At 46.4% G+C, this 288,358-nt stretch overlaps 2 protein-coding genes across 5 annotated transcripts; one reads left to right on the top strand and one right to left on the bottom strand.

Moving 5' to 3' along the window:
- Positions 1–87,966: 87,966 nt before the first annotated feature.
- On the top strand, positions 87,967–181,726 carry LOC119976625 (guanine nucleotide-binding protein subunit beta-4). Of its 2 annotated transcripts, none has more exons than XM_038817258.1 (10): positions 87,967–87,985; positions 149,133–149,236; positions 156,465–156,503; positions 156,597–156,703; positions 158,291–158,354; positions 158,453–158,615; positions 162,180–162,246; positions 166,062–166,263; positions 167,676–167,892; positions 178,736–178,842. In XM_038817258.1, exons 2-10 carry the CDS (start codon positions 149,180–149,182, stop codon positions 178,840–178,842), a joined length of 1,023 nt encoding a protein of 340 aa, XP_038673186.1. In that variant the 5' UTR covers positions 87,967–87,985; positions 149,133–149,179. The 2 variants fall into 2 exon arrangements, with proteins under 2 accessions (XP_038673186.1, XP_038673185.1); XM_038817257.1 differs by lacking the exon at positions 87,967–87,985 and adding an exon at positions 88,890–89,636 and having other exon boundaries at positions 178,736–181,726.
- A 1,014-nt stretch (positions 181,727–182,740) lies between these two features.
- On the bottom strand, positions 182,741–285,486 carry LOC119976624 (mitofusin-1-like). 3 transcript variants are annotated; one of them, XM_038817255.1, is made up of 18 exons: positions 285,443–285,486; positions 277,732–277,853; positions 276,350–276,485; positions 275,258–275,420; positions 262,084–262,208; positions 261,733–261,841; positions 259,933–260,040; positions 259,542–259,695; positions 258,627–258,694; positions 235,018–235,139; positions 226,573–226,699; positions 221,975–222,079; positions 221,760–221,862; positions 216,537–216,766; positions 190,970–191,119; positions 189,423–189,619; positions 188,039–188,173; positions 182,741–185,377 (listed from the first exon to the last, which is right to left on the bottom strand). In XM_038817255.1, exons 2-18 carry the CDS (start codon positions 277,844–277,846, stop codon positions 185,308–185,310), a joined length of 2,217 nt encoding a protein of 738 aa, XP_038673183.1. In that variant the 5' UTR covers positions 277,847–277,853; positions 285,443–285,486; the 3' UTR covers positions 182,741–185,307. The 3 variants fall into 3 exon arrangements, with proteins under 3 accessions (XP_038673183.1, XP_038673182.1, XP_038673184.1); XM_038817254.1 differs by lacking the exon at positions 285,443–285,486 and adding an exon at positions 284,626–284,708; XM_038817256.1 differs by lacking the exon at positions 285,443–285,486 and adding an exon at positions 284,620–284,660.
- Between the last annotated feature and the right edge of the window lie 2,872 nt (positions 285,487–288,358).

The following is a 288,358-nucleotide window of genomic DNA, read 5'->3' as shown; positions in this document are numbered from 1 at the left end:
TGCCACTGCATTTGGTAAATCTTGCAAAGGCACTACTGGTGTTTTTCTCCAATGCTTTAAGGCAGTGTTTTTCAAACTTTTTTCCTGGGATCCATTTTTACCAACCGGCCATCCTTCAGGATCAATGCCAGCCGACCTTCGCGACCCACACTGGCCGAGATTCGCGACCCACCATTTTCTATTACCTTTAATCCTAGAGGTGAGCCTGGGTTTATATTCTCTAGTCTAGAGTAGTGAAGAATGAGAAACGGCCTCATTGAAACAGGCATTATTCTCTCAAACTCTACAGAGCAGATGCAGAATGTAAGTTTTCCTCAGATGGATGGTTTACAGCCTGGGGATATAGTCTGCAAATTACAATGCGATGATTTTAGACACAGATGAGGAGGAATTACTTAACTCAAAGTATTGTGAATCTTTTTAATCTCTAAAATTCACAATCAAAGAGAGTTCTGCAGGCTCAGCCGTTGAGCATATTCAAGACAGGCGCAGGAAGACTGAATTTAATGTTTAAAAAATCCTCTCCTGGGTCAGCACATTGACATTAGGAGGTGGTGATGTTTTTCTCTGGGCTCAGGGCATGCGCACTGATGAGCGGACACACATGCGCAGCGCGCCCGCATTTTTAAAGCCGGTAGCGGCCACCATTTTTAAAGCTGCTCGCAGCCAGCTTTTTTAAAAGCATGAATTCCCACGATCGGTAACACCGTGATGGATGGCTCCGCGACCCTTCCGACATCCGCCAGGGACCCACCTGCAGCTCGCGACCCCCACTTTGAAAATGCCTGCTTTAAGGTGCCTGAAGTAGGTTGTCCAAATCTCCAATCGTGTAGGAGCACAGGGATCACTGCTGCCCGTTTCAACTCCAGTGGTGCCTATTTCATTTTTATACCTTTTGCTCTGTAAATTCATTCCTCACTGTAATTACAGAAGTGTTCTAATGCACTTACAAGTCAGCACCATTTCAATATTGTTCCAACACATTTAAAAATGAATCTTTCAATCTTTAATCAATTTTTAAAAATCAAATTGTGACTGCATAGGCTGAAAGAGATCCAGCATTGTAGGTACACAGATCATTAAACGTAGCAACACAGATTAATAAGACTATAAAGAAGGAGGCAAACATCTAAAGGGATAGAACTGAAAAGCAGGGACGTAATGTTTAACTTATATCAAATGATTAGACCACGCTTGGGGTACTGTGCACAGCTCTGGGCCGGGATTCTCCCCTACCTGGCGGGGCTGGGGGTCCCGGCGTGATGGAGTGGTGTGAACCACTCCGGCGTCGGGCCGCCCCAAAGGTGCAGACGTCTCCGCACCTTTAGAGGCCAAGCCCTAACATTGAGGGGCGTAGCCCGCGCCAGAGTGGTTGGCGCTCCGTCGGCTGGCGGGAACGGCCTTTGGCGCCACGCCAGCCGTGGCCGAAGGGACTTCGCCAGCCAGTGGAAGTCCGCGCATGCACCAGAGCGTCAGCGGCTGCTGACGTCATCCCCGCGCATGCGCAGGGGAGGGGGTCACTTCCGCCTCCACCATCGTGAAGACCACGGCGAAGGCAGAAGGAAAAGAGTGCTCCCATGGCACAGGCCCGCCCGCCGATCGGTGGGCCCCGATCGCGGGCCAGGCCACCGTGGGGGTACTCCCCGGGGCCAGATTCCCCCCCCCCCCAGGACCCCAGAGCCCGCTCACGCTGCCTGGTCCCACCGGTAAGGTAGGTGGTTTGATCCCCGCCGGCGGGACTAGCATGACAGTGGCGGGACTTCGGCCCATCACAGGCCGGAGAATCGCCAGGGGGGGGGGTTCCCGCCCCCGCCGAATCTCCAGTGCCGGAGACTTCGGGACACGGCGGGGACGGGATTGATGCCGGCCCCCGGCGATTCTCCGACCCGGCGGGGGGAGTCGGAGAATCCCGCCCCTGATCTCCATATTAATAAAGGGGTACAGAGGCACGAGAGAGATATGAAAAGATTTGCAGGATACTGGAACTGAATGAATGAATATATTTATCAGAAAACACTGAACAGGCTTAGGCTCTTTATTCTGGAGTCCCTGAGGCAGGACCTAATAGAGGTCTTTAAAATTTGAAGGGATTTGACAGAGTAGATCTGTAGATGTTTCCTCGCGTGGAGAGACTAAAATTAGGAGCCATAAATATAACAGTCACATATAAATTCAATAAGGAATTCAGGAGAAACCTATTTTTTCAAAAATGTGATTAGAATGTGGAACACGCTCCCACATGGAGTAGTTGAGGCGAGTAGCATTGATGGATTTAAGTTAAAGGAAGCTAGAATAACTACAAGAGCTGGTTACTGCTGATAGGATGAATTAAAGATGAGTGAGAAGTGGTTCGTGTGGAGCTTAAACACCAATATAGTCCAGTTGGGATGAATAGTATGTTTCTATGCTGTTGATTGTGTATAATTCTCTGACAAACTAACAAAGAAGAGCAATGCAAGTTAGGCACTTCTCCAGTAGGGAAAGAAGAAGGTCATTTGGCAAAGTTGCTCTGTCCTCGTGTGACGTAATAATATAACAATCGCTTATTGTCACAAGTAGGCTTCAATGAAGTTACTGTGAAAAGCCCCTAGTCGCCACATTTCGGCGCCTGTTCAGGTAGGCTGGAGTGGGAATTGAACCCACGCTGCTGATCCTGTTCTGCATTAGAAGCCAGCTGTCTTAACCCACTGTGCTAAACCAGCCCCAAGAGCATCAAGCAGCACCTCACAGCACTTTTATAGACCTAAAAGCAGTTCTTCTGTCCATACTCTCAGCTATATGGTCGTGTTAGGAGCAGCTAAAAAACATCACTACGTGAGGCAATAATGTGGACCGCTAAATTATACCAACAAATATCTCCACTGACGTTATAGTGGGTGAGAAATTACAGTATTGTTCAGGGGTACTCATATGAAAAGTGGAGAAATACACTTGGCAACTGATGGATTTGGACAAAATATTGTGAGATATGGGTTTGTGGCAATGAGATGCATTTTTTTGAGGGGTTCCTAGGAAACTATGATGTAATTGCAATTACGGAGACATGGTTAAAGGTCGGACAGGACTGGCAGCTTAACATTCCAGGATATTGTTGTTTTAGATGGGGCAGAAGGGGAAACAAAAGAGGTGGGGAAGTTGCATTGCTGATTAGGGAGCAGATCACAGCTGTGTTGAGGGAGGACACATTGGAGGGACTTTGTAGTGACCATGAGGGGGAAGCTCAGGAATAAGAAGGGTGGAATCACAATGTTGGGAGTGTACAATAGACCTCCCAACAGCTCACAGGAGACAGAGGAGCAGTTGTGTAGTCAGATACTGAAAAGGTGTGATAAAAGCAGGGTAGTTGTGATGGGTGAACTCTAGCTTCCCCCATATTGACTGGAAATCCCTTACAGCCAGGGGCTCAGTTGGAGAGCAGTTTGTTAGATGTGTCCAGGAGGGATTTTTGATACAGTATGTTGACAATTGAACCAGGGAGGGTGCCATACTAGACTTGGTATTGGGGAATGAGCCAGGCCAGGTGACAGTTGTTCCAGTCGGGGATCATTTTGGGCTTACGACCATAATTCCATAAGATTTCGGGGAGTCATGGATAAGGTCGAGAGTGGCCCGCAGGTGAGGATGCTTAATTGGGCGAGGGCCAATTACATCCAAATTAGATAGGAACTGGGTAATGTGGATTAGGAGCTGCTGTTTGAGGGCAAATCCACGTCTGACATGTGGGAGGCTTTTAAAGGCCAGTTGATTGATGCGCAGGACAGGCATGTCCCCACAAAAATGAAGGATAGAAATGGCAGGATTCGGCAACCATGGATGACAAGGGAAATTGTAAGCTTAGTCAAAAGGAAAAAGGAAGCATGCGATAGGTCTAGTCATTTAAAAACTGACAAAGCCCTTGAGGAGTACAGTGAAAGTAGGAAGGAACTTAAACATGGAATCAGGAGGGCTAAAAGGGGCAATGAAATGTCATTAGCAAACATGGTCAAGGAGAATCCCAAGGCTTTTTATGCATAAAATAGGAGCAAGAGGGTAGCAAGAGAAAGAATAGGCCCACTCAAGGACAATGGAGGGATGTTATGTGTGGAACCACAGGACGTGGGTGAAATCCTTCATGAGTACTTTGTATCAGTATTCACCAGGGAGAAGGACATGACAGATGTTGAGGTCAGGGATTGATGTGTGAAAGCTCTTGAGAACGTCAATATATTCAAAGGAGGAAGTGTTGAGTATCCTAAATTGCATTCAAGTAAACAAGTCCCCAGGACCGGATGGGATCTATCCCAGTATCCCAGGTTACTGTGGAAGGCAAGGGGAGAAATAGCTGGGGCCTTAACAGATATCTTCACATCCTCTTTGACCACAGGTGAGGTTCCAGAGAACTGGAGAATAGCCAATGTTGTTCCCTTGTTTAAGAAAGGAAGCAGATATAATCCAGCAAATTATGGGCCGGGGAGCCCAACATCAGTGGTGGGAAAGCTTTTGGAAAAGATACTGAGGGACAGGATATATGCACATTTGGAAGAAAACAGATTAGCTAGTGACATGCAGCATGATTTTGTATGGGGAAGGTCATGTTTCACCAACTTGATTGAGGTTTTTGAAGAAGTGACAATGAAAATTGATGAGGGAAGGGTTGTGGATGTAGTTTATATGCACTTTAGTAAGGCTTTTGACAAGGTCCCACATGGCAGAATGGTACAAAAACTAAAATCACATGGGATTCGGAGTGGGCTGGCTAGATGGATACAGAACTGGCTTGGTTATAGAAGCCATGATGTGGAGATGCCGGCGTTGGACTGGGGTGAGCACATCCACTTTGAGCCGGCAGTTTGCGGTGTCAATGGTAGCCATGATGTGGAGATGCCGGCGTTGGACTGGATTCACCTGAAGAAGGAGCCGTGCTCCGAAAGCTCGTGTTTGAAACAAACCTGTTGGACTTTAACCTGGTGTTGTAAGACTTCTTACTGTGGTTATAGAAGACAGAGAGTAGAGGTGGAAGGGTGCTTTTCAAAATAGAGATCTGTAGCTAGCGGTATTCCGCAGGGCTCAGTGCTGGGACCTCTGTTGTTTATAGTTTCTATAAATATATGGAGGAAAATGTGGGTCTTCTGATTAATAAGTTTGCGGATGACACAAAGATTGGTGGAATTGCTGATAGCGCCGAGGATTGTCAGAGGATACAACAGAATATAGATAGATTGGGGACTTGGGCACAGAAATGGCAGGTGGAGTTTAATCCGGACAAATACGAGGTGATGCATTTTGGAGGTTTTGTTTACCTGGCTTACCAAGGCTACATTTGGCCTTTACCTGCTCTGCTTCCTCTCCATTTCTCCTGCCTGCTCCGGATGTCATTCTTATTCCATTCAGTGGCCCAAAGGGTCTTCCAATTTTAAATGTATCTTTTTTTATCTGCCCTGCATGAATCAAAAAACAACCTTCCACAATAGCAGGCTGGTCTGCTCAAACACTTCTACATTGCTTATCATAGTTCTGCCAATGTCATGCCCCTCTTCCAACATATCTGTCCATGAATGCAGACACAGATGTAAATTTTGTTCCAAATATTCTTGGCATCATTCTTCCCTTTTGGCCTTAGTGTCAGCTGTGGCTCAGGGGTAGCATTTTGTGATTTGGGTTTCGACTCCACTCTGGAGGCATGAGCACAAAATATGGGTTGTCAACATTGTGCAGTACTGAGCCTGCTGCATTGTTGGAGGTGCAGTCTTTTGGTTGAGTAAATTGTCTTCTCAGGTGGAAGTAAAAGGTCCCATGGCATCATTTTGAAGTAGGGCAAGGGATATCTCCCCAGTGTCATTGCCAATATTTATCTCTCAAACGATGCCACACTAAATTATCTAGTCATTCTCACATTTCTGGTTGTGGAACCCTGCAAATTGTCTGTCCCATTTTCTGCATTCCAACAGTGAAAGGACTGGGTGGGATTTAGCGGGCACATGAGCCACGGTACAAATCCCGCCATGGCCTGAAAATATTGCAAGAGGCCAAAAACAGGATTTGTGCCAGCGAGATTTCTGATTGTGATACGTATTCCCAGGATCTCCCCAATGACCTGATCTCCTGGCCGTGAACCTGATTTGCATCAATTTGAATGCATTATAATTAACATAGCATAGTTAAACGTCAAATCTTCAGACCCCATCGAATCTTATCAACCACCAGGTGTGATGTCACGTGGGAATGAATTTCTACTGCTTTTTAAAAACGGGAACCAGGCACCATCACCACCTCATACCAGGGAGTCCAAGGTGAGGAGGGCGCAATTTTGTCTTTAAAAAGCATTTAGACAGGTATATGGGTAAGATGGGTACAGAGGGATGTGGGCCAAATACGGGCAATTGGGACTAGCTTAGTGGTAAAAACTAGGCGGCATGGACAAGTTGGGCTGAAGGGCCTGTTTCCATGCTGTAAACCTCTATGACTATGAGACAGAGCCCGCTGCCCAGTTCTGTGGAGGGAATGGGTTCACGGGTGTTTGGGGTGGGAGGGCTTGGAATTGGGGGGACTGTCGGGGGGCCTTTGGGATGAGTTGTGGCTGGTGTGTGTTCCCCTGAAGGTGCTGCCTGTGTCATTTCAGCAATTTTGATGCACGATGTCAGTCTACAGCCAGTGCAGTCCACAAGCGTTTCAGAGCACTGTCAGTATGCTGCCTGTGATAAACACTTCTGTGCACAGGGTCAAGAGGGACTACGACAGTAAAAATGCCGGACCCCAGCACCTGCCATTGAGGATTCATTACCTCTCAAGGTGGATAGAACCGTCCAGTTGACCCTGCCCATGAAGGATAGGCAACCGCTGAAACCTCCTGTCAGATCCCCCAGTGATGGAGAGATTTAAAAAATATATAGTCTGATTCAAATGTTTCACTTTATATAGTACAAAAAACCCAGGAAAGAAAAACCTTGGGCCTCTGTTGTTTGTAGTGTACATAAACGATTTGGAGGAAAATGTAGCCAGTCTGATTAGTAAGTTTAAGGATGACACCAAGGTTGGTGGAGTGGCAGATAGTGTTGGGGATTGTCGGAGGATACAGCAGGACATAGATAGGTTGGAGACTTGGGCAGAGAAATGGCAACTGGAGTTTAATCCGGAAAAATGTGAGGTAATGCATTTTGGTAGGTCTAACATTGAGGGGAAATATACTGTAAATGGCAAGTCTTAGAAATATAGAAAATCAGACCTGGGCATGCAGGTCCACAGATCTTTGAAGGTGGCAACACAACTGGACAAAGTAGCCAAGAAAGCGTACGAATGCTTGCTTTCATTGGACGGGGCATCGAGTATAAAAATTGGCAAGCCAAGCTACAGTTGTATAGAACCTTGATAAGTCTGCACTTTAAATATTGCGCACAATTCTGATCGCCACACAACCAGAATGATGTGGAGGCTTTGGAGAGGGTGCAGAGGAGGTTTACCAGGATGTTGCCTGGTCTGGAGGGTGTTAGCTATGTGGAGAGGCTGAATAGACTCGGTCTGTTTTCATTAGAAAGACGGAGGTTGAGGGGTGACCTGATAGAGATCGACAAGATTTTGAGGGGCATGGATAGAGTGGAGGGGTCAGTTACCCGGGGACACAATGTGTATTTGTGTGCAACTAATGGTGACCAATTCCTTGAAGTAGACAATAAACGGCTGCCATTTTCAGTAAAACCCCTCAATTGCTCCTCTCACGCTGTACTTGACTTTCTTAAGGTAAAGGAACTCCATCAGATTTCCTGGCCATGCTGAGGCAATGCGTGGAGGTGCAGACCTCCACCCCAGAAGTACTCACCTCCGGGCAATCAGTGAGGCAAAAGCCAGGGCATCGACCCCCCACGCCCGTCTGAGCTCCAGAGAGACTGACTTGACACCACAAATCTGGCCAAAAGGGGACAGGGCTCCCGCTCAATTTTCAGAGTGGCCGACATAGTGCTAAGAAGGAGACCCAAAAACCTTGCCCCAAACAGAACTGCCAACTCCACTGGCTCCATACTGGATCAGTAATCTTCACGTCAGAGTCAGGTTGGTGTTGCAGCCGCTTAACTTCAGTATCACCCCTCACCTATTGGCCTCTCGTTCCTGAAAGCAGCCAGTCCTATACCGTCCAGCGGCTACCATTCACACATCTCAGGTGGTTCCATCCCCACTGCTTGTTTGGCCCCAATCAATGCCCTCACCCCTTCGGAGTCGCCCCTGGCCTCTCATTTGGTTCTCCTCTCCCTTAATCTCTCCATCACATTGGATGCCGTAAATGCATTGGCTAGGGTACATTGGGGGTGTCTTTTTGCAGTCTTAGGGAGGTTTGGGTTGTGGCCCAAGTTTGTGTCTTGGATATGACTGTCGTACAAGGCCCCATCAGTGAGTGTCCACACCAAATTCTATCAGCTTGGGATACTTCCAATTAAATAGGGGAACGAGACAGGGGTGCTCTATGTCTCCCCTCCTGTTTGCATTGGCGATAGAGCCTTTGGCTAGCGCCTGGAGGGCTTTGGTAAGTGGAGAGGGATAGTGAGGGGAGGCGTGAGCATAGGGTGTCCCTGACTGCTGATGATCTTTTCCTTTGTGACGGTCCCGGTCTCCACCATGGGTGATATAATGAAGCTGCTGCGCTGCTATTTTTCAGGGAACAAGCTAAACGTGGAAAAGAGTGAGTGCTTTCCGGTAAATCCCTGGGGAGGGGAGTCAATCTAGGAGTGCTATCGTTTTGCATAGCTGGTTCCAGCTTTAGGTATCTGGGGTTCCAAGTGGCCCTGGATTGGGCCCGTTTCCGTAAACTGATATTTACAAAGGGCAGCGTGGTAGCATAGTGCTTAGCACTGCTGTCTCACAGCGTTAGAGATCCAGACTTGAGTGACTGTCTGTGTGGGTTTCCTTCGGGTGTTCCATTTTCCTCCCACAATCCAAAAGAAGTACCAGTTAGGTGGATTGATCATGCTAAATTGCCCCTTAGTGTCCAAAAATGCATAGGTTAGGTAGAGTTATGGGGATAGGGTGGGGGATTAGGCCTAGGTAGGGTTATATCATTCATGGTGGGCACTGGGTCTGTCACATAAATTAAAAGATCACCAGCATACAGGGACACCCTATGCTCCAACCCTCCCTCACTATCCTGTCTGACTCCTGTCTCGCAGTTGCCAGCAGGCTGACTCCCTGGCTTGTGTGCGAGTGAGGTTCGGCCCTCAATCCCTTTGTTGAATAGCACTAACGGGGGATTAGGGGCCAGGGTCTAGGGCTAACTGATTAATGCCCGAGTCCCTTCAGGAATTGTGCTATTTTTCACTTTGAATGAGCCTAACTATTTTCCTGACTTTGAGAGCCTGTGAGAAGATCTATGTCCAGCTGGGGTGAAGTGTTATCCCACTGGGAGAAGGGTTCACGACAGTGAGATCTGAAGGTTGTGAAGAACAAGTTTTTAATGTGGTAACATCTATATTTGTAACATTTGATAAAGACCCCCAGCTATCTGTGCCCACTCTGTGTCCCTAGAATTTCTTAGCCTTGCAAACCCTCCCACTACATCTAGGTGAATTCCCAGGATGAACATCAGAAGTGGAAGCGGCCTATTGCTCCTTCGCCCTGTAGTCTGAGATGCCCTTTGCGGGCGTCCTCTGGAGGACCCCGGCTTACTCTCAGGTGGTACTGGTTTTGCCACATCACCCTGTTCAGCCCGCTGGTATCAGCAAGGGGAGGAGGACTGTTCACTCCCAGGCTTTCCTGGGTGGAAGGACCCAGGAAGTGCTCCAGTGTTTCCTCTTCCCTCCAGGTGGTTGTGAGTCCCTCGGCAACTCCATGGAATGGAGGGGAAGCTGGTGTGGCTCCAGAAGCCTCAACATCATGTGGTGCTGCCAGTCCTGGAGTCCCACCATTGTCTGGACCATGGTGTTGAGCCTCTCAACCATGGACTTTGGGCACTGAGCCATGCATTGGAGTTCAGCAGCCATAGTCATGGATCTGACTTCGGAACCTAGATTTTCCAATGCCGCCGCCATCCTTGCAGTGTTGGGCTGGGTGCCTCACATCACCAGCAACATCTCCTGTGACTGAAGGCTTTGGGACTCCTCCATTTGGCCTTGCAGTCACAAGAATATCACTGACAGCGCCTCCTGGTATTCCCAACTCAGCCTTTGCATCTCAAGCAGCTGAGGGACAAATGTATCCAGAGGCATGACATCTGGCTGGGCCACAGCTGAGTCCTGGGATGCAGCAGACCCCCAACTGTCTGATCCTTGGAACGTCCCAGCCTCCATCTGATGTGCATCAGAAGCTGTGTGGTTCTCACCAGACGCCTGTCTGCTAAGATTGCACAACGAGGTATTTGTCTCTGCGATGGTAGACGGTGCACATGCAATACTTCATCCATGTCCTCCTGTGAGATCTCAGCCGAGGTGCTTTTTTAAAAATAAATTTAGAGTGCCCAATTAATTTTTTTCCAATTAAGGGTCAATTTAGCGTGGCCAATCAGCCTAACCTGCACATCTTTAGGGGCGAAACCCACGAAAACACGGAGGAGTGTCCAAAGTGCTTTTGAGGGTGGGCGGTGGGGTGCTGCTAGTTGATGGGCCAGGCTTTTCAGTTGATGTTCCTGCAAGGCAAGGGACAAGGTTTAGTTAGTACATGTCCTGGTCGAGGTTTGGATAACAAAGCACTAACTTGAACTGATCATCTAAATTAAGGTGCAGTGGCCTGTCACTTTTCTCCCACAGTCCAACATCGTTCTCAGTGAAGACCTGTTCCTGCTCCTCCCCTGTGAACTCCATGCCTTTTCCTCGAATGGCATCAGGATGCTCAGCTCAGGCATTCCACGACCTGTTTTCTCTCTGAGTCCAGTTGTGGGCTATCATCTCCTGCAGAGACACAAAAGGAGATAATGTGATCTGGACGCCCGATGGGTCAGAGATCGATAACAACTGGTCTGTGTGGGCACTGTGCCTAAGCTGGAAGGGGTTCTGATGAGGAGTGGCAGGAGGGATTTGAGGATGATGCTGGGAAGTTGGGCGCTGGGAATCTGTAAGGTGATGGCTTGTGGGTTCCATGTGATATTCCAGAGATGAGGAAAGGGTGGGGGTAGATGGTTGCCCTTGTCACCTCCACAGCCTCCAAAGTCCCGATGAATACCCCCTCGATGAATCGTGGAACTGGTTTCTAAGCTGAAATCCTCCTGGTTTGACTGCTGGGTAGCCGTTAAAATGTTGCAGCCCTTGACTGAAGTGCTCAGATGACAGCTGGTGAATCAGATGCCTCTGCGCCTCAGGCGTAGCATTTTCCATTGCGAAAAACAACCTTTTTTGAAGTGCCTAAAGATTATGATCTGGATCACCCCGTTAGGACCAGTGGGAACCGCAATGATTGCGTCGCCAAAAATACACATTGCCACTTTTGGGAAAATTCCACCCATTGGTTAGAAGGCACTTAGGGACATCCTAAGACGCTATAAAATACAAGTTCTTTCTTTAGCATCGCTTATTTTGTTCTTAAAATAGCAATTTTTACAAAACGGCAAACTTCAATCTATTCCAGGTGTCCAACATTTGTATCTAACTCAAGCTTATGGTTAAAACTATTTCCAAATTAGGCGCAAGGTATGTAAATTAGTGCATACTGTATCAAATTAATATCATGTGCACATATGGCAGTGTGTTTCACCTTGTCATTGATTATGTGCTTGCAAATGTAGAGTGAAAAAATGAGTCATGATAAATATAATTTTTTTAAATTGTCATACCATAAATTTCAGAGATTTGAAGACTGGTATTAGATCATCTTTTAAATGTGTATAGAAATATTTAATCCTACTGAAAGAGAGATAAGATTTAATTATTATACAGAATTTAAGTTGTTTAAATTCAGTCAAATAATGATGGCGTGGACAAAGAGATTGTATTCCCTTTATATAGTGGAGGGGGTTTCTTAACATTGCCAAAAGTTAGCAGAATAAGCATATAAAACTGATAAGATTAGGAGTTCATTGATGATTTATAACTTTTTTTGGACACACCACCATAAAATATAGATATTTGAGATTATTATTTTAGATGCTGAGCACAATTTCTGGGAAATATCCATTATGTATTTTACATTCTAACAGGCACACGGTTCCACACTCTCAGTGGTATTTCTCTTACCTTCTTGACGTCATTGTGCTTTGCAAGAGTTACCATGGAGATAACCAATCACCCTGGAGATATGCCTGGTGGAAAGAATAGCACAGATTTTTGCCTTATTTGGCTTAATGCCTTTAAAATTCATTATATTTTTATGAGATTATTACATTGCTGAGAACAAGCTGTCTTGTTCACATTTTAAAACATATCTTTAGAATTATAGCACAGCACGAGAAACCTTACCAGAAAATTAAACTAAAATATATTGTGCCTTTCATAAAATTAATTGTGGAATAGGACCAACCATATCGTGTTATATGTGGTACAATTTTTTTAAACTGTCGTTTTAATGGTTTTCCTAGTTCCTATCCCTGAATTTTTATTACATTTTATTTTACTCTTGCTTCAACTCCATCTGGGCTGTGCGCCATTCCATAGCAAATAACTTGCTCTCTTGATTTCCCCCTGCCCCAAGCCAACCCAAAGCTGCTCAATAACTCAATGAAAATGGTGATGAAAGCAGACGGCTGAGATGACCTGTACACTGATTTTCCCTACCCTCCAGATAGGTTTGTTGAATTCCATTTGGCGTCTTTCTGGTGGGCACATTTGAAATTGGGAACCTACTGCAAATGGAAAATGTACACAAACTAATGCTTAATCCAGTGACAGAAAATTGTCCTTTTAAGTATCTTAGCACAATACTCGGTTTTCAAGATCTGAAGCTAGCATGAAAGAGAATGCAGTCAAAGCTCTCAACCCTTTAATGCTAACTCTATGATTAATGATTTCTGTGGTGGAAAATGTGTCGCCGTGCACTCACCACACGATCAGAGATGAGCAAAGGTTATCTGGTGGAAAAGCAGACAGTTTGAATGCAGGCAGGGTACCTGTTCCGCGATCTGAAGCTATTTATAGAATCAGCTGCTGCTTTATGTGGAATCAAAAGCCACAGTGTTCTATTTTTTGCACAAAGCAAGTTGCTTAAAGAAAAATAATAAAAAGATGGACTGTGAAACTCACTGATTGTCTTGTGTGTTGGAAACTGAAAATAATGAGCTTCACTTATCCAAAATTAGTCAGGAACATTTATTTTGAAAAGCAACAATTTCTTATTTGTCTTGATCTTAACCAATAAATATTTCAATATCTAAGATAATGATAATGAAGAAACGTCTCCTGATGTGGAGGGCTCTTATTGCTTATCCATTTTAATCCTTTTAAAGTAATTTTGTATAATTAAGTCTGTAAAATGAACTTGAATTATGATTTTAAGATGCAAGAATTATTTTGTATTTATTAATTTTTTTAATATTTTGGTAATGCTAGTGATGATAATTAATGCACATTAATCCAACTAAATAAAAGTCCTGAAATGTTTTTATCCAAAAGGTATTTATTCAGCATTTGGCATTTTTTTTACCTAGGTGCAGCCTAATGCATTGTATGAAGTTGAAGGTCTCCTTTGTTTAATTATTAAGCCACATAATCTAAACAAGTGCAAGAAGAATAAGGTGAAGAATAAGCATGGGGAAAGGGTAATTATTAACTTCATCAAATGTGTTCCCCATGGTGGTTTGGATTTCATTATTATTTTACCATTGTTAAATTGTATTATTATAATGGCATCAGCACAATGGTAAAAAGACTAAGTGGCACACAAACTGTGCGACCTATTGTTCATCACTTCTATATTAACAGCCACAAACCTTTTTTTATAGAACCCCGTACAGTGCAGAAAGAGATCATTCGGCCCATCAAATCTGCACCAACCCACCCGACCTGGGCCCCCTCCCCCGCCCTATCCCCCTAATCTCACCTAACCTGCACATCCTTGGACACTAAGGGGCAATTTGGCGTGGCCGATCTACCTAAGCTGCACATCTTTGGACACTAAGGGGCAATTTGGCGTGGCCGATCTATTAAGCTGCACATCTTTGGACTTTGATAGAAAACTGGAGCACCCGGAGGAAACCCACGCAGCCTAGAAGTGAATTAACCTCAATTCTTTACAGGCTTGAAGCTGTTTGTGGTGAATGTATTATACTAATAATCCACCAGTGTATTTGTGTCTGTGCTGTTGCCCTTGTATTTGTATCTGTGCTATGCTGTTGCTTTGTGGGCTTCTCCTATGGACCATTGTATATATTCCCATAGGGGAACATGTTGGGGCATGTATGGGCTCCGCCCATGGCTCCTCCCCTTGAAGGGAGGCATAAAGAGCAGTCGATCTGTGGGCGGTTCTCAGTATTGGTTTAGTCGCAGGCAGGCACTGTTCTAAATTGGTTAAAGCCACGGTTTACTTCTACTCTTGTCTCGAGTGAATTGATGGTCACATCATTGTTCTAAATAGCTTTTATTTTGTTATACAGCAGATTTGTATCTTTGTGCTCTGCACCCAGGAAAGACATTAGGCGGGATTCTCCATTTCTCAGACCAAGTGTTGACGCTAACTCAGAATCTGTGGACTTTTACGACAGAAAAACCGGCGCCACACCCGGACCGATTCCGCTACTGTTGAGGGGCTAGCACTGGTGCTTAACGCAACTATGGAATCGGCCCTCAAACCTGACCGACTGGAACTCGATCCACAGGCCGCGGAGGCGAAAGAAATGTTTTCACACTGGCTCCGCTGCTTCAAGGCCAATCTCAAAGCCTTCTCCACACCTTCCGTCACCGACGAACAGAAGCTGAGCCTCCTCCACGCACGGGTGAGCCATCGAATCTCTGTTCAACTCGACGGGGCCTCCTCCTAACTCACAGGCCCGATCCTTAGACTCACAGGCCTGCAGACCCCGCAGTGTGGCAGCGTGTCTGCCGACTCCGCCCCATGCAGACTCGTCATCAGCCTCGTGCTATCCGTGGGGGCAGCCATCTTCCAGCCCTCACAGCACGTGCGACTCACAGGGGCTGCCATCTTGGCCATCCTCCCCCACGCGGCCGGCCACGTGCGATCCATGGGGGCCGCCATCTTGGGTGCTGTAGTAATCCACGGGAGGCAGGAGTTCCGTCACCACACCAATATTTATTTACAATAACGATATTACAGGAGCAGCTACAAACAGTGCTGCTAGCAGTCCAGTCACCTTAAGACTGCTCACAAAGCCTACACAGGTGATTATATGGGCCCCCTCAATGAGCTATCATTGAGGGAGCTCATACTCTAATTGGCCAACCAATAAAGCCAATTGGAGTTCATTACACCCCTCCCCCCCAAGGTCCGAGGAATTCCTGCCAGCTGGCATTCCTCTGAGCTTCTTCCTGCTCCTCATGTCTGGGTCCGTCACCTCTGTGTCGTCCGCCGAGTCGTTCTACGAAGTGGGCGGGGTGTACCTTATAGGTGCCCGTCTTTTCCTTGACGACCTCCTTGGAAGTTGTTCTTCCTCCTCCTCGGGGAGAGGTGTCGCGGCGGCCTCGTCGAGTGTGTCCATCTCCGACTCTGATGACTGGATGACGGGGTCTGGAGAAATTGCTCGGGGCTGGGGTGTGGGGATCCTTTCCGTCTGGGCTATCCCAGCTTGAGGCGGTCCTGCTTCGCCTGCCTCAGGTGTGGTTCCGCTGCCCTTATTTGGTCTAGGTGTTTCTTCAGCACTTTACCTCCTATTGAAACATCATAGGATATGGGCCCTGTTTGGGACTCTACCGTGCCTTTGACCCACGTTGGTCCATTCCCATAATTCTTGACCCAAACCGGTGCCCCCACCTGGAAAAGGAGACTCAGCCTCGTTCGCAGCCGCCTTCCCATTAAGAGTTCAGCTGGAGGTATGCCCGTTGTGGAATGCGGTGTGGTCTGTAACCAAACAGCCAGCGGGAGAGCTTTGTGTCTATTGACGCTGCCGGCTGCTTCTTGAGTCCCGCTTTAAGACCGCCCACTAATCAAGGCCACCATCTTCCCACTGGCAACTGAGGCCCACCAGGCCTTCAGCTGCATCAAGGCGGACATTGCCAAAGCCGCGATGCGCGCGGTGGACGAATCCATCCCCTTCTAGGTGGGGAGCTAGAGGTCGCTCTCGCCGCTACCCTCAATCAAGCAGGCAGACCGGTAGCGTTTTTTTTGCGCACCCTCACCACCTCCGAAATTCGGCACTCCTCAGTCGAGAAGGAGGCCCAAGCCATTGTGGAAGCCGTACGGCACTGGAGGCACTACCTCGCTGGTAGGAGGTTTACCCTCATCACTGACCAACGATCGGTAGCCTTCATGTTTGACAATACGCAGCGGGGCAAAATCAAGAACGATAAGATCTTGAGGTGGAGGATCGAACTCTCCACCTATAATTACGATATAGTATATCGTCCTGGGAAGCTCAACGAGCCCCCAGATGCCCTGTCCCGCGGCACATGCGCAAGCGCGCAAGGTGACCGACTACGGGCTATCCACAATGACCTCTACCACCCTGGGGTCACCCGGCTTATCCACTATATCAAGGCCCGCAACCTGTCCTACTCCACCGAGGAGGTCAGAGTCATGACCAGGGACTGCCAGATCTGTGCAGAGTGTAAACCACACTTCTATCGACCAGATAAGGCCCATCTGGTAAAGAGATCCCGCTCCTTTGAGAGACTCAGTATCGATTTCAAAGGGCCCCTCCCCTCCAATAACCGCAATACATATTTCCTCAATATTATTGATGAGTTCTCCCACTTCCCCTTTGCAATCCCTTGTCCCGACATGACCATGTCCACTATCATTAAAGCCCTACATAGTGTCTTCACCCTGTTATGTCCACAGTGACCGGGGCTCATCATTCATGAGCAACGAACTGCGTCAGTACCTGCTCAGTAAGGGCATTGCCTCGAGCAGGACTACCAGTTATAACCCCAGGGGGAACGGGCAGGTGGAGAGGGAGAAAGCAACTGTCTGGAAGACCGTCCTACTGACCCTGCGGTCCAGGAATCTCCCAGTTTCTCACTGGCAGGAGGTCCTCCCTGATGCGCTCCACTCTATTAGGTCCTTACTTTCTACGGCCACAAACAAGACCCCTCATGACCACCTATTTGTTTTCCCTGGAAGATCCACCTCAGGAGCCTCGCTTCCGTCCTGGCTGAAGACACCGGGGCCGGTCCTACTTAGAAAGCACGTCAGGAGCCATAAGTCCGATCCTCTGGTAGAGAGGGTCCAGCTCCAACACTCCAACCCCCAGTACGCTTATATCGAACACCCCGATGGCCGACAGGATACGGTCTCCCTCCAGGACCTGGCGCCCACCAGTTCCACCACCACCACCGCCCCTCCACCATATCCTGCCCAACCTACCACGACCAGCGCCCCCGCTCCTATATGGCTCCCACGCTCCCTCCCGCCCACCATCCCCCCTTCACCGATCCACAGGAATGAAGCTCCAGATGAGACGCTCCCTGAGTCCACGTCTGTACCCGCACCGGCGCCCTCACTACCAATGCCAGCACGGACGAGTTCGACACCCGGGCCAGCAACAACGCCAGAGCTTCGGTGATCACAGCGCACAATCCGTGCGCCGGACCGGTTGAACTTATGATCCTGTCACCCCCGCCGGTCTTCATTTTTTTAACAGGGGGTGAATGTGGTGAATGTATTATACTAATAATACACCAGTGTATTTGTATCTGTGCTGTTGCCCTTGTATTTGTATCTGTGCTATGCTGTTGCTTTGTGGGCTTCTACTATGGACCATTGTATGGCATTATCCATAGGGGAACATGTTGGGGCCTGTATGGGCTCTGCCCATGGCTCCTCCCCTTGAAGGGAGGTATAAAAAGCGGTCGACCTGTAGGCGGTTCTCAGTATTGGTTCAGTCGCAGGCAGGCCACGGTTTACTTCTACTCATGCCTCGAGTGAATTGATGGTCGCATCATTGTTCTAAATAGCTTTTATTTTGTTACACAGCAGATTTGTATCTTTGTGCTCTGTACCCAGGAAAGACATTAGGCGGAATTCTCCATTTCTGAGACGAAGTGTTGACGCCAACTCAGAATCTGTGGACTTCTACGACAGAAAAACCGGCACCACACCAGGACCGATTCCGCTACCGTTGAGGGGCTAGCACCGGTGCCACGTGCAACACAATTGATTCCAATGAAAAACGGTGCGGGATTTGTCGGGTCCGTGATCGACACTCGGGATGCTGACAAGCTGCAGCCGCACAAACACACTACACTCCCCACACACATTCACCCCAGCCAGAAAAATGGCTCTGGTTGTGCTGGAGCGTGCCCATACAGCTGATGGGTTGGCTGGGCCTAGAGTTCACCCAGGGGGGTGCCCAGGTGACACGTTTACATCCCATGGCACTAGGTTCAAAGTGGGCTATTAATGGTGTGTGCAGCTGCATGTCTGCCTTGCAGGCTGCGGCAATGGTGTTCCATGCCCGTCCACCCTAATCCCACAGCCCACTTCCTGACCACCCCCCCACCACTCCCCCCCAGCCCTGGCAGTAGCCCCCTGGCCAGCGGCACAACTGTCAGCAAATTATGTCAATGTGGGACGCCTTCCATATCCCCTGCCCCTCAGCAGGTGCCACGCTGGTTTCCCGATTTTAAAAAGCCAAAGTGAACCATGCCATCGGGAAATCGGCCCATCAGAGGCGGAGAATCACGGAGGGCCTGGAGAATACCAGGTGGGCCTAAACAGTGTCTACTGGACGTGTATTCCGGAACGCATTGACACCGCTGTCGAGGTGCTGGAGCATTGCGATTTGGCGTCAAATCAGTGGCTGCTGCTATTTCGGTGTTGGAACTGATTCTCTGCCTAATTGCCTTTTCCCGATTTCAGCGTTGGCTAACTGAGAATCCCACCCATGCCCTTTGAAATGCCTTTGTGATGTAAGGCTGGTACCTTGTTAGTGCTGTCATAATTCACTCCTAGATTAGATTAACAAAAATGGATTTAAAAGTGGATTAAGATATTAATAGCAACATCAATTTGAGAGCAAGACCCAGTGTGTCATTTTACTCCACCATCATTGTCACCATTGTGGATTGAATTGTATTTAACATTGTGATTAATGTAGGCGCTAATGTCAAAATGTAAAGGAGAGCATTTGCATCATATATCATGCATCCAGAAAAATCCTACTCTCTCTCCATTACGGCATATAATTGTTTAAAATACGATTCCAGAGTTTGGCCAACAATACTCTACTCAGAAGTCCTTTCCATATGCAAATCTCTTTATTTGTTCATAGGATGTTGTCATCACTGATAAGGTCAGCTTTTCTTTCCTTTTCCTAATTGTCCTTAAACTGAGTGGCTTTCTAAGCCATTTCAGAAGGCAAGTAAGAGTCAACCACATTGCTGTGAGTCTGAAGTCGCATGTAGGCTATGTCATATGTTGTGTGTTCAGTAGGTCTCACAAAGAGGTGCTGAGTCTTGTATGATTCAACGTTAAATGTTTATTGGTAACATATAACTATGTATACAGGGTATATAAGGGCAGCAGGGTAGCATGGTGGTTAGCATAAATGCTTCACAGCTCCAGGGTCCCAGGTTCAATTCCCGGCTGGGTCACTGTCTGTGTGGAGTCTGCACGTCCTCCCCCTGTGTGCGTGGGTTTCCTCCGGGTGCTCCGGTTTCCTCCCACAGTCCAAAGATGTGCGGGTTAGGTGGATTGGCCATGCTAAATTGCCCGTAGTGTCCTAATAAAAGTAAGGTTAAGGGGGGGGTTGTTGGGTTACGGGTATAGGGTGGATACGTGGGTTTGAGTAGGGTGATCATGGCTCGGCACAACATTGAGGGCCGAAGGGCCTGTTCTGTGCTGTACTGTTCTATGTTCTATGTTCTATGTTCTATAGCTCAAGTCATGAGCTAACTCCATGCTTGTTTCTGTCCAGGTCTCTGTCAAGTTCACCAACTGATTCTACTCTCAGATCATGTGTCTCCTTACATCATTCACTGTAGGCGGTACCGTCTCCCAATCTTTACCCAAGGTATTTGTAATTATGCTACCCCTTCTCCCTCCCATCAGGTCTCTGACATTATAAAGGTTTATGAAGGCTTGGCAATTCTTCCAGGTCTCGTTCTGGCCACATGCAGAGGAGTATATGTTCTACCAATTTGGATAACCTTTGGTGATTCATAGTTTGAGTTGTAGTCTCTGTTTCTGGCATTTGGCTGTCTTCTTCTGATTCGCTTTTTCTGCTCTTAGGAGTTGAACTCCTCTTTGTCGGCTCCTCATCTACTCTGCTCACACACCACCAACTTGTCCCATTCTTTCCAGTGAGTATTCACTGGTCATTTGTGGTCTGAACCCAATTTTTCTTTTTCCATGTGGTCCACTGTGATCCTTGGGGGAGATGAAGATATTTCCTCCTGTTAGTTGGATGTTCCTCATCAAGGCTCAACTTGCAGTTTGGCTTTTATTGCAACATTGTGTTATTCCGTGTGTCTCTGTGCCTCACTAAGGTGTGCTCTGGTGAGTTGATGGTCACTAGTTCCTTGCTCCAGTATCAACTTGCAACTGAGTGTTGGCTGGAGGTTATACTGCCTGTGCCATGGGGTTTATAGGTACATAGGTAGTGTGAAAGTAACCATTGGAGCCTGGACTTGGGGCTCATTGTTCTGTTACTGGTCATTTTCATGTGTGTCTTCCACTCGATAATTACAGTGGTAATTATTGGAAGATTTGGCTGGTCTGACCAAAGTGGCGCTTCTGCAAAGAACTTGGACAAACTGGCTCTGTGAAGAGTGAAGACAATTCAGAGCTCAGTCCCAGTTGAGAGTCTCTTTACTGGTGGTCCTCTTGGGAATTTGTAGTTCTGTGTAATTGACAGCAGAGGTTGTCTTGATGTCTTCTGCTGTTTCAAGAAGCTTTAAAGGCAACACAGGCATTCTCTGCTCAAGAGAGAAAAAGATTGGTTTTGAATGACATACATGACTTTGCATATATGCTTGTGCCATACTTTAGTGGTTACAATACCATTATCCAAAAGGATCATAACACTGGCTCCTGTGTCCAATTGGAAGTCGGTGGTGTGACCATTTACTGAGATGTGCCCATTCTAAATAGAGAATCCAGGGTCCTTGACTTCACCCAAGAAGTGCAGTTGGGTCTCTTCCTGGTGTGGTACCTCAATCTCATGGATTGTCTTGGGTGTCTTAGCAAAGCTTTGCAAAATGTATCCAGCAGTTGTAGTTGCAAGACTGCGCTGAGATTGCTGGGCAGTGCTCTCATCTGTGAGGTTGTTTAACTCCATAATGCTGACTTGGTCATCCACCCCTTGCCGCTGGCTTGGGTATTGCCTTCCTTGTCCTGGTATCTCTCTTCCCTTTGTTGCTTTACAAGGCTGGACAGTTGCTCTCACCACACAAAATAGATTGGTGCTGTTGGCAGATTTCAGAATGCCAGTCTATTTGGATGGCCTTTTCTAGAGTCAGATCTTCCTCAGCCTGCAGTATGCCTGAAAGGGCATTTGCCAGCCACTCAGACAACAATTCTTCCCCTTGTGAGCTCTGAATTAAGGTCACAGGATTTTCTATGAGGTGAAGTATCTGAAGCCGGAAGGCCTAAACATTGATATTCGTACTTGGGATTAGCATGCACCACCACGATGACCAAAGCCTGGCCAACAGACGCCAATGCCCAAACAAACAACCCATGATAATCGGTTGCTTCATGTGCAGCATTTGTGACAGAACCTGTCTCTCAAGGATTAGCCTCTTCTGTCATCATCAAAAGTTTGCCTTGTGAAGACACCCCATTTATAATGTATTGTTTCGCATGTCTATCATTTTTCAATGAAAGAATGCTGACTTTTTTAAAAATATTTTTATTCAAGAAATTTTCTATTTTACAACAAATGCAAAAAAACAATTTTTATGAAACTATCCCGGTCAACCAATTCCATATCCCCCCATTCCTTCCCCCCCCCCCCCCTCCCCTTGCTGATGAGTACCAATTCTTAAAGAAGGAAATAAACAGCCTCCACCTTGAATAGAACCCCTCCTCTGACCCCCTAATGCGTACTTGATTATTTTCCAAGTGCAAAACCTCCTCAAGTTGTTGCTTTAGGTGCTCTGCTGCCTGCTACCCAAGCAGAACCTTCCAGAGAGGTGAAGGCCAAGACATCAGGCTTCTTCCCCTCCTTCAGCCACAGCTCATCCAATACCCCAAAGAACGCCACCTAAGGGCACAGGACCATCGTTACCCCCAAAATCTCCGACATAATTTAAAAAAGGAAGCCCTGAACTCCACCAACTTAGGGCAGGACCAAAACACGTGAGTGGTTCGCCGCCCCCTTGGACAAGGTTCGCATCTGTCCTCCACCCCCGGAAAGAACCCACTCATGAACACCCTAGTCAAGTACACTCTTCACACCCTCTCCCACTCCATCGACTGCCCAAAGATATCAAATCCTTCCTCATCCAAACACGCATCCATCAGAGAAGGGGGCGGCAACTGAGGAAATGTGGAAAGTTCCTTCTGAACAGAGTTCCTAACTTGTAGGCAGAATGCCTAATCATTCATCATTAATCGGATTATACAGTAATGAGTAGAATTTCTCTGGGGTTTCTTTGGGTGCTGTGGAGTATCAAGTAAGGCAACTCTCCTCCCTCTCAATTTATGTACAATATAGCATGTATATTTGGCCAGGCATGAAGGAGGGGGTCAGTTGTGCCGTTCCATCACTTGCCTGCACTTATTTATTCATTAATACTGGAAGTAATTCATCAGTCCCCATGGGTGATACACAACAGCAGTGAAAATTGGAACAATGACATTTAAATATGAATTAATTTTTCAAGCTTGGAATGCACACATAAAGCCAGTAAATTCTGATGCAGCAAATTGAACTGTACTTAATGTTCTTTCATTTGTGAGAACAATGGTAACAACTGTTCCTGAATGGACAGCTGGGATTACCAGCACCAAGTGGTTCAATCTGTTGACAAATACCAAATTGAAAGTTTTCAATTCTCTATTTTTCTATGTGAGATTGCCTTTTTGGTGTAAATTTATCATATATATATATCTCTGAAGTTGGCTTCAATACAGTCCAGCAAAGTTCAGAAAGAATGCAATTCTATAAATAGTTTATCTTTCTTATTAAAGGCAGATTAATGTAGCAGAAATGTTTTATGAATATTTTGAGGAATGGTAAATTGTTAATATATATTCCAAATTAAACATATTTCCCATTTTGTTAAAGTGGAATACATGTGCAAAAATCTACTAGGTTAATGATATGCATAATTTGATTAATGATTTTCTTTATTAAGCAGTCAGTCTTCTCTCATACAAGGGAGCTGTGTATTGCTGTCAGCTGATGTGAATATTAGGTAGTAGCTCCGTGGAAAATCCAATGTATCAACTTTCAGACAATTAGAAAGCCTGGTGGGAGGTTGACACAATTGAATACATTTAGTAATAATTTAAAATATATTAGCATCTTAAAGATATAGGGCAGAATTCTGTGCTCCCCACGTGGCGTGGGAGAATCGTGGGAGGGCCTCCCGACATTTATTACGCCCCCCCGGCGCCCCCGTGATTCTCCCCCCCCTCAGAAAAATCGCCGCTCGCCGTTTTTCACGGCGAACGCCGATTCTCCGAGCCCGATGGGCCGAGCGACCGGCCCTTCACGCCCGTTTCACCATGGCAGCAACCACACCTGGTCGCTGCATTCGTGAAACGGGCGCCAGATGCCCGTTTGGGGCATCCAGGGGCCCGATTGGGACGGGAGCACCGTGACTGTGCTCCGGAGGGGACAGGCCCACGATTGGTGCCCACCGATCGTCGGGCCTGCGTCCAAAACGGACGCACTCTTTCCCCTCCGCCGCCCGACAAGATCAAGCCGCCACGTCTTGCCGGGCGGCGGTGGAGAAAGACGGCACTGCGGGTTTGCGTCGTCTGCGCGCTGATGTCATCCACGCATGCGCGGGTTCCTGCGCATGCACGGATGACATCCACGAATCGCCGTTCGGGCATCATTTCCGGCGGCCGAGGTCGCTGCCGGGAACGACGGGGGCCCGCTCCTAGCCCCCCGGGTGGGGGTGAATTAGGTGCAGGGAGCGGGCCCCGAGGCCGTCGTGAACCTCGGCCAAGTTCACGACGGCCTCCGCGATTTTGGCCACCAGCGGAGAATTCCGCCCATGTTACTTAGTGCCACAAGGATCAGTGCTGGGGCCTCAACTATTTACAGTCTATGTCAATGACCTGGATGATGACCGTACGGTTGCTAAATTTGCTGATGACACCAAGATAGGTAGGAAAGTAAGTCAAGAAGAGTTACAGAGTCTGTAAAAGGACAGAAACAATTAAGTGAGTAGGTAAAAAATTGTCAGATCAAGTATAATGTGAGAAAATGTGAACTTTGACAGAAAGAATAGGAAAGCAGTATACGTTTTAAATAAAGAGAGATTGCAGTACTTGGTAGTACAGAAGGATCTGAGTATCCCAGGACATGACTCACTAAAAGGCAGTCTGCAGGTATGAAAAGTGATTGGGAAGACAAATGGAATGTTGGTGTTTATTGCAAAGGGACTGGAAGAGAAAACTAGGGATGTTTTACTGGATCTGTGCAGGACCTTAATGAGGTCATATGTGGACTACTATGCACAGTTTCGGACTCCGTATTTGAAAAAAAGATGTAATTAATAATAATCTTTATTGCACAATGCAATGCAATGCAACATTTCAATTAAGTTACTATGACAGCTCCTAGTCGCCACATTCCCGGCGCCTGGTCGGTTACACAGAGGGAGAATTCAGAATGTCCAAATTACTTTCAGGACTTGCGGAAGGAAACCGGAGCACACGGAGGAAACCTGCGCAGACATGGGGAGAACGTGCAGACTCCGCACAGACAGTGACCCAAGCTGGGAATTGAACAGGGGACCCTGGCGCTGTGAAGCAGCAGTGCTAACCATCGTGCTACCGTGCTGCCCAATTGTGTTAGAAGCAGTTTGGAGAGTGTTCATTCGACTCATTAACTTATGAAGGAAGGTTGAATAGGTTAGGCTTGTACCCATTGGAGTTTAGAAGAATGAGAGGTTATCCAATTGAAACATGTGGTGGGGATTTTCCATGCCTCCCACGGCATGTTTCTTGGCAGCCCACCGTTGGTCTGCAGTGGGATCTTCTGATCCTGCCACTGTCAATAGGATTTCCCATTGAATCTACCCCAAACCGCAGGGAAACCTGTGGCAGGGATTCACCATCGGGGGGGGGGGGGGGGGGGGGGGGGGGGGCAGAATATCCTGCTGATGAGAACTGCCAGAAAATCCCTCCCATAAGACGTTGAGGGGACTTTATATGGTGGATACCGGGAGAATGTTTACTCTTGTGGGGGAAGACTATAATTAGGGGACACAGTTTAAGAACAAAAGGTCTCCCTTTTAAGTCAGTGAGACCAGATTAAAGTCCAATAGGTTTGTTTGGAATCAGTAGCTTTCGGAGTGCACCTCCTTCATCGGGTGAGTCCGACAGAGTCCGACGTTAAGACAGAGATGTGGAGAATTTTCTTCCTCTCAGGGGATCGTTAGACTGTGGAATTCTTTTCTCCAAAACACAGTGGAGGCTGGGTAGAATGTATTCGAGGCAGCATTAGATGGATGTTTTATAGTCAAGGGAGTCAAGGGTTATGGGAGGAAAGCAGAGTTGAGACCACAGCCAGATCAGACATGATCTTATCAAATAGCGGAAAAGGCTCAAAGAACTGAATGGCTAATCCCTGGTCCTAAGTCCTATGTTCCTATTCAGCAACATCCTAAAAGTGCACAATTTGAATAAAAATGTTATCGAGTTAAAAACACCGAAAATAATGTAACTACAGATACATCACAGTGTCATATTATAAGTGATAACTCTGATAAAACTACACTGATTTATCACTCATGCTGATATCGTTCAAGTGACTATGTAAGAGTAAGAGCTTTCTCTAAACATACCAGCAACTTAAGAAGCTACAAATACATTTTCACAAGTAATCCAAATCATATTTAAAATGAGATCCTGCCCCAACCTCCTCCACAGCACTTGTGATAAGCAAAGATACAAGAATGTGCCGATGCAGTTTAACCTTGCAAATATGTCTCAATATTAGCATTTTAGAAATTGATCATAGAATCAGAGAATGAAATTGTTGCATGTTGGCTAGTTTAGCTTCAGAATGAATACTGCGACAACTAATAACTGGTTTAATTTACATAAATAGAGAAAGTGCAGGGCAGTGTAAATAATTGGATAGTTCTACAAAGATCAGGCACAGACATGATGGGTCAAATGGCCTCGTTTTGTGCTGTATCTGAAGATTTGTAAGGATTAATATGTGGGACTGGGTAAATGGCACCTCCTATGATATGTACCATATCTCCCATTGGCAGGTACCCATGACTCAGGATGGGATTTTCCATCCATTCCCACCAACGGGATCTTTCTGTCCCGCCAATGGCGACCCCTCACCGCGGGGTTTCCTGGCGGCAGAGGAAGCAAACAATGGGGAATCCCCATTGACAGCGGCGAGACCAGAGGATTCCACCAACGGTAAATGGTGGGCTGCGTCTGCCACTGCAAAACACACTGCGAGGGCTATGGAAAACCCTACCCCTCACTGTTACCCAGCTGAAGCCATGAACATTCTCCCCCTCCTCTCCTGGTTATATGTTCTCTTATATCATGGGAGGTGCCATTTACCCAGTCCCACATATTAATCCTTACAAATCTTCAGACACAGCACAAAACTAGGCCATTTGACTCATCATGTCTGTGCCTGATCTTTGTAGAACTATCCAATTATTTACACTGCCCTGCACTTTCTCTATTTTCCTGCAGTTTTCTTTTCCTCATCAAATTCTCTTTTGAAAGTTACTATTGAATCAGCTTCCATTATATTTTAGGCGGAGTATTCCAAATTGCAGTAACGCGATTCATTAAAAAAAATTCCTCGCGTCACCTCTCATTGTTTTGCTGGTCATCTGGAATCTGGGTTCTCTTGTTACCAACCTTTTTGGAAACAATGGGCAGAATTTTTCAATCCTTCCAGCTAGTGGGTACCTTCCCGCTCTGGAGGGGCCCTCCAGTGTAGCACTAGGAGAGTCACCCACATCGCGGTGGCCTGTTGTGTCCTCCACAACACCGTGCAGTAGAGAGGCGATGTGCTTGAGGAGAGGATTGAATGTCAGGCCTTGTCTAACGAGGAGGATGCGGAGGAGAGCAAGGTGGGCAGGGCATTGGGCGCAGGCAGGCGCAGGAGGTCACACAAAATGTGTGCCAGGGCCACTGCACGCAGGCCTCGTTTGTGGACAGGTGTTTATTGTGTACAGGTGAACATGTCTTTACAGGGTGTGCCCCAGCCCTTAACCATATCCTGTGTGCTGCACCCGTACCAACTTAACTCGTGTTGAACCTACTGGCCTTACAGGCCCTGACGCTCCATCTAGGTGGTTCCCCAGTCGGCAGATAATGAGTGAAGGAGGCCTGCTGCGATTCCCACCCTGTGACCTGGGCCCTCTTTGGCGGCCGTTCTCTAGAGTGACCGGGCCTGGTCATGCCCAGCAAGCTCTCTGGTATCCCAGGTGGTGTGGTTGTACCCGTTGTACCCGGCGGCAGGGACAGGAAGGGAGGAGTCTGAGGCGCTGAGGTGTTCCGGCACCTCCGCTGCGGGGTCATCATCACCTCTTCCTCCCTCAGGGTGCCCAATGGCCTGCAGGCTAATCCTTGTGATGGGGGTGCAGCCGGACCAAACTCTGGAGGCTCCCCCGGCAGCAGGCAGCCGGCAGCAGGCACTGCCAGTCCCGGAGACCCGCTCTCATCTCAATCAGGCTCTCAATGCTCATGGCCATAGAGCACAGGGACTGGGCCACCTCCCTCTGTGACTGGCTCAGGACAGCCAGTGCCTGGGAATTGCCGTTGACGCCCCAGCCAAGACCCATTGTGACTGGGCCAAGCTCAGGAGCGCCACTGCAATATCCAGGTGGCCCTGGTACATAGCTGCCTGTGACAGATCAGCCCTGTCATGTACCTCGGTCACCATCCTCACAGAGTGTCCAAGGCTTTGGTCATTCACCGCCAAGGTTTCCACTATGGATGCCACCCATTCAGTGTTGGCCTGGGTAGCACGTATGGTCGGCACTACCTCCTGCCCCTGCAGGCAGTTAAAGTCCTCCAACTGCACTTGCAGATGCTGGATGGTTACTGACAGGCCCTCATGTAGTCCCTGGCTCTGTGCCTGCATCTCCAGCATCGATCAAACGTCCCTTTCCAGAAGCCTGAGACCCATCTGGACAGCAGCTAGTTCCTGGGGTTGGGCCGCCCTTTGATCACTCGCCCCCTCGGGGTCTCCTACCTCCACCTGATGTACCTGCACGTGTATAATGCCCCAGGAGCCTCTTCGCTATAATGCCCAACCGAGGTGAATGTCTCTGGGACAGTGGAGTGTGTTGGAAATAGATTGACCAAAAGTCGGTGTTGTCCCTTGACTGGTGCTCCTGGGTGTCGAGGACTGACGTTTTGGGGCTCACATTGCTGTCCGGTCTGCCTTGTCGCTCGACATGTCCTGGGGTTGTGACCAGAGGGGAGAGCACCAGAAGGATCCGCCTCGTCGTCAAGTGATCCTGCAAGACACAAGAGATGACCATGTTTGAATCGCAGGTGAGGGTGATGAAGGGATGGTGTGGACATGTTGGGGTGCGAGGATGGAGGTAGTAGGGTGTTAGGGTGGGGTGGAGGTAGTGGGGTGTAAGGGTGGGATGGAGGTAGTGGGGTGTTAGGGTGGGGTGGAGGTAGTGGGGTGTAAGGGTGGGGTGGAGGTAGTGGGGTGTTAGGGTGGGATGGAGTTAGTGGTGTGCGAGGGTGGGGTGGAGTTAGTGGGGTGTAAGGGTGGGGTGGAGGTAGTGGGGTGTAAGGGTGGGGTGGAGGTAGTGGGGTGTTAGGGTGGGATGGAGTTAGTGGTGTGCGAGGGTGGGGTGGAGGTAGTGGTGTTAAGGTGGGGTGGAGGTAGTGGGGTGTAAGGGTGGGGCAGAGGTAGTGGGGTGTAAGGGTGGGGTGGAGGTAGTGGGGTGTTAGGGTGGGGTGGAGGTAGTGGGGTGTTAGGGTGGGGTGGAGGTAGTGGGGTGTAAGGGTGGGGTGGAGGTAGTGGGGTGTTAGGGTGGGGTGGAGGTAGTGGGGTGTAAGGGTGGGGTGGAGGTAGTGGGGTGTTAGGGTGGGGTGGAGGTAGTGGGGTGTTAGGGTGGGTGGAGGTAGTGGGGTGTTAGGATGAGGTGGAGGTAGTGGGGTGTTAGGGTGAGGTGGAGGTAGTGGGATGTAAGGGTGGGGTGGAGGTAGTGGGGTGTAAGGGTGGGGTGGAGGTAGTGGGGTGTTAGGGTGGGGTGGAGGTAGTGGGGTGTAAGGGTGGGGTGGAGGTAGTGGGGTGTAAGGGTGGGGTGGAGGTAGTGGGGTGTTAGGGTGGGGTGGAGGTAGTGGGGTGTAAGGGTGGGATGGAGTTAGTGGGGTGTAAGGGTGGGGTGGAGGTAGTGGGCTGTAAGGGTGGGGTGGAGGTAGTGGGGTGTTAGGGTGGGGTGGAGGTAGTGGGGTGTTAGGGTGGGGTGGAGGTAGTGGGGTGTAAGGGTGGGGTGGAGTAGTGGGGTGTTAGGGTGGGGTGGAGGTAGTGGGGTGTTAGGGTGGGGTGGAGGTAGTGGGGTGTTAGGGTGGGGTGGAGGTAGTGGGGTGTAAGGGTGGGATGGAGTTAGTGGGGTGTAAGGGTGGGGTGGAGGTAGTGGGGTGTAAGGGTGGGGTGGAGGTAGTGGGGTGTTAGGGTGGGGTGGAGGTAGTGGGGTGTAAGGGTGGGGTGGAGTAGTGGGGTGTTAGGGTGGGGTGGAGGTAGTGGGGTGTTAGGGTGGGGTGGAGGTAGTGGGGTGTTAGGGTGGGGTGGAGGTAGTGGGGTGTAAGGGTGGGGTGGAGGTAGTGGGGTGTAAGGGTGGGGAGGAGGTAGTGGGGTGTAAGGGTGGGGTGGAGGTAGTGGGGTGTAAGGGTGGGGTGGAGGTAGTGGGCTGTAAGGGTGGGGTGGAGGTAGTGGGGTGTTAGGGTGGGGTGGAGGTAGTGGGGTGTAAGGGTGGGATGGAGTTAGTGGGGTGTTAGGGTGGGGTGGAGGTAGTGGGGTGTAAGGGTGGGGTGGAGGTAGTAGGGTGTAAGGGTGGGGTGGAGGTAGTGGGTGTTAAGGTGGGGTGGAGGTAGTGGGTGTTAGGGTGGGGTGGAGGTAGTGGGGTGTAAGGGTGGGGTGGAGGTAGTGGGGTGTAAGGGTGGGGTGGAGGTAGTGGGGTGTAAGGGTGGGGTGGAGGTAGTAGGGTGTAAGGGTGGGGTGGAGGTAGTGGGGTGTAAGGGTGGGGTGGAGGTAGTGGGGTGTTAGGGTGGGGTGGAGGTAGTGGGGTGCCAGGGTGGGGTGGAGGTAGTGGGGTGCTAGGGTGGGGTGGAGGTAGTGGGGTGTAAGGGTGGGGTGGAGGTAGTGGGGTGTTAGGGTGGGGTGGAGGTAGTGGGGTGCCAGGGTGGGGTGGAGGTAGTGGGGTGTAAGGGTGGGGTGGAGGTAGTGGGGTGCCAGGGTGGGGTGGAGGTAGTGGGGTGCTAGGGTGGGGTGGAGGTAGTGGGGTGTAAGGGTGGGGTGGAGGTAGTGGGGTGTAAGGGTGGGGTGGAGGTAGTGGGGTGTAAGGGTGGGGTGGAGTTAGTGGGGTGTAAGGGTTAGGGTTAGGGTTAGGGTTAGGCTGGAGGTAGTGGGGTGCCAGGGTGGGATGGAATTAGTGGGGTGTTAGGGTGGGGTGGAGGTAGTGGGGTGTAATGGTGGGATGGAGTTAGTGGGGTGTTAGGGTGGGGTGGAGGTAGTGGGGTGTAAGGGTGGGGTGGAGGTAGTGGGGTGTAAGGGTGGGGTGGAGGTAGTGGCGTGTTAGGGTGGGGTGGAGGTAGTGGGGTGTTAGGGTGGGGTGGAGGTAGTGGGGTGTAAGGGTGGGGTGGAGGTAGTGGGGTGTAAGGGTGGGGTGGAGGTAGTGGGGTGTAAGGGTGGGGTGGAGGTAGTGGGGTGTTAGGGTGGGGTGGAGGTAGTGGGGTGTTAGGGTGGGGTGGAGGTAGTGGGGTGTTAGGGTGGGGTGGAGGTAGTGGGGTGTAAGGGTTAGGGTTAGGGTTAGGGTGGAGGTAGTGGGGTGCCAGGGTGGGATGGAATTAGTGGGGTGTTAGGGTGGGGTGGAGGTAGTAGGGTGTAAGGGTGGGGTGGAGGTAGTGGGGTGCCAGGGTGGGGTGGAGGTAGTGGGTGTTAAGGTGGGATGGAGGTAGTGGGGTGCCAGGGTGGGGTGGAGGTAGTGGGTGTTAAGGTGGGGTGGAGGTAGTGGGGTGTTAAAGTGGGATAGCGGTAGTGAGGTGCTGGTGCAGGAGTGGATAATGAGTGGTGTGGAGGTAGTGGGGTTCTGGGGAAGAAGGGGTGGTGGGAGGTGAGGGGGTTGGAGTGGTGTGGAGGTAGTGGGGTTCTGGGGAAGAAGGGGTGATGGGAGGTGAGGGGGTTGGAGTGGTGTGGGGGTGGTGGGGTTCTGGGGAAGAAGGGGTGGTGGGAGGTGAGGGGGTTGGAGTGGTGTGGGGGTGGTGGGGTTCTGGGGAAGAAGGGGTGGTGGGAAGTGAGGGGGTTGGAGTGGTGTGGAGGTAGTGGGGTTCTGGGGAAGAAGGGTGGTGGGAGGTGAGGGGGTTGGAGTGGTGTGGGGGTGGTGGGGTTCTGGGGAAGAAGGGGTGGTGGGAGGTGAGGGGGTTGGAGTGGTGTGGAGGTAGTGGGGTTCTGGGGAAGAAGGGGTGATGGGTGAGGGGGTTGGAGTGGTGTGGGGGTGGTGGGGTTCTGGGGAAGAAGGGGTGGTGGGAGGTGAGGGGGTTGGAGTGGTGTGGGGGTGGTGGGGTTCTGGGGAAGAAGGGGTGGTGGGAGGTGAGGGGGTTGGAGTGGTGTGGAGGTAGTGGGATTCTGGGGAAGAAGGGGTGGTGGGAGGTGAGGGGGTTGGAGTGGTGTGGAGGTAGTGGGGTTCTGGGGAAGAAGGGGTGGTGGGAGGTGAGGGGGTTGGAGTGGTGTGGAGGTAGTGGGGTTCTGGGGAAGAAGGGGTGGTGGGAGGTGAGGGGGTTTGAGTGGTGTGGAGGTATTGGGGTTCTGGGGAAGAAGGTGTGGTGGGAGGTGAGGGGGTTGGAGTGGCGTGGGGGTGGTGCCACGCATATCATAAGGACATTGCAACTCAGCGGGAGTACACTTGGTCCCCTAATGCCTATCGCTGCCTCAGCGACTGCCCGCTCTCCGGGACACCAATCGGGTCCAATACACGCTGCTCGGCGGCATGAGGGGCCACAGATCCGGCGGGCCACCTACAGTCTGCTCTCTCTCCCTGTGGTTGTGCACCGCCTTCTCCCGGGGGGGGGGGGTGGGGGCAGAAAATGCAAGAGGGTGAGGCAGTTGGGCGCAGGCAGCATATGACAGCTAGCGACTGAAACCCACCCACCAGAGCCAATCCTGACTTCGGCGAATCGGATTTCCTTTTGCATTGGAACTGCAATGGCGCCTGTGCTAGCCCATTATCGGATCCTGAATTGCTCCGGGACCATCGCCGCTTTTGGGGTCGGAGAACACCACGGATTCAGCCACGGCATCAGCACTTAGGATGCAATTCTCCAGAAACAATTCCTAGTGTGGTAGCGAGTGGGAATTGCCATGGGCTTCACGGCGCTCGGCCCAGCGACACCGTCAATGCAATTCAACGTTAATTTGTCCACTTGACGAGGCCTCATGGGTTTCTCGCCGCAAATGCTGGCTCACCAGCTGACTCGCCGGGACTGCGTTTGCCGGCCCCTCGCTAACAAGGTCAAGCAGCACTTAAGCTGCACTTGCTCAGCCAACCCCAGCCAGCTCGCAACAATGGCGCCCAGGAGACCAGTCCCAAAATTTGGCAATGCTGGCGTGGGGAGGCTCCTAGATGCGGTGGAGGCCAAGAAGGATATCCTGTTCCCTCGAGGGCCCCAGAGGGTGAGGCACAAGGCAGCAAGTGCTGATAGGGATGAGTTGGAGGTAGCAGTCAGCTCGGGCAGTGTGACCAGGAGGACTGGCCTCTAGTGCCGGAAGAACGTCAACAACCTACATCGGGCAGCACGAGTGAGTAGACACCAATGTCGTCGTTCCCACCGTTTCCCCCCCCCCCCCACCACCACAAGGGAGCATTCACCTCCCCCAACTCCCCATGCAACCCCCACCCCTCCCTCCACCCACTCCCTCTTCAAACGCCCAAACCCCCCCTTCTCCCCCCTCCCACCACTGTGAACCACGCCTGTGGCTAACGATGCTCTCTCTGTGCCCCCCTCAGGTAAAGCTCTCCCACGATCGCTGGGAGAAGTCCCAGACTCGCAGTGGGAAGCCAGACTTAGAATCCTCACTTCCTTCAAGGAGCATGCCCTGGAGGTGACTGGGGTGGCCGAGTAAAGGGCGGTTATCCACGCGGAGGCTGTGGAACCACCAGGCTCCACCCGGGGGACCTGTCAAACGAAAGTTGTTATTGCCTTACAGCACTTTCTGGTGAACACCACACTGCTGCTGATGCACATCAGGTAGAGGCAGGAACCCCCAGGTGAGACTGCAGTCCCAGCCTGATGAGGGGAGAGAGGGGAATTGTCAAACACAATAAACACTCTTGGGCAAAACTATCATGATGCCTCTGTCACTTTTCTTCCACAATGCGGGACAACCTCCAATCCCTTGGCCCATCTCTCCAGACATCTCCCTTCCCCATAGCACCCAGGTACCCACTGGCCATGGACATGTCCCCCGAGCCGTGTCGCATCCCCTGGGTGTTCGGATGCGGGCTGCTGCATGTGTGGTGTTGCCTCCGCAGTGTTCAGGCACAGTGTCCGTACATCAAGGTGTGATTGGGATGCTAGGCAATGACTCCCACATGCTACATGCCCGCTCACCCATGGGAATCCACTTGGGATATGTGGTGTTCACTTAACCATGATTGGCAATTCTCTGTTACCAATAGGCTTCAGAGGCCTTGGCAGTCGGCGGGGTTATTGGTGGTCTTTGGAGCAGAAGGACAGGGAGAAGGATTGCCCCTGGAACGGGTAAATGATCCAAGGGTTGGTATGGTGGTGCCGTGAGCGGTTGCACCCCGGCTGCCCCCCCCCCAGCGCCTCCCGCCCCCCATCCTCCTATGGCAGCCCACCCCTATGTTGGGTCCCCATCTCCAGCTGAGGGTCCCTACCCCCCCCCCCCCATCGAAAACTGGGGTGGCAAGTTCAGCACCCCAGGTCTCTTTGCCCGTGAACAAACTCATCTCCTTGATTCCCCACAGAAGCTCTTCTGCCAGGTTCATGTTTATCAAAAGGAGTACTAATTGGCGCCAGCGAGAGCACTTGCTGGGGCGGCCGCTGAATGGCGAGAGGCCGTAGGATATGAGGTGGCTCTCGTTAATTGTATGGAAATGGGGCTTAAGTGCTTATAATTACTTTCTCGCTACACTATGACGGATCCCGATTTCGCCTACCCATCCGGTTGCATCGTAAACTGTTTGGCGCCTGGCGTGGTTCTCTTCTTTGGCCTCTCCCGCTACTCACCGGCCTCGATTTGCTTAAGCTGGAGAATAGCGGGAGGGCCTTCCCAACATTTTTCCCGCCCTCCCGCTATTCTCCCCCCCCCCCCCCCCCCCCACGGCCGCCCCACGACACGAATCGCTGCTCGCCGTTTTTACGGCGAACAGCGATTCTCCCCAGGCCGATGGGCCGAGTTCCCAGGCTTTTACGGCCGTTTTCACGAACGCAATCACACCTGCTCTCTCCGTTCGTGAAAACGGCCGCAAAGTGCCGTCCCGGACAACCATGGCACCGATTGGCACGGCCGTGCCAAGGGTGGCATGGGCCTGCGATCGGTGGGCACTGATTACGGGCAGCGGGTCCGATACCCGCGCACTATTTGTTCTTTTGCCGCCCCACAGGATCAGTCCACGGGGCAGCTGAGGGGCATGACGGCCCGCGCATGTGCGGGTTGGAGCCGTTCAACCCGCGCATGCGCGGCTGACGTCATCGTGCGCGTCAGCCGCCGTGACGCTTGGCGCGCGGACTTAGTGACGGTCGCTAAGCCCGCGATGCCGTGCTTCACGGGGCCGCGCTGCTAGCCCCGCCCGGGGGGGAGAATCGGGTCCTGGGAGGGGGCGCGGAGGCTGCCGTGAAACAAGGCTAGTTTGACGGCAGCCTTTACGACTCTCCGCATTTGCGGAGAATCGCGCCCTAGTCTCTGCAACGGAGAATCTGGCCCCGTATCTTCAGTTATGTAGTATTTTGCAAAAATTTGTAAGTTGGGCTATCTTCTAGTTTGATCAATATTATACACTTTTATACATTTGTTTTCCTTGCTCATAAAATGTTTCTCTTAATAATACAGCAAAATTCAATTGATACTAGAATGTAAAATGAATCATAATACTGTGGATGCTGAAAATCCAAAATAAGAGCAGAAAATACTGGAAATGCCCTGTTTCCTCTCCTCACTGCCCATCTGTGAACACAAAGGTGTTTTAAATTTTTGATTTCCTCCTTTATATTTTCCCCAACCCTTCAGTTTTTGAGTGATCCAACACTCTGTTAATAACCCCACAGCAGACTCAAGATAAAGTCAAATAAGAGGGTTGGTTTATTTTAAACACACACTAAACATGGGAAGGCATTTTGCAAGGTTTGGGCATTCATCCAATAAAAGAGGAACAAGCGAAAATGAAGGGTTCAGGGTAAAGACCACAGCAAAATTAAGAATTGTGGTTTCACATGAGTCTAGAGCCCAGTAACGTCCAATGAAGGTATTTTCAGGTGATGTTTTCTGGAAGAATTCCTAGTCTTGGTTCTAGGAACTTAATTTCAGGTTGAATCCGTTGACAATGCAGCAAAGTATTCTTGTATCCTGAAAATTAGTTAACTCTGTAGACAAAATGCAGTGATCTTTGTGAGGGTCAGACATTGGCGAGAGACGGAGACCAAAGGCAGACTGCTCGGCTGCAGTTCGGTTCTCTTCGGAAGTTAAACTGCAACCAAAGATAAAGTTCAAAAGGTGTACAATTAAAGGAATTCAGACTGCTCAAGTCTTGCTCATGTGACAGGCTGGTTTCGGATCATGCTCTCCAGCTAATGAAGCTCCTTGTTAAAATCCATTGGCCAGAATTTTATGTTGCTTGAGCGGGTACACGCGTGGCCAACCATGAAGCGCGAGATGCCAGGCATCCATCCCAACGTCATCACACACTCCCGCAATATTTCAGTCAACGGCGTGTGCGAGAGTCAGAAATGTGCCCGCCGACAATAGAAGTAGGCAATTTAGACCATTCAGGGACAAATTGAATGCAATTTTTAGTGGCCTGTCTGGTTTTACGGTTGGTGGACAGGCCGATTGACCAGACAGCCTTTATGTTTTAGCTTTAACCTCGATCCTGGGCGGAATGAATTGCCCAGAGTGAAATAAGTTTTAAAGGTGACTAGGCAGTGAGGTTTGTGTTTGAATGTGCCTACACACTCTTTGCATAGTTTTTCCATCGCTATTTATTTTTTACAGATCTGCAGCTCACCCGAGGATGCCCCTTTGAAGTGCCAGTCCACACCCTCTCTATTCTGAGTGCCCACCCTCCCCAGCAGCACTGCGCCTTTCCCTGTGCATGTTTCATGCTGGCTGCCTATTAATGGGACAGCCAGTGTGAAATCGCGTTCTGGGGCTGACTGCAACGCGTGCTTCCGGGCCCACTGGACTCTGAGCAAGAAATAATTCAGGGCATTGTGTTTTAAGCAGGTGTCATGAGAATGTCGCTTTAAGAAATGTTTGGCTGCTCATGTTACTGCAGTGATGTCAGAGTGTGGGTGGAGCTGAGCCCTGGTTCTGCTTTTTAGTTTCACTTCGAGAAAAGCTTGGGTGTGTCTGTCGTTTTGGTTTCAATTTTCAGTGTGTTGCAGCTGAAGTCAGACAACAAAGCTGTACTGTTGATCTCTGCCATGAAGGACTATTTCTTAATCATTTGGTGAATTCAGAATTATAAATGTTTTCCGTATTGAATGTAAACCCTGATAGAACATAGAAAAATACAGCACAGAACAGGCCCTTCGGCCCACGATGTTGTACCAAACTTTTGTCCGAGATTAAGAACAAATTAATCTACACCCCAGCATTCTACCGTAATCCGTGTACCTATCCAATAGCCGCTTGAAGGTCCCGAATGTTTCCGACTCAACTACTTCCACAGGCAGTGCATTCCATGCTCCTACTACACACTGGGTATAGAACCTACCTCTGACATCCCCTCTATATCTTCCACCATTCACCTTAAATTTATGTCCCCTTGTAATGGTTTGTTGATGTGTTTAGAGGTTTCTTAAGTCTTCTGGGTTTTAAAAGGACAGCATACAGGTTATTTAGTGTTATATTCTTTGGGGGGTATATTTGAATTGATGGTCTCAAAATGGTTGGTCCATAGTTGGAAAGAGAAACCATTGCTCTGGGTGCTTTGTCTATATTGGGAAGGCAATAAAGGAAACAGATAGGCACTGTTCTCTGGGCTTCGACAATGGAGGAGAGGCACTGAAGGATGACAATTTATGGCAGTAGTCTCATATTGTTTATTCTGTAATAGGCAGTTTTGATAACCCAGAAATTTTATGAACATTTTTTTTGAAACTAGAAACACATTGGGCAGTGTATCTTACTCAGTGCACAGAGTGCTGGCTGAGGCGAAAAAACTAGCATGCAAGCTCTCCAGCTGCACGGCCGTGTTTTCGCTCTAGATCTCAGTGCACTCGGTGCAAAAAATTTGAAGGTGTGGTTTTCGCCGTCAATCTGGTGGAGCCTGATAGAGCTGACAATGCCGGCTCCACGAGAGTCTGGGCACTATCTTTGAAGGGTGGCCCAATCTGCAATAAAATAAACTCCCATTCTCCCCACAGACAAGGGGGGCCCCCTCACAAACATTAGGATGACCCCCCACCCCCCCCCCCCCCAGCACCACACAGGCATTAGGGCATCCCCCCAACCCTCATAAGCATCGGTCGCCCCACACAAGCATCTGGTCGACTCCCCCTCCCCAACAAGCTTCAGGGCACAACCCCTCAAGCATCATTCCCCACCTTACAAGCAGGAGGCACGCTCCTCCCCACTACACGTAAGGGGAATGCTACACCCCCCCCCCCCCCCCCCCCCCCCCCCGGCACTCTCAGGAGGCAGTGACGTCAAGTCGGCGAGGTATGAATATTCAGTGAAGGGGAAATGTATTGTGGGGACATTTAAATCTATTAACATTTATTGAAATGAGGGCGAGAACCTCATTTCATAATCTTATGCGGCATGGTAGCACAATGGTTAGCACTGTTGCTTCATAGCGCCAGGGTCCCAGGTTCGATTCCCGGCTTGGGTCGCTGTCTGTAGGGAGTCTGCATACTCTACCCGTGTCTGCGTGGGTTTCTTCCGGGTGCTCCGGTTTCCTCCCACAGTCCAACGATGTGCAGGTTAGGTGGAGTGGCCATCCTAAATTGCCCTTAGTGTTCAAAAAAGTTTAGGCGGGGTTATTGGGTTATGGGGTTAGGATGGCGGTGTGGACTTAAGTAGGTGCTCCTTCCAAGGGCTAGTGCAGACTCAATGGGCCGAATGGCCTCCTTCTGCACTGTAAATTCTATGATTCTATGCTATGGGCGAGAGGTTTGGAAAATCGGGAAACAGTATTTTGCTGGCTAACCTAGGTTCAAAATCTTATCCAGTTGAGCAGATCTGCTCACGTTCAACTCTGTTTTGCTTGGCCAGAAGGTGATTTGAAGTTGGTTAGTATGATCTGGTCTGTCATTACTCTGAACAGTTTGTGATCTCAAACTGAAGTGTAACGTTAATTAATTGCCAGGTAAATAATACTTTATTAATTAACTATAACATTACATAAAAATACAAACGATTTGACCTAAAAACACTAAACATTTTGGTAGCTTTATGGATTCAACATGTTAAGAAAAAAGGTGCAACTTGGGCAACAACAAAAGGCTTGTATCAGTTTCCAATATTGGGCTGGATTCTCTGAAATCTGCTGCCAGTAGCAGGATTCCCGATGTGGCAAAGAATCCAGGGCGGGATTCTGTGATCCTGAGGCTAAGTGTTGACGCTGTCAGAAACACCGTTGGGAAACAATTCCTCTGGATCAGCAATTCTGGCCCCTAAGGGGGCCAGCAAGGCACTGGAGCGGCAGCTGCTGATCCTGGCATCAACTGGGCACCGCGGGGGCCACACATGCGCAGTGGCACCGGCGCCAACGCGTGTATGCGCAGTGGCGCCCTTCACCGCGCCATGGCGTAGGGCTAAAGGGGCCGGAGCGGAAAAAAAGGAGGCGCCCAGCCCAAAAGGCTGGCCCGCCATTTGGTGGGGCCTGATCGCAGGCCAGGCCACAAAGGAGGCCCCTCCCCACTCACCCCCCTCCCAAGAGGCCGCCCCCAGACCCTTCCGTGCCGAGGTCCTGCCGGCTGACAGCAGGAGCGAACGGCGGCGGCGGGACACGGGTTTTTTGCAAAGGCCGCTCGGCCCATCCCGGGCTGTGATTGGCGGGTGGGGGTCTGCGTAGACCGGCCCCTGACTGGAGCCAATGGCGTCGAGGGTACCGGCGTTGGGGCGGCATGGTGTGATTCGCGCCGGTTGCGGGGTTTCTCCAGCCCGACCCCGGGCTGAGAGAATCCCGCCCCCAGTGTCAGCAAAAAATGGCACTGAGCCCATTCTGATGCTCCGGTCCCCTGCTGGTGGCAATATCAAGGTTTGCATCCTGTGCCAGCGGGAGAATGCAAATGGGTCAAATTGATCCATTTGCATCCTATTAACGGGCTGGGCATCGGATTCTCCAAGCCGGGATTCACTTGGGTGAGAATTGGTGCAGATATTTGCCAGCTTGGTCATGGCATGGTAGACGTTGCGGTGGGCGAAGGGGTTAACTTTAAGCGAATCGCCCGCAAAGTCTATTGGAGGCCTCCGCCTTTCCCACCATAATGCTCTTAGACCACATCAAAAACAGTGAAGTGCTCTCTGTGGATAAAAAGAGGAAGTGGAAGTACTTCACTGCTTTTGTTGTGGTCCAAGAGCTGTTCTTGTAGCTAGATGTTTATAAACATTGCAGTTATTTTCACATTGGGTTATTTGAGATCCATTCAAGCATGAAGGGAAATTAAATTAGACAATCGAGACGCTAGGTTATATTAGCTGTCAATCGCAGCCTAGTAAAATCAGTTTCACATTGATGTGAACGAAAGCCTTGCAGATCAAAAATCTGAGGGGGTTTAATCCCAGCTGATGTAGTTTTCACTTTCTATGAATTTACAATTGCTGCTTTCTCTGCCTGAACCAGCAGGTGCATTCCACAGGTGTGTTTTAAAGCAATGATTTTTTTTCACTGTCTCTGTCTGGACTGCTCCCTAACTTCTGGGCAGGTGTCTCTATAATTCAGGGGTCTCTGGTATGGGGGTCTCTGTAATGGAGGTGTTTCTGGTGGTGGTGTCTTTTACGGGGGGGGGGGGTCACTGGTGGGCGTCCCTGTTATCGGACGGTCTCGGGGGTCTTTCTTATGGGGGTCTCTGGTGGGGGGGTGGTGAACCATCAAAACCTTTCTTGGCGGTTGGTTACATTGAGGAGAGAGGGCGCAAGCCGCCAGACCTCACGATCGGGCCGCCTGCTCAAAATGGCAACCCAATAGTGGGATTCACGAGGGAATCCCTCGCAATCTGTGCCATGCATAAATTTGCTTGCCGAGAATAGTGAATCGCCTCTGGATTGCTGCTCCCAACGTGAGCTCAAATCAGCGGCGATTCATCTCCGATGGGAGAACTTCCAAACAGAGAATCTAACCTGTTGTACTTTGAAGTGACCAGAAGGCTCCATACATCACATTGATACTTACTTTCCGAAAATAAGAAAATGAGAAAACTATTTTGAAACAACTTTGCTCTTGCATAATTTTTTTAAAATATTGATATAAATGGTCATATAAGTGGGCAGAATGGTAGCACAGGTGGCTAGCACTATGGCTTCACTGCGCCAGGGTCCCAGGTTCGATTCCCCGCTTGGGTCACTGTCTGTGCGGAGTCTGCACATTCTCCCCGTGTCTGCATGGGTTTCCTCCGGGTGCTCCGGTTTCCTCCCACAGTCCAAAGATGTGCAGGTTAGGTGGATTGGCCATGATAAATTGCCCTTAGTGTCCAAAAAGGTTAGGAGGAGTTATTGGGTTACGGGGATAGGGTGGAAATTAGGGCTTAAGTGGGTTGGTGCAAACTCGATGGGCCGAATGGCCTCCTTCTGCAGTTCTATGTTCATATGTTCTATGTCATGATTAGAAAATGTTAAAACGGCTCCACTAGGTCTTGTCTTGTTTAGACTGATGAGGAATACTAAGTAGATTTGGAAAATGTAGATATTTTAAGTGATTTTACAAAATGCTGTGGTTCTCTGCGTCTGGACAAAGCCAGTGTCCCAATGGAATTCCAGCTGAGATCTTCAAAACTTGTAGGCGTTGCCCACATCAAAACCCCATGAATTTATCCTATGGATTTGGAAAAAGAACTCTCCCCTAACTTCAGGAATAATACAATTGTAACCATAATCAAGAAGGGAGATAAATCACACTGTGGAAACTATCACGGCACTTCCTTCTTGTCCAGAACAGGAAAAACCCTGACACGCATGCTACTGAATCACTTACTTCCTGTGGCTGAGGAAATCCTCCCCGAGACACACTGTGGCTTTTGGACTTTACAGAGGAACGGTCTTTATTGCCAGACAAGTCCATGAAAATGTCAAGAACAACACCAGGAACTCTTTGGCCTAATCAAAGCATTTGAGTTAAGAGGCACTGTGGATTGCGCTCCAATGATTTGGAGTGGTTAGCACTGCTGCCTCACGGCGCCAAAGACTTGGGTTCGATCCTGGCCCCGTGTCACTGTCCATGTGGAGTTTGTACATTCTCCCCATGTCCAAGTGGGTCTCAACCCCACAACCCAAAATGTACAGGGTAGGTCAATTGGCCATGCTAAATTTCCCCTTACTTGGATGAAAATAATTGGGTACCCTAAATTTATTAAAAATAAGAATCCCTACATTGTAGAAGGAGGCCATTCTATCCATCGATTCTGCGCCGACCCTCTGAAAGAGCAACCCACCTGGGCTCAATTCCCCACCCTATCCCCGTATCCCTACCTCGGGACGATTTAGCATAGCCAATCCACATAACCTTCATATCTTTGAACTGTGGGAGGAAACCAGAGTACCCGGAGGAAACCCACGCAGACACGGGAAGAATGTCGAAACTCCACACAAAGGTTGGAATCGAACCTGGGTCTCTGGCACTGTGAGACAGCAGTGCTAACCACTGTGCCACCCTTCATGTACCATTTACCATCGACTTGACAGTGGTTATTCACCTCATCAAAGATCAACTTTTCCTCAGATGTCATTATTAAATACCAGATGGAAAAGTCTTAAACTTCAGTTGCCTCCATGCCATAACTAAACAGACCACCAAAGACATACTTGATCCAGTTTGTGGATGGACTGAAGTGTCATTGTCCTCCCTGCACCAGATTTGCAAGCCACTCTCAATCTTTTCAGGTCAGCATACAAGAAGCTGGGCCTGTCCTAATGTTGCCAAAACAAAACTTACATATCACTCCGCACCTGGTCTGCCAAATATTCCACCTCCCATTGTTGTTGAAGGAGAGACTCTGGCACTTTGCATATCTTGCACGTCTCCGTCAGTCCCTTAATTCGAGGGTTGAGAGCCCTCTGACAGTTGTCTCTGTTAACAGACCACCATTGTCGAGGAGATCCAACTCCAGATCAGCTGTGCCAGTTCAGCAATCTGCAAACTATGGCAGAGAGTGTTTGCCAACAAAGACCTCAGAAAGGCAACAATAGTGCTAATGTACAGAACAGTTGTCACCATAATTCATGTTCTGTAGTAAAACCTGGGATGGATTCTCCGCAGTCTCACGCCAAACACGATTTTGGCGCGGGGGCGGAGAATCGAAGTTCCCGATCGAATCGGCCCAGGAGAATTGCTCTTCCTCAAATTATCCTGGGCAGCTGGAGGGTGCCAAAGGCCCTCCCAGCGATACTCCACTCCCGACCAGCCAAGTTCCCGATGGCATGGAACTAATGTGGCATGGTCTGTCGGGACTCTCGCATGACGGCTGCTGACTAGGCCCGTGGCCGTCCTGGTGAGGGGCGGGGGATCAAGCACCAGGTTGGGGGGTGGGCTTATGGGTGGCGAGGGCAGCGGTCGGGCCGGTCCGATGCAGCGGCGCGCGGCCGATTGGGGAGGCCTAGATTGTTTGTGTTGGTCCACGATCCGAGTCCACCATGGCGATCGGCGCAGCATGCACGGACTTGGAACCGGAGATGCAGCCAAAGCTGCGTGAAGCTAGCCCCCTGAAGGTAAGTCAATAGCCTTTGATTTTTTGCAGGAACCTGGGGAGTGCAACCCTAGCGTTTTTACGCTGCCGTGGGTAAATAGCCCCATTTTGGGAGAATCCAGCTGCTGGACTGTGACACATACGGCTTCTGGAGAATTTCCATCAGCAATGTCCGCACTACATGCTCTGTATGCAACAGGAGGACCATGGAGCATCCCTAGTGTCCAATTTGATGCCATGTCCACAAGCATTCAGGCAAATCTCTGCAAAACCAGTTTTGATGAACTGGGCACTCTTGGGATGGTTGAAACCCATCTTCCGTGCTAAGTCCTGTTTTCTGAACTTTCAAATGGCCAATGTTCCAGAGTAAGACAAAGAAAACACTTCAAATGCATTCTCACCTTGAAGTATGGCAGCATTGACATTAATGACTCGGAGGAACTTACTACCAATTGTTTAGAATGGCGACAAATTGTCCATCAAGCTGCATCACACTTTGAGTCACCATGCCTCTTCTTTCCTTTTCTGCCGCTACTCAGCCTCATCATTAAGGAACCAAATCCTGCATTCCGGATCCCACCACCTCGATGGACATCGTGCATCATGTGTCCAAAGACCTGCAGATCAAGCATCAGCTTGTTCAGTCACATGAAGGCCCTTGGCAGAAACTTTCAACCCTTGAATCAAGGGACTGACGGAGGCGTTTCCTTGTGTGAACTTCACCCAGTTTATATTGTGCAATATAACTCCTAAAGTAGCTCCTAAAGTGGCACAATATGACTGCACAGGGACAACCTTTATTTCTGGCTACAGTCCTTCCCTAATGGCTGGGAGTTTCTTTGCAAGCTAGAAAGCATAAAACTGCTTTGTTGACATTTACGGGAAATCTGGACAGCCAGAAAATAAATCTATTGAGTAGCACTGCTGGTAACAGTCTCTGATTTTGCTGCTTCACCTCAGCTTTTGATGGCATGGGGGGGGGAAACTATTTATTTTGCTCGTATTTCTTTTTGCACCAGGAGCAACATTGTAGGGAATAAATAACCCCTTTCTTCAGGCATTCTTTGTACAGACCGCTTGCACAATAGAATCTGAAAAAAGTTGACAAACATCAATTTCCCTCGAGAGAGAGAGACATGCTCGCAGAAGGAAAATTGAATGATAACAAAATAGAATATTAGAAATAATAACTTTTGATGGAAGGCTATGTCCTGGGTCATGGGGGTGGTCGCAGAGGACCAGTCAGGCTCCGTAAAGGGCTGGCAGCTCTCTAGTGACATAAGGAGGCTGTTAAATGTGATCATGACTCCGTCAAGAGGTTGGGTACCAGAGGTAGTGGTGTCCATGGATGCGGAGAAGGCATTTGACTGGGTGGCATGGCGGTATTTGTTTGAGGTCCTTGGATGGTTCAGGCTTGGGCCGAAGTTTGTGGCATAGGTGCGCCTGTTATATGTGGCACCTGTGGCGAGTGTATAGACCAATGTACTTTGGGTTACACAGGGGAACAAAGCAGGAGTGCCTGCTGTCACCGCTGCTCTTTGTGTTGGCTGTAGAGTCTCTGGCAATTGCCCTGAGGGGTTTAGCAGAGTAGCAAGGGATTAATAGGTATAGTAGAGAGCATAGGGTGTCGCTATATGTGGATGACCTGTTACTGTATGTGTCCGACTCGCGGGAGAGCATGGGGAGAATCATGGACCTGTTGGGGAAGTTCATGGCGTTCTCAGGATGTAAATTAAACATAGGGAAAAGTGAAGTGTTTCCGGTGAACGAGCTGGGTCAGCGAGCCAACCTAGCGGGGTCACCATTTAAGGTAGTCACAGACAGGTTTAAATATCTGGGAAGTTATACAGCGAGAGAGTGGACAATGCTGTATAGGTGGAATCTAACAAAGCTGGTGGAGGAGTTGAGGGAGGGTCTGAAGAGGTGGGACACGCTGCATCTGACTCTGGCAGGGAGGGTCCAAGTAGTGAAGATGAATGTTTTGCTGAGGTTTCTATTTGCATTCAAGACACTTCCAATTTTTGTACCAAAGGCTTGAGGGCTATGGTGACGGTGGTGTTGCCACTGGCACGAAGGAAATACATGGAGAACTCAGTAGCTCAGTCCACAGTGAAGGTCTGGAACCAGCTGAGGATACACTTTAGGATAGAGGGGATATTTGTGTTGACGCCGCTGTGCGAGAACCACACATTTGAGCCTGGGGGAGGGACAGATGGCATGTATAGGAAGTGGAGAGAAGTGGGGCTGGTCAGGGTAAGGGATCTGTACCTGGAAGAGCGGTTTGCCAGTGGAGAGGAACTGAAGGAGAGGGCAGGGCTCCCGAGAAGAAGTGAGTTTAGATACTTGGAGGTAAGGGACTTCATGTGGAAGGGTTGGAATGAGCTCCCCAGGCTGCCGGAGTATGCCGTATTGGAGCGATTGCTTCTTCCAGATGTGGAAGAGGAGGGCAGGATCGGAGATATTTATGGGCGGCTGGGAGAGCAGGGAGGGGAGCAAGTGGGGAAGATTAAGGAAAAGCGGAAGGGGGAGCTGGGGGGAGAGAAAAAACGGAAGTGTGCAGTGAGCTGCTGTACAGGGTAAGCGTGACTTTCTCGTGCACGAGGATGAGCCTCATGAGTTCAAGGTGGTCCATAGGGTGCATATGACTTGGGCAAGAATGAGTGGGTTCTTCCAGGGAGTAGCAGACAAGTGCGAGAAGTGTGGGCGGGGAGCAGCAAACCACACGCATATGTTCTGGGGTTGTGGTAGGTTGGAGAGATTCTGGTGGGAGTTTTCGCGCACTAACGAGGGTAGTGGGGGAAAAGGTTGGGCCGGAGCCTTTGGTGCTGATATTTGGGATATCGGAGAAGCCGGAGCTGATGCATGGGAGGTTGCTGTTGCGGCCTTTGCCTCTCTGATTGCCCGATGAAGAATTCTATTGGAATAGCGGTCAACAACGCCACCAGGGGTGGTGGCTTGGCTGGAAGACTGATATCACTTTCTCCGTCTGGAAAAGATCAAATACGAATTGAGGAGTTCAGCGGAGGGCTTCAAGGCAAGGTGGGGAATGTTTGTGGCCATTTTTGAAGAGTTGTTCATCACGGGATGGGGGGGAGAAAGGTGATAAATTTGTACAAACTGTATAATTGTGTGTTGGGGAGTATGCCCCTTGGGCTGTTTTGTTTCGTAATAATTTGTATAAATTTGGAATAAAATACACTTAATTCTCAAGCTGCATTACCCACCACATAAACAATTGAAGTTACATTAATTCGGTATGGAAGCCTTAGTTTCAATCACCACAAACAATGGCACAAAGCTTTGAAGTCCCAAAAGGCTCTCCTGGCTAAAAATATAACACTATAAATGAAAAATTAAACTGAATAATTATACATGGCTACATTGATGCAGTACATGACCATAAGGAACAGGATCTTGTTGTGTCTGACAAGTCAGAAGTAAGCAGCAACAGGCATCAAAATGTATAGAAAACACATGAAGCATGCATTTTTTATATGTGCTAGTGTTCTCTTTGTTTGGTAGCGGAGTTGACATCAATGCAAATCACAGAAATAAATCATTTTGTGCCATTAAGAAGCTCCCTGGATTTTAATAATTCAGCATTCCTTATTTTTTGCTTTTTACAGCTAACCATTGGCATTTTTGATTAAAATGTTTTCTTTCAAAGTTAAGCTTCCTGGGATTTTTGTGTATCCTGCATGAATGGTGTTATCTGCATATTCAGAGTAAATCATTGTCTTTACTTTTTTTTGTCTGTCTCTGCAAAGCCAAGCATAACTATGTAATTTTTTTAAGAGAAGCAAATTATTTTAAAGAGTTAGCGATTTTTACATCATCTGCACACCAACATTTAATCAACCAGAATGGATACATAAAAAGCATGACAAGGTAAAATGTTCATTGTGGCTCTGTGAAACTCCCCGCACTGCAATCTACCACTTTATGGAAAACGGCCTCTTTGTCATCTTTGTTCTTATAAGATGGTCCCGACTCAATTTCAGAAACATTGCATGAATTACTTCTAATCTTGGATGCAGAAATATTGATTGACGTCACAGTGTTTGCTTTTGGGAAGTGCACAGGATCATCATTCATCTCCTGACTGGTAACAAAAAGCTTTCTAAAAATAGCAACAAGGAGTGAAAGGGGATTGGGCAGACAAGCATGTGTGAATCTCTGAGGATTTCTAACCTGACATTAGAAATGAGTGTTTTCTGTGGAAATTGGATTTTGACAGTTGCAATTCCAAGGCATTCAAGTGATGTGGAAATCTTAATGTTGTGTCTCTATCTTTGAAACAAATTAAATGTATACTTATTACTTGAAAATCTTTGATAAAGTCAATTAATCTGTCGTCAGCTATAATATATATTTTTTGAAAGCTGAACAAATTCTCGCGTAAATGAGATGCAGCTTTGAAAGAGCTGATACAATTGGCAGATGTTAATTAAAATTTTCTCCTCCTGCTCAATTTTGTGACATTGTATAAATTAACTTTTATCCCTCATCGTTTTAAATCTTGCTCCACTTTTCACTCTATTAATGCCATCTTGGATCACCCAAAGTGAGTATGTGACAACAGACTCCAATTTCTTTTCTCTTCCTGTCGTGTTGTTCACCCTGGGGTAACACGGATTGCACATGATGCAATTAACTGATCAAGTATACACCAAACGAAGGCGTTGGTTCAATGAAAGATTTATTGAACTCTAGCAACAGAACACACAGCTGCCTGTGGGTTGACTCTCTACTAACCTAACCTGGCTGGCGTCTGTGGAAATCTTGGTCTCCCTTGCTGGGTCAAAGAAGGTTAGAACAGGAGAGGTGGTTAGCTTCGTTTTCAATTCAAGCCATTCTTCTTGATGTGCGGGCAGCCACTGGAAAGTGGTGGACTTTTTCACAAGGTGTCTGAGGGCCGTGGTGTGTGACGCGAGATTGGGAATGAACTCCCCAAAATGTTCACCATCCCCAAGAAGTGGAGGACCGCCTTCTTGTCCTCTGGAGTCTTCATCATGTTAATTGCGTAGACTTTATCTGAGTCCAGCTGCATGCCCTGTTGTGAGATCTGATCGCCCAGAAATTTAATTGACGACCTACCAAAGGAGCATTTAGTTTTGTTGAGCTCCAGGCCTTTGGCATATATGCCCCTGAAGATCTGCTGCAGACGGGCAACATGTATCTCCGAGTCGTGGACCAGATGATGACATCGTCAACATAGACCCGGATGTCAATGCCCTCAAGCATTTGCTCCATTATTCGATGAAAGATTTCGGAGGCCGACACAATGCCAAATGGCATTTGGTTGAAGCAATATCTCCCGAACGGAGTGTTGAATGTGCATAGCTTCCGGCTGGACTCATCCAACTGTATCTGCCAGAAGCCCTTCGATGCGTCCAGCTTTGTAAAATATTTGGCATGCGCCATTTCACTCATCAGCTCCTCCCGCTTCGGGATCGGATAGTGTTCCCTCATAATGTTGCAGTTCAGATCCTTGGGATCGATGCAAATGCGCAGTTCTCCCGAGGGCTTCTTAATGCAGACCATCGAGCTGACCCAGTCAGTTGGTTCCGTCACCTTGGATATTATCCCTTGATCCTGGAGATCCTGCAGTTGCGCCTTCAGGCGGTCTTTGAGGGGTGCCGCGCACGGATGACAGGTGTGGCACAGGCCTGAGCAGAATTTTATAGTGGTAGGGCAGCATGCCCATCCCTGTGAACACATCGGGGTACTGCAGTAGGAGCTCCTCAATGTCGGCTTGCAGAGTGTTGTTAGCTGAGGACATGGCATGTACACACTGAACTAGCTGGAGGAGCTTGCATGCTCGGGCACCCAGCAGAGAAGCTTTGCCGGGCTGGACGATCTCAAAACGCAAAGTGGCCTTGACAGCCCTGTTGGATACTTGCGGTGACAGGACCCTAGCATCGCGATGGCATTCCCATTGTAGTCGAGCAACTGGCAAGCCGGTGGAAGAATGGTTGGCTGCCTCTGGATGCAAGCCAGATTTGCTTTGGATATTAGGTTGGCCTATGCACCGGTGTCGAGCTTGAACCGGATGCTACAATTGTTGACCTGTACTGTGGCATGTCACTCGTCTGCACAATCCACTTTAAGGGTGGGCGTATGTGTTGGTGAAAGTGAGAAGGCATGGTTATGCATGGTGATGATGCACACTCGATATGTGGACTCTGGGTAGTCGTCCTCTGGATCGGTGATGGGATCCGGTTCCAAGTCCAGCAGCCCTTGCTGCACACTTCAAACTCGTTTTCGTTGGACATGGTACCGCTGGCCCCCTGCCGGAGGTGCAGATCTGCACAGAGCAGCATAATGGACAAGCTTCTTACAGTTGAGACACCGCCTGCCTCTCGCGGGGCATTGCCGCTTTAAATGGGCGGTGCCGCAGTTGGGGCACGTTATTATGTCAACGTCGTGACGTTCGGCGCGTCATCGCGCCTGCGCAGTGCCGTCAGCCGCCGCTCGCACCTGCGCAGTGTAGTCTTCGGCCGCTTTGTTTTCCTGGCCGTGGTGCCCCTGCGTGGGAAAAGCACGCAAAATGGCCGCCTTAATCAATGCTCAGGCCCCGCATTCGGGCGATGGCCTGTACACTCTCAGCCTCGTGGGAGGCTAGTTGGTCCTGCTCTGCCGACGTCAGGCGGGGATAGCGACTTTTCGCCAGTTCGTGGACATTGCATGTCTCGATGGCGAGGTCATATTTTTTTATTTTTAGGAGGGCGTCGGAGTGGATGCCAAACAGAATCTGATCCCGGATAAGGGAGTCAGCGGGTGTCTCCGTAGTTGCAGGACTGCACTAGAATGCGAAGCTGAGTAAGAAAAGACTGAAAAGGCTCGTCCTGACCCTGCAGGCGCTGCTGGAATACGTAACGTTTGCCTCGACCTCGCAGTGACTGTCGAATTTTGCAAGGACAGTCTGGAACTTTGCCTTGTCCTCACCGTCAGAGAAAGTGAGCGAATTGAAGATTTGGATGGCCTGGTCCCCCGCAGTAGACAGCAGCAGGGCAAAGTTTTGTGCATCGGAGGCACTTTCGAGGCCTGAGGCCTCAAGGTATAGGCTGAATTTTTGCTTGAAGGCCCGCCAGTTGGCGCCAAGGTTCCTGGAGATGTGGAGCTGCGGAGGTGCCTGGATCTTTTCCATGCCACAGGAAGGCAGTCGCTGGTCTTCAGAGAATTTTCAAAGGTAAATTACTTAAGAGTCAGTAGCCACTTCTGGTATCATGTCGTGTTGTTCACCCTGGGGTAACACAGTGTGGTAGTCACCACTGATGTACATACTGTATGTATATATGGGTTTTACGGTAAGGCCCCTGTACTACAGGTACGGGGGTAGATCCCTGCCTGCTGGCTCCGCCCATTTCATCAGCTGCTGTAGGAGGCCACAAATCTCTGTAATAAAGCCTCGATTACATTCTACTCTCGTCTCATCGTAATTGATAGTGCATCAATTTATTACACAGAGATTTTTCAGAGATGGACCTCCGCATCAAACCGGATCGCCTGCAGCTGCATCCTCAAGCAGACAATGCCAAAAAGGACTTGAAACATTGCCTAACCTGTTTTGAAGCTTACATCGGGTCTGCGCCAGACGCAATCCCAGAAACACAGAAGCTCCTGATTCTGTACAAGCGGCTGAGCTCCAATGTTTTTCCCCTCGTCCAGGACACGCCGACCTACACAGAAGCCATGGCGCTACTGAAGGAAAATTACGCTCAGCGGACTAACAAAATCTACGCCAGGCATCTCCTATCCACGCGGCGCCAACTTCCCAGTGAGTCTGTGGAAGATTTCTGGCGTGCCCTGCTCGCCTAGTAAGAGACTGTGACTGCCAGGCCATTTCGGCCACTGAACACTTGAATCTGCTGATGAGAGACGCGTTCGTTACAGGCATAGGGTCTGACTACATTCACCAGCGCCTCTTAGAAGGGGCCACGATTGACCTCGCAGCGACCAGAAAACTAGCGCTCTCGCTTTCGGCCGCCTCACGCAACGTTCAGGCCTATGCCCCCGACCGTGCGGCCCACCCACCATGTGCATCGTGGACCCCGTTGACGGCCACCCCATCATGGACCCCATCAGTGACAGTCCCCAGCCAACCCCATGCCTGCGCCGCGCGGCAGCCAACCAACATCGTGGGACCCAAATGCTACTTCTATGGACAGTCAAAACACCCCCAGCAGTGCTGGCCGGCACGGAGCGCTCTCTGCAAGGCCTGCAGCAAGAAGGGACATTTCACTGCAGTGTGCCAGGCCCGCTCAATCGCCGCTATTGTCCTGGCACCCCCCCACCTGCGGCCAGTGGACGCTGCCATCTTCCCTCCTCGGACCACGTACGGCCCACGGGCGCCGCCATCTTGCTCTACTCACAACACGTGCGGCCTGTGGGCGCCGTCATCTTGCCTATCTCGGAACCAATGGGCGCTGCCATCTTGCCTCCCCCAGGAAACGTGCGGCTCATGGGCGCCACCATCTTACCCGCATCAGGAGCCCTGCCCGTCGGGCACCTCATCCGGCCGCTCATCGCCTGCAACCGCCGACGACCAGCCGCGTCTTGCCTTGGTCACGATTGACCAGTCTCGACCGCACAACCTCGCGACCGCTTCGAAAAAGGTGAAGGTCGAGAGGCACGAGATCTCCTGCCTGCAGGACTCCGGGAGCACTGAGAGCTTCATTCACCCCAATACGGTAAGGCGCTGCTCCCTCGCGGTACACCCCGCTAACCAGAGAATCTCCCTGGCCTCCGGATCCCACTCCGTGGCGATCCGGGGGTACTGCATCGCCACCCTCACCGTCCAGGGCGTGGAGTTCAGCGGCTTCCGCCTCTTCGTCCTCCCCAACCTCTGCGCTGCCTTGCTGCTCGGCCTGGACTTCCAGTGCAGCCTCCAGAGCCTAACCCTGAAATTTCGCGGGCCCCTACCACCCCTTAACATTTGCGGCCTCGCGACCCTTAAGGTCGACCCGCCTTCCCGGCGGGGTGGGGGGTCCCGGCATAGCGTAGTGGCGCCAACCACTCCGGCGTCAGGCCTCCCCAAAGGTGCGGAATTCTCCGCACATTGAGGGGCTAAGACCGTGCCGGAGTGGTTGGCGCCACGCCGACTGGCGCCAAAACCGGTGCCAACGGCCTTTGACGCCCGCCTCCCGGCGTCGGGGCTGGCCAAAAGGCCTTCGCCAGTTCGCGCATGCGCCGGTGCGTCAGTGGCCGCTGACATCACCACCGGCGCATGCGCGGTGGGGTGGTCTCTTCCGCCTCTGCCATGGTGGAGGCCGTGGCTGCGGTGGAAGAAAAAGAGTGTCCCCCACGGCACTGTCCCGATTGGTGGGCCCCGATCACAGGCCAGGCCATCGTGGGGGCCGATCGCCCCGTGCCCCCCCCAGGACCCCGGGGGCCTGCTCGCGCCGCCAGTCCCGCCGGCACCAGAGGTGATCCTTCGGCCGATTGCGGGCCGGAAAATCGCTGGGGGGGGGGCACGCCAATTGGCACGGCGTGATTCCCGCTCCCGCCGATTCCTGGGTGGCGGGGAATTCCGGCCACGGCTGGGGCGGGATTTACGCCGACTCCGGGCGATTCCCCGACCCTGCGGGGGGTCGGAGAATTCCGCCCCTGATCTGGTCAATCAGATTGCACAGTACTTGGTCTTCTCGACAGTGGACCTGAAATCTGCCTACCACCAGCTCCCCATCCGTAAGGCGGACTGCCCATACACTGCATTCGAAGCAGACGGCCGCCTTTACCACTTTCTTAGGGTTCCCTTCGGCTTCACCAACGGGGTCTCGGTCTTCCAACGGGAGATGGACCAAATGGTTGACCGGTACGGACTGCGGCCATTTTCCTGTACCTGGACAATGTCACCATCTGCAGCCACGACCAGCAGGACCATGATGCCAATCTTTCCAAATTTCTCCACATCGCCACTCTCCTCAACCTCGCGTATAACAAGGCGAAGTGCGTGTTCACCACAAACCGATTAGCCATCCTCGGCTATGTGGTTCAGAACAGAGTTCTGGGGCCCGACCCCGTTCGCAAGCGCCCCCACATGGAACTCCCCCTCCCCACTGCCCCAAGGCCCTCAAACGTTGCCTGGGGTTCTTTTCGTATTACGCCCAGTGGGTCCCAAACTATGCAGACAAGGCCCGCCCACTCATTCAATCCACCGTTTTTCCCCTGACGGTCGAGGCTCACCAGGCCTTCAACCGTATCAAGGCCGACATTGCCAAGGCCGCGATGCACACGGTCGACGAGACGCTCCCTTTCCAGGTCGAGAGCGATGCATCAGACGTCGCTCTGGCCGCCACCCTCAACCAGGCAGGCAGGCCCGTGGCATTCTTTTCCTGCACCCTCCATGCCTCCGAAATACCGCACTCCTCCGTCGAAAACGAGGCCCAAGCCATCGTTGAAGCTGTGCAACATTGGAGACATTACCTGGCCGGCAGGAGATACACTCTCCTCACTGACCAACGGTCGGTTGCCTTCATGTGGGGGGGGGGGGGGGGGGGACCGCCTCAGTGTGGACTTCAAAGGGCCCCTCCCCTCCACTGACCGAAACACGTACTTCCTCAGTGTGGTCGATGAATATTCCCGATTCCCCTTTGCCATTCCATGCCCGACATGACGTCTGCCACCGTCATCAAAGCCCTCAACATCATCTTCGCTCTGTTTGGTTTCACTGTCTACGTCCACAGCGACCGGGGATCCTCATTTATGAGCGATGAGCTGCGCCAGTTCCTGCTCAACAGGGGCATTGCCTCGAGCAGGACGACCAGCTACAACCCCAGGGGAAACGGGCAGGTGGAGCGGGTGAATGGGACGGTCCGGAGGGCCGTCCAGCTGGCCCTACGGTCCAGAAATCTCCCGGCCTTCCGTTGGCAGGAGGTCCTCCAAGATGCACTTCACTCCATTCGGTCACTCCTGTGCACCGCGACTAACGAAACCCCCTCATGAACGTCTCTTTGCCTTCCCCAGGAAGTCCACCTTCGGGGTTTCTCTCCCAACGTGGCTGGCGGCTCCAGGACCTGTTCTCCTCCATAGACACGTGCAAAACCACAAGGCGGACCCGTTGGTTGAGAGGATACAGCTACTCCACGCCAACCCGCAGTACGCCTACGTAGCGTACCCTGACGGCCGCCAAGACACAGTCTCCCTGAGGGACCTGGCACCAGCTGGTTCCACACACACACCCCCCCTCTGCCCCGGGGCCACCCTCCCTTCCCCGGGGCACCCCACCACAGCCCCCGCTCCAGGACAATCCGTCCTCCCCTTGCTCGCACCCAGGGATGAAGAGGATTTCGACACACTCCCAGAGTCACCGAAGACCAAGCCGACGCCTGAGTCGCCACCAGCACTGCAGCGCTCTCGACGACAGATCAAGGCACCGGACCGTCTAAATTTGTAATATTCTCTGTGATTTTAAAAGCAACTTGTCTGTATATAGTTCTCCACCACCTCTGCTGGATTCATTTTTTTAACAGGGGGTGAATGTGGTAGTCACCACTGATGTATATACTGTATATATATATATGGGTTTTATGGTAAGGCCACTGTACTACAGGTACGGGGGTAGATCCCTGCCTGCTGGCTCCGCTAAGTAGGCGGAGTATAAATATGTGTGCTCCCCATACAGCAGCCATTTCGTCAGCTGTTGTAGGAGGCCACACATCTCTGTGTAATAAAGCCTCGATTACATTCTACTCTTGTCTCGTCATAATTGATAGTACATCACACGGATTGCACATGATGCAATTAACTGATCAAGTATACACCAAATGAAGGCGTTGGTTCAATGAAAGATTTATTGAACTCTAGCAACAGAACACACAGCTGCCTGTGGGTTGACTCTCTACTAACCTAAGTAAACTAAAGCTAACTATCTAGACCAGGCTAGCTCTGATCCATGTGTTGGAGGTGTTGAATGATTTGTACACCCTGACTATCACTATAGCTATCACCAGTGAAAAGAGACCGAGTGCTGATGCCTTGTGTGTTTTATAAGTGTAAGTCCCCCTCTGGTGTCCTGTCTTGTGATAGGTCGTGTTCTGTTCTGTATGTTGATTGGCTCACCTGGGTGTCTGTCACTGCCTGCTTTTACCTCATGATGTGCATGGGTGCATATTATGACACTTCCTATGTTGAAATAGCTTCCTCACTGTTTCATGGCTCAAAGCTAAGCTTGAACAATGTCTAAGAAACATATAGTGATTGTCCACCTTGAGAGTCAGTGAACAGGGTGCCTACTGCAAGGTGATAAATAAGAAAAATATTTAGTTAGACTTGTGGCAGACTTGGTCAGCTGGAACCTGAAACAGGAAGGTCTACAGTGTGCTAGGTTAGATGTATCAATAGGCCTGGGTGTCTTCTGCTTGGCTCCAGATAAGCCAAAAGGCCCAGTGGTTAAGTGGTTCTTGCTGGAAGATCAGCCGGAAGATCATCACTGTTTTGCATTGTTAGGCAGCACAATCTTAACTACAGTAGTCAAATTCTAGCAGTACCAAGGTGTGTATTTGGGGGGTCCTAAGCCTGGCTCTGTTAACCTACAATTAATACTTCTGAATTTAGGTCTGCAATGTTTGAAATTGTGACGAGAATGTGTACTCCCCATTGAATGACCAGTTGGGCCGAGAGCTTGTAAACATGGTGATGTTGTTTTGGTTCACGTCAGGTACGCAGCTAATCAGCTTCTGAGATCGTGATGGATTACAATAAACTAGCACACAATTGTAATGCCTTCTACTACATTAAAATGTGTTGAATAATTCTCTAAATATTAAAATAATGGAGAATACGGTAATGCCTTGAGTCCCAACTGAAAAATGTAATACATTTACATATTGTTTATATTGTGGTGCTGCCTCTGGAGATAACCATGCCTTCAAAGAGTCCTTCAGATCCAGGTGGCACCAATTCTTGGGAGGTAATCTTACTAAATGGATCTGCAAAGTAACCATGGAGATAAATATGGGGCTGGATTCCTCTGCCCTGCCGCGCCACATTTCTGCCCCGACCGGCCGGCAGGATTCTCTGTTATGCCGGCCGGTCAATGGGGTTTCCCATTGTGGGGCAGCCCCACACCGTTGGGAAACCCCGGGCACTGGCAAAACGGAGAATCCCGCCGGTGGAGAATCCAGCCCAAGGTAACTGGGTATAGGTGGGAAAGCTGGATCTCATTGACCACCATTATGTTTGCATTGAGGATTCGTGAAGAGTTCAGCCACCAGTTCAGGCTAATAATGTGTTTTTAATATTGTTGGGTTGTACAGACCTTCCTCTGACATCAGAGAATGTCTGCAGCCAGCAAACTCAAGTAACACATACCACCTTTGAGGATTGCCCACATGCACAATCTTTTACATTGCAACTGGTGTTATGAATCTGATCTGCAGTGTACATGAAGCCTCAGTATTCTTTGATTCATTGACTTGCATAAAAATAAATACACTTGAATTTGTAAATTCTTTTATTTTCTACATTCAACCATCAATTGGTTATTGATGCAACTGTGGTAAGTCTTAGCTAGTAATAAGTAAAGGGTTTTTTCTATCTTTGTCAATATGTTAAAACATTAACACCCTTTTTTGTGAACAGCTTTGCATATCAATGACATAATGTGTGCTGTCAAACATCATTATCAAACATCACCTATAAAAATATGGTTCAGAAATACATATTAATCGTGTGTATTACTAAAAAAGCAAGATACCAGGCAGTAAGCTTATTACACTCAAGGGATTGTTAGAAGCTTCTTGTGAGTTCCCCTTACCCCTTTAGCATCATTGGAATTTCCCATTTCTTAGTACCTGCAATTATTCTCTCTTATTTTTACTTAATTTATACATAATGATAAATAGCATATTTAGGTATAGTTATTTAAAAAAATTTAGATTGTAAAAATTTAGAACAAACCTAAATGCAATGTCAAGCATTTAATTTTTGGTGAATAATAATATTTTAATTTACAAAATATAAAATCAAAATAGATGTATGCTCATTTAGAATTATTTAAAGTAAACATAACTATATATAGAATGTTAAATTCTTTATCAAAGACATCTTGTGATACTGAGTATTCTAATCCATCCACATGAGGTGAATTCATCATATAGAGCTACATAAGGACACCATTCTGTGATGTTACACTCCCTTGGTGTTAAATAGTGGCTAAAAATAGAATGGGACATGAAAGGAATACAAGTAAATGTTTTGTAGGAGCCATTTTATATGTTCAAGATTAAACTGAGCTATTTTTTTCAATACATAAGATAAATACCGATAATGTCACAAAGTAAATGGAGAAATTGGTGCTAATTACATAATTTAAAAAAAATATCTGTAAATGAGTATACAGCCACTGATTTTACATTTTGTAAATTAATATATTATTTCCCAAAAATTAAATACTTGGCATTGCATTTGATTTTTCCAAATTTTTACAATCTAAAAATGAATGTTTTTTCGGTTTCTAATGTATACTTTGCAGCATCAAATACAACTGAAGGCTTTCTTTCAATTACTTGGGTGAGCGACCAGTGCCCAACTAATGTTCAGATTTGCACACCCTGTAACTGATATCTTTTAGAAAAGCTTTTTGAATATAAAACTTTTATTATTTGTCCTAAGGGCTAATATTTTATTCAATACAATCCATATAAAAATACAAGAAAATACCTGGTCAATTCAAACTTGAAAATAAACATAAATTGCACAATAAATTAAATATTTACATATGACCTTTGCACCTCTTAATAATATGCATACAATTTCCATCATATAATATCCCGAAAACTTTGGGGATTTTTCGGAAAATTATTGCTAATAACTTTTACAAATCAGAATGAGGAAAAGGTGAGAATAATTTTAAGAGATTTATAAAATGATAAACCCCATAAAAATGTAACAAAAATCGTAACTGAAATCCTAATTAACATAAGGCAAGGGGTTTTAATCAAATCTTTAATTCTGCCCTGCACTTTTTCTAATGTGTACACAGCGAAAAATTAGTCTGGAATCTACCATTCACTGCTAGGATTTGTAAGATTAATAACTCACCGTGGACTTTGAACTGTCTCATAGCGCATGGCAAATTTTGTTAATCTTTATGAAGGAAACAGATATTACAACCAGAATGCAAAACAACACTGAGTGAAATGTAACTTAGCTTAGACTGGCCTGAATCATAGATAAAGCCAGCCATAAAGATGCATTAACAAATACTCCCTGACCAAAATGTCCATCATGACCCCCATCTGCAACAACCACAGGTTCACGCCAGCCACAATGGATGCCACCTTTAAGATGCAGAGACAGGATTGGGGGTGGGGGGGGGGGGGGGGGGGGGGGGGGGGGGGGGGGGGGGCACTGAGAGCTCGGGACTTTTACACAGATGACAGATTGGTGACGTTGGAGGAATTGAAGGAAAGGGTTACAACTGCCCAAGGGGAACGAACTACAACATTTACAAATCAAAACCTTCTTCTGCAAGGAGGTAACATCATACCCACAAACGCCTAAAATGCTCAATGATAGAAGAACTGTTGGACCTGGGTGATTTAGGTGTGTGTGGGGGGGGGAACTGCGGAGACCTGTAAAGACGATTGTTAGAGGAGGTACATTCCCCACTGGGCAAGATACGGGCAAAATGGGAGGAAGAACTAGGTATAAAAATAGGGTGGGGATTCTGGAGAGAAGCACTGAACAGGGCAAACTCCACCTACACATACGCAAGGCCTACTGCAGCTGAAAGGGGTGCACAGAACACACCTAACTAGAACAGGTTCTTCTCGGAAGTGGAGGACAAATGTGAACGGTGCCAGGGAGGCCGGTCAATCATGCCCACATCTTCTGGACATGCCCCAGACTTGGGTTCAGGACAGCCTTCTTTCTGGCAATGACCAGGATTGTGGGCGTGAGGGTGGAGCCAAGCCCGAAAGTCTTCAGGGTATCAGACTAGCCGGAAATATTTATGGGGAGGGGGGGCGTTGCCCTTGCCTTTGCCTCCCTAATCGCCCACTGAAGAATCCTGCTCGGCTGGCGATCAGCAGCACTACCCAAAGCTGCAGACTGACTGTCTGACCTGTCGGAATTTCCCCAACTGGAGAAAATTAAAATCGCCATCTGGGAGTTGGAAGAGGGGAATCCATTCACCAATTTGTTTCAGGACCTGTTTGCAGCCAACAGTCAATAGAGCCAGGGGATGGATGGGGGAGGGGGGGCGAGCAAAAGAGCCATGATTAGCAAAAGGAAGAGAAGTGGGGGGAGCAGATGGGGGAGGGGGGGGGGGGGTAAAAACCCACAAGAAGACTGCAAGGGGCACAGGCAAGGAGATAAACCCATGGGCAAAAAGAGGACTAGACGGCATAGTAACAAACAATCAAACATAAGCCAGGGCCAACAGCAGATAACGCAACAGAGGCTGGCTGACCAACTAAAATGCACAGCCACCAAAGAGAGACAAAGCACTCAACTGTAAACATCTAATCTGTTCGCACCCGGGCGAACTTGTTTGACTTTCTTCTTTTTTCTCACTAATGCTATTGTTAAATAGCCTTTATTTTCCTGTAACATGTATCTCTTTTGGTTCTTTTTCTGTACAAACTAGAACCGCATCCTGATTGCTTTTTGTAAAATACTACACATGGGTACGACATCCATAACAACGTTCGAGCTAGAAATATGTAAATAGAAAATAAATTGTCAAATGTGAAATTCCAATAAAAACACTTTTAAAAATAAATAAATAAGATGAGTACAGCAAGTTCACCCCATTCAAATATATTTCAATGGCAAGGTATCAGTATAGTGCAAATTTTGAGAAGGAGGTACACTCAGACAGTTACTTCTTGCTTTCCGAGTTTGACTGCGTACATGTAGTTGCCAGAAGTTTCCTCCTGATTTACACTTAAAAAATAGTGGCTGCTAATAGCGTCACTGTTATTTCAACAGCAAAATGTGACCCAATGCCTCTCCTTCTCCTAGGTTTCACTTAAAAACAGCATTACAGAGCAATGTTTAAAATTAAACCATAGTTTAAAAATGACAATATTATTGCCCAGTTTCCCTCCTTGCTCTGTTGTAATTTTACTTTAAAAGCATTGGTCTTCTTCCTCGGCCATTTCAGAGGACATTGAAAATGTGCCGTGTAGTATTGAACAGGGAATACATATCGGCTTGACAGGGGCATTAGATTATCTTCCATGGTTTCTGTCAGAGGGTGGAGGACAAGATTGTTCAGTTGGGCACAGACTGAGCCTAAGGGTCATTGAAGAAGAGGGCATTTCAAGAGCAGTAGCAGAAAGTGTGAAGGCTTCTTTCAGCATTTCCAAAGGCACTGCATATGATTGGAGAGAGATTGGAGGAGTTGATCTCTACCCTGAGTGCCATGATGTCATGGGTCTTTGCCATGTGGACAGTGGCCCTGGTGAAGGATTACTGAATTCTACTTGCCATATTTGAACACAAAGAGAGAGGCAGTTGTTTTTGCCTTGTGCAGACTTACAGACTCCCCAAGTAGTCTATTCTCCCAAAGTATGCTTCTTGAGTTTGTTGTTTCTCAAAACTCTTAGACTCTTTATTACAGCGCACGCATTTACACGTTTGGATCTCTACATGAGGTTGGAGCTTCTTCTTCCAGATCTCTCTTACTTCTCACTCATGTGATCTGAAATCATTCTTATATCACCATCATGTGTGCTTCTGATGTTAACCCTTTACTCTATAGAATGCTGGTGGAATCTTGTCCTCTGGTCAAAGAGTAGAAATCTGCAGAGATCTAAGGGCGCGGGAAGATTAACCCTAGGCTGATTCATCAAGGCTGCGAGAATGAATGACCAGATTGGGCCTCTGTTAAAACACAGGAAGCTGAGGAGTGGGGTTTCTGGTGACCTTGACACATTGGGCACCTTTTCACTACCCGCTCGATGTCACCATTGATCACGAGCCCCAGACACCTTGCCAACATCTTCATCTTTGAAGCCCCCGGGTGACGCCTCTGCAGATCCTGCAGGGTCAGTTCCTGGCCTGGCTGCAGGATGACCACACAAGCTCCCCACAGGAGGATGCTATCTTCAACACTCAAACACTCAGCTTGTGCTGTTTCAAAACATAGGGCTTGGGAGGGGGACTGGCCGGGGGGGGGGGGGGGGGGGGGGGGGGGGGGGGGGCAGTCCCCTGCGATCTGCCATGCAGAAAAAATGGTAAAGTTTCGGCAGTGTGCAATCTCTCTCCATCCACATGTGTATCTGTGCGGTTGTTACTGGCAGAGTATCCATGACATTTAAAATCGCCACAACTTTGTCCACCACTGGTGGAGAGAGGGGGACTCACAGGCAGTGGAAGATGGCTGAGTGCTTTGGCATGTGCTATCTGAATCCCTGGGCGATGCTGAAAAGTATATTCATACTCCACCAGCAATAGAGCCCAGCACTGACCCCTCGCCGAAGCTACAGGGCAAATTCCCTTGTCCTCCTTAAAGTGACACAGTAGTGGCTTATGGCCAGTGATAATAAAACAAAATGCTGCACATAAACATATTGATTGAATATTTTTACTGTGTACATCACAGCCAAGCCTTCTTTTTCCTTTTGAGTGTAGCGGCGTTCTGCATCTGCCAGGGTCAGGAAGTGTATGTGATGGGACGTTCTGTACCATCATACCATCTATGGAATAGCACCGCCCCGATGCAGTGTGGAGACGCATCACAGGTGAGAATGAGTGGCCGGGATGGATCATAGTGGGCCAGCTGCTGGGAGGATGTCAGCTGTCTCTTCACTCCTGCGAATGCCTCCTCAAGTGGAGCTCCCCAAACCCACATTTGGTTTCTTTTTTAACATATTAAGAGGTGTCAGCAGGGTGGCCAAATTTGGAATAAACTTCCCATAATAATTTACAAATCTCAAAGATTATCTCAATTCCATGGAGTTGGGCCCCTTTTTGTGGCCTGAAGTTTCTCCTCCACAGGGTGTAAGCCGTCTTTACCCACACGATAACCCAGGTATGTCACAGCCATTGCTTGGAAGATTCACTTACCTCTCTTCAGCAGATGCCTACTTGGGAAAAGCGTCTGAGGACCTTTTCTAAATTGTCCGTGTGTTCTTTTTCAGTGGACCCGTGATAAGAACATCATCCTAATATATTGCCACTTTGGGTAGCCCCTGGAGGATGCCTTCCATCACCCTTTGCAGAGGCAGAAGAAACCCCAAAGGAAAGGCGAGTGTATTCAAACAGCTCTATGTGAGTACTTAGAGTCACATACTTCCGCAATGTGGTATCCAATTGTAAATGAAGCTATGCGTGGCTCATATCCAGTTTAGTGAATGAGCATCCCCCTGCCAGTTACGTATACAAGTCCTCCACGTGTGGCATAGGGTAACGGTCCAGGTGGGTTGTCCTGTTTACAGTCTGTTTATAATCCCTGCAGAGGCAAACTGACTTGTCCGGCTTCATCACTGGTGCCGCCAATTCCGCAAATCGCACAGGGCGTATGATGCCCAAAGTCTCCAAACGCTGCAACTCAGTATCTACCATTGTGAGCAAGCCGTAGGGAACACTGGTCGTACCCTGAGGTATCTGGGCTGGCTTTCTGGGTCCACATACATGCATGCCTTGGCTCCTTTTTTCTTGCCCAGACTTTCCTGGAGCCTCCAGATACTTTCCAAGGACCTCATAAAGATTTCCTGTACCCATCCCAAAAAGGTGCTACCAATCGATGCAGAGGATTCACAACCAATCATGGCCCAACAGGTTGGGTCCTGACCCTTGCACCACTATCAAAGGCAGCCTAACTACTTGTTGCCCATAGGTCACCGGGATCATGGCATTTCCAATGATGCACAATGGTTCCCCAGTATATGTCGCCAATCTGGCCTTGGTGTTACACAGGTTCAATGGCAGGATTCCTGTACGAAACCAGCGGAAGGTCTGTTGGTCAGTGATGGAGACGGCAGTCCCTCTGTTTATCTTCATCATACCATTTACCTGTAGTTGAACTCAAATCAGCGCCATTTTCAGGGCTGTGATGCAGTTAAACTGCATCATGTTTTCTTCCTCAGGTAGGGCCACTTCCAAGACCTTGTCTCAAGGCAACCTCATTGCCTGTTGAGAGTGGCACGCTCTCTGACGACTCTGGCAGCCTTGGTTGCGTGCATTCTACACCCGCAAGCATGGCAGTGTTGCCGAAACTCCCCCTCGTCCTATGGGGAGGTGTCCTGCTGGTCTGTTGTGGCCCCCGAACGTTGAATCCAGATATGGTGTTATACTCTTGGTTGTGGTTTCAGTGGGGACCTGATCATTCGAGCACTGCCGTGGGACGCTGCTGGAGTCCAGTATGGGGGTCAAGCAACACTATGGACACTGTAATCCATGCAATCTTGGAGTTCCTTAGCCTTTTTCCTGCATTCTCGTGGGACAGCGCTAGCTTAATGACTCTCTTCCAATCTAGTGCATCCTCCACCAACAGCTTCCTCTGTGTGGCCATGTTATTCATTCCCACACCAGCCGATCCCTCAACATCTTGGAAAGCGATGGCCCACATTCGCAATGCTCAGCTAGCCATCATAGAGTTGAGTCAAAAAATCCCTAGCTGACTCCCCCGGAGACTGCACAGCAGTGTTGAACTGGTACCGTTGCATGATTACAGATGGTTTTGGGTCCGAAAGTTTGGACACCAACTCTATCAATTCATCAAAAGATTTTGAATCCAGAGTGGCTGGATACATGAGGCTTCTTATAATGCTGAAGCTTTGGCCCCACAGATAGTCAGGAGGATTACCTTCTCTGATCTTCTCCAGCAATACCATTGGCCTGGAAAAAGTACCTCATCCTCTCTGCTTACTGAGCCCAATTTCGCAGGCCTGCATTGAAGGCCTCTTATTTCCTGAAGAATGGCATATTTAAAAGTCAGTTCCACGCATTGCTGTACCCTCCTGAGCGACTGGGACATTCAGAATTGGAGTTTAAATTTATTTTACCTTTTCGCCAGTATTAAGACCCAGGAAACCCAAAGGTAAGGTGAACATTGATTTATTTATGGTCGCAAAACATCTGCCCACAACAGCGAATATATATATACAGAGCACAGTCCCGTTGGGACAACCAATAGGACAGTCAATGTCTGGGCTGACTTTTATACTAAGTTCTTATGATCCCAGCTGGGCTGGCATTCGCCCACCAGCAGGGAAGCTCATACTCCACGAGTCCCACAGGGAGATCAATCAGGGTATCCCCGTTGGCATCATAGGGGTTATTACAGTCTTACTGCTGAAAGTCAGTTCAGGAATTCTCAAAAGACTGAAGGAAAGTGGTGGTCACTGAATGTTTTGACTCGGTGCAAGAGGGAGAAATTACCTCATTGAAAACTGGGAGCAATATTCAACGATTGAGCCTCCACAGCCCTCTGGGATAGAGAATTCCAAAGATTCACCATCCTCTGAGTGCAGAAATTCTTCTTCACCTTAGTTCTAAATGGCCTTCCTCTTATTCCGAGACTTTATAACCCCTAGTTCTAGACTCCCCATACCCACCGGAAATATGCTTTCTGTGAAGACTGCAATTCTCTGGCGATCATCTTGTATCACATATATATGCACTGTTGGGTAATTGGTCATGTTAAGATATTAATAAGGTTATCTTTTCAGTATTTGTTGCTAACTAAGTAATGTTTAGTCTATCTTGAACTTAGCATGTTTGTTATAGTAAAAATCTTTAAACTTTTCAAGTTAAGTTGACCACTAGAAGTCAAATCCATGTTTTAAGTTACCAATCTTTAAGGGGATTGTAACACCCTATTCCTGCCAAGTGGCCTTCAATCTTGATGGCACAACAAGAACAGAAGACAAGCATGATAGGGATGAAAATGAAATGAAATGAAAATCGCTTATTGTCACAAGTAGGCTTCAAATAAAGTTGCTGTGAAAGCCCCTAGTTGCCACATTCCGGCGCCTGTTCGGGGAGGCTGGTACGGGAATTGAACAGTGCTGCTGGCCTGCCTTGGTCGGCTTTAAAAGCCAGCTATTTAGCCCAGTGTGCTAAACCAGCCCCTGGAGTGTTGATTTTCTGCTGTGGAGTTGGGGGAGACACAGTGGGGGTACAGTGGGATGCACTCAGATTAGCTGAATTGCACCTTAATGGGTTTGTTCCGGGCATGACTGGCAGTTACTCCTCCTCTTGCTGCTCCTCCTGTTGCTTTTTCTCTTCCTCTTCCTTCTCTGAAGATGCAGAGGAGTACATCCTTCCTCCTTCTGCAGTCCTTTAATAATAATAGTCTATTATTGTCGCAAGTAGGCTTACATTGACACTGCAATGAAGTTATTGTGCAAATCCCCTAGTCACCACATCCCGGCACCTGCTTGGGTACACTGAGGGAGAATTCAGAATGTTCATTTCACCTAAAAAGCACATCTTTTGGGACTTGTGGGTGGAAACCGGATCACCCGGAGGAATCCCATGCAGACACAAGGACAACATGCAGACTCCGCACAGACAGTCACTAAAGCCGGGAATCGAACCTGGGACCCTGGTGCTGTGAAGCAACAGTGCTACCACAGTGCTACCGTGCCGCCCTGTCATCTGTGCTATGTTGTGCAAAGAACAGTAGACCACAATTAATTCCGAATATCTTTTTTGATGCATACTGAAGGGCTTCCCCAGATGTGTCTAGGCATTTGAGTTGCATATTCAGCATCCCAATGGCTTGTTCAGTGGCAACAGCTGTGCTTCTATGGCTTCCGTTGTACCTTTCCTGGGTATCAGTGATCGGAGTCCTCACATCACCATTAGCCATGCCCTTAGATAGTAGCCCTCATTGCCAAGGAACCAACCTCTCGTTCTGCTGCAAGGTGAGAGACTTGAATGACATGGAATTAAGTCATCATGGCTTGTTCCTGGGTAACTTGCACTTATATGCATGACAATTTTTCGGTGGTCCCATACTAACTGAACATTAATGGAGTGGAATCCCTTTCAATTGATGAATACTGCTAATTTATCCAAGGGTGGATTGGTTGCCACATGCGTGCAGTCTATGACTCTCTGGAGCTGTGAAAATCCAGATCTAAACCAAATCCAACCCCTCCCTGCCATCCTCCCCATTCTTACTAGCTTTATCAGTCGCAAAGTGGATGTGAGTGTCAGCCCTGGAGAGCATGGAATCCAGCACTTTTGCACAGTAGATTTTAAGATTCAATAATGTCACCTGAAGATCCCTGAAAGTAGCAAAATGACTTTTAACCACCACTGGCAATGTGTGCCGACCTGGTCCACTAGGAAAAATGTCTTCTTCCAGATGGCTGCAAATGTCGGGAACAACCTGACTTAAAAGTCTGTGCCTCCAAAGGCGCTGGTGCTCAAACATGTCTTGAAAGCTAATCCTCTGCTATTCCAGGGGTATCACCCACCATGATCTTGAGCTCTGTGGAGTCCTGTGGAGCAGCAGTTGGCTGAGGAGAAGCTGGTGTTGCTGCTGCTGCTTCTCTTGCTGCTCATTAGAAAGCCAGGATTCACAGTTAGCGATGCAGTTGAGTGGCTGGACAGACTAGATTAGTTGCAAATCTGCCTGACCCATGAGAGTTCCCATGAGATCATGAATGTGCCCAAGGCTCCTATCAGCATTCTGGTACACTGGCATTTTTTGATATTTTAACTTCCCACACACATCAACATGCTCCCATCCTGGTAGGTTAACGTTTCCCACAATGTGTTTAAATTCAAAATGCAACAATTTTGTGACAATGCTATTTATGAAGCGTACATAAGTTCACAGAAAATAAAGCTTTTCTCAGAACACATTGGTGTTCCAGATAGTTAATTATCTTCTCAGGACTAATATTAATACTCATCCTATGCATGATTCAAACTTGTCTGAAGAACCAAATGAATCAGCTGTCCTTTTTGCATTTCACATTCAGCATCTGACCTCGTCCTGCAGGAATGCCTTCAGATGCAAAAGCAAAATGTCAATTATAATCTTAGTTTCAGTCACAAATAAAGCTCTTTCAAATTTAAATATTAGTTTAGCACAATACTGTGTAAAATAGCTCCCCAGGAAGATTATATGACCCTTTGAGGTCCTGTTACAAGTTCTGAATGAATGACAGTTCAATTTAATATCTGATTCTAACCAAATTAGATGGCTGCATAGAGTCATGATCTTGAGCAAAACAAGTTTAAAGGTTTGGGAACAGGTTTAAATGTTTTAATGATTTAATGGAAGTGGATAATCTTCTGTTTAAATCTGAACAATTTTCAGTTAGATAAATCAGCATTTTTTGTGCACAGCTTGTATTTATGGAACATCTTCTTTGGACACGTCTTATGGGGCTCCACTTGTATATGAAAATTTTCACTAGTCAAAACATAATCTAATTTTTGATTCATTGAAGTGCTATTAAGGTGATTGGAAAGCAACATTTAAAAAAATTATACATGATTTTTTGTGTATTCCCACCATGGCAACCTTGAGTAGCCCAGCACATTTATCTCACCTGCTACCAGGTTCACAGCACATTCCAGCCTGTCGCCTAGATTTAGGCTGCCCTGATTGTACTCTTGACTGCTGGGTGACACTTGCCTCTTGCAAAAGAAGCTCCAAAGCAGCATCTTGGAACAGTGCTGTTTTGCTTCTGCAGGCTGCTAGTGCAGGATTACCTGAATTAGCCAAATTACCTAGGTAATATTTTCTGATGACACAAAACTAGGTGGGAATGTGAGTCGTGAGGAGGATGCAAGGAGGCTTTAACGGGATTTGAACAGTGTAAGTGAATGGGCAAGAACATGGCAGATGGACTTTAATGTGAAAAAAGTGTGAAATTATCCACTTTGGTAGAACAAATAGGATCACAGATTATTTCTTAAATGTTGAGTGGCTGGGAAGTGTTGATGTCCAAAGCGACCAGTGTGTCCTTATCTATGGTGCATAAAGCAATTAGGAAGGCAAGTGGTAGGTTGGCCTTCATTGCAAGGGGATTTGAGTACAGAAGTAAAGATGTCTTGCTGTATTTGTGTAGAGCCTTGGTGAGACCACATCAGAAGTACTGTGATAATAATAATAATAATCTTTATAATAATAATAATCTTTATTGTTGTCACAAGTAGGCTTACATTAACACTGCAATGAAGTTACTGTGAAAATCCCCCAGTTGCCACATTCCGGCGCCTGTTTGGGTACACTGATGGAGAATTCAGAATGTCCAAATTACCTAACAGCACATCTTTCGGGACTTGTGGGAAGAAACCGGAGCACCCGGAGGAAACCCAGGCAGACACGGGGAGAACGTGCAGACTCCACACAGACAGTGACACAAGCCGGGAATCAAACAAGGGACCCTGGTGCTGTGAAGCAATAGTGCTAACCACTGTGCTACTGAGATTAGTTTTGGTCTCCATATCTAAGGAAGAATGTACTTGTCATAAAGAAAGTGCAACAGAAGCTCACCAGATGAAATCCTGGGATGGCAGGATTGTCTAATGAGGCGACACTGAGGAAACTGGGTATGTATTCTCTAGAGTTTCAAAGAATGAGAGGTGATCTCATTGAAACTTGCTAATTTCTTACATTGTGTGGCAGGGTGGGTGTGGTTGGATGTTTCCCCTGGCTGGTCTAAAAGCAGGAGACACAGTCTCAGGATAAGCGGTTGCCCATTTAAGACTGAGATGAGGAGGAATTTCTTCACTGAGAGCGTGGTAAATTGTTGGAATTTTCTGCCCCAGAGGGTTGTGGAAGCTCAATCACTGAGCATGTTCAAGACAGAAATTGATAGATTTCTGGATACTAATGACCTCAATTGATATGAGGATAATGGCGGCACGTGGCGCAGTGGTTAGCAATGAGACTACAGCGCCGAGGGCCCGGATTCAAATCCCGGCCCTGGATCATTGTCCGTGAGGAGTTTGCACATTCTCCCCGTGTCTGCGTGGGTTTCACCCCCACAACCCAATGATGTGTAGGTTAGGTGGATTGGCCACGCTAAATTGCCCTTTAATTGGAAAAAATAATAATTGGGTACTCTAAATTTATAAACAAAAAATAATGGTGGAGAATGATGTAGAGGTAGATGATCAGCCATGATCTGTTCGAATGGCGGAGCAGTTTCAACAAGCTGAATGGCTTACTGCTCCTATTTCCTATGTTCTTATGACCCCTGCATGCTTGAAAATTGTACTGAGAAAGCTACTGGGATTAAAGGCATACAAGTCCCCAGGGCCTGATGGCCTACATCCTAGGGTCTTAAAAGAAGTGGAAACAGAGATAGTGGATGCATTGGTTATAATATTCCAAAATTCCCTGGATTCTGGAAAGGTTCCAGTTGATTGGAAAAACGCTAATGTAATGCCCTTATTCAAAAAGGGAGAAAGGCAGAAAATAGGAAACCATAGACCTGTTAGTTTAACATCTGTCATTGGGAAATTGTTGGGTCCATTATTAAGGAAGTAGTAACGGGACATTTGGAAAGTTAAAATACAATCCATCAGCCAGCATGGTTTTATCAAGGGTAAATCATGTTTGACTAATCTGCTATAGTTCTTTGAAGATGTAACAAGCAAAGTGGATAATGGGTGTTCTGCAGATGTAATGTATCTAGACTTCCATAAGGCATTTGATAAGGTGTCACACAAGGTAAGATCCCACAGGATTGGAGGTAATATGGATAGAGGATTAGCTAACCATCAGAAAGCAGAGAGTAGGGATAAAACATTTATGTCTCCGTGCCGTAGATTCTAGATTCTGTGATTCTATAATACCGGGAGACTGCTGCGTTCAATTTTAATCTCGCTCATGAGATTAAAATGAAGCAAATGTATTGTGATCAGGTTCTCTTCCGTTCTGGAAGAGATCCTAATCACGCCAGCTGGAGCAGGCCGGAGAATGGGAAACTAATTTGCCAGGCGCTAATCCTGTTTTGGGACTCTCCCGCAATTCTCCTGACATAGTGGAATTTGCGCTGGGGACAACATGGTCGGAGAATCGTCCCCACTATTTCCAATTCTTCCCTGATATGATCAACGCTCATTTATTCTCACCACTTATTTCTATTGGCCAATCAATTTTCTATCCATGCTGCTATATCTTTTATTGTTCCATATGCCTGTTTATAATAAGCGTTCTTGAGGTATCTTACGCAATGTCTTCAGAAAATTCAAATGTATCATCTTTACTGCATTCCCTTTATCTATCAAATGAATTAGATCTTCAAAACACAATATGCTTTTAACAAATTTGCACAAGCTACAATTGTTTATCCAGGCAGCTCTCAATGTTTATTAATTAAAACTTATTTTATGGATCTGAGGATTTTGCCCAATATTATTGCCTTCAGACACATGACTGGGGGAGGGTATGTGTTTAACTGTGTGAGTGGCCTCAAGATGGGATAGAGGGCCAATGGTAGATGGAGGTTGACAAAGAGATCTTGGACAAAAAACAAAGGCAATGTAAATGGTGGTGATAATGACTAAGAAGGATGCTGATAGTGGCACATTAAGAAATCAGAATGTGGTAACAGCAGAACAGAGGTGAGCAGTGTGTCAGGACAACTTGGAGTCGGGTGCAGATGGTCTGAGTGCGATGGGGTGGGAGAAGGGGAGAAAGTGGTGAGGGAAAAACGGATCGATGGAAGAAATGGAAATAAATTGATGAGGTCCAAACGGGGCATAGGCACATCCACGTTCAAAATGTTCAGGGTTAACAAATGGATGTGCACCATAAACACGATGGAATCAATGAATATCGGAGGAGGACTAATAGGTCTTGAGGGAGGGAAACCGGAACATTAAGCTCCTCTTGTTAGATTAGAGTGCAGTGAATGAGGATCCCACCGCCTGCACTGCAGTACATGCCAGCACCTGATCAAAGCAATGTCATAGCAGTCAGTCATGTTGGTAGGTGGGTGGGGGGGGGGGGGGGGAACGACCTTGATATGCAGCTTGCACTGGCCATCTCTTCGGGAACGAGTACATTCTGACATGGGGGGGGGGAAAGCCCTTGAATCCACATTCACTGATGAGTCATTGACAGGATCTTTGGGGACTCGTGCTGAATCTTGTCTATTTCTCATTGATACTGCCCTCAGGAACCTCGATTTATTACTGCTTGCATTATCGCTCACAGGCAGAAGAGAAAAAGGATAAGATTGTGACAGAGGCGCCAGGTCCACCAAAGAGAGGAGCAAAATTCACAAGACCAAGGGCCATCAGGGGCACAGAGGATGAGACTCACAGAAACATCCCGTGCAGGTGACTTCCAAGATTCAGGGTGTACAGAACTCACATGTGTTACCTGCAGATGAGAGAGAACCCGTGTCGCTGATGGCTCCACACGTTCAGGGATCTGGTGATTCACATTTGCCATATTCTCCAGGAATTGGCGCCACGGGGATTGGGAGGAAATTCATTGTTGCTGCCCATGAAAATAACCACTGCACTGAATTTCTACACCAGTGTCTCCTTCCAGGGTTCGAGTGGGGAACTCTATGGGATCTTTCAAACCTTCACATACAAATGCAGTCATGAGGTCTCTGATGCCTTTTTTACCAAGGTGCCAATTATGTCAACTTCATAAAACATAAAATGCTGGACAATCTCAGCATGTCTGACAGCATCTGTGAAGAGAAAACAGAGCAAACGTTTCAAGTCTGGATGACTCCTTGTCAAAGCTAGAGAGAGGAAATAGGGTGCAATTTGTAGCAGTTTGGGGGGGGAGGGGTTGTGTGTGTGTGTGGGAGGGAGGTGGTACTGTACCATGGATAGAGGGCCAATGGTAGATGGAGGTTGACAAAGAGATCTTGGACAAAAAACAAAGGCAATGTAAATGGTGGTGATAATGACTAAGAAGGATGCTGATAGTGGCACATTAAGAAATCAGAATGTGGTAACAGCAGAACAGAGGTGAGCAGTGTGTCAGGACAACTTGGAGTCGGGTGCAGATGGTCTGAGTGCGATGGGGTGGGAGAAGGGGAGAAAGTGGTGAGGGAAAAACGGATCGATGGAAGAAATGGAAATAAATTGATAGAAATAAAAATGGGGTGAGGGTGGAGGAGAGAATTCACAGTCTGAAGTTGTTGACTTAGTGTTAAGTCCGTAATGCACTATCAATTACGACGAGATGAGAGTAGAGAGTAGTCAAGGCTTTATTAAGCAGAGATGTGTTGCCTCCTGCAGCTGCTGCTGAAATGGCTGTAGCTCGGTGAGCACACACATTTATACTCCGCCTACTGGGCGGAGCCAGCAGGCAGGGACCTATCCCCATAACTGTATTACAGGGGCCTTACCGTATTACCTCTCATATACGTATTATACAAACAGTGGTGACTACCACATTCACCCCCTGTTAAAAAAGAGTCCAGCGGGGGTGGTGGAATAACTATTTACATGGTGTGTGAGCATTTCTAAAGTGTACAGTTTGTTGAAAGTTCACAAATTTAGCCGGTCGGGTGCCTTGATCCTCCATTGTGAGCGCCACAGTCCTGGTGGAGATGCAGGCGCCGGCTTGGTCGCCTGTGACTCCGGGAGCGTGTAGTCCTCATCTTCATCCCTGGGTGGAACCAATGGGAGGACGGATCATCCTGGAGTGGGGGCTCTGGTGAGTTGCGCTGGGGAGAGGAAAGGTGGTGCCGGGGCAATTGGAGGGGGGGGGGGGGGGGGGGGGGGGGAACCAGCTGGTGCCAGGTCCCTGAGGGAGGCTGTGTCTTGGCAGCCGTCGGGGTGCGCCACGTAGGTGTACTGCGGGTTCGCATGCAGCAGCTGTACCCTTTCGACCAATGGGTCCGCCTTGTGGAGCCGCACGTGCTTGCAGAGGAAGACGGGTCTTGGAGCTGCCAGCCACGTTGGGAGTGAAACCCCGGAGGTGGACTTCCTAGGGAAGGTAAGGAGATGTTCATGGGGGGTTTCGTTAGTCGCATTGCAAAGTAGTGATCGGATGGAGTGAAGGGCGTCGGGGAGGACCTCCTGCCAGCGGGAGACCGGGAGATGTTTAGACCGTAGGGCCAGCTGGACGGCCTTCCAGACCGTCCCATTCTCCCTCTCCACCTGCCCGTTTCCTGGGGGTTGTAGCTGGTTGCCCTGCTCGAGGCAATGCCCTTGCTGAGCAGGAACTGATGCAGATCGTCACTCATAAAGGAGGCGTTCAAAGGGGCGGGAGGCCTTCACCAGGCACGCAAGGTCTGGCCAATGTAAGTGCAGTTTGCAGTCTCTTGTGATACCCCTGACCTCCACAATGGAATAGGGCAGGTTGCGGGCCTTTATGAAGTGAAAGAACCGGGTGACCCCTGGGTGACAGAGACCACCGTGTAGGGCCCGGAGTCGGTCCACTTGTGCACTGGCACATGTACCTCGGGATATGGCATCGGGGGGCTCGTTGAGCTTACCGGGGCGATACAAAATCTCGTAATTGTAGGTGGAGAGCTCGATCCTCCACCTCAAGATTTTATTATTTTTGATCTTGCCCCGCTGTGTATTGAATGATGAAGGCAACCGACCGTTGGTCAGTGAGGAGAGTGAAACTCCTGCCGGCCAGGTAATGCCTCCAATGCCGCACAATTTCTATGATGGCTTGTGCCTCCTTTTCGACAGAGGAGTGCTGAATTTCGGAGGCATGGCGGGTGCGGGAAAAGAATGCCACTAGTCTGCCTGCCTGGTTGAGGGTGGCGGCCAGAGCAACGTCCAATACATCTCTCTCGACCCGAAAAGGGAGGGTCTCGTCGACCGCAGGCATCGTGGCCTTGGCGATGTCGGCCTTGATGCGGTTGAAGGCCTGGCGGGCCTTCGCCGTCCGGGGACAAACTGTGGACTGAATGAGTGGGCGGGCCTTGTCCGCATTGTTAGGGACCCACTGGGCAGATAAACCCCAGGCATCGTTTCAGGGCCTTCGGGCAGTGGGGGAGAGGGAGTTCCATGAGGGGGCGCGTGCGGTCGGGGTTGGTCCCTAGAACTCCATTTTGCACCACATAGCCAAGGATGGCTAAGCGGTTGGTGCTGAACACGCAGTTCTCCGTGTTATATGTGAGGTTCAGGAGTTTGGTGGTTTGGAGAAATTTGAAAATGTTAGCATCGTGGTCCTGCTGGTCGTGGCTGCAGATGGTGACGTTATCTAGGTACGGGAAGGTGGCCTGCAGCCCGTACCGGTCAACCATTCGGTCCATCTCACGTTGAAAGACTGAGACCCCGTTAGTGACGCTGAAGGGGACCCTAAGGAAATGGTAAAGGCGGCCATCTGCTTCGAACGCTGTGTATTGGCGGTCCGCCTTGTGAATGGGGAGCTGGTGGTAGGCAGATTTCAGGTCCACTGTCGAAAAGACCTGTACTGTTCAATCTGATTGGCCATATCAGATATGCATGGGAGGGGCTACGCATTGAGCTGCGCGTACTGATTGATGGTCTGACTGTAGTCAATGACCATCCTCTGTTTCTCCCCAGTCTTTACCACTACCACTTGGGCTCTCCGGGGGCTGTTGCTGGCCTCAATGACGCCTTCCCGCAGAAGCCACTGGACCTCTGACCTGATGAAGGTCCTCTCCTGGGCATTGTACCGTCTGCTCCTGGTGGCGACGGGTTTGCAATCCGGGGTGAGATTTGCAAACAGGGTAGGTAGGTCGACCTTAAAAGTCGTGAGGCTGCAGGTGGTGAGGGGTGGTAGGGGTACGCCGAATTTTAAAGTTAGGCTTTGGAGGTTGCACTGGAAGTTCAGGCCGAGTAACAGGACAGCGCAGAGGTTGGGGAGGATGTAGAGTCGGAAATTGCTGAACTCTACGCCCTGGACGGTGAGGGTGACGATGCAGTACCCCCGGATTTCCACGGAATGGGATCCGGAGGCCAGGGAGATTCTCTGGTTAATGGGGTGTACCGTGAGGGAGCAGTGCCTTACTGTATTGGGGTGGATGAAGCTTTCTATGCTCCCGGAGTCAAGAAGGCAGGATGTCTTGTGCCCATCGACCTTTACCGTCTTCGACGCGGTTGCGAGTTTTTACTTCCAGGACTGGTCGAGAGTGATGGAGGTGATTTGCGGTTGGTGTTGGTAGGCCGTGGGCTGGTCAGCGGCGATGGCAGGTGATGAACGGCCCAACGAAGTACCCGACGAGCAGGGGTCCTGAGGTGCCATCCAAGATGGCGCCGAAGATGGCGCCGCCCATGGGGCACACATGACGGGCATTGTTAAAGGTGGCGGCGCCCATGGGCCACATGTGGTCTGCTGGGGGGAAGATGGCGGCGCCCACGGGCCGCAAGTGGTCTGCGGGTTCGAAGATGGGTCGCACGTGGTGGGTGCAGGAACAATGGGCCTGGGTACAGCGGGAATCGACCGGGCCTGGCACACAGCAGCGAAATGTCCCTTCTTTCTGTAGGCCTTGCAGGTTGTGCTCTGTGCCGGGCAGTATTCTCGGGGGTGCTTTGTCTGCCCGCAGAAATAGCACTTGGGCCCCCCGGGGTTGGCTGGCTGCCGCGCGGTGCAGGCTTTGGGTTGGCTGGGGGCGGCCGCTGGTGGGGCCCACGATGTCCATGAGGGTGCTGTGCGGTCGGGGATGTATGTCGTGCAGTCCGGGGGCATACGCCTGTACGTTGCGGGAGGATACCGTTAGTGAATTCGCTAGTTGCCTGGTCGCTGCGAGGTCTAGCGTACCCCCTTCTAATAGGCGCTGACGGATGTATGCCGACTGCGTGCTTGTAACAAAGGCGTCCCTGATTAAGAGTTCTGTGTGTTCCTCGGCCGAAACTGCCTGGCAATCGCAGTTCCTCGCCAGGATATGCAGGGCATGCCAGAAATCGTCTAATGACTCACCGGAGAGTTGTTGCCACGTGGACAGGAGGTGCCTGGCATAGAGTTTGTTGATCGGCCGGATATAGTGTCCTTTCAGAAGCGCCATGGCCTCAGTGTAGTTGGGCGCGTCCCTGATAAGGGGAAAAATATCGGAGCTCACCTGTGAGTACAGGATCTGGAGTTTCTGTGCTTCTGTGGGCTGTTCCGTAGCTGATCCAATGTAGGTTTCAAAGCAAGCTAGCTAATAGTCGAAGGCCGACGTGGCTTTGTCTGCTTGAGGGTGCAGCTGCAGCGATCTGGCTTGATGCGCAGTTCCACTGCTGTAAAATCTCTGCTTAATAAATTGATGCACTATCAATTACGACGAGATGAGAGTAGAGAGTAATCGAGGCTTATTAAGCAGAGATATGTTGCCTCCTGCAGCTGCTGCCGAAATGGCTGAAGCTCGGTGAGCCCACACATTTATACTCCACGTACTGGGCGGAGCCAGCAGGCAGGGGCCTACCCCCTGAACCTGTAGTACAGGGGCCTTACCGTATTACCTTTCATATACATATTATACAAACAGTGGTGACTACCACAGTCCGGAAAGCTGTCACGTGCCGAACCAGAAGTTGAGGTGCTGTTCCTCCAGTTTGCGCTGGACTTCACTGGAACATTGCAGCAGGCCACGGATGGACATGAGAGCAGGACGGTGAGTTGAAATGGTAAGTGACAGGAAGGCCCTGCTTGCGGAGGGACTGAAGATGTTCTGCAAAGCGGTCACCCAGTCTGTGTTTAGTCTCTCTCGTGTAAAGTAGACCATATTGGGAGCAGTGGATGCAATAGACCTTGGAGGAGGTGCAGATGAAGTGCTGCATCACCTGAAATGAGTGTTTAGGGCCTGCGATGGTGAGCAGGAGGAAGGTGAAGGGGCAGGTGTTACACCTTGTGCTATTTCATCGGAAGGTGCTGTGGGAAGAGGGTGAGGTGTTGAAGTTGACGGAGGCGTGAACCAGGGTATCCTGGAAGGAATGATCCCTGTGAAATGCTGACGGGGGAGTGAGGGGAACATGTGTTTGGTGGTGGCATCATGCTGAAGTTGGCTGCATACTCGACAACTGCAAAAGGGGAGGACTTGTCAGACAATGAGGTGGAGGAGCTGCATATTTCCTCTGACTCGGAGAACCTTGAAGGGGATGAGGGTGATGAATTTGACAAAGCCTAAGCTGCAGTGAAAGAGGCAATAGCGTGGGCCAGGTGAGGCAGGCATGTGCATGAGGCGGCCCTGATACCACCAGATTCCATCAGGAGGATGACAAGTGAGTACCCTCTTAGACAAGTGCCCTCCACCATGGGCCAGCAGGAACACCAGAGTTGCTCTTCCTATCATTTCTTTCTTTTAAAATATTTTATTGAGAAATGTTTTTCAACCCAACCATATTTAAACAACAATTACAATATTTCAACCCTCCAAAACCAAATCCAAAAAGAATAAAAACCTATTCCCCGATTCCCTCCCTTTTAACACCTGACGGTGACCAGCTCCCTGAAGTGGGAAATGAACGACTGCCACCTCAAATACAACCCTTCTTGACCTTCTCAGCTTATATATTTTTTCTAAATGTAACTCCATCAGATCTCTTAACTGCACCGTTTTGGCACTGGGTGGGACGGAAGACTTTAATCCAAAAGCAGGCACCTAATAATAATCGTTATTGTCACAAGTAGGCCTGTACACAGAGGGGGAATTCAGAATGTCCAAATTACCTAACAGCACGCCTTTCGGGACTTGTGGGAGGAAACCGGGGCACCCAGAGGAAACCCAGGCACAGGGTAAATGTGCAGACTCCGCACAGACAGTGACCCTAGCCTGGAATCGAACCTGGGACCTTGGCGCTGTGAACATAGAACATACAGTGCAGAAGGAGGCCATTCGGCCCATCGAGTCTGCACCGACCCACTTAAGCCCTATCCCCGTAACCCAATAACCCCTCCTAACCTTTTTTTTGGTCACTAAGGGCAATTTATCATGGCCAATCCACCTAACCTGCACGTCTTTGGAGGAAACCGGAGCACCCGGAGGAAACTCACGCAGACACTGGGTGAAGCAACAGTGCTAACCACTGTGCTATTGTGCTTTGGGCTTTTAGCAAAGCAAGTGCATCTGCCTTCGCCCCCGTCTGCAGCTCTGGTAAATCTGAAACCCCAAAGATAGTCACTAAAGTCCTCCCCAGACAGGCGCTGGAATGTGGCGACTAGGGGCTATTCACAGTAACTTCATTGAAGCCGACTCGTGACAATAAGGATTTTAATTTCATTTCCTTAAAGGGCAAGGCTCTAACTCAACCCCAAGAATTCCCGACGTGGTGCTGAGGAAGGAGACCCAAAAGCTCATAAGCTTAGAACAAGATCAGAACATGTGTGCATGGTGCTCCGGACCCCTGAAACACTGCTCGTACCTATCATCTACTTCCAAGAAGAACCCAGTCTTCCGTACCCTGGTCAGATGTGTCCTATGAACCATTTTAAACAGAATCAGGCTGAGACTAGCAAACGAGGAGTGGAGTTGATTCTGTGTAGAGCCTCACTCTGACGCCCCCCCTCCCCCCCCCCCCCCCACCTCCGCTCAAACACCTGGTCCAGCTCCCCCTCCAACCTCATCCAGCGAAACCTGTTCCATCAACACTAGTCGACTATAAATGTCCAACACCTTCCCTTTCCCTGCATCCAACACCAAAAGAACCCTATCCATCAATGAGGCCAGAGGCGCTATAGGAAGGATGAAATCTCCTTGCATACAAAGTTATGTACCTGATAATACCGAAACAGATTAGCTCTCGAATGCCAGTAATTGCCCACCCATTCCTCAAAATCGCTATCACCTCAGACTCAAGGTGGATGGACCCCGCAATCGTCCATTGCTTTTTGAGGAATTCAGCTGACATCCCACCCTGATGTTCCCATGATTGTCACTAAAGATTCACCAACTGATTTAGGACCGAATCCTGATGCTCGTCACCTGACTCGGACTCAGCAAAATTATGGCCTCCAGCAGTCTTCCAGGCTGGCGACCTCTGCTATCCTTACCTCCACCTGCCATGGACCAGATTGTGCCCTGTGCTCACTAGATTGTAACCCAAGCCTGCTCTAGAACTAGGTCCCACTGAGTTGTGTGTCTATGTGATACTGGAGGGTGTGGGTGAGTTCTGTGACATGTCTTCTGCTGAAGTATCCTCTGGCTCCTTATCCGAGGTGTTGTTGAGGCTGGAACTGAGGGTTTGCCTTATAGGTGCCTTTGGAGCTTTACGGAGGTGCTTATGAAATAGAGATATTCGTGCATACAGGCAACTCTTTAAACAGGACAAAGCACTCCCGTTGTGGTTGTCTGAGGGATGAGCTGGGGATGTGCACCACGAACCTCATCATTGGTGCAGGCGTGGCCAAAGTCTTCTCTGGCCAGCTTTATGGTTCAGTTTTCGAACTGAAAGAGAATTATGATTTCCAGCACTCTACCCCTCTCCACGTGATTGTGTGTGAGTTTTTCCTGCATAATGAGAGATGGAGAGAGTGTGAGCAAGGCGCCTACCAGGGAATATGGCAAAGATGCCTGGCATTTGTGGGTGATGAGTGGAGTCATGGACGGAATGAGGTCCCAAGCTCCAAAGAGAGATCTAGGTGTATAGGTCCACAGGTCACTGAAAGGGGCAACGCAGGTGGAGAAGGTAGTCAAGAAGGCATACGCCATGCTTGCCTTCATTGGCCGGGGCATTGAGTATAAGAATTGGCAAGTCATGCCTGATGTGACCATCAATTCACTAGAGACACGATTGGAAATAAGCTGTGGTTTTAATAGTCTTACAACTGAGCCTGCCTGCGACCAGAGGAACTGAGAGCAGGCTCACGGCTGCAGCACTTTATACTTCTGGTAGTGGGAGGGGCCATGGGCGGAGCCATGGGCTGAGCCAAGGGTGGAGCCCTGTACAAGCTCCTCATCTCCCCCTATGGGCAGAGCCGCGCAACGGCTCACATACAGAGCCCATAAGGACATAATACAATGCAATGCAATACAGTGTGAATTACAATACAGTATGAATTCACCACATTCACCTCCTGTAAAAAAATCAAGTCCGGCGGGGGTGACGGGTCTACTTGTTGAGCCGGTCCGGTGGCCGAGTCGTCCTTTGGGATCGGCGGAGCACCGGGGTTGCAGCCTCTTCAGGTGGCTGGGTGGTGACGATCGGTGTGGGTATGAGGGTGGACTCCAGGGGTGTTTCGGTCCGAGCCTCATTCCTGACCAGTGCGATGGGCGACGGGGGACGCAGGAAACCTATAGGCGCGGGGGCGCCGAGCATGGGCAGGCAACCTATAGGCGCGGGGCGTGGGGGGTCGGGTCGGGTGTAGTGTGAGGGGTACCTTGGCGGCGGTGGTGGTGGTGGTGGATCCTGCAGGCGCCAGGTCCCAGAGGGAAACGATGTCCTGACGGCCGTCGGGGTATTCAATAAAGGCGTATTGGGGGTTTGAATGAAGCAGTAGCACTCTCTCTACTAGCGGGTCTGTTTTGTGTGTCCGGACGTGCTTCCGGAGGAGAACCGGGCCCGGTGTCCTCAACCAGGATGGGAGCGAAGCCCCTGTGGTAGTACCCCTAGAGAAAACAAATAGTCATTCGTGAGGGGTCTGGTTGGTGGCGGTGCATAGGAGGAACCTAATTGTATGGAGTGCGTCGGGGAGGACCTCCTGCCAATGGGAGGTCGGGAGATTCCTGGACTGGAGGGTCAGTAGGACTGTCTTCCAGACCATCGCGTTCTCCCTCTCCACCTGCCCGTTCCCCCTGGGTTTGTAGCTGGTAGTTCTGCTCGAGGCGATACCCTTGTCGAGCAGGTACTGACGCAGATCGTCGCTCATGAAGGACGAACCCCTGTTGCTGTGTATGTAGCTGGGGAAACCAAACAGGGTGAAGACACTGTGCAGGGCTCTGATGACTGTGTGGGAGGTCATATCGGGGCATGGGATGGCAAACGGGAAGCGGGTGAATTCATCGATGACGTTAAGAAAGTACACATTTCGATTGGTCGAGGGGAGTGGCTCTTTGAAATCGATGCTCAGGCGTTCAAAGGGCCGGGAAGCCTTTACCAGGTGGGCCCTGTCTGGTCTATAGAAGTGCGGTTTGCACTCCGTGCAGATCGGGCAATCCCTGGTGATGGCTTTTACCTCCTCGGTGGAGAAAGGCAAATTTTGGGCATTGACGTAGTGGGCGAGCCAGGTGACCCCCGGGTGGCAGAGGTCGTTGTGGATAGCCTTCAGGTGGTCGTCTTGCACACGGGCGCCGTGCCGCGGGACAGGGCATCTGGGGGCTTGTTGAGCTTCCCCGGTCGATATATATCGTAATGATAGGTGGAGAGTTTGATCCTCCACCGCAAGTTTGGGCGGTTTGGAGAAATCGGTGGAGATTGGCGTCGTGGTCCTGCTGATCATGGCCGCAGATGGTGACATTGTCCAAGTACGGAAATGTGGCCCGCAGCCCGTACTGGTCCACCATTCGGTCCATTGTTCGTTGGAACACCGAGACCCCATTCGTGACGCCAAAGGGGTCCTGGAGGAAATGGAAGAGGCGGCCATCTGCCTCGAAAGCCGTGTAGTGGCGGTCCTCCGGGCGGATTGGGAGCTGGTGGTATGCAGACTTCAGATCCACCGTGGAGAATATGCGGTACTGGGCGATCTGATTGACCATGTCTGCAATTCTGGGGAGGGGGTACGCATCGAGGTGCGTGAACCGGTTAATGGTTTGGCTATAATCAACCACCATCCGGAACTTTTCCCCGGTCTTGTCGACCACCACCTGAGCTCTCCAGGGGCTGTTACTGGCCTCTATGACTCTCTCACGTAGGAGCCGTTGGACTTCGGCTCTAATAAATACCGTGTCCTGCAGGCTATACCGCCTGCTGCGAGTGGGTACGGGTTTGTAGTTAGCAGTGAGATTAGCGAAGAGTGGAGGGGGGTCGATTTTTAGTGTCGCTAGACTGCAGATAGTGAGTGGAGGTAGGGGTCCGCCGAAGCTGAGTGTGAGGCTCTTGAGATTACATTGGAAATCGAGCCCGAGTAAGAGTGGGGCGCAGAGGTCAGGGAGTACGTATAGCTGGAAATTAGAGTAGCTGGTGCCCTGAATCGTTAGGGTCGCGACGGTGCGCCCTTGTACGTGGACTGAGTGTGAGCCCGAGGCGAGGGAGATAGTTTGCCGTGCAGGGAAGATAGGGAGCGAACAGCGTCTTACCAGGTCAGGATGTACGAAGCTCTCGGTGCTCCCGGAGTCGAAGAGGCACGGTGTCCTGTACCCGTTGATTTTAACGGACATCATTGAGCTCTGGACGTGCTTCGGACACGACTGGTCCAACGTGACTGCGTTGAGTTGCGGGTAGTCGGTGGCTCGATCAACTGTGCTGGGGTGGCCCTGTGATGACTGTCCGTGCCTCGGACGCGACTGGTCCAACGTGACTGCGTTGAGTTGCGGGTAGTCGGCGGCTCGATCAGCTGTGCTGGAGTGGCCCCGTGATGACTGTCCGCTGAGGTCGTAGTCGTTGAGGTTCGGTTCGGTTGATGGCCAAGATGGCGGCCCCCGTTGATCGCACGTGGCGGGTGATGAAGAAGATGGCGTCCAAGATGGCCGCCCCTGTGGATCGCACGTGGCGGCGGCGAGGAAGATGGCATCCAAGATGCCGGTCCATGACTCGCACGTGGCCGGCCGCGTGGAGGAGGATTGCCAAGATGGCGGCCCCCATGAGTCGCACATGTCGGGTGGAGGTGGAGTCGGCAGGCACGCTGCAGCATTACGGGGTCTGCGGGCCTGTGAGTTTGGGAGGCGAGTACTCTGGACTGTGGGGGAGTTAGAAAGTTTTGATTTTGCCAGGCATACTCGGGCACAGTGTCCTTTGCGACCGCAGCTGCTGCAGGTCGCGTTGCGGGCCAGGCAGTGCTGCCGTGGGTGTTGGGGCTGGGCACAAAAATGGCACGCTGGCGCTCCATTATGGGTGGGTGGCCGCGCGGCGCAGGCCTGGGGCAGTTGCTGGTCGGGGGCCCACGATGGGGTCGCTTGGTCTGCGGGGAATGAGTTCAGACTGCGGAACGTGACCTCCATAGTCGTAGCTAACTCTACTGTGTCCTCCAAGTTCTGGGCCCCTTTTTTAAGTAATCGCTGGCGCACATAGTTAGACCTGAGCCCTGCAACGTATACATCATGGACAGCGAGTTCCATATGCTGGGAGGCTGTTACAGCCTGAAAATTGCAGTCCTGAGCAAGGGCTTTTAAATCACGCAGAAAGTCTTCTAGCGACTCTGCGGGGCGCTGGCGGCGGGTCGTGAAAATGTGCCGCGCGTAGACCTCGTTAATCGGCCGCATGTACAATCAGTCGAGCATAGCCAGGGCCTCAGTATATGAGGAGGTACAGTTGAGTTGCGTAGAGATACGATGGCTCACCCGTGCGTCCAGTAGGCTGAGTTTCTGCTCCTCTGTAGTCTCGGATGTGCTTGATTCAGCCAGGTAGGCCTTGAAACACCGAAGCCAGTGTAGGAAGATTTCCTGCGCCTCTGCAGCCTGCGGGTCGAGTTCTAGTCGATCAGGGTTGAGGGCTGATTCAATAGTAGTTTTCTTCAAGTTTTCTAATACTATTAAATTGATGTGACCATAAATTCACTAGAGACACGATTGGAAGTAAACTGTGGTTTTAATAGACTTACAACTGAGCCTGCCTGCGACCAGAGGGACTGAGAGCAGGCTCACGGCTGCAGCACTTTATACTTCCGGTAGTGGGAGGGGCCATGGGCGGAGCAAAGGGTGAAGCCCTGTACAAGCTCCTCATCTCCCCCTATGGTTAGAGCCGCGCAACGGCTCACATACAGAGCCCATAAGGACATAATACAATGCAATGCAATACAGTGTGAATTACAATACAGTATGAATTCACCACAATATTGCAGCTGGATAGAACCTTAGTTAGGCCACACTTGGAGTATAGTGTTCAATTCTGGTCGCCACACTACCAGAAGGATGTGGAGGCTTTAGAGAGGGTGCAGAAGAGATTTACCAGGATGTTGCCTGGTATGGAAGGCATTAGCTATGAGGAACGGTTGAATAAACTCGGTTTGTTCTCACTGGAACAACAGAGGTTGAGGGGCGACCTGATAGAGGTCTACAAAATTGAGGGACATAGACAGAGTGGATAGTCAGAGGCTATTTCCCAGGGCAGAGGGGTCAATTACTAGGGGGCATAGGTTTGAAGTGCGAGGGGCAAGGTTTAGAGGAGATGTACGAGGCAAGTTTTTTTATGCAGAGGGTAGTGGGTGCCTGGAACTTGCTAACGGAGGAGGTGGTGAAAGCAGGGACGATAGTGACATTTAAGGGGCATCTTGAAATACATGAATAGGATGGGAATAGAGGGATACGGACCCAAGAAGTGTAGAAGATTTTAGTTTAGATGGGCAGCATGGTCGGCACAGGCTTGGAGAGCCGAATGGCCTGTTCCTGTGCTGTACTTTTCTTTGTTCTTTGTTCTTTGAGATGATGCCAGATGGCGATGTGAAGCTGTATGCATGAGAGAGTGAGTAATATCATAGAATTTACAGTGCAGAAGGAGGCCATTCGGCCCATTGAGTCTGCACCGGCTCTTTGAAAGAGCACCCGGCCCAAGCCCACACCTCCACCCTATCCCCATAACCCAGTAATCCCACCCAACACTAACGGCAATTTTGGACACTAAGAGCAATTTAGCATGGCCAATCCACCTAACCTGCACATCTTTGGACCGTGGGAGGAAACCGGAGCACCCGGAGGAAACCCACGCACATACAGGGAGAATGTGCAGACTCCGCACAGACAGTGACCCAAGCTGGGAATCGAACCTGGACCCTGGAGCTGTGAAGCAATTGTGCTAACCACCATGCTACCGGTTTGCCCCTTGAGCTGGCAGTGCGTAAGAGATGCCAGTGAGTGTGTAATGGGCTTGTGAGTTGAGAGTGATAGGATGGTCCACTTACCCTGGCGGCACATAGATGAGATCATTCAACTTCTTCCTGCACTGGGTGGCTGACCTGTTCTGTACCACGTTGGCTTGACCACCGCTGCCACTGCCTCCCAAGCTGGATTGGTCATCTTGCTGGACCTGCTGCAGCTAGCAGGGGTAGGGCACATGGCTGCCACCCTTGATTAAGTTCAGAAGGTTTTCCAGTGAGTGCCCTTGAATTTAGCGTCTGCCGTCTTCTTGGATTTTGGGGCCATGTCTTCATGCAACAAAACAAAAACAACTAGTGTTCAGAGCATTTGTCATTACCACACTCTTCTACCGTAGTGAGACCTGAACAGTATGTAACACACAAGAGCGCCAGAGAAATTCCATTAGCAATGCCTCTGTCCCATCCTCACGATTCAATGGGAGGACCATTGAACAAATGGTAGTGCCCTTCTTGAAGTTATCACTCAGATATTCAGGTACAATTTCTGCAAAATCAACCTAGATGGACTGGACACTGTCAGGATGGCCAAAATGTATCTCTCTTGCCAGGTCCTGTTTCTCAACCATTAAATGACCAAAGTTCAGGGAGAGGACAAAGAATATGCTTCAAAGATGTGCTGAAGCTCTCCTTGACGTGCAGCAGCTTTGACAATAAAGACTGAGGGAAGCTTGTTATCAATTGTTCAAAATGATGACAACTTCTTCACTAAGCTTTGAGTCATAAAGTTTTAATGATGCGGCAGAGCAGCAGCAGGAAGGAAAGGAAATAAATCCTGTACTCTGGATCCTACTGCCTCGTGGGACATCCTGTCCCATGTGCCCAAAGATCTGCGTGTTGAGAGTTAGTCTGCTTATTCATATGAAGACCCATGGGAGAAGCTCGTAACCCTGAGTGGACGTCATCCTTGAATTGATGATGATGAGACTAGAGTACATTTTCTGCGAGTATACAAGTTTAATCAGAAGTGTAGAAGTGTGAGAAGACAGTTTGGATGGCCTTTAGTTTGCTGACCCTGTATATATTTCTAGATTTGCAAAATGTCAGCAAGTTCCCAGCATCCAAATTGCCTGTGAGTGTGGTTGTGTGTGACTAGTTAACGTATAGCAAATTGCCATTCTTCTGTTATAGCCAAAAGGAGTAGACAACACCTTTCTCTTTGTAAACATTTCTGCAAGTAATTCAGCAAAGAACAGAACGACTTGCTTCTCCAATGAATTGGAAGGTCCGCTGGAGTGAGGAACTGGTGTGAAATCCAATATTGCTTATTGTGTGATCTACCGAACTTGAAATTTCCGAAGGAATTATTCTAGACTCATATTCTTAATTTTCCTGAATCTTTAGTTACTTTAATATCGTCTTACTTTTCTCTGATTTATCTAGGCTGTGACTATTTGCTTCAAAATTACAAGTGCAAATTGTCACTTACTCTTTATGAGGTAGAACAACACCAGACGAATAGAACAATATATTGTCACATTAGTTAATGTCAAATCTTCAAAGGTTTTCCGGAAACTGTTCAGTTGCTGGTCAGACTGCATCTTCAATATTTCATGCAAATGCTGCAACATTAATGGACTACTCAACTCTAAAGGGATTACAGACAGAAGGAAAAACTATTGGTGTCAAGGGACGATCTCTAAGGACTGGCACGATAAACGAGAGCTCCTGAATCTCCCAAATACGTATCTCAGAGGGACCTTAAGAAGTTACATTAGAAACTGAACAAGATAAAGGAAACTGAAATAATAGATATGCCAGACTACCAGAATATGTTGGTTGAGAGTTACAAGGATGTTTTAAAGTAAACCTCAAGAAGTATTTATTTACATTGAAGGTGATCAACACCGATAGGTGTTGTTAGGAAGAGTGTTTGGGTCAGGTCCCTAGATACTGGCTACGGCTGTAATGGAGAGAAGGTCGGTTTGGTGGTCTGGTCCAATCTGAACCTGTCTTGTGGAATCAAGTTTGTATTGCGTTTAGCACAGCGTGTTTGTTTAATAAACGAGTATGTACAGGATAGAAACTATGTTCTCTAATGGAAAGTCCACATACACACATGAACAAATGTGCTCCGTGAAGCACATGCGTTCTGGCCCACATGAGAACAGAACTGTGCACTTAGCTACGAAATGTGGTCAACATGCATCGGAAAACATGCAATCATTTATTGAAGGCTACTGAGTGGTAATAGCAAACAAAATGCCCAACCGAATTCCGTATTCCTGCTTTCTAATTTGCTCTAAAAGTATTTTCCCAGTTTGATTTTTAACTGAAACAAAATTGAAAGGTAGACTCTGGAAAAATGATGCGTGCGAAAGACAACGGTTTGTCACAGATCTCTAATGTTTAATTAATTTCAGGAACATCTTTTCAAAACAGATTGAAAAATTGGAATAATGTGTAAACTCCAGGCAACAAATGATAATAATTGTCCCCCCCCCCCCCCCCCCCCCCGAAAATATGGATGCTGGAATCTGAAACAAAAGAGAAAATGCTGGAAAATCTCAGCAGGTTTGGCAGCATCTGTAGGGAGAGAAAAGAGCTAACGTTTCGAGTCCGATGACTCTTTGCCAAAGCTGCCTAACGTTTCGAGTCCGATGACTCTTTGTCAAAGCTTTTGACAAAGAGTCATTGGACTCGAAACGTTAGCTCTTTTCTCTTCCTGCAGATGCTGCCAGACCTGCTGATGTTTTCCAGCATTTTCTTTTTCGATAATAATTGTCAAATTGTTTTATGACTTTAGATCAAGAAGTACCCATTAAACAAGATTGAAGAAGAGCACGGAGAAGAATGCGATTCATAGAAACCTGAAACAAACTGAAAATGGCAGTAAATACATAGCAGGTTAGATAGTATGTGACAAAAAACTGGTTATGTTTTATGGGGGACCTTTTACCAAAATTCCAAATACAATCCAGTCTGCGGTACAATGTACTTTAATGTGTTATCGGGAATGATACAGATAGCAAAAACTAAATAGCGTGCCGCAAATTGCAAGTTGGTGGAATTTGGTTAACTTGACAACAGACAGAGCTGCACGGAATCCCAGCTGCATTTTGCTGATACAGAGATATTGGAAACAACACACAAATCAGGTGCCCGCTGCCAAAGCGTTTTATTTAATCCTGACATTCCGGCATGCATGCATGGTTGTTGCAATAGTGCCAATAGGCTGGGTTTCTACCGCGCGCCTGTCAGCATATTTGAGATCTGCCTGAAATGTTAACCTTTCTACCTTTTCATCCTGACTGCTGGGTGTTGCTTTTACTTAAAGATTTCCAACCGTCGCACTTCTTTCATCTCTACGGTTTGCAAAATGTATATGCAACTGCATGACTATTGGTGCAACACGGGTGTGTGTGAGTGTAACTGTGTGGCCCGGTGGATTTGAACCCTTCAGCGGACTCCAGGGAGCTTTGAAGCAGCTCCTTGTGGAGATTTGGAGCCTGGCTCCTGTGCACTGATTGAAGCATGGTGTGAGGAGTGCAGCAGTCTAATGTTGCCCGTGCACGAAGGGCTGTCATTGCGCTGGCCTGTGGGTCGCTGCTCTGTGTGTGTGCGCGCGCGCCCGCCCGCCGCTCGCTCCCGGGTTAAAGCTGTCGGGCGCTCGCAGGGCCCGCCCACCGCTCTGACGTCAATGCCTCTCGCCATGGAAACGGCCAATCAGCGGGAAGCTCCAATGTCCAAGGGAATCCATCTGTTTAGCCACAACAGCAGTTTCAAGCAAAAAAAAATTAAAGTTAACGTCTGAAGTATAACACCGAGCATCCATCTCAGCGCTTCGAAATACCGAGAAATTAGTTTTCTGCTCCAACTCTCAGTCCCCTTCATTTCCAACCAATGGTCGAACCCTCCGCCACTTAGTTGGGGGGTGGCGTTCATGACGATGAGCAATCATGAAAAATACATGACTCTGGTGTAATAATTTTTAAGCACTTACATTCCCATTCCGACATTGACTTTTAACGGTGTTTTTTTGGGAATGAATCTGCCTGTCCCGCCTAAAATCTGTTATTGAGTTGCTTTAGGGCCGGAAGATTTCCTACCGGGGAAGGGGAGGCGGTAACTAAACATTTTAGAAAGATTTGGAATATTTCGTGAACAAGAACGAAAGTTCATTCAATTTGAGAGTGAATTAGTGGCGCTGAGTGGGGTGCGGCTTTTTGGTTGTGGCTGCAGTGGAGTGTTTCTGAGCTGGGTGAGCTGACATTCCCCGCCCGCCACCCCCTCCCCCTTTGGTAGGTCGCTGTTGCCAGGGTGCCGGGTTCTGGGTGTGGTCGGAGAGAGAGCGGCGGCTCCGCGCTCACTGACACAGAGAGAGAGACACATCCGCTTGGCCGCTGGCACCGAGACTGCTATCGCCGCAGCCGCCGCCGGACACATCCATCGTGGAAAGCCGAGGCCATGCTCGTGGACTGAGGAGGGACGAGCGGCAGGAAATCCCGACGCGACAAGGGCGAGTGTGGAGGGCCGGAGTCGGGCCGTCACTTGTCAGGTCAGATACAGTCCGGCACACAAACCCCCCCCCCCCCCGAACATACCCCCCCCGAACATACCCCCCCCCGAACATACCCCCCCCCCCCGAACATACCCCCCCCCCCCCGAACATACCCCCCCCCCCCGAACATACCCCCCCCGAACATACCCCCCCCCGAACATACCCCCCCCCGAACATACCCCCCCCCCCGAACATACCCCCCCCGAACATACCCCCCCCGAACATACCCCCCCCCCGAACATACCCCCCCCCCCGAACATACCCCCCCCCCCGAACATACCCCCCCCCCGAACATACCCCCCCCCCCGAACATACCCCCCCCCCCGAACATACCCCCCCCCCCGAACATACCCCCCCCCCGAACATACCCCCCCCCCCGAACATACCCCCCCCCGAACATACCCCCCCCCGAACATACCCCCCCCCGAACATACCCCCCCCCGAACATATCCCCCCCCGAACATTACCCCCCCCGCGAACATACCCCCCCCCGAACATACCCCCCCCCGAACATACCCCCCCCCCCGAACATACCACCCCCCCCGAACATACCCCCCCCGAACATACCCCCCCCCCGAACATACCCCCCCCGAACATACCCCCCCGAAACATTACCCCCCCGAACTATACCCCCCCCCGACAACCCCCCCCCCGAACATACCCCCCCCCCCGAACATACCCCCCCCCCGAACATAACCGCCCCCCGAACATAACCCCCCCCCCGAACATACCCTAACCCCCCCCGAACATAACCCCCCCCCGAACATAACCCCCCCCGAACATACCCCCCCGAACATAACCCCCCCCGAACATACCCCCCCGAAACATAAACCCCCCCGAACATAACCCCCCCCTAACATAACCCCCCCGAACATAACCCCCCCCGAACAAACCCCCCCCGAACATACCCCCCCCCCGAACATACCCCCCCCCGAACATACCCCCCCCCCGAACATACCCCCCCCCGAACATACCCCCCCCGAACATACCCCCCCGAACATACCCCCCCCCGAACAGACCCCCCCCACCCCCCCGAACATAACCCCCCCCGAACATAACCCCCCCCCGAACATACCCCCCCCCCCCGAACATACCCCCCCCCCCCCGGAACATACCCCCCCCCCCCCCGAACATACCCCCCCCCCGAACATACCCCCCCCCCCCGAACATACCACCCCCCCCCCGCCTGAACATAACTCCCCCCCCCCCGGAACATAACCAACCCCCCCCCCAGGCTCATTTCCCCACCACCCCCCCAGGCTCATTTCCCCCACCACCCCCCCAGGCTCATTTCCCCCACCACCCCCCCCCCCCCCCCCCCAGGCTCATATCCCCCCCCCAGGCTCATTTTCCCCCCCCACCCCCCACCCCCCAGGCTCATTTCCCCCCCCACCCCCCCCCCCCCCAGGCTCATTCCCCCCCCCCCCCCCCCCCCCAGGCTCATCTCCCCCCCACCCCCCCAGCTCATTTCCCCCCCCCCCCAGGTTCATTCCCTTCCCCCCCAGGCTCATTCCCTCCCCCCCCCCCCCCCCCCAGGCTCATTCCCCCCCCCCCCCCCCCAGGCTCATTCTCTCCCCCCCCCCTCCAGGCTCATTCTCTCCCCCCCCCCCCCCCCCCAAGGCTCATTCTCCCCCCCCCTCCAGGCTCATTCCCCTCCCCCCCCCCCCGGCTCATCCTCTCCACCCCCCCCCACCCCCCCCCCCCCCGGCTCATTCCCCCCCCCCCCCCCCCCCCGGCTCATTCCCCCCCCCACCCCCCCGGTCTCATTCCCCCCCCCCCCCATACGTATTCCGGTGGGTGGGGGATATGTTCTGGGGGGAGGGGGGGGTGTGGTTAGGGCAGGGGGGGTGGATAGGGTGGGGGGTGGAGGGAATGTGTCTGGGGGGGATGAGTCTGGGGAGGGGTGTGGGGTGGAATTGATTCCGGGGGTGGGGGGGAATGAGTCCGGGGGGTGGGGGGGGAATGAGTCCGGGGGGTGGGGGGGAATGAGCCCGGGGGTTGGGGGGGGAATGAGCCCGGGGGGTGGGGGGGAAATGAGCCCGGGGGGTGGGGGGAATGTGCCCCCCCCCCAAAAGACTCATTGCCTCCCCCCCCCCAAGGACTCATTGCCCCCCCCAAAGGACTCATTGCCCTCTCCCCCCCCCCCCCCCCCCTCCCCAACTCATCCTGTCGGCTCTTCCCCACCCCTGTACCCCACCTCTTGGCTCATCCCTACCCCCAACACCCAGCCTATTCCCACCTCCCAGCTTATTCCCGCCCTCTGGGCACATCCCCACTCCAACCCCCACCTCTGGGCACATCCCCACCCAAGCCCCCCTTCCTCCCGCCTCCAAGCTCATTCCCAAACCAATCATCCACCTCCTGGCTCGTCCCCAGCCCAACCCCCCGCCGCTCGGCTCGTCCCCAGCCCAATCCCCCCCACCTCTCGGCTCGTCCCCAGCCCAACCCCCCCACCTCTCGGCTCGTCCCCAGCCCAACCCCCCACCTCTCGGCTCGTGCCCAGCCCAACCCCCCACCTCTCGGCTCGTGCCCAGCCCAACCCCCCACCTCTCAGCTCGTCCCCAGCCCAACCCCCCCCCACCTCTCGGCTCGTCCCCAGCCCAACCCCCCACCTCTCGGCTCGCCCCATCCCAACCCCCCACCTCTCGGCCGCGGACGTGTGTTCAGCAAAATGATTAAAAACCTCAGCATATCTTTCAGGTGGTTCCAGTTAGAATTAAAACAGCAATTGCGAAGTTAGCATCATTTTGGGAGGAAAGGTCAAGTAAATTGAGCAACATGGCTGGACAGACAATTAGATGACTGTTTGACTCTCGAATAAAATAAAAACAAAATATTCCGAATGCTGGAAATCTGAAATAGAAACAGCAAAAGATGAATAAACGCAGCATGTCAGGCAGCTTCTGTGGAGAGAGAAATTGAGTTAATGTTTCAAGTCCAAATGACTCTGAGATCCTTCCTCTAAAATATCAACCCCCATGTAGTTTTAAACGGCATAGATGCGTGCAATAGAGATTAAACAACACAACTCTCTGCTCTTTTGAAGTAGCTCAATTTTGTAATTTTCTTGCCTGTAAAAATCAAGTCATTTTTCATATGTACTTAATGAAAATTAAATTAACATGTTATATATAGCTTTAAATTAATACAGAGGCTGTTTTCTTAGACAATTACTGGCCATGCTATTATCTATCAAAAATACTTATTTTTACTACACGTTACAGATAGTAAGCAATACTGGAGAAGAAGGTTGTATGAACATCACTGAGGGTCAGATGATTATTAACTCCTGGAGTAAAACAAAGATTAGGTTTAGCCATCTGAAGCCAAAGATGTATGTCCTTGAATACTCCATATTTTCGTTATAATACATAATACTGGGGTAGCTGACTGGTTAGTGAGATTTGACCTGAAGTACTACTTGTGCCATTTAATGACAGTTCTACTGTTTTTTAATTGTGTTCTCTTAAAACAACAGGCACTGTATATCTATGTAACACAGTCTAAAATGTATCAATATTGTAATGCGTTTTAGGATTAATATTTGTTCAATTATGCAGTAGGTTTAGTATCTGATGCAGATTGGATTTTCTTGCTCTATTACTGCCTCAAACATACCTAAAATGTTTAGAATGTTCATAGAAAAACAGTAGTTTATGAATTTTGGAATTGAGCATCGCTACTAAAGATTCAGATGCAGGGCAGCTTTTGCTAATCAACTCTATCAGATTACGTGGGACTTATTTTACTTGCTGAAGCAGAAGATGTTTATAACCAATGGCATGGACCTCCTGTAATGTTCTGCACTGTCTCCAGAAAAAGCTGTTTGGCTCCTCAACTCTGGACATATTTATTAGAAAGAATAGCAGGCTTAAGGACATGCTGAATGTAATACTAGTGTGTTATATATTCTCATTAATTTAATTTAAAGATTTTTAAATAATTGGACATGACTATCAAAATCCATAATGAGACATATTGTTGAAAAAATATTAAGGTAATGATGTGGATAAGTTGAAAATACATTTTCTATGTTGTCTTGTAGGTGCCCAAATCTAAGGCAGATTGTGGCCATGCAGTTTCTCAGGGCTTATATGGGAACAACTCGCGTTGTGTGCTGGGTTCATGTCCTGGAATATCACTATCCATGATTTAACTGCAAAATGTAAACTATTTGATGCAATATTAATGTTACATTCCAGCTAGATTATGTTATGAGTTGAGTATATAGTAGTTTGTTACGGCCATAAAGTTGACTAGTCTTTCAAATCATTGGTCATAGTGGTTTTGCTTGTTGACTATTCAGTCTATTAGACAACAGAACAAATGCTGGAGAGGTACTTGTAGCATGTTACATAGTTTTCTTAGTTAAAGGGATGCGGCTAGTCCAGCATTTATTGTCCACCCTCAATGGACCTTGAAAAGGTTGGGGAGGGGGGGTCAGGAGGTGAGTTATTCGCTGCAGGATTCCTAGCCTTCGACCTGCTGTTGTAGCCACAGTATTTGTATGGCTAGTCCAGTTCAATTTCTGGTTAATAGCAAGCACCGGATGTTGTTAGTGTACTGTAGGCAACAGAATTGAAAAATCAAATGCATCAGCACTTCATAGTTAGATATTTTATTCCAGGCAGTCCTCTGACCTGTGACACCGTTGGTTCCTGAAAACCACGTTGTAAGTTGAAATGTCGTAAGTTGGAACCAATTTGCCCATCGGAACAGTGGTCAAAATGGGGGTTGGTTCCTGAACCACAACCAGAAATCACTCCTGTGGCACCCATCGGCTTTAACTGCTCTCATCTCTTGCCCTGTCAAGTCGCTGAGGCGACTGTTGATGTCTGCATGCCTTTGCACAAGTTCCTCACTTAGTGTGGGGGATATAATGAAGCCATCGATCACTGTCAGTTACCTGTTCAGCACCAAATTGTGAGTCTGAGCGCTTATTAAATACAACATTTGTATTAAAAACATGGCGGTTGTGAGAATACATTGGTTTACACCCTAATAGAGATGGTTCGACCTGTATAGTTATACAGATGGATGGTGCAGAACATCAATATGCACTTATGAACGGAAGTCAAAACCGATGTTTTAAAGTCAAAATGGGGTGTCAATTTATAAATGTTGTCAGTGCCGTTCCTTGCAACTTGAACGTTGGAAAGTCAAGGATTACCTATGTGCTTCAGCATGAAATTTGTCAAGTGGATAAACGAATAAAACACATGCTGTTTTTTTTCAACCTTCCTACCTTTTACAGACCAAGTTGGTGTTTGCACTTTAATATTTACATCATATTTATAACATGTTTATCACAAGATCGCATTCATAAAAAAATTTAGCTGAATTGTAAAATAGATCAATTTTTGCGTTCTTGGATCAAAAATAATGTCATGAAATTCTTGATATCCTGAACAGCAATCCACTTTTGCAACATGTTGATCAAGGATCCTTGAGCTAACTGAGCATTTTGCACGTCATAGTCTTGTGCCAGGTTCCTTTATAGTCAAACAATTTAGTTGCTACTGCACCATAGGTATGCAGTAATAAACTTCATAATAAGGGATAGAACCACCCAGTGGGTTCCTTCATTGTAAGTAAGGCCTTTTCAGTTGTGCTTTTTGGCTTGGCATTTATGGTTACAATCTCAATACATTCTGGGGTGATGAGTCATTCTTGGATGAGTTCAGATGCTTGTGTGCAATGACCTTGACCAATATTGAAGTGTTGGTTTGGCTCAATGAATGCACTTTGTCTCTGGGTCAGAAGGTTTATGCCCCATTCCAGCACATAAATCTGGATTTACACCACAATAAAGGGCTTGTCCCATTGTTAGAGACGCCTTAGAAGCATAGAATTCCTACAGTCCAGAGGAGGCCATTCAGCCAATAAAGTATGCACTGACCTTCCAAAAGAGTACCCCACCCAGGCCCAATCCCCACACCATCTCCGCAACCCCACCTAACCTGAACACCTTTGGACGTGGGAGGAAACCGGAGCACCCGGAGGAATCCCACGCAGACATGGGGAGAAAGTGCAAACTCCACACAGAGTCACCTGAGGCCGGAATTGAACCCGGGTCTCTGGCTAACCACTGTACAACCATGCCGCCCCTTGGGTGAAAATTAAAATAGCCCAAATGGGGGAAAATGATCCCACAAAGGTAGAACAAAGTGTCCTATTGATGATTGAGAGATGAATGCTAGACAAGGTCCCAAAAATAAATTCAGTTTGCCTTTTATCTCATTTTCTGTTTGTGGATCTTTGCTGTTGTATTTAATTTGGCTACTACGTTTGCCTACAAAACAAGAGTGGCTGCATTTAATGAATTGGCTTTGAAATGCTTTGGCACGTGCTGAGGAAATGAAAGGTGCTATGTAAATTTATTGTACCAAAACAAGTCTTGCAGATGCAAAAAGAAAGCTCCTATTCTGTCCCACAAGTCCTGATAGACGTGTTTGTTAGATGAATTGGACATTCTGAATTCTTCCTCAGTGTACCCGAACAGGTGTCATAGCGTGGTGACTAGGGGATTTCACAGTAACTTCATTGCAGTGTTAATGTAAGCCTACTTGTGATGCTAATAAAGATTATCGCTTTGGTAAAAGTAACAGTTAGTCTTTCAGTAATGGCAGAATGCTTAGCAGGTCATAGTGAAGTTGGTGTTGCCAACTTTATAACCTGTTGGTCAACAATCCAACATAATTTTTAAAAAGTCAGAGTTTTGTCTTCCCCCTTTCTTCCTTTGCATGAGAAACGTCAGTGCAGGATGCACAACTCAATGAGCACAGTGTAGTAGCATTACAATTGACAGAGGTACTATAGCACAGATTCCAGTTCAGTACGTCTGATTTTTATTTTTTTTAAAAAGTCACGTTACAGTATATGTGGTGATCTTGGAGAAGGCACCTACTCTGCTAGCTTCATGTAGGAAACTTGCTACCCAGAGAGTGGGAACAATGTAACAGCCTAAGGTTAAAAGAAAGTGACACATATATTGCTATTTATCTAAGGTCTCTACCAAATTAACAAATAATCCTTACAATACAGTTTCTATTCAAGTATATTGCATCATTAACCGAAACATGGCTTTAATAAACCAATCCTCAAATAAACATATGCGTTCAATCACCATTTTGCAAAGTCAAATGTAATACATTATTATGTTGCATCAAAGAACATTACTCATCACAGCAACAAATTGGCATTATTCACATTGGTTCTGCATGAACCTGTTCATTTATGCAAGTTGGATTGCAATAAGTTTAATCATGGTTGCTTTTTAACATGTATTTAACATGTCAAAAAAAGTTGCAGTAAGGAACATTTCCACAAAGATCAGGCATGAGCTTTTGCAATCAAGATTATTTTAAATTTTATTTTGGTAATCCCATACATTTGCAATTTATTGCTTAAATGCTCAGTTTCAAAATAAAATAATTAACTGTACAGTGAAGCACTATATGTTATGGTACGACCAGGTACGACCTCCGCAAAGCCATCTGAGATGCCAAGAGAGAATATCAAACTAAGCTAGAGTCACAGACAGGCTCTCGGTGGTTGTGGCAAGGACTAAACAAAATAACGGCCGCAAAGCGAAGCCTAGCAGTATCTCTGGCAGCAGCGCACCCCTCCCCGATGAACTTAATGCATTCTATGCTCGGTTTGAGCAGGTAACCAACAATCCGCTGTCGAGTGCCCCAGCAGCCCATAATTCACCCATACCCACCAAAATAGCTTCAGAAGTCTGATCGGCCTTCCTGAAAGTGAAGCCATGGAAGGCGACGGGAACGGACGGGATCCCTGGTCGTGCACTCAGAGCCTGCGCAGACCAGCTGGCAGAGGTATTCACATACATCTTTAACCTATCCCTAATCCACTCCAAGGTCTCCACCTGCTTCAAGAAGACCACCATCACACTGGTACCAAAGAAGAACCAGGCAACATGCCTCAATGACTACCGCCCGATGGCCCTGACGTCAGTTGTAATGAAGTGCTTCGAGAGGCTGATCATGGAGCGCATCACCTCCATACTCCCGGAACTCCTTGACCCACTTCAATTCGCATACCGTCGCAACCGGTCCACATCTGACGCTATTTCCCTGGTCCTACACTCATCCCTAGAGCATCTCGAAAACAAGGACTCCTACATCAGACTCCTATTTATTGACTACAGCTCCGCCTTCAACACCATAATCCCAGCCAAGCTCATATCAAAGCTCCAAAACCTAGGACTTGGCTCTCCACTCTGCAACTGGATCTTTGATTTTCTGACCAACAGACAACAATCAGTAAGAATGAACACCAACACCTCCTCCACAATAGTCCTCAATACCGGTGCCCTGCAAGGCTGTGTACTTAGCCCCCTACTCTACTCCCTGTACACACACGACTGCGTGGCAAAACTTGGTTCCAACTCCATCTACAAGTTTGCTGACGATACGACCATAGTGGGCCGGATCTCGAATAACGACGAGTCAGAATACAGGAGGGAGATAGAGAACCTAGTGGAGTGGTGTAACGACAACAATCTCTCCTTCAATGCCAGCAAAACTAAAGAGCTGGTCATCGACTTCAGGAAGCAAAGTACTGTACACACCCGTCAGCATCAACGGGGCCGAGGTGGAGATGGTTAGCAGTTTCAAATTCCTAGGGGTGCACATCACCAAAAATATGTCCTGGTCCACTCACGTCGATGCTATCACCAAGAAAGCAGAACAGCGCCTATACTTCCTCAGGAAACTAAGGAAATTCGGCGTGTCCCCATTAACCCGTACCAACCTTTACAGATGCACTATAGAAAGCATCCTATCGGGCTGCATCACAGCCTGGTATGGCAACTGCTCGGCCGAAGACCGCAAAAACTTCAGAGTCCCAGTCCATCACGCAAACCTGCCTCCCATCCATTGACTCTATCTACACCTCCCGCTGGGGAAACTGGGCAGCATAATCAAGGATCCCTCCCACCTGGCTTACTCACTTTTCCAACTTCTTCCATCGGGCAGGAGATACAGAAGTCTGAGAACACGCACGAACAGACTCAAAAACAGCTTCTTCCCCACTGTCACCAGACTCCTAAATGACCCTCTTATTGACTGACCTCATTAACACTATACCCTGTATGCTTCATCCAATGCTTATGTAGATACATTGTATATCTTGTGTTGCCCTATTATGTATTTTCTTGATATTGTGTTTAATTCCCTTTTCTTCCATGTACTGAATGATCTGTTGAGCTGCTTGCAGAAAAATACTTTTCACTGTACCTCGGTACACGTGACAATAAACAAATCCAATCCAATGAATAACAGGAAGACTAAGCTATATGTAACAACATGTGCGTATATACACTCGTACATTTACTGATGTAAAACCCCTCACATTGCCTCTCTGGTACCTTATTGAGCAAAATATAACATCGAGCCACATAGGTAATAGAACAAGCGACCAAAAGCTTTGTGAAGAGAAGGGTTTTGAAGGAGCAGGTGAGGTCAATAATGTTAGGAAGGGACTGTCAGACCATGGTGCCGGCATTGCCACCAATGGCAGCACAAAGAAAATCAGGGTGCACGAGAAGCCCAAATTGGAGTAGCCCAGAGTTCCTGGAAGGTTGCAGGACTGGAAAATGTTCCAGAGTGAGGAAGGACTAAGGCCATGGAAGGATTTGAATACCACAATTATAAATTTTGAAGCATTGCCCGACTGGGAGCCAAGTAAATTGATGAAAACCGGAGTGATGGGTAATGGGACTTGGTGCAAGTTAGGATAGGGGAAGCAAAGTTAGGGGTGAACATCAGCTCTCAAGTTTATGGAGGGTGGGAAGCTGGCTAGGAGAGAGAGCAGCAACCAGTTGGCTGGGGCAGAAGGTTGGGGGAGAAACAGGTGATGGATGTGAAAGTGGGTGATCTTGTCGGAAGGAATATGGAATTGAATGCACAGCTTAGTATCAAATGGTTTAGAAACTCGGCTAGGATGGGGATGAAGTTTATGGCTGGAACTGAAGACACTTGCTTTGGTCTTCCCTGTGTTCCACCCCAAAAAACTTACTCATCCTCACCCCTGTCATATGCGCCCTGTGCAACACTTTAAACTGGATCAGGCTGAGCCTGGCGCAAGATGAGGAGGAACTGACCCTGCCCAGGGCGTCAGCCCACAGGCCCTCATCCAGCTCCTCCTCCCATTTGCCCTTCAACTCCTCCACCGAGGCTTCCTCCGCCTCCTGCAGTTCCTGGTATATCTCCGAGATCTTACCCTCTCCGACCCACACACCCAAAATCACCCTGTCCTGTATCCTTCGGGCAGGCAGCAATGGAAATTCTACTACCTGCTTCTTGACAAACGCCCGAACCTGCATGGACCTGAAAGCATTTCCTGGGGGTAGCCTGAATTTCTCCTCCAGTGCCTTTAAGCTGGCAAAAGTCCTGTCAATGAATAGATCCCCCAGTCTTCTAATTCCCGCCCAGTGCCAGCTTCGGAACCCACCATCTATCCTGCCCGGGGCAAACCTATGGTTATTCCGTATCGGGGACCAGACTGAGGCCCCCGTCTCCCTCCATTGCCCCCAAATCTTCAGCGTCACCGTCACTACTGGGCTTGTGGTATACCGAGTCGGCGGAAGCGGCAACGGTGCCGCTCTCCCGAATCATTGACAAGTTTGCTGCCCAGTAGTAGCTACTCAGATTCGGCAGCGCAACCCCCCCCCTCCCCCTGACTGCGCTCCAAGAACAGTCTTTTAACCCTTGGGGTCTTCTTGGCCCACACAAATCCCATGATACTCTTGCTCACACGCTTGAAAAAGGCCTTAGGGATAAGGGTGGGCAGGCACTGAAACACGAACAAAAACCTAGGGAGGACTGTCATCTTGACAGACTGCGCCCTACCCGCTAGGGAGAGCGGAAGCATGTCCCACCTCTTAAAGTCATCCTCCATCTGGTCCACCAGCCGTGCCAGATTGAGCCTATGCAAGACCCCCCAACTCTTGGCCACCTGAATACCCAAATACTGAAAACTCCTCTCCACCATCTTGAGTGGCAGCTCCTCCAACCTCTTTTCCTGGCCCCGCTCATGCACCACAAAGAGCTCGCTCTTCCCAACATTAAGCTTATACCCCGAGAAGTCTCCAAACTCCCTGAGGGTCTGCATAACCTCCCCCATCCCCTCCACCGGGTCTGTAATATATAAAAGCTAATCATCCGCATATAGTGAGACGCGGTGCTCCTCCCCACCCTGAACCAACCCCCTCCAGCTTCTAGATTCCCTCAGCGCCATGGCAAATGGCTCAATCGTCAAAGCAAACAGCAGGGGGCACGATATAGTCTAAAGTACTCTGACCTCAACCGGTTCGTCGATACACTCGTCACCAGGGCCTGGTATAACAATTTGACCCACCCTATGAACCCCTCTCCAAACCCAAACCTACCCAGCACCTCCCACAGGTACTCCCACTCTACCCGGACAAAGGCCTTCTCCGCATCCATAGCCGCCACCACCTCTGCATCCCCCCCGAGGGCATCATGATCAGATTCAGAAGCTTCCGCACATTTGCATTCAACTGCCTGCCTTTCACAAATCCCGTCTGGTACTCATGTATCACTCCCGGGACATAATCCTCAATCCTAGTGGCCAGGACCTTCGCCAACAACTTGGCATCCACATTAAGGAGTGAAATCGGCCTATACGAGCCACACTGCAGCGGGTCTTTGTCTCGCTTTAGAATAAGCGAGCTCTCGACATCGTTGGGGGAAGACTTCCTTTTTCTCTCGCCTCGATAAAAGTTCTCAACAGCAATGGAGCCAACAGTTCCGAAAACTTCCTATAAAATTCAATCGGGAACCCTTCCGGTCCCGGGGCCTTGCCCACCTGCATACTCCCCAACCCCTTAACCAGCTCCTCCATCCCAAGCCCTCTACCTACTCATCCTCCACCCTTGGAAACCTCAATTGGTCCAGGAACCTATCTCTCCTACCAATCTATCCCTCTCCTCTCTGTGAGCCCTGATGGAGATCAGCTCCCCTCTAACCACTGCCTTCAGCGCCTCCCGGACCACACTCACCGAGACCTCCCCATTGTCATTGGCCTCCATATACCTCTGAATACACCCCCGGATCCGCCCACAGACCTCCTCATCCGCCAATAATCCCACGTCCAAGCGCCACAACGGGCGCTGGCCCCTCTCTGCGCCCAACCCCTCTTCTCCCCCCCCCCCCCCCCCCCCCCCAACCAAAAGCACCCCCTCCCCCGGCCAAGCAATTGCTTGACCCCCCCCCCCCTACTCCCCGTTGCACTCCCGTAGGTCAACTGACTCTTGCTGACACTGGCTGCTCCCGCCTCTGCCACCGATCCCCGCAGATTTCCCTCCTAAAACCCAAGTTCCCCCCCATCACACCCCCTGCAAACCAATGTGGAGTCCAATCCAATACCGCCTCCCTGTGCCCGGCCCCGCCCCGTCTCTTTCCGCGGGAAAAGAAAACCCGCGCTCCCAGTCCGGGCTGACCTCGCCCTCTGTGGCGCAGCTCCATTCTCCTACAACCTCACCCCCATCCCCAGAGGCCCAGGGTTCCTGGCCCCTTCTCCCCCCACTGAACACGGGGAACAACGCCTCCCAGATCAGCGCCCGCACAGAAAAAAAAGAAAAACAAATATCACCCTCTCCCACTCCACGACATCCCCCAAAACATGCTGCAGATAACTAATTTGAGTCCAGCTTCTCATTTTTGATAAAGGTCCACGCCTCATCCGGCGTATCAAAATAGTGGTGACGGCCCTGATATGTGACCCACAGTTGCGCGGGCTGCAACAGCCCAAACTTCACCCCCTTTCTGTGGAGAACCGCCTTGGCCTGATTGAATCCTGCCCTCTTCTTGGCCAGCTCTGCACTCCAGTCCTGGTAAATGCGAATTTCAGCATTCTCCCACCTGCTGCTCCGCTCCTCCTTCGCCCATCTCAAGACGCACTCCCTGTCGGTGTAACGGTGAAACCTCACCACCACAGCTCTCGGCGGCCCATTCGCCCTCGGTCTCCTCGCTAGGACTCTGTGGGCCCCATCCAGCTCCAAGGGCCTCGGAAGGCTCCCCTCGCCCATCAGCGTGCTCAGCATCGTGGCTACATATGCCCCAGCATCCGACCCCTCCGCACCTTCAGGGAGACCCAGAATCCACAAATTCTTCCTTCTCGACCTATTCTCCAGATCCTCGAATTTCTCCTGCCACTTTTTATTGAGCGCCTCGTGCGCCTCCACCTTCACTGCCAGGCCCAGGATGTCTTCCTCGTTATCAGAGGCCTTCTGCTGCAGCTCTTTAATCGCTGTCCCCTGCATCTTCTGGGTCTCTACCAGCCTTCCTATTGACACCTTCATAGGGGCCGACATCTCTGCCTTCAATTCCGCAAAGCAGCTTCGTAGAAACTCTTGCTGCTCACGCGACCATTGAGCCCACGCTGCCTTATCTCCGCCCGCCGCCATCTTGCTTTTTCGCACCCGTTCTCCTCTCTTCTCTAATGCCCCTTTTTTGACCGCATCGCTCCTGGCCCACTCCATACAGTGCTGGGGGAACCATACTGCCATCTTCCCACACCGGGAATCCTCAACCAAGTGCCGCTGGGGCTTCTTAAAAGGGCCCAAAAGTCCGTTTTCGGCGGGAGCTGCCGAACGTGCGACCTACCCAGGCATAGCCGCAACCGGAAGTCAAAGAACACCCTACTCAAACCCACATCGCTACCCTATCCCCGTAACCCAGTAACCCCCACTTAACCTTTTTGGACACTAAGGGCAATTTAGCATGGCTAATCCACCTAACCTGCACATCTTTGGACAATGGGAGGAAACCTGAGCACCCGGAGGAAACCCACGTAGGCACGGAGAGAATGTGCAGACTCCGCACAGTGACCCAAGCCAGGAACCGAACCTGGGACCCTGGAGCTGTGAAGCAATTGTGCTAACCACTGTGCAACCGTGCTGCCCCAATATTAAAATTGCTGGAACCATTCCTGTCTAGCAGCATTTAAAATAAGTACAGTTGAAACAGAGACCCAAAGAACAGTGAACCGTTTTTCAATTTTGGGGTAGAATGGTGGCGTTATCTTCGCGTCAAGGCAATTGTGTAACGATAACTTGCACTTTGACCACGATCAAATTTTACATGGAAATTTGCTTTGCAAGTATATTTAAATATATTTATTTTTCTATATATTCTGTATAGATTCAACGTGATCTTAGACTGACCATACTAAATTTCCCCTTTATATTCGGAGATGTGCAGGTTAGGTGGGGTTCGGTGGTAGGGCGGGGGAGTGGGCCTAGGCTGGGTGCAGACGTGATGGGGCGTATGTCCTCCTTCTGCATTGAAGGAATTCGATCGGATCTTGAACATTATCAAATCTTCGTTCAGCTTTCTCCTCTTCAAGGAGAGCCACCCCAGCTTCTCTAATCTATCATATAACTGAAATTCCAGATCCCTGGGAACATGCTCGTGAATCTTCTCTCCACCCTCGCTAAGGCTTTCACATCCTAAAGTGTGGTGCCCAGAAATTAACACAGTATTTCAGTTGTGGCTGAACTAGAATGTTATACAATTTCATTACAACTTCCTTGTTTATGTACTCTAGACCCCTATTTTAAAGCCTAGGATCCGGAATGCTTTGTAAGAACTAGGAGCATGAGTAGGCTATCTGGCCCCTCGTATCTGCTCTGCCATGCAATAAGAACATGGTTGATCTTTTTGTGGACTCAGCTCCACTTACCCACCTGCTCACCATAACCCTTAATTCCTTTACTGTTCAAAAATCTATCTATCTTTGCCTTAAAAAACATTTAACGAGGTAGCCTCAACTGCTTCACTGGGCAGGGAATTCCACTGATTAACAACCCTTGTTGGGTGAAGAAGTTCCTCCTCAATTCCGTCCTAAATCTGCTCCCCCTTATTTTGAGGCTATGCCCCCTAGTTGTAGTTTCACCCGCCAGTGGAAACAATCTCTCTGCTTCTATCTTATCTGTTCCCTTCATAATTTTATATGTTTCTACAAGATCCCCCCTCGTTCTTCTAAATTCTAATGAGTATATCATAGAATCCCTACAGTGCAGAAGGAGGCCATTCAGCCCTCTAATCTGCAGTGGCCATTTGAAACACCACCCTACACAGACTGAATCCCTGCAACGCCACTCATCTTTGGACACTTAATGAGCAATTTACCATGGCCAATCCACCTATTCTTCACATCTTTGGATTGTGGGGGCCTACCCACGCAGGCACGGGGAGAAAGTGCAAACTCTACACAGACTGTCATCCGAGGTTGGAATCGAACCTGGGTCCCCGGCGCTTTGAGGCAACTTTGCTCACCACTGTGCCACCGTGACACCCACAGTTCCAATCGTCCCTGCCGACTCAGTTTTTCCTTAAAAGCCAATCCTCTCAATTCTGGAATCAACCTAGTGAATCTCCTCTGCACCCCCTCCAGTGTCACATCCTTTCTCAAGTTAACTGCTCTTCTAACTTGTTCTGCAACCATCAATGATTTTGCACATATGCATGCAGATCTCTGTGCTCCTTCACCCCTTGGGAATTGTATCCGTTATTTTATTTTGTCTCTTTATGTTCTTGTGAACAAAATGAATCACTTCACAATTCTCTGCATCAAATTTCATTTATCACTTGTCTGCCCATTGTCTGCCCATTCCACAGCTTATGTTCTTTTGAAGTTCAATATTATCGCCCTCATAGTTCAGACCTTTTGTATCATCTGCACATTTTAAAATTTACCCTGTTTACTCAAATCTAGGTCATTAATATTTATCAAGAAACACACTGTCCTAACATTGATCCCTGGGGAACCCCACAATAAACCTCCAAATCAAAAAAGCAACTGATCACCACTTGTGTCTGTTTCCTGTCATTCAACCAGCTTCCTATCCCTGCTGCTATTAACCCTTTTATTTTGTGAGCTCTAACTTTGGTCACAAGCCTGGCGGCACAGTAGCAAGGTCCCAGGTTCGATTCCGGCTTGGGTCACTGTCTGAGCGGAGACTGCACGTTCTCCCCGTGTCTGCGTGGGCTTCCTCCTGGTGCTCAGGTTTCCTCCTATAAGTCCCGAAAGACGCGCTGTTAGGTGAATCTAGATGAATTTAGTTAAATCTGTGTCCCTAGTTCATGTACTATCTGCCAATAGGAGCAGTTTTTCTTTACATACTTATCCAAAGCTGTCATACTCTTGTGGTATTTGTGTGTTACAGTTCACTCTGATTCTGAGTTGCTGGGACAACATTGATTTTTTAATGTTATATTCTGGAGTTGTGGAGGCTCATCACATGATTGACCGGGAATCCCAACCATTCTTTTTTTTAATAAATGTTTTTTATTCAGTTTTCATGTTATATATTGAACAAATTACAAATTGTTAGAGAGAGAGAAAAAAAAACACGCAAAAATTAACATATATATTTACAGGTAAGCATCTTCGCCTTTAGCCGGCATACATATTTACATTCCCCAATATGGCCGAGGCACATGTATATTGGCATTTATTTACAGTTTGGTTTTGGGCCTTAGCTAGCCGTCAAACCCACATAACGAACCCGTAGCTCCCCCCCCCCCCCCCGGCAACCTTCCCCCGATTCCCATCCATTTTCCCCCGATTCTTGGCCACCCGACTAATCTTCCTCTTGTTCGTTGGCCACAAACAGGTCCCAGAACAATTGCATGAATGGCTCCCACGTTCTGTGGAAGCCGTCGTCCGACCCTCGGATGGCTAATTTGATTTTCTCCATTTGGAGAGATTCCGAGAGGTCGGACAGCCAGTCTGCAGCTCTGGGCGGTGCTGCTGACCGCCAGGATTCTACGGCGGGCGATCAGGGAGGCAAAGGCAAGGGCGTCCGCCCTCCTCCCCAGGAATAGATCTGGCTGGTCTGAAACCCCGAAGACCGCCACTATCGGGCATGGCTCCACCCTCACCCCCACCACTTTGGACATAGCCTCGAAGAAGGCTGTCCAGTACTCCACAAGTCTGGGGCAAGACCAGAACATGTGAGCGTGGTTGGCCGGGCCTCTTTGGCACCGTTCGCATCTGTCCTCCACCTCCGGGAAGAACCTGCTCATACGGTTTCTTGTTAAGTGGGCTCTATGTACCACTTTTAGTTGCGTCAGGCTGAGCCTTGCGCACGTGGAGGTGGAGTTGACCCTATGTAGTGCTTCGCTCCAGAGTCCCCACCCTATCTCCATCCCCAGGTCGTCCTCCCATTTCCTTCTTGTTGCGTCCAGTACGGTGTCGTCCCTTTCTACCAGTCGGTCATACAGGTCGCTACAGTTCCCTTTCTCTAGGATACTTGCGTCCATTAGGTCTTCCAGTAGTGTCTGTCGTGGCGGTTGTGGGTACATCCTTGTCTCCTTTCGTAGGAAGTTTTTGAGCTGGAGGTACCGCAGCTCGTTCCCCCCAGCTAGCCGAAATTTCTTTGTCAGTTCGTCCAGTGTTGCGACCCTGTCGTCCGTGTATCCCAACCATTCTTATTGTCTGCATCAGCATGTATTGGGAGAATTTGCTGGTTGATTCTTAACCTGTTTGGTGCATATGCCCCCCCAGTTCCCTCTGCTCCTGTTCTCTTCAGAATCATTAGGTCTATATTGCTTTTCCTTCCACCTTCTACCAGAATACATCACCTCACACTTCTTCATTAAATTCCATTTGCCATTCTGCTGGCCTATTTGCATCCTGTTGCAGTTGATTAGTATCATCCTCACATCTGAAAGTTCGGTATTATCTGCAAGTTTATCTGAAAAATAGCCATTTATCACAACTTGCTGTTTTCTGCCCTTAAGCCGAATTTTAGATTCAAGTTGATACTAACCCTCCTATTCCATGAACCATAGTTTAATTAACCAACCTTGTGGTACTTTGTGAAATACTTCCTTAAAATCTACATAGACAACACCATTGTATTCCCTTCATCAACCTTCTCTGCTACTTTTCAAAAAAATACAATTAGATCAGTCCAGCTTGATTTGCATTTTACCAATACATACTGGCCTCAATTAGCCTCTTCAAGTGTCTGTTAATTATTGTTTCTAAAACATATCCACCACTGCTAAAATGATTGGTCTGTAGTTGCTAGGATTGTACTTTCACTCTTTCTTGAATAAAGGTGTCATATTCAAGAGTGGCATGGTGGCACAGCGCCAGGGATCTGGGTTCGATTCTGTTCTTGGGTGACTGTGTTTGCACATTCTCCCCATGTCTGCAGGCTTCCTCTGGGTGCTCTGGTTTTCTCCCACTGTCCAAAGATGTGCAGGTTAGGTGGATTGGCCAGAATTGATATGCGGGGTTACGGGCATAGGGCAGCGGAGTGAACCTTGGTAGCGTGCTCTTTCAGAGGGTCGGTGCAGACCCCATGGGTTGAATGGTCTCCTTTTGCACTGTAAGGATTGTATGGATAATCTGCCACTCTTGCATCTCCTCCATATCTGGAAACCCCTTATTTTCTTCAGCAACCTGGGGTGAAAGCCATCCGAACCAGGTGACTTATCCACTCTTAAGCATAGTCAGCATTTCCAGTACATTGTACCTATCAATTTTCACCTCATCCATGCCTCTACTGCCCCGGAATCGGAGACTCCAGCCCCCTATGTTCCTTTCACCACCCCCGAGCTCCTCAGCGCGATGGCCAAAGGCTCAATCACTAGCGTAAATAACAGAGGGGACATCATAGAATTTATCATAGAATTTACAGTGCAGAAGGAGGCCATTCGGCCCATCGAGTCTGCACCGGCTCTTGGAAAGAGCACCCTACCCAAGGTCAACACCTCCACCCTATCCCCATAACCCAGTAACCCCACCCAACACTAAGGGCAATTTTGGACACTTTAAGGGCAATTTATCATGGCCAATCCACCTAACCTGCACATCTTTGGACTGTGGGAGGAAGCCGGAGCGCACGGAGGAAACCCACGCACACACTGGGAGGATGTGAAAACGCCGCACAGACAGTGATCCAAGCCGGGAATCGAACCTGGGACCCTGGAGCTGTGAAGCAATTGTGCTAACCACAATGCTACCGTGCTGCCCCGGTAGGACTTGGGACACCTCTGCCTCGTCCCCCGGTGCAGAGCAAAGTACCCCAAACTCACGTTATTTGTGCGGACGCTTGCCCTCGGTTCCTTGTATAATAACCGTGCTCCGTGAATCTCGACCCAATCCCAAATCTCTCCAGCAGCGCATTCAAATACCCCCACTCTACCCAATCAAATGCCTTTTCTGTATTCAGCGCAACCACCTCTGTCTCCTTTCCCTCATCATAACTACATTTGGCACACCCCTAATATTCAAGAGTAATTGCCTCCCTTTCACGAAACCTGTCTGGTCCTCCCCTATCACCTTCAGGAGGTACCCCTCCAACCTAGCCACCAGAACCGTTGCCAATATCTTCACACACACATTCTGTAGCAACATAGGCCTGTACGACTCACACTCTGTCAGGTCCTTTTCTTGCTTCAGCAGCAAGGAAATTGAGGCCTGCTCCAAAGTCTGTTGCAACACCCCCTTCCCTATCACCTCTTCAAACATCCTCACCATCAGCGGCGCTAACTTCTCCTCCTTAAACTTCTTATGATACCCCATTGGGAGTCCATCTGATCCTGCCACCTTCCCCTCCTTTATCTCCTGTTCCCCTACTGACCCCTCCAGTGTGGCCCTATCTAAATCCCCCAACCTCGGGTACTCCAGACCGTCCAGGAATTCCCCCATCCTCCCCCAGTGGCTCCGACCTATACAGATTTTCATAGAACTCCTCAAACACCGCGTTAATCGGTCCGGGGGCCACCACCAATTTCCCCGTCCTATCCTGCACCTGGACAATTTCCCTCGCTGCCGTCTCCCTCCAAAGTTGGCCTGTCAGCCTGTTGGCCTTCTCCCCATATTCATAAACTGCTCTCTCGACTGACGCACCGTGTTCCCTGTGGACAACTGATTAAAACTAGCGTGTAGCTCCCTCCTTCTATCTAAAAGTGCTTGACCTTCATCACCATGTACCTCCTATCCACCTCTAACATCTCATCTATCAACCTTTGCCGTTCCACCCTCTCATCTTTATCCACCTTAGCCTTAAACAACATCATCTCCTCCCTCACCACTGCCTTCAGAGCCTCCCATACCACCGCCTGCGATATCTCCCCCGTGCAGTTAAAACTCAAGTACTCCTCAATTACTCTCCCGATCTTTTCACAAAAACTCCAGTCCTCCAGCAACCCCACGTCCAATCTCCACCCCGGCCTCTGCACTGTCCCCTTCTCCAAGACCATGTCCACCCAATGCGGCGCATGATCCAAAATTGCAATCGCCGAATAATCTGCACCCCTAACCTCAGCCAACAGCACCTTCCCTGCGACAAAAAATCTATCCTTGAGGACCGAGGAGAAAAACAAATACACTCACTCCCTCGGATGCAAGAACCTCCACGGGTCCACTCTCTTACTAACCAACACCACTACCCCTCCATGCACTGCTGTCAAACCCTGAATGAAACACTTGACTTACCCAGCCCTTCCTGAGCCTCACCTGATCTTTCACCATCAAATGAGTCTCCTGTAACATAGCAACATTGATCTTTCAACTTTTTCGGTGTGCAAACAACCTCAACCTCTTCACTGGCCCTCCCAACCTCCTCTCGTTCCACGTACCTAGCCTAACCAGAGGACTCTCTCCTCCCCCCCCCCCCCCCCCAATGCCCCCAATCCACCATCATCATATCTCCGGGCCGTGCCACTGGACCTCACCCGCCCCCTCCCATTGTTACCATCGAACCCCCTCCCCTCTCAAAATCCCCCCATCCACTTCCTCTCAAATACCTAGGTCATCAGGTTCCAATGTCCGCAGCATCTCCTCCCACCACACCTCCATTCACTAGCTGACTTCAACTTGCGAGTGCAGGACCCCTGCCCAGACCCCCTCCCCTCCACCCGCCCGGTCCCAAGAAAAACAACAAGAAAAAACATACCCCCCCCTCCTCAAACAAATATATCCAGTGAAAACATACAGACCCCTGAAAAAACGTTGCTACAAAAAACAAAGACAGACACCCCCCCACCTCCTGACCGTATCCAAAACAACAACTCTACCCCATTAAATCCATAGAACAGCATGGTGAAAAATTGTTCTATATATACAGTCTTCCAACTTCCTTCTCCTCTGTGCAAGACCAGTCCTCAGTCCCATTCCTTACTTCTGCCCCAATCATTCCGCCTTCACAAACGCCTCTGCTGCCTCTACTGTCTCAAAATAAAAGTCTGGAGTTAGGTTACCCTCGACTTTGCTGGGTACTCTATGCCGAACCGCACCCCACTCTTATACAGTACCGCCTTCATTCGGCCGAAGGCCACCTGCTTTCTCGCCAACTCCACCACTAAGACCCGGTAAATATGTACACCACCATCATCTTCCTCATCACCTCCATGTGCTTTGCGAACTGCTTCTCTAGTTCCAAAGCCATCACCTTGGTCATCTTTTCTGCTGTAAGCAGTGCGGCCCCTCCAAGTGAATCAGCCTCTGCCATCTTGCCAGCTACCAGGCTGGCCATCTCACTTAACTCCCTCCCTTCACAGCGGTTTTCTTCTTTTCAACATCTCCCTCCTTCCTTATGCCTTCCTGCACTCGATTGTCAAGAAATTGCCCTGGGGACCGGGCATTAAACTCCAAAAAAACAAGCCTCAAGCAGGAGCCACCCAATGCGCGTCTTCCTCCTACATGCTGCCACCAGAAGTCCCCCTACACCACTATGCATATAACACACTTTATTCCTACTAGGATCCACAGGCCCTCCAACCCTGTGCCAATCATTTCTACTATCCAGTTATTATTTACCTGCAATTAGAAGATATGTGGCTCCTTGTCATAAAAACTCCGGAAAGCTAGTTATACATTGTCACGCACGAACAGACTCAAAAACAGCTTCTTCCCCACTGTCACCAGACTCCTAAATGACCCTCTTGTTGACTGACCTCATTAACACTACAGCCTGTACACTTCATCCGATGCCAATGCTTATGTAGTCACATTGTATATCTTGTGTTGTCCTATTATGTATTTTCTTGAATTTTGTTTAATTCCCTTTTCTTACCATGTACTGAAAGATCTGTTGAGCTGCTTGCAGAAAAATACTTTTCACTGTACCTCGGTACACGTGACAATAAAAAAATCCAATCCAATTTACTCTCCACAAATCTGTGCTAGCTTCCCTTGATCAATCCACAATTATCTAAGTGTCTGTTAATCCTCTTCACGACTGTCATACGAGTCCTGTGCACCACTTTAAACTGGATGAGGCTGAAGCTCACACATGACTCGGACGTGTTGACCGTCAGCAAGGCCTCCCACCCATGTCTCGGTCCTCACCTCCCCTCCAGCTCCTCCTCCCATTTACGCTTAATGTCCCCCACCAGGACTCCCTCCCACTCCATCAGTTCGATAGATATCCAACACCTTCCCCTCCCCTATTTCGTCCTTCGACAGCACTTTAGCACTTTATCTTGCAATCCCAGGGGCGGCAGCCCAGGAAGGACCATAAGACATAGGATCAGAATTAGGCTACTTGGCCCATCGAGTCTGATCTGCCATTCAATCATGGCTGATATTTTCTCATCCCCAATCTCCTGCCTTCTCCCCATAACCCCTGATCCCCTTATTAATCAACAACCTATCTATCTCTGTCTTAAAGACACTCAGTGAATTGGCCTCCACAGCCTTCTGCGGCAAAGAGTTCCACAGATTCATCACCCTCTGGCTGAACAAATTCCTTCTTATCTCTGTTTTAAAGGATCGTCCCTTTAATCTGAGATGGTGTCCTCTGGTTCTAGTTTTTCCTAAAACTGGAAACATCCTCTCCACGTCCACTCTATCCAGGCCTCGCAGTATCTTGTACGTTTCAATAAGATCCCCTCTCATCCTTCTGAACTCCAATGAGTACAGACCCAGAGTCTTCAAACGTTTTTCATACGACAAGTTCTTCATTCCAGGGATCATTCTTGTGAACCTCCTCTGAACTCTTTCCAAGGCCGGCCACATCCTTCCTTAGATATGGGGACCCAAAAATGCTCTCAATATTCCAAATGGGGTCTGACCAGAGCCTTATACAGCCTCAGATGTACATCTCTGGTCTTGTATTCTTGCCCTCTTGACATGAAAGTTAACATTGCATTTGTCTTCTTAACTGCCAGCTGAACCTGCACATTAACCTTAAGAGAATCATGAACAAGGACTCCCAAGTCCCTTTGTGCTTCTGCTTTCCCCATTTAGAAAATAGTCTGTGCCTAGATTCCTCCTTCCAAAGTGCATAACCTCACACTTTTCCACATTGTATTTCATTTGCTACTTCATTGCCCACTCTCCTAGCTTGTCCAAGTCCTTCTGCAGCCCCCTTGCTTCCTCAATACTACCTGTCCCTCTACAGATCTTTGCATCATCTGCAAACTTAGCAACAGCGCCTTCAGTACCTTCTTCCAGATCATTAATGTATATTGTAAAAGGTTGTGGTCCCAGCACAGGCCCTTGAGGCACACCACTAGTCACCGGCAGCCATCCTGAAAAAGTCTCCTTTATCCCCACTCTTTGCCTTCTGCCAGTCAGCCAATCCTCTATCCATGCCAGGATCTTACCCTGAACACCATGAACTTATTTAACAGTCCCTGCAATCACCGATTTGCCCCGGGGAACATGAACGGTGGGTATCGACAGTGGTGGAGGGTGGAGATTGCGAGGGTGGGTTATCTGTTCTTGGAAGGGAGCTTCTCGAGCATGAGGGCGTTGGAGGAGAAGTTTGAGCTGACAGGTGGGAATGACTTTAGATACTTGCAGGTGTGGGATTTTGTGCGCAGGTTGGTGCCGTCCTTCCCAAACCTCCCGCCAGAGGGGAGACAGGACAGGGTAGTATCTAGGGGAGAGGTAGGTGAGGGTAGAGTCTCAGATATTTACAAAGAACTAATGGGAACAGAGGATACACAGACTGAGGACCTGAAGTTTAAGTGGGAAGAGGAGCTCGGAGAGGGGGGTGGGGGGGGGGGGAAGAGAGAGAGAGAAGAGATGGAGGACGGTATTTGGGCAAAAGCTCTGGATAGAGTAAACACGACCGCAACATGCGCCAGGCTCAATCTGATCCAGTTTAAGGTCGTGCACCGGGCCCACATGACGGTGGCCCGGATGAGTAAATTCTTCGGGCTGGAAGACCAGTGTGTCAGATGTGCCGGTGGTCCGGCTAATCACGTGCACATGTTCTGGTCGTGCCCTAAACCCGGGGTCCTGGCAGGGATTCGCGGACGTTATGTCCTGGGTTTTGAAAACTGCGGTGGTAATGAGCCCTGAGGTGGCAATCTTTGGGGTGTCGGAGGACCTGGGAGTACAGGAGGAGAATGAGGCCTTTGCTTCCGTGGTAGCCCGGCGACGAATCCTGTTGGCATGGAGGGACACGAGGCCCCCGAAGACTGAATTATGGCCATCGGACATGGCGAGCTTTCTCGGTCCAGAGAAAGTTAAGTTCGCCTTGAGAGGTTCACTATCGGGGATCGCCCGGAGGTGGCAGCCATTCATTGACTTCTTCGTGGAGAATTAATCGTCAGGGGCGGGGTGGGGAGGGGTGCGGCTAGGCTAGGCTAGGCTAAGCTAAACTAAGCTAGAGTAGAGTAGGGGGTGGTTTAGGCAGGTCCTTGCGAGAATGGAGTTGGGGTTTGTACTATGCGTTATTTGCTTTTCTTTTTGTACAGTACTATACAATGTCATTGTTTTATGTGCCAAAAATACCTCAATAAAATTGTTTATTAAAAAAAATCTTATTTAACAGTCCCTATGCAGCACCTTATCAAAGGCCTTCTGGAAATCTAAATAAATCACGTCTACTGGATCTCCTTTGTCTAACTTGCTTGTTACCTCCTCAAAGAACTCTAACAGATTTGTCAGACTCCATCTCCCTTTGACAAAGCCGTGCTGACTCAGTCCTATTTTACCATGCACTTCCAAGTGTTTCGCGATCTCATTTTTAATAACAAACTCTAAAATCTTACCAATGACCGAAGTCAGGGGCGGCCTAAAATTTCCCGTCTTCTGCCTCCCTCCCTTCTTACATTAGCAACCTTCCAGCCCTCTGGGACCTTTCCTGCCTCCAGTGATTCCTGAAAGATCATCACTAATGCTTCCACAATTTCCTCAGCTATCTCTTTTAGGACCCTGGGGTGTAGTCCGGTCCAGGTGATTTATCCACCTTCAGACCTTTCAGTTTCCCCAGAACCTGTCCTTAATAATGGTCACTGTACTCACCTCTGCCCCCTGGTTCTCCTGGAGCTCCGACATCCCACTGGTGTCTTCCACCGGGAAGACTGATGCAAAGTAACTATTCAGTTTGTCTGCCATTACTTTGTTACGGAACCTCTTTCCTTATGAAACCCTGAACCTGCAGGTACCTAAAACTATTCCCCTGGGCAACCCGTACACTTCCTCCAGGAGGCACAAACATATGGTTATTACAGATCGGCTCCCACACCAAGGCCCCCTGTAGCCCCAAATGCTGCCGCCACTACCCCCACACCCGTAGCACCGACACCACTGGGTTCACGGAGTATTTGGCCGGTGAGAACAGTAAAGGTTCCAAGAACAAAGCCCTCAAACATGTATCCCAACACGATGCCGCCTCCACCTGTCCCCACACTGACCCTTCCCCCATGGTCCATTTCCTTACCATAGCAATGTTCACCCAGTAATAGTTCATCATGTTCGACAAACCATCACCCGCGACACACAGTCCTCAATTCGCGATGCCAATTTGTTCGCCAACAATTGGCGTCCACATGCAATAATGATATTGGGCGGTACGAATCACACTCTTCCAAGTCCTTATCCTTTTTCAAAATCAGGGAGATGGAAGCCTGAAACAATGTAGGGAGAAATTCCCTCCTCTCCCTCACTTCTTTATACGCCCTCACAAACAGTGGCCCAAGGTCCCCCCCAAACTTCTTATGAAACTTTACCGGGAACCCATCCGGCCCTGGCCCCTTCCCTGCTTGCATTGCCCCATCCATCACCTCCTTCAGCCCAATTAGGGCCTCCAGCCCCTGTACCAGCCCCTCCTTCACTTTGGGGGAACTCCAATCCATCCAAGAACTGCTGCATCCCCTCCTCCCCGGCCGGGGCTCCTCTTGTAGAGCCTCCTATAAAAGGCCTCGAACACCCCATTCACCTCCTCTGGGTCCATCACCACCTGATATAATACTTAATCCATTCAGCCCTTCTCTAATATGCCAAATGTCAGTCTGACTTTTCTGTCTTGTCTAGATAGCATTCTTTGCATCTTCTGCTTTCTCCTAGTTTTTACTTTTTACAGTATCAGATCAGCAATGTTTAACGTCTAAGAAATAAAAGGCTCTTTTGGGGTGACAGTACAAAAGAAAATCATAACAATTACTCTGGACGAAGGTCATTTGACCTAATATTTGGTTTCACATGACCTAGTATTTGACTTCTCCGATCAAGAACACAATGCGCAAAGTTGGTTGAAAAGTGGAAATCGAGTGAAATCAATTGCATGAATGGTTCCAGGAACGCTGACAGTGTATATCATAAGTGGGTGTGCATTGTGGATATTCGTACAAATGCTTGGGGAATTTGAAGAATGGATGAGTGCATTGACTGGTGCTTTCCTATGAAACAAAATCAGAATTTTATCATGTGTGAAAATTATTTGCTGAATGACCAATGCATGCACATTTCTAGCAGCAGTACTATTCAGAAGTGCTTCTGCAGGGTAGGGCAGATTTGTTTGTTTGTTTTGTTAACTATACTGAGATACTTGTCACAGAGTATTTGAGTTCATCTCCGTTGTTGTACTAATACCTACTCATTTGTAATATATTTTGGATGTGATAGGAAAATGTAGTCACGCCTCTTTTTCCTCTTTTTTTTTTACAGACGTTAACATGCACTTTATACTTTGCACTTAATTGTCCAGCCCAAACTTCTCAAATCTTTTAATTATGGTGGTAATGCAGATTTAATTCATTCACCATTTTTCTAAATTTTAACTTGTTTCTGACTCAACAATAGTGAAGTATTTGAGTTTCCCCATCAACTAATTTATTGCAAATATTGTAAGTGCTATTTTAGTGCATAACTAAGCATTTTTTTTTAAAATTGTCAGTCAACTAAATTTGAGAGCTCACTCAAAATCTCAAGAACTTATTACTGTACAGATAGAGATATCACGTTTATTTCAACCCAGGTCTCATGCTTTGTAGCCAGTGAATAATTTGAGAGCCCCAATATTTTTATTATATCACTGAAAAATGGATATAATAGAATATACAAAAAAAAGTTCAATTGGGATTTCAGATCTTGTATGTTTTAATTGATGCTTATAATTACAAGCTGATCTTTTCTCAGCATGATGTCAGTGAGTGTTGGTAATTGCCACTTTAATACAAGTTAGAAGAACATTGCTGCTTTTTTTTGAAAAATGGTATCCCTCTAATTGGGAAGTGAATGCAAAATGCTTTTTCCTCATGTTAAGTAGCAACGCCAATGCACAACACGTGAACTAGTATCAAAAAAACACTACATTACAATTATGCAGAGTTGAAGGGATGCCAAATGATCTGTAAATGATATTTTTGTCGTCATGCTTGTGCAACTTTAGTATTTGGTTCACCTGACCAATTTTATAGTAATCCTAAAGTAATTATTGAAAAGTTTTTTTTTCATGTTTTTATGTAGTTAGACCAGATATCATTGTAACCTTTTTTAAAGTGCATCAAGCAGACTGTTTGCTGATCATTGAAATGCAATATGAATTTTGAAAAACTGAATATGTACAAGAAACTTTATTAATTTTATTAGTATCAGTGTACCGGCAGTTGATATTTGAGGTTTAGTAGATTGGTTTTGGCATTGTTTCAACATAAATTTGGCTGCATTTCAATATTTTCTTTAATGTAATGAATATGAAAGTCAATAGTTTTGTAATGTTGTATTTGTTGAACTTAAAATTAGCATTCATTCTTGTGTGTTTTGATGCATTACGCATCTAATCAAGTGCTATAATTAGGGCAAACAAACAATTAAAATTAATTGGCATTAATCTTTATCTCAATAAATTAATTTGTTAATCTGGGTTTTAATCATATTTAATATTATTGCATCCATCTCATTCAAGTTAGCTTTATTTCTGATATTACATGAAGTTATATAGAAATACTCATGCTCTTGTGATCCTGGAACTCAATTTGATAGCAAATACAAGCAATCATCATTTGATTCAACTAACTAGCAGACCATCTTCTTGTTAAAAAAAAAACCTCCTAAAACTACCCAAATATGTGGGTCCATAATGCTCTCCCCCCCCCCCCCCCCCCCCTCGGACACTCACACATCTCTCAACATTGGCGTTGGATGGTTGGGAGGACATGAAATTCGTTGTCCATTAAAATGCAATAATTGTACATTTTATTTTGAAAATGAAAGAAGATGTTTATATGACCTCTGGAAATCAAGTATTGAACATCAGAGCTTTTTGTTGGAACACTGGTTTAATTTCCATAACCTCTCCGATTAGCATGTTTACAAACATTAATTACCCAAATGAAAGAATGCTTCAATTATAAAAGTTATCTGTGATGAACTGATAGCTGGTTAACAATAACCTAGCTTGGGTTGTGAAAGGTTAACATTCTTGGCCAGAACTGATTCAACCCACAGGCTATGTCGTTTGTAATTGCAACTGAGACTGTGATTGAAAAAGAATATTTCAAGATTTCTGCTAAATTAGTTGGGTGCTGCAGTATGATGATTGATCAAGATTTTCAATCTTGCTACCTTACCTTGGAGAAAAAAAGTAACATAAAATGTTAAAATTGTTCAGTTAAAATGAATTATTTATTTGAGTGTGGGTAATATTTTTGTTTGGCAGAGGTCTTGTGACTCAATGGGCTGCGCACCTGTCTCTGAGCCAGAAGCTCCAAGTTCAATTCTCATTGCAGGATTTGATGGCTAAGGAACTATTTTGATGCTTGTGGCCAAACAGGTTGAATATCAACTTATAAATCCTTCCAAAATATGCCAGTGGCAGACAGTAAAGCAGGAGAGATTCCTGGCCAGCCATGTGGTGAGAACAAATTGGAACCTCTACAGTAACCATAGCTCCAGGCTGCAAAATACACGTAAAAGTGTGTTTCCACAGCATATTGATTCTTTTGGGGTGGGGGTGGGGGGGGTTGGTCCAATTGACCGGACAGCTGATGCAGATAAGGTTGGTGTCAACAGCACGTGGTTTGACCACTGTTCCGGCTGGGGACGATTTTTGGCCTGTGATGGAGGTTGTGGCATTGACTGGAAACGCTATAGTTCGAGTACTTTAGATGGGTAAGTTTTTGTCCAATGTGTGCTGGAGAGTTTCCTGACACAGTATGTAGATAGGCCAACAAGAGGTGAGGCCACATTGGATTTGGTGCTGGGTAATCAACCAGGCCAGGTTTTAGATTTGGAGGTAGGTGAGCACTTTGGTGATAGTGATCACAATTCGGTTACATTTACTTTAGCAATGGAAAGGGATAGGTATATACTGCAGGGCAAGAGTTATAGCTGGGGGAAAGGCAATTATGATGCGATTAGGCAAGACTTAGGATGCATAGGATGGGGAAGGAAACTGCAGGGGATGGGCACAATTGAAATGTGGAGCTTGTTCAAGGAACAGCTACTGCATGACCTTGATAAATATGTACCTGGCAGGGAGGAAGTGGTTGAGCGAGGGAACTGTGGTTTACTGAAGTTGTTGAATCACTTGTCAAGAGGAAGAAGGAGGCTTATGTAAAGATGAGACATGAAGGTTCAGTTGGGGTGCTTGAGAGTTACAAGTTAGCCAGGAAGGACCTAAAGAGAGAGCTAAGAAGAGCCAGGAGGGGACATGAGAAGTCCTTGGCAGGTAGGATCAAAGTACACCCTAAAATTTCTGTAGGTATGTCAGGAATAAAAGAATGACTCGGCTAAGAGTAGGGCCAGTCAAGGACAGTAGTGGGAACTTGTGCGTCGAGTCCGAGGAGATGGGAGAGGTGCTAAATTAATATTTTTCGTCAGTATTCACACAGGAAAAAGACAATGCTGTCAAGAATACTGAGATACAGGCTACTAGACTAGACGGGTTGAGGTTCATAAGGAGGAGGTGTTAGCAATTCTGGAAAGTGTGAAAATAGATAAGTCCCCTGAGACGGATGGGATTTATCCTAGGATTCTCTGGGAAGCTAGGGAGGTGATTGCAGAGCCTTTGGCTTTGATCTTTATGTCGTCATTGTCTACAGGAATAGTGCCAGATGACTGGAGGATAGAAAATATTGTCCCCTTGTTCAAGAAGGGGAGTAGAGACAACCCCGGTAACTATAGACTAGTGAGCCTTCTGTTGTGGGCAAAGTCTTGGAAAGGATTATAAGAGATAGGATATATAATCATCTAGAAAGGAATAATTTGATTAGGGATGGTCAACACGGTTTTGTGAAGGGTAGGTCATGCCTCACAAACCTTATTGAGTTTTTTCAGAAGGTGACCAAACAGGTGGACGAGGGTAAAGCAGTTGATGTGGTGTATATGGATTTCAGTAAAGCGTTTGATAAGGTTCCCCTAGAAATTGGCTAGCTGTAAGAAGACAGAGGGTGGTGGTTGATGGGAAAAATTCAGCCTGGAGTTCAGTTACTAGTGGTGTACCACAAGGATCTGTTTTGGGGCCACTGCTGTTTGTTATTTTTATAAATGACCTGGAGGAGGGCGTAGAAGGATGGGTGAGTAAATTTGCAGATGACACTAAAGTCGGTGGAGTTGTGGACAGTGCGGAAGGATGTTGTAGATTACAGAGGGACATAGATAAGCTGCAGAGCTGGGCTGACAGGTGGAAAATGGAGTGTAATGCAGAAAAGTGTGAGGTGATTCATTTTGGAAGAAGTGACAGGAATACAGAGTACTGGGCTAATGGTAAGATTCTTGGTAGTTTGGATGAGCAGCGAGATCTCGGTGTCCATGTATATCCCTGAAAGTTGCCACCCAGGTTGATAGGGTTGTTAAGAAGGCGTACGGTGTGTTAGTTTTTATTGGTAGAGGGATTGAGTTTCGGAGCCATGAGGTCATGTAGCAGCTGTACAAAACTCTGGTGCGGCCGCATTTGAAGTATTGAGTGCAGTTCTGGTCGCCGCATTATAGGAAGGATGTGGAAGCATTGGAAAGGGTGCAGAGGCGATTTACCAGGATGTTGCCTGGTACGGAGGGAAGATCTTATGAGGAAAGGCTGAGGGACTTGAGGCTGTTTTCGTTAGAGAGAAGAAGGTTAAGAGGTGACTTAATAGAGATATGCAAAATGATCAGGGGATTAGATAGCGTGGACAACGAGAGCCTTTTTCCTTGGATGGTGATGGCTAGCACGAGAGACATAGCTTTAAATGGAGGGGAGATAGATATATGACAGATGTCAGAGGTAGGTTCTTAGAGAGCAGTAAGGGCGTGGAATGCCCTGCCTGCAACAGTAGTGGACTTGCCAATATTAAGGGCATTTAAATGGTCATTGGATAAACATATCGATGATAATGGAATAGTGTAGATGGGCTTTAGATTGGTTTCACATGTCGGCGCAACATCGAGGGCCGAAGGGCCTGTACTGCGCTGTAACGTTCTATTGTTCTATTCTATTGTTCTATTGAAGGTTGGACCTACCTTCAAACACTAAACTCAAAGGAAGAGGAAATTGGGGAAGAAAATATCATCGTGAAGTTCTTGGATGCTTTTGTCACAATTGATTCTGTTAAACTTTTTATGAATCAACCCTTTTTTGAAAACGTTTAACAATTTAGGTATTGACATTTCATTCAAGCAAAGTATTGTTTTACGTTGCTGGCAATTCCAGTATTTATTGCCCTTGAGCTAGGAATTAATGTCTTGATTGATCATTTTAGTGGGTAGTTAATTAACCACATTGATTTAGGCATAAGGATGACAAATATTGTCCACATTTTTATGACAATCTGGTAGTTTCATGGTTGTTATTTCAGATAGCGCATTTTTATTTCTGATTTATTTAATTAAATTTAAAATCCCCAGCAACCATGGTATGTTTTGAACTTGTGTCTTGGATCATTCATGGGATGTTTAGTCCAGGCCTCTGGATTAGTAGTTCAGTAACATAACTGTTATGCTAACCTAGCCTTAAGTTCAGAAAGCTTAATGTAAATTGTACAATGCACTGTTTCTTACCAGCGGTAAGATTCACATGCACAGTCTATTTTTATATTTATGTAAACAAGTATGATTCAGATTGCTTTTGATTCAGGCTTAGTCAAAATAGCTGTGATGTTTTCCATAGTACCTAAATAAAATTCAGTAGTGTGTTAATTACATGGGGGTGGGGGTGATTCTCCGGCTGCATTGCACCCAACCCAGATCCCGTTATGTTGGAAGAATATAGAGAGAGCCCGAAATGTAACTTATAGTGTGTGATATTCCCGGCATGCTGCAGCTGACATCATTTGGTTCACTCTCACTGTGTGTGGACCAGATTAGCATATTTAAATCATAATCGAAATATGCTGAGAATAGGCCGGATTCTCCGGTGTCTGCCCCCCCCCTCCCTTGCCGGCACAGCGTGAAGCTGGTGGGAATCATTACTGACCACCACTGGAGACCAGCTGTGATGACCACGCCGGAGGCTTCTGAGGACATAGTAGTCCCTGAATGGGCAGAGATCCAGGAGGGCAGTGCCCCTGACACCCTGGCAGTGCTAACCTGGCAGTGTCAGGTTGGGATCATGAAGCGGGCAGGGTCATGAACGGGGGAGAATTTGTTTACGCTCACCTGGGAATCGCATGAAGGAAGAACCACTGGGAGGATCCTGATACCTGTGATCCTTGAGGTTGGGAGAGGGGGGAATGGCATTGCCCCCCCCTCCAAAAAAAACTATTTCCAAATGTGTGTGGATTGTGAAATGCATCGTGCTGACCCACCTGGCGGGAATTTAACCACGCTTGCCACCGGAGACCTTACTTAGAAATTGTATGGGAGAAGGTTTTGGAAGAAGGCGTGACTATATTTGTGCTAGCTATTTGTTGATTTACAGATATAACAGCCAACTAAATAGATAAAGTAAACCTTTGGCATTAGCTTAGCAATGATCACTGGTATGTTATTATGTTATCACATGTATATTATTTGGCTTAGCATCCAAGCTCACTCGTGCTGGTTCAAATTCTAATGGTTCCAGGAAATTGATGTTCAGTGGCGTGAAACTTAACTATTGAATTGAATGCTATGTTTTCAAATATCACTTAACCCATTTTGATAGTTTTTGGCAATAATGTTGAACAATACTGGTAGTGCCTGAAAAATGGTTATCTGCTTGTTTTGAATGGCCTGCAAAGAAAAGAAATCTGGCCTAATTTCCTTCTACAATGAAAAACACCCACGCACACACTTGTGGGAATACAAAATAGTTTCATATTTGGAAATAATTCTCATCTTGTTAAACACACATTGGCTTCCCCAGGGAAAACAGCGCTATAATTTCAGAAAATATTTTATGTTCATTTATAGCAGAGGAAGCAACATACTGGAGAATAAACAAATACTGGAAAAGTGTAGATTACAGAATTCAAGACATTTTCTTCACATGGAGCATCCCTGATTTGACTGAAATCAAATCCCCGTGATCCTCTTGCGCTAGTACCTGGGCCTCACTTTGAAAATTCTTACTCTAAAGATGATTTACTCTTGTATGTTACTCTGGCCCTGGCTGATATCTACCATGGAACCTAATGCCAAATACTCTCTTAGCTATAGAAGCAGTAAGAGAGCCCAGTCTCCTTCCTTCAAGGTTTGTAACGGGAACTTGCATTTACTGTACATGTAAAAATCCCGTCCTCATTTCCTCTCCCCACTACTTTGATTTTTGCTTAATAAAAATAGAAAATACTTTAAATATTCAGCAAGTCAGGCGCATCTGTGAAAAAGAAGCTGAGTTAACATTTCAGGTCAGTGGTCTTTTAGCAGAACAATTCCAGTATTCTTTAGCATTTTTTTTATTTTATGGGGTGAATATTGCTGGCAAGAACAGCATTTGTTGCCCATCCCGAATTGTCCTTGAACTGAGTGGCTTGCTAGACAATTTCAGGGGGCAGTTAAGCATCAACCACATTGCTGTGGGTCTAGAGTCACATGTGGGTCAGACAGGGTAAGGACAGCCGATTTCCTTCCCTAAAGGACATTAGTTACAACAACCGTTGATAGTTTCATGGTCACTATTACTGAGACTAACTTTCAGTTCCAGATTTATGACTTGAATTTAAATTCCACCAGCTGCCACAGTGGGATTTGAGCCCATGTCTTTCGGAGTATTAGCCTGGGTATTACCACCATCTCCCTGTGCTAGATTCCTAGCATCGACAGTCTTTTACTTTCCCAGTTGTTTGAGTAGATATAGCTAGTCAAGTTGCTGTTGATGGGCGGCATGGTTGCACAGTGGTTAACACTGCTGCCTCAAAGCAGCAGGGGCCAGGTTTGATTCCAGCCTTGGGTGACTATGTATGGAGTTTGCATGTTCTCCCCATGGCTGCGTGGGTTTCCTCTGGGTGCTCCCATTTCCTCCCACAGTACAAAGCTGTGCAGCTTAGGTGGACTGGCAGTGATAAAATTGCCCCTTGAGGGATGTGTAGGTTAGGTGGTGTTGTGCAGATAAAACGGGAGAGTGGGCCTAGGTATGGTGCCCTTTCAACGGGTGGATGCAGACTTGTTGTGCCGAGTAGCCTCCTTCTGCGCTGTAGGGATTCTATGAATTAATAAAATTCCCTTCTGTGCTATTATCAGATGTGTGATAGTGGTGCAAGTTGTTTCTTTGTCTCCTTTTCTTACACCTAGTAGTCAATATTTGAGTTCAGGCCAGTTTGTATAGTTGATTTTATGTAAATATCTGTGTGATCCAAACATAGAATTTCATTTTGACAGTTCACTTTGTCACCATAATATTGATTTCTTCATCTACATGTGCCAAATTATGTTGTGTTTCACTTAATTGTGTTTAATTTTTTTTTAATCGTAAGTGGTGGTACGATGGTGCTGGGAAATTGTATCTTGAAAATTAATACTTAATGTCTTGTGGTGATTGTTGCCCAGTACCTTGCAGTAGTTTGTTGCCCTCTGGTTTACATCAGAATTTAGAGTTTTTTGTTCTCCGATTGATTTCAAAATATTTTCAATCACTTTATTGCACAGTGACATTGTTTTTCAGAGCAGAAGAAATAGGTGGAGGCCATGCACTCCCAAGCCTGCTCCATTATTCATTAAAATCATGGGCTTTAACCTCTATGTCAACTCCACTTTCCTGCCTATCTCCATATCCATTGGCTTCCTTCGTGTCCAAAACTAAATCACTCTCAGTCCTTAATATATTCATTGACTAAGCATCCACCACCACCGTGGTTTGCGAATTCCAAAGGTCACAACCCTAAAAGTGAAGACCGTTCTCGTTTTCTCAGTCCTTCTCCTTGGAGAAGAGGAGATTGAGAGGAAATTAATTGGGAGATGCTAATTAGGGGTTTAGTCAGAGTAGACGCAGAGAAACTGTTTTTGTTGACAGGCTGACAACCAGAGGATGTAGATTTAAGGTAATTAACAAAAGAATGAAAGGTGGCATGAGACTCGACCGTTTTTTGCATCCAGTGATTATGATCTGGAATGCAGTGCTGGAGAGTGTTCTGGAGGCAGATTCAGTTGTGGCTTTCAAAAGTGTGTGGCTGATCACTCCCTCCCCATCCCGCAGATTATATCTTTTTATCGTACACGCCTTTTTCCTGGCCTACCGATTTCAATTGGACCTTGTGATGAACAGAGGATTTGGGGAATTTTGGCTTCTAAATATTGGGACAATTTAAGGGTTTAAAGCTTGGGGTGATGGTGTGTTTGACTGCAGTGGTCATGTTTTTAAAAAGGATTTTTTAAAAAAGGCCTGGGAACTTATAGGAAACAACAGGTGATATTAACCAGAGGAATTTGGGTTGACAGGGGAAGTCCCTGAGGAGTTGATGTGCTTTGCAGCCTGCATATAATTTGTTTTTAAACTTGGGGAGACAAAGTTATTGCTTGGTGGAGCTCAGGAATGTAGAGAGGCAGTTAGGTTTTGGGGAAGCTTTGGGTGAGAGAGGAGATGAATTCTGCTCTGCCTGACCTTAAGTCCACAAATCTCTCATAGTAGGGTAGGTATAAAAGAGTAATAACATGTAAAGCAGAACAGCTGAAGCTGAAACACGCCAGGTGAACCAGTTTTTTAAAGATATTAAACCAGAGTCTGAAGTAGTTCTAACAGGAACCAAATCTGTTTTCTAAAGCAAGCATTACTATATGCCATGCCAATTTTAAGATCGATTGAGAGTTGTATGTTTCTTTTCTTGTTCTTTAATGAGAAATTGAGTAGTAGTGCGCGTTCTCCCCGAGTCTGCGTTGGTTTCTTCCGGGTGCTCCGGTTTCCTCCCACAAGTCCCAAAAGACGTGCTGTTAGGTGAATTGGACATTCTGAATTCTCTCTCTGTGTAACCGAACAGGCGCCGGAATGTGGCTACTGGGGGATTTACACAGTAACTTCATTGCAGTGTTAAAGTAAGCCTACTTGTGACTGTAAAGATTAATCTAAAAGATTACTATTGTTGTATGGGGTCATTGTCAGCTGTTTTTTTTTCAGGTGTGAAGTTAAAAGGTTTAATGTTGTATTCGTAATAACGTTTTGTAATCGAAATGCCAACGCCCTTTTTTTTTTGATGCACTTTCATTCGCTCCTGGAGTGAATCTTTCTTTCTGTACAGTATAATAAGTAAATTAAAATATTGGGGTTTTGGTCCAGTATCCTAGCCACTGTTGGTCTAGGTTTGTAATCTTTAAACTTACCTTGTTTTCACCAGTGGCAGCCAATGGCACTTAAAAAGAAAGGGGGGCTTGTGCTTGCTGGGCTTTTGAGGCATGTCCACTGCCTAGATCTCACCCGGTTTGAGTCGGAAGATTGGATGAGACTATACGGAAGATATTTGCTGTAGATAAGTCGGCATGGTGAGGCAATCTGATGGTGATTGCCACTCTTAAGGAAGTCGTAGCCCCAGAAATAAATACTTTAAAAAATATATTTTATTTACATTTTTCACTTTTATAATGCAAAATAACAAAAGGTGCTGAAGAAGGAAACCAGAAACCCACAAGCTTGGGGCAAGACCTAAACATGTGCATGTGGTTAGCCGGTCCTCTAGAACAGCGCTTGCACTTGTCATCTACTCCTGCAACAAAGCAACTTATTCTAGACTTAGCCAGCTGCGCCCTATAAACTACTTTGAGTTGGATTAATGCCTAATGCCTCTTCACCATAACCCCCTCCACTAACACTGAATCAATCCTCCAACATAATCTGTACATAAATACTGGAAGTGATCCCCTCCTCCTCCAACCCTGTGAGCGAAAGAACCCTGTCCATTAAAAAGGTTGGCGGTGCCATAGGAAATGTCAGGAAAATCCATTTCGCAAAGTTGCGAACTTGTAAATATCTAAATCAATCTGAACGCGAGTGCCCAACCTTTTACATCAATTCTTCTAGACTAGCAAAGCGGTCTATCTTCTCCAGTCCCTTCCTCTCCTACACTCCGCAGGTGGCATCCAATTTCGCAGGCTTGAACAGATGATTAGCACAAATGGGAGCCAGCTTCGACACTGACCCCAACGTAAAATGTTGTCAATTGTCTCCATATCTTCAAAGTTGAAACAATCACTGGATTTGCCGAATACTTTGTCGGAGAGAACGGGAGGGAGGCCGTTCCTAATGTCCAAAGACCTTTACACGACTTTGATGGCTCCCGGACCTGTTCACCAACCCCAACACGTTCTCTGCATTAGCTGCCCAGTAGTAAAATATCAGGCTTGCCAATGGCAAGCCCCTTAACTGTCTATCCCTTCGCAGGAGTGTCCTACGAATCCTCGCAGTCGTGCCCACCCATATAAAGGACGTAATCAACTTTTCGCTCGACTCCCCCAACAGGGGATTTAGGGAGGAAAACCGGCAAACACTGGATCAAAAACAAAAGTCTTGTCAAAATGTTCATCTTAATTTGCTGGACCCTGCCTGGCAAGGACCGGATTGGAAACATAGACGGCCCTTGTCTGGTTCCCCTATTTAATTGGAAGAACCCGAGCTCATGATATTAGTGTGGACACTAGTTGATGGGGCCTTGTAAAAAAGTTGTACCCACGACTCAAACTTGGGCCTAAACCCTAACCTCTCCAAGACCGCAAAAAGATACTCCCATTCTACTCTATTGAATACGTTATCATCTGAGGCACAACAAAGATGAAGTGGGTTAATGTGGTTGAAAAGCTTCACCCAGGTGGACACACTTGAACAAATTGTGCTAAGTTAATCTGATATGATTATTTAGTACAGTTTGAGCTCCTACTGGATGTAAATTGGCATTGTGCTTTATGAATATACCCTTGATTTAGAATCTTTTCGCTGGCAGCTTTCTGTTTTTGGGCTAGTTGCTTTAATTTTTTTTTGTGCATGTCAAAAGAAAGCTAGATCTCCTAAAACCATCTTGATTGAGTGTCCACCAGATTGCAAGGAGGCTAATCAATATAGTTCCAATCAGAAGTCAGAATTAGTAAGATAGTTGAAGTAATCATTAAGGATACAATAGACAAAGAAGGGGCATGTTGGGGCACACTCAGCATGGCTTGGAAAATGAAAGTCTTGTCTGACTAATTTGACTATGTTTTGAAGAATTCACCAAGATATCGTGGATGAGGGAAATCCAATAAGGTACCACATTAGATGCTACAAGAACAAAGCATGGATATAGGTTTGTAAACGTGCCTTGTTGCTGTGTCATGTGTGAAATTCAGCATTAAGGATGGTATTGAGTGTTTGCCCAAGTTACAAAATACTGATGACTGGCTTTATGATGGGCAACTGTAGAACTGTCTGGCTTTTTTAAAAGTTTAATGTTGTAATGGTTTTATATCAACTTTCAGTTTTATAATTTGGACAAAATGTTCATAATGGTCTAACTTGCAAAGTTTGCCAAGCTCTTCCCGGGGCATCCCAGTGGTTATATAAGCACTTTATTTATACAGTTATCGCAGTAATTGCTGTTAGTGAGTGTCAAGTGCAGTGATATCAGACCATGTAATAGTTATGATTTCACTGTAACATGACAGGACTTGTTTTTAGTTTTCTAATTGACATTATGGAAGGTTGTTTGGAAAATCTAATGTAAATCAGCGGGTTGACATTTTTTAGCATGTGCACATAGTACAATGAAGCCTTGAAGATCATGTTACGTTTGAGGTCAGAATAACTGGTTCAGCAAATTTTAATGATTTAATTACATTAATTTATTTTTACTGTTGTGCGAGTCTTTCATATGAAGGGCACTTGGATGAAGGTGATGCTTAATATAATGAAGCGTAGAAGTTGGCAGCATTTGTATTGCACATCCAGCCTGATTCAAGGCCCTAAGACCTGCAGCATAGAAAGGTTGTTGTTCCTTGCTTACACTACAGATTACCAATAGCAAAGAAGTGTGGTTTACAGCTTCCTGTTTTAATAATAGAACTGCAGTTAAGGCACCTCGTTTCAAAACTTTTCCAGAGTGACATTGCAACAATCAACATTCAAGCTCAACAAGCGACGTTGCAATCAGTCCAGCTTCCTATTTATCTGAGGGGAAATCAGTTGGTCATTGATCATTTATGAATTCTGATAAATCATGCTCTGGCTGGTTTCCATAATTTCACACCTTTTCTTACCCCTCAAAAAAAAAGAATAGATTTTGGAAGCATGTGTATGTAGATTTAGTCTTGGGAGTAGTAATTGGGGGTAACTTGTGTTTAATAGATGTATTTATCAAAAATAAATCTTTTGGAACTATGGCAAAGTTTAATTTGCATCTGCCTCTATTATACACAGAGGCTGTTGAAATTCTACGATATGATAGTCTTACAGAATTATCTTTCTTAAAAAAATTTTTAGAAATTTTTTTTAAATGGCTTTGGTAGATATTTGCATCCTTTTCGATCCATAATCTTAATTTATTTTTGCAGCATTTTACAGAGATATGGTACTGACCTGGTCATGAGTTCCAAACCCATGATGGCAAGTTATGGAATTGAACTTAATTAATATTTTATCTCTTGCAGAACACATCTGTTCTAGTGATTTTTCAACCTCCCCTAAAATATTCAATTTGGAGTCTGCATCTAATATGTTACATTGTATTAATAGGCTACATTAGACTGAAGAAATAAAATGACTGTTTTTGAACTATGGTCACTTGCTTTGTTGGCACACAATATGGCTAATTTGTGCACAGCAAAGCCTCGTAAACAATAAATGAGGTACATGACCAGGTAATCTATTCTAGTAGTGTTAGTTGAGGACAGAATGCCAATCAAGACTTTGGAAAAGTACTTTCTGTAATACCACAAAATCCTTTTACTTTGACCTGCAAAACCCACTAAAACCACACACTTATTTCTGTCCTTGGTCTTTTTTTGCTGCAGCCTATATTAATTCTTTCCAGTTTGAGACCCAGTGTAAAGCACTTTCATAATCCAGCCAGAACAGCAGTTGGGACATCACAATTGGTATCAGTGATCCAGCAAAAATAATTCCGGCTCTTGATCCGTGTATACTGATTCCACTTCTAAGTCTATTTTGAAGACTGGATTGGGATTGCCTTTGATAGTCCTGTAATCTACTGACATTTGTGTGTTGTGTTAGCCATGTCCATTGATACTGGCGCGCATTGCACTGCAGCTTACCATCTGTCACTTCAGAAGAAACAATTTGAGGGAAGGGAATAAAACATGCCATTCCCGAAAGAAACAAAAAGAACCTCCTTTTATTGAAAATTCGGGTTCTTTGAACAAAGACAGTGGGCTGGATTCTCCTAGCCTCCGCGGCAAAATCACGATCGGCGCGGGGGCTGAGAATGGGCGTTTATGCCGAAATCCGGTCCGACGCCGCTCCCGCGATTCTCCGGTCTCCGGAGAATCACTCGGGAGTCTCTTGTGCGCGAACTACGTGGCGCGGGTAGGGGACCATTGACAGAGACCCCCCCCCCCCACGATTCTCGGAGGAAAACTGGCCAAGTTCCCGACGGAGTGGTTCTAACCACCTATCTGCCGTCGGAATCCCACTCAATAAGTTTGGTCACAAAATAAGATGTTCCTTGCAAGAATATCTTTTTAAATCTATTATCCCATTCTGTAGCCAAATGAGTGAAAATTAAAAGTATTACATCATTAACTGAGACGTGGGATTTTGCAATTGGGCATGTCCATCTTTTGCGCATAAAATGGGTGTTCTCAGTTTGGCAGAGACCCATGCTGCTAGATCTGTGCATATTTGCATCTGTTCAGATTTTCCAATTGAGATTTTGGTGCAATAATTAATTGCATGACACTTTGAACATAAGAAATAGGAACAGAAGGCCAATTGGCCTATTGAACCTGCTCTGCCATTCGGCATGATTATGGTTGAACTTGAGCTTCAATTCCACTTTGCTACCTGCTCTCTATATCCCTCAGTTCTCTGAGAGACAAAAAAACTGTCTCTGTCATCCATAAATATGTTCAATGATGCCACATCACCACTTGCTGGGCTAGAGAATTCCAAAGAGTCGCAACCCTTTAAAGTATAATAGTTCTCCTCATCTCAGTCCTGACACAGTAGCTAGCACTGCTGCCTCACAGCGCCAAAGTCCTGGGCTTGATTCCAGCCTTGGGTGACTGTCTGTGTGGGACATTCTCCCCATGTCTGTGTGTGTTTCCTCCGGGTGCTGCAGTTTTCTTCCACAGTCCAAAGATGTGAAGATTAAATGGATTGGCCATGCTAAATTATCCCTTGATGTCCAGGTACATGCAGGTAGGTGGGGTTATGGGGATAGGGTGGAGAGTGGGCCTAAGTAGGGTGCTCTTTCTGGGGGTTGGTGCAGACTCGATGGGCCGCATGACCTCATTCTGTAATGTAGAGGTTCTATGGATAGCCTTCCTGCCGCTTGTCAATTGGATTTACTATTGAAGCCACCCCATGCCACTGGGAAACCTGTGGGCGGGGGTGGTCTGCCGGCAGTAAAATTGAATTGCAACGACTGAAGAATTCTGGCCAGTATTTCGGGTGTGGTCTCCCCAAAGCACTTTATAATTGTAGCAGGACTTTGGGTGGATACTTGTAAATAGGCCCTTATTCATAAAAGTTTATAATCTTGCATGGTTTTCTTTTCCTACGCAGGTAAACTAAGCATTGAGGATTCTTGATGTTTACAATGTTTTAATTGTTACATTGCAAGATCATCGTTGAAGCTTTGGTTCCCCACCATATTGTTATTCAGGTCCAGAAAGTATACTGTGGCTTAATGCGCATTAATTGTTTAAGAATTCTGATCCTGTGTGAGCTAGCGATAATTAATCAAAAGTACGAAATCTGCTTAGATCAATGCATTATTGGAAAGCTATGATGTTTCATGACTGATGTGTTAACATTATTGAGACTTCAGGTGGTGGCATATGAGGGGAGGTCACTCACTCGGTCCTCCAACCAGGATCCATGTTTTTGGGCCTTTTTGCCCAATTTTGCAGGATATTTTTGCAGGAAAGCATTCTGGATCAAAATTTACAAGGTTCCCCCACTAAGCACATGCCAAAAAGAAAAGGAAACAAAACACCCACAGAAGGTAATTCAGCAGACTTGGAGGTTTTGTGCAGGCCATCAAGAGAAAATGGCGGTGGCAGCATAGTCGTCAACAGCCGTCCCAATAATTGCGGATATGCTCTCGGGTGTGCTCGCAAAGGAGCTTGATGAACATGTTGGCAAGCAATGGAAATTGGTGTCAGAGAGTCGATTTAAGAAGCGCTGGGCCCCGTCTGGGTGAAACATAAGACCGCCGAGGCACTAAATAAGCATGGCGAGGTGCTAGAGGGTGTGGAGACAACGTTGACAAGGCAAGGTGAGCAGCGTGCAACATTGGAAAACGAGATAGTGGTCGTGGCCGATGAGAATAAGCAACTGATTGTCAATGATCTCGGTGCAACGACAACAATCTACCCCTCAATGCCAGCAAAACTAAAGAACTGGTCATTGCCTTCAGGAAGCAAAGTATTGTACAAACCCCTGTCTGCATCAATGGGGCTGAGGTGAAGATGATTAATGGCTTCAAATTCCTCGGGGGGCACATCACCAAAAATCTGTCCTGGTTCACCCACGTCAACGCTACCACCAAGAAAGCACTACAGTGCCTCTACCTCCTCAGGAAACGAAGGAAATTTGGCATGTCCACACTAACACTTCCCAACTTTTACAGGTGCACCATAGAAAGCATCACAGCCGAAAGACTTCCGGTGTGCAGTATGAAGTGAGTGAGCACACCGTGGCAGCTCCTGCCCAAGGTTACAGAAAAGAGCTCTTTTTTGGGCGGCACGGGTTGGAATTTCGATGAAAAGCCGTTGGTGAATGTTCAAGGAGTACTTTCCCCCAGGAATAGTATGTTTCTGGGTTATCAGACCCTCAGAAACAGTGCAAGATCGGGCGGAAGCAGCAGCAAACAGGAGCCTCTACAAGCAGGCAGGCGGGGGAAGGGCCAGCTCAGATTTCTCAAGCTGACTTGAGGGCCTATATGAAAGCTGAATTCTAGCAGCAGTCGACGCTGTCCCGACGAATCCCAGTGGGGGAAGGTGTCTAGAGGAGCATTCCCCATAATTTATGGTGCTCACCCGGAGTGGGGCAAAGGAAAAAGCTGCAGCAGCTCCCCAAGAAAAGCAGGGGAAGAAAGACAAAATGGCGGCCGGCGGAACACCCGAGGACTGGTGGAAGTGGGCGCAGGAGCAGCAAGCCTCTCTTCTGCGCTGTTTTGCGGAGCTGAAGGCTGAGTTGCTGGACTCCCTGAATGCGAACTACAACAAGCTGCTTGGGACCCAGGCGGCACAGGAGGTGTCGATTCGGGAGTTGCAGCAGCAGGCCGCTGAGAGGGAGGAGGAGGCCGTGGTCCTCGTGGGGAAAGTGGAGTTGCACGAGGCACTTCACAAAAAGTGGCAAGACCGCTTGGAGGAGCTGGACGTTCGCACGAGGCGAAAGAATTTGAGGATCCTGGGCCTGGCGGAGGGGCTGGAGGGGTCGGATCTCCCGGCGTATGTGACCACAATGTTGAGCTCGTTGATGGGAGCGGGGTCCTTCCATTTGCCCCTGGAGCTTGAGGGAGCTCATCGAGTGATGGCCAGGAGGCCTAAGGCAAATGAACCCCCGCGGGCGGTGCTGGTGCGGTTCCATCGGTTTAGTGACCGGGAGTGTGTGCTGCGCTGGGCCAAGAAAGAGAGGAGCAGCAAGTGGGAGAATTCGGTGGTGCGAATCTACCAGGACTGGGGTGCGGAGGTGGCAAAGCGGCGGGCCGGGTTCAACCGGACGAAGGCGGTGCTGCATGCCAAGCAGGTCAGATTTGGAATGCTTCAGCCTGCGCGTCTGTGGGTGACATATAAGGACCGGCACCACTACTTCGAGTCCCCGGAGGAGGCGTGGGCCTTTCTACAGGCGGAGAAGCTGGACTCGAACTAGGGTCTGGGGTCACACTATGGCCGTTGCTGTTTTCGCTGATGCTGTTCTTCAATTTTGACAGGTGTTATTCTTATGCTGGTTTTCTTTTTGCTCTGTTTCCGGGTGGGTTTGTCTGTTGGGTATGGGTGTGGGGTATGTGGGGAACGTTGGGGGTTTGTGTTTTATATGTTCTCTTCTGTACGGGGCTGGGGGTTGGGGTGAAACTGGATTTTGAGGAGCTGTGTCAGAAGGGTGGGGTGTGGCAGTGTGAAAGCGCGGGCTTTCCTCTGGATGTCCGCGCTGCGGGGCGGGGGGGCGGAGCTGGAGGTGGGGGCGTGGCCTTCACTGGTTTTCTTTACCCCGCTGAAGTGGTGCCAAGGAGGTGTGGCAAGAGGGGGATGACCCCATGCCGGAAGGAGATGGGTTTTGGCGGGAGCTGCCGGGTCAGCAGAAGTCAGCTGACTCACAGAAGTACCATGGAGGGTGCGTCGCGGCTAGGAGGGGTCCTAGCCTGGGGGGGTGGGGGGGGATACCGGGTTGCTGCTGGAATGGCCAGGAAGGAGCTGGTGTGGGCTGGGGGGGTAGAGGAGAGGCGTTATCGCCATGGGGAACGGGTCAGGCGGGGCGAGCTGGCCTGGGGCGAGCAGTCGATAAGCTATGGCTAGCCGGCAGGGGAGAGGGGCAGGTTGCCCTCTGATCCGGCTGATTACCTGGAACGTGAGGGGACTGAATGGGCTGGTTAAGAGAACTAGGGTATTTTCTCATCTGAAGGGGCTGAAGGCGGACGTGGCTATGCTCCAGGAGACCCACTTGAAGGTGGCGGACCAGGTTCGTCTGAGGAAGGGGTGGGTGGGGCAGGTTTTTCACTCAGGATTGGATGCGAAGAACCGGGGGGTGGCGATTCTGGTGGGGAAGAGGGTGGCGTTCGAGGCGGCTGAGGTGGTGTCGGACAAGGATGGCAGATATATTATGGTGAAGGGTAGGCTGCAAGGAGAGAAGGTGGTGCTGGTAAATGTATATGCCCCGAATTGGGATGATGCCGGCTTCATGAGGCGCTTGTTGGGCCGCATTCCGGACCTGGAGGCGGGGGGCCTGATCATGGGGGGAGACTTTAACACAGTGCTGGATCCCCCACTGGACCGGTCCAGTTCAAGGACGGGTAGGAGACCGGCGGCGGCCAAAGTGCTGAGGGGGTTTATGAACCAGATGGGAGGGGTGGATCCCTGGAGGTTTGGGAGGCCGAGAGCGCGGGAGTATTCCTTTTTCTCCCATGTCCATAGGGTTTATTCCCGAATAGATTTTTTCGTCCTGAGCAGGGGATTGATCCCGAAGGTGCAGGATGCCGAGTATTCGGCCATAGCGATTTCAGACCATGCTCCGCACTGGGTTGATCTGGAGATGGGGGAGGCGCGGGACCAGCGCCCGCTCTGGTGCCTGGATGTGGGGATGCTGGCTGATGAGGAGGTGTGTAGGAGGGTCCGGGGAAGTATTGAGGGGTATCTGGATACCAACGACACGGGGGAGGTCCGGGTGGAGATGGTCTGGGAGGCTCTGAAAGCAGTGATCCGGGGGGAGCTGATCTCCATCCGGGCCCATAGGGAAAGGAAGGAGAGGAAGGAGAGGGAGAGACTGGTGAGGGAGCTCCTGGATGTGGACAGGAGATACGCGGAGGCACCGGAGGAGGGGTTGCTGGTGGAACGGCGTAGTTTGCAGGCCAAATTTGACTTGTTGACAACCAGAAAGGCGGAGACACAGTGGAGGAGGTCGCAGGGCGCGGTATATGAGTATGGGGAGAAGGCGAGCAGGATGTTGGCGCATCAGCTCCGCAGGCGAGATGCGGCTAGGGAAATTGGTGGAGTGACGGATAGGGGTGGGAATATAGTGCAGAAGGGGACAGAAGTAAATGGGGTCTTTAGGGACTTCTACGAGGAACTGTACCGGTCAGAACCCCCGATGGGGAGAGAGGGGATGGAGAGCTTCATGAACAGGCTATGTTTCCCAAAGGTTCAAGAGGAGCTGGTAGAGGGGCTGGGGGCGCCGATAGAGTTGGAGGAGCTAGTCAGGGGGATTGGACAAATGCAGTCAGGTAAGGCGCCGGGGCCGGATGGGTTCCCGGTGGAATTTTATAAAAAGTATGCGGATCTGGTGGGCCCCGTGTTGGTGCGAGCCTTCAATGAGGCATGGGGGGGGGGCTTTGCCCCCGACGATGTCGCGGGCACTGATCTCTCTGATCCTAAAGCGGGATAAGGACCCCTTGCAGTGTGGATCATACAGGCCTATCTCGCTCCTCAATGTTGACGCTAAGTTGCTGGCGAAGATCCTGGCCACCAGGATAGAGGACTGTGTGCCAGGGGTGATACACGAGAATCAGACAGGATTTGTCAAGGGACGGCAGCTCAACACGAATGTGCGGAGACTGCTAAATGTTATTATGATGCCGGCAGTGGAGGGGGAGGCGGAGATAGTGGTGGCGCTGGATGCGGAGAAAGCGTTTGATAGAGTTGAGTGGGGGTACCTGTGGGAGGTGCTGGAGCGGTTCGGATTCGGGGAGGGATTCATCAAATGGGTGAGGCTGCTCTACGCGGCTCCGATGGCAAGTGTAGTTACCAATGGAAGGAGATCGGAGTACTTTAGGCTCTACCGTGGGACCAGGCAGGTCCTGTCCCCCTTGCTATTTTGCACTGGCGATTGAACCTTTGGCTATGGCATTGAGGGAGTCAGGGAGATGGAGGGGTCTGGTGCGGGGTGGGGAGGAACATCGTGTATCACTGTATGCGGACGACCTGCTGTTGTATGTGGCGGATCCAGAAGGGGGAATGCCGGGGGTGATGGAGCTGTTAGCGGAATTTGGGGGCTTCTCGGGCTATAAGTTAAATTTAGGCAAGAGTGAGGTATTTGTAGTACACCCGGGTGATCAGGAGGAGGGAATTGGGAGACTCCCATTTAAGAGGGCAGTGAAGAGTTTCAGATACCTGGGGGTGCAGGTGGCCAGGAGTTGGGGGACTCTCCATAAGCTTAATTTTACCAGGCTGGTGGAGCAGATGGAGGAGGAATTTAAAAGGTGGGACATGGTACCGCTATCGTTGGCGGGTAGAGTGCAGTCCGTCAAAATGACGGTTCTCCCGAGGTTCTTGTTCCTTTTTCAGTGTTTGCCCATCTTTATCCCTAGGGCCTTTTTTAGAAGGGTGACAAGCAGCATCATGAGCTTTGTTTGGGCGCATGGGACCCCGAGGGTGAAGAGGGTCTTCTTGGAGCGGGGTAAAGATGGGGGGGGGCTGGCGTTACCCAATCTCTCGGGGTATTATTGGGCGGCCAATGTGTCGATGGTGCGCAAGTGGATAATGGAGGGGGAGGGGGCAGCATGGAAACGGATGGAGAGGGCGTCCTGTGGAGATACAAGCCTGGGGGCCCTGGTAACGGCGCCGTGGCAGCTCCCTCCTACGAGGTATACCACGAGTCCGGTGGTGGCGGCTACCCTCAAGATTTGGGGGCAGTGGAGGCGACATAGGGGAGAAGTGGGGGGCTCGATGGAGGCTCCGTTAAGGGGGAACCATAGGTTCGTCCCGGGGAACATTGATGGGGGATTTCAGAGTTGGCACAGAGCGGGCATCAGACAGCTGAGGGACCTGTTTATTGATGGGAGGTTTGCGAGCCTGGGGGAGTTGGAGGAGAAATTTGGGCTCCCCCCGGGGAACATGTTCAGGTATCTGCAGATAAAGGCATTTGCTAGGCGGCAGGTGGAGGGATTCCCTTCGCTTCCTGCGAGGGGGGTGAGCGACAGGGTGCTTTCGGGGGTCTGGATCGGAGAGGGGAAGATATCTGATATCTACAAGGTTATGCAGGAGGCGGACGAGGCGTCAGTAGAGGAGCTGAAAGCTAAGTGGGAGGGGGAACTGGGGGAACAGATCGAAGACGGGACATGGGCTGATGCTCTGGAGAGGGTTAATTCTTCCTCCTCGTGTGCGCGGCTTAGCCTCATCCAATTCAAGGTGCTGCACCGGGCCCACATGACTGGGACGAGGATGAGTAGGTTCTTTGGGGGTGAAGACAGGTGTGTCAGGTGCTCGGGGAGTCCAGCGAACCATGCCCATATGTTCTGGGCATGCCCGGCACTGGAGGAGTTCTGGAAGGGGGTGGCGAGGACGGTGTCGAGGGTGGTGGGATCCAGGGTCAAGCCAGGATGGGGACTCGCGATTTTTGGGGTTGGGGTGGAGCCGGGAGTGCAGGAGGCGAAAGAGGCCGGTGTGCTGGCCTTTGCGTCCCTAGTAGCCCGGCGAAGGATCTTGCTACAATGGAAGGATGCGAGGCCCCCAAGCGTGGAGACCTGGATCAATGACATGGCGGGTTTCATTAAGCTCGAGAAGGTCAAATTCGCCCTGAGAGGGTCGGTACAAGGGATTCTTTAGGCGGTGGGCAAACCTTTTCTCGACTTTCTGGCTCAACGATAGGGGTACAGGGACAGTAGCAGCAGCAACCCGTGGGGGGAGGGAAGGGGAGGGAAGAAGGGGGAGGGAAAAGGGGGAGGGAAAGGGGGGGGGGGGCGGACAAAGACTATGTTTGTTTATTTAATTTTAATTTATTTTTAAGTTCTTTTGTTGTTCATTGGGGTTGGGGGGTGGGGGGGATGGGATACATATGGTCTGGGGGTGTTACAGTTATTATGGGTTATTTTGTTGCATTTCATTGTTTGTCGTTATGTTTTATATTTTCTGTAAAAAATTCCAATAAAAATTATATTTAAAAAAAAAGAAAGCATCACAGCCTGGTATGGCAACTGCTCGGCCGCAAAAAGCTTCAGAGAGTCCCAGTCCATTACACAAACCTGCCTCTCATCCATTGACTCTATCTACACCTCCCGCTGGGGAAACTGGGCAGCATAATCAAAGACCCCTCACACCCGGCGTACTCACTTTTCTAACTTCTTCCATCGGTCAGGAGATACAAAAGTCTGAGAATGCGCACGAACCGATTCAAAGACAGCTTCTTTCCTGTTGTTACCAGACTCCTAAACGACCCTATTATGTACTGACCTGATTAATACTACACGCCTGTCTGCTTCACTCGATGCCAGTGTCTGTGTATTTACATTGTGTACCTTGTGTTGCCCTATTTATTTTCTTTTTATTTTATTTTCACATACTAAATGATCTGTTTGAGCTGCTCGCACAAAAATACTTAACTGTACCTCGCTGCACATGACAATAAACAAATCCCAAACCAATCGCAGATTGGTCAAGGAAGCAGAACCTTGCTTGTAGGGTTGCCAGAGGGTGTGGAGGGCCGAGTCCTTCTGATATTTGGGACGATGAGGGTGGTCTTGAGTCCCCTCTGGAGCTGGACAGTGCCCATTGGACACTTGGGCAGAAGCCTTGGCCGAATGAGCCACCTCGAGCGATCATTAATGGATTTCATAGCTTTATGGCGAAGGTGAGTGTCCTGAAATGGGCCAAAAACACCGTGACTCGAAATGAGAAGGAAACCTCGTGAGGATTTACCAGGTCATGGAGGCTGAGCTGGTGAGGTAGCGGTCGGCCTTTAATATGGTTAAGGTCGCCCTGTATGAAAAGGAGTTTGGTTCGGGATGGTGTACCTGGCAAGATTACTCGTGTAGTGATCCTTACATGGGTATGTACAGAAGGGGCTGATGGGTAATGGAAAGACCACCGGGGGCAGCAATGCCGTGTGTAAAAGTGGGACGCAGACAGCCCTCCCCCTCTCTTTGGCTGATGTGACTGGGGAGAACAGGAGCAGAAATTTAGCTCAGGGCTGCTAGTGTGGTCAGGCCTAGTTGCAGAGCATAGAAAATTTGTAACCTTTTTACTAGTGCAGTTCTTTAAGTAAGAGCTCACGCAGTTAATTAAGTTGTGTTGCTCAATAAACTGCTATCAAAATTCTGGACGACTTTGAGCCTTCTTCCAGAGCGTCTACTGTAACTGAGTTGAGCAGAACAAAACAACTCACGTACTCGCATATGAGGAAGCGGATGCCTTTATTAATAAGAATGGACTTGGGTCTGGTTGAATGCATGTGGTTTGAAAGGGTGTTGGGATTTCCTGCATATAGTTGTTGTTTGTTGATAAAATTAGTTTTTCTATTTCTGGGGTTGATTGGGGATTTTTTATGATGGGGACTCTACCATACGGAATGTTTTCCCAAGGTGGGCAATCTCATTGTCTTTTTCTTTGTCCTGGGAATGGGAGGGGCGCTGCCCTGCTGGCAATAAACAAGGCCAGCGAAAGGGAGGAGGAGCTGCAGCTATTGAATAGGGTTGGTCAGGTTGGCAGGCTTGGCACCTGGTTTGGGGCTTGCGGGGAGGGAATTTGGATATTGGGTTTAGTTTCAGTTTGTGTATTTTGGTGGGGTATTTGGTGGGAGTGAGTGGATCGGGAGGGGTTGGTTGCTGATGGTGATGGGAGGACTTCTTTGTTCTACTCTGGGTGGGGTTGGCAGTCATCTTGGGAGAGCCTTTGGCCTGTACTGTTAGAGTTTTTACTTCATAGTCCCTGGCGGTGGAAATGGCTGATTCCAGGATGAGGGCAGGGGATGGCGGGAGATCCCCAATGTGGGTTAGTCACCTGGATTGTTAGGGGGTTGGGTGGCCCAGTGAAGAGGTTGAGTACATTTCACCTAAGGAATCTAAATACTGATGTGATGTTTTTGCAGGAGACTGACTTGCAGGTAAGAGATCAGACCAGACTGAGGAGGGGCTGGGTGGGGCATGTGTTTCACTCGAGCTTTGATGGAAAGGCCTGAGGTGTGTTAATATTGATTAATAAGAGGGTCATATTCTCAGTTACCAGGATTGTGGCAGAACCTAATGGCAGATTCTTGGTTGTCAATGGGTCTCTGGCTGGTACATTGGTGGTACTGGTCAATGTCTGCTCCCCAGGGAGGTATTCCTCATCCAGCAGAGCTACTGATTGGCTGTTCCGGGGAAATTTGCATACGTGCAGTGCGGTCAGCCTAATTTGAAGGTGTACCTGCGAAAGAGACCCGAGGAGTTCGAGTGAAGTCAAGCATCCAGCAGAGCAGAGCTACTGATTGGCTGGTCCAGGGAAATTTGCATACGTGCAGTGCGGTCAGCCTAATTTGAAGGTGGTTTGTGGAGGGGCTGTTGTCAAGTGACAGTTAAACCCGAAACACTTCGTCAGTGTTTCCCCCCCTACCACCTCCTCTAACCAAAAAAAAAACCATGGTCGTTGGGAAGCGGGAGCAGGGGCCTGTCGTGAAGGTGAGTGAGTGCCTTTAAATTTGCTTACCTTTCAGCGGGAGCAGGGTTTGAGGGAATATCAGGTAAGCTCTTCCTTTCTTTTTCTTGTTTTTTTTTAAATCTAGAGGTGATGTCAGGGAAGGCAGTACAATGCTCCTCCTGCAGAATGTTTGAGGTGAGGGACGCCGTCAGTGTCCCTGCTGATTTCATCTGTGGGAAGTGCACCCAACTCCAGCTCCTCAAAAACCGTGTTAGGGAACTGGAACTGGAGCTGAATGAACTTCGGATCATTCGGGAGGCAGAGGGGGTCATAGATAGAAGCTTCAGGGAGGTAGTTACGCCAAAGAATAAAGATAGAGGGATGACGGTGAGAGGGGCTGGGGGTAAGCAGTCAGTACTGGGATCCCCTGTGGTCGTTCCCCTTAGTAACAGGTATACCGCTTTGGATACTGTTGGGGGGGACGACTTACCAGGGGCCAGCCATGGGGTACAGGTCTCTGGCACAGAGTCTGTCCCTGTTGCTCAGAAGGGAAGGGGGGGAAAGGAGTAGAACATTAGTCATTGGAGACTCCATAGTTAGGGGGATAGATAGGAGATTCTGTGGGAACGAGAGAGACTCGCGGTTGGTGTGTTGCCTCCCAGGTGCCAGGGTCCGCGATGTCTCAGATCATGTTTTCGGGATCCTTAAGGGGGAGGGGGAGCAGCCCAAAGTCGTGGTCCACATAGGCACCAGCGACATAGGTAGGAAAAGGGATAGGGATGTAAGGCAGGAATTCAGGGAGCTAGGGTGGAAACTTAGAGCTAGAACAAACAGAGTTATTATCTCTGGGTTGTTACCCGTGCCACGTGCTAGCGAGTCGAGGAATCGGGAGAGAGAGGAGTTGAACACGTGGCTGCAGGGATGGTGCAGGAGGGAGGGTTTCAGATTCCTGGACAATTGGGGCTCATTCTGGGGTAGGTGGGACCTCTACAAACGGGATGGTCTACACCTGGGCCAGAGGGGTACTAATATCCTCGGGGGTAGGTTTGCTAATGCTCTTCGGGAGGGTTTAAACTAGTTCCGCAGGGGATTGGGAACCTGAACTGTAGCTCCAGTACACAAGAAGCTGAGAGTAGTGAGGTCATGAGTAAGGTTTCAAAGTTGCAGGAGTATACCGGCAGGAAGGAAGGTGGTCTAAAGTGCGTCTACTTCAATGCCAGGAGCATCCGGAATAAGGTGGGTGAGCTTGCGGCATGGGTTAGTACCTGGGACTTCGATGTTGTGACCATTTCGGAGACATGTATAGAGCAGGGCGAGGAATGGTTGTTGCAGGTGCCGGGGTTTAGATATTTCAGTAAGTTCAGGGAAGGTGGTAAGAGAGGGGGAGGGGTGGCATTGTTAGTCAAGGACAGTATTACGGTGGCTGAGAGGGCATTTGATGAGGACTCAAATACTAAGGTAGTACGGGCTGAGTTAAGAAACAGGAAAGGAGAGGTCACCCTGTTAGGGCTTTTCTATAGGCCTCCGAAAAGTTCCAGAGATGTAGAGGAAAGGATTGCAAAGATGATTCTGGATAGGAGCGAAAATAACAGGGTAGTTGTTATGGGGGACTTTAACTTTCCAAATATTGACTGGAAACACTGGAAAGTACTTTAGATGGATCCGTTTTTGTCCAATGTGTGCAGGAGGGTTTCCTGATGCAGTATGTAGATAGGCCAACAAGAGGCGAGGCCGCATTGGATTTGGCACTGGGTAATGAACCAGGACAGGTGTTAGATTTGGAGGTAGGTGAGCATTTTGGTGATAGTGACCACAATTCGATTACGTTTACTTTAGCGATGGAAAGGGATAGGTATAAACCGCAGGGCAAGAGTTATTGCTGGGGGAAAGGCAATTATGATGCGATGAGGCAAGACTTAGATGCATCGCCTGGAGAGGAAAACAGCAGGGGATGGACACAATGGAAATGTGGAGCATGTTCAAGGAACAGCTACTGCGTGTCCTTGATAAGTATGTATCTGTTAGGCAGGGAGGAAGTGGTCGAGTGAGGGAACCATGGGTTACTAAAGCAGTTGAATCACTTGTCAAGAGGAAGAAGGAGGCTTATGTGAAGATGAGACGTGATGGTTCAGTTGGGTCGCTTGAGAGTTACAAGTTAGCTAGGAAGGCTCTAAAGAGAGAGCTAAGAAGAGCCAAGCGAGGACATGAGAAGTCTTTGGCAGGTAGGATCAAGGATAACCCTAAAGCTTTCTATAGGTATGTCAGGAATAAAAGAATGACTAAGGTAAGAGTAGGGCCAGTCAAGGACAGCAGTGGGAAATTGTGCGTAGAGTCCGAGGAGATAGGAGAGGTGCTAAATGAGTATTTTTCGTCAGTATTCACACAGGAAAAAGACAAAGTTGTCGAGGAGAATACTGAGATACAGGCTACTAGACTAGAAGGGCTTGAGGTTCGTAAGGAGGAGGTGTAAGCGATTCTGGAAAGTGTGAAAATAGATAAGTCCCCTGGGCCGGATGGGATTTATCCTAGGATTCTCTGAGAAGCTAGGGAGGAGATTACTGAGCCTTTGGCTTTGATCTTTAAGTCATCTTTGTCTACAGGAATAGTGCCAGAGGACTGGAGGATAGCAAATGTTGTCCCCTTGTATAAGAAGGGGAGTAGAGATAACCCCGGTAACTATAGACCAGTGAGCCTTACTTCTGTTGTGGGAAAAGTCTTGGAAAGGTTTATAAGAGATAGGATGTATAATCATCTGGAAAGGAATAATTTGATTAGAGATAGTCAACATGGTTTTGTGAAGGGTAGGTCGTGCCTCACAAACCTCATTGAGTTCTTCGAGAAGGTGACCAAACAGGTGGATGAGGGTAAAGCAGTTGATGTGGTGTATATGGATTTCAGTAAAGCGTTTGATAAGGTTCCCCACGGTAGGCTATTGCAGAAAATACAGAGGCATGGGATTCAGGGTGATTTAGCAGTTTGGATCAGAAATTCGCTAGCTGATAGAAGACAAAGAGTGGTGGTTGATGGGAAATGTTCTGACTGGTGTCCAGTTACTAGTGGTGTGCCACAAGGATCTGTTTTGGGGCCGTTGCTGTTTGTCATTTTTATAAATGACCTGGAGGAGGGCGTAGAAGGATGGGTGAGTAAATTTGCAGATGACACTAAAGTCGGTGGAGTTGTGGACAGTGCAGAAGGATGTTACAAGTTACATAGGGACACAGATAAGCTGCAGAGCTGGGCTGACAGGTGGCAAATGGAGTTTAATGCAGAAATGTGTGAGGTGATTCATTTTGGAAGCAATAACAGGAAGGCAGAGTACTGGGCTAATGGTAAGATTCTTGGTAGTGTGGACGAGCAGAGAGATCTCGGTGTCCATGTCCATAGATCCCTGAAAGTTGCTACCCAGGTTGAGAGGGTTGTTAAGAAGGCGTACGGTGTGTTAGCTTTTATTGGTAGAGGAATTGAGTTTCGGAGCCATGAGGTCATGTTGCAGTTGTGCAAAACTCTGGTGCAGCCGCATTTGGAGTATTGTTTGCAGTTCTGGTCGCCACATTATAGGAAGGATGTGGAAGCATTGGAAAGGGTACAGAGGAGATTTACAAGAATGTTGCCTGGTATGGAGGGAAGATATTATGAGGAAAGGCTGAAGGACTTGAGGCTTTTTTTCATTAGAGAGAAGAAGGTTAAGAGAGGACTTAATTGAGGCATACAAGATGATCAGAGGATTAGATAGGGTGGACATCGAGAACCTTTTTCCTCGGATGGTGATGTCCAGCACGAGGGGACATAGCTTTAAATTGAGGGGAGATAGATATAGGACAGATGTCAGAAGTAGGTTCTTTACTCAGAGAGTAGTAAGGGCGTGGAATGCCCTGCCTGCAACAGTAGTGGACTCGCCAACACTAAACGCATTCAAATGGTCATTGGATAGGCATATGGACAATAAGGGAATAGTGTAGAGGGACTTTAGAAGGGTTTCACAGGACGGTGCAACATCGTGGGCCGATGGGCCTGTACTGTGCTGTAATGTTCTATGTTCTATTGGTGATCTAAACTTTAAGGATATGGGAGTAGTTTAGGCACCATTACAAGCTGAGCGACATTACGTTTGTTGGCTCATATCTGCGGCAACCATTTGTTTGTGCTGTCTGGTTTGGATGCAACATTTAAATCATGGGAAGGAAAGGGCCTTGAGTATTTGGTGATTTGTCCATGGAAGGGACGGTTTTTATATCTGGAAAAAGTCAAGTACATCGTTAAGGGATTGGTAGTGGGGTGCTACCTGAGGTGGCAGCCACTTATTTCCTACTGTAAAGAATTAGTCACCCGCTGTTAATAGCAGGGGGTGGGGAGGAGGCAGTTTGCGATATTGTACTCTAATATTAATTTTCTGGGCTGTTTGATGTTGATGTCGTATTAGTTATAAACAAAAGTTTTCAATAAAAAGGGAAAAAAATTAAGTTATTGAACTTTTTCGTGACTTTGTCCCTCTGCGTGGTGATGAAAGTGGCATTGGTGTCATTTCCGTCTATCCCCAGGGCAGTTATTGTTAGGCGAGAGAGGAACCTGCAACTGCTGTGAGCCAAAAATAAATCTTCCTCCAGAATGATTTCAGTGGTCTCCTAAGAACTCAGCTATTCTCTGCTCTTCTGTATTCACTCACAAAAAAATGTTTTTCAAAGCCCATTTGACAGTGATCCTTTAAGTGCTCTCCTCCCCGCCATGCACCATATCCCAACACATGGATATTTCCACATTTAGATTTTAACCTAAAATAACTATCCTGACTGTGGGAATTTGAAATACCCATTTTGTGGGTGGACGTTAATTAGAATATCTTGGCGATCGATACCTCTAATCCCACATGATGATTTCTTGATCATGAACTCTTAATGAACTTAAATCATCAGCCCAATTTGTATTGTATCGAGGAAAATAGATGGAAAAAACTGAATTTATATAGTGTCTTTGACAAATCAAACTCAGGACATCTCAAAGCACTTTCTAGCCAATGATATACTCTTGAAGTGCAGTCACTGTTGTAATATAGGAAACACAGCAACCAAATTATGCACAGCAAGCTCTCACAAATAGTGCTAATGATCTGAACCTCTGTTTACTGATGTTGGTTGAGGGAGAAACATTCATCAGCACTCTGATACTAACACTCGGGCGGCACGGTGTCAACAGTGGTTAGCACTGCTGCCTCACAGCTCGAGAGTCCCAGATTCAATTCTGGCCTCAGGCGACTCTCTGCGTGGAGTTTGCATTTTCTCCTTGTGTCTGCGTGGGTTTCCTCTGGGTGCTCCGGTTTCGTCCAAAAGTCCAAAGATATGCAGGTTAGGTGGAGTGACCATGCTAAATTGTCCCTTAGTATCCAAAGGTTAGATGGGGTTACGGGGATAGGGTGGAGGCGTGAGCTTAAGTAAGGTGTTCTTTCCAAGGGCCGGTTCAAATTTGTTGGGCTGAATGGCCTCCTTCTGCACTGTAAATTTTATTTAAACCTCAGTAATCACGCTGCTCTTCGAAATATTAGCAGGGGATCTTTACACAATTTGGGACTTCAGCTTGTAACCTTTGGTCTTGGGTGAGAATGTTACCTAATATAACTCACGGAGTAACCAAATCTTGCTTCTATTTTCTTTCCCCCAGTAACCTGCATTCAGTATCAGTTTGGATTATTGTTTGACTATTTCTTCTCCACCTGTGTCCAAGCAGAAAGGGTAAAAGGGAAGGTGGCAAAGAATTTCAATTTGTGAGATTGGGGGGAGGGATCTACACAAAATGTAAGCAGACTTCATGTAAACAAAATAGGGCAGGGCAATGTTGGAAAGGATAAAGGAAGGACAGTGATGACAAGGAAATAAATCGAATTATAGAACAGGAGTCTAAAGTGAGAGGAAGTTTAATTAAAATGTCTGAACAATGCACACTATGTCTGTAATAAAATAGGGGAGCAGGAGACAATCTGCTTTGGAAGGAATTGGACATAACAAGAATTACGGAGATGTAGCTATAGAAAAAACACGTCTGGGAATGAAATTCTGCAGGATGTGACATATTTGGAAAAGGTGGAGATGGAAAAAGATGTGGTGGAGTAGCTGTTCTTAGTCGGGATAGCAATGGCAGTAGAAAAAGGGACTCGGTTATCATCAAGACAAATATGAAGTCCATATGATTAGAGGTAAAAGATAATAAAAGGATCAATCACACTAAGGTGGAGACTACAGACCATCTAAAAGTGGAAGGGAGGTGGGGGAATAAATATGTGGTCAAATTGGGAAAGTGAGTAATAGACATTAAATAATAATCGAGGACAATCTCAACTACCCTGGACAGAAAAGGTAGATTAAGGAAACCAGAGACTGGAGTTCCGACAATACACTCAGGACTGCTTTCTAACCCAATATGTAAAAAAAAAGGGCAAGATTTGCTATTGGATGTACTAGTGGGGAATGAACCAGAGCAAATAAGAGAAGTAATATTAGGTGAACATCTAAGCAATAATAACCATAATATCATATGCTTTAAGATAATAATAGCGAAGGACGTAAGTATAACAAAATACAGAATAATGGGTCAGAGTAAAACTGATTTTGAGGAGCTAAGAACAGAACTTTGGAAAATAAAATGTAAACAATATTGGCAAACAATGATGAAGAAGAATAATGGGAAGTGTTTAAAAACCACTCAACAGAGTGCAGGAAAAATATATTCCGCTAAAAGGCAATAACAAACTAAGCACCAGTGGGACTCCATGGATGAATAAAGACGTGGGGAACAATTGCAGGTTAGGAAAAATGCACACATTAAGTGCATAGGCAACAGGGGAGTGCATGACATAAAAGAATGTGAAGAGATTAAGAGAAATGTAGGGAAAAAAGCACAATTAGAAGGCAGAGAAAAACTGTGAAATTAAATTATCAAGGAACGTGAAGCAAAATAGGGATTATGAGGATAGTTTAATTTACTGACACTCATTTTCAAACACAGATTTAGTAATTGATAAAATTTAAATATTGCCTACTGTGCTGGGATTTGAAACCATGACCCCCTCGTCCAATGACATTGTGTCACTGCTTCCCCATTTACCAGGGAGATAGAACAGGTAGACTTAACGTTGAGATGATTGACTTCTAACAACCATCTGGAGAAGGGAATCGATGGTTACAATGCAAATGTTGATGAGGAAAGATAACTTCTGCGATTCTGGCTTGTATATCATATGTAATTCAAAGCATTTGTATGATAGGAATAGAATCTAATCCCTACAGTGCCGAAGGAGTCTGCACTGACCCACTGAAAGAGCACCCCACATTGGCCCACTCCTTTGCCCTATCCCCGTAACCCAACCTAACCTGCAGATCTTTGAACTTTGTACAATCATATGCTTAAGGACATTGATTTGATACACTGTATTGGTTTGTACTATAAAGAGTTGTAATTTTCATCTAACCAATTTACTTGGTGCTTGTCAGTGATGCAAAAAGTTTTAATTATTTAGCACTTTAATTTCTGATATCAAGATGAAAATCTATTTTTTAAACGATGTAGTTTTGATGCTGAGTTGCCTTTTTTTGTGAGGTGAGGAGTGAATCTTAAAGTGTTAATTTGTTTTAAGAATATCCTCAGAAACATTGTATTATAATAGATCACAGTGTGCAGAATGTAAAATATTTTTCTGTTCGCTGAATGAATTTGAATAATGCTGACTAGAGATGTTTTGCATTATAGATCTCTTTCGTGATAGTGTGTGGACATTTTGATATCAAGTCAGGACAATGAGTGAACTGGAACAGTTGCGGCAAGAAGCAGAACAATTGCGGAATCAAATTAGGGTAAGATTCTACATCGTCTATGCACTCTTCATTAAATTAAGGATGATAAAAAGTAAAAGCAGAGTAGGCCAATCAGCACCAAACCTGCTCCACTGTTCAGGAAGATCGTGGCTGTTTAGATTGTAGCCGTAACTCCACTTTTCTGCCTGCTCCCATTTAACCCTCAACTCCTTTTTCTTTTTTTAAAAAACATTTTATTGAGGTATTTTTTGGCATTGTAACAGCAGCAATATAAACAATGTACATGAAAATATAAACATAGTGCAAATACCACCTCCCTCCCACAGGTCCCACCATTAATTAACCCCTGAATCTACGCTAACCTAACCACCACCCCCCCCCCCCCCCCCCCACCCCATGCTGACGATTAATTCTCCGTGAAGAAGTCGATGAATGGTTGCCACCTCCGGCCGAACCCTAACAGTGACCCTCTCAATGCATACTTAATTTTCTCCAAACAGAGAAAGCTAGCCATGTCCGATAGCCAGGTCTCCAACTTTGGGGGTCTTGAGTCCCTCCATGCTAGTAATATCTGCCTCCGGGCTACCAGTAAGCAAAGGCCAGAACATCTGCCTCTTTTTGCTATTGGATTCCCGGATCCTGTGACACCCCGAAAATCACCACCTCTGGACTCAATGCCACCCTTGTTTTTAATACCTTGGACATGACATCAGCAAATCTGCCAAAATCCCCATAGCTTTGGACATGCCCAGAACATGTGGACATGGTTCGCTGGTCCTCCCGCACATTTTGCACACCTGTCTTCCACCCCAAAGAATCTGCACATCCGGGCCACTGTCATGTAAGCCCGGAGAACGACCTTGAATTGAATCAGGCTGAGTCTGGCTCAAGTTGCGGTATTGTTGACTCTACTCAACGTGTCCGCCCAAAGGCCCTCCTCTATCTCTCCCCCCAGCTCCTCCCACTTTCGCTTCAGCTCCTCAGTCTACCTATCCTCTGATCCCATAAGTTCCTTATAAATGTAACAAATGCTCCCCTCACCTATCCATCCGCTGGAAACTACCCTGTCCTGAATCCCCTTTAGCGTCAGGAGTGGGAAGGTTGGTACCTGTCTACGCAGAAAGTCCCGCACCTGCAGATATCGAAATTTGTTTCCCCCCGCCAATGCAAACTTCTCCAGCACCCTCATATTCGGAAAGCTCCCCTCTATAAACACGTCCCCCATCTTCTCAATCCCCGCTCTCCATCATATTCGGACCCCCCGTCCATCCTCCCCGGGGCAAACCGGTGATTATCGCAAGTTGGGGATCAGACCAATGCTCCCACTGCTCCCACATATCGCCTCCATTGCCCCCAGACTCTCAAGGCTGCTACCAAGGCTGGTGGAGTACCGCGCCGGCGGGAATGGCAGAGACACAGTTACCAGCGCACCTAAACTTGTGCTCTTGCAAGAAGTCACCTCCATACCCACTCAACTCCTTTTTCAATCAAACATCTGTCCAACTTGGTCTAGAATATATTTAATGACAGCTTCCACTGCTCGCTGGGGAAGAAGTCCAAATACTAATGACTCTATGAGAGAAGACATTCCTTCTAATTTCTGACTCAAAGGGGACAACCCTTATTTTGATGGTGTCTCCCTAATTCTAGATTCCTCTCATGAGGGGAGATATCCTCTCAGCATCGAACCTGCCAAGTCCACTTAGAATCTGTTTCGATAAGCGCACCCCTCATTCTTCTAAACTGCAATGAGTATGGGCCCAATCTGCTGAACCTTTCCTCAAGAAAAACCCTTCATCCCAGGAATCGGCCTCATGAACCTCCTCTGAACTGCTTCCAATGAAGGCACGTCCCTCCTTCAGAAAGGTGACCAAAACTGTACACGGTACCCTAGTCGTGGGTTCATCAATGCCCTGTACAGCTGTAGCACAACTTCACTACTTTTATACTCCATCCCCTTTGCAATAAAGGCCAACATTCCATTTGCTTTCCTAATTACTTGCTGGACTTGCATGCTGACTTTTTATGATCCATGTAAAACAACAGCTATATGAAAAATGAAACAAAAAATGTTCATCTGTACTGCAGCATTTTGCAGTCTCTTTCCAATGTCATAAATAGTATTCTGTTTTTCTATTCTTCCTGCCAGTGGACAACCTCATATTTTCACACATTTACTCCATGTGCCAAATTTTGTCAGCTCACATGCCCTACCTATATCCTTTTGAATACCTTTCGCAGACTCCTCATAACTTGCTTTCCTACCTATCTTTGTATCGTCTGCAAGTCCCTTCATCCAAGTCATTAATATAGTTTGTATATAGTTGAGGGGCCAACACTGATCCCTCTGACAGTCCACTGGTTACAGTTTGCCAACCTAAACATTACCCATTTATCCCAACTCTATGTTTCTTGTTAGTAAGCTAGCCTTCTATCCATGCAAATATATCACCTCCAATACCATAAGCTCTTGTCTTGTTGTGGTAATTTAATACAAAAAGGTAGTCTAAACATGTTAATATAGTTAATCTTTAATATATATAAAAGTGTAAAACAACAGTATGGACTCAAAGAAGGAGCAGACAGCTAAAGATAGAATTAAAAATAAATTTAGAGTACCCAATAGTTTTTTTCCCCAATTAAGGGGCAAATTAGGGTTCGGGTCAATCCACCTAACCTGCGTTCCGTACCCTACGTAAGAACAGTGGGAATCTTGCTTCCATTCTGGCTCCGATTAGCTAATTCAATTTAGTTGAATGCAAAGTGATTGGAAAGTTGAATGGAAAGTGATTTAAATATTAGCAGACCTCTAAGTGTTCTTTTGGTCATGTTGATGTGGTAGGTCGAGTTAAGATTTTGGGTTGTGGGTGTGAAACGCATGCAGACATGGGGAGAATGTGCAAACTCCATACGGACAGTGACCAGGGCCAGGATTCGAACCCGGGTCCCCAGTGCTAACCACTGTACCACGTGCCGTCCTAAAGATAGAAATAACAGTAAAAGAAAAGACTCAGAAATTGCGGCAGTTAAAAATATGAATATACACAGGTGACAACAACTAATGATGTCACAGCACTTACTGATGACATCAGCAATGGATTAAAAAATAATATACATAAGCAGAACACCATAACACTTGTGTAGTAACCTTTTATTTGGCGCTTAATTGAATGCCTTTTGGAAATCCAAATACACTACATCTACTGGTTAAACTTTATTCACCTTGATTATTACTTGCAGAAAAAATGAACCAAAATTAGAAAGTCACTTGTGACTGAAGAAAGATCGAAGTCCCATTGTTTGTTATAGTTTGTTGAGTTTGAAGTTACATGATTTTTCTGAAGGAAATTGTGTGCCCTGTTCATATTAGTATAACTTAGTAATTAGTGTAATTTAAACTACACTTTTTTTTATCACACCCAATATCCCTTGCCTTCAAAAATGTTAACATGTTTTCCTTTAAAAACACATGATTTTGAATTCTTCCACTTCAGTTTTCTTGCTGCATCTTTCCTTAAACCAGACACTTGTATTGAGATACAGTTCCATAGGCAGCAACCAAGAGGTACCTGACCATGATTATTGCTGAGGAAATCCTCACAACTGAGCCCATGCTTGTGCAGTATCCATTTAAATCTCCCGTAAAGGTTGCTGATGAGATGTATACCGTACCCTACATAAGAACTGTAGGGAATCTTGCTGCCGTTCTGGCTCCGATTAGCTAATTCAATTTAGTTGAATGGAAAGTGATTTAAATGCTTTTTTGGTCATGTTGATGTGGTAGGTCTGGTTAAGAGTTTGGTTGGTGGTTGCTAATGGGTGTGTGTCTTGATTGTTCTTTTGAAGCTGAGGGGAGATCTGGACTTGATGGAGTTGATCATCACTTGATATTTATGTGGTGTAATTGTTATCTGCTATTTGTCATTCTTGGTCCTGATGGCTACTTCATTATCAGTAAAGTAAGCCTTGTTCCATATTTCCCCATCTCAAATACTGCCTTCTTCACCTCCGTAATATTGTCTGTCCCCACCAGCCCATATTTTGAAATCCTTGCCCATTATTTTGTTACTTCTAGATTATGCTTTTCCAAGCTCTTCTTGCTGACCTTCCATCTTCCAAATCTTGATAAACTTTTTTTTTTGATAAACATTTTATTGAGGTATTTTTGGTATAGTAACAATAAAATAAACAATATACATGAAACCATAAACCTAGTCAAATCTTGCTAAACGTGAGCTATTGAAAAACTCTGCTTTCAGTTTCCTAACTCATCACCTATGTGCCCTCTGACCTATTTTGGCATCTGGAGTTTAATGCAGATAAGCGTGAAGTTATCCATTTTGGCCGAAAAAATAGAAAGGCAAATGATTACCTAAATGGAAAGCAGATTCAAAATGTGTCTGGGTAGAGGGATCTGGGTGTTTTGTTCATGAATCGCAGAAATTCAGTATGCAGCATGTAATTAAAAAGGCAAATGGATGTTAGCGTTTATTGCAAAACGACTGGAGTATAAAAGTTGAGAAGTGTTGTTGCAATTGTATAGTGAGACCACATTTGGAGATTTGTTTTGATTTTTGGTATCCTTATTTGAGGAAGGATGTGGTGGCATTGGAGGCAGTTCAGCGGAGATTCACAAGACTGATTCCATGGATGAAAGGGTTGATGTATGAGGAGAGGTTAAACTGTAGGGCTTATGCTTTCTGGAGTTCAGAAGGGGATCTGATAAAGTTATACAAGATACTAAAAGGCATTGATAAAGTAAACGTCGACCAAATGTTCCCCCTTGTAGAGCAATCTAGAATGAGAGGTCACAGATACGGACGGCACGGTGGTGCAGTGGTTCGCACTGTTGCCTCACAGCGCCAGGGACCTGGGTTTGATTCTGACCTCGGGCAACTCTGTATGGAGTTTTGCACATTCTTCCCGTGACTGTGTGGGTTTCCTCTGGGTGCTCCATTTTACTCCCACAATCTAAAGATGTGCAGGTTAGGTGTATTGGATATGCTAAATTGTCCCTAGGTGGGGTTACAAGCATAGAGTGGGGGATTGTGTCTGTTTAGGATGCTCTTTCAGAGTGTCGGTGCAGACTAGATGGGCCGAATGGCTGCCTTCTGCACTGTAGGGATTCTATGATTCTATATAGGCTGAGAGACGGTAGATTTAGAACTGAGATGAGCAGGAACTACGTCTCGCAGAGGGTGGTGAATTTGTGGAACTCACTGCCCCATAGTGCGGTGGAATCGGAGTCATTAAATGGTTTCAAGAAGGAGATCGATATATTTCTGATTTAAAAAAAAAAAAATGGGTTAAAGGCATATGGGGAACAAGTAAGAAGGTGGATTTGAGACCAGGAAGATATCAGCCATGATCTGGTTGAATGCCGGAGCAGGCTCGAAGGGCTGAATTGCCTAATTCTGCTCCGAATTCCTATGTTCCTATTTCCATCTGCAACTCAAATATAAAATAGTCATATTTTATATCCCTCCATGGTCCCTCTTTCCTTCCTTCTTTTCCCTGCATGCCTCGTCCCTCGGTGCTCTTTGTTCATTTTGGGAAAAGTTAATCACAGCATTTCAAACCTGCAGCCATTTATTTCTGGTTTGCATGGTCCTTGCAGATTGCATCTAATCACGCCTCATCCACTGGTTATCTACTACTAGTCAAAAGCAAATGACTTCACAATGTATTCACAAAGTAAGAGAATTGAGCATACACAAATGATTGATCGAGAAAATGAGGCAATAGAATTTAAATTTGTAAAAATAAAATTCAGCAAAACAAATGAACTAACAAAAATTTCAGGTACTGATTTCATTAAGCCTAACTTGGAAAGCAACAATGTTTGAACTGTGCAAACATAAATTAAAATTAGGCCGATTTCTTAAATCTTGCAATGTAACTGCTTATCAAAAACACTACTTTTTATGTTGAAACACTAGTAACTTAAGATACCAGTGAATACCTATTATACCTTCATATCGGAGAGGTCATACGTATGAAAGCTTGAAGAGGAATAAGAGGAGTGAAGATACTTGATTTATCCCTAGGTGCATACTCATCTACATTCACAGTGCCACTCCTACCACCCAAATTCTGCTTGGGGTTGGGATGGGGTGGAAGAATTGCCCCCACAAGTACAGTTTTTGGGTTTTCCTATTCTGCTCCCACCTCTCTCTCTGCTTTCAGTGTGATCTTTCCGGTTTCTCTCTGTTCCCTCCTTACCATCAGAGCTTATCTAAGCCTAGAAGTCCTTTCTTCTAATTTACTTTCTATTCTTTGCCTCAAATGGCCCTATAGTTTCCTGCATTATACAGCCCCACAGTTCCTATCTTCTATTGCTGCCATGGTTTTTGAATATTGCTGCTTACAGTGATAGAGCTCCTGATCTTGTAAGAGATTCTGCCACACTGTGGTGCAGCATCTAAAATGAGCAGCAAGTAGGAGGCCCAGAGTAATATCGGAAACGCAGCAGCAGACTTGCACTGATTTTTGACCACAGGCATGCAGTCTGTGACGATTAAAACTTGACTGACAAATTCTTTTAAAAATGTTTTTTTATGGGATGATGGCATTGTTGGCTAGACCAGCATTTATTGCTAAATCGTAGTTGCCATGGAAAATGTCGTGGTGAGCAACAACAGTGTTGTTGGGGAGGGAGTCACAGGAGTTTGATCCAGCGACGGTGAAGGAACCATGAAATGTTTACAAGTCAGGATGGTTTGTGGCTTGGCGGGGAACAAGCAGGTGGTGGTGTTTTTGTGCACCTACTGCTCTTGTCGTTCAAGGTGGTGGAGGCTGTGGGTTTGGAAGGTGTATGCAGCATCTGTAAATTATCTAATCCAGGAAGGTTAGTTTATTAGCATGATCCTATCATTATTAAGGTGTTAAGAGGGACTTGCTTGAAGCAGTGATATCAAGGTAGCTTAAATATTTCGGACATGTGATACGAACGGGAGTGTTTGGGGAAAAAGGAAATGTAAGATAACACACTTGAAAAATGTGCACATGGGAGACCCAAGATGGCATGGATGGATAATATCAGAATGTGGACTGGCCTCTTGATAGGACAGGCAGTGAGGGCAGAGAAGAATAGAGATCCGTGGAGAAAGATGCACATGGTACGTTAACTTTCATAATGAGGATAGATGAAAGACCGACATCATTATTAAAAATAAGCCTAATGACATGAAGAGTGGCATCATAAGTAGTGGCATTAGATTTATTACTTGTCTTAAATATGTAAGTTCAATTTTGTTTGTCATTGCAGGATGCAAGAAAAGCGTGTGGTGATTCCACCCTAGCCCAGGTAAACACGTTTAATGGAAATTAGACAGATCAGATGTATTTACCTTTGTTCTTTTACAGTTTCGTAATACAGCTAACTAAAACTTTTTTCCAGATCACAGCTGGTCTGGATTCAGTTGGTCGAATCCAAATACGCACAAGGCGTACACTGAGGGGACATTTGGCTAAAATCTATGCCATGCACTGGGGATCAGATTCCAGGTCAGTGTTTGAATATTGACATATTATTTTATGATCAGTTAGCACAGTAACTTGCAATTATAACTCGCATATACTGTATTCATTAAAATCCTTGCGGTGTGCCAACAGCAATTTTTAGTCTGCATTCAGCAAGAAGCCATTCAATTCTAATATCATTTTCTTTTGATTTTGATATCTAATAGCTAGAGGTCTTCCTTGGCTTTGGTGATTTTGAAGTTTGCACATGCAGAGTTAACCTATAATGCTTTGCAATTATGTCTGGAGAAATTGTTGTAATGGTGTACTTAGCGATGTTGCTCGGTCTTCAAATTAGCGGTTTACAGAAAGCAATTATAAAAATAATGTTACAATGATAAACCTTCGCAACATAATTTTCCCACTGATTGTAAAAAATTAGATTGTGGTCATAGATGATCCTAAGTGGATTTTGTAGTGGTCAGTGGCGGCCAATAATAGAGGGAGACGGTATGTAGTGGTAATGTTGCTGGACTTGTAACCCAGAGGTCCAGGTTAATGGTCTGGGGACACGGGTTCAAATCCTACTATGGTTGGTGGAAAGTAAATTCAATTAATTAATAAAACTTCTGGAATTTAAAGCTAGTTTCAGTAATGGTAACTAAGAAACTGTAATCTTAAAAACCCATCTGCTTTACTAATGTTCTTTAGGGAAGGAAATCTGCTCTCCTTATCTGATTTGATCTATATGTAATGCTCGATGCATAGCAAGGTTGTTGACTCTTAATTGCACTCTGAAATAGCCTAGCAAGTCTCTCAGGTTAAGTTAATTAGTAATGGGCAATAAATCCTTGCCTTTCCAGATGCCCACATTGCATGAAAATGTTTTTTAAAAGTACGGTCCTTATTAACAGCCCGCATATTTAGTAAAGCATTGTCCTGGCATCATTAAGCCCCTAAATATTGTGATGGGAATGACTTAATAATTAATGGTACATTTTAATGGTGTTCAATCAAGTTAATTTTTTGTTGTTGCAGTTAATCTCTGATTTTCAGATTCGTGATGTAATGTCATCTCGACATGGATTAAAGATAAGACTTTGGGCAATATTGTCAATTAAGTGTTCAAGCCGATAAACATTTTGTCAGGAACAATAATTTAATGGTGTAGTTTTATCAAGTCAAATTTTTTTAGTAGGCTATAACTATTAGTACAGATACTCTTAAGGGTTGTTCAGCATTTCCTGTCTTTTCCCCTTTTACTTTTTCCAAATTTGTGTCTGATTTATTTTCAAAAATTAGGGTTCTGATTCCATTCTTTGTTGTTTCTGGTACTTTTCTTATTCTAAACGTCCTCTTTGTTTATTTAAAGAATATGTATTTTTGGAGACTCAATAAATTTATGCTCTCTCGTTACCAAACCACCAACTAGTGAACTTGCCTTATGAAATCCCCTCAATTTTGAATACGTGTCAAATCTGTTTTGTTCTAACGTGGGGTGGGGGTGATGAAGTATCAATTTCTCTAATCTCTTCTCAAAACTAAAATCTCTGAGCTCTTTTTGTTTGAGTGAAATTTCTTCTTTGTGCTATGGCCTTGACTTTCTCCAATGCATAAAATGTTTTCTTCCAGGCTTTTAGTCAGTGCATCTCAAGATGGAAAGTTGATCATCTGGGACAGTTATACAACAAACAAAGTAAGAATGTAATTGATTTTACTGTTTTAAAATAACATTTCAAATTTTAGAACTAGATGAGTGTAAACTCTAACCACTTGGTCTTTTCTTTTGAATAGATGCATGCCATCCCTTTGCGATCATCATGGGTTATGACTTGTGCATACGCTCCATCTGGAAACTATGTTGCTTGTGGTGGGCTGGACAACATCTGTTCAATATACAGCTTGAAAACGAGGGAGGGTAATGTTCGAGTGAGCAGGGAACTACCGGGGCATACAGGTATGGTAATATTGGAGTAAGTGGCCACAAATGTTAATCCCAACGGCTCAACTGGTTTAAAACTAGGCCCTAGTTTTGATATGGTTGATGCAGTAATAGAGATATTTTAGTTGGCCTCCGCCGAATTGCTGTCTCTGCTTGGAAGAGGGAAACTGGTCAGGGTTCATCCTCCTGCTCCATATCCAATGATTCCTCCTGTAAAGTGTGTATGTTGAGTAAGAATGGGATCTGACTCTGTTATGATACTGAGATTAAACTAACTCTCCAGACAACGCACTAGGTAATGCTCTTGCAAAACTAACAAAACAAGGAGGAAAAGGGAACAAATAAATGTACTATCTGATTGGTTAACACCGAACATAAATTTGCACATGCTGTTGTGTACCATTTTTGTGGAATTTCAGAAACCAGTCACTAATTTAAATGCAATTTCTTCATTGCCATATCTACTCTTGTCTTTTTCTCATCATTTAGTAGTTTTCATCACTGCAATACGAAGCTATAGAGGCTAGTCTGATAACGGGATGCATTTGATTTGTTGGATACTTAAATTTTGCATAACTGGCAAAATTGCATTTCAAATCTTTCTGGAGAATGAGGCACTTCATTTACAAGAACATTAACATATTGACAAGGGTTCAGGGAAGAATGATGAAGGTGGCTTCAGGATGCCATTCTGTGCAAATGTATTTGGCCCCACTGAAGCAAAGATTTGAGGCACTTGCTCCACAAATGAATAATGCAAGTAACATAAAAGGGACTGTAAAAGTTTCAATTAATATATAAAAAGAAAAAGATTAATGAAGACAAAAGTAGGTCGCTTACTAGTCCAAAACCGGAAAATTTATAATAGTAAACAAGGAAATGGCAGAGAAATTAAACAGCTATCTTTAGTTCTGTCTTCATGGAGGAAGACACCAATAACTTCTCAGAAATGCTAAGGAATCAAGGGTCCAGTGAGAAGGAATTAAAGGAAATTAGTATTATTAGAAAAATAATGTTGGAGAATTGAATGGGACTGGAAACCAATAAATCCCCAGGGACCGATAATCTACATCCCAGGGTACTAAACGGTGGCCATGGAAATAATGGATATGTTGGTTGTCATCTTCCAAAATTCTATAGATTCTGGAACAGTCCCAGAAGACTGGAAGATGACAAATGTAATGCCGCTATTTAAAAAAGGAGGGAGAAAATAAGGAATTACCCTGGTTACTCCAACATCAGTAATAGGAAAAATACAGCAGTCTATTATAAAGGATGCGATAATGGAGAATTTAGAAAATATCTTTAAGACTAGACAAAGTCAACATGGATTTATGAAAGGGAAATTATGTTTAACAAACCTACTGGAGTTTTTTTGAGGATGTAACTAGTCGAATGAGGGTGAACCAGTGGATGTGGTATATTTGGATTTTCGGAAAGCTTTTGATAAAGTACCACATAAGATGTTAGTGTGCAAAAATGAAAGCAAATGGGATTGGGGGTAATAAATTGGCATGGATTGAGAATTGGTTCGCAGACTGGAAACAGTGAGTAGGCATAAACATATCTTTTTTGAAGCGCAGGCAGTGACTTATGGGGCCCTGCAGAGATCAATGCTTGGTCCCCAGCTATTCACCATATACATCAATACTTAGATGAGGGAACCAAAAGTAATATTTCCAAGTTTGCTGATGGCACAAACTTGGTGATTGGGTGAATAGTGAGGATGATGTTAAGAGGCTTCAAGGTGATTTAGACAAGTTGAGTGAATGGGCAAATATGTGGCAGATGCAGTATAACATGGATAAATGTGGTTATCCACTTTGGATGGAGGAACACAATGCCGAGCATTATTTAATTGGTGATAGGTTGTAGATGAGCAAATGGTGTGCTAGTACATCAGTCACGAAAAGCAAGTATGCAGGTACAGCATGCAGTTAGGAAGGCAAATGGTACGTTGGCATTCATTGTGAGAGGACTCGAGTACAGGAACAAGGATGTCTTGCTGCAGATGTACAGTGCCTTGGTGAGACCACACATGGAGTATTGTGTGCAATTTTGGTCTCATCATCTAAGAAAAGATATACTTGCCATCGAGGGAGTGCAGCAAAAGTTCACCAGACTGATTCCTGGGATGGACGTTTGTTGCGTGAGGAGTGTTTGGGTCAACTGGGCTTGTACTCACAAGAATTTAGAATGAGGGGGATGTCATTAAAATTTTAAAAAATTCTGACAGGACTGGAGAGGCTGAATGCAGGGATGTTTTTTTCCTCTGGCTGGAGGGTCTAGAACAAAGGGTCGCGGTCTCAGGATACGAGGTAAGCCATTTAAGACTGGGAAGAAGAGAAAATTCTTAACTCAGAGTGGTGAACATGTGGAATTCTCTACCACAGAAAGCTCTGGATGCCAAATCACTGAATAATAAAGGTGTCAACGGGTATAGGGAAAGTGCAGGAATATGGCATTGAGAAAGAGGATTAGCCATGATGGTGCTGAATGGTGCAGCAGGCTCGAAGGGCTAAATGGCCTACTGCTGCTCCTATTTTCTACGTAATGTAAATGTATGTGTGTCTTGGATTACAAATGGAGACTAGAAGATACAACTATGAAAATCTTTACCAAGATGACCTTTTTTGCTAGAGGAGGAAAAATATAGAGCAAACACATTAAAAGAAGTTCATGATGTGTTGATTAACCTTCATACTGGATGTTTAGATGACGCGTGCTGTGGTGTTTTTTTTAATATTCTTTCCTGAGGTGAGTGTATCACTGGCTAAGGCCAGTATTTGTTGTCTTATCCCTAATTGCCTTTGAACTCAGTGACTTACTGAGCCATTTCCAAGGGCATGGATGAGAGTCTGGTCAAGGTAAGGATGGCAGATTTCCTTCCCTGAAGGCCAATCTTGACCCAGATAGATTTTTACAATTACATTGCTCAGACTAACATTTTTGTTAATAAAATCCACCTGCCATGGTGGGATTTGAACCCATGTCCCCAGAACTTGGGCCCCTGGATTACCACTATGCTACCATCTCCCCTCTCTAATTCTATTGGACCTGGGGGAATGTCATCTGTGGACTGAAACAACGTAGAATTAAGTAATAAAAATTGTTAAAATGATATTTGGTTTATGGCTTGATTTTATTTCTGCAAGTTGCTTTGAACGTCATCTTTTTGGAAAGTACTTGTGGTTATTTACTGCTCTCAGTTTCTTCTGGTTTCTTATGTAAATTCTAGAACGATCAGACATGATGGAATGAGAAAAGCTCTGCATGAAAACTTGTATCAATTTGAATGTTGAACTTGATTGCAGACATTATAAAACCAACTATGCTAATGTTTGTAATAAAAACAAGAAATGTTGACAAAACCCAGTGGGTCTGGCAGCATCTGGGTCTGGCGCTTTGAGTCCGTATGACTCTTCTGAAGTTTCATTCAACATTTCCGATTTTTATAATTTAAAAAAACCTTTATGAATGTCATAAGTAGGCTTACATTAACACTGCAATGAAGTTATTGTGAAAATCGTATTTTTCCTTTATTTCAGTCATTAATGTGTGTCGTATTTTTCTTTACAGGTTACTTATCATGTTGTCGTTTTCTGGATGACAACCAGATTGTTACAAGCTCAGGAGATACGAGTTGGTAAGTTAGAAAACCCATAAAATCATAGCCTGTGCCAGCTGTTTGAACGATCTATTGCACTGCCCTGCTCTTTCTCCATAGCCAAGAAAATATTTTCCCACCCAAGTATTTATTCATTTCACTTTTGAAAGTTACAATGGGGAGGTGGTGGCATAGTGGTATTATCACTGGACTAGTAAACCAGGGACTCAGCGTAATTCTCTGTGGACCCAGGTTCAAATCCCACCATTGCAGATGCCAAAATTTGATTTCAAGAAAAATCTGGAATTAAAAATGTAATGATGACCATTGTCGATTGTCGTAAAAACCCATCTGATTCACTAATGTCCTTTCGGGAAGGAAATCTGCTGTCCTTACCCGGTGTGACCTACATGTGACTCCAGATCCACAGCCATGTGGTTGACTCTTAACTGCCCCCTCAAGGGCAATTAGGGTTGCCACAGCCTGTGACAGCCACTTCCCATGAACGAATAAAAAAAAACAACCTGCTTCCACCACCCTTTCAGGACATGCATCCATATCATTAAAAATTTGCGCGGTAATTTTTCCCTCATCTCCCATTGCACATCCAGGAGCACTGCATTCATGTAGATCATGAGCTTGCTGTCAGGTTTGAGCTCCTTGTCATCGACACCCTTTTCCTCAGACAGCCAAAGACTGGGCTGGCATACTGGAGGCAATGTTGAGTTTCCTCGTTAATGTCTGCCCTCGCTTAGGGTAGGCTTCTGAAGTATGAGAAATTATCTATGTTTTCCAATGGTTCGCCATGGATTTTGATAGTTGGGAGATGGTGTTGTGCAACGGAAGCAGACTGGTAAAGGACAGTTGTCTTATAGATGTTTAGCCTAAGACCTATTCTTTCAAATGGATCCGTGAATGCGTGACGATAGTTTAGAGCTCACTATCTGTGTGCACATGCAAGTGTTGTCAGCACACTGCAATTCAGTGACAAGACGTTGAGGTGATCTTGGTACTGGAATGGTGATGTTGGTTGAGTAGTTTCCCACTCCGGGGGGAGTTTCATGGAGATGGGTTTGAGTGGTACAACAAGGAGGATGGAAATGGTTGGTGTAATAACAGCCTTGCCTGACCCCAGTTTGCACTTGTATTGGGTCTGTGGCAGATCTGTTGGTAAGAATTGCAGCTTTCATGTCATCGAGCAGCAAGTGAAGGATGGAGACAAATTTCTTTGGTGAGCCAAATTTGAGGAGGATGCTATACAGTCCCTCTGGTTGGTAGAATGAGGTCAAAGACCATAGAGGTTGCTGCTGCTCTCTGCATTTTACTTGGGGCTTATCTTGCTCAGAAGATCATGTCCACTGTGCCTCTAGGTGGACAGAATCCGCATTGTGACTCCATTAGGAGCTCTTCAGCCATAGGGAGAAGGCAATTAAGAACTCTTGCAATGACCTTCCCTGTGGGGGACAGCAGAAAAATCCCTCTATCATGTCGATCTTGTCTCCTTTTTTGAAGATGGTCTCAATTATGGCATCTGAGATCCCCTCGCATGCTCTCCTTCCAAATGAGGGAGATGATGGTGTAAAGAGTACTTCACCGTATCTTGGTGTTGATTGGGTCTGTGCTGGTGACCTTGTTGGTTCTTGGTTGTCGAATTGTCTTCTCAACCTCATGTCAGGCTGGGATTGTGCTGGGTGGTGGCAGGTAGCATGCTGTGGAATGGGATCAGAGGGACTTCTGTCAAGGTCAGAGTCTTGGTTGAGAAGTGCTCCTTCCAGAGAGTGTGACTGTCTCCAATTAACATAATCTAAGTAGGTTTATAAACAAAGCTATGTCCCGTTAAGGCTCAGGTAACTCAAAAAAGGTAGCTGAAGTTATTTTTATCCCACTGTTAAACATGCATATTATAGAGGAAACGCCTCAATTTTTCTCATTATTGTCCTTGACTACTCTCTTTTCCCTAGTTCGCAACTAAAGTGATTTGCACAAATTATTTTCTTCCTCTCCTAAAAGTTTGGTTTCCTTGCATAACCTCAGATAACTACTGTTGATGGAAAATCCTATTAACAGGATCTGTTGCTACTTCATTGACATTCCCAGATTTAACGTCTCCCCACCTGCAGATTACACTCATATCCTTTACAGAAGGTTTTGAATTCCTAAGCTATAAGAAAGTAAGTACATAGAATTAAAACAACCGATTATGCATGTTCACATATGCATTACACTAGATAACGTTTTACTCATTAGAGGTAACCCACCAAAATAACACACATTGCTTTTATATTAATTATTCCAAATTAAAATAGAATCATAGAATTTATACTGCAGAAGGAAGCCATTCGGCCCATCCAGTCTGCACCGGCCCTTGGAAAGGGCACGCTACTAAAGCCCACACCTCCACCTATCCCCGTAACCCAGTAACCCCACCTAACCTTTTTTGGACACTAAGGGCAATTTAGCATGGCCAATCCACCTAACCTGCACATCTTTGGACTGTGGGAGGAAACCTGAGCACCCGGAGGAAACCCACGCAGAACGTGAAGACTCCGCACAGACAGTGTCCCAGTGGGAATCGAACCAGGGACTCTGGAGCTGCAAAGCAACTGTGCTAACCACTGTGCTACCGTGCCGCCGGATATAATAGTGATATCATAAACTGAGAATATGTTCAATTTACTTACTTCAAACAACAAAGTTTTCTCTTGATACTCAGAATAACCAGGTTGTCTTTCAATTCTTTGTTTTTCAAAAACTAAAATGTGTTTCTCCCTATAAACTTCAGGTAACATATTCTTTGAATGTATGGAATTGCATTGCATATCAATTTATTTTATCAGTGCAGTATCCGGAGCATATACATCCAGACATGGTAGTTTTAAAATCAAGTTATCAGAAACGGTAGTATTCATAATTGGTCTAGAAGTTGACTGTAATTAATTACAAACACTTTAGCTCAAACAAACAAGTTGAAGCCTATTCCTTAATAGAATCAGAGTATTCTATGACAAAGTTGTTAATTGCGAACACTTTAGCTCAAACAAATGAGTTACGGCCAATTCCTTTTTTTCAATAATGCAAAACCTTTCATCCCAATTGTCACCATACTGTGATAGCCATTCTTAGAAGCTACTGGAATTGCTTATTGTCTATGGTTGCATGATCCACCTGTTTAAAAAAAGAAACAAAGAACTCAAGATACATTTGGCTTGGAGCCAAATTAGTTAATTTGGCCTAGATGTATCTGTCAATTTGAAACCTTAAAGATCATAGTCTCCAACATATATAATTTTCATTCAGCAAACGAGATGTGTGGTGAGCTAAATTGAAAAACTGAAATAGTAAGTCCCTGACAGTTTAAAGGGGGAGGGGGGGAACAAAAGTATTCAAATATAATTACATCATCACTACACCTTTTTTTAAAAAAAAAATTAAGGAAACGGATCAAAGGTGGTATTTTGAGGAGAGGAATGATGGTACCCAAGAGAGAACAGTTTACTACATCAGCTAATATGGAGCTCAGGAAGAGATGTTGGATGCTCAGCAATTTATTGGATATAGGGTGGAGGGCGTGGGAGTTGGACCTCTGGACAGGTGGGACTCTGAAGGGGTATGAGAGGATATCTGAGAGAAACTAGGAAAGTGCAACTTTAGAGCTAAGCAGCCGACACTCACTCAAAAATCTTCTTAAACATTCATGGGAGCACCCTAGAATAATACTCTTGATTTTCCTCCTTTCCACCCCCACACATTTGTTAAACCAATGATGATGTTGTATAGAAAGCTTGCCCCGTGAAAATAATGTCTTCATTTTGTAGGAGTTGTGAAAGCAATAATGTGCATTTTTGAATTTACAGTGCTTTATGGGACATTGAAACAGGCCATCAAACTACCATGTTTACAGGACATACTGGGGACGTCATGAGTCTCACGCTTAGTCCTGACATGAGAATTTTTGTTTCTGGTGCTTGTGATGCTTCTGCCAAACTCTGGGATATTAGAGACGGAATGTGCAGACAGTCATTCACTGGACATGTGTCCGATATTAATGCAGTTTGTGTAAGTATACTGTTAGTCATCTCAATAAGATAAAAGTGAAGCATAGAATTTCTGGTGGCAATGGATACATGATGACTTTTATGCCTGTTGAATAATTTATAGAAGTAGGAGTATTAATTTTTGTGCTTTTAGTTGATGACGCCGGGTATAAGATAATTTCCACTTGTTATGTTAGTGATAGTTTCAAGCCAAAACCAAATTGTGCATGCTTGCATAGCCTCAACTGGAGTATTGCGTTCAATTCTGAGCACCACACTTTAGGAAGGAAGTAATGCCTACCCATAAGAGAGTGCAGAAATAAATTTACAAGAATGATTCCAGGGATGAGAGACTTTGAGGATACATTGGAGAAGTTGGGGCTGTTCTCTTGGCAAAGAGAATATTAAGAAATTTGATAGAGGTGCTCAAAACCCTGAGGGATCGGGACAGAGTAGTTGGGGGCAAACTATTCCCATTGGTGTAAGAATTGAGAATCAGAGGAAACCTATTTAAGTTGAATGGCAAAATAATAAACAGTGACGTAGAATTCCTACAGAAGAAGGGCCATTGTATTTGCACTGCCTCTCTGAAAGAGCACTTTATAGGTCTACTCCCCTGTAACATGTTCACCTTTGAACACTAAGGGACAATTTACCATGGCCAATCCACATAACCTGTATATCTTTGGACTGTGGGAGCAAACTGGAGCAAACCCATGCGGACACGGGGCGAATGTGCAAACTCCACACAGACAGCCACCAGAGGCTGGAATTGAACCTGGTCCCTGGCACCGTGAGGTAGCAGTACTAACCACTGTGCCACCCTGTTGCTGCATGAAAATTTGTTTTAGACAGAGTCTTTAGTATCTAGAATGCACTGCCTGAATGTGTTCGCACCAGATTCAAATATGACTTTCAAAAGGGCATTGGATAAGAGCTGAAGAGAAACAAATTACTGGGTCACAGGGAAAAGGTGAGATTGGGACTAGTTAGGTAGCTCTTGCAGAGAATTGGCATGGACACAACAGGATAAATGGCTGCCTCCAATGCTATAACCATTCTAGGTTTTATGATTCCACATAGTTTCATAATAAAAGCTAATTATTTTATAATTGACAGTTGTCATTTTATATCTACTTTTGCAAGTATTCTATTTAAAGTAGGTACAAGGGCAGCACAGTGGTTAGCACTGCTGCCTCACAGCAGCGTGGACCCGGTTCGATCCCGGACCGGGTCACTGTCCCTGTGGAGCTGTACATTCTCCCTGTGTCTGTGTGGGTCTCAACCCAAAAAAAGATGTGCAGGGTAGGTATTGGCCATGCTAAATTGCCCCTTAATTGGGGGTGGAAGGATTAGATACTCCAAATTTATATTTAATAAAATTAAAGTGGGCATAATTTGGCAAGCTATTGATATCTTATTCTGTTTCAACAGTTCTTCCCTAATGGAAATGCATTTGCCACTGGGTCAGATGATGCCACTTGCCGGTTGTTTGACCTTCGAGCAGACCAGGAGCTGATGATGTATTCCCATGATAACATTATTTGTGGGATTACATCAGTTGCATTTTCCAAAAGTGGGCGTCTCCTCCTTGCAGGGTATGATGACTTTAATTGCAACGTTTGGGACTCTTTGAAGGGAGATCGTGCAGGTCAGTAAAATAATGCATGTTTTTCTTGAGAATAATTTATTATGTAAGCTAAGCATTAAACGTGACTATGTACTAAAACAACATTGATCTGCAAGCTCCTGCATGGCTTTGATGACTCTTGATAGTTAAATATTTTAACCTTTAATGTGGAGTTGTTGGGAGACTGCTTTGAATATTTTCTTCCCATCTAGGATGCTTTATTATCTTAAAGGTGCTATATAAATGCAAGTTGTCTTATGACCTTTCCGCAGAATTGTAGTTGTTTCAGATATTGCATTTGCCACCTGCTGCATTTTTTCTGGCCTTACAAAGGGTGCTTTAATGATCTCATTAGTGAGAACAGGCTAATTATAAATCAGCAAGCTGATTACAGACAATAAATGATCAGAGTAACATTTACATGGAGTGGCTAATCTGACATGAGCAATGAATGGTCTGTTTTATGTTGATGCTCCACATTGGTGAGGGAAATTGAAGTGTGCCAAACTGGGGAAGCTGCCCTGTGCATTGCACCACTTTTTGCGGTTGTTACTTGATGCACTATCAATTGCACGAAAGACTCAGATTGGTACAACTGTGGCTTTATTACAGTCAGATGCGTGGCCTCCTACTGCAGCTGGCAGAATGGCTGATCAGGAGGAGTCATGACTATTTATACGGCTCCTTGTGGACGGAGCTAGCCGGCAGGAGCTACCAGCGAACCTGTAGTGTAGGTCCTACTGTACATTCCCTAATACAGGTGCACAGTTAACATAGTGGATCACCACATTCACCCCCTGTTAAAAATGAGTCTGCCGGGGGTGGCGTGGAACTATATACAGAGTAATTTACAGAGGGGAGGGGGAAAAAAATGTGTCCATCCTGTAGTCTGGTGCCCGTCAGAGGTTAAGCCTGTCCAGTGGTTTGACGGTTCACTGGGAGCGACGTAGCGGTGGTGGCGATGTCGGTGCTGGCGTGTCGGTGTTGGCCAGTAGTTGGATGACTCCGGGAGCGTACCGAAGTCTTCCTCGTCCTGTCGTGTGGGCAGGGGAAGGAGGGATGGACCTTGCTGGGAGCGCCGGGGGAGGGGAGGGTGGCGCGTAGGTTGGGATGTGTGTGTGAGTGGAACCTGAGGGAGCCAGGTCCCTGAGTGAGACCGTATCCTGGCAGCCGTCTGGGAACTCCACACAGGCATACTGGGGGTTGGCGTGGAGTAGGCGTACCATGTCCACCAAGAGGTCCGCCTTGTGGAGTCGGACATGCCTACGTAGAAGAACCGGTCCTGGAGCTGCCAGCCAAGTCGGGAGCGACACCCCGGATGTGGACTTTCTAGGGAAGGTAAAAACACTTTCATGGGGTGTTGTATTTGTGGCGGTGCACAGTAGAGACTGGATGGAGTGCAGTGCATCCGGGAGGACCTGCTGCCAGCGAGCAGCTGGGAGGTTTCTGGACCGTAGGGCCAGCTGGCCGGCCCTCCAAACCGTCCCGTTCTCCCTCTCTACCTGCCCGTTTCCCTGGGCGTTGTAGCTGGTCCTCCTGCTGGAGGCGATACCCCTGCTGAGCAAGAACTGACACAGCTCATCGCTCATGAATGAGGATCCCCTGTCGCTGTGGATGTAGTCGGGGAAACCGAACAGAGCGATGATGGAGTTGAAGGCCTTGATGACGGTGGCAGACGTCATGGGATGGCGAAGGGGAACCTGGAGAATTCATCGACCACACAGGATATATGTGTTGCGGTCGGTGGAGGGGAAGGGCCCTTTGAAATCCACGCTGAGACGTTCAAAGGGGCGGGATGCTTTCACCAGGCGCGCACGGTCCGGCCGGTAGAAGTGCGGCTTGCACTCCGCACAGACCTGGCAGTCTCTGGTGACTGTCCGTACTTCCTCGATGGAGTAGGGCAGATTTTGGGCTTTGACGAGGTGGTATAATCGAGTGACCCCCGGGTGACAAAGCCTGTCGTGCAGGGCCCGGAGTTGGTCCACTTGTGCGCTGGCATATGCACCTCGGGAGAGGGCGTCTGGGGGCTCCTTGAGCTTGCCGGGGCGATACAAAATCTCATAATTGTAGGTGGAGAGCTTGATTCTCCACCGCAAGATTTTATCATTTTTGATCTTGCCCCGCTTCGTGTTGCTGAACATGAAAGCTACCGACCGTTGGTCAGTGAGGAGAGTGAATCTCCTGCCGGCCAGGTAATGCCTCCAATGCCGCACCGCTTCAACGATAGCCTGGGCCTCCTTTTCAACGGACGAATGTCGAATTTCAGAGGCACGAAGGGTGTAGGAAAAGAATGCCACGGGTCTGCCCGCCTGGTTTAGAGTGGCGGCAAGGGCGACATCTGAAGCGTCGCTCTCTACTTGAAAGGGCAGTGTCTCGTCTACTGCGTGCATCCCGGCCTTGGCTATGTCTGCTCTAATACGGGCGAAGGCATGTTGTGCCTCGTCCGTGAGGGGAAATTGAGTGGACTGAATAAGTGGGCGGGCCTTGTCCGCGTAGTTCGGGACCCACTGGACGTCGTAGGAGAAGAACCCAAGGCAGCGTTTGAGGGCCTTGGGGCTGTGGGGTAGGGGAGCTCCATGAGGGGGCGCATGCGGTCGGGATCGGGCCCCAGGAGTCCGTTTTGGACTACATAGCCGAGGATGGCTAAGCGGTTGGTACTGAACATGCACTTCTCCTTATTGTAGGTGGGGTTGAGGAGAGTGGCGGTGTGGAGAAATTTGGCAAGGTTGGCGTCGTGGTCCTGCTGGTCATGGCCGCAGATGGTGACGTTGTCCAGGTACGGAAACGTGGCCCGCAGTCCATTCCGGTCAACCATTCGGTCCATTTCTCTTTGGAATACCGAGACCCCGTTAGTGACGCCGAAGAGAACCCTAAGAAATTGATAGAGGCGACCGTCCGCCTCGAAGGCAGTGTATGGACGGTCCAATTTGCGGATGGGGAGCTGGTGGTAGGCGGATTTAAGGTCGATCGTTGAGAAGACCCGGTACTGTGCAATCTGATTGACCATATCAGATATGCGAGGGAGGGAGTACGCGTTGAGCTGCGTGTACCGAATGATGGTCTGGCTGTAGTCCGCGACCATCCTGTGTTTCTCCCCAGTTTTAACCACTACCAATTGAGCTCTCCAGGGGATGTTGCTGGCCTCGATTATACCCTCCCGAAGCAGCCGCCGGACTTCAGACCTGATGAAGGCCTTGTCCTGGGCGCTGTACCGTCTGCTCCTGGTGGCGACGGGCTTGCAATCCGCAGTTAGATTGACAAAGAGGGGAGGTCAACCTTGAGGGTCGTGAGGCCACAAACGGTGAGAGGGGGTAGGGGCCCGCCGAATTTGAGGGTGAGACTCTGGAGATAACACTGAAAATCCAGACCCAGCAATAGTGCAGCATAGAGGTTGGGGAGAATGTAGAGGCGGAAACTGCTGAATTCACACCTTGGACAGTGAGATTGACCATACAGCACCCTCGGATCGGGACAGAGTGGGATCCGGAGGCCAGGGAGATCCGTTGGTTGGCGGGGTGGACCGCGAGGGAGCAGCGCCTTACCCTGTCCGGGTGGATGAAGCTTTCGGTGCTCCCGGAGTCCAGTAGGCAAGAGGTCACGTGGCCGTTGATTTCCACTGTCGCCGAAGCGATGGCCAGGTTGTGAGGATGGAATTTGTCCAGTGGCATAGAGGCAAGCAGCGGGTGGTCGTCCGAGGATTCAGATGTGGAGCGTTGGCGACCCGGATCCAGCGTTCCAGTCCCGTGGGGAAGACTAAATAGTGGCGTCCAGAGGACCTGTGGAGGAGAAGATGGCGGCGCCCACGCAGCGCATGTTGTAGGGGCGGGGCAAGATGGTGCCGTCCAATGAGCGCCGTTGCGGGTGCGGGGCAAGATGGCGGCGCCCATGGAGCGTACGTTGTGGGGGCGAGGCAAGATGACGGCGCCCACAGGCCCCACGTGGAACTGGGGGTAGAAGATGGCGGCGCCCACTGGTCGCACGTGGCCCCGGGAGCAGAGGATGGCGGCGCCCATTGTGCGATCGGCTGGGGGAAGTGAGCAAATTCGGGCGCGATAGCGGCGACTGCGTGGGCCTGGCACACTGCCGCAAAGTGGCCCTTCTTACCGCAGGATTTGCAAGTGGTGGCGCGGGCTGGGCAGCGCTGGCGGGAGTGCTTCTGCTGGCCGCAGAAGTAACAGCGGGGACCCCTAGGGTACGTGGTGTGGTGGACGGCGCAGGCATATTGAGCAGGAGTGGCCGCAGCCGGGGGGGGGGGGGGGTAGGATTGGACGTTGCGAGATGCGACCATCATGGAGAGCTCTAAAGCTTTTGTCTCCGCTAGGTCGAGCAGTCGTTGTCAGATGGGGTCCGTCGCAATCCCCGTCACGAATGCATCTCGCATGAGGAGATTGGAATGTTCCGTGGCCGTAACGGCCTGGCAGTCACAGTCCCGTACAAGTGGGATAGGAGCCCGCCAGAAGTCTTCGATCGACTCACCAGGTTGTTGTATGCGAGTGGCGAGAACGTGCCTAGCAAAGTGTTCGTCTTCTGAACGTAGTTCTCTTTAAGGAGAGCCTTAGCCTCTGCGTAATTCGGGGCGTCCTGGATTAGCGGGAACACGCTGGAGCTCAACCTGGAGTAAAGCACTTGGATCTTCTGAGCTTCCGTCGGCGTGGGGGTCGCAGCGTCGATATAGGCCTCAAAGCAAGCCAGCCAGTGATTAAAGTCCTTTCTGGCGTCTGGCGAGTGCGGATCCAGCTGCAGGCGATCGGGTTTGATCCTGATGTCCATAATGTGGAAAATTTGACTGTAATACATTGATGCACTATCAATTGCACAAAAGACTCAGATAGGTACAACTGTGGCTTTATTACAGTCAGATGCGTGGCCTCCTACTGAAGCTGGCAGAATGGCTGATCAGGAAGAGTCATGCCTATTTATACGGTTCCTTGTGGCGGAGCTAGCCGGCAGGGGCTACCGGCGAACCTGTAGTGTAGGTCCTACTGTACATCCCCTAATACAGGTGCACACAGTTAACACAGTGGATCACCACGTTACTTCTGTCATTGACAGCAATTGTTTCCATTTATCACCCTGTTTTCTTGTGTTCTTTCCCTCCGCCTATTTAGCTTTGCAGCTTTTAAAAAATATATCTTACTGCGTATTAACTGATGCACAAAGCCCTGTTGATTGATACAACTGAAGGAAACAATAAAAATTTGTAACTTTGCTTGGAGTGACTTTACTTTATTTCTAATTGCCCACCTTATAAAAACATTTCCCACTGCAGGTTTACATGTATTTTTAATTTTATTTCATAGTTCTTTGTGTGGAGTTCCACAGCAAGCAGCTAAGTGCTCTATAAATGCAACAGTTGGATACCACTGCATGTGGTAATTTTTTGGAAAAGTCCTGTGAAGTTGCTATCCTAAGCTACATACCCGCTGGGTCTGAATATGTAGCTTCCACAACACGTCACTTTGCTGGGTGTTGCACCTAGCCCCACTCAACCATCACCTCTACTTTTTACCTATATAGGCTCCCAGTACAGCAGTACCTTGATTTTAAAATTCTTTGCTTCTAAATTCCCCAATGGCCTCACCCCTTTATTCTGTAACCTCTGCTTCATTCTTCCAGTTCTGGCATCTTGACTATCCCTGATTTTCTTTGCCCCACCACCTGTGGTCATGCTTTGAGCCACTAAGGCTCAAGTTCCTCCTGAAACATTACTACATTAAAGGTTTTATGTAAATTGTAAGTTCTTGTCTGGTTAGTTGTACTGGCGTCTGATGCCAATTTTTGATGTTTTCTGTCATCTCTGGATCGTTTCAAAGTGTAAAGCCATCTTCAATGTCAACATAAAGCTAGCTGTGACTGCCGAATTTGCTAAAATGCTGCCTTGACGGAGGGTATTGGATAGAAGAACCATAGAATTCCTCAGTGCAGGAGGCTGTTTGGTCCATTGAGTCTGCACCGGTCCTTTGAAAGAGAACACCCACTAAGACCCTCTCCCCTGCCCTATCCCCACCTAACCTGCACAGCATTGGACTGTGGGAGGAAACCCATGCAGACATGGGAAGAATGTGCAAACTCCATTGAACCTGGGTCCCTGACGATGTGAGGCAGCAGTCCTAACCACTGTGCCAGCGGCTGCCCCAGAGATTCCTCTGAATGTAGTGGACCACTGGTTTGGAATGCCATAGAAATGTTTCTCTGTTCCCAAGTTGGAGAGAATTGAGTGTTAGAAACATAGCAAACGGGCAGCACGGTGGTTAGCACCGCTGTCTCACAGGGCCGATGTTGCACCTGTAAAACCTCAGGTACTTTCGACCAGTTTACTTATTCAAAGTCTTTATTTACGAGGAAACACACCACACTCACAAGTTCAAAATTCAACAATATTTATTAACACAATTAACCGTTATATAATCCACAAAAGGAGGTTCCAGGTTCAATCCCGGCTCTGGGTCACTGTCCGTGTGGAGTTTGCACATTCTCCCTGTTTGCCTGGGTTTTGCTCCCACAACCCAAAGATGCGCTGTCGAGGTGGATTGCCCCTTAATTGGAAACAATTAATTGGTACTCTAAATTTATTTAAGAATATATAATCCACAAAATACTAGATCAGTGTATATTACCCGTAAAGATGGCGTGGTAGGCTATGGCTCTGGTCTGTTTTCACAAAGGTGGTTCTCGCTGGCGGTCTCTTCCTTCCAGTCTGGTCAACATTTGGTTTGGTCTGATCTGGCCTTCCCTTCACTTATCCAATCTAGTTAAGGTCATCTCAAACGCTGAGTCTTCGCTTTTGAGGGGTCTAGGATGCCTGGTTTTATCCATCACACCCTTTTGCCATTTCCTCAGGCTTTCTGCCAATGATGCCTCGGGAGTGAGTCTCAGCACCCAATGGTCCAGTTTATGACCTTTTGACAGGCCACCTGAGCCCGCCCCAGGTGTCTCATTTCTGGTGGTGTGGGTTGCACATAACCTGTTCCCATATAACGTAACAGTAGAAACTCTGGGTGACGGAAAGTCTGGCTCGATCTGGACTACATCAATAGGGTGCAATGCTCTCCTTGATGGGGCAGGTCAAGACATATTCTAGCAGTTTCTGTGTTGGTGTATTTGACTTTGATCAAGTCTGAATTCCAACAACCTGCCTGAGGTTTGACTGCAGTATGATTTTAAAATGCCCAATTCTTTAATTTGGGATATCCAATTTAATCGGGCAAATTCTTTAATTTAAAATACCCAATTTTAATCGGGCCAATATCTAATCCTTGCTAGGTTACCACACCGAGGACCCAGGTAAGATCCTGAGTCACTAATCAAGTGGCGTTCTCCCTGCATCTGCATGGGTCTCACCCTCATAACCCAAAGATGTGCAGGGCAGGTGGATTGGCCACACTAAATTGCCTCTAAAATGTGGGGGGGGGGGGGGGGGGGGGGGGGGAGGGAGGATTGGGCTCTTTTTTTTTAGACTAAGAGAACAATTCTATTCTTAAGATAGCATAGCAACCCATGATTCAAATCCCTCTATGGCAATTTATGAATTTAAATCAGTCTGGTCATTTGAATTGGCGCCATTAAAAGTGACTGACTCCCCCTCTCCCCATTGTTGTTCGTGCTGGCTATAGAGCTGTTGCCATTGCTCTGATAGCCTCAAGGGACTGGAGGGGTGGAGCACAGGGTCTTGCTCTATGCAGATGACCTGCTTCTATGTATCGGACCAAATAGAGAGGATGAAAGAAATCATGAGGTTCTAGGAGAATTTGGCCGTTTTTCGGGGCATAAGCGAAACATGGGGAAAACGGAGCTGTTTGCGGTCCAGGCGAGGCGATTGGGGGAGCTGCCGTTTAGATTAGTAGGGAGAAGCTTTCGGTACCTAGGCATTCAAGTGGCACGAGAATGGGACTGGCTGCATAAATTAAATCTGGCCCGGCTAGTAGACCAAATGAAGGACGATATTCGGAGATGAGACACGCTCCCGTTGTCATTAGCTGGGAGGGTGCGATCGGTGAAGATGACAGTCCTCCCGTGATTCCTATTCGTGTTTCAATGTCTCCCCATCTTTATTCCACGGTCCTTTTTTAAACGGGTCAACAAAGTGATCTCTGGCTTTGTATGGACGGGCAAGACCCCACAGGTAAGGAAAGTAATGCTTGAATGGAGTCGGGGAGAGGGTGGGCTGGCGCTGCCAAATTTTAGTAACTATTACTGGGCGGTGAACATAGCCATGATCAGGAAGTGGGTGGTGGGGGAGGTATCAGCACTGGAGCGTATGGTGGCGGCTACATGCAAGGGCACCAGTTTGCGGGCATTGGTAACTGTGCCTCTGCCGTTCCCGCCGGCATGGTACTCCATCAGCCCCGTGGTGGCGGCGGCCCTGAGTGTCTGGGGGCAATGGAGGAGACGTGGCAACAGAGGGAGCATCGGTCTGGTCCCCAATCTGTAATAATCACCGGTTTGCCCCGGGAAGTATGGCTGGTAGGTTACGCATATGGCAGAGAGCAGGGATTGAGAGGTTGGGGGATATGTTCATAGAGGGGAGCTTTCCGAGTATGAGGACGCTGGAGAAGCTTGGGTTGGCGAGGGGAAACAAATTCAGGTATCTGCAGGTGTGGGACTTCCTTCGTAAACAGGTGTCAACCGTCCTGCTCCTACCGCTAAGGGGGATTCAGGACAGGGTAGTTTCCAGAGGGTGGGTAGGAGAAGGGAGTGTCTCAGACATTTACAAGGAACTTATGGGGTCAGAGGAGACGCAGACTGAGGAGCTGAAGCGCAAAGTGGGAGGAGGAGCTGGGAGGAGAGATAGAGGATGGTCTATGGGCGAACACGTTGAGTAGAGTCAACGTGTTCGCAACATGTGCCGGGCTCAGCCTGATACAATTTAAGGTTGTTCACCGGGCTCACATGACAGTGGCCCGGATGAGCAGATTCTTTGGGGTGGAAGACAGCTGTGCAAAATGTGCAGGAGGACCAGCGAACCATGTCCACATGTTTTGGGCATGTACGAAGCTATGGGGACTTTGGCAGGAGTTTGCAGATGTCATGTCCATGGTGTTAAAAGCAAGGGTGGCGCTGAGTCCAGAGGTGGCAATTTTCAGGGTGTCGGAAGACCTGGGAATCCAGGAGGAGAAAGAGGCAGATGTTCTGGCCTTTGCGTCCCCGGTAGCTTGGAGACGGATATTATTAGCTTGAGGGACTCGAGGTCCCCGAAGTCGGAGACCTGGCTAATTGACATGGCTAGCTCTCTCTGTTTGGAGAAAATCAAGTTTGCCCTGAGAGGGTCACTTTTAGGGTTCGCCCGGAGGTGGCAACCATTCGTCGACATCTTTTGAAAATTAATCGTCAGCAGACTTGGGGGGGGGGGGGGGGGGGGGTAGGGGTGGTTAGTTTAGATTAGAGTAGGGGGTTAATAAAGGTGGGACCTGTAAGGGAGGGAGATGGCTTTTGCACTATATTTATAGTTTCATGTATATTGTTTATTGTGTTGTTATACGAAAGAATACCTCAGTAAAATGTTTATTAAGAAAAAAGTGACTATGATTATTGTAAAAACCCACTATCTGTTGGGGGGGGGGGGTAGATACGTGAGGGAACTTTCCATCTAGGCCCTGTTTACCCACATTTAACTCCAATCGTGCAGTGTGGCTGACTCGATGTAATTTGGTTGCAAGAACTGCAATAAAACGCAGCCCAATTGACACAGTCCAGTCGCCTCATCTGGTGCCTATGTTGGAAGAGCCCACAGATTAGTCAAACAACAATCCTGTTGCACCCGGAATCATTTGTCTCATCAAAAATTCCAGACTCTATGCCCATTCTTGTATGTGCTCTGTCCCACCTACAGGATAGACGTATGGGGACGGGTGGTGGCAGCACTGTGGCCGTTGTCCCAAAACGATAGGAGACCATTAAAATGAACAGTTTCTTGCACATGTAAAATCAAACTGCCATGTATTTTGTATGTCTGGGCAGCAACTAATAGGGAACAGGGTGTTCTTTGCAATTGATACATTTAATAGTCACAGCAGTGGAGCCAGAAAGCAGGTCAGACACATGAGATTTTGAAGAAGAAACAGCTCAGCTAGAGAAGTGCTGAAGGCAAAAAGACAGTTTGTGCAAAATATAGTTTTCTTTGCTGAACCGAAAACCATTCCCAAGTCCTGGTCACTTACTCTGTATGGTGTGGTAGTCACTGGCTAGATTTAACTAATAGCTTCAAGGATGTTTGGGAAATTCGGGGGTCTCTAAGTTTAGGATTACAGGGAAACCCAAACCTTTGTGTTCCAAGTGCTTATTGTTGATGTCCCAGCTCGGGTTACTGTCTGTGCGGAGTCTGCACGTTCTTCGCATGTCTGTGTGGGTTTCCTCAAGTCCTGAAAGATGTGCATGTTTGGTGAATTGGACATTCTGAATTCACCCTCACTGTACCGAATAGGTGCCATAGTGTGGCGACTAGGGGATTTTCACAGTAACTGAGCAACTAGAAATGGCCAATAGTTAGTGGAATCCTCCAAAATAATTGAGCCATTAAAGTTTATAGTTTTGTTTAAAACATTTTCTGAGCCACCTTGGTTACATATGCTATCACTTTTCAAAGTCAGCAATTGTAGGGTTGTCGACGTTTCCTGCAGCCTGTGAGTTAATGATTAAATATGCCCACGGTGCATCATCTTAACAATTTCCACAATGGATGGCGAGTAAATTAGGTTTGAAAATAATAGCTAGCAGAGCCAAAAGCAATTGTTGTATGAGTAAAAATAGAATATGGTTAATTGATTGTAATGCTTTTAACACAGTGAAGCTTTAGTTGCCAAACTTTCAAGTGGAAATAGTTTTGTTTCATCTAATTTGTATGTTTTTTCTTTAATCTTTCCTCCAGGAGTGCTTCCTGGACATGATAATCGTGTCAGCTGTTTAGGGATCACTGATGATGGAATGGCTGTAGCAACAGGATCATGGGACAGTTTCCTGAAAATCTGGAATTGAAGAAATGTCACCCAAATATCATTCATTGAGGCTGGGCTGACAACTGCAGTCAACAGCAATGAAATAACATTCTTTTTACCTAGTATTTGCAGGTGACGTTTTTCTATCATTGAATAAATTGTATAACAAGGCTTCTGTAAAGTAGGCAAATCTACGAGGAAAAAACCCTGACAACTGTTAACTTTAAAAGGGGCTAGCACATGTAACCATGGTGACTAGGAAAATATTTCAAGCTAACCATTGTTTAGTTCTAATGGCTGAATTGTTTGGAGGGTTTTTTGCTCATTTTAAATCTGCTAATCTGTTGTTTTGTACATATGGAATGTACACATTACAGCAGCCATCATGTAACATTTGTCGATGTAAAAAAACATTTTTAAAACTAAATTTCTAGCCTGTATTTATCAGAAGTCGAACTCTGAACTAAGTGATCGATAAATTGGTTGCTGTTGAGATTTTTTTCTCGTGAATTAACTTATTGTGAAAACTTTAACTTTCTTTCGTGTGCACACGTGAGTGTTTTTTTTTGCAGCAGCAGCAGTTTTTAATTATAGAAAACATTCCATCTGTATGCTTTGTTTTGCGAATGCATATGCACTGTTTTAACCAAATACAGATGAACAGAAGCAGGATCCATCATGTGAAACAAATTGCATGTACATCAGCCCTTTATGGTAACTCATATCTTAATGATTTGCACCTAGAACAGGAAATGCCTATCTTACACAAATTCTTCCCCAGCTTTATCCCAACCCCCATTCTCTGCTCTTGGTTGTAGTAACATTTATGAAGGGTCACAGGTGCTGGCAATATCTTGCTCAAGAGTTTGTGTGGACAGCGATGGACCATACAACTGGGGGTATCATAATGATCTCGACCAGCATCTTACACATGCACTTTCAGGAACCACAAGTAGAAAATGTGGAGAGGAACACATTTTGTTCATTCCTTCCCAACAACCAATGAGCCGCAACCCCAAAATAAAATCAGCTAGAACAGAAACAATGTGCAATTGAAGCTGGTGCCTTCCTGATTCATTTGACTTGACATAGTACATTTAGCTTGTGATTAACATTCAGGATAAGTGGGGAAAAATATATTTTTCTCCCCAAATGTCAAAGTGAACGTGTGCATCTTTTAAACCTGAAATTTGCTTATAATGTAATAAATAGCCTTTTTTGAACATGCCCAACATGTCAATTTGTGGAAAAATAAATTTCTGAATCATTTGGAAGCATGAGTAGTTACAATTGAATATAAAAAGCGTAGTTTACAAGATTTTTTGAAATTTGTTTTGGTTTTTCTTTGAGACCAGTTATGACTAGAGAAGTATTGAATTGCACAAAGGCCTTGTTGATTTAGTGTGACTTTAGACTGTCATGACTCACCCCTCAAAATTGTTGACCAGTCTTTGGTGTGATGTGTGCCCTGTAAACCACATAAATCTAGTGTTTAGCTTTGTTTACATTGATGTGCCAATAACACAAGTATCTTTAGTAGCAAAGTGCATCGATTAGAAGTCAGTTTTAAAGCTTTGGGACCAACAAACACTACAAGCAAATTTATGCTGAAGTAGTCAGCTTACACCAGAACAGCAGCTTTAGAGAAAAAGAATATTCATCAGTAATTTGTGCAGTTCCTTAAAGTCAGGCCAGTATTATCTTTTGCAGGTATATTTTTAAAATCTTCATTGCCTTTAGACTTATTTATTTTAATATATTTTAATACAGTAGTGGCCCTGAAAATAGTTTCCATCGTTATACACCGGACAAAAATATTTTGGATACATTTACCTCTTTAAGGTAATATAGAGTAAAAGGAGCTTGAAAGGGTTGCTATGTAATTTGTTTGGACAATGATTACGCATCTGGTTTCAACTTTTTGAACTTTGCAACGCCTTCAATTAAAATAAATGTGCCATAAGTATAGAACTCCAGCAGCTTGAAGTGTATATTTTTGACCTGGAGCCTTCCAAATATACTTTAAACCTTTAAAATCAGAATTATCAGCCATACTTTCGTACATACACTATAGTCCAAGTTTAGAATCAACATTAATGGCTTAAGCCAGTGTCATGCCTTTTGATTTTTGAAGTGTGTATTGTAGCAAATTGTACTGCTGAAGATTGCTTGGTTCAACCTGCCTGGGGGTATACTGTGTACAAGCACATAGTTTTCATGTGGCCTACAGTGAATGATGAAAATGAAGTTTGATTTGATTGAGTGGTTAAATTTGGATAGGTTTAATATCATAAATGCTGAAAAACCTGAGTGTTGCCCATTTTAGATATCCACCTCAGAAGTGAAAATGTGCACTTATGACTTGAATGCAATGCATAAACTTATTATTTCCTCAAAGCATTGCTTCGAGTAAAGTAGTCTGAAGATTCAGGATGAGTTGTACTTTAAGCAGGCCAACAAAAAAAATGCCTTGAGCCATCCAGAGTGGATATCTATAGTGTAAAATATGCAGAATATTCATGCAGCTTTGTGTAATTTGTTGTCAAATTCAGTATTAAAATCATTGGTCTGAGAAGTGCAAAACTAGTTATTCAGCCTGTACAATACAGAATTTTACATAGCTGGTGATTGAACTTTTTCTCGGGTTACAGTATTAACACCAATTTTGTAATACTGAACTGCCTTTGGATTTTGTATCAAAACAAGAATAGTAAGTTTTATTCTGCAGCCAATAAAACCAGCGACTTGTGCCATGTGTTTTCTCCTATTGTGCTATTGTATAAAATATGAAATGATCTTCACTTGCTGTATCTTTGTTTATAGTCTGTTTTCACATTAACTTTCTTTGTATTTGTACAGTGGCTCAGTGAAACTAATATTGCGATAAATTGATTGTAACCAATAAAAATGCTTTTAACCAAGGCTATTAAGTGGCATTTTTTGTGCTGATATGAAGGGTATTTTGCAGATATATTTTTAGAAAACCTGGACTATTTGATCCACATCGTTTACAAATATCTCCACCCCAATCTTTACATATCAAAAGACTCATGCAAGGCATCTGAGCCAAGATATTTCCACAGAACACTGCATACAGAACTTTAAAGCAGCTTGAGCTTCCCTACCCAAGAAAACCTCAGCATGGAGTAACCTGCATTTAGCCTTAAAATGGTTTCTTTGCTGGCATTGCTCATTTTACTCCCCATTGGCAGTATCGCTGTTGTAGCCCACCAGTAATGGATATCCAACTTGATTTTTTTTTTGTTCTGTTAAGAAATTACATTTTTACTTTGCTCAGACTATTCTTTCCTGATGTAGACTTTTAAAATTCAAGCCTTCCTTTTAGTGAAATCTCCCTGAAGAATATAAAGGGCTCTCTAGCTGAAATGTTCAACCAAAAATAAATAGCTTGATATCAAATCATATGCACAAAGCCATATGACATACAGTGTGCCATGGTCAGTCTAGTTCAACTGTACTGAGCAAACAGATTGAAAGAGTCAAAGATACATCTGTGCCTACTATAAATAATTTCCTCATTTTACTTTCTAATACTTTACTAAAGTATTCTTCTGGAGATGTGAAATAGACCCAAAACACAAAAATGTTCCATCATGGGGGTCAGTGCAATCCACCTTTTTCAAAATCAACTTGTCCTATAATTCAATAATTAAATTTCAGTCTGTATGCTTTCTTCAGTTGCGTAATTGAAATTCAATGACAGTCTTTCTCACCCATGCATGGCAGTTTGATCTGCATTGTACAAATGCATGAGGTCATAGACTCTTGTTATTGCTCCTTCCCCTTATGAATAACATACTTTTTTCTCCTGACATCCTAGCTGGAATTGTGATCATTACGTGTTGGTTTCCTGGACCATTCCTTAATTTAGAAATCACAACACACCACATCCTAAAATGGTACATGTGAAAAGGGTTGCACTCCACCAATGCCCTTGAGCTTTTTTTAATGCAGGCAATATAGCTTGAATAATTTAATTACCAAATTGTACAGCTGCTACAAGTATACATACTCAAAGAATGTAAACTTGGGGTTTGTCCTTCACATCTGATGAATCTAGTAAATGTGCAAGAAATTTGGAGAAACCTCCATGTTACAAAACGTTATTTAACATCAAAACCCAGCTATGTACAAATTTAACATCAAAACCCAGCTATGTACAAATATTCATTAAAGTCTTAAGTATTATACCACCTTCCTCCCATTTAATGCAAATCAATTTGAACCTAAATCTTTATCATTTTACGGAGGCAAGATATAAAGATGGAAAGCTTTACAGTTCTCTGGGGTATCTGGCGAAGTTACAATAAGTTGGAGCAACCCCTATGGAAATTACCGGCACTTATCAGTCTAGTTCAGTCATGCAAATTTGCTGATTATAACATCTCAGATTTTGTGGTTTGCTTTACAGATGGAAACGAGTCTTGAAAATAAACTTGTGTGCTGGGTAAAACTTGGTGACGTACTTTAGTAAACTTAAATATCTGGAACTCATAACTCTGCAGTTATTTCTAATTCAGAATTAGAGCACACATCAGTTCTAAAGCAACCAGTCTGCTGATGCTAATAAAGATAATTAATAATTGAAATCTTAAAGGAGATCACTAAATTATTTAAAAAGTCATATCCAAATGTTACTTTTGCCAATCTACTAGTAATGACAGAACCTAACTTGTCCTCGAGTGACAACACCCCACATGAAATTCAGGTTATAAAATTAGCCACAGGTGGGTAGCTGAACATCATCTGAGGTTTCAATAGCGAGTTCTTGATGCAAATAATACTTCGGACTCAAGGTGGTAATAATGAATATAGTTTTCAAATACATTCAACAACGTGCTTCCAGTGTAGCTTGATAATTATATTTTCTTTCAACCTCACATAAAATCATATTAGGATTTGCAGCATCCTTGGAAACCACTCACATACTAGCCAATTTTACTCCTTCCTGCTTTGCTTCCTCTGACTTCTGCAATAATATCCGTCATCAGTTACATGATTAATTGGCCTTAAACAAGGGCTTTAGGCTGTACATCAATTTACTGCTGAAATGAGAGACATGCAGTTGAAGCTTTCCATCTTGCACTCATCAGGACAAATGCAGAATACCAAATTATCAACAGTTTATTCTGCAGGAGAAAAAGGGGTGCTGATTGGTTGGCAAGTTACCTCTGGCTGAGGCACTGCCATGGAGCAGCAAGGGCTTTGCTCCCAGTTTTGAAGGTAATTCAAAAAAACATACTAGGCGTGAACATATTTTTGTTTGCAGAGAAAAGACCCCTGCGTATGAATTCATGTTGCTTCTAAGCAAGCTTAAATGAGACATATTTCAAGCTTGACTGAGTATCTTAAATTGTTTGGCACTGTAGTTGTTAGTGCACTCAAGATTGTTTAGTAAATGCTGCCGAATCACAGAATCATATGGAACAGTGGACATTGTTTCGGGTTTTGTAAGTAAGCTTCTTGGATATGATGTATATACCGTTGTTGGTTAGGCAGAGTACAAAATGTACTGAACCAGCCCATGTTTGTACAACCTAAACAATATGTTTACTGTTTGATGTAATTCTGCACTTGCTGAACAATCCGGAGTACACTAATTGCTACAATTTAAGATAATTAATTAGTCAAGCTCATAACGTGGCTCATTTACACTTGCTAGAAGTGAGATACATTCATATGCACGGGCCTGTCCTCTGCAAACAAAATAAATATGTTCACTCTTTGTGCCTCTGTTGAATTACCGGTGAGCTTGGGAACCTTTTAGATCTCCTTTATTTTCTCCATGTTAACGCACTGGCCAATCAGCAACCGTTTATCTTCTGGTATTAAATGTGATCATTTGAAATTTGGCATTCTTGCATTTGTCTTGATGAGATGCAAGAAAAAACGCTTTGGGATCAAGTCTCTCTTCAGAAACATCAGTTTATGTATCAACATTTTCTGTAAGAAAACAGTTTAATGAAAGAGAATCCTATCGATACTAATTTAGATAGAGGGGAAATACCTGATCAGTACAAATATGATAAAGTAATCACATGCAAATTTCATTGAAAGATTCAAATTGGTTAAAATTTTTGTGACCAGAGGATTAATATGTTTTGACTCGGTAGTACATCCACAATGATAGATATTCAAACAACTCACCAACAATTTGATCTCAAACAATGCTCATCAATGACATACTCTTCAGTATTTGTAAGTCACATTTGAATGCTCTGCTAAATTATGATGCTGAATATTGGAGTTTTCTCAATATCTCTGAAATACATCCATCCAAGATGCAGATAATCCCACTCATGAATGGTATGCATCTTTATGTATACCTGCTTAGGTTTCTGGAGGGTGAAGAAAGGGGATCCTTGAAAATCATTACTGTATATAAAAGAGACTGGAAGTTTGTATTTTTCACACAGCATTGGTGACAGTCCCCATCAGTGAGGCCACGGGACAAATGTAGGTTCTAAAAAAGGTCAACAAGTTTTCACTGGTTTGGCTGCAAATACTGCTTTGTAAATATGTCCAGTTCATTTTCTAGCCATGTTGCTTTGTTTCTGCAAGAAAAATGCATTGAAAATAAGTACAAGTTAAAAATGATTCCATTGCATACCAATCACATTTACAATACAATCCACTGTCACCTAAATCAAATAAAAATACTTTCAAATTGCCTGTCAGTTTTTATAATTATATAGCACCTTTATTCTAATAAAACATCCCAAGGCACTTCACAGGAGTGTTATTAAGCAAGATGTGAAACCAAGCCACATTAAGAGATCTTTGGGTAGATAACCAAAAACTTTGTCAAAGAGGTAGGTTTTCAGGTGTATCTTAAAAGAGGAAAGAGAGAAGAGATCTAGGGAGGGAATTGAGGAAGGAAACTTGGGACCTTTGCAGCTGAAGACACGGCTGCCAGTGATAAATTTAAACCATCTACACTTTGCTCAGTGTTGGAAAATTATAGCAAATTCTTTCTGAATGCTTCACTCCAATTTCCAGCACAGTTTCATTTTGGCATATGACAAATATCCATGGGAATTCTCAGATTAAAATGTTCCATATAAGGACAGATTCTAGAATCATATTTTTGACATGTACTAATCCAAAGTCTCAGTACCATCATCTGTAAATGCCAAAATCTTCATAAGATTTGTAGCATATGATTTATAGCAAGTATAGGTTGGCATTTGAATTTACACAGAAGTGAAGGAAATGCACAGATAGTGGGTAAATAAAGTTCGACAATTACTTGCTCATTTTAAGAACAAGATAATTAATGCTTGATGCTGTATATTAGTTGAACATGGATCAATTTTGATTTGTACAGGCAAATTCCATCTTTACAGAATGGGTTGGGGCCAAGTTCATTCCGTAAAAAACGGTATTATTCAACCTGGAAGGATCAGAAGCCGCCAGCCAGCCCCTCACTCTGGAACAGGGATAAATATACCAATTATAATCTAGCTGGGAAAACAAATTAACAGAACGTCATCTCTCCCCTCAGCAATAAACAAAAATTACCTGGAACTGAAAGGGATGAGGTTGGATCCAAGGACAAGTCCAAGAGCACGATATAACCAAATTTGTTCTAAATGAGGAGAGCAGGAATCGCTGGCAGTTTTCCGACTGCTGACCCGGTGAGGCCCGGTATCTAATGTTAATTGCTCCAATTAACAAAGCCCCACAGACTTCATGCCACAAATGACTGCCAGCCTCCCACAAACAAACAAGCAGCACTTAAACCAATCCCGCAGAGCATGCAGCCATGCCACCAAGGAGATCAGCTCCAAGATTCGGATGTAGAGCTGGTGTTGGACATGGAGTTGAGCCGGGACACCCTGTTCCTCGAGGGGCTTGGTGGGTCAGTTACAGGGTAGTCAGTGCCGCCTTGGAGGAAGTGGCAGCGGCCATCAGAACATGGAGCATGACTAGGTGGACTGCCACACAGTGCCGCAAAAACCTAAATGACTTCCACCACCAGGCCAGACAAGTAATTGGCATCGGCACTGGTTCCCCCCTTCCCACCCCGAAAACCATATGCCTGGCATTGTCCCCACCCAGCACTATGCCACATCTCACCCCATACATGCCACGCCCCAGTGCATGATGCATGCAGCTCGATGCCCTCTGCGTCCTCGCAGGAGAAGCTGGCCCATAACAGATGTGAGAGGGCCTAGATGGGCAGTAGGGTGCCACACATCAGAGTCCTTACCCCCTATGAGGATTAGGTCCTGGAGGTTGCGGGCATGGCAGAGGACAGATTGATCACTGATGTCGAGGTTGGTCAGAACCACAGAGGTGAATAATCACCACCGCTCACCCAAATGAGGGGTCACACGTGTGTTGTTAATCCAACATGTTTATCCTTCCCCCCCCCCCCCCCAACATGTCCATTCTCCAGCAGGATCTCCGTCCGATGCTGCAAAAGCAGTGTACAGGCTTCTGGGGTACATTCTGATGAGCAGCACCCAGTTGTAGGGGCACCTCAGGAGGAGGGAGGAACATCAAGGCTAGACAGCAGTCGGAGGTCTGCTGGATCCCAGGACCAGGTGGGTCCCAGTTAGATTTTGAGCCTCTAAAATAGGTCTAACCGGAGCTGCTGCAGTCGATAGGGTGCGGCCGAGAGATTCAGAGGGGGATGTCAGTGACACTGCAGCAGGTCCACAGCGTATTTGAGGAGTCCCAAAAGCTGAGGGCACAGAAGATAGCGATGGCAATGCGTGGCACTGAGGCCAACACTGCTAGGGTGGCGACCGCAGTGGAGAGCCTGGAGCAACGTCAGCACCATGAATGCTGGTGTCCAAGGCATTGTCCAGTCAGTGACGGCCATGGCTAAGCACCTTGCCACCATGTCCCAGTCACTGGGGTACATGTCCCTGATGCAAATGGACCTTTCCGAGGTGCTGTGGAGCTGCGGTCTCAGGTGAACATTGCTGAGATATTTTCCTGCCTTTTCTGGACTAGTTTAGCATTTAGCAAAAATGAAAAATGAAATGAAAATCTCATTGTCACAAGTAGGCTTCAGTGAAAAGCCCTAGTCGCCACATTTCGGCGCAAGTTCAGAGAGGCTGGTACGGGAACATTGCAATTATTTGGTGCTAAAGACATGGTTAAAGAATTGAGATAAAGAGATCAACTTATGTCTTAACATTTGCTTAGCTATATAATCATTTCAGAAATTAAGGAGTGCAAGGGAAATATCAAAAGGATACTACCTCAATAGCTTTGAACGGTTTTGTGTGGATTCTAGGAGTTCAATCTTTTTGTTAAGGCTGGAGATTGCTTCTTCTAAGTTTTTCTCAGTAACATCTACCTGCTGGCATAGTCGTGCAAAGGTACTGGTCATTTCCCTGAGAGAAAGAACAAAGGCAAAAAAGACAAATATAATTTCATTCACCTATTCAAAAAAAAACTATTGTTACTTGCAACATCTATAGATGGGCAGCATGGTAGCATAGTGGTTAGCACAATTGCTTCACAGCTCCAGGGTCCCAGGTTCGATTCCCGGCTGGGTCACTGTCTGTGCGGAGTCTGCACGTTCTACCCGTGTCTGCGTGGGTTTTCTTCCGGGTGCTCCGGTTTCCTCCCACAGTCCAAAGTTGTGCAGGTTAGGCGGATTGGCCATGCTAAATTGCCCTTCGTGTCCAAAATTGCCCTTAGTGTTGGTTGAGTGGGGTTACTGGGTTATGGGGATAGGGTGGTTTGGGCTTGGATAGGGTGCTCTTTCTAAGAGCCGGTGCAGACTCGATGGGCCAAATGGCCTCCTTTTGCACTGTAAATGCTATGATATTGAGAGTGAATGTATTATTTATTTTGTCCACATTTAAAAGTATTATTTTTTGCAACTCCTCAAGCTTGGTTGGTATATAATACATTATACCAAAGTTGCATATATCGTTTTGCAGGTCCTCAAGAGGTCTTCAAATGCTTCACAGCCAATTAATCCCTTTTTAAAATCCAATCAATTTGAACAAGGTGCCCCAACTGCAATGAGAACAACGACCAGTGAATCCGTGTTTGTTCAGTAAACTTGTTTAGCAGACATCCATAAAAATATTTATTTTCCCACACTTACTGCAAAAAATTAAGGTAAATCATGATGTTACATCAAGTAACAAAAAATAACAATCCAAGAGAAAAGAAAAATCTAAGAAAAATACTTAAGCTGCTGTTTATCATATTGAATTAATTTAGCCCAAATGTAGATGAAATGGGAGCATTTATTTCCAAAATACTTAAAATAGCATCTACCCACTATTCATTTAGGTAACCATTGATCAATTAAAACTTGCTTGAAGGCCATGTGTTCATAAAAAGAGATCAAATAATTTTTTCTCTGAAGTTACAACACAAATCTCAGTGTTTAATTTCAAATTTAGATTTGGGAAAATGTCTAAAAGAACCATTGAGCATACAAAAATGTACAGCCGAAGACTAGCTGGCTCACTGAGTCGACATAGTCATGTTGCTGTCAGACATCATTATCCCAATGCTCCCAACCCACTAGCAGCAAAGTAATCTTTTGGAAGAGGAAAAAAACTTCAGGAAATTCCTCTCCAGTCCCAAAAGAAACATAAGGCAATGGTGAAAGGTACTTACTGATGGACTTGATGGCTACAATTTGCACTTGTAAAACTAACAACCATCTGTAATTTCTCTGTCGCATAGTCCACAAACTGGCGCTTGAAAGCTCTCTCCTTTGCCTTTGTTGTCCATGTTAAACGTTCATACATGTACAATATACTATAGAGACTCAGAGCAACAGCTATAAGTCTCCAGCCCACAGCTCTGAAAATCTATGATGAGAATCATGACAAAACATAAATTTTAAATTATTATACAATTTATACAAAAACTACTGTAAATTTGGTAATGTGCACTTTCACCCAGAAATGACAAGGAGATATTTGGATTTTATTTGCCTATAAGGGGTAAATACCATGTCTTTTCATAATATCTTAATTTTTCATTAAATATTTCTGCTGCTCTTTCAATTATTCACCTCCTCAAAAATAATGCAACATCTTTCTTGGACTGTTACAATTTAAATGGAGAAAATATTCATTGTGATTAGCAAATAATTGGAGAAAAATGGCATCAGACAATCTTGGGGTTCAAACTAATTTTTATCCAATCCTTGTCTTGCAAAATACCCTCAGAGACCTCCTAGAGGAGAAGTCTTACAAATTGTAAAATTTAACTAGGGTGACTGTTTCCGCAGCACTGTAGTATCCTGGAGCATCTTGTAGCTTTGTTGACAGATACAAGTGCTCAAGCACCCAAAGGCCAACTTTCCTAATAGTAATGTGGATGCAATGATGTCCCACGAGGAAAGCTTGAGCAGGTTGGGCCTATGTTCATTGGAGTTTAGAAGAATGAGAAATTATCTTTTTGAAACTTATATCCTTCTGAGGGGGAATGGACAGGGTGGAAGCTGAGAGGCTGTTTCCCCTTTTTGGGAATCTAGAACTGGGAGAGAATGTAAAAATAAAGGGTCTGTCATTTAAGATGGAGATGAGGGATTTCTCCTCTCATAGATGGAGGCTGGGTCACTGAATGTATTCAAGACTGGGTCAGACAGATTTTTGATTAGCAAGAGAGCGGGTAAACGGGGAAATTGGAATTAAGACCTCAATCAGATCAGCCATGATGCCATAATCCTATTGAATAATGGTGCAGCCTCGATGGACCAAATGGCATACTCCTGCCCATAGTTCATGTGATTTTATAAAGACGCAAACCAGTTATAAAGTTAATGTATACCAAGGCAGGTTGTACAAAGAGACTAGAATAATAATTACTGGTAAAAGTAAAGCCACCATAGTTCCAGATGACAATAGGCTTTCCCCTTTGAGGGGGAGAGGTGACTGGTGGTGATTTAACCTGAGGATCACCACACCTCAGGCGAGGGGAAAGGTGAAGAAGGCAGGGCCTTCATGAATAATCTCAGCCGGTACATGAAATAAACCTGTGCTTCAGGCCTCACATTGTGTCACAAACCAGCTGTCTAGCCAACAGAGCTAAAATTACTGGTACAAGTGATGTGGTAGAATGGTACAATATAGAAGTCCATTCGGCTCTTTGTGCTTATGCCCATCATGTAGTTTGTCCTAATCTGTGATACTAGGAACTATTCAAATACTTGCCACTCCTCCAATAATGACAACACCCACTGAAGTCCGAGATGTCAGAGAAGCTAATCCAGTAACTAAGGAGATCATCAGTTCATCTTGTGCCATGTTTTCTTGAGCTAGTGCATTTGTCACAGTTGGCGTTGTGGGTAAAGGTCGAGGAATCTATAGTACGAGAATAAATAAGTATAAATTTGCTTTAAATGCAAAAAATAGTAATTATAGGAACAGGAGTAGAGCATTTAGCTCCTTGAGCAACATACTGTTGCTATTTAATGAATGAATGCTTACAGCATAGAAGGCAGCCATTTGGCCTGCTGTCTCTATGCTGGCTTTCTGTAAAAGTTACTCAGCTAGTTTCAACCCCCCTGTCTTTTCCCCCTTGCCCTGGACCAGGGCTGATATACGACTCAACTCCATATACCAATTTTTTACACATATCTCTTAATACCTTTAAATCATATCTATCAATCTCAGGGGCAGCACAACAACACAGTGGTTAGCACTGTTGCCTTACAACGCCGAGGTCCCAGGTTCGATCCCAGCTCTGAGTTACTGTCTGTGTGGAGTTTACACATTCTCTCCGTGTCAGCGTGGGTTTCGACCCCACAACCCAAAGATGTGCAGGGTAGGTGGATTGGCCACGCTAAATTGACCCTTAGTTAGAAAAATTGAATTAGGTACTCTAAATTTATTTTTTATAAATCGATCTCAGGGTTCAAATTAACAACTGACCTTGTATAAAATAATGTTTGTGGAACCAACTTGCAAATTTTTAAAACTCTGTGTGTAGAAGTGTTATACAATTTTACCCCTGAACTGTTTGGCTCTAATTTTTAGTTTATTCCCCGCAGCCACAATATAAACCTCTCCAAGCAGTGTTTCTCTCTGTCTACCCTATCAGTTCCCCTTAACATCTTGAAACTTAGATCAAGTCAGTTTGTGTAACTCCTTGTAATTTAGCCTTCGGAGTCCATGTATCATTCTGGTAAATATACTGCACTCTCTTCAAGGCCAATATGTCCATCCTAATACTCTCTCCCTATCCAGAACTGCTCACAGTAATCCAGGTTTTATCTAAACAAAGCTTTGTATAGCTGAAGCATAATTTATACTCCCTTGAAGTCTAGTACTTGAGATGTAAACAGCAAAGTTTTATTTTTGATCATTTTCTCTACCTGTTGTGCCATGTAAATTGACCCCAAGTCTCTTCGGAAATCTACTGTTGCTAGCATTTCACCACTTAAATGTACCTAGTTCTATCTTTTAAAGGTATAACAAGTCCTCGCTTAAAGTTTCGCTCTTGACCGCATTACAGCCTTGGTTCTAACATGGACAAAAGAGCCGAACTCCAGAGGTGAGGTAATATTAACCACCTTCGACATCGAGGCTACAAATTGACTGTGTGTGGCATCAAGAAGCCCTGGCAAAACTGGAGTCAATGGGAATTAGGGAACACTCTGCTGGTTGGAGTCATACCCAGCACAACGAAAGATGGTTGGAGGTCAATCATCTCAGATTCAGGATATCACTTCAGAAGTTCCTCAGGTTCTAGGTTGGGTCCTAGGCCCAACAACCATCTTCAGCTGCTTCACCAATGATCTTCTTCCGTCATAAGGTCAGAGGTGGGGATGTTCACTGGTGATTAGACAATGTTCAGCATGATTCATGACTCCTCAGATACTGAAGCAACCTGTGTCACCATGCAGCAAGACCCGGACAATATCCAGATTTCGACTGACGAGCAATATTCGCACCACAGAAATGCCAGGCATTTCCTTCCCATTCTTTATCTCCCTCTCTCCACTCCCACTGTCTTTCTCTCCCTTCTCTATCCTTCACTCCTTGCCCTCTCTCCTCTCTACCCTCTACCTCTCTCCCGCTCGCGCTCTCTTGCTCGCTCCCCCTCTCAAAAAGGAGGGAACAGAACATGGGACCCAGCCCAACCTGCCTCAGGAAGCCCCTGCCCTCGACCCAGGATCCCCGAAACGGCAGAGACACAACGCGAGGACGCGAACGCACCGCAAAGTATTCCTGTGCTCGCAAAATGCCGGGACCCGTCCGGATCACAAACATGACCCCCTCAGCAACCCCACTACCTCAACCAGCGCCAGGTCCCTGCCAGACATGACCAAGGAAACGTAACCAGCGCCCTGATCCCCGCCAGCACCCCAGCCCCCACCAAACGCAACCACCTACCTTCCACAAGTTCAGACTTCTCCCATCGGATCCCGGGACCATCCAGCTGCAGCTGCCAGCCGAGGAAGCGAGGGAAACGTGGCGGTCTGCAGGTGAGACTGAAGCAACGCGGTTTCAAGACTCCTCTCCCCAGCATACACCTGTCAAACTTCTAAGTGATCGAAAACAAGCTGGATGAACTTAACGCTAGACTTACCTCTCAGAGACTGCTGTGTGCTCTGTTGCACAGAGACACGGCTCACCCCTGCCTCACCGGATTGTGCCATACAACCTGAAGGCTTCTCAATTCATTGGATGGACTGCACCGTGTCATCAGGCAAAGGGTGGACGGGTTTGCCTCCTCATCAACTCCTCCTGGTGCTTGGATGTGGAGACCCTGGCGACCTATTCCTCCCCGGACCTGGAATACCTGACCGTTTAGTGCCACCCATACTATCTTCCACGTGAGTTCACGTCAGCCATTATCACAGCGGTCTACATCTGACCCCAGGCAGAAGTGAAGAAGGCGCTGGACGAACTGTACAGTTATAAACAACTATGAAACAGAACACCCGGAGGCCTTGTTCATCGTGACCGTGGACTTCAACAAAGCCAACCTCAAGAGTGTACAGCCAAAATTCCTCGAGCACATCTCCTGTCTCACCAGGGGCGACAACATTCTTGACCACTGCTACTCAAAATCAAGGCCGCCTACCATTCCATCCCCCAACCGCACTTTGGGAAATGAGACCATAAGACGGTGCTCCTTCTCCAGCATACAAGCAGAAACCCAAGCGGGAGAATCCAGCCAAGAAGGTTGTGCAGTGCTGGTCCGAGGAAACAGAAGAGTGGGTTGGTCCATATTTAAGAACTCAGCGACCAACTTAAATGAGTATGCCACCACTGTCACAGATGTCATCAGCAAATGTGTGAATGACTGCGTGCCAAAAAAAGCAGTACATACAGTATCAACTGGAAACCATGGCTCAATTGCGAGATTGACTCCCTCCTGAAGTACAAGTCTGAGACATTCAAGTCAGGCGACCCTGACCTATACAAGAAATCCAGTTACCACCTCCGCAAAGCCAGCCGAGATGCCAAGAGAGACTATCAGACCAAGCTAGAGTCACAGACTAGCATTACAGACTCTCGGCGGTTGTGGCAAGGCATAAACAAGATAACGGGTTACAATGCGAAGCAGAGCAATATCTCCAGCAGCAGCGCACCCCTCCCTGATGAACTCAATGCATTCTATGCTCGGTTTGAGCAGGAAACCAACGATTTGCTGTTGAGTGCCCCAGCAGCCCATAACACACCCATACCCACCATCACAGTTTCCGAAGTCAGATCGGCCTTCCTGAAAGTGAACCCTTGGAAGGCGACGGGCCCGGACGGGATCCCTGGTCGTGCACTCGGAGCCTGTGCGGATCAGCTGGCAGATGTGTTCGCGGACATCTTTAACATGTCCCTACTCCACTCCAAGATTCCCATCTGCTTCAAGAAGACCACCATCAAAGAAGAACCAGGCAACGTGCCTCAATGACTACCGTCCGTTGGCCCTGACTTCAGTCGTAATGAAGTGTTTTGAGAGGTTGATCACAAAGCGCATCACCTCCATGCTCCCATCAATACCATAATCCCAGCCAAGCTCATATCAAAGCTCCAAAACCGAGGACTTGGCTCCTCACTCTGCACCTGGATCCTCGACTTTCTAACCCACAGACCACACTCAGTAAGAATAAACAACAACACCTCCTCCACAATAGTCCTCAATATTGGGTCCCCGAAAGGCTACAAACTTAGCCCCCTACTATACTCCCTGTACACACATTACTGTGCGGCAAAATTTGGTTCCAACTCCATCCACAAGTTTGCTGACGATACAACCATAGTGGGCCGGATCTCGAATAACGACGAATGAGAATACAGGAGGGAGATAGAGAACTTAGTGGAGTGGTGCAGCAACAACAATCTATCCCTCAGTGCCAGCAAAACTAAAGAGCTGGGCATTGACTTCAGGAAGCAAAGTACTGTACACACCCTTGACAGCATCAACGGGGCCGAGGTGGAGATGGTTAGCAGTTTCAAATTCCTAGGATACACATCTCCAAAAATATGTCCTGATCCACCCAAGTCGATGCTACCACGTAGAAAGCACAACAGTGCCTATACTTCCTCAGGAAACTAAGGAAATTTGGCATGTCCACATTAACTCTTACCAGCTTTTACAGATGCACTATAGAAAGCATCTTATCTGGCTGCAAGACAGTCTGGTATGGCAACTGCTCGGCCCAGGACCGCAAAAAACTTCAGAGAGTCGTGAACACAGCGCAGTCCATCACACAAGCCTGCCTCACATTCATTGATTCCATCTACACCTCCCACTGCCTGGGGAAAGCGGGCAGTATAATCAAAGACCCCTCCCACCCGGCTTACTAACTCTTCCAACCTCTTCCATCGGGCATGAGATACAGAAGTCTGAGAACACGCACAGACTCAAAAACAGCTTCTTCACCACTATTACCAGACTCCTCAACGACCCTCTTACTGGCTGCCCTCATTAACACTACACCCCTGTATGCTTCACCCAATGCCGGTGTTATGTAGTTACATTGTGTACCTTTTGTTGCCCTATTATGTATTTTCTTTTCATGTACTTAATGATCTGTTGAGCTGCTTGCAGAAAAATACTTTTCACTGTACCTTAGTACACGTGACAATAAATAAAAATCCAAAATCCAAATCCATAAGGATCCAGAAATTAATTGATTTGAGTTAGCTGAAATGGCTCATAACCCACTCCTCTGGTTGCTACATGTTACTGCAGCATACATGAAGAAAATGCAAAATGTCCATTACACTGTCTGTGCTCCGGACAATTTTCAAAGATGTAATTTATCTATCTTCATATGCCTGCATCAGTATCCTTTTGCTATGGCAACTGCTGCACACAAGTTTTGCAATTGGGTTCAATGAAGTATTGTTAGTTTCAATTCTTGGTTCTCCATTTGTTCAAAAGGCATACGATTGATAAGACACCATAGGATCAGTCCCAAGGATTTAAACCAACGTGCAATTGCTCAGTTTGAGGCTAATGAGCCAAATGCCGTAACCATGATAGCTCAACAAAGATTAATATTATTCATGCTTATTTTTCATTCTGTTGGATTATTTTTCGCCATAAAATATTTTAGAATGTTGCTCTAAAGTGAGGTCTGCTAGTGACACAATGACTTGTAAGTGAAACGGATTACATTTTAAAACATCAATCTATGAAAAAAACACTAAAACCTGCATAATTTGTAACTGTTCTTTTATTATAGTTTGTAAATTTTATTATCAGATTGTAAATTTTCTTTATCAAAAATATTTTATTGAGGCATTTGTATATTTACACATCCAAAACAATCACAAAACAAAACAAGCCAACAGGACTGCAAATAACCAACTCAACTAAATACCTAACCCCACCATCCCATCCTCCCACTCCCCAGATCCCCTACCTCCCCATGTTAACCCCCTCCCCTCACCCCTGACATCTTAACTGTTCTCCAAGAAGTCGATAAACACCTCAGGGCAAACCCCTCCAGACCCCCTCAAGGTGAACTTTATTTTTTCTAACCTGAGGAACTCTGCCAGGTCACTCACCTACATCCCTGGTTTCGGCAGCCCCGAGTCCCTCCATTCGATTAAGATCCATCTCCGGGCTACCGGGACAATCTGACACTCCGAAAATCGCCACTAACGGACTCTGGACCACCTTCACCGTCAGGATCTCTGACATAATGTCAGCAAACCCCTGCCCAAATCCCCCAAGCTTCGGACATGCCCAAAACATGTGGACATGATTCGCAGGGCCACCCGCACACTGCCCACATCTATTTTCCACCCCTTCAAAAAACCTGCTCATCCTGGCCACAGTCATATGTGCCATGTGGACCACCTTAAACTGGATATACAAAGCCACCGCATGACGAGGATGCATTCACCCTCCTCAGGGCCTTCTTCAACAGCCCAGCCTCCAACTCCCTACCCAACTCTTCCTCCCGCTTACGCTTCACTATAGCAGTTGAAACACTTGTCAAGAGGAAGAAGGAGGCTTATGTGAAGATGAGATGTGATGGTTCAGTTGGGTCGCTTGAGAGTTACAAGTTAGCTAGGAAGGCTCTAAAGAGAGAGCTAAGAAGAGCCAAGCGAGGACATGAGAAGTCTTTGGCAGGTAGGATCAAGGATAACCCTAAAGCTTTCTATAGGTATGTCAGGAATAAAAGAATGACTAAGGTAAGAGTAGGGTCAGTCAAGGACAGTAATGGGAAGTTGTGTGTAGAGTCCGAGGAGATAGGAGAGGTGCTAAATGAGTATTTTTCGTCAGTATTCACACAGGAAAAAGACAAAGTTGTCGAGGAGAATACTGAGATACAGGCTACTGGACTAGAAGGGCTTGAGGTTCATAAGGAGGTGTTAGCGATTCTGGAAAGTGTGAAAATAGATAAATCCCCTGGGCCGGATGGGATTTGTCCTAGGAGTCTCTGGGAAGCTAGGGAGGAGATTGCTGAGCCTTTGGCTTTGATCTTTAAGTCATCTTTGTCTACAGGAATAGTGCCAGAGGACTGGAGGATAGCAAATGTTGTCCCCTTGTACAAGAAGGGGAGTAGGCATAACCCCGGTAACTATAGACCAGTGAGCCTTACCTCTGTTGTGGGAAAAGTCTTGGAAAGGTTTATAAGAGATAGGATGTATAATCATCTGGAAAGGAATAATTTGATTAGAGATAGTCAACATGGTTTTGTGAAGGGTAGGTCGTGCCTCAGTAAAGCGTTTGATAAGGTTCCCCATGGTAGGCTATTGCAGAAAATACAGAGGCATGGGATTCAGGGTGATTTAGCAGTTTGGATCAGAAATTGGCTAGCTGATAGAAGACAAAGAGTGGTGGTTGATGGGAAATGCTCTGACTGGTGTCCAGTTACTAGTGGTGTGCCACAAGGATCTGTTTTGGGGCCGTTGCTGTTTGTCATTTTTATAAATGACCTGGAGGAGGGCGTAGAAGGATGGGTGAGTAAATTTGCAGATGACACTAAAGTCGGTGGAGTTGTGGACAGTGCAGAAGGATGTTACAAGTTACATAGGGACATAGATAAGCTGCAGAGCTGGGCTGACAGGTGGCAAATGGAGTTTAATGCAGAAAAGTGTGAGGTGATTCATTTTGGAAGGAATAACAGGAAGGCAGAGTACTGGGCTAATGGTAAGATTCTTGGTAGTGTGGACGAGCAGAGAGATCTCGGTGTCCATGTCCATGGATCCCTGAAAGTTGCTACCCAGGTTGAGAGGGTTGTTAAGAAGGCGTACGGTGTGTTAGCTTTTATTGATAGAGGAATTGAGTTTCGGAGTCATGAGGTCAGGTTGCAGTTGTACAAAACTCTGGTGCGGCCGCATTTGGAGTATTGTGTGCAGTTCTGGTCGCCACATTATAGGAAGGATGTGGAAGCATTGGAAAGGGTACAGAGGAGATTTACAAGAATGTTGCCTGGTATGGAGGGAAGATCATATGAGGAAAGGCTGAAGGACTTGAGGCTGTTTTCATTAGAGAGAAGAAGGTTAAGAGAGGACTTAATAGAGGCATACAAGATGATCAGAGGATTAGATAGGGTGGACATCGAGAGCCTTTTTCCTCAGATGGTGATGTCCAGCACGAGGGGACATAGCTTTAAATTGAGGGGAGATAGATATAGGACAGATGTCAGAAGTAGGTTCTTTACTCAGAGTGTAGTAAGGGCGTGGAATGCCCTGCCTGCAACAGTAGTGGACTCGCCAACACTAAACGCATTCAAATGGTCATTGGATAGGCATATGGACAATAAGGGAATAGTGTAGAGGGACTTTAGAAGGGTTTCACAGGACGGTGCAACATCGTGGGCCGAAGGGCCTGTACTGCGCTGTAATGTTCTATCTATCTATCGCTATTGGGGCTCCCTCCCAATCCATCAACTTCTTGTAAATTTCTGACACTTTTCCCTCCGCTACTCCTGTTCCTGACAGCACCTTGTCCTGTAGCTCCTGGGGCAGCCGGTGAGGAAAGGACGCACCCTGCTTCCGGACAAAATCCCTCACCAGCAAATACCGTAACCCATTCCCAACGGGCAACTCAAATTCCTCCACTAACTCCTCCAAACTTGGAAAGCTGCCCATAACGAATAGATCCCCAAACTGCTCAATCCCCGCCCATTGCCACCCTCAAATCCCACCATTCAGCAACCCCCCACCCCGGAACAAACTGGTGATTTCCACATATCGGTGCCCAAACTGCGGCTCCCTCAGGCGTTGCCACATCCTCAGGGCAGCCACCACCACCGGGTTTGTGGACTACGGCAAATGTGCAGTCAACAGTGCCCCCAAACTTGTGTCTTTACAAAGGCTGCCTTCATCCACTTCTATACTGACCGGTCTCCCACTACCACTTCCTCACCATAGCTATATTCGCCACCCAACAGTAGTTCCTTCAATTCGGCAGAACTAACCCGCCCCCCTCTCCTCCCCGACCCCGCTCTAGCAGCACCTTTTTCACCTGCGAGGTTTTACCTGTCTCAACAAACCCCAAAATCAGCGCATTCACCATCCTGAAAAAAAGCTTTAGGAATGAAAATTCGGAGATTTTGAAGCACAAACAAGAGCCTCAGGAAAACCAGCGTCTTCACTGATCGCACCTGTCCCGCCAAGGACAGTGGGGTATATCCCACCTCCTAAAATCCCCCTTCATCTGTTCCACCAGCCGAGCCAAATTCAGCTGTGCAGCTGCTCCCACCCCCGCGCCACCCGAATGCCCAAATACTGAAAGCTCGCCCCCACTACTCTAAAAGGCAACTCCCACAGCCTCTCCTCATAGATAGAATTTACTGTGCAGAAGGAGGCCATTCGGCCCATCGATCTGCACCGGCCCTTACATAGAGTACCCTACTCAAGCCCATGTATCTACCCTATCCCTGTAGCCCACCAACCCCCACTTAACCTTTTTGGACACTAAGGGCAATTTAGTATGGCCAATCCACCTAACCCGCACATCTTTAGACTGTGGGACGACACCAAAGCACCCAGAGGAAACCCACGCAGAGACAGGGAGAACATACTCCTACCCCCTTGCTTGGATCGGAAAAACCTCGCTCTTCCCCATAATCAATTTGTTCCCCGAGAACCAGCCGAATTCCTCCAAAATACTCATAAACCCCCTCAATACCTTTCAACGGGTTTGAAATATAAAGCAGCAAGTTGTCTGCGTACAACGACACCCTATGCTCCACGCCCCCCCCTCATACTATCCCCTACCAGTACCTTGACCTCTCAGCGCCATTGTCAATGGCTCTATAGCCAAGGCAAAGAGCAATGGGGAGAGTGGAAATCCCTGCCTCATTCCCCGATGCAGCCCAAAATATTCCATGCTCACCTGGTTTGTGCACACACTCACTACCCGGTACAATAACCGGACCCAATCTACAAACTCCTGCCCAAACCCAAAGCCCCCAGCACCTCCCACAATAGTCCCACTCCTCCTGGTCGATGGCCTTCTCCGCATCCATAGCGACCACCACCTCCACACTTCACCCCTCTGGGGGCATAATTAGAGCATTCAACAGCCATCTGATGTTGGCCGACAATTGCCTCCCCTTAACAAACTCCATCTGGTCCTCCCCTATCACCCCCGGCACACAGTCCTCAATCATTGAGGCCAAAACCTTTGCCAGTAGCTTAGCATTTAACTACATTTAACAGCGAAATTGGCCTGCAGGACCCACACTGCTCCGGATCCTTGTCTTTCTTTAAAATTACGGAGATTGAGGCCTGCGATAACTTCGGGGTTGCACCCCCTGCTCCCTCGCCTCATTGAACGCCCACCAGCAGGGGTCCTAGGTCTACCGAAAGCTTTTTGAAAAATTCCACTGGAAATCCATCCGGGCGCGGGGCTTATCTCGCCTGCATCGCCTCCATACCCTCCACCACCTCCACTAGCCCAATGGGAACTCCCAGTCCCTACACCAGGTCCTCCTCCACCCTCAGGAACTCCAACCCCCCCCAAAAAAACGGCTCACTCCCTCCACCCCATCTAGGGGCTCTGACTCATATAGTCTCCTATAACAATCCCCAAACAACACTCCATTCATCCCCACCAGGTCCAAGACCACCTTCCCTCCCCTATTCTTCACCTTCCCGATCTCCCTCGCTGCCTCCTCAATTGATGTGCCAACATCCTACTCGCCTTTTCCCCATATTCATAAACTGCCTCCTTAGCTCTCCTCAACTGCCTTCCCGCCTTACCTGTGGATAACAGCCCAAACTCCATCTGTAGTTTCTGCCGTTCCTTCAGCAACCCTGATTCCAAATACCTCCTATTCACCTGCAACCTCGTCCACTAACCTCATCATCTCTGCCCGCTCCATCTTATCCGTGTGCCCGTATCGAACTGGTGCGAGTCCAGATCCGGAATCTTCCCCAACACCCGCCTCATAAATTCTACATCGTCCCAGTTTGGGGCATAAACATTCACCAATACCACCGGCATTCCTTCCAATTTCCCACTCACCATAACCAACCTCCCCCCGGAGACTGCCACTATGTCCCCATTTCAAAAGCTACCCATTTATTCATCAAGACTGATCCCCCCCTCAAATCTTTTTTTTTGTTGTTTTTTTAAATAAATTTTAATTTTCCCAATTAAGTGGCAATTTAGCATGGCCAATCCACATAACCTGCACATCTTTGGGTTGTGGGGGTGAAACCCATGCAAACACGAGGAGAATGTGCAAACTCCAGACGGACAGTAACCCAGGGCCGGGATTTGAATCCGCGTCCTCAGCCCCATCGGCTGCAGTGCTAACCACTGCGCCACATGCTGCTCCTACCCCCTCAAATCTAATCCAGAGTGAAATACCTGCCCTACCCATCATTTCCTAAACCTAGTTTAATCCCCAATCTTCAGATGCGATTCTTGCAGAAATGCCCAGTTGGCCTTTCTCCTCCCCCCCCCCGCCCAAGTCACCTCCTGGGCCAGCCTCCAGCCCACGTCCCCTCAGGCCCAAATGTCATCCGCTTCTTAAAGAGGGCAGCCGTCACCTTGTTGAACCCCGCTCTCTTCTTGGTCAGCTCCGCATCCAGGTCCTGGCCCACTCGGGTTCATTGCCCTCCCGGGTACGTTGCCTCATCTGCCTGGCCCACCTCGGAATCCGCACCTTGTCCAAAAACTGATGCAGCCACCCCACCATCGTCCTCGGCGGCTCGTTACCCTGTAGCTTCCTTATCTGCGCCCTGTGCATCTGGTCCACCACCTGGAGCCGTTCGAAGGCCCCCTCTCCCAGCAACTTCTCGAATATTCTGCCCAGAATATTCTGGGTCACTGTCTGTGTGGAGTCTGCACGTCCTCCCCCTGTGTGCGTGGGTTTCCTCCGGGTGCTCCGGTTTCCTCCCACAGTCCAAAGATGTGCGGGTTAGGTGGATTGGCCATGATAAATTGCCCGTAGTGTCCTAATAAATGTAAGGTTAAGGGGGGGGGGGGGGTTGTTGGGTTACGGGTATAGGGTGGATACGTGGGTTTGAGTAGGGTGATCATGGCTCGGCACAACATTGAGGGCCGAAGGGCCTGTTCTGTGCTGTACTTTTCTATGTTCTATGTACGAACCCGGACCAACTCTCATGCTGCCCTCCGGCAACCCCATAATCCTCAGGTTCCGTCTCAAGGACCGGTTCTCAAATCCTCCACCTTCTCCTGTAGCCGCCTCTGACTACCCGCATCCCCCACCGTTTCCTCCACCTTCTGGATCGCCTGACTCGGAGATTCCAGCCTCATCTCCATGTGGTTGATCCCCGTCTTAATCAGATTCACCGTCCTCGCCAGGTCCTTCAGAGTTCCTTTCTCTGCTGGGTGAACCTCTTGTTCAAGAAGTCCACCAGTTGCTCCATAGACCACTGAGACTTTAGGGCCGGTCCCTTACCCTCCGCCATCGTCCTCTGTGTCCCAGGTACAGCTTCTCGCTCCAATTGCTCCTTTCACTTAAAACCACTTCTGGTCCACAAATCCATCCACTGATGGAACACCCTTTTCTTCCACCACTCCTGCACCTTTTTTCATCAATAAGTCCTCCTGTTGGCTGGGGAAAAGGTCCCAAAACACCGCCACAAGCGGGAGCTACCAAATGTGTGACCACTCACATTATGGCCGCCACCAGAAGTCATTCAGATTGTAAATATAAATCAGCTTTAAGCCACATCAAGAGCTAAATATCTGTCTGAAAAATAAGATATACAAGAATAATATCTTCAGACAAAATTTGTCGGGGCGTTTAAAGTGAATCCGATATTTTGCTATCAAAACTAGTCCTTCTGTTGGCTCCTGGAGGAGGTTCTCAGACAAAGCATTATCACCTGAAAATTCCTCTCCAAGTCACTCACTATTATAACTTGGAAATATATTGCCATCCTTCATTGTCACTGGGTCAAAATCCTGAACCTCCCTCCCCAACAGCACTGTGGATATACCTGCACCACATGGACTGCTGCGTTTCAACAAGGCAGTGCACCACCACCTTCCCAAGTGTCATGTGAATGTCCCTTTAAGAAATGTGTGTTTATCAAATAGCTTCAGTGATGTCATTGTGTGGGTGGAGCTGGGTTGTTCTGTCTTTTACTTTCGTTTTGAGCTGGGAGCTGTTTGTGGCTCTTTGTTTTACTTTCGGTTTAGACAGTTGGGAGCTGCATTCAGACAAAGGAGGTTTATTTTGGTCTCTTTCTCTCTATGTATGTTAAAAGGTGTCCAGAGCACTTGATAATTTAAAAGTGATACCTGTTTTCTGTAAAGCATTCAAACCTACTGTTTTGTGGAAAAAGGGATTGTCTGATTTATGGATGTTGTTACTTGAGTTAATCAGTAAAATGGAAGTTATTAAGGGTTAAATAGAAGAGCACTGTAGCTGTGTGGAGGGCATGTATGTTTGTAGTTGATAAAAATGCTTATGTGTATGTTTATAAAATGTTAACTGAATTTGTAGAATATACTTTGTTTTTGATTTAAAGTGCTTAAGGCCTCTGTTGCATCACACCTGAAGAGTAGGCCTTGTGCTCCTCATAACCAAAATCTATAAACAGTTGTAGGTCAGGTGAACTCCATGATATGCTTTGGTATTCTCTAAACCCTGGCCCATAACACAAGGCTAATTAGGCATGGGTTATAAATGCTGGCTGAGTAGCCAGCTACATCCATATCCGATGAACAAATAAAAAAAACAAAAAGCCTGGATTTTGTTGTATGAATAAGGGAGGCCGTCATGATGGTCGCCATTACTGAGTAAAGCTGACAGCAGCATCTGGCACCCGCACATGTGTAGTTAAGTGCAAAAATGAGGAAGTTGTTGTCAGAGATACTCTACTCCTCCACAGGATGTGTTGTTGGATTTGCAGATTTCATTTCCACAGAATCACTGTTGAAGCACAATTTAAGCTAATTATCCACTATTATTGCACTAAAGACAGATTAAAACATAAATCTTGTTTAATATGCAATAACTGAGGTTTTCAATTGTGTAGTAATATGTAATTATTGCAGAATAATCTTTCTGATCCCAATGAAATCAATCTTACATAGAGCAGTCTCCTTCCCTTAGAAGAAAACTAGTGCTGCAGATAAAAAAAATTCTATAATTTGTAGGAGGTTCCTATTTAGATTTCTTCCTTAATTCCATGTGCATGTTGCATTCTTGATTTTACTTTCTGTATAATTATTTCAATATAATTTAAATTTCCTGTTGTTAACTGCCTGCTTTGCTTTCTGGAAGGATTCTTCAGTCTGATTGGTTGATCAGCTTTCTATTGCTTACCCTGTTTATAGATGCTACAGGTTGACTGTAGAGGGTATCAATTCAAGCTGACACTCTAAAGCCCACAAAGACTTTGAGGGCAATTGTTTTGCTAAACGACAAGCAGCATCCCTTTGCCATTGAATGCAAAATCCAGGCAATTATCTTTCTACCTCTAAAAGGTTGAAGTGTTTTATGTACAGTATATCACACTTTAAAAGTAATTCACTAAAATAATTAATCTGAAATCCGCACTTAATTTCTGTCACACTTTCAAGTAAATGGGATGTGTTTCGTTAATCATTCTGTTTGTTCAAAATTCTGACTGCTACACAATGAATCAGGAATTAAGAATCAAATATCACAATCAATTAAATCACTTCTTTCTTCAAACTGCTTTCGGCCACCATTTTCCTTCCTCACTCAGGTCAGCATGTGACATTATTACAAACCATGAAAAATGATGCCATTTAAAAACTTAACAAGAAGTCGTTTAAAAGCGTACACTACACAGACTTGACACTCTCTCTCGGAGCCTCAGGGGTTGACATTGCATCAACCTTACTGAGCATTAGGGAGTTCCATCCCCTGATGACAAATGTTGTATGGGAGGTGTTCAATACCAAAGCTTATTAATATCAATATATCTAACATGCACATCTTTCAATATTACTGAAGTGTGTAAGTTTTTTAAACCTTTGTGTCAGGCATGTGATATATTATTTCAGTAAATTTGTTGTACTACAGCAATGAGCATACCACTGTCAGACTTCACCTGTAGCAGGACTGCGGTAAACATCAGAAACTGCATTTCAGGTTCTTGACTAATGTGAAAAATACTACACAAGGGGCTGGATTCTCCGCCCCGCCACATTTCTGCTTCACCCCACCGGCGGGATGCTCCGTTACGCCGGCTGGTCAATGGGGTTTCCCATTGTGGGCAGCCCCCCGCCATCGGGAAACCCACAGGCTGACGGCAAAATGGAGCATCCCGTCGGCGGAGAATCCAGCCCAAGATCTACGATACATGTATAATTAACAGAAGAAAATTTGAAGTCTGAAACAGATGGTATATATTCGCAAACATATAGCCACTTTATGTAAGTATCAATCAGAAAAATCTGTACAATAAACTAGTTGGTTCATGTTTTTTCAAACAACAGCAAATTCAAATTACATTTAAATAATTGTGCAGAAAGTAAAATCAAAATGGAACATGCACATGGAATTAAGGGAGAAATTTAAAGGACAAAGGAACAGTCCACTAGTTAAAATTAAAAAAGCAAATTCATTGAAATTTTACAATCAGAGCCTCCAAAGAAGCTGAAGAATTAATCTCGCACTCATTTCAACCCTTAATTCTCTTCTGAATAGAAGAATAATTTAAGTGTACAGCCTTGTGTTAAAACCTATAATAGGAAGACTGGAAGCATGGGATAAAAGCCATTTTGCTATACCCTTGATACCTCAAGACCCTTAATCTTGCTCTCCGCAAACTGACATATTGGTCCTTTCAGCCTATATTATATTGTGAGTCTTTGACTCTTAAAATCCTAACCCTATTTTCAGCATGTACAGTCACAGCTCTTATTGATCTATCAGATTTTAAAATTTAAAAATAGAATCTATTTATTTTGTGGCTAAAGTACATTAAATTTCATCAATGAAAAGCAATTATAGTGCTGGAATTTTTCCTGCAGTGCATCCCTTGAAGAATAGATTTTTAGGATTTCAAATGAACAATAAAAATTATTTGAATACAGAAAGTATAATATTTTTTAAACCTTCAGTTCCAGCTGAAAATGTTGCAGCGAAGGAGACAGGGTACTTGGTGACTGAGTGAACAGGGTGATTAAGAACAAAGAACAAAGAAAATTACAGCACAGGAACAGGCCCTTCGGCCCTCCCAGCCTGCGCCGATCCAGATCCTTTATCTAAACCTGTCGCCTATTTTCCAAGGATCTACTTCCCTCTGTTCCCCGTCCGTTCATATATCTGTCTAGATGCATCTTAAATGATGCTATCATGCCTGACTCTACCACCTCCGCTGGCAAAGCGTTCCAGGCACCCACCACCCTCTGCCTAAAAAACTTTCCACGCACATCACCCTTAAACTTTCCCCCTCTCACCTTGAAATCGTGACCCCTTGTAATTGACACCCCCACTCTTGGAAAAAGCTTGTTGCTATCCACCCTGTCCATACCTCTCATAATTTTGTAGACCTCAATCAGGTCCCCCCTCAACCTCCGTCTTTCCAACGAAAACAATCCTAACCTACTCAACCTTTCTTCATAGCTAGCACCCTCCATACCAGGCAACATCCTGGTGAACCTCCTCTGCACCCTCTCTAATGCATCCACATCCTTCTGGTAATGTAGCGACCAGAACTGCACGCAGTATTCCAAATGTGGCCTAACCAAAGTCATATACAACTGTAACATGACCTGCCGACTCTTGTACTCAATACCCCGTCCGATGAAGGCAAGCATGCTGTATGCCTTCTTGACCACTCTATCGACCTGCGTTGCCACCTTCAGGGTACAATGGACCTGAACTCCCAGATCTCTCTGTACATCATTTTTCCCCAGGACTCTTCCATTGACCGTGTAGTCCGCTCTTGAATTAGATCTTCCAAAATGCATCACCTCGCATTTGCCTGCATTAACTCCATCTGCCATTTCTCTGCCCAACTCTCCAATCTATCTATATTTTGCTGTATTCTCTGACAGTGCTCCTCGCTATCTGCAACTCTACCAATCTTAGTATCATCTGCAAACTTGCTAATCAGACCACCTATACCTTCCTCCAGATCACAAACAACAGTGGTCCGAGCACAGATCCCTGTGGAACACCACTAGTCACCTTTTTCCATTTTGAGACACTCCCTTCCACCACTACTCTCTGTCTCCTGTTGCCCAGCCAGTTCTTTATCCATCTAGCTAGTACACCCTGAACCCCATACAACTTCACTTTTTCCATCAACCTGCCATGGGAAACTTTATCAAACGCCTTACTGAAGTCCATGTATATGACATCAACAGCCCTTCCCTCATCAATTAACTTTGTCACTTCCTCAAAGAATTCTATTAGGTTTGTAAGACATGACCTTCCCTGCACAAAATCACTGATAAGTCTATTTTCTTCCAAATGTGAATAGATCCTATCCCTCAGTATCTTCTCCAACAGTTTGCCTACCACTGACGTCAAGCTCATGGGCCTATAATTCCCTGGATTATCCCTGCTACCCTTCTTAAACAAAGGGACAACATTAGCAATTCTCCAGTCCTCCGGGACCTCACCCGTGCTCAAGGATGCTCCAAATATATCTGTTAAGGCCCCAGCTATTTCGTCCCTCGCTTCCCTCAGTAACCTGGGATAGATCCCATCCGGACCTGGGGACTTGTCCACCTTAATGACTTTAAGAATACCCAAAACTTCCCCCTTCCTTATGCCGACTTGACCTAGAGTATTTAAACATCCATCCCCAGCCTCAACAGGGCTGGTTTAGCTCACTCGGCTAAATCGCTGGCTTTAAAGCAGACCAAGCAGGCCAGCAGCACGGTTTGATTCCCGTACCAGCCTCCCCGGACAGGCGACGGAATGTGGCGACTAGGGTTTTTCACAGTAACTTAATTGAAGCCTACTCGTGACAATAAGCGATTTTCATTTTTCATTTTCATGTCCCTCTCCTTGGTGAATACCGATGCAAAGTGCTCATTAAGAATCTCACCCATTTCCTCTGACTCCACGCATAAATTCCCTCTTTTGTCTTTGAGTGGGCCAATCCTTTCTCTAGTTACCCTCTTGCTCCTTATATACGAATAAAAGGCTTTGGGATTTTCCTTAACCCTGTTAGCCAAAGATATTTCATGACCCCTTTTAGCCCTCTTTATTGCGCCCGATTAATATTGCATCTCCTTAACCAATCAGATTCAAGGATTGTGAAATAAACAGCTCAGGGATTGAGGAAATGTAGAATAAAGTGGGTGTATTCAATATCAAATCAGGTACAAAAAGAGCAATAAGGAAGAGAAAAAAGAACAAAGTCTTCGATAATTGATCCATGAATGAATGAGGTGACACACAAAGTCCAAAGATGTGCAGGTTAGGTGGATTGGCCATGATAAATTGCCCTTAGTGTCCAAAATTACCCTTAGTGTTGGGTGGGGTTACTGGGTTATTGGGATGGGGGAGGTGTTGACCTTGGGTAGGGTGCTCTTTCCAACAGCCGGTGCAGACTCGATGGGCCGAATGGCCTCCTTCTGCACTGTAAATTCTATGATAACTATGACATGTTAACTGGCGGTAATGAATACTTATCGCATTGTTGAAAGAGCATTTATACTCAAAATGACAAGACTGAACTTTCAGTGGCTAAGTTAGTGTCTGCATATCATGCAAATAAAACAACTTCCCACCATCCGATATATTTCAAAAGGGTGAGGCAAATAACAACAGCAACATTTAGATATTCACATTTAATTGTGCATCTGTCTCTTGCCTGAAGTTGCTGCACCATTTATGCAGAAGTAACAAGGTGCACAATGTGTGCTCAATGTTACTTTGACAGCAAATTCTGACCCAGTACATGAGCCCGTGGTAAATTGAATAAAATCTCCTTTTAAAAAAGGAAAAGAGAACTACACCAAATAATGCTGACTGCACTGTGCAGAAGTTTTTAAACAAACCTGTTCTTTTGAGGCCATACTATCAATCGTTGCAATAGGCATATCTATGATCAACTGCTATTGGTGAAGGAAGGTTGACTTGTGGCAGGTTTTTCTAAATTCCTCTTGCGACAACAGAAAGAACCAGCATTAAACTGCTTTTCTTCCTCTTTATATTTTTGGCAATTTGAAATATGACTCATCATACTCACGGCTTTAACTATCTATAATACAGGGGTTTTACAATTATCTGTACTTCTAGTTGTCACACGCTCTTCCTATTGGAATTTGATTTACTCCTTTTCGAGAATTTCTCATACCGAGTAAAATTTGTGACATTCCAACAGTAGTGCCTGTACATTGCAATGCAGTACAAATGATTATTTATCTTCCAGGCCTCCATACCCTAAGAGGCCTTGCATCACCCTACTGGAGTCCAAATGTCATGCTCTAGTCTAAGTCAGTGGATTCCAGACCTACTTGGCCGACATGCCAACAGAAGAGCATTAGACCTCCTGGGACTGGATGAGGGTGCTTCTCTTCAGCCTCAGCCAATACACTCTTTGGTCATATTACAGTACAAATTTTAAATTGCTACTAATTACCATCTGAGATACCCTCAATCACGACACAGGAGATAAGATAGATGATTCAAAGGCTTTAATCATCTGAGAACTGTACAGCAGCCAAGAAGTGTGCTCATCACATGCTGCCGAGTGAGCCCCATCCTATATACCGTTTCCTGGAGGTGGAGTCAGATGCGGAGTCCCCCAGGGTTCCAAGCCCGGTCTCTAAGGGCCAACGCATTAAAGGTAAGGTACCATTATAGCAGCCACTGATAACATTCATCACATTCACCCCCTGTTTAAAAAAACACATAGTCCGTCGGGGGTGAAGTGGAGTTACAAGTTCAGTCTTGTGGGTGGTTTGACCGTCCGTGCTGACTTTCTCCCCTCCGGTGTGGTGCCGTGGATACGGTCGGTCGGTGTTATATCCGGGAGCACGGGTGACAGAGCCTTTACCCGCCTTGGAGCGGGGGGGGGTATCCGGGATGACTAGGGTGATCGGTGCTGGCGCCGGCTGGGGGGCGCTATGGGGGGGGGGGGCGCTGTCGGGGTTCGGCGGCCGGTAGGGGGAGAGGAGCATCGGTAGGAGAGGGGGTGTCGGTGGGGGTAGCATCGGGGTCGGTGGGCGAGCCAGCGGGGTCGGTGGGAGAGCCAGCGGGTGCCAGGTCTCGCACTGAGATGGTGTCCTGCCTGCCGTCGGGGTGCTCGACGTAGGCATATTGAGGGTTTGCGTGTAGCAGTTGGACCCTCTCGACTATGGGATCTGACTTATGGCTCCTCACGTGTCTCCGGAGTAAGACTGGTCCCAGAGTCATCAGCCAACGTGGAAGCGAGACCCCAGAGGTGGACTTCCTGGGGAAGACAAACAAACGATTGTGAGGGGTCTCGTTCGTGGTCGTACAGAGGAGCGACCTAATGGAATGTAGGGCATCGGGTAGGACCTCCTGCCAGCGGGCAATTGGGAGACTCCTTGACCGTAGGGCTAGGAGGACAGCCTTCCAAACTATCGCGTTCTCCCTCTCCACTTGCCCGTTTCCCCGCGGGTTATAGCTCGTCGTTCTGCTCAAGGCGATGCCCTTGCTGAGCAGATATCGACGCAGCTCATCGCTCATGAACGATGTACCCCGGTCGTTGTGGATATAAGCGGGGAAACCAAACAGTATGAAGATGCTGTGCAGTGCCTTGATCACGGAGGCCGAGGTCATATCGGGGCAGGGGACAGCAAAAGGGAAGCGGGAGAACTCATCGATCAAGGTGAGGAAATAGATGTTGCGGTTGGTGGACGGGAGGAGCCCTTTGAAGTCCACACTTAGTCGCTCAAAGGGCCCAGAGGCTTTTATCAGGCGGGCCCTGTCTGGTCGATAGAATTGCGGTTTGCATTCCGCACAGATTTGGCATGCCTTAGTTATGGCCTTGACCTCCTCTGTGGAGTAGGGAAGGTTGCAGGACTTGATGAAGTGGGCAAGCCGGGTGACCCCCGGGTGGCAGAGGTCATCGTGGATGGCTCTCAGGCGATCGTTGTGCGCGTTGGCGCACGTGCCGCGGGACAGGGCGTCTGAGGGCTCGTTGAGCTTCCCCGGGCGATATTTAATATCATACGTATAGGTGGAGAGCTCTATCCTCCACCTCAGAACTTTGTCATTCTTTATTTTTCCCCGTTGTGTGTTATCGAACATAAAGGCGACCGACCGTTGGTGGGTGACGAGGGTGAACCTCCTACCAGCTAGGTAGTGCCTCCAGTGCCGCACGGCCTCCACTATGGCTTATGCCTCCTTCTCGACTGCAGAGTGCCGAATTTCCGAGGCGGTGAGGGTTTGGGAGAAAAACGCTACTGGTCTGCCCGCCTGGTTGAGGGTAGCAGCCAGGGCGACGTCTGATGCGTCGCTTTCTACTTGGAAGGGAATGGCTTCGTCCACCGCGTGCATGGCGGCCTTGATGATGCCGGCCTTGATACGGTCGAAAGCCGACTGGGCCTCATCCGTCAGGGGAAAAACCGTGGTCTTAATGAGTGGCCGGGCTTTGTCCGCATATCTGAGGACCCACTGGGCATAATAGGAGAAAAGCCCCAAGCACCGTTTGAGTGCCTTGAGGCTACGGGGAGGGGGAGTTCCTTAAAGGGACGCATGCGGTCGGGGTCTGGGCCTAGAACCCCGTTTTCCACGACGTAGCCGAGGATGGCAAGCCGGGTTGTGTGGAACACGCATTTCTCTTTGTTGTACGTGAGGTTGAGGGCCCGGGCAGTCTGGAGGAACTTCCTCAGGTTTGCGTCGTGGTCCTGTTGGTCATGGCTGCAGATGGTGACGTTGTCAAAGTACGGGAAGGTAGCCCGTAAGCCGTACTGGTCCACCATTTGATCCATCGCCCTCTGGAAAACGGAGACTCCGTTTGTAACACCAAAAGGGACCCTGAGGAAGTGAAACAGCCGACCGGCTGCTTCAAAAGCCGTGTAGGGGCAGTCCTCTGGGCGGATAGGGAGTTGATGATAGGCCGATTTTAGGTCGACCGTGGAGAATACCCGATACTGGGCAATGTGAGTCACCATTTCTGCTATGCGGGGAAGTGGGTAAGCATCGAGTTGCGTAAAGCGGTTTATGGTCTGGCTATAATCCACTACCATTCGTTGCTTTTCCCTGGAGCGGACTACCAATACTTGAGTCCTCCAAGGGCTGTTGCTGGCCTCTATGACCCCCTCTTTTAGTAGCCGCTGAACCTCTGACTTGATAAAAGTCATGTCTTGGGTACTGTACCGGCGACTCCTGGTGGCGACGGGCTTACAGTCGGGAGTGAGGTTCGCGAAGAGGGGGGGTGGTGCAACTGAGTGTCGCCAGGCTGCATACCGTGAGTGGGGGCAGGGGTCCGCCGAACTTCAGTGTCAGGCTCCGGTGGCTGCACTGAAAGTCCAGACCGAGCAGCAGGGGGGCGCAGAGTTGAGGAAAGATGTAAAGTTTAAAACGGGTGTATTCAGCGCTTTGAATTGTGAGGTCAGCGACACACTATCACGTGATTTGAACCGAATGGGACCCAGAGGCGAGGGCGATAGTTTGGGAGGCGGGCTGGGTGCGCAGGGAGCAGCACCTTACCGTGTCTGGATAGATAAAGCTCTCCGTGCTCCCGGAGTCGAATAGGCAGGGAGTGTCGTGGCCGTTGATTCGCACCCGCATCATCGAGTTACTCAGGTGTTTCGGCCGCGATTGATCGAGCGTGATCGCTGCTAGTTGCGGGTAGTCAGAGTCCTCGGTTAAGTCGGACTCACAAAATGGCAGCCTGGAGTCACAAAATGTCCGCCGCCGTCAGTCGCACATGTCGAGGTTCGAAGATGGCCGCTCCCATGACTCGCACAAGGTCGATGACGCATTGTAAGTGGGCGTGTCTGGCCGCCGCACGCCCGCGTTGCGGGGCTTGTGAGACTGGGAGCTTGATTTCTGGGCATGGTGAGGATTTTGTTTGTGGCCTTTGGGGCCAGCCAGGCAGACCTTAGCGAAGTGCCCCTTCTTCCCACAGTCGTTGCAGATCGCGGAGCGAGCCGGGCAACGTTGCCGTGGGTGCTGACCTTGCCCACAGAAATAGCATGGGGAACCCCCGGAGTGAGTGGATCGCCGCGCGGCGCAGGCCTGTAGCGTGGCCAGGTCTGGAGGGGATCGAGAGGGGTTTGCAAGGTCCGCGGAGTATGTACGGAGGTTACGGTAGGCCGTTTCTAGGGAAGAGGCGAGCGTTACCGTGCCTTGCAGATCCTTTGCCCCGTCTTCTAGGAGCCGCTGCCGGATGTAAGAGGACCTGATACTGGACACAAAGGCATCGCGAATATGCAAGTTCATGTGGGTTTCTGCCGCCACTGCTTTATGGTTGCAGTTCCTTGCGAGCGCAGTGAGTTTCTCCACGTACTCGTCCAGAGTTTCTCCGGAACGCTGGCTGCAGGTTGAGAGCAAATGTCTGGCGTGTACCTCATTAATCGGCTTCACGAAGCGTTTCGTGAGTATCTCGACCGCAGCTTCGTAATTTGCAGCATTCTGGATCGCGGAGGAGAGTCGGTGGCCCACCCGGGCATGTAGTAAACGCAGCTCGTGAGCGCCATCGACATCAGTCGCTGAGGAGTCAATATAGTCCTCAAAATACCGCAGCCAATATTTTAAAATTTCCGGGGCTTCCAGAGACCGAGCGTCCAGGTTGAGTTTCTCCGGCTTTAGAGCGCTGTCCATCTTGATGTGTGAGATGATTAAATTGAGATACCCTCAATCACGACACAGGAGAGAAGATAGATGATTCAAAGGCTTTAATCATCTGAGAACTGTACAGCAGCCGAGAAGTGTGCTCATCACATGCTGCCGAGTGAGCCCCATCCTATATACCGTTTCCTGGGGGCGGAGCCAGAGGCGGAGTTCCCCAGGGTTCCAAGCCCGGTCTTAAAGGGCTAACGCATTAAAGGTAAGGTACCATTATAGCAGCTACTGATAACATTCATCAAACCATCCTGACTTTCACTCCCCATCACACTTACTGATCTTTTGGACCCAACCTAACCCTAACCCTCCCCATCACCACCTGCCTCCCTCTCCCATTAACCATTCTCAAGCCTGTTTCTCTACTTTGGCTAGTTTTGAAATTTGCCTTCAAATTTGTTACTTTGTTGATTTTCTCAGTCGGTCTCCTCTGCCCATGGTTTCCTCTCCTGATATTGTCATCACTTGTATCCTGTAGTGCTATTAGCCAGTTTCTAAACTGTACAGGAAAACATTAGTTTTTTTAAGCACGTGTGGTACTTATAAAGTGTTTACATATAATGCACAGCAAATTAGTCTGCTGATGAAACAAAGCATCCTTTTAGGATCACACGGTCTAATTGCTGTCAAATAAAAATGAAGTAGAGCAGACTTTAATTGCTCTTCAAGTTGAAAATCAGAAGCCTAATTGCTTTCTTTTAATCATGATCGTTCAATCAGAGTTCAGATATCTTGGCTCCCGTGTCAATTGAAGTATTTTATACTTCCTATGCAAGAGAATATGGGTTTAAATTGTGCAATACTTGAAAAGTAAGAGATATGCTTTATAGACATATAGCTATATTAGTAAAAGATCCTCTGTTTGGACAGCTGATAGTAAATCAAATCATCTGCTGTTTCAGAAAGACACAATTTAACATACAATTATTCCGCTGCTAAAGACAGTATACAGTTCTAGATTCTTGAAGTGAATGGTTTGATGTATTCAGAACATTCGATAAAGAGTAGGTCATTCAGCCTGTCACGCCTGCTTCGCCATTCAATTAGGTCATGGCTAATCACCAACCTCACCCGAACTTTCCCGCACTATCTCCATATTCCAGGGCTAAAGGAATCAAGGGATATGGGGACGAAGGCGGGATCAGGGTATTGAACTTGATGATCAGCCATGATCATACTGACTGGCGGATCAGGCTCAAAGGGCCGAAACGCCTCCTCCTGCTTCTATTCTTTATTATGTTTCCTTAATCTCATTAGTCGTCAGAAATCTATCGATTTCTGTTTTGAACATGCTCAATGATTGAGCTTTCAGAGCCTTTTGGGGTGGAGAATTCCAAAGATTCACCACCTCAGAGTGAATAAATTCTTCCTCATCTCAGTCTTAAACGGCTTATCCTTATCCTGAGATTCTGTCCACTGGTTTTAAACTCACCAGCCAGGGGAAACATCTTAACTATATTTACCCGGTCATGCCCAGGAAGAACTTTATAAGTTTCTAGGAGGTCACCCTCATTCCTCAAAACTCTAGAGGACACAGAGCTAGTTTCCTCAATCTCTCCTCATAAAGCAATCCCGAAAATCCAGGGATTAAACTGGTGAACCCCTGTTGCACCTCCTCTATGGCTCATATATCCCACAAATAACAGGACAAAAACTACATAATAATCCAGATGAGGTCTCAGCAAAACTTTACACAACTTTTAATTATATGGATAATGTTGCTTTGGTTTTCGTTTGATTTGTTAAATTCAGAGCTAAAATACAAAGACTTCAGATAACAGGAGTGCAAATTACTAATGGCCAATTAGTTGTCCAAGAAATGCATAGTTGAACACATGGCCACTTGCCCATGCTTGTCCAGGCTATAGTTGGTGCACAGCTAAGGAAAACTTGAAAGAAGGGAAAATAGAACTAAAAATTGAATAAGTAAAGATTATGCACCCTCAAAACAACTCCCTTTGGATTCCACAATGTAACATTATGACCATAAGGCACTTTGTTTGAAATTAGTTGCGGAAATCACTCCAAAATTAATTCTATAAAATTATACTTCTCAACGGCTATTCAGACCGTTACTTAAAAATATATTAGATTTACAATATAAGAGTTGCAATTTAGTGTACCTGAAAAGTTGGGTCTCCAAATATCAGTAGAGCCCTTCGGGCATTTTTGGGTCCCAGAAAACGATTGACCAGTGAAGTCCAACCAAGTGAGAAATGGAATTCAACATTTTCTTGGAAATCTGCACATATCTTGTCACAATTCAGGTCATAGCTGAGGTCAAACTTGTGGTATGGTAGCAGAGCATTGAGCTGATTCTGAACATTTAATGGAAGCAAGGGCTTGAGATTCCCTGGAAAATACATAGAATCTGATCAAGGTGCTGACCCTAAATTAAGCATCAATTTATCAAAAAAGTAACAATAGTTTCACAGTGATGAACGCTCAGTATGTTAATGTTATTCATCAAGGATCTGCAAACAGTACACCTTGCCCAGAATTCTCCAGCCGTTGGGATTCACATTTCCCCCTGGCAGCACACCCTGCCTGCGGCTTTCCCAGCGGCATGAGTTGGTTTCAATGGGAAATCTCATTGACAAGCGGCGGGAAGCGAAAATCCTATCGCCAGTGAACGGCGCACCACCAAGAGACACACAGCTAGTGGACTGGAGAATCCCCCCCCCCCCCCTTTATTTCCGTTGTACCATTAAAAATTAAAAACCTATTTTGAAGTTTGATGCTAGTGCTTCCCAAGAAATAAAAAATGAACAGGCGAGACCATCAAGAAAATTAGAGTCCATCCAGTTTGCTTGGTTTTCTTTTATCATGTTTCAGAAATTTTACCTTTTTGTATACATTTCAAATTTCTGTAACCTGTCATGTTTAAGCTACTCAGCATGTACTGCTTTTAAGCAGCAATATATTGCTTATGTGAAATTTTCCTACATTTAGATAGTGCTTTCTCTGGTTCTTCTATCTAGGTTTACACTAAATCTCACTGTATTCATTCCATTTAACTCCTTTCATAAATGGATTTTTCTCTCCTTTCCTCCTCCCATAGGAAGAACCAAAATTTAAGGTGCCATTCCAATAGAATTTCAAAACAACCGATCTCACATCTTAGAAATATAAAGAACCTCAAGATTTTTTCTGGTCCCTTATATTCTTTTTCTGGTCCCTTATATTCCTAGGTAACAGACATAGATGTTACCAAATTAGAAGGCAGAGCAAATAACTAGGAGCAACTTACTCAGAATCAAATGGCAATAAATCTTTACGGTAACCATTCAATTGATGGTAACTAAGTATAAAATAATTAGCACAATGACAAACAAACAAGATGAGAGAACATTTTAAATGATACAATATATTGACTGAAAAAGAGAACCAATGGTTAAAATGGATCGGCTTAGTTGCAGTCAAAAATGGACAACAGTCAAATTAGCAGAGGATTAGAATATGAAAATGAAGATAACTGAGATTGTTGCTGAACTACTCAGTTTCTTGTTTTTTTTGGGGGGGGGGGTAGGTTGCAAGCAGTAATCAGGAAGGAAGCAGGTGATTGTCAGAGAGATTGATCACAAGAGGAGAGTAAACAATCAGGATGGGACGAAGTGGAGTCTGTTGACAAAGTTCTGAATTGCAGTGGGGCAGGGAAGAACACCTTGTGGGAACATCACTGTGTATATATTACAGTGACGAATAAGGGCAGGGAATCTAATGAATGGCTAGTTAGGGTTTAGGGCTGGGGGAGTTGGGTATGTTATTGTGGGTTTGTTGGATTTCTCTGTTGTTTAAAATGTTAAAATTATAAATGCCTCAATAAAATATTTACTAAAAAAAAAGTGTATAGCCTTCGCTAATTCATTTACTATTTATTGACTAACTCTTGTTGCCCTTCAGATGGTGGTGGAGGAAAGACTGTTGTAGTCAATGTGGTGAAGGTGCTTCCATAATGCCATTAGTTGGTGGAATTTCCAGGAATTGGACCCAGCAATGAAAAAGGAATGGCAATGTTTGTCCAACTCAGGATGATTTATTTGGCCCATCTTAACTACTCCACCATTGAATGAGATCATGGCTGATCTCCACTTTACACCTTATTCCTTCCTAAAACCCTTGATTCCCTTACTTATTAAAAATCTGTCTATATCAGCCTTGAACATACTTTTTTAAAAATATAAATTTAGATTACCCAATTAATTTTTTCCAATTAAGGAACAATTTAGCATGGCCAATCCACCTAACCTGCACATCTTTGGGTTGTGGGGGCGAAACCCACGCAAACACGGGGAGAATGTGCAAACTCTACACGGACAGTGAGCCAGAGCCAGGATTGCACTTGGGACCCCGGCGCCGTGAGGTAGCAATGCTAACCACTGCACCACCATGCTGCCCCGCCTTGGACATACTTAATGTCCTAGCCTCCACAGCTCTCTGCAGTAAAGAATTCCACAGATTCGATACCTTCTGAGAAGAAATTCCTTCTTATCTGTGTTAAATGGGCGACCCCTTGCTCTGAGATTATGCCATCTAGTCCTATATTCCCCCACAAGAGGAAACATTCTCACAGCATCCAGCCAGTCAAGTCCCCTGAGAATCTGAGAAGGTCCAATAAGGTCACCTCTCACTCTTCTAAACTCCAATGAGTACAAGTCCAATCTACTTAACCTCTCTTCATAGGAAAAGCCCTCTATACCCAGGATCAACCTCCAATGCCAGAATATGGTAGGTGATTTGGAAGTAATGTTGTTTTCATGCACCTGCTCCCCTTGTCCTTCTAGGTAATGGAGGCCATTGGTTTGGGAGGTGCTGCCAAAGGGGTTTCGCCATATTGTTGCAGTGCACCATGCAGATAGTATCTGCTCTAGCCATGGTATGCTGGTGGATATTTAGGCTAACATATGAATGAACGATCAATCAGACTATTTGTCCTGGATGGTGTTGAGCTTGGTGAGTTTTGTTGAAACAACACCGATCCAAGCAAGTGGAGAGTATTCCATCACATTCTCGACGAGTGCTTTGCAGGTGATGGAATGGCTTTGGAGAGTTCAAAGGTAAGCAACTCTTCATTAGTACATATCAGATTACTATATATCAAAGGCTAAATCTGATGTTCCTAAATAACATACATAATTGTAAGCAAGAATCTTTGTGACCATAGGAACAATATTAACAATAAGTTAATTAAATAATGTTTATTTTGTTCCAAAATATGTCCTACATTATAAGAACATTGTACAAACAACAGGTTTATTCTGCATAGGCCCATTTGATTCTGCAATTTGATGGCCTGGAATTTCCAGGTAAGAATAACAATGGCGGTATCAGCGTTCACCAGCATCCTCCACTATCCATGCAGTTAAATGTAGAAATCAAAAAGTTGCTTTCCGAGTTGCCCTCTATAAGCTTCCATATAATTATACCTCGTCAAGAGAATCCATTCAAAGTTTGGGTTGGTGAGTGGAAACAAATTCAGGTATCTGCAGGTGCGGGACGTCCTTCGTAAACAGGTGTCAACCTTCCCGCTCCTACCGCTAAGGGGGATTCAGAGGGTGGGTAGGAGAAGGGAGCATATCGGACATTTATAAGGAGCTTATAGGGTCGGAGGAGATGCAGACCGAGAGCTGAAGCGCAAGTAGGAGGAGGAGCTGGGAAGATAGATAGAAGATGGTCTATGGGCGGACGCGTTGAGTAGAGTAAACACGTTTGCAACATGTGCCAGGCTCAGCCTGATACAATTTAAGGTTGTTCACTGGGCTCACATGACAGTGGCTCGGATGAGCAGATTCTTTGGGGTGGAGGACACGTGCCCAAAATGTGCGGGAGGACCGGCGAACCATGTCCACATGTTTTGGACATGTCCAAAGCTTAGGGAATTTTGGCAGTGGTTTGCGGACGTCATGTCCACGGTGTTAAAAACAAGGGTGGCACTGAGTCCAGAGGTGACGATTTTCGGGGTGTCAGAAGACCCGGGAATCCAGAAGGAGAAAGAGGCCGACGTTCTGGCCTTTGCTTCCCTGGTAGCCTGGGAGACGGATACTATTAGCATGGAGGGACTCAAAGCCCCCAAAGTCAGAGACCTGGCTATCGGACATGGCTAGCTTTCTCTCTTTGGAGAAAATCAAGTTTGCCTTGAGAGGATCACGTTAGGGTTCACCCTGAGATGGCAACCGTTCGTCGACTTCTTCGCGGGAAATTAATCGTCAGCAGACCGGGTGGATAGGGGCGGGGGGAGTAGTTTAGATTAGAGTAGGGTTCAATAAGGGTGGGACCTGTACAAGAGGTAAATGGCTTTTGAACTATGTTTATGGTTTCATGTAGATTGTGTATTTTGTTGTTCTTACTACGTATACTGAAAATACCTCCATAAAATGTTTATTAAAAAAAAGAGAATCCATTCAAATACATGAAAGGCAAGAAGTTATGGTACTTACTAGACAACCATGAAACATGCCATCAAAAATTATTTTTTACTGGTGTGAAAAGTCTTTATTTCTACTAAACAAGCTCTCGGGCATTGAATATTTACTGTTAAAAGTGATTTCAGTTACTGTTGGCGCATGTAGTAAGTTTTAACAAATCTTTTTCTGCCTCTCTCTCTTAATCCATATTTCTTTTCCTCTCTTATTTTTGTCTGCACATGTTTTAATATTGAATTAAATATTCTCATATACACTCCCTGGTTTAGGCTCTATGTGCCCCACCAAGAATTTTTCAACTTGATTGCTTTGGAAGGCACATCAATATTTTTTCTGTTCACAAAGGTTCCAGATCCCCAAGCTGCTGCACTGCTTTGACTGCTAACCACAAAGCACAGTGTAAATGCCCAGAGAAATTCCATGGATAAGTGTAGGAATAACGAAAAGCGAGAATCACTCTGCGTACTGCAAATTTGAGCTATTGTCTATCACTTAAGTAGTGATCTTTAATGACAAAATACCATGACAACATTTGATTTGCTCAATAGATCTTAATGACTGTACATGTAAGGAACAGGTCAGAGGATTTTTTTGATTCATCTCCTCTAGACGTTGTTAAATCTAGATTTCTCCAGAATGTGTAGAATTACCACCTGAGGCCTGATGGCATGCCCACATTTCCTATTTGGATCCTGAGAAACAAGTCTGCATTGCTTACATACAATTATCCTGTGCCCCACGACAGTCTTTTTTGTTCATTCTTAAATTTTAGTTCTAGTTGGATTCCTGTTTCCATAAAATGTTAGTCACACGCCATAATACGGGAGGTTATGCTAATCAGCTGGATCGGCCTCAGTTTCAAAACTGGCATCACACTATCTACTTTAGAATTCAATAGTTTAATTCAATTAAGTCTTGACTGACCTATCATTTGAAGCTGCGCTGTCTGTAATGAGGCATGGACTGCACTGGAACAACGTTCAGCCAAGTTCCTCCCTAGTCCTTCTTCAATGTGCTTATGCAGATCCTATATAGCAATGTAATATATAAAAAGTTAGAGGTATTAACAAGCTATACAAGTGTTGTTGTATTTGATTTCTCTTTTATCAATTTGCTAAATAAAATGGATTTTTCCTTACATTTTTATAAAACTTTAAGACTGCAGGAGAAGAATGGAATTCTCCATGAAATTCATCAACCAGTACAGAAAGGCGGCAGATTTCATCAGTCATTGCAGCAAAAACCTGAAATACCAATTTTGGGATGAAAAAATTAAAGATTCACAATACAATCTCAGTCGTAATATCTGACAGTATTCCTTGCAATAATTAAAATTAGAATCCTTCTTCACAGTGCAAAGAATATCTTACACAGATAAAATTAAAACTGTAGAATGCTGTACATATAATTTATTTAATTAATTCCTACTATACATTGCAGAACTGATTTAAGCAGGCAGACGTTTAAAAAATTTGCCAATGTCTGTAAATAAAGAGAGATTAAGTTACAAATTAGGATATTGAAATTTTGGGTTTTGACAATAAGTTTTGCTTTAGTGGTTGATGTCACTGTCCCATTAAAAGGAGCCTCGAGCCGCAGGGGAGACAGTGAAACACAGGAACATGTATATGAGGTGGATACAATATGTCTATCGGCGGATAAGTAAATAAAGAAAATAAACTAACCAGAAAGTTAAAGAAAGGTAACCATAATTATGGCAAAGTGTTTTGTACTTAGAGTGCTCTTCTCAGAGCATTCCATCAAATGGATGCCTTGGGGTGCCAGCATGTCTTATGAGGTAAATTATAAAAGAAAGCAAGTTTAAAAAATAAATTAAAATAAATTGATGGATAAACCATGCCAAAAATCAAAATGGCTAAAAAGGCTTGTATTTACATAACACCTGAGGGAAGCAAGAAGAGAAATTACTGGGGCCTGACTGACATCTTTGTATCCTCATTGGCTACAGGTGAGATCCCAGTGGACTGGAAAATAGCTAATATGGTACCGCTGTTAAGAAAGATAGCAGGGAAACTATAGGCCGGTGAGCCTCACGTCAGTGGTAGGTAAATTATTGGAGGATTTATACCCATTTTGAAACAAATGGACTCATTCGCGATAGACAGCATGGTTTTGTGAAGGTGAGGTCATGCCTCACTAACTTGATTGAGTTTTTTAAGGAGGTTACAAAGTTGGTTGATATGGGGAGGGCAGTGGGTGTTGTTTACATGGACTTCAGTAAAACCTTTGACAAGGTGCCTCACAGCAGACTGGTACAAAAGGTGAAGCCACGCGGGGTCAGAGATGAGGTGGTAAGATGGATACTGAACTGAAGTGGCTCGGTCACAGAAGGCAACGGGTAGCAGTTGAAGGGTGGTTTTCTGAATGGAAGGTTGCGACTAATGGTGTCCCACAGGGATCTGTGCTGGGGCCTCTGTTGTTTGTAGTACATATAAATGATTTGAAGGAAAATGTAGCCGGTCTGATTAGTAAGTTTGCAGATGACACCAAGGTTGGTGGAGTGGCAGATAGTGCTGAGGATTGTCAGAGGATAAAGCAGGACATAGATAGGTTGGAGACATGGATCCAGACAAATGTGCAGTAATGCATTTTGGTAGGTCTAACATAGAGGGGAAATATACCGTAAATGGTAAAACTCTGAGGAATATAGAAAGTCAGAGTGATCTGGGCGTGTAGGTCTACAGATCTTTGAAAGTGGCAACATAAGTGGACAAGGTAGTCAAGAAAGCATACGGAAGGCTTGCCTTCATTGGACGGGACATCGAGTACAAAAATTGGCAAGTCATGCTGCAGCTGTATAGAACCTTCGTACGGCTACACTTGGAATGTTGCTTATAATTCTGGTCGGCACACTACCAGAAGGATGTGGAGGGTTTGGAGAGGGTGCAGAGGAGGTTTACCAGAATGTTGCCAGGATGTTAACTATGCAAAGAGGTTGAATAGACTCGGACTATTTTCATTCGAACAACGGCGGTTGAGGGGTGACCTGATAGAGGTCTGCAAGATTATGAGGGGCATGGATAGAGTGGATGGGCAGGCACTCTATCCCAGGGTGGAGGGGTCAGTCACCAGGGGGCATAGGTTTAAGGTCTGTGGAGCAAAGTTTAGAGGAGATATGCGAGGCAGGTTTTTTTTTTTTTTTACACAGAGGGTGATGAGTGCCTGGAATGCGTTGCCAGGGGAGGTTGTGGAAGCAGATACATTAACGGTGTTCAAAAGGCATCTTGACAAATACATGGACAGAATGGGTATAGAGGGATAGGGCGCAAGGAAGTGCTGAGGGTTTTGGCCAAGGTTAGTATCATGGCCGGTACAGGCTTAGGAGGACCAAAGAGCCCATTCCTGTGCTGTATTGTTCTTTGTTCTAATCAATGTCTCAAAGTAATCCAGTTGCAACAAGTTCCTATTACCTATGTGCACGGTGACACAGTAGATAGCACTGCTACCTCACAGCGCCAGGGACCTAGGTTCGATTCTGGTCTTGGGGGGCTGTGCGGAGTTTGCACATTCTTCCCGTGAGCGTGGTTTCCTCCGGATATTCCGGTTTCCACTCACAGTGTGAAGAATATGTGGATTGGCCATGCTAAATTGCCCCATAGTGACCAAAGATGTACATGTTAAGTGGGGTTATGGGGATTGGTGGGGGAGTTGGCTGAGGTAAAGTGCTCTTTCAGGAGGGTCGGTGCAGACTTGATGGGTTGAACGGCCTCCTTCTGCACTGCGGGAGATTCTATACACTCACTGGGCGAATTTACCAGTTGTTCATGCCAGCGGGATATGCCGGTCCCACCGATGGCATACAGGTTTCCCAGCGATGAGGGGTGCATTCAAGGGGAAATCCCGCTGATAACGGAGGATCCATAAAATCCTGTTTCCGCTGCCGAAAAACACGTGGCAGATTGGTCCGTAAATCTCGCCCACTATGTGAGCAAACTTGGTAGTCTGTAAAATCGCACAAACAGCGATGAGATGACTGACCAATCAACCTTTTTTTGATGCTCCTGATTGAGAGAAGAATTTTGGCAGAGAAACTGGTCATAGTGTCATTGAATTTTTAACATTTACCTGAACTACCATAACCGACAGATTCCCGACTCATCTAAAGCCAAGAGATCAAACCAAGTATCCCTCAGTCATGCAATGAGTGTCGACCCTCATTTATGTGCAAGTCCTCAGAGGGAGACTGCCTTGAATCTAAACATTCTGACTCAAATAAAAGCTCTAGCAAACAGTTGTCACGGTGACCCAAATCTCCCCATAGAGAATAACTTCATCTTCCTTTGATTTACACTTCCATTTTGTTACTGGAATTGCAGTTGTTGTTTTTGCCTGAAGTTATGAATATTCAGACAAAAATAGTTTGAAGTTCTGAAGAACTTAAAAAAAGAAAAATTTAGAGTACCCAATTCATTTTTTACAATTAAGGGGCAATTTTGTTTGGCCAATCCACCTACCCTGCAAATCTTTTGGTTGTGGGGGCGAAACCCATGCAAACACGGGGAGAATGTGCAAACTCCACACGACAGATACCCAGAGCCGGTATCGAACATGGGACCTCGGTGCCGTGAGGCAGCTGTTCTATCCACTGTGCCACCGTGCTGCCCCCGAAGAACATTTTAATAGAGAATAACCAATGTTATGTTGAGCAATTCCAGCAGCAAAATATTGGTAATCTTTTGTGTTGAAAAGGTCAAAGACTTTTAATTTTCCAGAAATGAATTAGGTTGTCCCTCAATAAAGGGGTTCACTCACAAATATGCTCTGAAGTCACCCATTGTGGCATTCCACTACTCCTTGAGATACTCAGCAGAACAGACAGGTTCTCCAGACATTAGTACCATGTCTACATGGTGTCAATTCAAGAGTCAGGAATGAATCCCTCATTTGTATAGACATATTTCGCTCAATGGTTCTGTCTTCAATGTAATATTTGTTGTAAATGCAAAGCCTTGAACCATAAAACAACACAAACTAACTATATTGTAATAAGTGTTATCTGGATAGATTTTTGGTGGACAAATAGATTATGCTCCTTAAATGTTGGGGCTTCATTGTGAACCAAATGTGTTGGTTAGCAGGAGCAAAGGACCTGGAGCAATGCTTAGGTTGCAATCCTTCCCAGTGGAAATTTACTTTTCTTTCTCTGATTCCTTTGGGAAGATGATGGATTACATGGCCCTCACAGTTATAAGGAATATGACTAATGCAACTAGCATGAACAGCCTGGTTCTCTTTGTGAAATCAGGAACTGAACAGAACATTGAAAATAACTTTAAAAGCTCATTAGCCGAACCAGGCACTGCATTGACAAAACGTTTTATCATTTGAAGGCAGCATGAACTTAACCAATAGACAATGAGAGGAAAACATCTGAGAGTAGATCATGTGAAATCCCACAGGAGAAAGGCATTCCACACAGGATCAAATTCTTTTAAGGAATATTTAGACCCCCCCCCCCCATTTGTTCGCTCAACTTATCAGTGCTGCAAATGAAAAATAAAACAAGTTACAGAAATGTTCTAATAAAAAAATCTAAATGCTGGTAATACTTAGCAGATCTGGTAGCATCTGTGGAGATTTAACTTTTCAAGTTGATGATCTTACTAAATTTTATATACACAAATCTTATATTTTGTTTACTCTCGGTAATGGCCAACAGTAAACTTCAAACTGCTGAAGGCAAGCACTTCCATTTGGAATGGGCTACAATCCTCACCTTGGCTTCTACTTCTTCTGTTACAAGTTTAATGTTTTTCTTGCAATCCTCAGACAGCAAGGTTAGTTGACTTCGCACAAACTCCAATCGATCAAGGTGGTCCTCTCGTTCCTCCAAGGAAAAGACTCTTGAGAGCAGAAATGGTAGGTTTTAATCCATTGTTTACATTTTGAGCACACACACATAATTTATATGGTTTATTTCATATATTATTAAAACCTGACAACACTGGAGAATGTTACATTAAGTATCCAAAGAGAAAATGCTGGAAAATCTCAGCAGGTCTGGCAGCATCTTCAGAGAGAGAAAAGAGCTAATGTTTCGAGTCCAGATGACCCTTTGTCAAAGCTAAAAGGCAGCGAAAGTGGGAAATCTTTATACTGCGGAGTGAGAATGAAAGACGAGTCATAGCCACAGATACCAAGGGAAAAGAGTGCTAATAGCCACAGAAACCAAGGGAATGAGTGCTAATGGCAGTCCCTAGAGAGAACAAAAGATGTGAAAGACCAAATAACCGAGAAACTAACATCAGAGGGTAAATTTTGACAGATGTAGATGTGAGGGTAGGGGAAGGGGGAAGCAAAGGGACGAAAGAACAAAGAACATTACAGCACAGGAACAGGCCCTTCGGCCCTCCCAGCCTGCGCCGATCCAGATCCTTTATCTAAACCTGTTGCCTATTTTCCAAGGTCTACTTCTCTCTGTTCCCCACCCGTTCATATATCTGTCCAGATGCATCTTAAATGATGCTATCGTGCCCGCCTCTACCACCTCTGCTGGCAAAGCATTCCAGGCACCCAACACCCTCTGCGTAAAAAATTTTCCACGCGCATCTCCCTTAAACTTTTCTCCTCTCACCTTGAAATTGTGATCCCTTGTAATTGACACCCCCACTCTTGGAAAAAGCTTGTTGCTATCCACCCTGTCCATACCTCTCATAATTTTGTAGACCTCAATCAGGTCTCCCCTCAACCTCCGTCTTTCCAATGAAAACAATCCTAATCTACTTAACCTTTCTTCATAGCTAGCACCCTCAATACCAGGCAACATCCTGGTGAACCTCCTCTGCACCCTCTCTGAAGCATCCACATCCTTCTGGTAATGTGGCGACCAGAACTGCACGCAGTATTCCAAATGTGGCCTAACCAAAGTCCGATACAACTGTAACATGACCTGCCGACTCTTGTACTCAATACCCCGTCCGATGAAGGCAAGCATGCTGTATGCCTTCTTGACCACTCTATCGACCTGCGTTGCCACCTTCAGGGTACAATGGACCTGAACTCCCAGATCTCTCTGTACATCAATTTTCCCCAGGACTCTTCCATTGACCATATAGTCTGCTCTTGAGTTAGATTGCATCACCTCACATTTGCCTGGATTGAACGCCATCTGCCATTTCTCTGCCCAACTCTCCAATCTATCTATATTTGGCTGTATTCTCTGACAGTCCGCCTCGCTATCTGCAACTCCACCAATCTTAGTATCATCTGCAAACTTGCTCATCAGACCACTTATACCTTCGTCCAGATCATTTATGTATATCACAAACAACAGTGGTCCGAGCACGGATCCCTGTGGAACACCACTAGTCACCTTTCTCCATTTTGAGACACTCCCTTCCACCACAACTCTCTGTCTCCTGTTGCCCAGCCAGTTCTTTATCCATCTAGCTAGTACATCCTGAACCCCATACGACTTCACTTTTTCCATCAACCTGCCATGGGAAACTTTATCAAATGCTTTACTGAAGTCCATATGTATGACATCTACAGCCCTTCCCTCATCAATTAACTTTGTCACTTCCTCAAAGAAAGGGTAAGGAAGGTGGATAAGATAGGGGAGGTGGATAAGATGGGGGCGGGGGGATAAATATATATATATATATATATATAAAGTAAGACAAGAAAGAAATGGCAAAAGACAGTTAAAATGAAATGGGATGAAAACAAATGGGTCGCGGTGGAGTTGAGCTAATCATCTGAACTTGCTGAATTCGATGTTGAAACCAGAAGGCTGTAGCATGCCGAACCGTAAGATGAGATGTTGTTCCTCCAATTTGTGTTGAGCATCACTGGAACATTGCAGCAGGCCAAGGACAGATATGTGGGCATGGGAGCCGGGTCTTGTGTTAAAATGGCAGGCAATACGCAGTCCTGAATACGCACATTCAGTCTGCGTTTGATCTCTCCGATATAGAGGAGACCACATTGGCAGCAGCAAATGCAATAGACCAGATTGAATGAGGTGCAAGTGAAACGCTGCTTAACCTGGAATGAGCGTTTTGGGCCTGGGATGTGAAGCATAGAAGAGGTAAAGGGGCAGGAGTTACACCTTCTGCGATTGCATGCGAAGGTACCATGGGTGATGGGAGAGGTGTTAGGTATGGTGGAGGAGTGGACTAGATTATCTCAGAGGGAACGGTCTCTGCGGAATGCTGACAGAGGGAGTGAAGGGAAGATGTGTTTGGTGATGGCATCACGCTGGAGTTGGCGAAATGGCGGAGGATTATGCTTTGTATACGGAGGCTGTTGGGGTGAAATGTGAGAACGAGGGGGGACTCTTGTTCTGTGAGGGAGGGCAGGGGGCGAGGGCAGGAGATGGACCGCACACTGTTGAGGGCCCTGTCAACAATTGTAGGTGGGAAATCACGGTTGAGGAAGAAGGAACACATTTTCGAAGCACCATTTTGGAAAGTGTCATGATCTGAACAAATGCGACGGAGGCGAAGGAGCTGAGAGAAAGGGATGGAGTCCTTATAGGGTGTAGGGTGTGAAGAGCTGTATTCCAGATAGCTGTGGGAGTCAGTGGGAGCTAGATTAAGTATGGTTTTCTTCATTTTTACACACAAACTGTATAACCTTTTATCATGGCCATAATCCAGTAAGGGCACTGTCCCTTTAATTTTACATTTTGATCCTTCCCTACACAAATTTATGTAAAATTAAAGGGACAGTGCCCCCACTTGATTATGGCCATGATAGAAGATTACACAGTTTGTATATAACAAATGAGAAAAAACATATTTAATCTAGAATTCTCCATGAACAACTAAAAAAGATGCAATAATTTCTTATTATAACATCATGCACACAATGTTGACAACTGAAGAGGACCTCCTCTAAGTAGTCTTTCTCTATATTGTGGAAAGCAGTGCAAGTCAGTTTGGCCAACTACTTAACCTACAATAAAACAAAAACTTGCTTTGATGCATGCTGATACTGAACTCGCACAGACCTGACCAACATTGAATTTCTTTCCTCACTCAAAGTTTATTCGTCAGCTTGGACTATGTCTGACATTAGCAACAATTTAAGTAGAGAATATTTCAATTCTAATTCTGGGATGGGATGGAAGTGAGTGATGATGTGTTAATTCATTTCAAAGTGCATATGAATTGTCCACAGAAATAAAAATACAAAATAACTCATGCACTCTTTCACCATACCCAACACCTCTCCCATCACATCTTTAATATAACAAAACATCCCAAAGCACTTCATTAGAGGTTAATCAAAATTTAACACAGACACAGAAAAAGATATCAGGAGAGACGACCAAAAGCTTGGTCAAAGAGGTAGGTTTTAAAGACCAAATTAAAGCAGGGGAAGAAGCAGAGAGTTAAAGAGGGAATTCCAAAGCTCACAACCAAAGCAGCTTAAAGCATCTGCCAATGGTGAAGCAATTAGAGTCAGAGATCTGCAGGGTGCTGGAATTGGAGCAACAAAGAGATCTCAAGAGCTTGTAGGACTGCAGTGACAGAGGGAATTTGAAAGCAAGGTTGAGAATTTTTGAAATTGATTCTTTCCTGAGCCAGAGGACAATGCAGAAGTGTTCACAAAGGGTGATGGCTGAATGAAGATACAGGCAGCAGAGTTTTGGATGATCACAAGATTGTGTTTCATGGAAGATGGCAAGCTAGCCAGGACAATATTGGAATGGTCTAGTCCTGAGATACCAATGCATGAAACATAATGGTTCCTGGGTTATGGGGATGGGTGCTCTTTTTGAGGGGCAATGCAGACTCGATGGGCCAAGTGGCCCCCTTCTGCACTGTAAATTCTATGATTCTATGATACCAGGGCAAGTTTCTGGCTGTCGCCGACACACTCTCGAGAGCTGCGGCCATCAGTGAGGTCTGACCGGGAGCTGACGATATTCAGCTGCATGTCCATCTTGTTGCTGCGTCACTTCAGATTTCTGATGAAAAGTCAAGGCTGATCAGGGCAGAAACGGCCACTGATCCGGTGCTTCAGAAGGTCAGCAGATGTCTCAAAGAAGGTTGGCTGAAACTCCTGCTCTGCGTACTATTGTTTTTTAAAATGCATTTTATTACAAACATGTATCAAAACAAGTACGGACGAATAAACAACCAGGGAAACATACTTCCCAACAATAAACTATACAGTCTGTACAGATTTTTCTCCTTTTTCACCGCCCCCTCCCCTGCGACGAACAGCCCCTCAAACACGGTCATAAAAATCCACTCCACCTTTCCTCAAACCATCCTGAAGAGCCCCTTAACTCTTACTTTATCGTCTCTAATCGCAGGAAGTTGTACAGGTCGCCCAACCAAGCCGCCACCCCTGGTGGCGATGCCGACCGCCACAGCAGCAAAATTCACCGCCTTAAAATCAGAGAGGCGAATGCCACGATATCGGCCTTCCGCTTCTCCATGAACTCCGGCTTCTCTGAAACACCAAATATCGCCACCAAAGGGTCCGGGTCCACCTCCTCCTCCACTATCTTGCTAAGATCGCGAGCACTCCCACCCAGAATCTTCCCAATTTTTCGTAACCTGCTCTGCGTACTATGTTCGTTCCAAACTCAGTGGGGTAAATAGTCTTCTTGAATCGTCATCCCATATTCGCTGAGGTCGCTCATGCTGAAGCATTACGAAGGGCACCCAAGCATTGAGAAATTGAAGCGCATGGCCCAGGAGACGATATATTGGCCATGCATTATCCAGTAAATTGCAGGTATGGCTGATCAGTGAGATACCTGTCAGAATTTTTGCTGCAAACAGAGCAAGGAACCTATGCATGTGGAAGATGTCGTTGCCAGTCCCTGGCAGAAAGTGGGTATAGACTTGTTCCATTTTAATGGGAGTGACTACCTGGTCGTAATCAACTACTTCTCCAACTATGCAGAGGTGGTGCAGTTAGTCAACACGACTGCTCGCTGTGTAATTCGGCATGTCAAAGCGATCTTTGCCCGGCATGGCATTCCATCTATTGTCATGTTGGACAATGGATCATGCTTCAGTAATCATGAATGGACTGAGTTTGCTTGCCGATATGACATATTAACTCAAGCCCGCTGTATCCCCAACTGAATGGGAAGGCGGAAAAGGGTGTACACATAGTGAAGCAGTGCTGACGAAGGCCCTGAATAGGCGAGATGATACGTATCTTGCATTACTCCAGTCCTGTCAGCCCCACTGGTAAATGGCCTATCACCAGCACAGCTGCTTATGAACAGGCAGCTGCGGACAACTCTGCCCTCCATGGTGGCTTCCACAGTCAATCGACAGCTCAAGAAGAAGTTAGGTCTTTCGAAACAAAAGCAGAAAGAGATTTCCAATAGGTCTGCAAGGCCACTCCAGCCGTTGCAGATAAGGGACACCATCAGAACTGAGGACCCCAATGGCAAAGGATGGGTGAAGGTAGCAACGGTTGTGCAACAAGCGGGTCTATGTAGTTGCATTGTGTATTCATCGTATGTCCAATGTTTTTCATGTATGGAACGGCCTGCCTGGACTGTACGCAGAACAATATTTTTCGCTGTACCTCAGTTATAGAACAAAGAGATCTAGGTGTACAGCTCCTTTCATCGGTCAGAACATCGAATACAGGAGTTGGGACGTCTTGCTGAAGTTGTACAAGATATTAGTCTGGCCACACTTGGAATACTGTGTACAGTTCTGGTCACCCTATTATAGAAAGGATATTATTAAACCAGAAAGAGTGTAGAAAATATTTACTAGGATGCTACTGGGACTTGATGGTTTGAGTTAGAAGGAGAGACTGGATAGACTGGAATTTTTTGAGTGATCTTATAGAGAGCTATAAAATAATGAGGGGCATAGATAAGGTAGATAGTCAACATATTTACCCAAAGGTAGGGGAACCTAAAACTAGAGGGCATAGATTTAGAAGGGAGAGATAAAGAAGGGTCCAGAGGGAGGTGAATGTCTGGAATGAGCTGCCAGAGGCAGTAGCAGAGGCAGGTACAAGTCTTTTAAAAAGCATTTAAAGTTATATGGGAAAGATGGGTAGAGAGAGATATGGGCCAAATGCGGGTAATTGGGAGTAGCTTAGTGGTACAAACAGAGCAGCATGGACAAGTTGGGCCAAATGGACTGTTTTCATGCTGTAAACCTCTATGACTCGATAACTTGGCAGAGTTTTTTTTGAAGAGGTAACGGAAGATTGATGAGGGCAATGCGATGCATAAACTTCAAAAGAACACAGTATAAAATAAAATGGTGTACATGGACTTCCAAATAGCATTTGATATAGTGCTGCACAACAGGGGCGGGATTCTCCCCTACCCGGCGTGACGGGGGGTCCCGGCGCAGGGAAGTGGCGCCAACCACTCCGGGGTCGGGCCTCCCCAAAGGTGGCGAATTCTCTGCACCTTTGGGGGCTAGGCCTGCTCCGGAGCGGTTGGCACCAGAAGACTGGCGCAAAAAAACGGCGCCAGGGGCCTTTCAGGCCCACCGCCCGGCAGCGGGGCTGGCCGAAAGGCTTTCGCCGGTCGGCGCATGCGACGGCGGTGACGTCACCACCGGCGCATGCGCGATGTGGGTTTCTCTTCCGCTTCCGCCATGGCGGAGGCCATGGCGGCACGGAGGAGAAAGAGTGCACCCAGGGCACTGGCCCGGAGTCTGAGCGGGGGGCCCCGATCGCGGGCCTAGCCACCGTGGGGGCACCCCCCGGGGTCTGATCGCCCCGCGCTCCCCCCCAGGACCCCGGGGGCCCGGTTGCACCGCCGATCCCGCCGCCACCAGAGGTGGTTCAAACCTCGGCGGCGGGAGAGGCCTCCCAGCGGCGGGACTTCAGCCCATCGCGGGCCGGAGAATCGCTGCAGGGGCCTCGCCGATCGGAGTGGCGTGATTCCCGCCACCGCCACTTCCCGGGTGGCGGAGAATCTCTGCCACGGCGGGGGCGGGATTTTCAGCGGCCCCAGGCGATTCTCCGACCCGCCTGGGGGTCGGAAAATTTCGCCCCAGATTTGTGAACAAAGTTCTAGTTCATGGAATAAAAAGGACAGTAGCAACATGGATACCCATTCGGCTGAGTGACAGGAAACAGAGACTGTTAGTTTATGGATGTTCTTTGGGCTAGAGGAAGTAATCTAGTGGAATTCCCCATTGTCGCTGTTGGAACTCTTGCTCTTCCTTATATATATATATTAATGACCCAGACTTTGATGTACTAGGTACAATTTCAAAATTTGCAGATGATATGAAACTTGGAAGCATTGTGAACTGTGAGGAAGTAGTGTAGAACTTCAGCAGGTAACAAGGAAGGCAAATAGAAGCAATAGAGTGTGGTTAATAAAGCATACAGTATCCTAGACTTCATTAATAAGGGCATAGAGTGTAAGAGCAAGGAGGTTATGTTAAATGTGTATAAAACACTGGTTTGGCCTCAACTGGAGAGCTGCGTTCAGTTCTGGGCACCACACTTTAGTAAAGATATGAAGACATTAAAAAGAGTGCAGAAAAGATTTACAATAATAATTCCTTTGATGAGGAACTTAAATTATGTAGACAGATTGGAGAAGTTGTTTTTCTTGGAGAAGAGATGGTTAAAAGGAGATTTGATAGAAATATTCATAATCATTTGGGGTCTGGACAGAGTAGATATGGAAAAACTGTTCCCACTGATGGAAGGATCGATAATGAAGAATCAATAACTGATTTATGGTAATTGGTAAAAGAAGCAAAGGAGACATGAGGAGAAACCCTTTCTTGCAACAAATAGTTAAGATCTGGAATGCATTGCCTGATAGTGTGGTGGAGGCAGGTTCAATCAAGGCATTCAAGAGGGAATTGGATTATTATCTGAAAAGGAAGAATATGTAGGGTTATAAGGAGAAGGTGGAGGGATTGCCCATTTGGAAGTGCCGGTGCAGTCACAATGGGCTGTACTGATACTGTGGGATTGGTGGAGGGATTGGAAAATTGTCCTAATTTTGTCTGGAGAACAAACAGGAGAGTTTCATCATTACAACAGAATCCTCTTAAATGTTACTCGACTAGAATCAAAAACTATAGTTAGTTTAAAATGTGTTAAGAATATAATTTCACATCTTAATTATCACCTCGACATATCTGCTTGAAGCCATAGCTCATGACAAAGCTTATACTTTATTCAAAGGTTCAACTTCCCCAACTGTTGCCTTGTATGGTGAATCAAACCACTGAAGATTTCTTACCTTTTTTCTGCTGCAACCACATTGATGGAGTCCATGATTTTTTTCACAGTGTCTATGATCTGTTTAGCTCTGATAGTGTGTTGCTCAAATTTTGTTTTCACTGCTGACTGCGAGATACACTCCTGCGAGGCCCAAGCAGGAACACATGACTGTGAACTTTATATGATTTACATTGGATAAATATAAAAGTATGTTCAGATACGGGCTTGCTGCTGTTTCTAAAGAAATGTGCATAAGCTTCAAAAGAACACAGTATAAAATAAAATTGAATAAAAATACAGAAACAGCAGCAAGGAAGTGTCTTGAATTAAGGATTTATATTCACAGTAATGTGTTAAAAAGAAAATTATACACATACATAAAATAATGTAAAACATAATTTATTTTGCACTGTATAGGTGGACATCAACTATGTAAGGCTTAACTTCTGTCTTTAATTAAACTGTTTTGACATGTAACGATCTGTTTAATACAAACTATTACAGATTGAATTAAATAGGCCTTGTGTGAAATAACATCTGAAAAACTGGCGACCTTTATAGGCCTTGTGTGAAATAACATCTGAAAACTGGTGACATTTGTCACACCTTTGGGGAAATGTTTAGAAAATCTATGTCAAAAATTTAGCTCCTACTTCCTATCTGCATACATACTTCCTGTTGTCAGAAATTTGCCACACATCTTCCCCATTATAATTTTCTCTTTCCAAATTCAATATATATGGTAATCACCTATGTGTCATGCTGTAATTACAGAATCTGACCAGTGGATGGCTCTGTCCGCAATCCAAAAACATCATCAAATTTCAGAGCCTCTGACCATCACCTTATTTTCCTTCAAGTCATTGGCTTGCATTTTAATTTTGTTGTTGTGTTGTTCCTCGTGTCTTAATAAAGCTCGTAGTCTCAAAGGTGGAGAAGATGCTTTATTGTGAATTTGTTCTCTCTTCAGAGCTCAACTTACGGCTACCTCAAATGCTGCCTGCCTGTGTGTCTGTGTCCTGCTCCCAGTTCTGCCTTCCGTGAAGTGTGTCGTCACTTCCTGTCCCTGTATATATATATATAGCTCTCCCGTGCTCCCTCTAGTGCTTGCTCAGTTGTATTGCATCTAGTCAGATCTACAATCACCACATCCCCCCTTTTTTCTTTACATATTTTCTGTACATCGTTAAAGAAAATTGTACAAAACAGTTAGATTACTTACGGTATGTGTATCTATACAAGAGATGGTGCTATTGCATATTTTACAAAGCCAATTTATATTTATGAGTCCAATCTTAATAAAAACATTTATGAGTCCAAACTTGATGAATTTGTTCACTGAGTTTTTTCTTTTGTTGTTGTTGACGTGGTGAATGTTGTTGGTGTTCCTCTTATTTTAAGTAACCAATGCGTCATCCCAAGGTGTTTGCATGGTCGAACCACTGATGTTGACTGACATGGACTTTTTTCTGTGCTTGTGGTATCGATTTATTATGTCATCTGCCTTGAAAGCTGGTGTGCTTGCTTGTTCTGGAGCAGATGTGAGTTTGTGCGATTCGTTGTCATCCCATGGCATGTTTGTAGTCTTGTCATTGTTTTGCAGTGTGCTGTAGCATTGTCCTTCATGTGCAGAGATGTACCATTTTGTACAAGTCGTTGTTTCATTGCTGTTGTTTCTGTCGTTCCTGTCTTTGTTGTTTTCGTTGCCGTTCTTGTTGCTGTTTTTGTTGTTTCTGACTTTGTTGTTGTCGCTATCTTTGTTATGCTTCTTGTTGGTTTTGTTGTTCTTCTTGTAGTTTTTGTCGTTGTGCTTGTAGTTTTTGTTGGTGCTGTTTTCTTGTTTCTGCAGTGCTTCTTGCGATTTTTGTTTTTCTTGTTATGCTCAATGAGTGTCCCGTGTGGATAATTTGAGTCATTGTCACAGTTATTGGTGCGAGTGTCCTTTGTGGAATCTGTTACATTGAACGTTTCGTCTCGAGAATGGTGAGACTGATCTGATGTTGCATTGATGTTGGTGACATCAGTCATTTGTGATGGATTTGGTTCGTCGTCTTTGCTTTCTTGGTGCTCCTCTTCTGGAGTCAAATTCTTCGCGATTTCATTTGACGCGGTCTCTCTGGACTCTTGGTGCTCCTCTTCCAGAGTAAAAACCTTCATGATTTCAATTGACGTGGTCTCTCTGGACTTTTGGCGCTCCTCTTCTGGAGTCAAAATTTTCATGGTTGCTGTTGATGTGGTCTCACTGGACTCTTGGTGCTCCTCTTCTGGAGTTAAAATCTGCATGGTTTCTATTGGCGTGGTCTCACTGGACTCTTGGTGCTCCTCTTCTGGAGTCAAAATCTGGATGGTTTCTATTGGCGTGATCTCTCTGGACTCTTGGGTGGCCCCACTCTGTGCTTCTGTACAGACAAGCTGAGAACTGTCAGTCTCGCTGTGATCCTGTACCTCCTGTATGTCGAGTGTGATCACCTTGTCACTGTTTTCGCATGCAGTGGGTAGATGTACATTGTCTTCTTTTTGATTATGTGAGCTTGGTAGACTTTCATAGTCTGCTTGCGGTTGCTCAGATACGGCGGGTTGACCTTCATGGTCTTGTTCATGCATGGTGTTCGCCAGGGAGTGTTTGCTTGCTTCCCTTTTGGAGTCTTTCATCATTCTCACTGTGGAGCCTGTCATCGCTCTCTGTGTGGAGTCTTTCTGTGCTCTGTGTGGCGTCGTCTTCGTCTTGGGTATTGCTGTCACCCAATGTACCGACGATCTGCCATGGCACCATGGTGTTGGATTCATCTACCAAGAGTAGATTCGTGTTGAGCTTTGCGACCGTGTCGCTGATGCTGTGATCAGCATATCCGAATAACTCAGCCATGTCTGAGTAGTATTCTTCGAAAAACAAATCATCTTTTTTTGTTTCGGATTTCTTTTTGTTCCCTTCACTTTGGGTGGTGCAGACTGCTTTTTCCAGGGTGTTGTGTGAGTTGTTTTCAACTGCTGGTTTAAGTTCAGGCGTTTTTTTGTCTTCTGAGGCAAGAAAGTTTGGTTTTACCGCTTTAAGTATCTTGTTTTCAATTATCGGGCATTTCCCTTTTAAGTAGGCGTGGTCTGGATGCTCAGACGTCATGACGCTCGTGACATCATGCGTAGGAATAAATTGTGCATGCGCAAATCGGCCTTCCTTTACTGTACGGTTTTGTGTCCACTGCGCATGCGCGCCTTGCGCATGCGTATAACGATCCGTGACCAAAACGTTTTGAGACTGTGCATGCGCATAACGATCAGCGCAGAACGATAAACGGGTGATTGTAACTGCACATGCGCGGCTTCCGTTTCCTGCGCATGCGCAGACGCAGTTTTTTGTTCTTTGTGTGCCCGAGACTGTAAAATGTGCTCTGACGCCATTTTATCGCGGATTTCAGCGTTTTTTCTTTCTGAAAGTTGTACGTTGCCTTTTCCTTTCGATCTGGACTGGATTTCAGCGTTTTGGCTTTGTGAAAAATTCAAGTTATTTCTTCTTTTTGATCTGTACTTTTCACTCGCGATTTCTTGACTGAACCCTTTCTTTTTGTATTGTTTTGCATCACTCAGTCTCTGTGCAGTTTGGCCTCTGAGCATACCGTGCTGTTCAAATTCCTTACAGTACTCTTCATAATTGTTTAGTATTGTTTGTAAGTTGTTGCAGTCTTCATCTTTTGAGTATTTAAATCCATTATATACTTTCCTAGCTTCATGTCCTGCGATGAGCATTGCTATTTTAATTTTGTCTGAGGCTGCTGCTACATCATTAGCTATGATATATAAATCGAACATTTGTTTAAACATTTTTCAGACATTTCTTACATTGCCAGTCATGTCCAGCTGAGGTGGGGTTCCAAGCCACATCCTCGAATAAGCGATGTCTTCCCAAGTCCAATGTCCAGTAGGAGATTTCCATGTCATTTTGTTCTTTCTGTGATGCAGCTGAGTTGTCCTGTAGTAAGCGTCAGAAGCCAAACCTGGTACCATGTGTTGTTCCTCGTGTCTTAATAAAGCTCGTAGTCTCAAAGGTGGAGAAGATGCTTTATTGTGAATTTGTTCTCTCTTCAGCGCTCAACTTATGGCTACCTCAAATGCTGCCTGCCTGTGTGTCTGTGTCCTGCTCCCAGTTCTGCCTTCCATGAAGTGTGTCGTCACTTCCGGTCCCTGTGTATATATAGCTCTCCCGTGCTCGCTCTAGCGCTTGCTCAGTTGTATTGCATCTAGTCAGATCTACAATCACCACAGTTGTCAGGGCAATAAATGAAAAAAAGGACTCTCTTATTCCCCCTGAACTACCAATTCTCTCCCAGTCTTCTTGTAACCCGTCCTCCCAAAGTACCTCAATCTCATGGCAGTTGCTCTTCAAAATTCATCACAACTAAATTGACTGCAACAGGACATAGATAGGCTAGCATTATGTTAGACAAGTGCAGATGAAATTTAATAGAGAAGTGTGAAGATATGCATTCTGACAGAAGCGATAGGTAGAGACTTAATGGCACAGTTCTGAACAGCGGACAGGCACATGGAGAGCTGGGGCACATTTGCATAGATTTGTGAAGGTGGAAGGGCACATTGAGAAAATGGTTAGCAAAGCACATGGAATCTTGGCTTCATAAATCGAAGCATCGAGTACAAAAGCAGGGAAGAAATGCTGATTTTTTTATAAAGCTTCAGTTAAGCCATAACTAGAATACTGCATCCAGTTCTGGGTCACCACATTAAGGTTGCGAGGGTTTTTAAAAGGATGCAAAGGAGACTAACCAGAATGATTCCAGGGATGGAAGCTGAAGAAACTAGGGTTGTTCTCCTTGGATGAGAGATTTAATAGAAGTGTACAAAATTTTAACAGGTTTGGATAAAGTCGGCAAAAAAAACTTCCAATTTTAAATGTTTTATCAAACACTGTTACGATTTGTGAATGTCAATTACACATTTAAGGGAAACAGGTGATGGGTATTTGAACACATAATATAACAGGATAGCTCAACACAGGTGCGGGTGAGGAGTGTTGACACTAGCCAAGATCAATAAACTCTCTCAGCAAAAAAAGGCATTGTGTTTTAGTTTTGACTTCACTAAATCAGCTTGAATCCTATTAAACACCCATTAGCTGATGTTTCAAGAACTAGGGGACACAGGTTTAATGTTTTGGGCAAGAGATACAGAGGAATTAGAGGAAGAACATTTATGTACAAGTGACAATGACCTGGAACTCATTGCCCATGAGGGTGTTGTCAGCATAGACAATCAATGGTTTCAAAAGGAAATTGGATGGGCGCTTGAAGAGAGTAAAGTTGCAGGGATACCGGGATAGAGTGTGAGAATCGAAACGACTGGATTACTCCATGGAGAGCCGGCAAGGCCTCTATGATTGAATGGCTCCCTTCTGAGCGATAAGTAACTAAATACTTTGATAGAAAATACTCACTCAAATACTGATTTTGTGGCTGATGTCTAATAAGCTGTACTACTCATAACTATTAAATGCACTTGCATTTTTAAGGGGGTTCTGATGAAGGGTTTACACCCAAAATATGAAGTTGTCTTTTCTATTAATAGATGCTGATTGGCCAACAGAGGTTATATTTCTGTTTTTATTTCAGATTTTCAGTTGTTTTCCCATTATTTATTTCTTCCATGTTCACATTACAATAGTTCCAAACTCTAAACAATTTAAATTATCATAATATCTGCTAAGGTCAACCAACATAGTTTTGCTCATGAGTAAAATTAATATGGGTACCTTACTTTGCATGAAATATAGATTTTTAAAAATTATATAACCTGACTTTAAATTTATTATATCAATGCCAAACTCTACTTGTGACTATTCTGTGCATCAAAATATGCAATTTTATAACCAATTTCCTTCCAATGAATAAAAATGTTTTGGGATCCCAGCGTATAAATACTTAATACATTCATTTTAAATTTCTGTTCTAGTTTAGTCTTTTGTGTAAATAGTAAAGAAAAGGATTGCAAATGAATGCATTAAGCGTTTCTACACCAGCAACTCAAGTTTATATTTATTAAAAAACGAATTAGAGAACTGAACCATGGCAATAAACAATATGTTTTTCTGTTCACCCTGGTTTAAGCAGTCCAGAATACAATATGTACTTTAGCATGTCTGAAATTTGCTTTCCTAGCGATAAACTAAAATATCCTAGGTGGAAAGGGGGTGGAGGGGAATAATCCAGTGCATGCCAAGTTTGCTTGTCCATTTCAATTTTTGAATAAAGACAAAACAGAAAGTTTAAAAAAAGGAAAAAACAAGAACATAATCACAGAAAGGAAGTTATTAGTAAAGTAAAATAGCATTTGTAAGAGAGCGCCTCGTCGAAGCAGGTCTAGACTTCAGCAATGAACACAAAAAGTTGACTATAATAAAACACACATTCGGGAAGATTAGGGTTCAGCTGTAGGAGAAGAAGCTTCTCAAAGAGAAACTGAGACATTGTTAGGTAAGATGCTAATCAACATGTTAACATTGCAGAGAGTTAAAAAAGAACAAAACAATTAATGTTAGAGGCAATATATTCAATTTCAAGTTCGACATTGGTCATATTTAACAGATTTCAAGAAAGAACTATCTCTGACCACTATTCTGAACCAAATATTACAAACAGAAGATGAAAGTCAGAATCTCTGGTCAAATAAAAGGTTAACAATATTGTTGCCAACATATATGCACAATATTCACTGCAAATGTTTTATTTTTGAGTTAGCTATTGAAGCATCTTTTGGCATTTAGCTCAAAGATTCATTTTCCTGCATGAATCAGGGTAAATAGTGCAATTCGAAGTGACTAATACTGAATGGGTGTTGAGTTACGATATTTGAAACTTGCATTTATTGTATTTACATATGAAGAACAAAAGAAGAAAACTACAGCACAGGAACAGGCCCTTCAGCCCTCCAAACCTGCGCCGACAATGCTGCACGTCTAACCTTTAACACTTCTGGGGCCCCGTGTCCATCTATTCCCATGCTATTCATGCATTTGTCAAGACGCCCCTTATCCTACCTACTCCTACCACCAACCCAGCAGCAAGTTCCAGGCACCCACTTCTTCTCTCACACCTCTCCTCTAAACTTTCCCCTCACACCTTAAAACTCTGTCCCCTAATAATTAACTTCCATGTGGGAAAAGGATTCTGACTATCCACTCTGTCCGTGCCCTCATAATTTTGTAGACTTCTATCAGGTCGCCCTTCAACCTCTGCTGTTCCAGTGAGAAGAAACCAAGTTGATCCAACCTGTCCTCATAGCTAATGCTCTTCATACCAGACAGCAGCCTGGTAAACCTCTTATGTACACTTTCCAAAGACTCCACATCCTTCTGGTCGTGTGGCGACCAGAAATGAATACTATCTTCCAAGTATGGCCTAACTAAGGTTCTACACAGCTGCCTAACTGCGCATTTTAGAAATTCAACAGCTGAGAAAACGTTTTAATGACCCAGCAGCCTTTTTATTTTTTTTTATAAATTTAAAGTACCCAATTCTTTTTTTTCCAATTCAAGGGCAATTTTTGATTTGATTTAATTTCATTTATTATTGTCACATGTATTAGTATACAGTGAAAAGTATTGTTTCTTGCATGCTGTACAAACCATGCATACCGTACATAGGGAAGGAAGGAGAGACTGCAGAATCTAATGTTACAGTTATAGCAAGGTGTAGAGAAAAGATCAACTTAATATGAGGTAGGTCCATTCAAAAGTCTGATGGCAGTAGGGAAGAAGCTGTTCTTCAGTCGGTTGGTACGTTACCTCAAACTTTGGTATTTTCTTCCTGACGGAAGAAGGTGGAAGAGAGTATGTCCAGGGTGCGTGGGGTCCTTAATTATGCTGGCTGCCTTTCTGAGGCAACGGGAATTACAGATAGAGTCAATGGATGGGAGGCTGGTTTGTGTGATGGACTGGACTATATTCACTACCTTTTGTAGTTTCCTGTGGTCTTGGGCAGAGCAGGCTCCATAACAAGCTGTGATACAACCAGAAAGAATGCTTTCTGTGGTGCATCTGTAGAAGTTGGTGAGGGTCGTAGCTGACATGCCAAATTTCCTTAGTCTTCTGAGAAAGTAGAGTCGTTAGTGGGCTTTATTTTTATTTTAAAGACAATTTTAGTCAATGAATGGCTGCCACCTCCGGGCGAACCCCGATAGGGGGTGAGCCCGGTGCACAACCTTAAACTGGATCAGGCTGAGCCTGGCGCATGTTGCGGTCGTGTTTACTTTACCCAGAGCTTCTGCCCAAATACCGTCTTCCATCCCCCCCACCCCCCGAGCTCCTCTTCCCACTTAAGGTTCAGGTCCTCAGTCTGTGTATCCTCTGCTCCCGTTAGTTCTTTGTAGATGTCTGAGACTCTACCCTCACCTACCTCTCCCCTAGAAACTACCCTGTCCTGCCTCCCCTTTGGCAGGAGGCGGAGGAAGGACAGCACTGGTCTGCGCATGAAGTCCCGCACCTGTAAGTATCTAAAGTCATTCCCTCCCGCCAGCCCAAATTTCTCCTCCAACGCCCTCATGCTCGGAAAGCTTCCTTCCAGGAACAGATCACCCACCCTCACAATCCCCGCCCTCCGCCACAGTCGATACCCATCGTCCATGTTCCCCGGGGCAAATCGGTGATTACCGCAGATTGGGGTCCACACCGATGCTCTCACTTCCCCTATATGTCTCCTCCACTGGCCCCAGATCCGCAGAGCCGCCACCACTATAGGGCTGGTGGAGTACCGCGCCGGCGGGAGCAGCAGAGGTGCCTTAACCAGAGCTGCCAAACTGGTGCCCCTGCACGAAGCAGCCTCCACCCAAACCGACTCCGTGCCCACCATCCATTTCCTTCTCATCGCTATGTTAGCCGCCCAGTAGAAGTTGCTAAAGTTCGGCAACGCCAGCCCCCCGTCCCCTCTGTTCCTTTCGAGCATCAACTTCCTCATCCGCGGGGACTTCACCACCCAGACAAATCCCAGGATAATTTTATTCAGCCTCTTAAAGATGGACCTCGGGATGAAAATGGGGAGACACTGAAATATGAACAAGAATCTAGGGAGAATAGTCATCTTTTTTTTATAAATGTTTTTATTCGCCATTTTCACATTTTCCTTCAAAATTTGCACCTCACCCACAAACAGTAATCGGTAACAAATTTAAAATCAATCCCCTTAACAATAACAACGACCCCATCCTCCCACCACCCCAAACAACGGCCCACCCATCAATATATGCATCCAATAAAACAAGCCCTCCCACGGTGGAAACAAAAAAGCAAAGGAGAAAAAGAAAAAAGGAGTCCGGGACTGCCCATGGTCACCATAGAGCCCACTCCCCGCCATCCCCCCATGCCCCCTCCCCCACCCCCCAATGCCGTCCAACCTCTGAAAGAGTGCCGTACATGATACCCAAGAGTTGTAAACCCCCCCCCCCCTCCGTCCACTGCCTCTTGTAAAACTCCTTCCCCCAACCTCGGTTCCTTCCCCCCAACTTTCCACCCCCGCTAGACCACTTGGACCCTATTCTGCCAGGCTCTGATGTCTGCAGCACCTCCCCCCACCTCACCACCTCACTCCCGTTCACTGGCCGGCTTAAACCGGCCAGCGTGGAGGCCCCCGCCCGGGTCCTTTTCCCCCTTGCACGGCCCTAGGAAAGCCCAGAAATCCCCTTTTAGCACACAAACCCCGCATATCCACCTACATACCAAAGAGCCCTCACTTCGAGTGAAAGTCCCATCACTTCCCTTGTCCAAATATATACAACATCGGCTCCTTCAGCCCATACATCCACACGCAGTGTAACAAAAAAGAAGAAAATACAGTCATGAGGTTACATCGGCACATGGCCATTTCTCAATTTCTCAGTTCTGCCACAGTCCTTCTGCCTTCGCAAACTCCTCCGCTGCCTCCGCCGTTCCAAAATAAAAGTCCTTGAGCTTGTAAGTCACCCTCAGCTTCACTGGATATACAATGCCGCACTGCACCTTGGTAATGTACAGTGCCCTCTTCACCTGGTTGAAAGCAGCCCGCCTCCTCGCCAGCTCCACCGTAAAGTCCTGGTATACACATATACCAGCTCCAGCCCACTGCACCACCCGCTTCTGCTTGGCCCAGCACAGGATCTTCTCCTTCACATTGTACCTACGGAAGCACAGAGTCACTACCCTTGGCGGCTCACTCGCCTTTGGTACAGGCCTCCACGACCAATGAGCCCACGACGATCCAGTTCATGTCGGGAAGGATCCTCCCCCTCCCCCAATAGTTTCGCCAGCATCGCAGCAAAATACTCAGTCGGCCTCAGCCCTTCAATTCCTTCGGGGAGCCCCACAATCCTCAAATTCTGTCGCCTGGATCTGTTTTCCAGGTCTTCCATTTTTCCCCGCAGATCCTTGTTAATGCCCATCACCTTCCGCATCTCCTTCCCCATCGAGGTAAGTTGATCACCGTGCTGCAATAATGACTCCTCCACTTCCTTCAGCGCCTCCCCTTGCTTCTGCACCTCTGTCACTGCGCTCGCTATCGCCATCGTCACTGGGGAAATCGCCTCCTCCACCAGTACACTCAAAACCTCCCTCATCTCCTTCCTCATTGTCTCCATGTATTTTGTAAATTGCCTTTTGAATTCCACAGCCATCACCTTAGTTATTTCTTCAGCCGGAAGCAATGCGGCCTCCCCTGGTGCTCCAGCCTCCATTTTCCTTGGTGACCTCGCGGTGACCTTTCTACTCCTCGACGGACTTTCAGCTGTTTTCACAGCCGTTTTTTTTTACTGGTCCTCGACATATCCCTTCCCTGTGATTTCTCCTAGCGTTCACTGCCTTCGCTGCCCCTAGGACCGGGCGTCAATCCCCGACAATGCCGTTGCCGAACGGGGGCCCTCCAACCCGCGGCTGCCTCCCGCCTCCCGTCACCGGAAGTCGGGGGAATCGCCATCTTAACAGTCTGCACCCTCCCCACTAGTGACAGCGGGAGCGCATCCCAACTCCAAACATCCTACCTCACTCGTTCCACCAATCAGGACAGGTTGAGCCTATGCAACCTGCCACAGTCCCGTGTCACCTGTATCCTCAAGTATCTAAAGCTTTCTCCTACCAACCTGAACGGCAGCCCCTTCAGCCTACTCTCCTGCCCCCTCGCCTGAATTACGAACATCTCGCTCTTAGCCGTGTTCAATTTATATCCTGAAAACCGGCAAAATTCCCTCAGGATTTCTATGCTATCTTCCATCGCCGCCATTGGGTCTGACACGTATAACAGCAGGTCATCCGCGTAAAACGGGACTTTATGTTCCACTCAATCCCGGACCATCCCTTACCAGTCCCTTGAAGCTTTCAGAGCAATTGCCAGCGGCTCTATGGCCAGCGCAAACAGCAGTGGGGAGAGAGGGTAACCCTATCTTGTCCCACAGTGCAGTCTGAAGTAATCTGATGCTGTCCTGTTTGTCCTTACACTAGCCTCTGGGGCCTGATATAACAGCCTAACCCAGTCAATGAACGCCTCCCCGAACCCAAACCTTCTCAGCACCTCCCACAGATAGTCCCACTCGTCCCGGTCAAAAGCCTTTTCCACATCCATAGCTACCACTATCTCTGCCTCCCTGCTCTCCGGGGGCATCATGATCACATTAAGCAGCCTTCTTAGATTGGCCGCTAGTTGCCTACCCTTTACAAACTCAGTTTGGTCCTCCGCAATTATGTCCGGTACACAGTCCTCAATTCTAGTCGCCAAGATCTTGGCCAGTAACTTAGCATCTGCGTTGATCAAAGAGATCAGCCTGCAAGACCCAGAAGCCTCCGGGTCTTTATCCCATTTCAGAATAAGCGGCCTGCGACATCGTCGGGGGTAGGACCCCTCTGTCTCTTTCCTCGTTGAAAACCCTGACCAGCACCGGCCCCACTATCTCAGCAAACCTTTTGTAGAATTCCACCGGATACCCATCCGGCCCGGGGCTTTACCCGACTGCATGACCTTCAGGTCCCCCAATACCTCTTCGATCCAAACCAGGGCCCCAGGTCAGTCTACCAACCCCCTACCTACTCTTGGGAAGGTCAGTCCGTCCAGGAATTGCCTCATCCCCTCCGGTCCCCTGGGGGGTTCCGAAGTGTACAGCTTACTGTAAAAGTCCCTAAACACCTTGTTCAGCCCTGCTGGGTTCCCCACCAGATTTCCCTCCCCATCCGCTATCCTTCCTATCTCCCTAGCCGCCTCTCTCTTCCTTAGTTGTTGCGCGAGCATTCTGCTGGCCTTCTCTCCATGCTCATATATCGCGCCTTTTGCCTTTCTAAGCTGCTCTGCTGCTTTGTAGTCAGCGCCCCAAACTCAGCCTGCAACCTCTGTCGTCTCCTGAATAACTCTCGCCTCGGGGACTCCGCTTAGCTCCTGCTGTCCGTAAAATTTCCTGGCTGCCCCACAATGGGAAACCCCAGTGACCGGCTGGCATAACAGAAAATCCCGTTTAGACGTTTATTTCCACAACACCTAAATGTAAAACATCACAAACACTGACTGCCCAAACACACTCGCACACAAAAAAAGATGATTTCTAGAGATATATCACGCACTTAGATTACTAGAAGAGCAAAACAGAAACGGCTCTCTTCTTTACTGTCCTTAAGATGGTGGTAGAAAATGTTGCAGATCTGACGGATTCTATTCTGGGACGGGATTCTCTGACCCCCCCCCCGCCGGGTCGGAGAATCGCCCGGGGCCAGCGTCAATCCCCCCCCCCCCCCCGAGATTCGGCGGGGGCGGGAATCGCACCGTGCCGGTCGGCGGGCCCTCTGCGGCGATTCTCCACCCCGCGATGGGCCGAAGTCCCGCCGCTGAAAAGGCCTCTCCCGCCGAAGTGGATTAAACCACCTACCTGACCGGCGGGATTGGCGGCGAGGGCGGACGTCGAGGAGGGGGGGGGGGGGGGGGGGGGGGTGCGATCTGACGCCGGGAGGTGCCCCCACGGTGGCCTGGCCCGCGATCGGGCCCAACGATCGGCGGGCAGGCCTGTGCTGTGGCAGCACTGTTTTTCTACCGCCTTCGCCATGGTCTTCCCCATGGCGGAGGCGGAAGAGACCCCCTCCCCTGCGCCGGTATGACGTCAGCAGCCGCTAACGCTCCGGCGCATGCGCGGACTTACGCCGGCCGGCGAAGTCCTTTCGGCCCCGGCTGGCGTGGCTCCAAAGGGTAGGGGAGAATCCCGGCCCTGGTTTCTACAAAACAAATTGAGGTTGTAATTCTTTGGCTTTTCTATTCAAAATTGTGATTAAGCCTCTGCAGTGAAGAAATATAGTTTGCATGTGAATTTCCACTTTTTACTGGCCAAGATTACTTCCTTTTTGAGGCAGGGTTATTTCTTTTTTGCGGTGAGATCCCTCCCTCAAAAGGTGGTGATCTCATACAGCCCTGTTGAATAATTACAGTACTAGCTTCCATTCCAGCCAGTTTTAATCATGTGGTGACTATGAATGTATCCTATTGTCCTCACAATGGTTTGAAGCTGATGCAATTTGCACATATTCTAGCTATGATCATCTTCACTGAATGGCTTTATATGAAATCCTATTCCTAACTGCCCTTACGAAGGTGGTGCTGAGCTGCCTTCTTGAACCACTGAAGCCCGTGTGGTGTATGTATACCATATTGTTAGGGACCAGAAACAGGGAAGGATAGCCAAAAAATTTCCGAGGGAGGATGATGAGTGACTTGGAGGGGAGCTTGCAGGTGGTGGTGTTCCACCTGCTGCCCTTATTATTCTAGATAATAGTGGTTGTGGGTTTTGTCATAATATATACAATCAGTATATGTTGGTGCAGAGACACACACTGAATGACACATTGCAAGACCAATCAACACACACAACACAGCAGCCAATCACCAGTTAGGGCACGGTCACTATAAAGCCAGAGGGCACTAGTTTTCCCGCTCATTCGGGATGCAGCCTCTGAGACAGACAGAGCCCGCAGTCAGTAGCACAAACATCCACCATGTGCTAGCAGTATAGGCTGCTCAGGTTAGGCATAGGTCTTCAGTCAATCTAACATAGTGCCGCCCCACAGTGCAAGTATGTTTAACAGCTCTTAGTTAAGTAAAATAGAGTTGTACTATTACAAGTGTTGGTAGCCTATGTTACTGCTAAGATAAACGCAGTCTCCACAGATCCAGAGTATGTGGATGTTAGAATTTAATAGACCTACCTTCAAGTGATCTGCCTTCGACCAGCAATCAGCCATCCGGTAGTATGGACAGCGTCCGCCCTCCCCCGCCGCTCCGCATCACCGGCAACCTCGGTGCAAACTGGGAAATCTTTAAACAACAATTTCAGCTATACCTCGAAGCTACAGACCTGGAAGCTGCTTCAGACGCCAGGAAGATTGCTCTCTTCCTTTCAACGGCCGGGGACCACGCCATCCATATCTTCAACTCTCTCACATTCGCTGAAGGTGAAGACAAGTCCAAGTTCAAGACAGTCCTCCTCAAATTAGACAGTCACTGTGACATCGAGGTAAATGAAAGTTTTGAGCGCTATGTCTTTCAACAGCGTCTGCAGGGTAAGGATGAACCTTTTCAATCTTTCCTCACCCACCTTCGCATCCTCGCGCAGTCCTGCAATTACGGCTCCACCTTCGACTCGATGATCCGTGACCAGATCGTTTTCGGTGTGCAATCAGACCCCCTACGCCAGCAGCTCCTCAAAGTTAAACAACTCACCCTTGCGATAGCCATCGAGACCTGCGTTCTGCATGAACACGCCACTAACCGATACTCGCACATTCAAGCGGCTGAAAGGCACGGCAAGGTCCTCACGAGGCAGAGCGGGTGCAAGCCATTAAACAACTCCAGGGCCTAAGCCTGGATGAGGGCAGCCATTTAGCACGCTTTTTGCGGGCTCCCACGCATTCGCTCACTGATCGAGGGGACGGTGAGGCCGAAGACCGCACTGCGCAGGCGCGCACCACGTACGATCGCACCGCGCATGCGCGGTGGCACACCCAACGTTCTGACGTCACGACGTGCGGGAACTGCGGCTCCGCCCACTTAAAGCGACAATGTCCTGCAAAATCCCGACGTTGTCTCCAATGTGGCAAGCTTGGCCACTATGCAGGTCTGCTCAACCCACTACCTCTCGTCGCTCCAACCAGCCACGCAGGGATGTCCGAACCATCCAGCCACCGGTCACCGATTCAGACTCCGACTTGATTCCAGACCTTGACACCGAGGACCCCAAAGCACCATTTCGGGTGGGCATCATCACCAAATACAAGGTGCTCCAGAAGACAAAAGCCAAGTCTCTCCCAATATTCAGCATTGATCCGGACGACGAGTGTTGTGCCACCCTCACGGTCAACCGATCTCGCATCCGATTCCGCCTGGACACCGGCGCTTCAGCCAACCTTATTGCGTGGTCTGACCTCGAAAGCCTCCATATCAAGCCTACCATCCTGCCATCCGCTTGCCAGCGTCTGGACTATAATGGTAATGCCATTGCTGCCAGTGGCTCTTGACAGCTTGAAATGTCGCACCGGTCATTAAAGGCTAACCTGCTATTCGAAATAGTGCGATCCACTAAAGCCTCTCTGCTTGGTGCTCAGGCGTACAAACTCCTAAACCTGGTCCAAAGAGTTCACTCCCTGTCACCCGTTGACGTTTCCACATCTCAGAACGCTGACTTTTGGACACAGCTGAACGCCATAATCACCAGATACCACGGTGTATTCGAGGACATGGGCACACTCCCATAAACTTATAAAATCTTGTTAAAACCAAATTCCACGCCTTTGGGGCACACACCTCGCAGGGTACCAGCACCCCTCAAGGACCGCCTCAAGCAGCAGCTGCAGGACCTCCAGGACCAGGACGTAATATCTAAAGTTACAGAACCGACTGACTGGGTCAGCTCTATGGTGTGCGTAAAAAAACCATCCGGTGAATTACACATATGCATTGATCCCAAGGACCTCAACCGCAATATTATGAGAGAGCACTATCCCATTCCAAAGCGCGAAGAACTCACCTGTAAGATGGCTCGCGCCAAATTTTTCACCAAGCTACACGCATCCAAAAGGGTTCTGGCAGATTCAACTCGACGCTTCAAGCTCTGCACCTTTAACACCCCATTTGGCCGGTATCGGTATTGTTACAACCGGATGCTGTTTGGCATCATCTCTGCATCGGAAGTGTTCCACAGAATAATGGAGCAGATGATGGAAGGTATTGAAGGGGCTCGCGTATATGTAGACAACATCATCGTTTGGTCTACCACCCCGCAGGAGCACATTGATCGCCTCCAACGCGTCTTCCGTCGAATCCATGAGCATGGCCTCCGCCTCAACAGGGCCAAATGCTCCTTTGGTCAGACAGAAATTAAATTCCTCGGAGACCACATTTCACAGTTTGGAGTGCAGCCGGTTGCTGACATTAAGGCCATGATGACACCGGAGGACAAGAAGGTGGTCCTCTGCTTCCTGGGCATGGTCAATTTCCTGGGGAAGTTCATCCCTAACCTCGCCTCCCACACCACGGCTCTCAGGAACCTGGTTAAGAAGACGACCGAGTTCCAATGGCTCCCCGCCCACGAACAAGAATGGCGAGAACTCAGGGCGAAGCTGACCAAGGCCCCGGTGTTGGCATTTTTCGATCCGGCCAAAGAAACAAAGATCTCCACGGATGCCAGTCAGTCCGGCATTGGAGCAGTACTCCTTCAACGTGGCGACGCCTCCTCATGGGCTCCTGTCGCGTACGCGTCACATGCAATGACGCCCACCGAACAGCGCTATGCGTAAATTGAAAAAGAGTGTCTGGGCCTTCTTACCGGAGTCGTCAAATTCCATGACTATATCTATGGACTCCCAAAGTTCACAGTCGAGACAGACCACAGGCCACTGGTCAATATCATTCAAAAAGACCTTAACGACAATATCATTCAAAAAGACCTTAACGACCTGCAGCGCATTCTCCTTAAAATCAGGCGGCACGACTTCGAACTCGTCTACACCCCGGGTAAGGAACTCATCGTCGCCGATGCACTCTCCCGATCTGTCACCACACCCTGCGACCCAGCGGGCTTCATGTGCCAAATTGATGCTCAGGTGGCATTCGCCGCATCCAATCTGCCCACCACGGACGAACGACTCATCCAGATTCGTCGTGAGACGGCCAATGATCCCCTGCTCCAACGTGTCATGTGCCACCTGACAGACGGGTGGCTCAAGGGCCAATGCCCTGAATTCTACAACATTAAAGATGACCTGGCGGTGGTAGATGGAATTCTACTAAAGTTGGACAGGATCGTCATTCTGTACAGCATGCGGAACCTTGTCCTTGAGCAGCTCCATGAGGGCCACCTGGGAGTGGAGAAATGCCGCCGACGGGCCTGTGAGGCAGTGTACTGGCCTGGAATCAACGATGACATTGCCAATGCCGTTCTCAACTGCCCAACATGCCAGCATTTCCAGCCTGCTCAGCCAATGGAGACCTTGAAACCCCATGAGTTGGTTACGTCCCCCTGGACCAAAGTGTGCATCGACCTGTTCCATGCACTTAGCCAGGTCTACGTCCTCATAGTGGACTATTTCTCAAACTACCCAGAGGTAGTTAAGCTACAAGACCTCAACTCAACGGTCATCCGTGCGTGCAAGGAAACCTTCGCTCGCCATGGCATCCTGCTCACGGTCATGTCCGACAATGGCCCATGTTTTGCCAGTCAGGAATGGTCCAATTTTGCCAAACGATACAACTTCACACATGTCACGTCCAGTCCCCATTACCCCAATCCAATGGCAAAGCTGAAAAGGGACTATGTACAGAAACATAGGACTATGAAAAGGCACATTATCAAACGACTCCTGTGCAAGGTGGCCGATTCAGGATCCGAATTTTACCTCGCCCTGCTTGCTTACAGATCAGCTCCATTGTCCACTAGCCATCATCGGCTCAATTGTTGATGAATCGCACGCTGCGGCCGACGGTGCCGGCCATTCATGTCCCGGACTTGGACAACCTTCCGGTCCTTCGTCGAATGCAGTTATCTCGGGCCCAACACAAATCGCCGTACGACGCCCGTGCCACGGATCTCCCTGCTCTGGCTCCTGATGACGAGGTCAGTGTCCAACTTCCTGATGGTGGTTGGTCCGCCACTGCTGTGGTACTCAGACAAGTGGCCCCCAGGTCATTTGGTTCGTCTACAAGACGGCTCTCTTCTTCGCCAAAATAGGCGGGCAGTACGACTCCTTCCTCGCTCGCCACCAGATCATCATGTCCTGCCTCGCCATCACGACGACCCCGTCACGGACTTTGCAGATTTCCCTTTCGCTCTGCCACCGTCTGAGTCTGACACAGTCCCGCCCATTCCAGAACAGGCGGCCCCTGACCCACCCTTGAGGCGGTCAACCAGAATTTGTCGCCCACCTCAGAGACTGAATTTATGAACTGCCTAAATTCATGGACTCTTTGAAATCATAAACTGATTGTTTTGATACCCTATTTGATTAACTCACTGGTTTGTACATACTGTTGTTCTAGTTATATTTTGTGTTACATACTGTCCATCTGCACTAGACACCTTCCAATGTAAATATCTTAAGAGTTTCTGTACATAGTCCTGTACATATGCTCACATATGCCACACATAGTTAGGAACATTCACATACTAAATCATTTATTGCCACGAACACACATTTTTTTTTTAAAAAAGGGGGGGATGTCATAATATACACAGTATATGATGGTGCAGAGACACACACTGACTGACACACTGCAAGACCAATCAACACACACAACACAGCTGCCAATCACCAGTTAGGGCACGGTCACTATAAAGCCAGAGGGCACTAGTTTTCCCACTCATTCGTGATGCAGCCTCTGAGACAGACAGAGCCCGCAGTCAGTAGCACAAACACCCACCATGTGCTAGCAGTATAGGCTGCTCAGGTTAGGCATAGGTCTTCAGTCAATCTAACATAGTGTCGCCCCACAGTGCAAGTATGTTTAACAGCTCTAAGTAAAATAGAGTTGTACTATTACAAGTGTTGGTAGCCTGTCTATGTTACTGCTAAGGTAAACGCAGTCTCCACAGATCCAGAGTGCCCAACGCATCAGGTTTCGAACATGCTACCTAAGGAGCCTTGGTGATTCTCTATAGTGCTTCTTTCAGATGATACACACTGCTTCACTGTTCGTCTACCAAGGAGGGAGTGAATGTTTGCAAAAGGGGTGCCAATAAAGCAAGACGCTTTGCCCTGGATGGCGTTTAATATCTTAAGTGGTGTTGGAGCTGCACTAATCCAGGCAAGTGGAGAATATTCCATCACACTTCTGACTTGTAGACAGGCTTTGGGGAGTCAGGAGGTGAATTACTTTCTGCAGAATTCCCATCCACTCATGTGCTCTTGGAGTCACTGTATTTATATGGCTGATCCAGTTCAGTTTCTGGTCAATGGTAACCCCCAGGTTATTGATAGTGGCCTATTCAGCAAAGGCAACACCATTTAATGTCATTGTGGTGATTAGGTTCTTTGTGGCTATAGATGGCCGTTGTCTGGCACTTGTTAAATGTTACTTGCACTTGTCAGCCCAAGCGTGCATATTTTCCGGGTGATTCTTCAGTATCTGAGGAGTCGTGAATGGTACTGAACATTGTGTTATCATCAGCGAACATCCATACTTCTGACCTTATGATAGAAGGGTTTAACAATTGAGGGTGGTTGGGCCCAAGACTCTACCCTGAGGAACTCTTGCAGTGATGTCCTGGGACTGAGATAACCGACCTCCAACAACCACAACCATCTTCCTTTGAACTAGGTATGACTTCAACCAAATGGGACTTGAGAGATGTCAAATGGCACGTGTGGGAGAAGGAGAAAAGTGGAACTTATGAAAAGAGGTAGAAAGTACAAATGAGAACAGAATGAGAATGGAATTAGTGGGAGGAGAGGTAGATTGTGATGTGCTGGAATGTGATCTGCTAGCTGAGAGGTAGATTGTGGAACTAGAGAGAGATGGAGGTTAAATCGGACATTTGAGGATAGGGAGAATGGAACTGGTGGGAAGAGAAGAATATTTTCTCCAAGAACCGGCTGTGCATAGCACAGCAACCTGGAATGTATCATGCACCAAAATAAATAGGCCACTCACAATTTTGTGCAAATTTATTAACTTTTAAAATGTAAATTGGCGATGGACAGGAAAATAGTGCTCAGAAGTTAGTAGCCCACCCAGCACAAAGAAAATTGAGGTTCTAGGAAAAACAAAGATTTCCTCTGCCATTTTGTGACCAGTCCCTTCAAGTTTGATCGTGAGCTTCACACTTGAAGTTGTAATTGTATCCTACAGCAACTTCAGGACTCCAATTTGTGCACTTAATGATCCCTAGCAAAATGAAATAAATGGAGTAAAGGGCATGGGGAGGGTAGTGGGAAAACAGGTCCCTCTGGTGACTAAGCCATATTTGACATACAACGTGTGAGGACTGTTGTTGTGTGAGGTCATTAAGGAACATTATTTCCCATCACTTTCCTCTTACCCCATTGCTTCTTCTAATCTTACCTCTGCTGTGTATTCATGATACCTTCCCACCTTTCCCCCTCAGGCACTGAATGATTTGTCCTTAGCACACACCTTACAGTCATCCCTTTACCTCCCTACCTCAACGAATTTTAAGCTTGGCATGACACTGAAGGTTCTTCCATTGCCTTTACAACCACTTCTTCCCCATGCACAGTGGACACTTTTATCCATCTTCAGAATTCTTTCTCCACCTGGATCCCTCATTCTGGCTCCTTTCATTCTCTAGATCGCTTCACTGAGAACTGCTGGCATGACATTGATCATCTCAATTTCTCTGCTCCATTTACTCACTCTAACCCATTTTTGTCTGAACTTATAGCACTCTGTTCTCTTAAGTCCAGTCATCAAACCTACTCACAAGAGTAATGGCATACTGACCTTTACCTATCAAAATGTCAACTCCCTAACACTTCCTCCCACCTCCCCATGGACCATGACCCCACTATTAAACATCAAGCCATCATTTCAAAGACTGTTGCTGACATATCATCTGGATATTTTCCCTCAATGACCTCCAGAGTCACAGTCCCTCAACCCTGAACAGCCCATGTCTTCGTCCCTCCTAACATCCACAAACAGGATTATCTTGTTAGACCCATTCTGTTAGCCTGTTCCTGCCACACTGAACTTCCTATCTCGACTCTTTTTTATAATCTTTCTTTATAATAATCTTTATTGTCACAAGTAAGCTTACATTAACATGCAATTAAGTTACTGTGAAAATCCCCTAGTCGCCACGTTCCGGCGCCTGTACGGGTACACAGAGTGAGAATTCAGAATGTCCAAATTACCTAACAGCACGTCTTTGGGGACTTGTGGGAGGAAACCAGAGCACCAGGAGGAAACCCTCGCAGACTTTCTCCCCTTGTCCAGTCTCCTCACGCATACACCCATAATTCTTCTAATGTTCTCCATCACTTTGCCAGTTTCCAGGCCCTTATCATTACCATTGCAACATAGATGCCCAATTTCTCTGCACCTCCACCCAAAACGATAATTTCACGTCTCTCCTCTTGTCCTTAAATAGAGGCTCAGCGTTTAGGACCAAGCCACTACCACGAACAGTAGAGTGATTAAAATTGCGGATGCTCAATGGACCAGAATTAGAAATCTCTAGAGTTGTGGAGCTAGAGGAGATCATAGAGTTAGGCAGCAGTGAAGCATTTGCAAACAATGGTGAGAGTTTTTTATTAAGGCATTGCTTAACTGGGAATCAATGTAGATCAGTAAACATAGGAGTGAAGGGCAAACCAAACCTGGTGTTCATTAGGACACAGGCAACAGAGTTTAGGATTACCTCAAGTTTACAGAGGGTAGAATATCCAAAGCCATCTAGGCTGATTTCAGCAAATGATCTGAGATGGGCTGAAGTCAGGTGATTTTATGGAGGTAGAAATAGGCAGTCTTAATGACAGTGGAAATGTGTATGGTCAGAAGTTCATCTTGGGATCAGGCTGTTGCAGGGAGCAGGATGAAGCCAGTGGCTATGGAATGGAGTTAGTTCTGGGGAAAGAACACAATGGGCGCGATTCTCCGCCCCCCCCACGCCGGGTGGGAGAATAGCGGGAGGGCCTCCTGACATTTTTCACGCCCTCCCGCTATTCTCCCCCCCCACGCCTGACCCATGCCACGAATCGCCACTCGCCGTTTTTTACGGCAAGCGGCGCTTCTCAGAGGCCGATGGGCCGAGCCTTCACGTCTGTTTCAACACGGCAGCAAACACACCTGCTCACTGCCGTCGTGAAACGGGCGGCAGATGCCAGTTTGGGGCATCTGGGGGCCCGATTGGCACGGCCGTGATTGGCACGGCCTTACCACGGCCGTGCCAAGGGGAGCATAGGCCCACGATCGGTGCCCACCGATCGCGGGCCGTGCGTCCATAACGGATGCACACTTTTCCCACCGCCGCCCCGCAAGATCAAGCCGCCACGTCTTCCTGGGCGGCTGAGGGAAAAGACGGCAACTGTGCATGTGCGGGTTGGCGTTGTCAAACCTGCGCATGCGCGGCCGACATCGTCGGCCGCGTCAGCCAGATCCCTTCGGAGGCCCCCCTCCCCCTGGTGAAGGAGCCCCCCCCCCCCCCCTCCCCCACACACAGGCCGCATCCCCGAGCGTTCCCGCAGAGTTCCTGCCGGCAGCGACCAGGTGTGAACGGCGCCAGCGGGACTCTGTCGTGTCGGAGTGGCCGCTCGGCCCATCCGGGCCGGAGAATCGGCGGCCTCGCCAATTCCAGCGGCCTGCGGACGGACCAAATACTCCGGCGCAAATGGCGCCGATTCTCCACACCTCGGAGAATCGCGCGCCAGCGTCGGAGCATCGTGGTGCGGTTGCTCCGATTTTCTGGTCCGGCGCAGGGCTTGGAGAATCGCCCCCAGTGAGTTTTGTAAAAGTCAAAAGATTTATTACCCTTACTGTGCAAACCTAAAACAGCAAGAATGCACACTGCTGGCGGCAAAGCTTTATGGATGTCCTACAGCCCTGTATTCAGAGGGCAGTTGCCGCAAGCACAGAAAGTTTTCAAAGCTGCCCCTGCCACAACTTCTGTCCTTCTTCTGGCATTACATAGTATGTAGAGAGGAATTAAACTGCTAACATTAGAAAAACAACTCTTGTTACTACTGTTCAAAATCAAACCATACCTAGAATGCCATAAAAATCAGCATTTGTCATTTTTACTAATATCTCAATAAAAAGTCTAAGATTTGATTAATTCACACTTAACTTGTAGCACAGGTTACAATATTAATTTTACTGGAAGTCTGAACTAAGCCAAGCATTTTAAGTAAGCAATGTTTTCTTTATGGAGCATAACTAAAGCTTGAAGGGCTGCAATGTTACTAAATCAGTAAATGTGTGTTTACAGCATAGGAAGTTTCAATATAGTCATGTAAAAAATCTTCTTCAATCACATCTTTAAAGACGAATTCTATACAAATCTACGTGGTTTTTTTTGGCTGGGCTGCAAATTTTTCTATTTCATTTTAGGAACAAATCAGAAAGTGCTGTAACATAAAAAGAATTAACTGTATGGCGCAATAATAAAATCTGCCCATCTGTCATGTACCTCAAATTGCCGCTCGAAATTCTGAAATTCAAAAAGCCTAGCCTGGAATCCATCTGCTAGTGCGCCACCTGTAAATTATAATGCAAAAACAACATGAAATAGCTTTTAAATAATCCATCATAAATACATATATTTTATATTTCGCATGAAAGGAAAGCATTAAAATAAACTGAAAGCATTAAAATAAACTAAAAACATATCATTATTCAAGTAGCCGCTTTGTTTCTCAGGTAGTGTCAAAATGAGAATAATCTACCAACATTGATTGCATTAACTTGTCAGGCAAGGACACTTCCGGAAAAGAAACTGAGATATGCTGTCAATGAATGCAATTTCAACATATGGCAAAAACTACAACAAACAACACCTTTCATTTATTTGGTGTCTTTAGCATTTAAAAAAAACATCTCAAGCCATTTGAGAATCACAAGGAAAAATGCATTTTGAGATCTACAACTATCTATACAAATAGATGTCAGTAGGTTTGTTAACCACATGACCCTTTTGAGTAGGCTACTCTATGACACATACTAAGGGATCCTCTGCAAAAACTGGCACTTCCCTGTTTGCATCTTTCCTAGCTACCAAAATTCAGAGTTAGCCACTCAAAAGGAAGAAAAGTTGCTACACAGCAATAAAAATATGATAGCAAGCCAACGGCAATAAAAATATGATAGCAAGCCAACAAATATAGAAGTATGATGAGACCAGAAATAGTCTGATAACCTCTACAATGCCACTGCCTCGGGTTCTCTGCCCCACTTTTAAAACCTATGTAATAAAAGTTAGAAAAAACATACCTCAGGATCTTGCCTTAAGCTAAAGAGAAGATAGAAAGGCAAAATAATATCCAAGTTATACATACATGCATGACATCTCTAATATTTATGCAATCAAGAACACTACAACACTTACCACCTTCTGGCATTCCTTGTGCTTTGTGAATTCTGGCATTAACAGCCTCCTTGGCAGAAACAAAAAATATCCGATTCTCAGCCTGTGCATAATCTACTACTCCAAGCTCATCCACAAGGAAACTAACGCAGCGGTCAGTATGTTGCTGCCGTACCTGAATTGTAATGGTGATATGGATTTATATTATAGGCAAAATCAACAGAAATATCATAGCAGTAAACGTACAAGATGAGAACGTCATATGCGTACATAATTTGACATCTAAGTAATTATATTTTATAAACTATTTAATAAATGAAGAATTGAATAAGCCAGTAATGTGTCACTTTTCGATCCAATAATTTTTCAGCTCTGAAAGAAGCTATAATGATAATGTACAACAGTAACTTACTTCATCCATGTATTCTGGTTCGGAAGCAGAGGCATCCCAACGATTATTCAAGATAAAAATATTAGGTTTGGAAAGTCGCTCATTAACCTTATGAAAAAACTGTTTCTCCTGAAAGTGAAATGATTTAATATTCAAAATATTCATATATATACATATGAATTTCCATTAAAATGTCAGAATCTATTTTTGAAAATAAGCTCAAATAACAGGTTCTATGTTAAGCTGTGCTCTGCTAATGGACAACTGACATTCTTTTATACCTGTGAAATTTGAATACAGATATCGGTGCTGACGCCGGGACTGAATTGAGAGTGTTCTAGGTGGACAAAAGCAGTGCCAGTCCCAGAGCGATTCAGGTCCTGTTAATGGGCTACCACCGGCACCACGTAGAACTCGCACAATTCCAATGCATGCCTACACTCATCCCAGCCAAGATGATGGCACTGGTTGCGCTGCAGCACGCCCATCTGGTCGATGGGTGGGCTGAGGCCAGAGGGTACCTAGAGGGTTGGCCCTCCCGCACCCTCAGCAGCCACGCCGTCTGTGCCCTGATTTGCAATACCACAAGTGAACCTCGCCGGCGGTAATTACACCTGGCGAAGTCAGAGCATCATGGAAGGCCCGGATAATGTCAGGTCGGGCCTGTTAATGATATGCCAATGGCCTTTACAATTTGAATGCCATACTGACGTGCGGCATAGAATGCATTCAAGCCAAGGCATCTGAGCATGGCATTCCATTTTGCGTCCAGTGGCAACCTCGATTTTAGGCTGACCCCAATCACGTTTTCCGATTCCAGCATCAGCCGGCGGAGAATCCCGTCCATTATTTTAAAGTAGTGTCCAGAAGGGGGTCAGTAGCATAGTGGTAATATAACTGGACCAGTACTCAAAAGACCTAGTTTAATGCTCCAGAGAGATGAGTTCAAAACCCACCATGGTAATTAGGGAATTTAAATTAAATTAATTAACTAAAATTGGGATAAAATGCTTGTCTCATGAACAGTGATCAAGAAATCACTGGGTTGTTGTGAAAACCCAAGTGGTCCCTCAGTGGAGGAACTCTGCTATCCTTCCCAGGTCTCGTCTAAATGTGACTCAGCGTCCCCAGCAATGTGGTTGACTCTTTAACTTCCCTCTGAAATGGCATAGAAAGCTACTTAGTTGTGTCAACAGCTACATAAAGGATTGTGGGTACACCATGTGGGCTCACCACGAACAAATAATTTAAAAATCAGCTGTGGGCAGTATAAGGTTGCTGAATTGATACCAAATCAGTTTGTTTATAGTATTCAATTATAGTATCCAGTTTATAACCTGGAGCTTCATTTATATGCCCACAACCGCTACCATCTAGAAGGACAAAGGCAGAAAATACCTAGAACACCACTACCTGGATGTTCCTCTCTAAATCACTCAATATTTTGACTTGGAAATACATGGCCATTCCTGTACTGTCACTGGGTCAAAATCCTGGCACTTCCTCACTAACAGCACATGGACAGCAGCAGTTCAAGAAGGCAGTTCACCACCACTTTTCTCAAGGGCAATAAATGCTGGCCTAGCCAGCAACACTCACTTCCACGAATGAATAAATAAATAACTACACACATATATATATATATATATAGCACACAGACACTGTATATTACAAATTTGCAACAATTGCTAAATTACTTGAATTCAGATATTTACATGAAAGTTCTCAGTAATTGGCAATTGGGAAGGAAACAGGGGTCAAATAATTAGAAAGGGACAACTTAATTTTTGGGAAACTGCCTTTAAGAAAATAAGCACTTACAGTTTGCATAAGTGTTGATTCTGAATTTGCTACCAACACAAAGACATCAGCATCCAGACAAAACTTGTCAATCCAGCTATCGAGCTCTGTGGTGACATCAGTACCAGGGCTATAGAAAGAAACATCAGTTAAACTTGGATAAGAAGTATCTAACATATGAACATTTTGAAATGTCCATTTTGTAATTTTTACAATAAATACAACTGACACAATTAAGATTATGCCCAACACTGCTTGAATTTTTCAAATAATGTGAAATGTTTTTGCTCCTACCCAAAAGAAATAGCAAAGTCAATATTGTTAACTAATTTATAAATACATAAATTTAAAATTATTCTGGTTACATCAGACCTGTCCATTAACACCACATCATCTCGAAGAAGAGCACATTTCGATTTTGGCCAAAAAACACGGACTAGACAACCCGCATCCAAGTATTCATTCTGATGCAGAGCATGTGCCAGTTGGTTCACTGTCTGAAAACACAGAAATATACATTATTACACATCAATAAATGTTGTAGTAATAGGAAGAAAAGAATCAAACAGAAATTACAGATTAACAAAACTTCAATATCCAGATTGCATCATTAACATTTCAATGACATATAAAGCACCTCTTCAAGAGAATACAAATACCTAGACATTCTCCTCTGTTATTAATACCCACTGCATTTTTAATGGGTTGTAAAAGACTAGGAAAATTTAGACAATATATACAAATGCACATACATATACAACTCTGGATTCTTTTTTAAAATATTTTTTTTCTCCTCCTTTTTCACATTTTCTCCCAAATTTACACCCAACAATAAACAATAATCAGTAATGAATGCGATGTCAATCCCCAAATCAATACCAACAATCCCATCCTCCCACCAAACCCTCAAAAATTAGCCCGCATATTGACATAAACAAATAACAAAAAGGATCAGAAATCACCCATAGTCACCATTAACACATACAGTCCCCCTCCCCCAACCCTCCCCTACTAATATTCGATGTAATCCAATTCTCGAAACTGCATAATGAATAATGCCCATATATTGTAGAACTCCTCCATCCTTCTCCTCAGTTCAAATTTGACCTTCTCAGGAGTCAGAAATTCCAGCAGGTCCCCCCGCCACACCAGGGCACAGGGTGGAGAGTTTGATCTCCATCCCAACAGGATCTGCCTTCGGGCAATCAACGAGGTGAAGACTCCAACATCTGCCTCCGCACTCGTTTCCAACCCCGGCTGGTCCAACACCCCAAAAAATGGCCTCGAGGACCCGGGTTCAGTTTCACGTGCACCACTAGAGATTACCCTAAAAACCTCCTTCCAGTAATCCTCCAGCTTTCGACAGGACCAAAACATATGAACGTGATTTGCAGCGGCCCCCACCCCCCCAACGTTCACACACATCTTCTACCCCCTCAAAGAGCCGGCTCATCCTTGCCCTTGTGAGGTGTGCTCTATATACCACCTTCAGCTTTATCAGCCCCAACCTCACGCACGAGGCGGAGGCGACAACTCCTAATTCTGTCTATAATTTAAGGCCTCCCAAAGTTGCACGCCAACTTCCCCTCAAGCTGTTCTCCTTTAGCCTATGCACCAAATGATTCTTGATCCTTGCCGATTTCAACCTCCATCTTCACTTTCCTTCAAGTTCATTGCCGACTTAAATTTCCTTCATATACAAACTCACCTACCTATGTTTGAGGCCACCTCATCCTTAAGTCTGCACCTATGATTGCAATCTCCCCAAGTCTTTCGCTAACTCATTTTTCATCTACTTCATCATCCATACCCTTCACCAATGACTGTTCTCAACATGGGAAGCCTCTGGCCAAATCCCATACAACCTCCTTTTTAAGATCCTAATACCCTAATACCGCTGGTATGCCACTGTCACATTAATTAATTGTCCCTTTACTTTTGTTTCAATGCCCTTGATGCCAGCAAAATAAAGAAACTGTCTTATTCCTGCCATTTCCAAAGGTATAATCTTCATTTTTTTCTTCATTTGAGTCAGAGAGGCACAAACTTTAAGGGAGATTACTATCTAAATGCTTTGAAATTGGGAGAGGGGAGCGTGCTGCGGGACCTGGGTGTCCTTGTGCACCAGTCGCTGAAGATAAGCATGCAAGTGTAGCAGGCGGTAAAGAAAATTAATGGTATGTTGGCCTTCATTACAAGAGGTTTCGAGTACAGGAACAGGGATGTACTGTTGCAATTATACAGGACCTCGGTGAGGCCACACCTAGAATATTGTGTGTAGTTTTGGTCTCCTTTTCTGAAGAAGAATGTTCTTGCACTTGAGGGAGTGCAGCGAAGGTTTATCAGACTGATTCCAGGGATGTCATATGAGGAGAGATTGACTAGGTTAGGATTGTTCTCGTTAGATTTCAGAAGAATGAGGGGAATCTCATAGAGACTTATAAAATTCTAACAAGACTAGACAGGGTAGATGCAGGGAAGATGTTCCCGATAAGGGGCTGGTTTAGCACAGGGCTAAAGAGCTGGCTTTTAAAGCAGACCAAGGCAGGCCAGCAGCACGGTTCCATTCCCGTACTGTAGCCATGCTGGCCACGCAAAATGGACACTGAGCCAAACTAAAATGGAAGGCTGCTGAGAAACAGACAGTTCAGCCAGAACAGCAGTCTGCAAAGAGCAGTTTGCATTCTGCAGCAGCAGAAACCAGTTTGGGCTCAGGTAAAGAGACCTTAGTTAGGTGCAAATGGCAAAACGCTTTGCATGCTAATGAGGCCATCAGACTTGAACACCCACACAATAGATACATTTGGTTCTGAATGGACACATTCCAATCAAGACCCAGACATCGAGGCACCAGAAACCTCCGAACAAAAGGACATAAGAAACGCCCCCTCCATCACGGAGACCCCCTCGCATTGGGGAATTAATCCAGTATCGATAAGAAATTGATCCAATAGGTAGAGCCCGCCCGAGAAGAGGGAAGGACAACGGAACCCCTATAAAAGATAGGGACCTCGTGTTGTCCGGTCTGTTAAACCTGTGCTCCGGCCTCGACTGACACCTGGTATCCTGACTCCAGCCGTTGAGCACCAGCCGCCGAAACCGTAAGTTCAACGCTCGCTACGCGATCCAAGCCCGCTAGACTCCCAAGTGCCAGAACGCTTGCTGAAGGCTGCAGACAAAACCAGGACGAAGGCCTCGTTCTCTGACCTTGCCTGTTCCTGTTAGATAAGTATTCTGTTTGCTTATGTTTAGTTGTAGCTTAGTCTCTTAGTGTGTGCATGAGTATTTATTATTAACTGTATAATAAATATTGATCGTTTGAACTTGACTAATCGGTGTATCGTCTTTATTACTTTGAATTTGACCTTGGAATACTTGTGACGTTGCCTATACGGCAGCTGGCGACTCCAGAGCTTAAATAATTACATAGAACAGAGCCTAGCAGTGTTAAGCACACGTCGAACTCGGAGGCGTGTTAATACACTCCAATAAACGCGTTTTACGCCCATAGTAAAACGTGCAACATTTAGTGGCGACATCCGCCGGGACCCTGTTGTAAGTGGAAACACCACAGTGTTCAGGACCCTGAAATTTGAATTAGAACTCCAAATTGCAGAGAAAGAAAGAGATCACAAGTATTCAAGGTGTTCAAAATAATAAGCGAAATTCGGAAGTGTGTTTAGTGCATGCGTACTAACAGGGCTGTAAGGTAAAACTGAAAGCTTTTTGTTGCGACAAACTTTCGGTAGTTTTGTAATCGGAAAATAGCGTAAGCCGTACCCTTTTCTCAAAACACCACCCCAGCAACCCCCTGTTCCAAATTATAAAAAGAGAGTCAGAGGAAATGGCCATGCAGGCAATGGAACGTCTGATGGATCCAGAAAGGTTTGTGGTCGCAGCGACCAGCAGCAGTAGCAGAGTAGGCCAGTGTCCCACGTGGGAGCTGGAACTCCGCAAATATCTGCAGGGAAAGGGATGGCCCCTTTGGAAAGAGTTTTGTGCAAATGAGGAGACAGGTCCCGGAAGTATAGGTCATACTTGGTGGGAGAACCTCTCTCAGATACACAAAAAGAGTTTAAGTAAAGCACGCAAGCCGATGGCGATTGTGTCCTGCTTGGCACAGTTGCGAGGCGCAGAGGAGGTCATCAGGACGCTCCGGGCAGATTTAGAGGAAAGGAACCGAATGAGTAAGGTCGATGTCAGGGACATCGAGAAAGAAAACCTGGAATTAAAAGGGAAGTTGGCAGAGAAGGATAGAGAGGTGGATGATGCCAAGAGGGCTCACCAGTCTTGTCTAGCTCATCTGAACAGTTCCCAGACCCAGTATGAGAAAGCCTATCAGGACGTGCAACGTGCCGTTCTGATAAGACAGGAATCGGAAAAGCAGGTGGAGGCATTGCAGAGGCAATGCTCCGATCTCAAAGCAGCTTTGAGAGCACTCCACGCTGCAACGACCGAACAAAGACAAAGCACAGTTGACCACGCGAAATGCAGAAAACAGATTGCGGAACTGCAATCTCTGCTTTCGGTGCAGAATGGCTTCCAAAGCACCTTTGGAGCTCAGTTAGATGGGGAAAATGCCCCAGATTGGCAGGAATTAAGCGAGACAGCGCAGCGTTATGTTCAGGGAACATGTGCGCCCGCAGCTCAGCAGAAACGACAGGCACCCCAACCCCCCACAGCTCAGATCATAACCGCACCCATGAATCCCGTAACCACACAGAGGAAAGCCGAATCAGAAGGCGCCCCAGACATAACTTACACCACCCCTTTAACAGTAACCCAGCTAAGGGACGCTTGTGAAAAGATCACTCCGTTCCTCCCCACCGCAGACCCCCACCAGTTCTTCGCGAAAGTAAAACAGCAGGCTACCATGTACGGCCTGGATGAGAGAGAGCAGGTTAAGCTCACCGTGTTGAGCTTAGACCAGAGTGTAGTGGCAGCCCTCCCCGACCCACAAAACGTGGCAGGAGGCAGCCTAGAGGAGATGCACACTGCTATTTTAGATGCCATCGGGTACAATAGAGGTGACCCCGTAGAAGGCTTGAATAAGTGCAGGCAGAAGAGATCTGAACACCCCACAGCATTCGCCGGAAGGCTGTGGATTCACTTCAGCGCAGTTTTCGGACAGCTAGATAGAGCGCATTTAACCCGCGAAAACATGGTTAAATGGACGCGCACAATTATCTCACACGCAACAGAAGCAGGACAGAGCGCTTGCAATAATTACGACCCCTCAGAAGAGGCCCATAACGAAAAATGGGTCCTCAAAAGATTGTCCCGCGCTTGGGAGCAATCGCTTCAGGCAAAAGCAAAGGTTAGATCCCCAGAAGAGGCTCAGGCTGCTGCAGATATCCAAGCAGTCAGAGAGCACCAGAAGCCCGCATGGGTAAATGAAGGCAAGAGCAGCCCTCAACAGAAAGGACAGGAATGCTATAACTGTGGACAGTTAGGGCATTGGGCAAAAGAGTGTAATGCACCCCAGCGATCTCAGAGAGGCCAGCAGACAGGCACTCTGAACCGCAACAAAGCAAAACCAATCCACAATGTAGCAGTACAGTCAGGACCCACCAATGTGGACGAGACGAACTGACGGTGTTCGGGCTCCCCCACTTGGGTCTGTGACACACTATGGGACTCATCAGGGAGGCCCGTAGTCACGGCAAAAGTCAAAGGGAAGCCCATAGAGTTATTGTGGGACACAGGAGGATCCCGCACCACCATTAACTCCACAACCACGGCACACGCAGACACGTGGCCGACCACCTCCACCATCACACTTAGCGGGTTCACCGGACACTCGCAGCAGGGACATATCACAGCACCCGTAGCGATCCAGCTAGGGAACATTAGCACAAGGCACCCCGTAGTTTTAGTAAATCTTCCCCGGACAGCAGAGCACATCCTGGGGATAGATTTTATGAACGCTCACAGCTTGTCGTTCGACCCAGTGAACCAGTGTGTCTGGCGAATGGCGAGATCAGACAGAGCCCCAGCCACCCTCACAGTAGGAGACTACGCTAATCGGATTAGCGCAGTGGGAGAGTACTCATTCGACCTGACTACACTCCACACCGACCGACAAATTAAGGCCCTACTAAACAAACACAGGACAGCATTTGCAAGTCACCGTCATGACTGTGGCAGAATGACTGGACAAGTTCATGTTACCGGACAGGACCCCCGACCGCAAAAGCAGTATAGATTTCCCCTCGAGGCAGAGGTGGAAATAGAAAAGGTTATAGGCAGCTTGTTGGACCAAGGTGTACTGAGAACGGTAGCCTCCACCAACAATGCCCCTATTTGGCCAGTGAGGAAGCCCGATGGATCATGGCGTCTGACCATCGATTATCGGGAACTCAACAAAGTAACCCCCGCAGTAGCCCCAACGGTAGCTACTAGTCCCGAGACCATGCTCAAGCAGGGTCTCAACGCCAAGTACTTCACGGTATTGGACATCAGTAATGGATTCTGGTCAATACCATTGGCAAAAGCGTGCCAATACAAATTCGCATTCACTTTCAAAACTCAGCAGTACACGTGGACATGCCTCCCACAAGGATTCCACAATTCCCCCTCCATTTTCCACCGACAGCTGGCAAGTGGATTAGAGAAATTTTCCCGACCCGATTGTCTGGTACAGTATGTAGACGACCTACTACTGCAGACGGACACAAAGGCAGAGCACATTTCGCTTCTGGCCGAACTCCTGGAACTCTTAACTGAAATTGGCTGTAAAGTTAACCCGAAAAAGGCCCAAATATTGGAAAGTAAAGTGATGTATTTGGGATCAGTCATCACGCACGGCAAACGCGAGATCGAATTCAAAAGAATTGATTCGATTGTCAAATTGCCCCTTCCCCAAAATGTATCAGCCCTCCGGTCGTTTTTAGGACTGGTTGGCTATTGTCGGAACCACATCGACGGATTCGCGACAAAAGCCGCCCCACTTTCAGACCTCCTTAAGAAAGGAGCCCCCTGGGAATGGCTTCCGCAGCATACAGGCGCTGTGGAAGAGTTGAAACGAGCCCTTAGTGCAGCACCCGCGCTGCTAGTCCCCGACCAACTTTCACCGTACGCAATAGAGGTAGCTAGCACAGATCTAACCCTCTCGGCCGTGTTGCTTCAGGAACGGCACGAGCAGCTAAGACCAGTGGCTTATGCCTCCCGACTGTTAGACCCGGTAGAACAAGGATTTTCAGCCTGTGAGAGGCACCTCCTTGCTGTCTTCTGGGCAGTACAGTATTTCTCCTACATTACCGGACTCAACCCCATCACCATTCTAACCGAACACACACCCACACAACTACTACTAGACGGTCGACTGAAGGACGGTTCAGTTAGCCAGATTAGGGCAGCTAGATGGACCCTACTTTTACAAGGACGGGACATTACAGTGAAACGGACACGCACCCACACATACTTAGCCGACAACCTCCAATACCCCGGACAGCCCCATGACTGTGAAATTGTAGCTCCCCTGCATAACACAGGACCCTTTTTAGCAAAAACACCCCCCAGGAAGATAGGGAACCCGAAACAAAGCCCCCAGCCCACAGACACGTGTGGACCCTTGAGGATTTATGTAGACGGTTCCTCCACAGTTTTAAATGGTGAGCGTATTACAGGATGCGGCATCTATGTAGAGGACGCGCAGGGGCGCGCTCTCGAAGAAATCGCTCTTAAGTTACCAGGTCACTTAGGCGCGCAGGCAGCAGAGCTAGCAGCCATAGCGTACATAGTGGACCACCCCGATTCTTTCCCCAGCCCAGCAGACATATATTCAGACAGCTTATATGTCTGTAACAGTTTGACCGATTTTCTGCCCCTGTGGAGGACACGAGGTTTTGTCTCCGCAGACGGAAAACCCCTTCCATCAGCCCCTCTACTCCAGCATATTTTAGCAAAAGCGAAGGACAGGACCTTCGGCATAATAAAAGTAAGAAGTCACCATAGGTCATCACCCCCTGGGAATGTAAAAGCCGACGCGTTGGCTAAGGCAGGTTCCAGGAGAGGACACTTATGGACCCCCCCAGCTAGCGCACCAGCTAGCGCCCCTGTGAGCGCAGTCCAAGTCTCACAGACTGATATTAAAGATCTCGTGGCAGCACAAAAACAGGACGGAGACCTCAGGGAGGTTTTCAAGGGAAACTTTGTGCCTGCTTACGAGCACTTTAAACACGCACTGACCACACATGAGGGTGTGATCATTAAGGACCGACTTTATGTGGTCCCACAGCAGGACAGGAATCAGATGATTGCCTTGTTCCATGACGGACACGGGCATCAGGGAATTGATGCAACAACGAGGCACCTCAGGCAACTCTGTTGGTGGCCTGATCTCAGGAATGATGTAACGCACTACATAGAGAATTGCCTGATTTGTGCTCAGAATAACCCGGACAGGTATTCTAAGAAAGCACAACTTCGGCATACTCGCCCAGTTAACGGCCCTTGGACAAACCTCCAGATCGACTTTATAGGTCCATTGCCCCCTTGTAGGAATGGCTATAAATACGTTCTGGTGGTGATAGATACCTTTACCAAGTGGGTAGAGGCATTTCCCTCACGAACAAATACAGCAAAGACAGCTGCAAAGATCCTGACCCACCACATCTTCACGAGATGGGGTTTACCCCGAAGTATCGATTCGGACCAGGGATCTCACTTTACAGGACGGGTCATGAGGAACGTCCTGACAATATTCGGAATCAAACAGAACTTCCACATTGCGTATCATCCACAGTCCAGCGGGATTGTGGAGCGCATGAATCGGACCCTAAAAACTACCCTTAGGAAAATGGTTCAAGAGAACAATTCCACATGGGATTCAGTGCTCCCCTTTGCACTTATGTTCATAAGGAACACTGTCTCCACATCGACAGGATACACACCACACACACTCATGACCGGACGCCCTATGAAAGGTACAGAATTCCTTTTAGGACTGGACATGACAAGCCCCGAAGTGACGGCCCTCACACATGAAAAGGCAGTTAAAGATCTAGTTGAGACTGTGAGGTCTGCACAGCTCGCAGCCGCAGTCCAGCTAGGGAAACGCCGACAGCAACGGACTGCCTGTTTCAATAAGACCGTCCACACCACAGAATTCCAGGTTGGGCAACAGGTAATGTTATCTGTTTATAACCCCAGCAGTTTTTTGGCTCCAAAATATTCCGGTCCCTACTCAATTTCGGACAAAATTAGCCCCTCCGTGTACAGAATAAAGTATCCTAATGGAAAGACCGCGTGGTTCCATATAAACCAGTTAAAGGCATATGGAACACAGGCCAACCATGCTCACCATGTCCTGCTGGATGCAGCAGAACACTTCACCCCGCCCACCAGAGACACTTTTCCACCATCCCCCTCACAGACCAGTTCATCCACGGACTCGCCCACGACTCCGCCCACAGACCACTACAGACCACGCCCCGACACGCCCACAAGCTGCCACAGCAGAGACAGTAGGACAGACACTGACTCTGAAGACAGCGACACCACACAGCCATACAGCCCACACTGCACCACCTACGACCCCGACTCCAGTGACCCCATGGAAGTCACTTACCTTAAAAACCCAGAACCACCACCCGACCCCGACTACCCCGACAACACACTCGACGCCACACAATGGCACAGGGACAATTCCTACAGACTTGTCCGCAATGATGAAAGTGACCCCCGGTCACACAACTCCAAAATAGCATGCCTGATCCACACAAGGGTGTGGGATCCGGGAGAGCAGGACGACACGGTGTCTGACTCCCGACACGGCAACCCCTTTGTGACCCTGTTCACAGAGGCAGAATCAAAGTGAGGTGTCCAGATGATGTAAGATAGGAATCGTTTGAGGAAAACGATGTCCTTTCTGATGGAACCTGCACGTATGTTTGTCTTCGTTTTATGTTTGTTTGTCTCAGGATTGTACAATGTTTCAGTTGGAGGATGGACATCTTCTTTTCAGCTGAAAAGATTGTGACCACCTCACATACACGTTAGCTTGTCCGCAGATACTTCTGAGAACTTCGGTTTGATTGGAGATCTTTTCCAAAGTTGTAAGGCCACACGCCAAATAGTTTATCTGCAGATATCTCTGAGAACTTCAGTGATGTCCTCAGTTGGAGCATCTTGGCTCCCTTGGTTTTTAGGTGCCCCTCTATTCGGCAAAATAGAGGCTGCAAGTCATGGTAGACACATTCGTACCCGTTTTTTCCAGGTTACTCAGGCAGTGGACAAACGGCACTGAGGACCCGCCCTGTCTGAGAACCAACCCTTGGTCAGCCAAGCTCGGGTATGGCACAGCACGCCCTACCCGGGGATCCCATCCAACTCGTACCCGTAGCGGCCCATACGCAACTCATTCGGACGTTTCTTTCCAAAATTTGTTTTCACTTTAGGTTAGGTAGCCCTTCGGCCGCCATCCCACATGCTATTTACATCCGGAAACATTCGGATGGTAAATCAGCAAAGCCTGCGAGACGGCTCGCAGAAGGAAGGATTGTTAGGTGTATGCTGGTCTTTAAATTCGCTTTTTGAAAAAAAAAATGAGGGGAGTCACAGGGTGTGACTTAGCCAGTCATTTTAAAGGGTCAATTGGGTTTTGAAAGACAGATGCACTAACAAGTAAAGATCTTAAACTGTGTATTGACAGATACTGTGCTTGATCCCAAAGGTTTCAAAGGACGAGACAGAGGTCGAAGCCAGGATTGTCAATACCGGAGGAAGAAGGAAGAGAAAGAAGAAGAACAGCAAAATGATGGAAGCCCACTTATTACTATTTAATGTCATATGTATATGTGTGGAAACAAGACACGTTTCCCCCACAACCCCCACCGTAAATGTTAGTACAACAAACCCCCAGTGCTCAGCTCTGATCAGCGAGGTTCAGACCTGGTGTACTAAATTCATGACGTGGTACTCCATGTCCTACATAATCGAATCACTGTTGGTGATTGCGATCCTCACCATCCTAGTGCAGACCCTCAGGTTGAGGAAATGGAAGAGGAGAGCCTCTCGTTCCAGCACCTCACCCATCTATAGAGTGCAATCCCCCATCTTCGGATTCCACCAAACCCCTCAACCCCTCACTGATTACAACACTCTGTAAATAAAATTCAGCCATGTATTATATTGTTCCATACTCGACTGCCGAGTTGGGAAGTGTTATGTTGTGGTGTGAATGGTTAAGATTTTAGAGTGATTAAATGTTTAAGTTAAGGTTAAGGTTAATAGTGATAGGTAGAGGTTCCCAATTGTAGTAATGCATGTCCCTTTGACATAGGGCCAAGTAGAAATGTTAGTTAAAATTTTTTTTTCTCTTCTTCCCATAGTTTAGAACAGAGTAGAACAGGAACTGGCAAGAGGTCAGAACACAAGGAGGCAAAGCACATAGGTGATCCTTCACAATAGTATGATTGTGAGGATCACAAGGAGGGAATGTAGCCATGCTGGCCACGCAAAATGGACACTGAGCCAAACTAAAATGGAAGGCTGCTGAGAAACAGACAGTTCAGCCAGAACAGCAGTCTGCAAAGAGCAGTTTGCATTCTGCAGCAGCAGAAACCAGTTTGGGCTCAGGTAAAGAGACCTTAGTTAGGTGCAAATGGCAAAACGCTTTGCATGCTAATGAGGCCATCAGACTTGAACACCCACACAATAGATACATTTGGTTCTGAATGGACACATTCCAATCAAGACCCAGACATCGAGGCACCAGAAACCTCCGAACAAAAGGACATAAGAAACGCCCCCTCCATCACGGAGACCCCCTCGCATTGGGGAATTAATCCAGTATCGATAAGAAATTGATCCAATAGGTAGAGCCCGCCCGAGAAGAGGGAAGGACAACGGAACCCCTATAAAAGATAGGGACCTCGTGTTGTCCGGTCTGTTAAACCTGTGCTCCGGCCTCGACTGACACCTGGTATCCTGACTCCAGCCGTTGAGCACCAGCCGCCGAAACCGTAAGTTCAACGCTCGCTACGCGATCCAAGCCCGCTAGACTCCCAAGTGCCAGAACGCTTGCTGAAGGCTGCAGACAAAACCAGGACGAAGGCCTCGTTCTCTGACCTTGCCTGTTCCTGTTAGATAAGTATTCTGTTTGCTTATGTTTAGTTGTAGCTTAGTCTCTTAGTGTGTGCATGAGTATTTATTATTAACTGTATAATAAATATTGATCGTTTGAACTTGACTAATCGGTGTATCGTCTTTATTACTTTGAATTTGACCTTGGAATACTTGTGACGTTGCCTATACGGCAGCTGGCGACTCCAGAGCTTAAATAATTACATAGAACAGAGCCTAGCAGTGTTAAGCACACGTCGAACTCGGAGGCGTGTTAATACACTCCAATAAACGCGTTTTACGCCCATAGTAAAACGTGCAACAGTACCAGCCTCCCCAAATAAGCACAGGAATGTGGCAACTAGGGGCTTTTCACAGTAACTTTATTTGAAGCCGACTTGACAATAGACAATTTTCATTTCATTTTCATTTCATTTCACAGTCTGAGGATTCTGGGTAAACCATTTCGGACAGAGATGAGGAGATATTTCTACACACAAGAGTGGTAAGCCTGTCAAATTCATTACCACAGGAAGCAGTTGATGCTAAAACATTGAATATATGCAAGATTGCAGGATTAGGCTATTGAATTGGATGATCAGCCATGATCGCGATAAATGGTGGAGAAGGATCGAAGGGCCAAAGGCCTCCTCCTGCTCCTATCTTCTATGTTTCTATGTAACCGGAACGCAACTGGCTGTGGCATTGGAACTGAAGCCAGAGCCGGTAGAAAAGCATAGGACTGAGGTTTGGGAATAGTCAAATACAGTTGACAGATCAGTTGAAGACAGCAACCACATTCCGGGGTGAGTGGGGGGGTTGGCGGAGGCGCAGAAGAAATACTGGGAAGGAAAACTGTGTTGGGGACGATATAGGAACGGAGCTTTTCTACTCACCGCAAATGCTGTAATGTGTGTTAAGGTGCAATTCCATAATTGCCAACAAACCCCGATACTGCACCCAAAAAATCATTTTCCACTTGCAAATGTAGGTGGATATGAATAGTCATTTTGTAGTACAGAATTTAAGTATTGTTGAAAAAAGAGACATGTCAAAGCTTTAATTTAGTCAAAGCTGTGACATGTCTCATTTTTCAGCAGTAGTTTGAACTGCAAAATGAGGAAATAAGATAAAACTATTATGTCAATAGCATATTCACAAGTTCATCTTGAGGGGCTGGTTTAGCACACAGGGCTAAATCGCTGGCTTTTAAAGCAGACCAAGGCAGGCCAGCAGCATGGTTTAATTCCCGTACCAGCCTCCCCGAACAGGTGCCGGAATGTGGCGACTAGGGGCTTTTCACAGTAACTTCATTTGAAGCCTACTTGTGACAATAAGCGATTTTCATTTCATTCATTTCATTTAATCTGAAAACTGCATTATTTGAAAATTTAATTTTTATCAAAGTATGACTTAATTCCAAACAACCGTAACACCCACATTTCCAGTACCATGTATTTCTACAGTAGCAGGTCCTTACTTTCACATTCTTCTTTTCCTCAGAGTCCTCAGTCATCAAATAGGCTTTGTCCCCATCAGTTCCTTCAACACTGAGGAAGCAGTTGGTTGTGTGTCCAATGCCACTGGGCAATACCTTGTCCCATAGCATAGCATTGATTACAGTGCTCTTTCCATTACTTGTTCTGTGACAAATTCAAAGTGGGAAACTTCAAAAAAATGGTTTCTTTCAAAATCAGTAACCCAGGAAACTCCTAACTATCTGACAACTTATTTATTTCAGGGTAAGTGTATCAGAATAGTGTTAGACAAGAATATGAAGTGACTGGGGAATTCAAAACTATTTTCAGAAAGTACGGTCAATTGCTCCAAATTAAAAGTAATTAAAGTTACTGCTACAAATTCTGATACAAATATAATATCCTGCCTAGCATCCAGGGTTCAAGATCATTAAAGCAATAATTTTGGCTTTCTATTTCCCATTTGGATTTTTTTTAGACGCTTAGTGAGAAAATTACTGAAAACATTTTTTCTTTCAGTTTTTCAAGGGAGGCTCATGTACCAAGACCAATTACTACTTCACTATCATTCTTCTGTCTGGAAAATTCTTCTCACAACTCTTACATTCCTGGACAAGATAGAAGAAACATGTTTGCTTATTGATAGGTGGTAGTTGCTATTTCTAATCTTCACCCTCAAATCTTTTGCAATGTCATAACTTTTCTTCTGTTTCTCATGAGCTTCAAACATTGTGTTTTACATGCTCTTCCCCAATTTGTAGTTTTGAAATCAAGATTATTACGGTATCTCCATTCTGATATATTCTTCTCCTTTGCCAAAAACTATGAAACTCAATACTTTTTCTTCCTCTTACAGACGTAAAAGCTTGTAAAAACCAGGACAGAAGCTAATCGTTAATTCTGGATTTATCTACTTTGAGAACCTACTTTTCTGAATTTTGGTATCATCATACACTTTTGACAAGGCGTCTCAATTATAAAGAACAATTTGTTGCTCCTGGGAGATGCATATTTTCTCAAACAGAAAATATGTCCCTCCCCTTTATACCTAGCAATGAATCTGTTAATTATCCATGATATATCTTGCATCTCACCTCCCAAAAAAAGCGACTTTCATGTGTCTTCGTGCCAAGACCTCACCAATTCCGGCCACTTTAGTTGCAAACATTTCTATTTCTGCCAACTGCTGCTGGGTTGCTATTTTCTCCAATCCTTCATTTTGATGGGATCCTAAATCACCATGGGAAATATTTAACAAAAAGAACTTGAATTTATAAATCATCATGTAGTAAAATGCCCCAAGGTGATGCACAAGTGTGCTATTCAACAAAAATTGACATCAAACCAACGACGATATTAGGACAGGTGACCAGCAGCACGGTATCACAGTGGTTAGCACTGCTGCTTAACAGTGCCAGGGACCTGGGTTCAATTCCCAGCTTGGGTCACTGTCTGTGTGCAATCTATACGTTCTCCCAGTGTCTGTGTGGGTTTCCTCCGGGTGCTCCGGTTTTCTCCCATAAATCCCATGCTTGTTAGGTGAATTGGATATTCGGAATTCTCCCTCAGTGTACCCGAACAGGCGCCGTTGTGGCGACCAGGAAATTTTCACAGTACTTCACTGCAGTGTTAATGTAAGTCTACTTGTGACACTAATAAAGAGTATTAGATTATTAAGAGCATGATCAAAGAGGTATGTTTTAAAAATTATCTCAAGAGAAGAAAGAGAGGGGAAGCGGTTGAGAGAGAGAGAGAGACATCAGAAAATAGGACCACCAATGGTAGAGTGAGGGGTGTCAGTGATAAAGAGACCAGAATTGGAGGAATAGAGCGCTTTGAGGATTGTAGGGCTGGAGGATACTACAAAGATAGGAGGAGTGATGTCACATAAGATTTGGATACAAGATGAGAATTTTAAATTCTAAGTGCTGACAGGGCAGGAACCAATGTAGATCAGTGAGCACAGAAGTGCAAACAAGACAGGATATGGATAGCGAACTTCTGGATTTTATACAATGTGGAAGACTGGTCAAAAGTTAATTGGAGTAGTTGAGTCTGGTGGCAACAAAATCATAGGTGAGCAGATGCAGAGTAGATGGGCTGAGGTAGAGATGAATAATATTATAGAGAACAGATAGGCTGCTTTGCTGATTGGTACAAAACCTTAACTTGGCCAAATAGGATGCCAAAGTTCAGAACGCTTTAGTTTAGCATGAAACAATGGCAGGGGCAGGAATGGAATTGGTGACTGCAAGTGGGTTTGTGGTGGCAGTCACAAAGATACTGGAAGATATACATGATATAAACAAAACATATTGATTATTCTCTACTGCTGAACAGGCAACTCAAAGTGTTACAAACAAAATAATTGTAGGTTATTGTGCTTAAGATACGAGATCCACCATCTGTTATTTTCTATAATGTATTGACAACTATTGTTTAACATCTACAAAAATGCTGGTAATTGTTACCCTACCTTTAATAAAGTTTGCCCCTTCGTTAATATATTCCAACAGCTGATCAAAGATCGAGTTAATCTTCTTTTTAGCCTGTACAAAGTGCTTCAATGGAGATGAACTGATGTCTGCCATGGTTCAACTGTGTAGGAAACTCAAGAGAATTATTAAAACAATTCTCCAAAATTAATTTTTATCTTCAAGTTTATCCAGGTCCAAATTGACAGCTACGACTGTAAAATTTTCCCTAAGTAACAAATCTTGGTTTGATATTTTTAGACGTGCATTAATCATTGATCTGGTCAGAATTATCAGATTTCTCAATTCACTAAAAACAAAAATTGGTTCATTGAGTTCTGGAAACTCCCAGCATCCTTATTGCTTTACCCTGTTCAGTCCTGTTAGAACTTTAGAGGTATCTATGAGACCCCTCTCACTCTTCTGAACTCCAGTGAATACAATCTTAACTGACTCATATATCTTCTCACACGCCCGTCCTGCCATCCCAGGAATCAGTCTGGTAAACCTTCACTGAACTCCTTCTACAGCAAGAACATCCTTCCTCAGATAAGGAGACCAAAACAGCACGCAATATTCCAGGTGTGGTCTCACTGAGCAATCCTCGAATCTTGTCGCTACGAAGGCCAACATACCATTTGCCTTTTTTACCACTTGCTGCACCTGCATGTTTACCTTTAGAGGACACCCAGGTGTTGTTGCATTTTCCCCTCTCCTAATTTATGGCCATTCAGATAATAGTATGCCTTCCTGTTATATACATAGTAAATTTTTAACAGCAGTGGAGAGAAGGAAAAAAGTGCAGTAACAAAATAGCAATGCAGCTAGAGCTCTGCTTGGGAATAAATAGTAGTCAGAAGTTCTGAAAACATTGATTTGTGACAATCCTAAAAGAAAAGGGCAACACAGCTCTGTATATAGACCAGGGTCAAATGGACAAAATCTCCTTTGTTCACAGGACGGCATTTCTCTTGAGTGGCAATGCCATACATCAATGCTGGAAAGAATATTTTGAACAGCTTAACCATGAATCCACAACGGGAGTTGATACCCCCAACACCATGTGGTAGAATCCAGTGGTGACCCATGGGAGAGCTGCAACAAGTAATCAAACAGATGAAAAACAACAACCCTGCGACCCTGATGGTAAACCAGCTGAGATCTTTAAAGCTTGTGAACTTTTGTTTACATCATGATTCCATTCATTTTTCCTTCCTATCCTGATTCCAGGAATTCAACAACGATCTTCAAGAAGGGGGATAAATCATGCTGTGGAAACTATCCAGGTATTTTCCTCTTGCTCATAGCAAGGAAAATCCTGACACAAAATCTGCCGACTTGCCTATTTCATGTGGCTGAGGAAATCCTCCCTGATTTTAACCTTTAATGTTTAACCTTCCAAGACTATCTTTGTTGCCAGTCGACTCCAAGAAAATAACGAGAGCAACACCAGGAACACTTCACTACATTAATCGACCTGACCAAAGTATCTGACTCAGTAAACTCAGTGTAAGAGGGAAGATGATTGTGGTTGTGGTGCTGTGGTAATGTCACTGAACTAGTAATCCAGAGGCCCAGGCTAATACAAGGTTAATTCAAATCCCATGAGTTCAAATTCCAGCTGCCGGAATTTAAATTCAATTAACAAAGGAATTAAAAGCTAGTGACCATAAACATTTGTTGTAAAAAGCCAACTGGTTCACTAATGTTCTTTAGGAAAGGAAATCTATCATCCTTACCTGGTCTGGTCTATATGTGATTTCAAACCCACAGCAATGTGGTCAACTCTTAAATGCCCTCTGAAATGGCCTAACAAGTCACTCCGTTGTATAAAACCGATATAAGGTCTAAAAAAAGGAATGAAACTGGACCGAAGACCTGGCACCAGAAATGACAATTGCACACCCAGCTCCGCTGACCATGCAAAGTCCCCCAACATCTGGAGCTTGTGCCAAAATTTGGAGAGCTGCCCCACAGGCTAGTCAAGCAACAGCCTAACTCATAGAATACTTTACAGTTAATGTCCCGGACACCACCATCACCAAAGGTGGCGGTGGTACAGTGGTATACAGTCAGGAGGGAGTGGCCCTGGGACTTCTCAACATCGACTTCCTGAGGTCTCATGATATCATGATATGGATAAGAAAACTTCCAGCTGGTTACCACCTACTGCAATCCACCCCACCTATATCCCAACCTCAAATGATGAATCAATAATCCTCCATTTTGAACACCACTTAGAAAAGCACCAAAGGTGACAAGGACAAAGAATGTACTCTGGGTGGGGGACTTCAAAGCTCATCACCAAGAGTGGCTTGGTCGCACCACTATGGACCGAGCTTGCTGAGTCCTCTTGATCCCTTCAAGAAACTGTTCTTGAATGTTGCCCAAACAAAACTCAAATATCAACCCGCACCTGGTCACCTCGTATATGTTGAAGGAGAGATTCTGGACTATGTAGAGCACTTCCCATAACTTCTCTCAAAGTGCTGCCACTGAATAAGAGATCCAACTCCAGTTCAGCCTTCTACTGCAGAGATTTGACGACAAAGACTTACACAAGTCAACATAGTTCTAATCGACAGGACAGTTCTGTCACTATGCTCCTGTCCTGCAGTGAAACTGGACCATGCATCAGCGGGACACAAGAGTGTGAGAGAAATTTGAACAGCAAGGCTTTTGCCACATCTTGCGGCTTCAATGGGAGAACTGTTGAGCAAACACTAGTATCCTTCTTGAAGCCAGCTCCACATGTATTCAAACAACAAGACTCCTACAAAATCAACTTCAATGGACTGGACACAGTGTCCAGATGACTGAAAACTGTCTCCCCGCAAGTTACTGTTGTCTTATCTCTCAAAAGACCCAGGGGAGGACAAAGAAGATGCTTCAAAGAAACTCTGAAGTTCTCCTTGAAGAATAGCGCCATTGACCTTTAAGACTGGGAACAGCTTGCTACTAATTGTTCAGAATGGCAAAAAATGTATCCATCAAGCTGCATCACGCTTTGAGTACCACCATCTGAATGATAAGGCTGGGCAGTAGCAGAGAAGTAAAGAAATGGAAGGAAATCCTGCTCCATCTGCCCAAAGACGCGAGTCGAGAGGAAGCTGCCTTTGGCCCATCATGTCCATATGACTCTCTGCAAGAGCAAATGAACTAGTCCCACTACCCACCCTTACCCCATACACTTGCAAACATCTCTCTTCGGGTGTCTATCCAATTCCCTTTTGAAAACCAAAATTGAATCTGTTTCCACCATAATCTCAGGCCTCAATCTACCCTCATAACCAAAGTCTCTTATTCCTCGAACCATTCTCCTAAATTATATTCTGTACCCTCTCTAAAGCCTTCAGATCCTTCCCAGAGACCACATTTGGGCACAATACTCCAGTTGAGGCCAAACCAGCGTTTTATACAGGTTACTCGTTCCCTTGGTTTTGTACTTTATGCTCAACTTTCTTCTCAACTTGTCCTGCCAACTTCAATGACTTGTGTGTACATATACCCCCAGTTCTCTTTATTCCTACACTAACTTTAAAATTGATCCTTTATTTTAGATTGTCTCTCCTCATTCTTCCCTTCAAAACATTATCTTCTCTGCGATAAATTGATCTGCTATCCATTCCACCAGCCTATTCGGATTGGATTTGGGCTTGTCACATTTACCGTGGTACAGTGCAAAGTATTGTTCTGCGTACAGATAGTTCCATATATGAAAAAAAAGGATACGATAGATACAAAATGTAAATACATAGACATCTGGCTATGTCCTCTTTATGGCTAGTTCACAACATTTCAAAGTTTTAAGTGATTTGAAAATTTAAAAATTGTGCCCTGCGCATTCAAGTCTAGGTTATTAATATATATTAAGAAAAGGAGTGATCTTAGTAGCTACTTCTGGGGAACCCCACAGAATAACATCCTCCAGTCCAAAAAATACCCATTCACTGGCTCCTGTCACTCAGTAGTTTTCCATGCTGCCCCTGTCCATGGCATCCAACTTTGCTGGCAACCTATTATGTGGCACTTAATCAAACATCTTTTAGAAATCATTGTACACTGCAACATTTGCATCACCCTCATTAAACCTGTTACCAAATCAAAAAACGCAATCAAGTTAGTAAACAATATACTTTAAACAAGTCTGTGCTGACTTTTCTTAACTAATTTACACTTGTCCAAGTGACTTAATATTGTCCCAAATTATCAATTCAAAAGCTTTCTAACCACAAAAGTTAAAATAACTGTCCTGTAGTTGCTGGGATTGTCATTTCAGCCATTTTTGAACTGTTTAATATTTGTAATTCTCCAGTCCTCTGGCTCCACCCTTATATCCAAGGAACATTAGAAGATTACGGCCAGTGCTTCACCTCCCCCGCCCCGCAGTATCCGCATAGCAATCTGAATTGGGTCCTCGTGACTGATCAAATTTAAGTACAACCCAGCTTATCTGGCAGCACAGTGGCAGTGGGCAGCACTGTTGCTTCACAGCTCTAGGGACCCGGTTCGATTCCCGATTTGGGTCACTGTCTGCGCGAAGTCTGCATATTCTCTCCATGTCTGGGTTGTTTCCCTCCTGGTGCTCTGGTTTCCTCCCACAAGTCCCAAAAGACGTGCTTGTTAGATGAATTGGAGATTCTGAATTCTCGCTCAGTGTACCCGAACTTGTGCCGGAGTGTGGCGACTAGGGGATTTTCACAGTAATTTCATTGCAGTGTTAATGTAAGCCTATTTGTGACACTAAAAAAGATTATTATAATGACTCCTCTATCAATGTTTAACCCAGCCAGTCTCAACTACCTCCTCTATCATTGTAACTTGGGCAGCATCGTCTTCCTTTGTTTTGGCAGATTATTCAATAATACCTCAGCTATGGTCCCTGTCTCCATGCACAAATCGCTTAATCGGCCCCATCCCTCCTTTTACTATTTGTATGTTGATAGAAGACTTCGGACTCTATTTTATATTTTACTACCAGTCACTTCTCATACTCTCTCATTGCCTTTCATTTCAGGGAGGGATGTGGAAAATTAACTTTCTATATTCAATCTGGTTCTCACTTGTATTATCAGCCTGACACCTGCCGTACGCATCCTTATCCTGCTTCATCTTCCTTTCTAAATCTTTCATTATTCAGGAAGCGCTTGCTTTATTTGCCCTACCTTTCTCCCTGGTGGAAATGTACCTTGACTGTGCCAAACTGTCACCCCTTCAAAGGCAGTCCCTTGTCTGTTACAGTTATGCCTGCAAATCTTTGATTCTAATTTACTTCTGATATATAAAATAAGAAACTGTTCCCATTGGCAGGAGAGTGAGTAACCCTGTTGAAGCCGAAATGTTAATACACCATGTGTTATGATAATCTCAAGTGCCCTGCTTCAAAGTGTGGTGGAACCAGATTCAGTGGTAACGTTGAAAAGCAAACTTTAAAAGGAACAATTCCCTGGGTTATGGGGAAAGAGCAGGGAAGTGGGGCTAATCAGATGGCTCTTAAAAAAACTTGGGCATGCTTTGAATGGCCTCTTTCTGTGTTGTATCATCTTATGAATGTGGAAGTCAGTTCTTCTTGCACATGCGAGAGTGTAGTATACCTATCTCAATTTTCCATAACCTGAACTACAATATACAGGCATTTTAAACAAAATAGACTTACTTAATTTATCTTGTTTATGTAGCAACATTTTAAATATTCATAATGTGCATACTTGAAGAATGCTACTTTATTCATAAAAGATGGCCCTTTATAGATGATGATACAAGTGTTTCGACTGAATTATAATAAAGTAGAATGAAACCATTAACAATTGAGAATTCAAACCCATATAGACCAACTTCACTTTCCTGCCTTATCCCCATTACCCTCGATTCCTTTACATTAAAAATGTCTATCTCAGCCTTGAACATACATAACGATCCAGCCTCTACAGTAAGGAATTCCACCAATTCACTACTCTCAGAAGAATTTCTTCCTCATCTTGGTCTTAAATGGGCAACTGCTTAACTCTTTGTCTATGCCCTCTGGTTCTCCGACAAGAAGAAATATCCTCTCAGCATCTCTCCTGTCAAGCCCCCTGAGAATCCTATATGTCTCAATAAGGTAACGTCTGATTCTTCAAAACTCCAATGAGTACAAGCCAAATCGACTCAATCTCTCCTCATAAGAAAATCCATCCATACCCAGGATCAACCTAGTGAACCTTCTCTGAACAGCCTCCAATGCCAGTATATATTTCCTTACAGATGCCAGTTTAAAGAAAGCAACATCTGTCCCATCAACCAAAATTTTACAGCATCCAAAAGAAGCCCAGCTAGTTTACTGAGAACGCATTCAACAAGAAGTCTCAAGTTTTTATTTTCACTTTCACTGACTTTCAGTGACGTGCCATTGAACTTGTGAGAGAATATTAACCCCGATGGCTGAGTGAGTGAATGTTGTGGAGACCCAGGAGCAGTTAGGGGATGGCTGACATTCTGGGCAGTTTGTTGGCAGTATCTCGCTGTTGTGTCCACTGACACTGTCAACTCACAACACATCACTAGTTTAACATCAGTAACTGCAGAGGATCTAACTCCCGCAACTATTCTACAGCACAGAAATCACTCCTCGCCTTTACTCTCAATAATTTTGCTGTCAGGTTAATAAACCAGGAAGAGTACAACATATGTTCCCTGTCTGATTATTGTATTCTTGATTTTCCCGATACTTCTTCGGTCTCACTAACGGGTTGTGTCATCGAGAAGCCTGATTGAGGCCCGAATTATACAACACTCTTTCGGCCAATCAGTCAATACAGCCGAAAGGCATACAGCACGACCGAGAAACAAATTGGCCCATTGCCATTGTAAAACCCTCATCTCAGCTGCGGCCCTCACTCCCCGCACGGTACCTTCACCTTCACAACCGCTTTGCTCCTGCCGCCTGAACACCGCCCGCGCATGCTCCAGTGGCCTGATCACCGTCTGCGCATGGTACAACTAGCACCCGCGCGCACCCTACGTTGCCAAACGCCCCGAGTTTCAGGGCGCCGCGCGCGCGCACGCAGTGTAATCAACCGCCCCTTGTTCCATGGCGCCGCGCGCTCGCAGTGTCACGAACTGCTCCGAGTTCGACCGTTTGTACTCATGGGCAAACGTCCATCATCGGGTGGAAGATGATCCCAAACTAGAGTCAAGAGGATGAAACACATCCGGAGAGTTTCCTCGATTTTAATTACTTAATAGTTCGATATTTTTTTTATGTTTGTGGAAGAGGCTTCCTGCCCATCGTTAATGCTGTTGGGGCGAAGAGACAGAACCTGGGTCTTCAGGACAAAATACTAAAGTTATTTATTCCTGTGTATCAACCTGGAAAACTAGCAAAGATTAAGAGACGGATTCAGAAATAAAACTTGCATTTCATGTGATGCGGCCGCAGGACATCCCAAAGGGAATTACTGACTCCTGAAGTGAATGCAGGAGGCTGGAAAGAAACCCATTCAATGACACCCAGCACGCCACACCCATCTTCCCAAACTCGGGAGGTAATGGCAAGCAAGCCCCCTGAAATGTTCAGGAGCAGGTTTGAAGCTGAATAACTGCGCAGATTTCTACTTGTGAATGCAGTCAAGTCGGTATCAAGTCCAAAATGCAGAGTTATAAAATTAATAGGCAGACTTTATCATCCGCAGCTAACATATGTAAAGGATGAGAGTATTGAAAACTACATCCTACCTGCTTCCTCCCTTACTGCTACCATTTAATCATCTCATTTTTAGTGCAACTTTAAAATGAGTAATTTTTCAAAGTGATGAATTTATGTCCTGCAGGGATGTCATAATGCCATAGATTCATATGGTATAGTTGCCCTGTTTTCATTGGATGATGGAGCTTATTAGTAATATTAAGTGCAACATACAATTAACACGTTTTGCGCTGCACATTATTTCCATAGGCCAAATATTTGTTGAAAGACTTGTAATCTTTTGTCTCCTCATTGGCTACAGTTGAGATCCATGAGGATTGGAGAATAGCTAATGTGATACCAATAATAAGCTATCACAGCTATCAGGACTACAGCTCTTCACACCCTACACCCTGTAAGGACTCTATCCCTTTCTCTCAACTCCTTCTCCTCCGTCGCATTTCCGATGATGCCACGTTCCAAAATGGTGCTTTGAAAATGTGTTTCTTCCTTGACCGTGATTTCCCACCTACAGTTGTTGACAGAGCCCTCAACAGTGTGCAGTCCATTTCCTGCGCCAGTACCCTTGCTCCCTCCCAGAACAAGGATAGAGTCCCCCTTGATCTCACATTTCATCCCACCAGCCTCCGTATGAAAAGCATAATCCTCGGCCATTTTCGCCAACTCCAGCGTGATGCCACCACCAAACACATCTTCCCTTCACTCCCTCTGTCAGCATTCCGCAGAGACTGTTCCCTCCGAGATAATCTAGTCCACTCTTCCACCATATCCAGTACCTCTCCCATCACCCATGGTACCATTGCATGCAATCGCAGGTGTAACACCTGCCCCTTTACCTCTTCCATGCTTAACATCCCAGGCCCAAAACACTCATTCCAGGTTAAGCAGCGTTTCACTTGCATCTCTTCCAATTTTGTCCACTGCATTCGCTGCTCCCAATGTGGTCTCCCTTATATCGGAGAGACCAGACGCAGACTTGGTGATCGCTTTGCTAAGCATCTTCGGTCTCTGCGCATTCAGGACCCTGACCTTCTCGTTGCTTGCCATTTTAACAAAAGACCCTGCTCCCATGCCCACATATCTGTTCTTAGCCCGCTGCAGTGTTCCAGTGAAGCTCAACACAAACTTAAGGAACAACATCTCACCTTCCGGTTAGGCACGCTACATAGCCTTCCAGTCTCAACATCAAATTATACAACTTCAGATGATCAGCTCTACCCCACCTCGACCCATTTGTTTTCATCCCATTTCATTTTAACTGTCCTTTACCATTTCTTAATATATATTTAAACCCCCTCAGTCTTATCTACCTTTCCTTAACCTTTCTCTCCCCCCACATCTACAGTTCATCCTCTGATGTTAGTTTCTCTGCTATTTGGCCTTTCACACCTTTTGTTCTCTCTGGGAACTGTCATTAGCACTCTTTCCTCGTGGTTTCTGTGTCTACTCGCACCCAGTTTCCCTGGGTTTCTGTGGCTGTGACTCATCTTTAATTCTCACTCTACAATATAAATATTTCCCACTTTCTCTGTTTTATAGTTTTGACAAATAGTCATCGGACTCGAAACGTTAGCTCTTTTCTCTCCCTACAGATGCTGCCATACCTGCTGAGATTATCCAGCATTTTCTCTTTGGTTTAACCTTACCTCCATCATAAGGTTAGAAATGGGGATGTTTTCAGATGATTGCATAATATTCAGCACCATTCCTGGCCCCTCAGATACAAAAGCAGTCTGTCAACACGCAGCAGACCTGGACAATATTCTGGCTTGGGCTGATAAGTGGCAAGTAACTTTCATGCCATAAGTGCCATGCAATGACCATCTCCAACAAGAAAGAATCTAACCATTTTCTCTTGACATTCAATGGCATCACCATTGCAGAATCCGCATTCTGAATATAGAACATAGAACAGTACAGCACAGAACAGGCCCTTCGGCCCTCGATGTTGTGCCGAGCAATGATCACCCTACTCAAACCCACGTATCCACCCTATACCAGTAACCCAACAACCCCCCCCCCCCCCTTAACCCTACTTTTTTTAGGACACTACGGGCAATTTAGCATGGCCAATCCACCTAGCCCGCACATCTTTGGACTGTGGGAGGAAACCGGAGCACCCGGAGGAAACCCACGCACACATGGGGAGGACGTGCAGACTCCGCACAGACAGTGACCCAGCCGGGAACCGAACCTGGGACCCTGGAGCTGTGAAGCATTTATGCTAACCACCATGCTACCGTGCTGCCCCTGATTGGTATACCACTGATCGGAAACTGAACTAGAACGGCATGTAAATGCTGTGACTACAAGAACAGGTCAGAGGCTTGGAATCCTGTGGAGAGTAACTCACCTAACTCCCCAAAGCCTTTCCACCACTTACAAGCCAGGATTGTGATGGTGTACTCTCCACTTACCAGGATGGGTGCAGCTCCAACAACATTCAAGAAGTTTGACAACCAAGACAAAGCAGTCCACTTGATAGGCACTCCATCCACCTTAAATATTCACTCTGTCCACTACGACGCACAGTGGCAGCAGCGTGTACCATCCACTTGATGCACTACAGCAACTCGACAAGGCTGCACCTTCCAAACCTGTGACCTCTACCACCAAGAAAGGCAAAGGCAGCAGATGTATGGCACCATCACCACCCTTGAAGTTCCCCTCCAAGCCATCGCCATCCTGATGTAAGGTCATAAGACATAGGAGCAGAATTAGGCCACCCGGCCCATCGAGTCTGCTCCCCCATTCAATCATGGCTGATATTTTTGTCATCCCCATTCTCCTGCCATCTCCCCATAACCCCTGATCCCCTTATAATCAAGAACCTATCTATCTCTATTTCGAACTGTATCATCATTCCTTCACTGTCGCTGGGTCAAAATCCAGGAACTCCCAAACAGCACTCGGATGTACCTACAACACATGAACTGCAGCAGTTC

The sequence above is a fragment of the Scyliorhinus canicula genome, chromosome 13, assembly GCF_902713615.1.
Source record: "Scyliorhinus canicula chromosome 13, sScyCan1.1, whole genome shotgun sequence".
NCBI lineage: Eukaryota > Metazoa > Chordata > Chondrichthyes > Carcharhiniformes > Scyliorhinidae > Scyliorhinus > Scyliorhinus canicula.
This window is presented reverse-complemented; position numbering and strand designations above follow the sequence as displayed.

What these genes read in the sequence shown, in the direction of transcription:
- LOC119976625 (XM_038817257.1), top strand. Translation starts at nt 149,180, where the DNA reads ATGAGTGAACTGGAACAGTTGCGGCAAGAAGCAGAACAATTGCGGAAT. An exon ending in GGAACTACCGGGGCATACAG is followed by an intron (nt 158,616 to 162,179) that starts GTATGGTAATAT and finishes TTTTCTTTACAG; the next exon opens with GTTACTTATCATGTTGTCGT. An exon ending in AGCTCAGGAGATACGAGTTG is followed by an intron (nt 162,247 to 166,061) that starts GTAAGTTAGAAA and finishes TTGAATTTACAG; the next exon opens with TGCTTTATGGGACATTGAAA.
- LOC119976624 (XM_038817255.1), bottom strand. Translation starts at nt 277,846, where the DNA reads ATGGCAGACATCAGTTCATCTCCATTGAAGCACTTTGTACAGGCTAAA. An exon ending in CAGAAGAAGTAGAAGCCAAG is followed by an intron (nt 222,080 to 226,572) that starts GTGAGGATTGTA and finishes TTGGTATTTCAG; the next exon opens with GTTTTTGCTGCAATGACTGA. An exon ending in TCTTAAAGTTTTATAAAAAT is followed by an intron (nt 221,863 to 221,974) that starts GTAAGGAAAAAT and finishes ATTGCTATATAG; the next exon opens with GATCTGCATAAGCACATTGA.